This window comes from Mus musculus, chromosome 13 (assembly GCF_000001635.26).
Source record: "Mus musculus strain C57BL/6J chromosome 13, GRCm38.p6 C57BL/6J".
Taxonomy (NCBI): domain Eukaryota; kingdom Metazoa; phylum Chordata; class Mammalia; order Rodentia; family Muridae; genus Mus; species Mus musculus.
Window position 1 is genome coordinate 70,682,859 of NC_000079.6, and position 288,358 is coordinate 70,971,216.

The following is a 288,358-nucleotide window of genomic DNA, read 5'->3' on the forward strand; positions in this document are numbered from 1 at the left end:
TCAGAAGAGGGTGACATCGGGCTGCCTGACATGGTTGCTGGGAATGGGACAATATGAACCTGTCACCTTGGAGCTGTTTCCTTAGGCCTCTAAAATATCTGTTGTGTCTAATATTCTAGGATGGTCCTCACAGAAGTGCTAGCCTCAAGTGCATCACAAAGAAGTTTTTCTCCTCTAGTGTTACAATAGCTAAAAACAAGGAAGTGCCAAGGGCTGACAATTACCCATGGTCTTAGACAAGAGGATGATGCCACAGAAGAACCCATTGGATCCACTGAAATTCAAGCAGTGGGTGAGATAAAAGATAAACATCAGTAAATGGAGGATGTTGGGATGGTTAAAGCTCAATCGAGAGGACTGGCTGATCCTTAGGAGGGCTCAGGTTTGACTCCATATACCGGAGCCTCACAACCATCTGTAACTCCAGTTCCAGGGTATCTGATTCAGGGTTTCTGCACAAACATCAGAACCAAGAAGCAAGTTGGGGAGGAAAGGGTTTATTCAGCTTACACTTCCACACTGCTGTTCATCACCAAAGGAAGTCAGGACTGGAACTCAAGCATGTCAGGAAGTAGGAGCTGATGCAGAGGCCATGGAGGGATGTTTCTTATTGGCTTGCCTCCACTGGTTTGCTCAGCTTGCTTTCTTATAGAACCCAAGACTATCAGCCCAGGGATGGCATCACCCACAGTGGGCCCTCCCCTGTTGGTCACTAGTTGAGAAAATGCCCCACAGCTGGATCTCATGGAGGCATTTCCCCAACTGAAGCTCCTTTCTCTGTGATAGCTCCAGTTGACACAGGAAACGAGCCAGTACACAGGGAATCTCAACTGTCTCTTCTGGCCTCCTCAGTCAATGTTTAAGCACAGGATACACAGATACAGATGTAGGCAGAACATCATACACATGATTTTAAAAAATCAGTAAATGTTAAATGTGTTAATGTTGGTAAATGTACTGTTTTGTTTTAATCAAAGTCCATTTCTAACACTAAAGTGGCATGATTTACCATGCTCTCAGACAGTCTAAAAACAGTACATGTGGTGTGTGTGTGTGTGTCTGTGTGTATGTGTTGTATAATTATGCAGTTACATGTATGCACGGAGAGGGAGGGAGGGAGGGAGGGAGGGAGGGAGGGAGGGAGGGAGAGAGAGAGAGACAGAGAGAGAGAGAGAGAGAGAGAGAGATGCTTCATTTGTAACTTTGTGATTTTACTTCCCTCTGGGCTTCCCTATGTTTTGAAAATACTAGGAATTTTTCTTGACTGAACAGAGGCAGGCTGCGCTCCTCCACCCACACAGTATTATGATTTGTGGTTGCTACTTATTGCTTACTTACTGTCCCTTGCTCGTAAGTTGCACTTTATCATTGCTATATATGCATCCTGTGAAGACGAATCCTACAACTAATATTGTTTGGGTGTGCTGTCTCTGGGAGGAGTAGGGCTATTCCTTAGATCAGGATATTTGTCTGTGTAGATCTCTGCCTCTGCCTCTCTCTCTCTCTCTCTCTCTCCCCTCTCTCTCTCTCCTCTCTCTCTCTCTCTCCTCTCTCTCTCTCTCTTTCTCATGCATGTGTGTGTGCATATGTATTATTGCATAGCCAAGAATTCCATTGTCATCTTGTCACTGTGAAGAAGCAAATGGAAAAGCATCATTAGCAGATTCAGAGCAAAAAGCCACATAATGTTCTAACTCAATTTCTTATAATTTTCTTTAAGGTTGAAATGTTCTTTTAAAACGGTATCAACAATGCCCTTCAAGGCAGCACTAACTTAGTGGGCTACAAAAAAAAAAAAAAATCAGACAAGAAGTCAGAGGTTCGAGGGAGACATGGGGAAAGTTGGAGAAGGAAGTTAGGGCTGATAATAATCACATTGCATTGTATATATAAATGTTCAAAATTCTCAATGATAAAAAAGTTAAAAAAAAAACTCATGAAACTTGACTACATAACTTAAAGCCAACCTAGTTGAGCTCAAAGAATGTGACATTTATTTGGGGATAGTTAGGATTTCAATCTGTGAAAATATATTCAAGCAGCCTTAAGAGTGCGCTTACACATATAGGCTATATTATATACTGCACGTAGGTTGGTGATTTTGACACTTGTCAGTCAGGAATTATGACGGAGGAGTTAAGCGACTCACAGAGAAAGGATCAGCATCTTTCTGATCTTAGTCTCCGGGACCTTTGCAGAAGGAATGGATGCCTCGTGCAGAAGTGACCTCAATATAGAGTAATGATGTCTCTGAGGCCAGCCTGATCTGAGGGTTGGGGTTAGACAGGGTCTGAGCTGTGCATGTTTGTGCATGAAGGAACATGGTCTCTCTCCTCTACTTAAGCACCCCAGTTTTTTCTTTCAATCCTAATTCAACACTAACAGGTGCAGCACATTCAAGTGGATCCCCACAGCACAAACTAAGGATTAGTAAACCCCACATCCTGGCCATCTGCTCAGTTCCTCCAATGCCAGTGTACTGTCTTCCAGATTCTATTTGTACGGAGCAGCTGGCCAGAGGCAGCACATGTCACTCTCCCAGCAGCTGGCCTGAGGCAACACAGTACACTCTCCCCTCCTTGTCTTTGTGAAATTGCTTTCTTCTTTCTGAGTTGTTTATTTCAGTTCACCCCTAGGGAGCAAAGGGTGAAAGCTGTCCAGCTGTGTGTGGACAATCAAAACTGGGCTGGGCTCCCTTATGCCCTCAGAAATAGTGTAAACACACGCGCACACACACACACACACACACACACACACACACACACACACACAGAGAGAGAGAGAGAGAGAGAGAGAGAGAGAGAGAGAGAGAGAGAGAGAAAGAGATTTGATCTGGGAAAGAGGCAGTTCAGTATCCCAGGATGTTAGAAACAAACATTATTAACTACCAGGGATAATTTGAAGGGTTTCTTACAGGTGTGATATGCCCACTGTTAGCTGACATCTCCAGGATGCCACCCTGAAGTGCTAACAGTCACAGCAGAAGTGTGGCAGTATTAGTAATAATGCTTTCTACAAGTCTAGGAGCTGAGAGCCCAAGTCTTCAGAAATCCTCATTTCAAAGACAGAGGCCTGAGATCCATGTGGCATGGGAGCCCAGTGCTGCTCATGACGGACAGCTCCTCCTACACTTCATCATTGCAATGTGAAGAGCTGGGGAGGGTGTGGGGTTGTCAAGTGGTCAAGTTGAAGGAACATGGTCACAGGTTCTTAAAGCAGGGACCCTGGGCCAGCAGCATCAGCAGCACTCCGTGTTCCTAGAGAAACACGAGCTCTCGAAGCCCAACAAGCTAAGCTCAGCTTCTTAGCAAGCGGAGCAAAACAATGAGTAGTGCAGAGAAAGAAAGGAGATTTACTCCATGTGGCCATGTTGGGAAGAGGGGCAGATAAGAGGTCTTGTGACTCCAAGCCTGTCTTTGTTGTACTGACACGACCTTTAAGATAAAATAGGGGGCACATGGTATTTATAACTATGGAGTCCTTATCTATATGTGAAGTCTTGATCATGCAAGGGGGTTGATCTTGCTCAAAGGGGAAGGACACAGTGTTACACTCTCTAAGAATTAACTTCATCTTGGAGATGGTCTCTTTAAATACAAGGTGGCTACAGGTTTAGGACAGTGACTGATTTCTGTTCCTTTGGCCTTCTGGGTAGGTAGAAAGCACTGAGCTAGGTTGAGAGGTTAATGTGTTAACCTATGGCAGCAAGCTGTGTGTGACGCAGAGGAAATGAGGCAGACACAGCATGGAGACAGAGATGCCGAGCTTCTGTCTGCCACTGAGTCAGCCTGTGAGCCAATGGGAAGCCAGTGTAAGGGCCTGCTGAACCCGGGCAATGGTGATCTCTGGTTTATTGAGAAATCTTGAGCATTTTATCAAGGACTGTGTGTGATTGCCCTGCACTTGGATGTTTGGGAAGTGTACAATACATCTCAATCCCACAAGGCTATGAACAGCGCCAGAAGGAGGTGTTTGACCCAGCGCTACCACTCATGGGATTTTGAGTAAATGAAATTAAATTGTGGGGCCTTCATTAATTAAAGAAGCTGTTACTTTGCTTATTCACATCAGAAGACCTGTATAATCTCAGCTTTGCTCCAAAATGGTTTGCTGAGCACCCTTTCCAAAACGTGGAACTGCCAAGTGTGTCAAATTTCATTACAAAGGAGACCGGATCAGCAAACCATGGAGGAACTCTGACTCCCTTTTGCCTTCCATTCTCCAACCTAGGATGAGTGCAGAGACATGGAAGCTCTCTGGCTCACACCAGATTATACCCCAGAGAATGAGGAGACCATCGTGCCTATGGATAGCTACATGCTCTCTAGAGCCAGGACTGGACCATGATGTCCATCTGCAAACAACTAGACAGGAGATTTGCAAACCCTGGGGACCTCAATGAGGAGAGAGGCATCACTACTGTATCCATGGAGTCGTTCTCTCTGAAAGTGATGTTTAAGGGGTTATGTACGAACAGAGCTCAGTTGGCAGTGGGCATAACTAGCTTGTCCCAGGCCCTAGGTTGATCCCAGCACTACACAACTTGAGCATGGTAACACATGCCTGGATTCTCGGTGCTTAGGAAACAAAACAAGGAGGAATTAGAAATTCAAGGTTATCCTTGCCTACCTAGTGAACTCAAGGCCAGTATGGACTGACTATAAGAGAACCTACCTCAACGGAAAATTGAAAGGCCCTTTAGGAGGCTCTCAGATATCTAAACAAAAATACAGCCCTCACCTCAAAGGGAATGAAATAGCTTATTTTTGAGCCAAATGAGACTGCCTGTGGCCTGAGAACATGGGCTCAGCTTACCACAAATAACATGCTCTAACACAGACATGGTTTCACGGGGCTTTATAGAGATTGACAGGAAAGCAAGCTGTGAGGGAAGGAACCTTTTGAATGCATTGGTGGAGACATCAGAAGGCAAAGCTTCAGCCTGTCCAGGCATTGATGTGATCTGACAGAAGTTGAAGTTTCCTATGTGATGAGATATAGTGGCCTTTTAAGTTAATCCATTCCTTTTGGCTTTATCTCATAGTCACAAAATGGTAGCACAAACATAATGGTGGCTGATAAGTGGTCACTAAGGACCCTAACAACTGTTCTGGATCTGCAACATTCCAACCTTCCACAATTAGCCAATCAGCCTGGAAGAATATTCAACACAGGTGTGGCTTCTGTCTTAATTTAATTTATTTCTCTGGGCGTTTCAGTTCACAGTGATCATGAGAGAAGTCAGGCATAGTAGACACCTTTCCCTCTAATGTCCTTGTTGCCGATGGCGACCTATGATGGTGTCCACAGCAGCCAAGATAAAAAGGCAGCATTGCTCCTCCTAGGACTGAGAGTAAGGCCTGGGAAAGACCTCCATGCTGTCACAGGGACCCATGTCTTCCCATCCATCTACCTTATGTAACTTCCTGAGCCTAATACACACAGCAAACAGTGAGGAAGTACAAACACTTAGCTACAGCAGACAACTTTGAGTTGGCAGAACCAACTCTCCAAGGGTGGAGGTCATCCTGTGGGAGGCTGGAAGGTGGAATGGGTACACACAGTCCCGTGGGAACACTCCCTGGGTGGACCTGGGTGGTCATTTGTCCTGGGCCATCTGAGTGCTTCTTCTATATGCTTTGCTTCCTGCTGGCAGATAGCTGGTTCTTTACCCCAGATTCTACCCAAAGTGATGGAAACTCTGTCTCTGTTCCTGAGAGGAGACTGGAGCTACTGAGGAAGTCAGTGGAGCTGGCATTCTGGGTTTGCAGTAAGCCAACTGTACACTGAGGTTTGGAGAGTAGAGTGCTCTGGGTGGATATAAGAAGATGTCATATGTCCAGTGTCATTCTAACACTGGCATGCGTACATGTCACAGGATGGGTTGGTATGACTACATGTCACAGGAGGGGTTGGCACGCATATATATCACATGACAATTTGAGTATTCACTCAGAAATGCTTGGAAGAGAGAAGATTCTAGGTGTTCACACCTGAAATCCACTCTTTCTTGTGAGCCCTTTCTGGCCTCAAGGTAAAGAAAGCACAAGTACTTTGTTCATATCTGTCTTGATGGTTCATTTTAAAATAAAACTATATTATACCCTAGGGCAATTCCATTATCAAAGATACAGCTTTGCATGCCATCTAATGATGACTCATATGGCTTTGAATTTTACAAATAAAAAAGTTAAGTAACATAAAAAGAAAACTAAAGCCACTGTCCTCAGGAGAACACCTTCCTTCTCCCTTCTAGGTCAAAGCCTTCTCGTGGGTATAAGATAAATTTCTTGCTCACTTCGGGGTGGGGTTGGAGGTAGGGCATTTGGAACCTTTCCCACAGGTTCACCCCAGTTTTTCTAGGTATCCCCCACTTTTGTCATGATTGGGAAATCACGACTCCCAATCTCCCTTCTAAATCTGGGTCCTAAGACAGCAGTTTCAGGTTCAAGGGCAATCAAGAGGTAACCTTCCAGGTGTGTGTATCAGGATGCTCTGAGGTCTGTGGGTTTCCAAGGGCAAGGAGGGGACTGGGCAGCTGACAACAGGTCCTTCCAAGCCTGTCTTCCTTCTCCTGGGGAGTGGCTGCCTGTCCCCATTTTAGGTGGAGATGAATTAGAAACAGATGAATACTCACACTGGGTCAAAATTCTGTCTCCAGCTCCCCAGAAAGCCCCCCCCCCTGAAACCTCTCACCAGCACTGACCCCCCCCCCCAGGCTCTCAGCCAGCAGGAAACTCCTGAGGGAAAGTGATATGGGAGTGCAGAGAAGTGCTATGCTTCATACATTTCATTCTTAAGGTGTGATTCAACAGTGCTCTCCTCAAATGTAATGTGCAGGATAATTTTGTTTACAATGGGCCAAAACGTGACTCAAGGTCACTCTTGCCAGAAACAGGAGATGTTTTAATGAGGCAAATAATTGAACTGATTTAACACTCTCCAAGAACAAAGCATCCATGAACTGTTCGAAGTCAGTTTACCATACAAAATGTGTTTGGGACCTAGGGAGCTCTAATTTATTATTGAGTGTGTGCCTGGCAGAGGTCTTATAATATGAGAAACATCAAGCTTAAAGCTACAACTACCAAGGTGTCAGAGAAGGCAAGTTCTAGCCTCCTTTTTTTTTTCAGTTTTGTGTGTGAAGATTTTAGTATAAATCACTGGGCTTCTGTGAGTAAAATAAATACAAGGCAATACATTTTCTCCAGGAAAAGCTTAACGCAATAGTCTAAATAGTGTGCTTGTAGGAAGGAGAGAGAGTAGGAATAGGGGATTAGCCACATTGCTAAACTGCTTGTCATACAAACAGGGACTGGGTTTGAATTCCTGATACCCACTTAGCAGTGTAAACCTGTAACCATGGTGCTGGGGAGTGTGGGGAGACACAGAGAAGATCCCTAGGGCAGCTGGCTGGCCAGCTTCACTGAAGCAGTGGGCTCCAGGTTCAATAAGAGACCCTCACAATCAATGAGATGGAAAGGAACTGGGAAGACGCTCAACTTGGACTGGCCTCCTCACCCACATACACTCACATAAGCATGCATACTGTCCCATCGAAGGAATATGTACACACACTCAAAGGGGAAAAAACAAAACAGAAAAGACAGAAATCAATATCTTTGTTTTTAACAGGAAACAAAATGGCTGTTGCTCTGAGCCATGTGGCATACTGTCAGATAAGAACAATTTTAAAACCAGAATAACTGGTGTAATGGCAAGAGAATGCAGATTCCATCTTGTGCATCCTGGAGGAGGCTTTCCACCCTTCCTGGGAGCTTGCCCACAAGGAGATCTGAGTCTTGGCCTCTGTGGTTGGTGATGGAACCCTCTGGACAGTGGCTTTCTGTCCTCTGGGACTGAATCTGGCCCTGTCTCCATGGTGAAAGCAACAGAGGGAAGGAGGCTTGGAGAATCTTCTTGTCTTGCTGATGCCTGCATAGGTCATCTTGGAGCCTTGGTCCTTGAGCCAGGACATCTTCCTGAAAATAGATGTCTATCCTCTTCGCATCAGATGAAGAGCAATAGAGCCTTGGGGACTCTGTGTTCTCTCTCTCTCTCTCTCTCTCTCTCTCTCTCTCTCTCTCTCTCTCTCTCCCTCCCTCTCTCCCCCTCCCTCCCTCTCTCTTTCCTCCCTCCCTCCCTCTCCCCCCCACCTCTCTCTCTCTCTCTGTGTCCAGTTGCTATCTTTACCAGACTTGTCAATTGCCTAGAAATGACTTTATCTTCTTTACAAACTTGAAGATGTTTTACAGTCAAGAGACTCTAAGGTAGGCAGAGGAAGAGACACCCAGGGCACAGCTCTCCGACAGAGCCTCCTATGTTCAGTTCCTGAAGCTAAGATGTTGGGATCAGCATCTCCAGTTTCTTCACTCCTCTCCTCTTTCGGTCAATACTGATTTCCACTTCCATGGGCTGTTCAAATGCTTATCTCTTGATTTTGGTCGAACTCCAAAAAATTATCAGTTACTGAAGTTGAGTTTTAAACTGTTGAATAGAAAAGTATTTGCTCAGGATGTGATACAAAGATTTGGGTATTGGTTAGTTAGTGGCAGACAGTTAGCTTGTCATAGTAGCTAGCTGTTTTCTGTCAAATATAGCTCGCAGCCTGTCTGGATATCCAGAGGAAGGACCGTCTGTTTTCCTGGTGCCTCTAGCTTCTTCTGTGTGCTTCTATATCCCAGGCAACCCCAGCTGGAGGCACACTGCTGACAAGCTATGGTCAAGAAGGTGGTGTATACATTTGGAAGGTGAGAATTTAAAAACTTGGATGGAAACCAGTAGCACTGTGTAAAGTACCCCAATAGAGCAGGCCAGGCTTGGTGGACATATGGCCTTGTTTTCATCACTCACAAGCCTCCTTCCTCTTTGTCTCACTGCCTCATTGAGGAAAACCAAGCACATCTAACTTTCTCTGGGGGCTCTAAAGCCCCTCTTCTTCATGTGTCTACTCTCCCAGTCTTCCCTGTGGTCACTTAGCATGGATTTGGACCTGTGGATGCTTTTATGAAAAGGCCAAGCCCTATTTCCCTGCGTCTTCTCTGCCAATGAGGTGCTATGGGGAAGAAGGGAGGGAGGGAGGGAAGGAGAGAAGGAGGAAGAGAGGGAAAAAGGGAGAGAGAGGGAGAGGGAGAAAAGCAGGGAGGGAAGGACAGAGGGGAGGGGTCATCTGTGACATGGCAGCACCTTCCTTATTCCTTTCTTGACTCTCCTTCCCTAGAGCTCAGCTTTCAGTCCACTTCCTTCCAGATGCACATGCCTCTGCTACCCACCACAGAGATCCCTTTCTCAGTCCCATGCATCTCTGAAAATGCCCGGAGGTGGTGTTTATTAAAGATGCTCCCAAAATTGAATTGCTGTCTTGGAAATCCAGGACACTGAGGTAGATAGAGTCTATATGACCAAAGAGAGGAGAGAGCTCAGGGAAGATGAGAAGAACCCGCTCTCAACAGCTCTCCAGCCTGGCTTCTCAGCCTGAGAAATGGGTGGATTAAGCAGAATCCTGTATGTCCTTGACAAGAATGGAATAATTTTCCCCAGTGGGTTCCATATCCAGGGTGACTTCTCTTTAAACATGTATGGCTGGGAGATTGCACATTTATCATTTTGGTCTTTGAGAATGTGAGTGTTCACAGATGAAATAATGTTTGTATACAGACAGTGTGTTAGTTTTTGTCAACTTGACACAAACGGAGAGTCACTTGGGAAGAGAGAACCTCAAATAAGAAAATGCCTCCATCAGATTGGCCTATAGGCAACTCTGTGGGGGCATTTTTAAGTTAATGATTGATGTGGGAGGACCCAGCCCACTGTGGGCAATTCCACTGCCAGCTGGGTGGTTCTGACATGTCTAAGAAAACAAGCTGAACAAGTCATGGAGCAAGCCATTAAGCAGCATCCCTCCATGGTCCCTGTCTCTGCTCCTGTTTGGGTTCCTTCTGATATCACTCAATGATTGATTGTGATCATGGTGGATAAACAAACAAACTTTACTTCCCTGCCCCATGTTGCTTTAGGACAATATTTTAACACAGTGATAGACGTGAACCAGGACCTCAGAAGAGACCATACTTGCTACAGTGATGTGGTTTTCATTCACTATCCCAGGATGTCCTCTTTCCAGGTATGAACTAGACTTGCTGATCAAGCTGACTTGCCCCTAAACCTTTCAGTCTAAGGATCCCATCCCACCATCCATTCGCTTGGATATATGTTTCTTGATAAGAAAGTGAATGATCTATTCCTCCATAAAAAAACTACCAAAAGCTAAAGTTAGTTCTGTGGATGTTTTTTTATAATTCCTTTATTTGCATCAATGCTAAATCACATTGCTCCATGGTGTCATGAAAGCTTAGTCTTGAAGGTTGAAGGCTCTTTGGTACTAATGAATGGACAGAATTAATACTGAGTTAGGTGGGTTCTTCAAAATTCCCCAGTGATTCTGAGACATTCTTTATTTCCCTGAAGATTTGTCTTGGTAGTCTTCACTCATAACAAAGACTCTGAAGTATTATTTGCAGTTTCAGAGTCCATCCCATAACAGCACACACAGGAAGGTCTGGGCATACTTGACCCAAATGTACATAGAATCTAGGCTTAAATGATGAATCTTCTGCTAACTCTCTCTGAAATGCTAAAGAGCTTGCTGTGTGAACTGTGCCTACCTGCCCACTGTCTGGTGGTGAGGTCACAGCTAAGCACACAGTGTAACTTATTTGAAATAAGAAAATGCAAGGACATCTGTAGGAGGTATGCAGGCACTTGGGCTCACAGATAAGCTCTAGGGATGTTAAGCACTCAAGGTTGTCTCTTCAGAGAGAGTGGTGTATAACCTGCCTCCCATCCAGATGGCTGGGAGTAGACTAGTTAAATGGCCTAGTGAGTTTTGCACTTTCAGTGTGGCTGAGACCATGCCAGATCCTTCCCTAAATCCTTATCTTGAGCCTGCTTCTTTTGAGGCTGTGTTTTCAGTTTTTCTATAGAACCTGTCTTTATAGAAGACATCACTTGTATTTTATAAGAGTTTTGATGTTATGTTTGTTGTGCTCACCGGGTTGAGTTAATTATCACCAGGAAACTTCCCCCCCCCCCCAGATTGTGCTATGCTTAAATATGCCTAAAATAAAGATCAGACAACACTGTCTACTGAATTGTGGCTACTGAGTTGTATTCAACAGAACTATCTTCTTGCCTCTTGTGAATTGTCATCCTGCTGGCTGTGGTGGTCCCAGAGACCCCTATAAACATTTGTGAAGACCGTGCCTCAGCACATAAAGATAGATACCAGCCATATCTGACTGTAACTCAAATAACAATTTCAAATATAAAAACATTCAGAATAGTCATTATATAGTGCAAGAATTATAGTGTGGATTTAACACTGAAACACTGCATGCTTGGAGGCACCCTTACTTTTTTTGCACTGTCTAGAAGCACATGATTTTATTAATCTGAATGATCAAGAACTGTCATATCATGAGGACAGTTTGATTCTCCAAGCTCTCCTTTCCTCTTGGGAATACGGTTGTTTACTGGGATTTTTATCCTTAGTCCTCTTACATAGCCGAGCTTTCTGGCAAGGTCCTTGGCTGCAGGTGAGGTCCCCCCTGTACATAATAAGCTCATGCTCTCATATGTTTCTTTATGACTTTCAGCAGGATATATCCTCCTGGGCACACTCTGTTGCTTGGATCATCTGGGGCTGGTTTATTTTGCTTTTTTTTTTTTTTTTTTTTTTTAAAGATTTATTTATTTATTATATGTAAGTACACTGTAGCTGTCTTCAGACACTCCAGAAGAGGGCGCCAGATCTTGTTAGGGATGGTTGTGAGCCACCATGTGGTTGCTGGGAATTGAACTCAGGACCTTCAGAAGAACAGTCGGGTGCTCTTATCTGTTGAGCCATCTCACCAGCCCTTATTTTGCTTTTAGACATGGGTCTTCTCAGATCTAAAATGAGTCTCTGATTCAAGACCATAGGCTGTTTACATTTTGAAGACTATTAATGAAAATATTTCGCCTCAGTTCCTAAAAACAATAAATTAATCAGTACTCTTTGTTTTTAACTTGGCAATTGGCTGAAAACGTTATTTTGGGAGATGTTGCCAGGAGGTAATTTAGGTAGAAAAGAACACATTTTTCTAGGTAAATCTTTCAGGTCTGTGAGCCTAGCACACCTTGTGGCTGATTGGAATGTAGAGTCAACACAGGCTAACTAGGGCCGAATGATCCTCAGTTATTTCTAAGAGTTTTGTAGAAACACGCATATGCACATATAGCTGCTTTGTCTCTATGATTCCAACTTCACTGTTGATGACCATTCTTATTAAAGATGCACATCTAAACCAGAAGCTTTACAAGTGATTGATAATTTCTGCTCAGGAATTTTTACTTTTATGTTTTATTCATTGAGTAATTAGCATGTCTGTAAATTACCTTTCAGATATTTTGATAATGTTAAAATAAATAATTCTGCTAGCATTATCAAGTTTTGTACATCCACCCATCCATGATTTTATGTTCTTACAGAAGTGAGCTAGATCTTACTGGGATGTGGAATGCTACGCAAGCACTTGCTAGCCTGACACAGACTCTCCTGAACCCCAACATCTTCCCTTCTCTAAGGTAAAATTGGGCATGTTGAGGGTTGTGTTATTGTAGACCTGTCTGGTCTGAGTTAATGAATTTTGGAGATTTTGAAAGGAATGTAGATTTAAATGCATAGGGGATAATTTAGGGAGTATACTGAAGATACCACTATGCCCTGTGGCAGAGCCTTTGTGACCAGTGTGGAAACAGGTATCTGGGTTGATGGACCTGCAGAAGCTCTGAGATGATGGACGCTGGGCATCAGACATTGGTAGTAAAGTATGATCCTGGTCAGAACACAGACAGCTATTCATTCCACCTATTGTGTTAAAGACCAGCCCTCAGCTCCTGAGTATTGTGACAAGCCAAATAGGTAGCTTTTATGGAAGACTGAATTTTTTTCTTTCTTTCATTTTTATTTTTAAAGTGACAATAGACTTTTTTCTATATAACATACTGTGATCACAACTTCCCCTACTTCATCTCCTCTTAGATCCATTCCCCCTTACCACCTATCCAACTCTACATCTTCTTCTCACTCCTTAGAAAACAAACAAGAACAGTGGAAAAACAAACAAGAATAGAACAAAACAAACAAAAAAAAAAAACAAAGAAAAAGCACCCACAGAGAGACACAAACACACTCACACACAAGACTGGGGCGGGGGTGGGGGAAGGGGAAAGGGAGAGGGAGAGAGAGATCATAAAATCACACAATAATGTATATAAAAAAAAGCATAATGTATAAGCAAAAGGTGAATAAGGTAAAAGAAAAAAATGATCAGACAAAGCATTGTGAGACCAAACAAACAAACTCAAGAAATACCACTGAGTTTGTTATGTGTTGGCCATTTACAGCCGAGCATAGGGACACAGGGACTGCCTATAAGTGTAAATTTGTATGCCCAGTAAGACTCCACTAATTTTTCCTGTGTGAGAAGTTGGGGATTGTTGTCTATCCACAGGTGAGGGCAGGTGCAATATAAGGCTGGAGCCTGTGGTTGGGCAATGTAAAAAGAAGGCGGGCCTGAAAATTTTAGAGAAAGAGACAGGGGACAGATAGAGAGAGAGACAGACAGAAGATGGAGGAAGAAGATGAACCTGATCTACATGGCTTGAAATAGTCATAGGTAGCTATGGATATCATAGAAGCACAATAGAGTAATAATGTAGGGTACATTTGCCCCATCTAGGTGGGAAGTTGGCATTTATATTAATTGAGTTTTGAGTTCTTGGTGTGGGCATTTTAGAGGTTGAGGATTTACTGTTATAAATTTGGCTGATAAACTACAAGCCTCAGGAGTCTTCATTTAATAAGGTTAGGAATTTAGAGCCAGTGGCTGCCAGTCTCAGCAGGCTAGCTGCAAGGGCTAGCAGGGGGCAGATGGCCTTGGATGATACAAGCTGAACCACACTCAGGAAATTGGGCAGACTGCCACTTGGGGATAGCCTTGGGGGCAGGGAGACCGCATTGCTGGCACATAGTAGGCATCTTTAGCATGGAATTTTAAAAATAATTACACACTACAAGCAGTTGTCAACTGGAGATAGCTGCTGTCTTAGGGATGGGGGCTTGTGTCTACTTCCCCTCTCAGCACTGGGATTCCATCTGACTTAGATCTTTGAAGGCCTTGTCCTGTGTGTGCCACATCTTTTGTGAGTTCATTTGTGAACCAACACTGTTGTGACTAGAAGACCTTGTTGTCTTGGTGTCTTCAATCCCCATTGGCCCTTATGATCATTATGCTTCCTCTTTGGCAAAGTTCCTTGAGCTCTGAGGAGAGGGATTTGGTGGGAAGCCTCACTTAGAACACTTTGTTCCAAGTTCTCTCACTGCACATTGTCCAGCAGTGGGTCTCTGTTTTTGTTCTCCTCTAATGCAGATGGAGGCTTCTTCTCTGATGATGACCGAGTAAGACACTGATCTATGGATAGAACAGAATTCTGTCTCATGGAATGGGCCTTAAGTCTAATCAGATAGTGGTTGGTTACAGCCATAAACTGTGTACCTCTATTGTATCAGTATTACTTAGGCAAGTCACCATTGTAGTTTGAAGAGTTTGGAGATAAGTTAGTGTTGAGCTTTCTCCTCTGATAGCATGCTGGATATCTTCCAATCCTAGGAACACTATTTAGTAGGGGTGAAGACTATAAGTGGGTCCCAGTTTGACTACTCCATGTTCAATGAGTTGTGTAATTGTAATCTTCGACAATAGGAACTTAGGTTTATCATCAGTTTGTGGAGAACAACCAAAAACCTTGGCAAGAGTCTGGGTTGTTTTTGGGTTGCCATGAGGGTCTCTTTGTCCAGGAACTCAATTAGATGTAACCCATTCCTGGCATTGGACATGCTTATATATATATATATGATGAGACTCACCTCTTATAAGCAGGGAAAATTGTGGGTCAAAGTTTTTGTGGTTGGGTTTTTATTCCCATCCCTTCATTGAAAGTCTTGCCTGGTTACAAGAAGTGGAGTTTCACTCTTTGAGTTTCCTTATGCAGCTCAAGACCTCACGCCCTAGGAATGGTACCACCCACATTGGGTCCTGCCAAATCAATTAACAGTCAAGATAATCCCTGGTAGAAATGTCCATTGGTCAGTCTGATCTAGGCAATTCTTCAATGGAGACTTTCTTCCCAGATGACATCACGCTGGGTGAAATTGACTGAGGGAAGCTAACTAGGATGGGCTGTGAGCTGAGGCCAATGTTACACATACAGATTTTCTGCTGTAGAGAGTTCCATCAGTGGCTGGTATTAGTGACACTTTCTATAGCCCAGAGATTTAAAACTACACTTCTCATGTTTCTAGGTTCCACTAGACAACCATTTGTTTCTAGCAGAGCCTATGGTGAAAGGGACTCTTGAGTAGTTGGTTTTCTTGACCAGAAATCACTAGGAATATGTGGAGTCCTAAAACCATTTTTAAGTGGTGTGGGTGTTTTCCTTTGTGTGAAGGAGGATGGACTTGTAGGGGTGCTGTAGTGTTACACTACAGAGGTCAGCCTTGTCAGACTTCATTTATTTATTGAAAACATGAAAGACCGGTGAGACCATAGAGATGGCCATGATCTTACAGAGGATTAGATCACATGGGATCAGGGCTTTAGCCTGCTGTCCAAAACCAATGTTTGGAATAGGATAAAGGAAGCTGCAAAAGGCAACATGACATAGCCCCCTGCCATTTTCATTAAGATGTTTATATGGGGTGGGGTCATGTTGAGATGTTTATCCTGGGAGGGACTGTGTTTCCTCTCTTTTGAAAATAAAGACCTGGCTTTGGAGGAGGCCACTACTGTTTGGTTGAAACCCATGCTTTTCTTCATGTCAATTTTATTTGGCCTCTAGGGGTAAACCCATGGCTTCTACCTCCTTCCTCTTCTCCTCCAGGCTAGTTGTGACACAATAGATTTACAGCATAATGTACAATTGAACATGAGTCATGTTTAGCTCCTGAGAGACAGGCATTGTGTTGCTGAAGTTTGGTGTGTCTGCTGCTCATACATCAGGGTAGAGGAATCACTTGTGTAGAAGCTGGAATGGTTAGTCTCTGTTGCCAACTTGACTGAACGTATTATCACCATGGAAACCCACCTCTGCACGTGTCCATGAAGATATTTTCATATACATTTGTCTGAGTTAGGAAGGCCCACCCTGCATGTGGGAAGCACCATTGCTGAGCTGAGGTCCCCAGTGGAATAGAAAGGAGAGAGTAAGATGCGCACCAACATTCATCTATCTGTCCCTGCCTCCTGATTATGGATGCGGTGTGAACAGCTGCCTCAAGCTCCTGCTGCCATGACTACCAGGCATAGATGCACAGGAACTAAATCCTCACAAGGTGAGCCAAGGCAAGCTCTTCCTTGAGTTGCTTTTGTCAGGCATTTTGTCACACTGAGAAAGAACAACTCCTACATAATCCTAAGGAGACACAGTGAGAGCTTCAGCTTGCTTTCCCTGGGTTTGTGTGATGCTGGGTAAATGCACATATACCTTCAGTCCTGATTGGCCTTTTCTTCACAGAGTTGACTGCTTCATTTCATTTGTCACAGAGGCTTAGTGCTTCATGAGGAAGATCATATGAGACACGATGAGAACTCATGACATGATAAAGTATTGCAACAAATGCAGCCTGGTTTGGGGGATATCAGATATGATGAATGAATCTCACATCTTATACAGAAGTTGTTCAGAATGGACTGTAGGCACAAACGTAAAACCAGTGCTGTACACCTTGTTGACTAAATGGCTCAGTAGTAGGTAAAGATGCCTGTTACCAATCTTGACATTGTACGTTCAATTTCCAGAATCCATATGTGAAAGGAGAGAACCAATTCCAGCAAGTTGTCCTCTGACCTTTACATGTATGCTGAGATATACACATGTATACCCCTACCTGTCACATGCTCACAAAGTAAATACAATGTGAAAAAATATGCTAACCTGTAAAAGGAAAACAAGAGAAAATAATATCTGTGACCTTCAGGTAGGCACAGAATTCTAAGATACAGCAGCAAGAACTCATGTTGTAAATTCAAAAACAATCAATCGGACTTCTCCTAGATGGCTAAACTCTGCTCTTTGAAATATGATGTCAAGAGAATAAAATCCAGGCTTTGTAGATGGAGGGAATAGTCACACATTTTATCCCCAGTAGTATACACTTATATCAGTGATCAAAATAGATGAGGGATTTGAAAAGACAATTTGAGGAAAAAGAGGTTCATAGGGGAAGTTAGCACAGGGGAGTAGCTCCCATCATTAGAACCCTGGGAAAAGCCAGTTATGATGAGGAGAGGAAACACACTATTGAATGGCTCAGTCCAGACACCTCCAGGCTTGAGGCTCCACGAGAGGAGTCCTGGTGTCAGTGGGATCTTTGGGATGCAAAGAAGAAAGGAGAAGTTTCTGGAAGGAGACAGCATCCTATATGAAAGTCTGGATTCAGACAGAACTTGTAAAGGTGATCCAAAGAGATGATTTGGTTGCAGACACCCAGACAACGCATGCTTTCTCTGTGGTCAGGAGCATGAGAGTCTGTCAACCTCCTCATCTACTTCTTTGAAGCTGGGGCTGTATTTGAACTTCTTCCCAGTAAAAAATCTCCCCATGCTTGATCAGCACATTTCAGAATATCTCAAACTTGTGAAGAATATTCTTTTCATAAAATTACCTTAGGAATGTGAGGATGTCAAGCACTAGCATGGAGGGCTTGAGGCAGAGCTGCTGAAAAAGCCATGAGGAGGACACAGAAAATGTACCTCTTCCTCACATAGAATTGTAAGGATAGCACAGTGGGTGCTCAGCAAACACTGGAGGCAGCAGAATCATACCTGCAAGGCGCAATGCACACAGAGCCCTGGCGAGAAGAGCAGCTAGGCACGCTGGGCCAAACTCCCCAGCTGATGCTGCACTGCCTCTTTGTCCTTCAGGCAGCTTCACATCTCCTGGAGTGAAATCCTTTGGACACCATGACTCCTTACCTCTCCCACCATATCTACTCCATGGGCTTGTTTGGAGCAGGAGCCTGAGACTCAAAAGTGCACAAACAAGAAACATGAGTATTTATGATTATTATTTGCCCTTCTCTTCCCTCCATCCAAATCCTCCCATATGCCCTTCCTTTCTCTTTTCCAAGATCATGACCTCTTTTAAAGTTAATTGTTGTTACACACACACACACACACACACACACAGAGAGAGAGAGAGAGAGAGAGAGAGAGAGAGAGAGAGACAGAGACAGAGACAGAGACAGAGACAGAGACACAGAGAGACACATACAAAAAGTCAGAGAGTCAGAGATATTTCATCAAACAGTTCACTTTCCATCCAAGCACTAACCAAACCTGACCCTGCTTAGCTTCCAAGATCAGACAAAATTGGGCATCCATGTTCATCTCCTTATGCCTGGGTAACCAATGGGTTGGCTTTCCCAGAGTGAAAAGTGGTGACTGGACATCTCTCAGAAGCTGTTGTTGACTCCATGGGGTGTTCTGTGCCTTTATTGAAGAGGACATTGTATATGGTTTGGAGAACAAGTTGGCCTGCCTGATGTACCCTCCTCCCTTGTGTGTTTTGGTTTCTTAGGAAACTATGTGGGTGAGTGTTCCTCAATCAAAGAATGTACAGCCAGTCCAATTCATGTGATGTTTCTATGACTATATAATTTTAAAGCCCATCTATAACTCATTGATAAACTAAACTTAAAATTTTTTCTATAGGCTGAAATTACAAACCAAACCTGTTTCAATATACAGAGGTAGCCAATGACTTTTATGTCATGACAAAAGTCAGCAGATTACCTCATCCACAGCCGGACAATATGAATTTCTAAGCTGAGCTTTACTAAAGAAAAGCAACAAACTTTATATGCCCCAGTACAGGGGAACACCAGGGCCAAAAAAATGGGAATGGGTGGGTAGGGAAGGGGGGGGAGGGTATGGGGGACTTTTGGGATAGTATTGGAAATGTAATTGAGGAAAATATGTAATTAAAAATATTTAAAAAAAAAGATAAAAGAAAAGCAACACTAGGCTGGTGGGAAATCACATCTAACGGGCATCTCCTGTTCTCAGGCCGGGCCAGGAGTGTTCCATGTGAATAGGCTCCCCACCTTATCACAGCAACCTTTTGAGGAGAGCACTGTGGTCATGCCCACTTTATAGAGAGGCTCCATGTTGTTCCTCATCTCTTCCCAGCTCTGCTCTCTAACTGGAATGGGATGACTTCAGAGGCTGTATAGTAGATAGACAGCTCTATTCTCTTCCCTTCCCTCCCCTCCCTCCCCCTCCGCTCCCCTCCCCTCCCCTCTTCTTTCCTGTTTCTGCCATCTCTCTTTATCATCTACTATCTCTTTATTTTATCTGCCATTTATTTATTGATGATTCTATCTACCTGCCCATCTGTCTGTCTATCTATTATCTGTCTGTCTGTCTATCTATCTATCTATCTATCTATCTATCTATCTATCTATCTATCTATCTATCAGTTTTCTATCATCTATTTGTTTACCTATAATATAACTATCAATCATCATTGTTATCTATCATCTACCTACCTATTATCTATCTATCATCTATCTATCAATCTTTCATCATCTTTATCTATATATCATCTATTTATCTATCTTCTATCAATCATCTGTCATCATCATGATCATTATTATTATCTATTCTCTATCTTCATCATTATCTATCTATCTATCTATCTATCTATCTATCTATCTATCTATCTATCATCTATCTATTGTCTATCTATCTTCTTCCAACTCTCTATCACCTATCACTGTCATCTATCGCCCTGTCCATTATCTATCTACAGTATGTCTACTGATTATTTATCCTCCATCTATCACTCTCCTCTCCCTATCTTTTCTCTATTACTCATCTATGTATTCATTTAACCAGTGCTACAGTCACCAGGAAAGAAGATCATTTGCCATCCAGGTGGAATGATGTCCTTAGGCTTCAGAAAGAGAAAAATCTACCGGAATCATGCCACAAGAAGAAAAACAACCACATAAGCATTCCCTGTGGGCCCTATTCTCCAGACATATAGCTTGTTAGCCTAGTATTGCAGAGCTTGGAGTCAGACAAGCACACAGACAGTGTTTACCCTGTTCCACAGGATGAAAGAGGCCTGTGACATTTACAGCCCAGATGGATATTTAGTGCTGATCTATAAATATCACACCAGTCAGCACACCCATTTGTCACTCACCCGGACAATTGCTGAAGCTTGTCACGAGGATTTTAGAGTGCAGAGCCTGAGAAAAAGTTTCCAAGATGTGAGAACCTGTGCAAGAATACAGAGATAAGCACGGCTCTACCACAGAGGCACTTGCAGGCTTCTGGGGTAACAGTGTGTGCAGTATCTCCCTGGAGATGCTGAAGACAACCTTAAAACAAAGCTTGGGAAACACTTAGAACTCCTGTCCAGAGATGTGCCAAGGAAGAACAGGACTTTGCCTCAGGTCCTGCATCCAGTAGTTCCTATGTCTCCTCCTCAAACCACCTCCTCCTTGCTTCATTGCCCTCACCCCAAACTCTAAGGTTTTCCAATCTTTAGAACCCTGGGAGTCCAGGAAAAGCTCCAAGTTTCAGTCCCTTACCCTTCTTTCCATCTCACTTTCCTTTTTAGCTCCCCCATTGGATACATGAATTGAACTCTTCAGTGTCCATTCTTTTCTTAATTGTTCTTGATATATTTTCCCCTCAACTGCTCTTTGATAATTTTGAAGTTGTATGTGAACCGCTCAAGGTTTTACTAACAAACCCTCAGGAGATCTCTCTGGACTCCAGCCCTACTAAGGTAGGGTCAGCCCTAAAGGAGACTAAGGGGGAAGGCCCTCTAGGTCCTCAATCCTGGACCCCACTTGTTTTGCATGGCGATTTTCATATGCTGTACTTCATGTATGTGCCTGTGCACCCTTGAAGCTGTGTGTGCAAATTTTTGTGTGCATTCATGCATCCATATTTGTGTGGCTGAGTTTATATTTCTATGGGAAAAGCAGTCAAATTGGGTTAGGGGATAGTCAATGACCTCAATGTAGTAGGTTTAATTCTTTAAAGAATTTCAACTTCAAGTCACATTCTACACATGAGATACAGGGGATGTGATGCACCTGTAATAATTTAGGATCCAGCCTAGAGAAAAATAAAGCAAAATGAGGCTGATTTGGGGTTAGTGCTGAATACAGGCAACATGGAGAAACTGTCACGACAAGTATCAACTTCATACATACATTCTAAAAGGTAAAGTGTTTATGCATCTGTGAAATCAAGAACACAGAAACAGACCAAGATGAATTGTGAGTGTGGGGTTGTAGAGATGTGTGTGTATGAAGGTACGTATACGTGAGTACCCGTGTGTGTGTGTGTGTGTGTGTGTGTGTGTGCGTGTCTCTGTGTGTGTGTGTGTGTGTGTGTGTGTGTGTGTGTGTGTCTGTCTGTGTGTGTGTGTGTGTGTGTGTGTGTGTATCTGTGTATGTCTGTGTGTGTTGAGGTTCTGGGCAAGTGCTAGTAAATACATAATTCAGGGACTGATGGGTACAGAGGAGTCATGCTGTCTAGGAAACCTACGGAACTGGGATGAAGACTCATTTGAATAGCTGAGGTTTTTTCTAATTGAAAGCTTGTATATTTTTATAGAGATAAGCATAGTAATGAATACCTCCAGCCAGAAAGTTTTAAGGCCAATTATAGGAAAGTAAATGCTGAGAGGATTGGGAACGGGGCAGAACTCAGGTGTTTTGACTGAGTGCAGGGTCTCAGTGTCAAGTTCAGCCGTCACAGTCTGTCTGTAAGACCTTCCTTTGGGAACCTTCATATTCAAATCCACAACCCTGAAAAGTTTCTTAGATTTCCCAGGTGGGTTTCAAATCTACCTAGTGGAGAATTGCGTTTAAGCAAGGGGCTTTGCTCCTGGTGTTGCTGAAGAGTGTCTTTGAGTTCTCCAGGAGCAGACATAGTCACCATAGAGGCTTTTGCTTCAGCAAAACAATCCCCCCAAACACATCCACAGCAGACCATGATTTAGGGGTGCACACAAGAGACACCAAGTAGTCTTCTGTGCTCTCCTCCATCTTCATGGAGGGCTTCTATAATCACCCTGAGCTCTGCTTTTATCCCATCTATTTAAACCAGGGATAGGAAACAGGAAGAAGAAATTTGTTTTCCTCAGACTCCTGCCGGATTAGCATTACATGTTGTCCTCTCTGTGGGGACTTAAGAAGAAACTTTCCATGTCTCAATTATGTTATTGAGGTGGGAGGACCCATCCTAAATATGGATGGCACCACTCACTGGACTGGGGTCCTGGGCTGATCACAAACGGGGAGGTGAGCTGAGCAAGGTCATTTATTTCTCTCTTCATCACCATCATGACAGACTGTGTCCTCAAACTGTGAACCTGAATCAACACCTTCTAACTTAAGTTGCTTCTTGTTAGGCATGTTGTTACAATAGGACATGTGACTAACAAAATGCAGGTTCTTTCTGAACACTGAATTTATAGATACAAAATGATCTCATAACTATGGCTTAGGAAACACTGTTTAAGAGGGGACTGAAATATTGTAAGGGCCAGAAGGTTCAGGGAGTTTGCTGTAAGACTGTGTCTCATAGTCATATCAGAAGCCACACCCATAAATTCTAACCACTGTGACTCCCCAAACATGAGGGGAACAGGGACAACACCCATTGGCTTCGGGTGAATGGAGAAAAGTTTATTAGGCCTCAACCCTGCACAAAAAGGAAAGCTGGGGATGGAAAAAGATGATAGTCTTCAGGGAAGAGCATTCTAATTGACTCTCTAGTTTCAAACAGTAAGCCTGGAAAACATAATAAACGTAACATTATATGGAAGGAACATGTTATATTTAGAGATATAAGTATATACATATATGTATGTAATAACAAAGAGAAAAAAATTGCCATGAATTTGAAAAAGAGCATGGAAAGTCATATGGGAGAAAAGGGAAGGGGGGAAGTGTCGTAGTTATAATCTCAAAATTACATGTGTACTCATATATTATATATTTCTAGATGCATTACTACAACCTGCTCAGTCTGTATAATATTACTTGTATGTGTGTTTTTATTGGCTAACCAATAGGTGTGCTCTTCTCTGGGAAAGACTATTTCTCCTGCTTGCAACATTCCTTAATTGCCTGCAGTTCTTTGTCTAGGGTTGAGGCTGTGAATGCTTTCCCCAGTCCATGTTGACATGTTTATTTTTGTCTTTGTTCAGCTATGCTTAAGCAGTGATGTTGGTGAGACTTTGTGTGTAGCTTCTTACTTCCCTAGGAGACACACTCTCACAGCAAACTCTCTGATCTTCTGGCTCCTGGAATCTTTAGCTTTTAACATATGGAATCTCTGTGGATGCTTCATACAGTGCTTCATTTCATCCGCCTTGAAGACAGAGGGACATTGGTGATAATATCAAGAGGTCTCTTGCAGGAGGTAGGTATCTCTAAATCCTGAACTATGTGTCTGAGGAGGAGAAAATTTGAATACTCTGTTCCTTTGGGAACTACTGTTTCTCTTCCCCTTTTTCTCAATGATCTTGTAAACTGATGCCTCATTTCATAGAGCCAAAAGGAGCCCGAGGTCATCAGATCCCAAAGGAGTCACAGTGGGCAGCCCACAGCCTTGCAAAGGAATCTTTTGGAGCAGAAGCTTCAACTACTGTGCTGATGGACTCAGTTCCTAATACAACATGGTGGACCTGATCTCATGCTAAATCCAAAATGTGGGTGACAAATATTTTTTCATGTGGCAAATTCAAATGACGCAAAAGTTGCCAAGCTTCTGAAGAGCCAGGCTGAATGGTGGTAAATTCTATGGCTGTTTATTAGTACATGTGTGTTATAAATTAGTAAATGGCTTGCCTCACATCTAAGATGTCATGATCTTTGACTTTTTCCATGACCACAACTCACATGGATGTCTTGATTCTTTGGCTTGCACAAAAGTAGCCATTTATATTTCATAGTTCTGTAGACTAGAAGTCCAAGGTTCTAGCACATTTGCTACTTGGTGAGTATATCAGGACTTTTGTAGACCTGCCAGCAATGTAAATAAGGATACAATATTGTTGATATTTAAAACTTAGGCCTTTAGCTTGGGATACTTCTTGTCTATTTTAACATGACTAATTATGGTCAGTGTCCTTCCATGTTGTCAGGTCTACATCTCTGTTCTTTCCTCTATCTTCTGCCCACCTCTACCTACTGTTGGTGAATTTCTGCCTCTATTTTTTCCCCAGAGTCCCTATGTCTGGCCAGAAGTGTTGTTCACCACTTCCTGTTCTGTTATTGACAACTGTCCTTTTATTATATACAATAGGCAAGTAAGGAAGGATGAATGTTTACAAACTATGAGGTCAGTGATAAGACCATATTGAGGCCTCATATTGAGGCCAGTACTAAGATCCATCTAGTACCCAGCCCTCTGCCTGGACAGCAATCAACAATGAACAGTAGAGAGACACAGCATTGCACAATATACACTAATAGGTAAGAGTTTGTTCTCTGAGTTGTAAGGCGACTGTTTTCTTGCTGTATACTCACATGGCACGACAGATGAACAGCTCTCTTTTGTGTCGCTTAAAAGAACATTAATTACATCATGAAACTCCACCCTTATTATCTATCACCTCCTGGAGGTTCTGAGGCTCAACTGTCACTGTGTGGATTAGGATTCAGTATGAATTCCGGAGGACAATCAGTCTCTCACAGAAAGCTCTTGCTTGACCTACATAGAGTTTGGTATCCTGAAGATGTTTTTGAGTAGCCCCATCTGAGTGGTGCCTGCTCTGACTTATCTATCTTTACTATCGCCAATTCTCTTCCACTCTGCTCACTTTGTGCACTTAAAATCTTACTGGTTCCTACAGGTGCTTGAAAGTGAGACTCTGCTCCAAGGCCTCCAAAATGGTCATCTTCATGGTAAAGAAACCAGCAATATGATCATGATTTATAAAACATCCTTGTTGAGGAAGAAGATCACCTGCTGTTCTTTGATGACTGGTAGATGACTGGCCCTTAAACTTGGTATAGGTTAGGTAAGGGTAAAATATGGGTTTACCATCTTTCTATTGGTACAAACTATTGTCTGTGTTCACTTGGGAATCAAACTTTACTAAAACAAGAGGCTCTTGAAGCTAAAAGAGATGGCAGGGAGCATCTAAGCCCCTGGCATTGCTTTTAAGAGAAGAGATGAAAGAAGAGGCATGGGATAGAGCAGAAATGCTGAGCCTTTCTGCTTGTAAGCTGCCCAGTCCTAGAAAGCAGTGCTTTCTTTTCCAGAAAAGACCCCACCTCCATTTTCTAAAACTAGACTGAGGCCTGATTGGATATACCTGATGTTTATGCAGATGAAGCGGCTCTGCTTCTTGTGATTGGATGACACTGCAATATATACAAATCTGCAGGCATACCCCTTCATGAACCTGGATGAGAAACTTTGGCTCCATCAACTGAATAGCAAGGTAGAGCTGAGCAGTACATGATGGCACAACCAGGAGCAGAATTTTTAGAGATAACACAAGTTAGGGGATTGTCAAGAGAGTCTTGACATTCTTTGGAGACTGTTGTTGCTGGGCAGCCACGAAAAAGCCTCAGACTCCAGAAGGAAAGCTGACCCCAGGACACCATGTTTAAGATGTTCAATTGTGAATCTCACCACCAAGTCACAGGCAGCTTTGGCTGAGGTCATTAGTGAGCTATTGCTGTTATAAAACATCAAAGTATGCTTGTCGATAATAAAAAATACAAAAGGAGTGTTTACTCAGCCTCTTTCATCAGAAACCTAGACTTTAAAAGTATGATTTTTTTTTTGTACATCCAATTAAAGATTCTTTTCAAGAATCTGCCTTGGAAGTTATCCACCCACCTCCACCCCTAAACACACCCACCCCATCTCTACACCCCAACCCTCACCTCCACCACCCATCCTCCCATCTCCACATGCCCTTCCAAATCCATGACCTTTGATACTGTTACATATATGTGTATGCATATAGATACATATATGGTATATATGTATATTACATGATAAGTTATTTAGTATTACGATATATAAGTGTTTATGGCTGACCTCTAGAAATTTGTAAACTATCTGTGAGCTGGTCATGGAGAAAGCAGAATTTTTCTCTTTTGGCATTGGGATTTTTGTAGTTCATCTTCTAGGGGTGGGGCCTTGTGAGATTTCCTTATCCATGTTGGCATGTCAACAACTCATGTTGTCCTTATTGAACCCCTGGAATGGTACTCACATTCAGGGCTATTCTTTCTGGCTTAGACAATCTACTCTAGAAACACTTGAGCTGACATACCAGTGTCTTGGTACACTTAACCCAGTCACTTAGATAATGGAAGTTAACAATGGTTTTCCATCTATAGTCAGGGCTGGACCAGAGATGGAGGCCATTTTTTTCTGAAGAAATGAGGGAAACGTAGTTTTCCAATTTGTGGGGCACATTCTAGAGAGCAAGGGTGTGGTAAGCTGAGGATTGGGTGTGAGGTGATGGTTTTCTTCGTCCTGTGACACAAGGGCATGGCATGCAGCAGTGACTGGGTTTAGTGATCCTGAGAAGCACAGCTATCGCATAGCACATTTGGAAAGTGACAGTCACATTACAGGCTAGAGGTACCGCAGCAGTGTGACAGGAAAACAGGAGAAGGAAAACCTTCATGTTAGAGGCCATGGGGGCTTGGAGTGGGGCCTGCACTACCGCAGCCAATGACCATGTTCAATGACATCATACCCATGCTGTTTGCCCAAGGACCCCATGGCATCAGCCCCGCGTAAAGGAAGAACACTGCAAAACTGACAAAGTTCCACAAACACACAAACAACCACTTTCATCAGCCTTAAGCATTGACCCTCTCCTGGGTCAGAGAGCAGCTTCTTTGAGAGAGAATGAGATGAAGTCATTCCATTCTTTCTCATCCCCCTTGGACACTGAGGATCATTTGGGACTCATCTACTGCACAGGAGGTTTAAACTCTTACCAGAAAGCAAGTAGGCTTTACACGACCTCTTTTTAGGCAGTCATTTCTTAGATAAGACATGAGAAGCTCAAGCAAGCAAAAATGGAAAAACAAAAACAACTCAGATGCCCAAACCCCATCGAACTTCCCTTTTGCTGTCTAAAGGATGCTATCAGGAAAGCAGGGAAATAATCCCAGAAAAGAGAAAAAGATTGAAACATTCAATAAGTGAATCACACCCACAATCTAAAAAACATTTATTATTCAACAGTACAAATGGCTTCTTGTAGACAATAAAGAAAACACATTATTAGCACTTATCCAAGAAGTTCAGTAGATTAGTTATTAGAGAAAAGCAAACTGAAACTGAAATAGGATATTTTATTGAATCCTATCTTGTCATGTGTAGTTAACGTTTCTTTCTCTTTTCTGAAGGGAAACAGAGGGAGAGGATACGGGAGAGAGGGAAGGTGGTGGGGAGTGTGAAAGAGTAGAGGGAGGGGAAACTGTGGTCAGGATGTATTGTGTATGAGAAGAATCTATTTTCAATAAATAATAACAAGTAGTAAATAGAACAATATGAGCTACCTGTTTGCACATATTAGACACCTGAAGGCAGGAGGACCACAGTGCTAACTACAGGACAGGAATGCTAAGGACAGGTTAAGCTGTGGAAAACAGACCCTTACACACTGCTGGCTCATAGGAGAAACAGTGTAGCTGTCTGGAGAGCTGAGTGAGCCTCTCAAAGTTAAACAGAGTTACCACAATACCCACTATACTCCTAGTTACAACCCCAAAAGAAACAAAGAGGCATGCTCAGCCAGACACTCACACAGGACTCTTCATAGCACATTGTTTCCCACAGCCAAGGCAGAAGAACAACCCCAGGATGACTGGATAAACAAAGTGTCTACTTTCATCAGCTGGGAGAAGAAAACGTTCACCCTACTCACTGCACAAAGGGAAGGGGTCCTAGACAATGACCACATTCTAAATGAGTCTGCTTATGCAACATGCTAATGTAGGCAAAATCATAAAGACAGAAGGTCAATCAGTGGTTGCCAGAGGCTGAGAGGCTGAGTGCTGTAGGATGGAGTTTCTATGTGGGGAGATGAAATTGTTCTGGAATTGGGTGACGAAGAGAACCGTGGATATATTAAAACAGCCCTGGAAGCACTTAACTGTGTTATATCTTAATTTTAAAGAAAACAGAGTTGGAGAAGACCTCAGAGAGTTTTGTAAATAAGCTGATAGGAGCTGCATTAAAGAAACAGAGCTGGGGACCATCATCAGAGCGAACATCATCTGTTTCATTTTTATTTTAATTGGTTTTTTTTTTTTGAGAATGGTGTGCATGTTTTCTGTATTTACAACATTTTTAATTCATTTAGCTATGAAGCCTGAAAACCCAAGCAATGACCAACATGGCAAGATATTCTCAAGGGAACAATAGTAGCGCTTGAACCTTGGAGGTACCCAACTGCCATCTGACAGGGACTTAAGGCTGGCTGAATAGGAATTGTGGATCTTACCTGTGGCCAGTAAGATCATGGACTATGGCTCAGAGCAGAAGAGAACTTACTATTGTTACTGTCCTAAATAGTATAATGCCTAACTTCATTCTCTCTCTCTCTCTCTCTCTCTCTCTCTATATATATATATATATATATATATATATCCCCACAGGTAAGAATAGCTCTTTCTTCTCAACAAAGAAGCTTCTTTTTACAACAGATGGAGACCATTACAGAAACCCACACAGTGCAGAGAACATATGACAGTGCATTATCCCACCATAATGGGTACATCTCAGTGACAGACTATGAATCTAGTCACACTTCTGCTGGTATCTTGGGTGCAGGTAGGTACGCATGGTACAGTCTGTTACTCTGGGACTTCTTAGTAGTTTAATGAAGAAACAGTCCAGTAAGGAAGGGCATCACACCTGGGTGCAGAAGGGGTGCGGGTGGGAGCGATAGCCCAGAGCCAAGAGAGCTAAGCAGCTCCAGCCTCGGCCCCAAGTGGGGGTTACTTTTCCTGTGGCTTAGTCAACATCAAGAGTGTTGCAGGGGCAGAGGGAGAAGATAGCAAGAGTTCTGACTCATGGAGGCAACTGAGTATTCACACGGGAGGATAAGACACAGAAAATGTCGTGGGAATACTTATATTGCTTAGGTCCCTCAAGAAGAGGGATTGCATACCAGGCCACAAGGACGACACACAGAGACACTTGTGGGGCCAGGAGGCAGGAAGGAGGAGGAATGGGAGAGCCCTTGCTGCATTTGTGTCAGATAGGCAGGTGACAAAAGGCCATGTTGTGGTTGGTTTGGGGACTCTGGGCTCCAAGGGGTCATCTGTAGTAGATGACAGGACAGATGCTGGCTTAGTATGGGAGCTAAAGATGGTGGCTTCATCCCAGGAAAGCCCTTTACTCTCTAGTTGAGCAGTCCTGTGAGGGGCAGACTCTGCAGTTAGTAAAGAGTCAAGAGGCAGAAAGCAAGAATGTTTTCTCCTCCCTAACAGCTCTCCCCAGGGACATTGATCATCCCTTCAGTGGCTCTGTCACAGGGGCTGTCTCTAGTCCTGAGTACCCAGGATGGTGTTGGTGTAGTCTGACCCCTTCCTCTGTGGGACACTAGGAGGCACAGACTGACTTTTGTCCCATCTTCTTTCCTTCCTTCCTTCCTTCCTTCCTTCCTTCCTTCCTTCCTTCCTTCCTTCCTTCCTTCCTTCCTCCCTCCCTCCCTCCCTCCCCCTTCCCTGCCTCTTTTCCTTCCTTTCCTCCCACCAGATATCCCTTTCCTTCATCGCCTCTCCTCTCTTCATTCCTTCCTTTCTCCGTCCCCACCTCTCTTTTCCTTTCTTCCTTCCTTCCTTCTTTCTTTCTTTCTTTCTTTCTTTCTTTCTTTCTTTCTTTCTTTCTTTCTTTCTTTCTTTCTTTCTTCCTCCCTCCCTCTCTCCCTTCCTTCTTCCTTCCTTCCTTCTTCCCTCCCTCCCTCCCTCTTTCCTTCCTTTTTTTTTCTTTCTTTCTTTTTTTAACTCTTTGAGTGTTTGCTTGCAAGTCTGTGTACTACCTGCATGCAGTGCCTGTGGAGGCCCCAAGAGAGAATCAGATACCTAGAACTGGAGTTACAAATCATAGCCTCCTCTTGGAGGCTGGGAATTGAGCTCCATGTCTTTAGAAGAGCAATCAGTGCTCTTAACCACAGAACTATCTCTCCATCCTCAGCCCATCAATCCTTAATGTTGCTTGTTTTTAGATTATTATTTTTTCTCAAAATAAATTCCTCATCAGTTTTAGGGGCTGGATACATGGGTAGTACTCATGAATCAAAGGTCATTTGTTTCTGTCCCTTCTCTCCTAAGCCATTCAGTTCTAGTCGCTAAGAACCCACACACATTGCAGGAAAGATGGCAGAGAGACAGAGAACAAAGCTATAAGGATCCATCTGTGACTGATTTACATACACTTAGAGATAAACCAATCAGAATCCACTATGAGGAGAAGTCAGGAAAGGGTGAGCTGTAGCCTTCTGGGAATGTGAAAGGTCCCATGCCGTGTGAAGGCAGAGTAATTTTGAGATGAGTCATGTTAACAGGAAACAAATGCATATAAGATCCCACCAATGAAGGTGGCTGGAGCAGGGCCTGGTGGGACGGAACTCAGGGTGTGAGTGGGCAGGCTGGGAAACTATGCTAATGTTTAGCTTCATCTGTCCGAATTCCCTTGTTGCTAATAGTAGTCTTGCTACCCCATCACAGCAAACTTAACCTGCGTGGGTTGGTGGATGAATTGCTGGCCTCAGTTGTGTAGATTTGAGATTCACTCCTGCCTCTATCTTCCTACCTTATCAAGGACTTGGTTCTCTGGAGACCCACTCAGTTCTCTTCTGACCTTAGACCCTTCTCAGGGAGAGGAAATGCCAAAATGAAGACACCGAGCTCTTTGGGCTTTACTACAAGCCCTAGTGATACAACTCAAAGAGACCAATTGATAATTGCTTTGTAAAGTTGGACACTGAGAGCAATTTATGTCTCACCATGAAATACAGCAATCAACACCAAAAGGGCTTTTCTTCAGACAGGGTTTAATGGTGTTTTTGATTAAAGGGAAACATGATGGTAGCTTTGCTTGTGAGCTCTAGAGTTGACCCTGAGAACTGACTACAGAATCTCCCTTCCCTTCCATAGAAACCCCAGGGGACATTTAGACTTGTTCCTTCCAGAATCCAAGTCTGTTGCATCTAAGAAGGAAGATGAGTGGGCACTGTTCTTAACTCCGTTAGCATTGCTATGGTTACTGAGATCCGTTGACTGCAGAGGTACAAGGGCGGTGTGCTATGCATCTTCCCAGCCACCACTGTGCTTGCGCAGTTCTGCTCTGTACCTTCCCAGTCATCACACTGCAGTTGCACCTGTGCAGCTCTGACTGGGGGCCCAAGATCCTGAAGGGGGGGAACGACGATTACAGCCTGTCTGTCTGCTGATGAAGCAGGCTCTCTTTGATTCATAAGAGGCAAAAGTCACAATGGATAATTCATGAGCTGACTAAAGACTCATCCTCATGAAATCATGTATGTGGCTGAGCCTTCCTTCCATCCAGGCTAGGTCGTTATGCACAATGTTGTTATGAATATTCATAAGGTTTTTCAGTGAATGTGTTTTCAATTTCCTTGAGCTTATACATAGAACTTTGTTCTACTGCTGTGTCATGTGATAAATCTGTTGCAATTTTTGAAGGTCTGCCAATTGATTTCCAGAGGGGCTACAGCATTTTGCATTCTTAATACTTGGCACTTAAAGACTTTATAATGAACTTGTTATTGTAGCTCTGCTCGTGGGTGTGAAGTGCCGACTCACTGTGGTTCCCTGATGGTTACTAATATTTGCCAGCTTGTTATCTTGTTGTTGACCATTTGTAGGTCTTTAGAAAAACACTTTAGATTTTTCTTTCCATGTATAGCTTTTTTTCCCAATTTGACCTATTTGCCCTTATATTGTTATTTTAAAAGTTTTTTATACATTTCTGGATAGTAGGCCTGGTCTTCATCTTTGGGAGCCATTACATTATATTTTGGCTCAGGATGTCGGTAGGGCACAGTAAGTGCATTAAGTTGGCAATATCATTAAACTAAAAGCACACTTCATGCATCTAGTCACATGAACGTCATGCTTAAGCTAGGCCATATCATATGTATTCTGAGCACGTAGTTTAGCCCACAGGTAGAGCTAGTCATGTAGCATGAAGCCTGCATTGCGCACATCATGATGATGTGCTGTGTGGTTCATGTAACTTACTCAGTGCCATAGCAAAACGGAAACCAGTGCAAGTGCTCGGGGATAGTTTTGCATCACCATAAAGTTGAAGACATTTGCTGGATCACTGTGACAGAGATATCTCTTCTACCTTAGACTGAGAAATGAACAAATCACAGTGTTGGTGTCACTGTTCTGGGGTCTGAGAAGTTTGAGAGTCTTCATGACTCTGAGGCTAGAACTGCCCAAGCACACAGTTATGAGGCATTTGAAGGTTTACCCTCTCAAGGGCTTTGCTGTGGTCATAAAGGATAAAAGGGAGAAAAATAGAGAAAGGGGGAATCGGATGAGGCTCCAAAGAGGCTTTGGGAACGAAAAGCTTCATGGATTTTGTGACCCTAGAACTACAAGTTTCATGGCTTGATTCTTGGAGAACTGAAGAGCCCAAAGTAATACGCCCTTGCTTGTGACCCGAGGACATCCAGAAAGAGTGTCTTTTGTCTCTTCAGAGTGTGTGGCCCATGGGGAGGAGTTATTCGCAATCCCAGGGGCAGGGGCTTGCTTGTCCATTGCTGTATGTAGGAAGCATGCACAGTCACTGTCTCCCATTATGCCCACTGTTCAGTCAGCACTCCCTTGGCTAGCAGGATGCCATGGTTGAGGGTGGCAAAGAAAAGTCACTGTAGTGATGATGTGTATCTTTATCTGAAGATAGGAAAGGAGGGGGAGACTCCAGGGAACCTGAGGTATGTGCCTGAGGTATTTTGTTGTTGTTTTACATTGTTTTTACTTTTTATTTTTAAGTGGCAGTTAATTGCCCCTAAGTGGCAGAAGGCTGTGTCCTAGCAATATCTGACATTTTAAAGAACATATCCTTCCATGCCTTTTGTGTATTTCATCTATTACATTACTACTTTTGCAGAGGAAGTAGAACTGGTGCACTAGCTTCCAGGGACACGCCCTCTTGCTTACCATGGCTTTGTTTGCACATATACGGGCCTTGCAATTTCAACCAGTCCTTTATCATAGACTCCCCAGTAGGTGGCCACCTCACATTGTCTGTCTTACTGGCAAAGAAATCGGCGTTCATCCATAGCCCTTCATTTATTCCTTAATAACTACCAATGTTTTCCTCCAAACTAGCAGAGACAAAGCACTGCTTGGGATGTCAATCGTTTCTCTTCCATTCCATGTATTTGCACAGTTATGATGGCTGTGGATAGCTCTTGATGTGTTTTACCCTTTCATATTTGCAAGCTAGTTGTCTGAAAGACTTGGAATATGAGATACATACTCTGTGCACCATCAACTATTAAGTGCTGAGACTTCTTTCTGTGCAGTACGAGAGCTCAAACTCATAGCTTTGTGCATGCCAGCCTAGTCCTCCATCTGAGCACTCCAGCCCAGTGCTCCATCTGAGCATTCCAGACTAGTATTCTATCTGAACATTCCAGTGCAGTGCTCTATCTGAGCTCCCCATCTAGTTCCAGAGACCCCTTCTTGAGTCCCTGATATTCCTGGCCTTGGTCCTTTGGACTGGGCCTTGTAGCATTTTCTATTCCCTTTCAGTTACTGCAGAAGGAATCCTAAGCAGTGATGCTTAAATGAGACCTAAACAAGAGTAGCTCACATTCTGCCCACAGTCTGAAAGACACAGGTGCTTGCACAGCATGGCTGTCATGCATTTCTGAGGGCGTGATCTCTTGGAGCTAGATGCTAAGAAGAGACACCGTGTCCTGATCTAAGCTGAGTACAGTTCTGCTATTTTAACAATGGGTCCAGTCAGCAGTAAGGACACCAGACTGGAGATTCAACCCAGGTGTAAGTGGAAAGAGGAATGGGATTCAGGGTGGAGGGAAGTGGGAAGATGGTGTCATGGGGTGGATCAGGCAGCTGGGATTTGGTTGGGAGGTAAATGGGGTTAGATAGAAGCAAGCTCACCTCTGGGCAGAGCCAGGCTTCTGCATATCCCAGGAAGAATGACAAGGAAGGGATGGGGTGGGGATTCCTGAGACTGCAGACCCGGAGGGGAGCAAGTGGCCACTGAAGCTTGTGGAAGCAGCTGAGAAGGTTCAGGAAAGCTGAGCTGAGAGGGATGTGTGACTGGGCACTCGAGGAGAGAGCCTTAGAGAAGCCACATGGGATCAGAACAAGACTTCCGAGTTTCTAGATCCAGGTTCCAATACTGGCATGCGCTCAGGTGCGTTGGGATGGAAATGTGCTTGTGGCGACCAGAAAACAACCATGGGCGTCATTTCTCAGGCATATTTTGTGTTATTTCTTTATTCATTTTGGAGACAGCATTCGAGTCTGGCTGGCCCGTGAGTCCCAGGAATCAGGCTATCTCCATCTCCCCAGTGCTGGGATTACAAACATGCATCACATTCACCTTCTCTTCTATACCGGTTCTGTTACTCAGGGCCTGGTGCTTCCCTGGCGCGCACTTCGCTGACTGAGCTACATCCTCAGCCCTTTGATCCCAAGTTCCTGCAGCTGCAAGAACGGAGCTTCACTGAGACTGACTCTGAGTATGTGGAAACATTGATTCAAGAGTGATAGCCGAGTTGGTGACTTCTGAGAAAGTGGCCTTGTCACTGTGTAGCAAGGGAACTAAATCGGAACCACAGAGATGAATGATGTCATTGTTAGGAGTCCCTGCCATTGACCAGGGCCCTGGAACAGAAAGGCTTACAATGAGATGGTACATGTGTCAGGGATGTCTTCCTGTGATGTCCCCTCAACAGTGACGGTGACATTGAAAGTGTTCTGAGTGCTGAGCATTTGCTTCCAGCTCCTCCATGCTGTTCTGTTCTGCTTTATGCATTTTGAAACAGCATCTCTATATGTATCCTTGGTTGTGCTGGATGGCACTATGTAGACCAGGCTGGCCCTGATGGGACTTCCAGAAATAAATGACAATTATAAAGATTTTAACCTCTGTAGGACCACACATCTCTAGCAACATCATAAACTTCATAAGCTATGTCCTCTTCTCTTCATTTAAGCTCACCCAGAGCTGATTAGGGTAATGAATACACAACACTCATTTAAAGAGAAAAGTGAAAAAAAATAACAAAATAATTCTTCCAGTGGATCAGAGAGAAAAGGATATATACTATATACCAAGCTGTAGGTGGCTCTGACAGCAGAATGGATGATTCTGTAGACCCAGAGGCTAAAGGACCAGGTGTCTCCAAGGCTGGTTCCAGGCAAGGGCTCTCTCCCCAGCCTGTAGATACAACCTCTGTTTGTGTTGTCACATGACCTTTCCTCTGCTTGCAGGAGAGACTGGAAGCTATTCTCTATGAGAACAGTGGTCCTGTCTCATTAGGCTCCCACCCTTCACTGAACTCATTTCAAACCTTATCTCCAAAGGTAGCCAGCCACACTGGAGCTTAGGGTGTCATTGTGTGGACTTGGGGCACACACATGATTCCATGTGGAACATGTACTCAGGGGATGAGACCTTAGGCTTCTCACAGTCGTGGAAGCAAGAGTGACAAGGACAGAAGCATGGACATGCACCACACATTTGAGAACACTCACAGTCACTTCAAAATGACGGAGGACAGAGAAACTGAACAAATACTCTACCCGTTTCCTCTCAGTGGTGACACTTTATCAGGGTAAAGAGGGAGGTTTGGATGTGCCCCAGCTACTGAAAAAAAAAAAAAAAACCTAGAATGGTGTGGCCTCATTTGTATTGGTAGAAGCTTCCTCCAGGGAGGACAGCTCTGTGATATCCAGTGCCTCTACAGAAGACATGGAGTTCGGCATCAGTGAGAATTGGCAGCTACTGGTGCCCCTTGGCACAGAGTCACATGGAGAGATGAGCCAGAGGAAGTAATTCTGGGTTTTGTAGAGACCTATGTGGCATGCCTTTCTTGGCCCTGAAAAGAGGGTGGTGGGGTTCAGATGTACAGTCCGAATCAGTGGATCCCCTGGACACCAGGCTGCCTACCTAGGGAGCACAGCAGGATCTGACCCACTCTACTCTCCTAACCTCAGGGCAGGAAATTGTTTCTGGCTTGTCCCTCACTTCAGATTAGCATTCATTATTTGCATATCCACAACTGATCCTTTGTGGGTCTTAGTCCCCAGATGAGAGGAGTCAGCTTGGTCCAGCTGTCAAAAGCACAATTTTAGAGGAAGAAATCTCCATCACTGTGAGTGTGGCCCAATGCTATCACCAGCTGGGTGTCCTAAGATGCTTCACTCAAGCACATAGACCTTGGAGGCATTTAATTGCTCTCAGATCCAGTCAAGAGGCAAGTGCACATGGGCAAGGCTATTTGTGGGGGACACTGCCAGGAGTATCTCAATCTATATATGCACCCCCCCCAGTAGCCAGGTAGCCCTGGACTCTACATAACTGACCTCTTCCTGCTCTGCCTGTGACCTAGAGTCTGGGTTTGGGCATAAGGATTTCAGCAGTCGTGGACAAAATGATTTCTGAAAACCCTTTGAATCTTTTCATATTTTGTTTCTAATTCAAGGCAACACTTTTCCACCAGCTGCCTGGTGAGTGAAGCTCTGGTTTCAAGGCCACTTCATGTCATTAAGAGATGCTCAGATGTAAAGAGCATTTGACACTCTTCCATAGAACCCAGGTTTGATTCTTAACACCCAGATGTTCATAACTGTCTGAACTCTTGTGCCAGGGGTTCTGCACCCTTTTCTGGTCTATACTACATGGTACTCAGTGATTCATGCTAGCAAAATACCTACCATAAAATAATTTAAAAAATTAACTCCACGATAGTCAGTAAAACAGAAAGGCTAGCATCTTAGAATATTTGAGAAGCCCCAGGGGTTGAATTCATTTGTTTTATAGACAATAAAACAGGTAGGGAGTTGAGGCTAATGTAACACCCCTGTTGTAACACAGATCCTAGAGCAGCTCTTTGACTGACATAGTAGGGAACCTTGCTCAGAGGAAGTGTGCTCAGGGCCTTATACTGCTTTATCTCTCCCTCTCAGTGCCAGAGCATTAGGCAGCCTGCACAGCCAATGACGTCATGGGGCCACACTACTGGACTCCTTCCCTGCCTCAGGAATATCATGCATTGCTTTAGCCAGAAGACCACACACTCAAGTGGCAATGTACCCATTTAGAGCAAAAGCACAGAGGAAGTTGGCCTGTCCAGTAGCATCTGTCTCTTTCTCTTGGGCTGATGGAGCAGTATGTCCTTGTTGGAAGCTGAACAAAACATCCCAGAAGGCCCTGTGCAGTCCATGTATGAAATAGCCTATCAGAAGGTGGTAATAAAAGAGTAGGTGTGCAGTGATGGTATGGAAGCTCAACAGGATACTCGTTAAGGGGCATACTCTATAAGGCTGGGGTGCTTCCTACATACTCTGGTGTTCATGCACACTCTGGCCACTACTTTAGAACTCAGTGGTTGGATAAACAAGGCAACACTGGATGCACACAGGCACGGGTGAGGATGGTAGGTGACCTACAAACGTGTGAACACACCTGAGATGTGTGTAGCACTAGCCTGTTGCAGCTGCTTGGTGTGAGTGTCTTGAGCAGTCATGCAGATAAACGCTTCATCTCTGGTAACCCACAGAATGATAGGATGAGTTCTCATGGTTATCTCTGGCCACATGAAGACAACTGGCATGTGATGAGGACAAGATAAGCTATGGTCTCACCTGCAGAAGACTGGGAGCCATGCTAAATAGATAGGTATTGTGTAGATAAGTCCTGTACTGCCCCCACCGAGACCTGTGCATGCAATGTGTCCTTTCTTAATCTCAAGGGGTTTCTATTTGATAATGAAATATGTGGTCACCCAAGGCTTAACCCAGACACAAGTGCAAAACTATCCAATCTTTATACTAGCAAGAAAGGCTCGAGAGCTTTCAGTTGAAGATAACTAAAATCAGTTGAAATGAAATATACCCATATCACTTAATTATCAGTTTTTGTGTAGTTGAATGTACATGCACAAACAAAGCAGTATTCTGAATTAGTAGGTTGTGTTTTAAATCTGTTAGAACTCATTCTCTGTATCTATGTCACCAAGCAAACCCAAGTTTGGGTGTAGGGCCAATGTTTGCTGTGCAATCTCTTGCTAGTCCGCTGGCTCAGCTTACCTGAGCGATGATCCTACTTGGAAGGGTGATGCTATCTTTCTCCCTAGCAGGTCCACAGTTCCTTTAAGGCAGGAGTCATGACTTGTGTATGAAAGCCATAAAAGAAAATCAGTAGTCTAAGATGGAAACGCTGTCCAGAGAAACTGAACCAAGTGGGATTGGATGCTTGGATTTATGTGTGGAAAGATACACTTGCAGATATAGGCAAATGGAGAGGTGTAGAAAGAGGTCTATAGGTAGATGTTAGACATGCATAGGCGGAAATAGATAGATGGATAGATAGATAGATAAACAGAGAGAGAGAGTGAGATAGATATTGATAGGTAGATATAGATAAGAGATACTTGAATAGATAATAGCTAGGCTAGCTAGATACTGATATGTAGACATAGATGATAGATAATAGGTGAATAGGTGGTAGATAAGTTAATAAATAAATAGATGATACCGAGCTATTTAGATGGAGAGATAACAAGTACATATATAGACAAAGATAGAGGCTGACAGATTGTTACTAGATAAACAAGAGAATTTATTAGGAGAATTGGTTGTAAAGATTTTCGAGGCTCACTGTCCCATAATCTGCAAGCTGAAGGGTCAGGGCAGCTTGTAGCATTATTCAACTCAAAGTGGATGCTCCAAGGGCTTAGAACTACTGGATTGGTCTTAGCATCTGACCACTTAAGAACCAGAGATAAGGGAAAATGTGTGTCCTGGCTGAAGTAAGAGAAGCAGTTTGGATTTCATCTGCTTTTGGGGGGAGTGGGAGGGTTATGGGCTTTCAATATATTGGATGGTGCTGCTCACACTATTGATGGTGGTGTTTACTACATTTAAAAATCCCAAAGCCAATCTTTCCACAGACAGCATCATAGCATCTAGAAATATTGCTATATCACCAATCTGGGCATCCCTTAGTACATTCAAGTTGATACCAAAAATTATTAATATCGAAGAGAAACAATAGAATCCATTTGTATGCTGACTTTTGATGTCCTAGTGGTCGCAATCTCTCTGAGGCTTCCCATGTGACCTACCTGCTTCCCAGCACTGCTGCTCCCGATCACACCACTGACCAAAGTTACCAGCTCTGATATATGTGAGTTCATAGAACAGTTGAGGATCTGCTGTCAGTAAGTTGGGTTTCACTACCCTTCAGACTCATCATGTCTAAATGAAGATAATCCTTTACAGAGAAGAATCTTCTACAGTGGGAGAAATGGGGGTGAACTTTGTGGCTCTGAGCTGGGGATGAATTGACAGTTCTAAAATCTGACAGAGGTAATAAGAGTCATTAGAACACCCATGGAGTTCTTGTGACTGGAATTCCCGGTGAGAAGCACAGACTGTATTTCTCAGTAGAACTTTGCTGACCTCAGTGATGGATTCCTAGCAGAGGAAATAATGTCTGCCGAAACAATGATGGCTTTCGTTGTGGCCCTCTATCTCAGTCACACTGGAATAGGCTAATTTCCATTTGGGCCAACATGATGGAATTTGAATGAACAACTGTAGCATAAACTCTTTTATATCTAACTTTTAATCTCAAGCTCTTAATATAACATTTGCTTGTAAAAGGTTTTGCAAAATGTTGCCCAGTATGCATACCCTTGCCCACTGCCCCTTTCTCTCTAAGAATGGCTGCTTTTTCCTGAACTTCAGGGTTCCCATATGTGCATGGAAAGAGGAGAGAGTGCTTTCTTGGAGCTGTGAGGTCTCCTTCATGGTGCTATCTTCCTTGGACTTAAGGATCCTACACCATGAGTTCTCTTTAGCACCAACAACATAGAATCCATGCATACATTTACACGGTGCAATGACTAGCACCCAGCTATGTAGCTCAAAGTGCCTGCTCTGGGTCTCACTCAGCACAGGGTATCTCTGTTCTTCTGCCTACTATTATACTTGCTTGCTACTCTCATTGCTTTGGCTTATGAGGGCCAGAAACCTGGATGTGGTGCTTTGAATGAGGAATACTCCCATAGGTTCAGGTATTTGAACACTTGATGCCCAGGTCATGGTGCTCCTTAGGGAAGTTTTAAGAGAATAGAGCCTTGCTGGAGGAAGTACATCACTGGAGGAGTGCTTTGAGAACTTATAGCCTCATACAATGTCTAGGTCACTCTTTGCTTCTGACATGGTGGTAGAAGTGTGATCTTTCAGCTTACTGCTCCAGCTGTCTGCTGCCAGGCTTCCCTGACATGATGGGTTCATCCTCCTGAAATCCAAATACACTCTTTATTCTGTAAGGTGCCTTAGTCATGATATTTCAACACAGCAACAAAGAGGTGAGTTGGGTTTTCCTGTTTGTGTTGGAAAAGAAAGGAAATCTTTAGGCAAGGGGTGATGTGAGATTTCTGCTAAGTAGGTGACAGAGGGAAGAACACTGGAGGCTAGCTGTGAATGGCAGTGTGGACCCACCCTATGAGGGATGAACCACAAGACAGGTCTTTGCTGGCATCGGCTAGGAAGGAATGCCTTGGAGACAAAATGATCCCTGTCACAAAGCACGCTAGAGAAAGGGATGAGGGCATGCTTGGAGGGGGAGCAGCAGCAGCACTCAGTGAGTGCTTTGCAGCTAGGGATTCTGGGAGTTCTAAGAGAGTCCTCCATGAACAATGGTAAGCTTTCTGGTTTCAGACACTTTGAGTATGCCCCTAAGTACAGACAACAGGAATTGTGGAAGCAGAAGGGGAAGGATGGGGCTAACCCCAGGTATGTTGTGTTGACATGCCTGGGCTTATCACAGGCAAGACAGTGGAGTACACATGGTGGTGCCAGACTGAACACATCTGTCAAGTAGACCCTGGTGGGGGTCAGGGCCATCATATTAGCAGACTTTGTATTCTACCCTTGTTTAGGTTCTTGTCTGGGGCAGAGGGAAGAGGCTCCCGGGTCTTTGTTCCCATTGGGGAGTACTGTTTGTAGGGCTCACTAGCCTCAGCTTCCTGAAGTCTAGAGGCATGGCATGCTTACAGTAAAGGAAGATGATAAGAAGCTTGGGAGAAGGGCAACATGCCAGAGTTGTGGAAAGACCAGGGCAGAGAGAGCATATGAAGCTTGCTTCCTGTCCTGCTCTAGCCTGAGGCAGGAGTGGGCTTGCAGAAATAGCCCCAAGGGGGGTTGATGTGTCCTCTGAGACACAGATGCATGAGCACCCACGGGAGCTGAGAACTGGCTGCCCTGGCTTACCAGACAGGCTCAGAATTACAAAGATAAGCAATAATACTGGATATGGGGGTGGGGAAGGGTGAGTTTTGCCACAGGAATTTTGAGGGGTATAGGAGATTTTTTTTATCTTAAAGTCTCATGCAGATACTAGACACTGGAGTCTCTGGGCTAGGCTGGGAGGGATTGTTTGAAATGGGGAGCTTTGGCTAGATCTAGAGGACAGACAGGCAGACAGGGGGGAAGAGCTGTTCCTGATCTGCTTTGTCTGGTTGGGGCTGGCTCCTCACTCTGTCTCACCGCAGCTTTGTTTTGTCTGACTCCTTCACAGCCTGGAATTCCTGGGGTCTGCATGTTGTCCAGATGGTTGTGGTTCCTGTTGCTGGGACATTCCGGGCTCACCCCATTGGGTTCCCAAACATAGCATCTGGTATGATTCCCAAGAGGGCAGTGGGTAGGGACAATGGCTGCCTCTGGCTCTGTCACAGCTTCTGAAGACAATTGATAAGGGAGCAGAGATAATCCCTGCCTAAGCCTTCATGAGAAGACGAGGCAGCCAGAGTCATACTCAGCCTAAACTCGTCATTCACCAAGCATGCTGAGGCTGTAAAGGTGTCTCTCGGTTCTCTATTTCTTTGACTATGGCCCATTTGTCACTAAGAACAAATGTGGTAGACAACACATCATGATCAATCACAATCACCTGACCACAGCTCCTTGGGCTCAGAACCATACAATTATTCCAGGGCAATATGAGCAGCCAAAGGTGAGTCCTGAGAAAGGAGGGGTGCACTGAGCACCTCCATGGGTTCACTGGTACCCAGGTTTTGACATTGCATATGGGGTGTGCTGCATAGGAGGGTTGAGAGGCAGGACCCTACCATGCACTTTGAACTGGGTGTGTCCCTGTGAACTTCTATGCTTTGCACTTAGAGCCATTTCCTGGCCCAAAGTTACAAGAAACTATATCAGAACACACAATTGAGAAAGAATAAGAAAAGTCCTCCCGTCGGGAAGAGGTTATATGATGACCAGAAATTTCTGGACACTGGAGTCTGAATATGGTAAGGTCCAGGTGCAACAGCGGGTTCAGCACTTGCCTTTAAGGAAATCCATGTTTATCTCCTTAAAGAATGAAGGTGTGTGTATGTGTGTGTGTGTGTGTGGTGTAACAGTAGGTTCTTCTTTTAAAGTAGTATCTGAAGATACTCAGGTATTGGGGCCTTACTGAGAATTACAGATGGAGAATGACTGGCCCAGAGACAAAGAGGCTAGACCATTGTGGTGACAGGAGTATGTACCAAGAGGAAGGACCACACAGAGTGGAATGAAAATATGTGTAAGGACACAAGACAGAGGCTCGTGACTGCCATGGCTGCTGACAGGGCTGGGCTTCTGCTTCCTGGTTAAAATCACTTTTGCATCTTAAAGACTGCTAGCCTGGGAAGCACCTCCTTGTCCAGTGCATTCTGCTCCTCCCACTGAATTCAGAATGCCTGTCCCCTTGTAATGAGAGCTGCAGGTCCAGAGCTGTATAACGTGAAGTATCATCCTCTCCACTGCATTCAGCAAACACTAAACACATCCTAAGCAAAATGTGGTACTGGGCAGTTGCTTGCTCCACTGTTGATGGCAGAGAATAGATAAGGGCTCTGGTCAGACCTGGTGCAGCCTGGGTAAGATCCTTTCAGTCCTCTTCTGAAGAAGGCCATGAGTAGCTATGACCTTGGAGTGGGAGTCAGAGCAGGGGCTGAGTTTCCTAGTTCTGTTCATCCTGACTTTAGCATACCTGGTCCAGCTCCCCTGTCATTGTTTTCCCTGAGAACAGAGTCTCAGACAGACAGTGGCTGCTCCATTCACTCCTCTACAAGCTCACAGTTCTGTCCAGTCTTCAGAAGGCTGTCTTTCTCTTGACACCATTGCTCCTTGTAGAGAAGCCAACACCTGTCTGATCCTATCCGTGTGGAGCCCAGCTGTGTTTGCTTATGTCAATGTGTAACTGCATATTATCTCCTTGAGGGACTGGGGCCATATCTTGGTCATATATGGAGATAATAACAGGTTCCCAGAAGTTTGCTCTGATGGCGGGGCCTTGGAGAACTGCCATAGAGGGTCGGTGAATCAATATGGCTGATTTGAAGAAATAAGGCTTTGGAATGTGTCACTCAGCATCCTCTATAATTTTGTTTTGGTCTGTCTCTTCAGGGAACATTATACAGAGTTTCTTTCTTGATCTGTGTGTAAAATCGGTTGTGGAGTCTCTCTACGTGGGTAGATGAGATGGCCTGTACTCAAGGCTGTGGTGTGCTCCTGCAGCAGCAGAGGTCTTTTGCAAGTGAAGCAGACCACCTGGGTGAGTGGACCAGCCATGGGAGCTGGCTTTCCCACAGTGGATTAGCTGATGATCCCTTGTAGGAAGGGGTGTGCCTCAATCCCAGGAATAGCAATGGCTTTCCATGGACCCCAGCTGGTTATTCTGATTGGTTAGTGTGGCCAGAGCATGTGATATGCTGGTCAAATCAATGCCAGACACTATGCTCTGTAAAAGTGCTTTCTAGATGTGACTAGCATTTGAATTATTAACCTTTAAGGGAAGATTATGTTCCAGCATATGAGTTGGCCTTAGCAGATGAGCTGAAGGCTCTACAGAAGAAAATAGAGGTTCCCCCTGAAGAGTTGTCCGACACTGGAAAGATATTTTGGTTGGTAGACAGCTTGCCTTACAGAGACAAAGCTATTGTTCCATTCCTAGAACATTATAATCCAGATATGATGGCACACCCTTTCTAATCACAGCACTTGAGGAAGAGAGGCAGGGGGATCTTCCCTGCATGGTCATTCTTGGCTACACAGTGGATTAAAGGCCAGCCTGAATGGAAACTATATCTCAGTTTGCAGCCTGTTCTCTTAGGAGATTCACAGTCTAAATGGTAATGACATCCATTTTGTTTCCAAACTGCAGGGTTCTACTACGGAACTCATGGTGAGTGAGCTCTATAATCAGTGAGCAGTCCCTTGAATGACTTCTCTTCTCTTTATACCTCTGTGGGTTCTGTGTCTCAGGAGAGCTCCAAAGAGAGCCAGTAGGGATTGTTGCGTAAATGCTTCCACACAGTACACAGCCTCCATCACCCACCCTTGCCCATCTCTCCCACAGATCTGTCCTCTTCTCCTCCATGACACTGGTGGAGAATTTTTCTCTTAGGCCAATCACAGTTTTTCCATGACATTTTAAAACCCTCTTAGAGACTGCTGTCCTGGTATCCCCTGCCATCCATCCCTTCATCTCAGCAGTAGACCTCATGAAAAAACCATGAAGTGGTTCCAAAGCACACCATACAATATAAAATTTATTATAAAACTTCAGCAAATATAAATATCTGGGTTCCTACTGGGAAGGCCCTAAGTGGGGAGACCAGAAATAAGCACCAATGCAGAGGGAGATGGGAGCAGAGGTTGGAGGTGGCCGTGGGCCCTTTCCTTTATAGGCTATTGACCTTTGCTCTCAGCTCAGAAGTAATCAAACTTATGGGATGTATTTAAAAACCACTCAACACACAAAACACAGTCTAGACCTTAACACTAACAGCACATTGGCCCCTTGACTGATTTCTATTACAGGGGACCCTCACTTTCCAGGGACACCTAGATTTTAATGTAACCAGTGCTTCCAATCCCTCATTTAAAACAGAACACTGAGAAATGGGTTGAGACAGGAACTCACTATAAAAAGCTGAGGAAGAAGACAAAATGTTGAAGTTGCCCCTCCAGCTCAGAGACCAGAAGTACAGAAAGCACCTTAGCAGGAATGTTGTTTTTCCAAGTATGCAAAGCCCTATATCATAGCCCCCATCCAACTTGCAGGTACCTGTTCCAGGAGCCACTGGGACAGGAAAGAATTAGCCCATACCTGCCTATCAAGGTTCGTAAACCTTTCACAGTGAAAATGGGGTCTCCAAAGTAGGAGGAAGGCTGGTGTCTTGGATGGCAGATATGTGAACATTTTCCTGATTTCTTGGTCTTTTTCTTTTAAGAAATGCACCCAGCATTTGCTAGCTTGGATCTGGCTGTCTTTAGAACTTGATTCCATTGAACGAAAACATGGGGGAAAGCTGCTTCCTGTGCACTATAGCACGGACTCTCCCTTCCACGTGCAGGAGACCAGCCCGCAGGATCCCACTTCCCCACCCAACAGGGTGCAGTTATGTGTTCCCACACTCAGAAACACATGGATCCACTCTAGGTCAAAAGACCCACAGTCCTTCTTCCAGCTCCTGTCTTTTTTGGATGCATCCCAGTGCACACCATGCAGCTCTCAGGGCTGGCCTCTCTCTCTGCCATGGGGACATCTTCTTGTTTCCAGGACTGGTCCCAGCTCACAGGTTGGATTTGGAGCAGGTATTGCAACACTGCTTGCTGTAGAACCTGTGGCCACACATGCCGTGCTGAGGTACCAGGTAGCACCAGTGGAAGAGGTCTTTGCAGAAGGTGCCTAGAAACAAGCACACTGCATGTCAGTCCGAGACTCCGATGAGCAGCACTGGACCCTATCAGCTACCTCTGTTGCACAAAGAAAAGTGAATTTGTTGTTGCCAGAGAAGAGCTCCCCCTCCAGGCTGGTGGTTAAGGTTTGAATGTGAAACCTTGTCTAGAGACTGTTTTGTCTGAACTCTTGGTTCCTAGTGTTGATGGAGTTCTGGAAGGTCATGGAATCTTTAGGAGACTGAGAGTCACTAGAAAATGTGGGTCTTGAGGCTGTAGAGCCTGGCCCTGACTCTGGCTTTCCTTTGTGTCTCTGCTTTCTGATTATGGATACAATGTAACCAGCTATCTCACACTCCTGCTTCCCCCCCCCCACCGAACCCCTACTTCCAGAGCTGTATCCCCAAGTACTACATAAACCAAAGCGTATATGTGTGTGTGGTGGGGGAACCATCTCCATGAAGGTACTTCCTGTGAAGTATTTGGTCACAGCAAGCAGATATTTATATGAGCTGTTAAAGGGGCCTTGCAGGACACTTGTTTTCATCAAACCCTTCCTACAAAACTGGGGCTTTCTTGTGCTAAATGCACTGATCCAATTCCTTGTTCCCACAGGATGTATAAAATATGGACACTGACTGAATGCCATCCACCTGGTTCTCAGGATGAGCCAAGTCACAGGCTGCCTTAGCCCAGATGGCCTGGTCTAAGGTTCAGCCTGGACATCTGAGACATTTATGTTTGTCCATTGCTTAAGGTCTTCTGCAGGTACACAAGGATGGCTTTTAGAGTCAACCCAAGGAATACAGAAGTTTGGTATATTTCAAGGTTACTTTTGTTATAAATGGTCTTTCTAATGATCACAAAGAGCATACAAAAAGATGTAAGCATATGCCTTTTAAAGGAGAGACATCACAAAAGGTTCTGTCCTTTCTTGGGTAGGATGAGAGTGGCAGGAATAGCCTTGTAATTATTTCATTGTAAAATTGAAGGAGGATAAAAGAAGGGACAGCCCCAATTCCAGGGTGTTCCAGCCAGCACGCCTGTCTCCTGAGATCTTCTAAGGAATGTCTCCAGAAGTTTGACATCACCGCCAGAAATACCCAGGTCCAGCTGAGCTGTTCTGGCACTTACCTCTCTTCTCTGCAATGGGGCAGAAATGGGTGTTGCACGCTGAGGAGGTCTCAGGTTTCTCATGCAGGAAGCAATCTGAGGCTGGCTGTCCCCGAAGCAGGCACTGTACAGTCCTCCTCTGCACACCACCCCCACAGCTGGCTGTGCACTGCAAAAACCACACACAATAGTCACAAGCTGCCAGGACATCAGCTCAGCTCAACCACTGGCATGCTCACAGGTCAGAGGGCAGGACAACAAGGAAAAGAGTGGAGATCCCTGAAGCAATGCAGAAACGGCAACTCCATCTCACCCTTCCACCAGCATGCACAGGGTGTATGTCCAGCCCTCTCCTAGAGCCCCACAAACCATCCCAAGCTGTGGGTGCTCCGTGACCTGGCTGTCATCACCCTTCTTGAGGATCAAGAGAAGACCCCCTCGGTCTGTTGGGATGCTCTCAGGTGGGGATGTAATGCTGCAGTCTTGACTAAGGTTTCCTGGGATCAGCATGATGGAGCACAACATACTTGTTAAAGACATCAATGTCTTGTATACAAACACAGGTATCTGTGGATTGTCTTAGGATTTCCTCAAATCATAGACAGTGTAAAAAAGAAAAGACTCAGATCCTATCTCCAGGGAAGTTATCACAGGTTACTTTTATGTTAAAAAAAATCAAGGAAGTGTTCACCTACATCATTTTGGTTTCTTTTTAACATACTTGAGGTTATGCGATTGTTGATCGACACTGAGTCCAATGACAGGTACTCTGTCACTAGTGTGGGGCTTTGCCTTAAATCTGGCCTTATCATGTCCATGGTGCCAAAACCCTATTGCTCCTTCTCTTGCTCTCCTCTGCCTTCAAGGCAGCCATATTCAGGGTTAACTGCAGATATGAACCTCTGTCTAGAATGTTCTTGGATGTGTCACTGATGACATTGGAAGCTAGTGCATGCAGGAGGAGAACAGGTTGCTTTCCAATGACAAGAAGGAACAGTGTCGTTAGGGACAAGATGGCGCCTTCCCTGAGAAGCCTGGGGAGTCACAGGGGTGTTAAAGTCAGACTCTTTTGGACTACAGGCTCCTCGGGATTCCTAGGTCTGGGCCAGCATGCTGGGCAGGAGCTCTTTGAGTTAGAGCATCATGTTTTAACACTGTAATCATCAGTAATTCAGGGAGAATGGAGAATGAGCTGCAGAGATCAATGTTCACTGGCTGTCAAGGAACCCATGCCACAAAAACTGCATAGTTTTTCCTCTGATACTAGTGCTTAGTCGGGATGTGTGGCAGGATGCACAGAGAGACTGACAGAGGAACTCTCATGGGTCCTTGGAGAGTAGTTCACCCAAGAAAGAAAACAGCGCAAGTCTAGACTGTGTGATATCAGCTGTCTTTAGGCAAGATGGGTGGCTCAAGTATGTTAAGAATGTGAGCAATTAAAGGGACACCTGGAAGATGAGGTCAGTGCTCAGTCGGGGTGTGTGGCAGGCAGGCAAACTGAACAGTTGCTTAATGTTCAGGAATCATACTGTGAAAGTTCAGGACACACATGACTCAATCCTGTTTGCTCGCCCACACTTTCAAGGCAGCACACTGGACCCGTTGTCCCACTTCAGGGGACTAGAGCATCAGGAGAGGAACCAGCGATCCCTTGTCCACAGCAGCCCTCCAGGGTCAGCCGACTGAATGCTGAACTTGTCCTTGCTGCTGCCTGCCACCATCAGACTACTCAGGGTGACCCCAGATTCAGTGGGACCAGAATGTAATGTCCCATCAAACAAATCACCTTCCCTTCCCCAGCGAGGAGGGAGGGAATTTGGACACACAGTCCTGGGAATCTCAGCTAAAGGGGCTGCATTTTGTCATTTCATTCTCTTTGACTAATGCACTGTCAGGCCCTGAAGCCTATGATTGGAATATTTCCTAGAGCTAGACTCCTTTACTTCAAGATCAGTGACAGTAACCCATGGTTCAGTTTCCACTTGTAACTATGGCAACCAGAACAAACAATGCTTTGGGCAGCTGCAAGTTTTGTTTCTGAGTACCTCCAGGGTCAGGTGGGTCAGCAGGTTCCCCACTCTGTGTCACATTTCCAACATGCTGTAAAAGCTCCTTTCAGCCCTTTGTTCTTTACTCTGTGCATGTCAGGCCCCCAGCTCAGCTCATGGGACATTGAGAGCTCTTGGGACATGGGCAAACAGGACTGAAACAGCAATGGGCCTGGTCTCACCAGGGACATCTGCAGTTATTTCTATCTACCTGCCCCGAGTTCTTCAAACTGAACCTATTCCTGTTCAGCTGAAGATTCTACTCAGTGTGACAGTGAAATGTGACCAACCTCGTAACACAGCTTCATAGCATCTTCTCTAAGACCAACTCTTGAAAACCGAGTAATCACTGAGCTACCAAAATAAAGCCTATGCCAGGGTTGGGGGCATACTGTGGGGGCGCCACTCTCTGAGGAGAAGGAGAGGGAATGGGGGAGGAACTGTGGGAAGGGAGAACCAGGAAGGGGGGCATTGATCAGGATGCAAAGTGAATAAAATATCTCCTATTGTTTTACATTATGTTATGATTCTAAGTTGGGAGGCATTCTCAACTCTCCTCTGCAGGTTGAGGGCCACAGATTGGATACACTTAGCGGATTTAAAACAGTTATGTTTGGTTTGATGTGTTTTCCCATCAATTGATTCCTCTAATTAACAACTATTAATCACCCTCACTCCTGTATCAGGCTGGGCTCTCAGAATTCAGCACTCATTGATGGACACAGAGACTCAGCCTCTGGCCTCAGGGTTCCTGGTGAAGCCACTGATCTGATTAGCGTGTGGTCCTCAGCCTGGCAGTGCAGCAGCAGTGAGAACCCAGGCCCTCAGCAATGCCAAGTTCGCACCTTCACCTCCCAGTCGCCCCACCCCCTCTCTGTTTCAGGCTTGGCACTGTCACCAGTGATTCAGAAACTCTGGTTTAGAGAATTCGAGAATTCCCCATAGGGAAAAAATACTTGTGTAAGAAACAGCCTCTCAACTTCCCAACATTGGACTGAAAGAAAAAAAATGTTCTGCTCAAAATTTTGGCAATGTTCTGAATCGATAAAGATTGAAATATACAAGGAGATGAAAAGAAAATATGAAGTTAGAAAATGTGTATTTCTTTTTCTCTTCAGGGAAGGGAAAATGTGGAAATTGTTTATCAAGTATGCAAACATAGTGGCTTCAAACTCAGCTGTTTGTTTAGGATTTTCATCGCAGAGTTCTTGGGTCTTCCATTTACACACAGATAAGATGTTCCCGGGGCTCCTGGGAGCCAGCAGCCCCAGGGCTGGAAGGCAGGGAGCCAGCAGGGGTCAGAAGGCTCAGTTGGATGCTTGCTGTGGCCAAGCCAATGACAGCAACTTTGGGAGGAAGACTGTTCAGTAGAGAGTCTGGACCATCAATTGCTTTGCCATCTTCCTGCAGCTTTCTGCTGGTGGCACAGACTAGCTGTACTCTGTGTGTGCTCCCCTCTCTTTCTCTACCATTGCCACAGGGTTTCATAGTTGCCATTTATGAAGCCAACAGTGTCATCTGTAACACAGCTGCTGACCTCACATCGTCAATGACCTTCTCAAATAACATGTACTACCCCTGGTCCTGCTCTGCCAAGCTTTGAAACACTCATCTCTGACAAGTGAAGTGAGAAAAGTTTAACGGTGATCACGTTTAAGCTGTTCCCAGCCCCCAACGGCGTGGCAACCACCAGATCCTCAGTCCTGACTGAAATGATTTAGGTCAACCTTATATACCATATGTGGTACACCATAGCCTGAGAGGATAAACAAAACCGTTTGAGTCTGACCCCAGATAGCAAATCAACACAACATGCCTTAACTGGGGTAAGACTAAACCTGCTTGTAGTGGAGGGTCAGCCAGTCACAGACCATCCATTACTACCTGAAATTTTTCCAATTTGAAAAATTTCCACAGATTATGGGCAGGGTCACAGTTACAAATGCTTATGGCAAACATACAACATAAGCTATTTCTCACCCCTTAAAGGTTATGGTATTGCATCAACAAATGAGTCACAGTGGATATAAACGATAGTCAGTTGAGACAAATGACTCATTAGACAGATCAGGCATTTCAGACCCACCACAACTATTGAAGAGGTGCAATAGCTTTTAGGTTTGGGTCAAGTAAAGTATTGATAAAACTCTACACAGTCCAAGAGCAAAGCTCAGCCTGTAGAGTTGATCACTGCTGGGGCAGGGTTGGAACATCTGGATTGGTCAACTCCACTAGTCATGAGGGTCACACAGACCTGTCTGCTTCTTGGGCTTTGACCCCAGCACCTATTCCTGCAAACAGTTATTGTCTCCCCAGGAAAAACTGTGAAGGCAGACGCTGCTTTGCTTGTAGTGAGTAGCGAGTTTGCCTGGCTCTTAAGTCTTTAGAAACTTACATACATGAATGCGGTCACCAGGCTGAAGAGCTAAGCACAGGCCCTTGTGAGGTTTCAGTGCAAAGCATCCTGCACGGGATTGGCTGTTTCAAGCTTTAGAAGGTAGGGCCTAACTAGAGAAAGTGGATTATGAAGGTGGGTCTTGGGTTGTGCCTCTCTCTGGCTACTAGAATGAAGCAGCGTAAAAGGATTATCCTGAGCAGATGCAGGCCAGAGAGAGGCACAGCATGTACATCAGTGGCATGCCGGCCTCAGCACTCTGCGTTTACCCAATCTGGAAGCAGCAAGCAGTGAGTGAGGAGGCAGAGCATATGAGTAATGGATTTATGGAACCTAATCCCAGGCAGTGAGCGAGGAGGCGGGGCATAGGTGGGTGATGGACATGCAGAACCCAGAGCCTGAGAAACAAAAGCCTAAGGCACTAGAGTACCCAGAAGTCAAGTAGAAAGGAGACACAGAAGGAGGGAAAGCCATAGAAAGGAAGTGATAGGAGAAGTGAGGCCATGGGTAAGGAGAAGGGTGGAGATTCCACAACCCCTAGAACAGTTGTTCTCGACCTTTCTAACGCTGCGACCTTTTAATACTGTATTATGCTGTGGTGACACCCAACCATATAATTCTTTTTACTGCTACTCCACAATTATAATTTTGCTACTGTTATGAACCGTAATATAAATATTTGTATTTTCTGTCACGACCCACAATTGAGAACCACTGCCCTGGAGGAACCCTGCAGACTCTCAGGCCAGGCTGCTCGCCTATCTAGGGCCCAGGCCCCACGTGAAAATCCCCGTCTCATTTTCACAGCCTCTTGGTTAGCTATAAACCAACCACTGCTGATTTATTATGGATCTCATACTTTTTCCATTCACACCCATCTCTGGGGATCTCTGCCCAGGTTTTACCAAGAGTATTACATTTCCTTACAGTTGACGGCATAAACATTTACAATGATACTCAGGGGCCCAGTTAGTTTCAGCAGCATGTGGAGCCCATCCTCAGTAAGCCACACCCACCCTCGAGGGACCACCCACATGCAAGAGAGGAAGACCAGGAGGGCTCAGTGGGAATGCTCCCTAACAGGGAGCTAGCTGCCCCTTCCCAGTGTGAGCCAGCCATCAACATCAGCATCTTACCTGAGACCAGGGTGAGGCAAACCAGCTGCCTCTTGGGGAGCCTGAAGCATCAAACGGAGGGTGTTTGGGGCAGGGAATCAGGCCGCAGGCGCGTTCCAGCTCCAGGTCAGGCTTTGGCAGATGCAAGCATTTCTTCGAGGCCAGCTCTCGATACTTTCCGGAGATGTACTTCTCAGCACACCTGAGAACTCTCTGTTGTGTCCCCCCCTGGCATGTCACAGAGCACTATGAAGAAGAGCACAGAGATGGGCATTTGAGTGAAATCAAAGAGCAAAGTGTCCCCTGATAAAACTGCTTTAACACTTATATAAATAAAGATGTTTCATGGCTTGGGCCTTGGCATTTTAAAAGATGTTACAATCTGAGGTTGGGTGTCTTAGCACGCGGTTGGGTGTTGTGGCACACGGTTAGTGTTGTGGCACGGGGTTGTGTGTTGTAGCATGGGGTTGAGTGTTGTGGCACAGGGTTGAGTGTTGTATCGCAGGAACTCCTGGCGCTGGTGGGGCTGAGGCAGGAGGATGGCAAACTTAAAACCCTGCCTCAAAACAAGAACAAAACCAGAAGAGCATAGAAGCATGGCATTATGGGTAATAAGTAGGGGCGGTCCAAAGAGAAACCACATGGGGATGACTGCAGACATTTTACAGAAAACTCTAAGTGTTGTCCTGTCACTGATAACATCAGAGCGATTTTATGAGCAAAGAGGTGGAATGAATCACAGCTCCCTGTATCACCCCCACACCTCCTCTGCAGCCACAGTATGAGCCCCTAGAGTATTCCTGAATTCAGAAACCTTCCCTAGAAACCTGAGTGGTTCTTGGAAAGAAAGCAAGCAGGCATGGGGGTGAGAGCATTTTCTCCCTCTGGGATGCAGGCCAAGCTTGAGTGGTCCCTCAGCCCAATCTTTGTATGAGCAGAGAGGCCCGGACAGAATGACATGTGGACAGAAGTGGCTGAAGCATTTGCTAAGCAGAAATGGCTTGTGAGAGCAACACCCAACCACGGGCCAGTGCTGGTGTTTGCAGCAGGGGCCAGTGCTGGTGTTTGCAGCAGGGAGAGAGAACGCACTCTGAGAGAGTGTCGGGGGAGGGAGGGAGCACATGATTTTTGCAAGGATAGATTGGCAATGCTGGGCAGCCTCAGGAGCATTGTGCCAAGGTGCCAACAGCAGATTTAAGGGAGTGGAGGTTCCCACACTCACTGCCTTCTGTGACCCCTTAAGCCAAGGCAGAGTCTAAACTGGAAGACAACTCTATGCTCTCTGTGTGTGTGTCTGTCTGTACATTAGTGAGTGAGTGTGTGTGAGTGTGTGTGTGTGTGTGTATTCTGCATGTATGTGTGTGTGAGAGCGTGGTGTTTTAAATTCCATGCCAAGGATCTTTTCTCTGGACACAGCCAATAGAGTATGCAGCCTGTCTCCTGCCCTTCTTCACACGCAGCTGCAGAGATTTGCCCAGCAGATTTTCAGCTTTTTCAGGTATCCATTTGCCCTGGGTGAAAGGGAACATGGGCTCTTGACTAGCAGCTGCGAGCTTACTTTACACAGCAAACAATGCTGCATTTAGTGGTCAGTGACAAACTGTCTCAGATGCAAAGCCCAGGGCTCGTCTTACCCCCTAGCAAAAGCACTGCTTAAGGTGTGTGTGGGGGAGTGGGGGTGGGGGTGTGGAATGGGGCACCTTACGTTCTTCCCTGAGAAGGATGAGCAGGACTAGGGCCAGGACCAGGAATTGGCTTTCCTTCTCAGCTGCTGCAGGAAGGTGGGGGTTTGACCTTGAGGAATAGACTTTACCTTTCTTTTCTTTTCTTTTCTTTTCTTTTCTTTTCTTTTCTTTTCTTTTCTTTCCTTTCCTTTCCTTTCCTTTTCTTTCCTTTTCTTTTCTTCTCTCTCTCTCTTTCTTTCTTTCTCTCTCCCTTTCTTAAAAAGTCTCTTTTATTTTATTTTATTTTATTTTAATTTACTTTATTTGAGTACACTGTAGCTGTCCACAGACACACCAGAAGAGGGCATCAGATCCCATTAGAGATGGTTGTGAGCCACTATACGGTTGCTGGGAATTGAACTCATGACCTCTGGAAAAACAGTCAGTGCTCTTAACCACTGAGCCATCTCTCCAGTCCCTGTTTTGCTTTTCCTTTTTCTCTTTCTCTTTCTTTTTCTTTTCTTCCTTCCTACCTTCCTTTCTTTTTTTATGAGAGAGGGAGGGAGGGAAGGAGAGGGGGTGGGTGGGTTATTTTCTGTGTAACAGCCCTGGCTGTCCTGGAATTCAGAACAATGATTTTCTGAATACGCTATGAGGGCAGTACATCCTTGACTGGTGTGTCAAGATTTCTGAAGCCCTTTAGGCCTCACTTAGGCCAAAGCCTAAGTCAGGAAGCCTTTGCTCTCTAAGCTCATATCTCCGTGACTCCTCCTGTGTGGGGTCTGGATATTCACAAGCAGCATGAATGAGGACACGCCCTTCATTTACACCCATGCTGTCGCTGGCCTCACAGCACATGCAGCCTAAGCATTTCTACAAACATAAGCTGGCTGACCATCAAGACCATCTGTGTTTTCTGAATTAGCACATTTTCTCTCTAATCTGCCCAAGGCTTGATAAAGGCTACCGATATTCTTCAGTTATGGGCATCATTGTGAGGAAGGATGGGACATGGAGGGAGGTTGGCACAGATGCCAGCGAGGGGAAGTGATATGAGAGGATGAATCAGGGCGGTGACTGGCTCAAAGCATAGGAAACTGGACAGTGTGAGGAGACACAATGAAAGCAGAGGAGGCAGAAGCAGGCAGCTGGGAGAGTAGAAGTGGATCCCATTCTGAGAGGATTTGGTGAGCATACCTGGGACCAGGCAGATACCAGCCACTGTAGCTTCTTGTGCTTGTGGCAGCGCTTGAGCAGGCAGATTTCGTGGGTCCGAGGCTTGGGTTCTGAAGTGCAGGCAGTGTCGTGCAACAGCTGGGCTCGAGCTGAGGGGTTGGTGCTTTTGCAGGCCACTGTCCTCTTCCTCCACCCCTTCCCACAGGTCCTTGAGCACTGCATAAGAGAGCAAGTGGGCAAAACTTTCAGTGAAGGTGTTCCACGGTGTGTGGTCCAGCCACCACCATCCCTTCCCAGCCCACCTGGTTACCTCTGCCCAGGGCCCAGTGCTCCAAGCAGGTGGGCAGCTCTGAGAGTTACAGGCTTGGTGAATGGGGGGCTCGGGCTGTGGACACAGGCTGGCTGGGATGGACTCGTCACGGTAGTGTGCCCTCCGTGTGCACCGCACGGGCCTGCTCTGGGTGCCCCCACCGCATGTCCGGCTGCACACGCTCCAGTTTCCCACAGACCAGCTGGCAGGGGACACAGAAGGCCACAGTGAGGAAGGGATGGTGTCCTGGCTCCCAGGCAATAGACACATGGTAACAGATGCCCATGGTTTTCCAGTGACAACCTGACACAAATGCAGTGCTTTCTGGCCACAGTTTTCATAGAGAGGCCATTTGGGCTGGTGCTGGGTTTGTCTCTCAAACTTTCAGGGAGATCTGGTTTCCCTGTAGTTGTCAATAACCCACCTTAGAACAGATCTCCGATCTCCCTCTAAACTTTTTTTTAAAAAAGTTAATAAAAGTTTTAATGAAAGTTTTAATAAAAATAGAAAGTTTATTAAATTTTAATAAAAACAGAAAGCTTTAATAATTTCCCAAATAAAATAACTTCGAGCTTATACGTGCTCAGCTTCAATAGTCATCCATTAACAACTGACCTTAACTTATATAACACTTGCATGCAAATTTTACTTGTATGCAAATGAAATGCAGCTATTTCAATATAAAGTTTGCATGCAAATTCCAGACAATTATTTCTATGTGCATGCCTTGAAGATCCAAATTCTTTGTGTGTGTGTGTGTGTGTGTGTGTGTGTGTTTAAACATAGCCACAGTACCATTCTGGTGTCTAACATATGATGGTATTTAACTTGTGGCTATGGGGTGAGATATTGATGAATTGGATGGGTAGTGTGTGTGTGCGTGTGCGCGTGTATGTTGATAAGTATAATCACAATATATTGTATGAAATATGGAGTTCTCAAAGAACTCACTTACTTCTAGTCAATGATGGGAGTTGCTTCCTTACTTTCTTACCTCCTACAACTTGTTTTTGTTTTTGTTTTTTTCTGATTACAGGATTTTGAGCACACGTCTCTGTCTCTCTTAGCAGTCGGATAATTCAGATTTGATTGGATTTTCCCTGCAGCCATTCAGGCCATGGTGAGCCCTTTTGATAAGATGCTGTGACACACCCCAACATCTGTTCAGTCTCCTCACAGAGTTTTCTCCCAATGCTACACTGGGGATTCCCTCTCCCTTTTTAAAAGCATCCTTGTCGATGGATGGATGTGCTGGCTGGAGAAGGAAGATGGAATGGAGGTGGGTCCAAGTGCAGCCCAGTGATGCCCTGCTAGGTTGGAGCTTAGCCCGACTGTGTCTGCACAACCTTGGGTAGGAGGGCTTCACGGCCATGATGCTCAGCTGGTACAAGTGGGACCAAGAGGATCCACACTGCAGTTGGGGCTTTTGCCTATTAAGCCATCTTCTTGGATGAGTTTGGAACTCTTTTGACAGTCCTAAGGCTAAGGTGGTAAATCTGAAAGGAAAGGAAGCTGATGGCATTTCCTGGAATAAATAGGGAAACTTCCTTGAAGAAAAAGGGAAGCACCACACTGAGCTGCTGATAGTCACATCTAACTCCATAACATTTTCAACCTCAGCTGTATCACACTGCTTGGATTCAGTTTTGCCTGGAGGAGCCGTAGGCTGTTTTACTCCTGAAAAGATTCCATGACGCTGTGAAGCAGGCTGTAAAAGGCCAGTGATGTAAATTTTGAAACACATAAAAAGGAAATACACAAGGGGTCGAGAAACTGATCCCGTGTCAACTGTGGGAACATATCAAGTTCTCGGTATTAGCAAGATGAGTGCTTTTTATCACATGCTAAACAAATAAATGGCACATCCTTCTGGCGAGGGACGGTTGTCTGCTGCCGTAGTGTGACGGCTCTGCGTCTGAGTCCTCTTGGCTGCTCTCTGGCCACCTCTGTGAGCTTTCATGTGTTTTTTTTTTTTTTTTAATGTTTTCCCATTTCTTACATTCACTCTCAGCCCTGCAGCCTTATAAATGGTAATTGGTGTCCACGCTGGGGCTGTGAAAGGCATCTTGGCTGCTCACGGGCTTTCCGCACCTCCTCCCTAAGTCTCCTGTCTCCACCATCTTAAGCCACTCCAACCCGGTTGATCTGTTCTCTGCCCTTCTCCCCTAACTGCAGGTCATTAAGAAAAGCCTTCTGCACAGAGATCGTGCAGATTGTGTCAGCAAGTGCCAAGTGTCTGCTTTGCTTCACAGGGGCGGCTCAGGGGAAATGCCTTCATTCCAGCTTAGGAGTGAGCTGCAATCCTTCTTGCTCCTCTGCTGACCAAGGGAGGGTTCCCAGAGCAGAGCTGACTAGGGACTAGCAGTGACTGCTTTGTTTAATTTGCCTGTCTTTACTGGTGAAAACCAGGAATCTACCCTTCCTCAGCCAGTCAGAGTTCCCAGGCGGGAATGTTGCATCCAGCCTTCACTCTGGGGTCTTCTTTATGGGGCCTCTGTGTGAGGATCTCACCACTGCCGTGAGCTATAGAGAGTGTTGCTGCTTTCTCTCAGAGTGTACGTTGTATTTCCTGGGATCGTTTGCTTTACAGTAAGTATCTGTACTGATCAACAGCTACTAATGTTTGGGTACAGAATGTCCCGAAAGGCCAGAATGTTGAAGACTTGGTACCAGCCCTCGGTGCCTTTTCAATGGGGAGGGAATGTTAAGAGGTGGAGCCTGATGACAGGAAGTGAGGTCACTAGAGCATGCCCTTGAAAGTGATGCTGGGAGTCCAGGTCTTCCAGTCTCTCATCTGCTTCCAGGCCCCTATGAGGTAACAGCATTCTCACTTTCCTGTTCCTGCTATGTTGTCCTGCTTCCCCACAAGCTCAGGTACCAGGGAAGCCAGCTATGGAAACCTCTGGAAATGTGAGCCAAAATTAACTCCTCCCCCTTTTCTGCTGATTCATCACCGGCATTTGTTACAGAAGCAGAGCACGGACCGACACACCTGCTATTTGATGTTTCTCAGTTAAATACTCCCCCACCCATTTATAAAGATAAAAATAATACGTGACTCTGTTGTCTATTGGCTCAGTTGAAGCTTCGAGGTCCAGCATTCCGTTCTGTTTTCTAGATTAACCGTCAGTGGATGCTTTTGGGTGCGGTAAGCATAGAGAATAATGACCACACAAATCCAAGTCACAGCACACCTGTAAGAAGCTGTGAGGAGAGTTGGGTACACATAACTGGACCTTATCTGAGAGATGGGGGACATGGAGGCTCCAGCCTGAGCATTTACCACCAGGTGAGTCTTTCACATTCCTGTGTCTATAACTCCTCTTTCACAGATAACAGCATCTGTCAGCACACTCGGGTCCCTCATTAAACCACCTTCTTCACATCTGTAAATGAGCCCTGATGAACTTGGTGACACCTCCCATCCAGTGCACATGCACGCTCAGCATGTAGCAGATGTATGTCTCCAGCTGCTTCTGCAGTGGGAGAGAATGGGTGCTAGCCAAGCTCTGAAGCCACAAGAAGCCCCAACTTCATATGTGTAAGTCATTTGGGATCCACTGCCCTTTCTAAGCGAAATGTTTTAAGTACAACAATTCACATCCAGCAGCAGACACAGGCACTATGAGGAAGATACCCTTTCCATGGGAAGTGGGGAGAATAAGTTAATTTAGAGCATAGTAGGCTATACCATGGCTGGGGTCAATGGACGAAGGGTGGGGGAGAAGACAGATGCCAGACGACCTATAGATCTTTTTTCTTATCAGGTGATGAGAATTTAGGAATTAGTCTCTGCCAAAGGGCATCTTGTCATCATCCACTGCTCTGTGGAAGCCAGTGGGCCTGCGAGGTAACCAGATGCACACGGGAGCAGTGGAGCCATATACATAGGCTTGGCAGACCCTCACAGTCTTTAGGCATGTGCTGATCTCTTGAAAAACAAACACAGAATCTCCAGGTCCTTCTAACATGTAGCAAGCAGCGAAGGCTCAGAAATCATGGTGCAATATAGCTGCTGCACTGTCTCCTACCTTCTTCCCTAAAGGTAGTTTACACAGAAGGCAGACATATACTGACCAGAAGGCCAGGACCTTCTCTGTTTTCAGTGTTGCGTCTTTGTAGGACTTCATGCAGTGTCTATCTCTGCTATCTAGGTCAGAACAGAAAGCCCAGCCCTGACAACCGTCTGGCATGGGGCAAGGGCTGGTGCCAGGCCCTCTCCAGAACCTTGCGGATTGGCACTTTATAGTTACTTCATTTTCTTTAGCCTCAAAGATCTGGACCACTTCTTTTTCCTTTGTAGAGCTGAAGGGGAGATTTATAATGAGCCAGACCCAGATCCAGGATTGTTTTCATGTCGAGATGCGGGATTTCTCTGCTGAAGCGTGCAAAGCCAGACATCAAAAGCTTGTTCCAAAGGAGCCATTGTGGCATTAATTTTATAAACTGCGAGGAGCCAAAGGCCTGTAAAGGTTCACTTATCAGAAGCCAAAATGCTATTTTTGCCAGGTTTTCTTCTCTTACTGCCCTGCTATTGCATATTGTCTTGCAAACAATCAGGAAGACCATGAAGCTTCGTCTACACGAGTGAAGACAAGAGAGAATTCTGGGAGACAGACCTCCACGCTCTAAATGGTCTCAGTTCATCCCGGTTCCAACAAAAGCATTCATCTGTGAGACTCCTCCCTGCGGACACTTGGCTGTACCAGTAAGCTTCTCACGATGCCTCTTAGAGAGACCAAACAGTTCCTGAATGAAGGTGGAGCCATGGCTCCTGGGGAATCTGCCCTTCCGGTCGTTCCACCGGGAATGGGAAGAGAAGAGTGTGCCTTTGAGCCTGGAAGCACAGCAGTAGTGACTCCCATTGACCAGCCTTGTCTCTGAGAAAGCAGCCAGCGAGTGATTGAGATGGAGGCAGGAGTGAGAAGAGTTCTTAGTCCCGGGTTCTGTTCCTAGACAGCACAGAGGCCCACACTTGCCCTTGTTCTGTTGGAAACAGCAGGGGTTTCAATGTCTAAATTCCAAAAGCTCTATCTGGCCTCCTGCAGAGAAGGAAGCTGCTCCTTAGGCACCTGGGTCTGCAAGGTCCTTTGCTTAGGGTTTTCTGCAGGAACCCAGCTACCACCTCATGTGCTTTAGGGGCAGGCTGCAAGCCTCCTGGTGTTGAAGCAATGCCATCTGGGAAGTTAGCAGAGATTGTCTCCAATAGCTTATTCCTCCAAGCCTTCCAGTCAATTCACCTAAGGAAGTGGGGGACCTTCTTGCCCATGGAGGACAAAGGTAGGAAGGAGTCTGTTTGTTCTGTGCTTGGACAAGTCAGGCTGAGACAATGGGGAAACTCACAGCTGAGAACTAGCCCAGGTTGCTTAAACTGTACTTACACCACCCCGTGAGCAAAGCACATGAGCACTTTCTCACTGGCAGGCTCCCACTGGGCTCTCTGCAGTTCCCCTCTCAGTGGAGAGTCACTCAGATGGGGCTCTGTGTATCTGCTGCATTCTTCTTGAGACATCAGTCTTGTGGCCTGGGTGGTCTCCTCTCTGCCCCTGAGCTCAGGTCAGCTTCACTAGAAGCTGGTGTGCGCACACTCACACCAAACTGAGACTTCCACTCCTTGGCACCCTTCACCTCCTGAGGGAGCTCTGTGGCCTTGCCCACCACTGAAGCACCATCTCAGAGGTGCCAAGCATGCCCTTGGATGCTCACAGCCTTTTTCTGCCACTGATGTCTTTTGGGTTTCACCCACCCTGCCGCGTCAGCCTTTAAAACCTGTTTATGCCAGCTGAGCTTGTCACTGGAACTGTGTAATGTAATTAGGTTTGGCGTAACTTTGTGAAACATGAGCCTGAAAAAAAAATGAGGCTTGTTTCTAAGAAAATGAAGTCGAGTCTTGGGATGACTGAGTCAAGACCAGTCATCAAGTGGGACTGCTGTCAAGTTAGGTGTGGCTGAGGAAAAAGTAAAACAAGGAGAAAAATAAAAGAAAGCTGAAGCGATTTTGCAGAAAATGAGTAGAGGGACTCCACCCTTCTTTCAGAAACTCAAACTGAAACCAGGTGCTCTGAGCTTGTAGGTGGGTCCTTATCCATCAAAAGGGTTGGGCCCTTCATGAACAGAATGAGGAAATGGCTCACAGTTATTGATGTCAAGTGAAAGCAAATATTCAGGCCATCTGGGTATTTTGTAAATTGGTCAATTTTAAAAATCAGTGGGTACCCAGATCTTATCTCAATGACTCATGACCCAGCCTGCAGAACCTCTGTTCATACAGGAGCTAGTATACAGCAGGAACTGCTGAACCATGAACTGCTCTTCTCATAGCGATATCATCCTGCACTTCACCCTACCTGGGCCTCTGTTCCTTAGCCCTATACCCCATGTGGTTCACAGGATTCAGTAAACCCAGTGGGCTCTCAACTTAACCCACAAGCAAGGAGAGAGAAGTATGGTTCCTACTGCATTGCTTAGATGTATGTGTTTGAAAACCCCTCAGAAGGGCATTAAAAGCATGATCAATCAATATGGATTACTTTAAAGCAAATAATAATAATAATAATAATAATAACTACAGGGACACAAACACTTTTTGTACAGCCTCTCAGTGATTTCCTGTCACAGGTTAATATGAAGTGGTAAAGAGACCACAATGTCGAGATTCTGCAGGAATATTGAGTCTATCAATGTTATAAATTTTAAAATTCTGCAAATGAGAGGAAAGGGAGGAAGAACAAATGAGGATAGCTACAGGAAACCAGGTGCATTAGCGCATCTCTAAAGAGGAGGAAGCAATTCACTGAATGAGAAATACCAGAAAGGTCTACAAAAGAAGTGACCTACATCTCTGCTGCAACGATGCCTTGGGGCTCGTCAAGGTAAGTCAGCGCGGGAGAGAACCTCCTGTGAGTGGCTCTGCCAAATCCGGTGCTTCATATAAAAAATGTAACCGAGTGCTAGAACAGCGCCCAGGAGAAGCTGCTTGGGTCCACTGAGTCCAGAAATGGGAACACTGGGTCTTTGGGTTGCTTTTAGACAGCGCCTTTTGATGTCCTGTGCATGTCCACACCTTTAGGTCATGGGCTCCAATAGACATCTTATTCACTGTCCAGGGAATGTCCTCCTTACAGTATTTAGAGAAAAATGAGCTACACAGACATGAACTTGCACTCGACCTTGGTGGGACAACCTCACAGCGAAGACACTTTGTTCTCTGGGAAGCTTTCCTGTCCTAGGAAGTGCCATGTTTCTAGCTGAGAAGGGAGACATGCCACCCAAGCTGTTCAGGCAATGAACCTGCTAATCAACACATCATCTACACCACCCTGAGATTGTGCTTAGTGGCCTAGCGTCCGACACAGGCGCCATGCTTTCTATGAAGACAGTCTCGCTAGGGGATGCAGTCACCTGGCCTGGGAGAGGCAAATGTCCTACCAAAGGGTCTGGTGGTAAAAGGCTTAGGTTAGTGATCCCTTTGAGAAGCAGAGGCTTTCCTCCTTCAGTCCTTACAGACATAACTGTAACCATATATATGCAGATTTGGTGGCAGCTGCACCAGACCCATCTGAGGAGATGTTGCTTTCCTATGAGCCTCTTCCTTTTACCACATAGATGTAAGCACGGCGGTGTGATGATGTCACTCCCTCTGGTGCAGGGTTTTCTGACAGTCTACTTTGTGGTTTCTTGGATGTTCATATCTGTGTAAATATGTAGACGGGATCTTCCCCAGGGTCTTGCGTACATTTCAAGTGCTATGAATCTAGTGCATCTGGATTGTGGGAGCCTGGAGCACAGCTGCTCAGTCCCTGAGGCTTGGGAACATGGCCAGTGGGAATACTTCAAGGACTTAACACAGCAGGCTCGAGTTAGGCTCCTTCTCAAGTTCCACGTTAGAGCAACGGCGACCCGACCGAGAAACCACAAATCGCCTTCAATGCGATGAGTTTTCAGAGAGAAACCGAAGAAGCTGATTGGTCATGCTTATTCTCAGATTCAGTCCCCCAGCCTCCGACACACTGTGTGAAATCAGCCCATGCCCTCCCCAAGTCTTAGTCTCAGTCCACTGCATCAGAGGACACAGAGGGATAGCAAGTACATCCCAGTCACAGCACTAGCCCTCCTTCAGGGAGGTTAGCTTGCTAAGAAAAAAACCTGAGCATTATAGTTTCTTGTTTTATATAAAAGCTGAGAACTGTCAATCAGGTTAGACAGCAGGGGTGGAGATGAGTACTGGGAAGTGACAGGCATCCTCTCTGTCCTCCTCTTCCTCCTCCTCTTCATCTCCCTCCTTCTCCTCCCCTTCCTCCTTCTTCCCTTCCTCTTCCTCTTCCTCTTCCTCCTCCTCTTCCTCCTCCTTCTCTTCTTCCTCCTCCTCCTCTTCCTCCTCCTCTTCCTCTTCCTCCTCCTCCCCTTCCTCCCCCCTCCTCCTCATCTTTCTCCTCTTCCTCCTCCTCTTTCTCCTCCCCGCCCCCCTCCTCCTCCTCCCTTCTCTTCCCCCTCCTCCTCTCCTCTGCAGCAGCCCCAGCAGTTGTTGCTGTGGCTTCCATACAGCGACAGCAGTACTGGTTCCTGAGTTGCACGATTTCTCAGGATCTGTCCGTCTTATCTTTAAAGCTCTCAAGCAGCTGTCTGTTCACACCTAGCTAACTGTGCTTGAATAAGAATTGCCCCACAAAGGCTCATATTTTTGAATGCCTGGTCATTAGGAACAGGTCTCCTCTGCACACATCGAGTCTTGAGCTCAACCTCTGAAATACCTGAACCCAACCACCTCTTACCACCTGATCAATCTGCCTCCTAAGTGTCTAGCCTCCACTTTCATCCTCCAGCACAATAGCAAGAATGTTTCTAAAGTGCTTTTATGTGTCAGGTATACTGTGATGATGCGAACCAGCATTGCTCCACTGGGGGTCAGGTAGGAAGGCAGTGTCCTTCTCGCTGACGTGTCTATACCCTTGCCTGACTATTTATGTAGGGTACCATTACCTGAACCAGCTAGCTGCCCAGCTACATGAAAACTAGTGACTGCAGAGAATTGTGGGCATTGGATTTCTCTGACTAAACAAAGATGTGTTAGACGCTTTCCCCATGAGACAGTAGTGGGGAAAGAATCACTTTAATGTGTGGCACTCAAGTAGCCTTGTTTTGCCTGAGGACCTCTGTCCCAGCAGAACAGTGTAGTACCTATGTCTCTATGGAAGGCCTCCTTCCAGTCCATTGCAGTATCTAAAGGCCACTATACTATACTCTGTCATACCTAAAGTCCAGCATACCATATGTGGGAATACTTACTTCTCATAAGAGAAAAGAAAGCTTTTGAATAGAGCTATAGCCAAATATCCTCCCTCATTCAGGTTTGCCGTCGTGGTGTCACAAAAGAATCCCTTAACCCGAGACCCTGAGAAACAGCTTCTGTACTCAAGGGCACCAGACCTGCAAACCAAACTAAAGCAAAACAAGAAGACATTCTAACACCATCCCCAAGTGTTCCTGAAGGCAATGCTGAAATAACTGTGGAAATGCTGAGCAGGACCAGTTATGTTACGATATTCATGGGAACTAGAGTCTAGTAAAGTGGTGCACTCACTGTTAGAAGTCACTCAGTTCATGTGGGCAACAGCAGAGGCAGGCTGTGCTGTGTGTCTCAGCCTTAGGATGATATACCTGCTGAAGTGAGAGGTAAGGAATTTGGATAATTAAATGACCTGATTAGCTGGATGGCATCATATGAGCCAAACTGTCTTTCAGGTATTGCCTTCATAGTCATCTATCTCTCTGCCTTGCCTTGGCAACAGCATACTACTATGTGGCTAGTCTTTGTAAGACTCTTGTGGATGAGAGATAAGAGGTAGAAAAGAAATAAATGCCATTCTCTCTTGCTCTGTCAAGGAGTCAACTAATAAAACTAGCCTGCTCATTCTTGTGTTTCATTTATGCTGTGTGCAATCAAGCACACTCATCGGACCTATGTATCTTGGTTGCAAAAAGAGATATTCAGCTATGGATTTTCTAAGAGGTCATGAGGGTACAACACAGATAATACAAACGATTGAATATCAAGTACAGATGTGACTTCATTTGTAGATCCCGGTTGAAAGACTTGAAGTTTGTCTATTTTAAGTATCTATCAGAATGTAAATTCTGTACTTGTAGAACTCTGAGAGAGTTTACCACCACCTGGGAGCCATTTTCACCCGACTTCAGTTCATCTACTGGGAAGGTATGCTATTTGTACTTGTGCTAAGAAAACTACAGTTCAGATAAATAACACTTGAGCTTCTCCATCTAGATAGGTAGGTGAACAAGAAGGCAATAGATCACATGATTTGAAAGCAAGTGACACAGCTCCTGACTTACATTAAGATGAGGCATGAGTAGGGGATATGGGTCAGGGATTTGGGTTTCCGGACTGGACCAAGAGCAGAAACAATGAACAGAGCAATGTCAGCTGCCCCATTCCAGCCCATGAAGCTTAGCTGGTATCTTTTACCTAAGCCATAGTGCTTAAGCTGGCTGGAGTCTGGACACATATATCTAGACAGACTCCCACTCTGTCCCATTCTGGAATCCTACTCCCTACTCTTGCCAGAGACTGATGGCTCTGGGGGATCCCATCTGAGTGAGTTCAGCAGGAGTCCAGGTCCTGCAGAGGAGGGTCTCAATGCTGACCTGACCCAGAGGCCCATGCTCTTAGCACTAGAATCTGTCTTGTTTATCACCTAAGTTATAGATGAAGTGATTTAAGATAGTTGTGAAGTCCCAATCTATGTGCTTAAGGACCCTCTTGCAAGCTGAACATGAAGCATCAGATCTTGTACCCTGTATTCGAGACAGTCATCAAGAGCAATGATAGAAACTATGGGTGGTTTGTGGCCTCAGAACAAAGCCATTGAACACAAAAGATGGGGAGAGTGTCAGGACACCACACAGGGAGGTAAAGAGGTCACAAGTACACCTTGATGTGCCAGAAAGATATTCACAGGCTTGCTGTATAACAGGCAGGAATAAAAGGTCACCACTATCCTGGTATACCAGTGACTTTTCTGTTGCTGTGATAAAACCTCATGTCTGAAAGTAACTTAAGGGAGGAAGGCTTTACATTATTAGCACAGGGTTCCAAAGAGAGAATGCTTTTACTGTGGGAAGCGTGGTGTGGGCTCAGGAACAGGAAGCTGTCGACCTCATCTTTACCCCCACACAGGAAGCAGACAGAGAATAGACAGTGGGGGTGGGACCATAAACCCTCAAAATCACCAATAGTGACATTTAATCTCCACATAAGTTGTACCTCTTAAAGGTTTCAGGACCTTCTCCAAAAAAAAAAAAAAAAAAAAAAAAAAAAACCAAACCAAACAAACAAAAACAAAAAAACCCCAAAAAACAAAAAACTATCATTAGTTAGCCACACCTTCAAATTCATGACCCTGGAGGGATATTTCACATCCAAACTCAACATACCTGGACAAAAGGGATATGTCACTTTTACAACTTATAGAAAAAAACCAAATCAACATCTTAAGGAAAATATATTCTCTGCAACTCAGTTGCAGATGGGCAGTGGTTAGACAAACAGACGCTATAAGGATTAGTGTGTGGTACAAATTAGGTTTTCTGCTTTGTCCTTGATAATTCTTGTTACAGAACAAGTAAATAATTGATGAGAATGTCTCTCCAATTACAGATAAAATGACCAGAAGCTAAGAGTTGGTGAGTGTCCCTCTTAGGTTTAACATGGATTGTCTCAAGCCCTACCTTATCCCATAGGGATAACTCCATTTTGATCTGGGTGATAACCAATCAGGAGAAGACAGGTGGACCAGGTCTTGATCCCAGCTGCACCTTTGCCAGGTGTGTCATGCCACCTGTTTCTGTGCAGTCCTCCAGCCCTGGCACAGCTTAGGAGCCATAAACACTCTTTGTAGGAGCTTTTTGTAGTAAGGATCTCTTGTTTCTCAGCTAACTAGAGACCTATGGATTCCACTTGTTTCCAGGCCTCCCACAGCCTGGTAGAGACGAAGAACAAACCCAGAAACATATCAGCAGCCACTTCCTTCTGAAAAACTACCTAGCCAGAAGTGCATGGTTTGAAGTCAGCAGTAAGAATTTTGTGTTGTTTCAGAAGGCTTTCTTTCACAGGAAATAATCCAAATATTCTAAAATCAAAGCTGTATCAAGGTAGATAAGAAGGCATCATCAGAAAACTGGGGACCCACAAAATCAAGTGTCTTCCATGTGCTGTTAGATACAACATACCTCCCCAATCCTGGCCCTAGAGTGATCCTTTGGTCAGTGAATGATGGCACTTTGGTTATTAGACACTGGCCCTTGATGAATCTTTCTTAACTAAGATGTATCAGAGTGAGAGACATACATTATACTGGACACAGGAAATGCAGAAATGTCTTTGACTGAGGCTCCCTCCATATCAGCAAGACAGAGACAGCAGAGACACAGTGAGGAGAAACAGCACTACTCTCTGTATGTGAGCCAGTTGTGAGTGAGCAGCAAGGCACTAATACATGTCAGTGGGTCCATATGATTACCAGGAACTAAGAACCTTTTGTCAGCTAGTGGTGTCAACTAGAACATAGGTGCAGAGGCAGCGGTCCACAGAGCACACAGGTGCAGAGGCAGCTGTGCACAGGGCACACAGGTGCAGAGGCAGCTGTGCACAGGGAAAGGGCTACCTTGGCATCACACATGACAAGGCTTTTGTCCTTTCAGAACTCTAGCCAGGCTCCTCTGAACCCTTTTCTGACAAGCCTTAACTCCATTTCAAGGACATGATCCTTGATGATACTCGTTCCCTTGACACATCTGCTAGAGTAAAGCAAGGCTTCCAGAGGGCAGGTCTCCCCTCCTCTTCCTCTCAAAGGATAGATGTCCACCCTCTCCAGGAGACAAGGAGCCTGGCATCCATGAGAATCAGCAAGCACAGGTGGACTTCAGGAGGTCCAAGCAGCACCTCACATTGAGCGATTTCCTGTACACTTGCCCCATCGTCCTCCACTCTCTCCCACATCCATGCCTGCTCTAGCCAGGTGGCAGCTGAGCTTGGCTCATGCTGGACTCCCTCCTGCATTAGCTTCCACTGAGATCACTGATTAGCACCTGTCTGGGCTTCATTTAGTGTCCTTGGTTGCCTGTTGTACCTCAGCCCTCTTTCCCTCCAGCGGGAGCCTCCTTTCCTTCTGTAGTCAGTGGCGTGATGTGCTCTTTCCTTCTGGCTCAGCTCAGCCCATGAGACACTTAGATCACAGGTGGCCAGTAGCTTCTTTTACCAACCTTCCGGGCTTCACAGGCAAGCTGCAAAGGCCAGTGCTATTAAAAAGTATTGTCCCCAGTTCCCATGGACTCCAGGACCCCCTTTTCATTGTAGTACAGATCCTAGGAGGGCATCCAGGGGACCTTGTGACCAACAGTTTATCAAACCCTGTGTAACTTCTGACCAGCATCTGGCTCAACAGCTGTGGGCTCTGAGGTCAAGGAATCATGGCTGATGTGGGGCTGCTGGCTGAGAAAGGTGGTAGGGCTCTATGGCCATCACTGTTGAGAGGATATCATTTTCTGGAGAAGATCCTGACCTTGATGGGGGCAACTCTAAGCTTTGTAAGTGTTGTATGTGTCTCCCTTGCTATCTTGAGAGAGAGGCCAGGTTCACTTGGAGTTCTAAAGAGAGCAGAGGGAGAACTCACCTCCCTGTACTCAGCTGACTTGGAGATATAGATAGTCACGTGTGTTAGCAAACTATTTCCCCAAACTGGGGACCCATTTTCCATACTCTGTGGATCTTTACATAGAAATAGTTTTGGATTGTGTTCCCTCAGCTTTTTGAAGCGAGAATTTCATCATCTCAAGAGACTTTCACCTTCTATCGTGACCTGTCCCCCATAACAACAAAGACAGTGAAGCCCCAGGATGAGGTCTTACATGGCCAGGAGCTCCTGTCACTCAGGAAATTACCCAACTCCACATCTCAGAGAACAGAGGAGTGGGAGTCATGAAGGCAGAAAGGAGATGACAGACAACTTGTCTCACCTGTGCACATGTGTGTAACTGTAGGTTCTAAATAGTTTACAAGCTGGGCAGGCCTTGGGTGTGACATTCACTAAGTAAAAAGTAAGCAGTGGTAGCTGCCACCAAAAGCTTTGGGGAGACTCCACCATTAGCACCATAGCACATGCTTATTAAAAACAACAAGATTACAGGAAGTACTCCCTTTTACAGGTGAAAGAATTTTCAGGCTATTTCTCACCCCCAAAGACATTTGTCCTGGTCCTCCATTCAGGTTGCTTTTGCTCCATTTGCCAATTTGCTACAATGAACCAGGGTCTGGCAATGATCAAGTCTCATTTTCTAGAACCAAGGGATCCAATGATCTGGGAATCCTGAGACTTCTTACCTGGAAGGACAAGGTGACACCTTACAGGGCACAAGGCCTGTGACAGGTCGTGTCTTGGGGTTGCAGAAAGATGCATTCACCGGAACCTTCAGGTCTCTGTAGCATCCCGCCTTTGAGTTCATCTTGCCTGTGGAAAGGGAGGGTGTGTTGAAGACTTAAAATTCTATTGAAAAGCCTAAATCAAGCACTGTCAAGGAAACTCCACTTTGAGTGAATGTGGTATGAGAGAAAGGGTTGTGTGAGCTATCGTGTCACAATATGCATACTGAGAGATATCCCGGAAATGGTTGTGGTCACTGCCTGACCAGCTTGTGTCCTTACCTGGCTCTATTGGATATTGGTGGCTATGACTATTCTACAAGTAAATTTCCTTTCCACAACAGACTTCCTACAGTTGAGTGGTACTGTGCTGCTGATCTGTGATGTCCTCTTGTGCTCCAGCCTGTCCTCCTGATATGCTCTGTATCTGGAATACTGTTCTCCATTGCCCTGACTCTGGGCTTACCTGGTCAATTGCTTTACCTGGCAGATTGCTTCTCATTTCTCCAAATCAAACCAAGACATTCCTTATCTTAATTCCTTAGTCAGAGCACTTTAGACTGAGTGTGCCTTGTATTTCCTGGATATATGAGACCCTCCCCAAAGTGTCTGAAGAAGTATGCATATTCGGCTAGGTTACTATTGTTGGACTTCAACAGTTGGAGTCTGAGCAAATGTCTCTGAAAGAAGAAGGGGGAGATGGTTTGGCATACTTTGCCACAGTGAACATTCAATTGGTTATCACATGCTTGTATGAGTTGCTTATATTCCTTATCACCAAAGGCTTCTGGAGTTTTGTGTATCTTCTAATATCTTGGAAAACCAGAGAGACCTACAGGTGACTACCTGTGGCCACTCTTTCTGTTTTACAAGCAACTAGTCTCTTCTTTAAAACACCTTCCTATTTATATATCCTATTTATATATGATGAAGATGTAGTGACAAGCCATGGATGTCGGGGCAGAGGAAAGAAGTCCTGATGTCTTACAGACATGAGGGGAATGAATGGTGAACCCTTGAGTGCCATGGGATCAAGAAAACTGAGCTGAGAAAGACTTCAGGCACCTTGGTGGGCTTCTGCCTGGAGAATGAAGTTGGTAGACAGAAACCACAAGGGCTTTAAGATGAGCAGAGGTCCTTGGTTGAGCACAGATATAGCGAGTGTGGATGACTTGCATAGAAAGAGTCGTAAAAGGCAAAATATAGAAGGAACAGGAAGAAGGAATGAGTATATCTTAAGACTGAGTTCATGGCAAAGAAGAACAGAAGGTCATGTTGATAGAAAAGGGTTATCATGATGGGATGAATCTGGCCAAATGTCTTCTCTTCAGAGTTAGATTTACAAGGGGAGAATCATACTCCTGGATTTGAATGGCCCAATGAAGATCAAGGAGCAAGAAACTTTCAGTTGGTCGGTACAGGGTCCCTGTGCAGGATAAAAGTTGTTTTCCTATGTGCTGAGGCTGTGAATGGTGCAATAGATACAAGAGTTGCCGTTGTTCTCCATGATGGTCTGGTCTCCTGTTTGCATTCCTGCACTGTTAAAATGTTGATTTCAGCCTATAAATGTCAGTAGGATTGGGAATTTTGTTAACAGAAATTCTTCTCCTACACAAGATTCCTATGATTAAAGCCATATGTGTGGGTGGGGTTGTTCATGGTCCCTGGTCCCCAGTCTCAAGTCTTAGGGGATTTTATTTCCACTAATTCTCTTCAACGCATCTTCCAAACTGCTTCTATGACTTCCTCCTCAGTGCCCCTGGGAGGTGCTCTTCTGGCCATTCTTAGCTTCTGTGTTCAGAGTACTTACTGCTTTTCTGGAATCAGTTTCTTTGGGGGGTAATTGTTTCTCTGCAGTGACTCTTGAACACTAGAGATGCCAGAAGTATCAGAGTGTGCACAAAGTGCACTGGGGGACATGCATAGATACAGCATGTATGGGAAGAACTCTCACTGCAGAATCACAATGGAAAGTGATGCCTGCTTCACCAGGGACCACTGTCTTCTTTACTAAATAATTCTGACATATACATCTTGTCCCTCATGAAACTGAACTACTTTCCTGCTGTCTTGAAGCCAGGGAAAGCTGGAGGATTGTAGACAGATGGCTAATGGCCGAAGCCAACACTTTAACCAGTCTATTGGCCTGTGGGTGATGGAGCCTTCCTAGGTCCCCATATATTTTCTGTAGCATATATGTTTTTATATCTCCCCATTTATCTCTTCTTCTATAAGAGACTCAGCTTCAGAGAGTCCACAGCATGAAGGAAGCACTGGCTAAGGGCTGCGAAGACAGTCAACTCTTATTTTACTCTTGATTTATCTTACATGTTATTGATTGACCAAGACCACAGAATGAAACTGGGAAGGGCCTCGGGGGCCACTTACAACATACAACTGTGTGAGTGACATTCATGCAGACAGCTACATGGACAAAGGGTAAGGGAGGAGAACATGTTTAAATTTCTCTGCAAGCAAAGGGCAGAACAAACCCAACTCTGGATCAATGGCTTTCTTTTAGTCTTAGAGTGCTTTGATCACAGTATGTTTGTGATGAACATAGTCTTGAGTTCAGTGTGCTCCTAGGCTTTCTAAATAATTGGGTTCTCATCTTTGCAGAGACACCTCTGCATCTTCAGCCTTCAGAGTCCAGGATGTACACCCTTCTCCTCACCTCAGCATGGATGCTGAAAGCATCCTTAGCAACCCTACCCTCTATGAGTTTTTGTGCTTTCAGTGTGTCCCTCTCCATCCTGCCCATCCTCAGGAATTCCTCATGCATGCAACCCCTGCAAGAGGATCCTTAGAGTAGCTTAATATAATCTCTTCCAAATGTTCCCTCTACTGATCTCTAGTGAAATTAATTTTCTACTCTGTCAGTTGCATTAACATGAGACCTTGTGTGGTAATTTTATCAGAAGCATTGCATGCAGGAAAAGCAAATCCTTAACCTGAATAGGTATTTATTGCAGTAAGAATAAAACATTATTCATTCCACAGAGGAAGTGGTCCAATGTAGTGAACCTGCCACCAGGTTTCTGGTTGGTCACCTTGAGGAATGGTGCCATATCTGAAGCTTAGTGATGGTCTCTGCTTTTAGCAGATCTGGCACTCAGCAGTGGTAAGTGAAAGATCAGCCTTGGTAAGTGGAAGCTGAGCCCAAGCATAACCCTCATCTCTGCCACCATGGCCACTTTGTTCATGTGCCCATTGAGCAATGACAGGGATGGCTGGGGAAAGAGGTGACTGTCCAAAGAATGGGTCATCTTATCCAGTTGATTATTGAACTCCTCCTTGTCTGAAATCACCTTTTGATGAGCATTTACATGGGACACAACTGTCTTCACATTCTTTGTCCATTTGGAGAGGTCTTTCTGCATATTCCTTTCCCAGATGTCTTACTTCCCAATTTTTCAACCCCTGACTATCCAGCCAATCCATTGGCTAAAGACCATGAGTCAGTGAATAATCATGTATCTTGCCATTTCTTCTTCCAAACAAATTGTAATACCATGTGTACTACCTGAAGTTCTGTCCACTGCGAAGATGTTTTTTCACTTGTATCTTTCAGGGTGTTCCCAGAAAAGGATTGTAATGCTGAAGCTGTCTACTTCTGTGTGGTGTCTGCATGATGTTCAGAACCAGCAGTAAACTAGGTCTGGGACTTTTCTTTTCCAGTCAGCTGGTCATAGGGAATACTCCATGAGACTATAGGTGCATGCTGGGCAGCAGATGGCATTGTAACAGGAGTAGAAACCATAGGCATTTGGGCAACTTCTTTGTATAACTTCTCTGTACCTTCAGTACCTGCTCAGGCCTGATTTCATATATAATCACTTCCATCTGATAATACACTGATACTGTGCACATCCTTCTTCATGACTCGATGGGCCCAATAACACTCAGCTCATAATGGTCAGTTCAGGTTGCATGGTAACCTGGTGTCCTATATTGTCAAATGATCACTTTCCACTATGGCCCAATAGCAGTCCTAGAGCTTTTTTTTTTTTTTAAGAGAATAGTTGTCTGTAGATAATAGTAGAACTTTGCTTCAAAATCCCAAAGGTCTCTTCTGTGATTCACCTACAGGGGCCTGCCAAAGGTTCCAAGCAGCATCTTTATTTGCCACCTTAAGTCTTTGAGCCTGTAGGATCATATTCAAGTGATAGAGGAGCTTGCACAGCAGCCTGGACCTTTGAAGATCCTTCTCCTGTTCCAGGCCCCACAAAAGGTAGGAGCTTTCTGAGTCATTTGGTCAATGGGCCTGAGAAACACACACAAGTGAGCAATGTGCTGTTTCCAGAATCCAAATAGACCCACTAAACTTGGTGCTTCTTTTTTTGTTGGTGGGAGGGGCCAGGTGCAATAAGTTATCTTTCATTTAGAGGGACTACATTGAGGTGGATAGTCCTTGAATTTTGGTTGGATTTATTTCCCATCCTCTGCTACACATATGTCTCACCAATGTATCAAAAGTGGTTTCTACCTCCTGCTCACTTGGTCTAGTCAGCATAATGTCATTAATATAGTACACTATTGAGATATTTGTGGAAGAGACAGATGATCAAGATTACTTTTAACTAAGTTATGACTCAGGACAGGCTAGTTAATATATCCTTGATGTAAAACTGTAAGGCTATACTGCCTGTCTTGTCAACTGAAACAAATTGCTGCTTCTGGTCCCTATGGATAGATACTGAGAAAAGAGGCATTTGCTAGATCAATAGCTGTATACCAGGTACCAGGAGATGTGTTTCTTTCCTCAACTAAGGAAACTACAGCTGATACAGCAGCTGCAATTGGAGTTACTGCCTGGTTTAGTTTTTGATAGTCAACTGTCTTTCTCCATGATTCTTCTGTTTTCCGAGCTGTCCAAATAGGAGAGTTAAAGGAAGATGTTGTGGGAACCACCACGGCTGCAACTTTTAAGTCCTTGATTGTGGCAGTAATTTCTGAAATTCCTCCAGGGATACAATACTGTTCTTGATTCACTATTTTCTTTGGCAGAGGCAACTCTAAAGGGTTCCATTTAGCTTTTCCAACCATAATAACCCTCATTCCACCAGTCGGGGAACCAATGTGAGTATTTTGCCAACTTCTAAGTATATCTATCCCAGTTATACATTCTAGAAATAGGGAAATAGCCACAAGATGAGCTCAAGGACCTAGTGGACCTACTGTGAGTCAGATGTTAGCTGAAACTCCATTAATAACCTGGCCTTCATAAGTTGCTAATTTAACTGGAGAGCCACAGTGTTTCTTGGGATCTTCCAGAATCAACATCGATTCAGAACCAGTATCCAATAGACCACAGAAAGTATGTTTTTTTTCCTTTCCCCCAGTGTACAGTTATCCTTGTAAAAAGCCATAGGTCTCTCTGTGGAGTAACTAGAGAAAAGCTAACAGTAAAACTTTTAGGTTCCAGAGCCATGGAATAGCTACTGAGGAAAGCCATTAACAGGGAGTGGAACCAGCCCAGGCGAAAGAAGCTTGTTGCAGTCAACAAAGATGAGAGGAATTGGAGATCTTAAGAGCACTTTGCCATCAGACATGGAGATGCAGAGTTGGAGTTGTCCAGCTATTTTTTACTCTCAGTTTGGTCCATTATTTATTCACCAGGACATTTTGGAGTGATAATATATATTCTGTGATATTAGAAGGATGTGATCTGCTTTTTGATTTTGATTTCATAGGGGATTACACTTAAGTGGTTGGATGGATCTCAGAAGAGACTTTGAACTTCGGACTTACACATTGTTGAGACTGCTATAGATAATGGAGACTTTTGAAGTTGGACTAAATATATTTTGCTCTGTGCTATGTTTAGGTATGGCCCCCACAGATTCATGTGTTTGAAAAAGCCTATGGGACCAGGGAGTGGAATGTGGTTTGTATATGCTTGGCCCAGGGATTGGCACTATTAAGAGATGTGGTCTTGTTGGAGTAGGTATGGACTTGTTGGAAGAAGTGTGTCACTGTTGAGGTGGGCTTTGAGACCCTTCTCCCAGCTGCCTAGAAGCCACTCTTCTCCTGGTTCCCTTTGGAAAATGATATAGAACTTTTAGCTCCTCTAGCAAAATATCTGCTTCGATGCTGCCATCCTTCCTGCCTTGATGATGATGGACTGAATCTCTGAAACTGTAGACCAGCCCAAATTAAATATTGGGTTTTTTTGTAAGAGCTGCATTGGTCATGCTGTCTGTTCACAGAAATGTAAACACTAAATAAGACACCTTGGAAACTAAAATTAAACTCCTGCATGTGTTTGGAGAAACAAATCCATATTGAAATGAGAAAGTGAATAGGCAATATTGACATAGACACAGATGTCCCACCTTCTCAGGTTCTATATGTACAAACATGAAGTCCTACATGCATGAGCATAAACCCAGTAGGGTGTAGAGACGATCTGCCTATGCCCACCAGGATAAGGTCAGTTTCCAGGACCAAGGACAGACATTTGACTCTTGTCCTGATGGACAAGGTGTGGGAGGAAGGATGGCTGCTCCTTGGTAAGGGGGAATTCTTTGTTTCACTCTAAACTTCAAGGCATCCTTGAAGAAACCTGTCAGATAGATCCAACTTAGGTCTACTGAAGAAAGTGTCTCCCCTCTCCAGAAAACATACCACTTTTCTTTCCCTTTCACTTATTTTCCTTCCTTCAGGAGGTAGGAAGATAGGATTGAGAATGGAAACTCATTTTGAATTCATTAGAGTCAAGGCCAAAGGCACAGAGTTATTTGTAGAAGGTCTTCTTGAAGGTGACTGAGATCTAGAATCATTTCTAGTTTATCTGTGTTGCTTTGCTCTTCTGGTGAAGTTCAAGAGAGAGAGAAGTTACTCTGAGATTCCAAACGTGATAGCACATGAAGCAAAGGTAAGAGTGCGTAATTGGAATCAAGTCGACACCAGAATCAGAAAAGGCAGAAGTATTGATAATTTATGCAGTAGGATGCCACTGTTCCCCAGAAGCTATCTCTGTAATACTGCTCTATAGGACACATATTCCTAATGTCACGCTGGACTGTCTGAGTCACAGTCTTGAGGTGTCTGAGGGTTCTTCTTGACCATTGCATAACAGAGTTACAATCTTCCATTATCATACATGGACAAAGTCTCTCTCCAGACTGAGTGTATTTTTGTGGATCAAGCATGTACAAAACCAGGGCTAGAGGGATGACTCATTGGCTAACAGTGCATACTGCTCTAGCAGAGGATCTGAGCACATTTCCCAAAACTTATGTTGAGTAGCTCATCACCCTATAAAGGCATCTGTGTAACTTCATATCCTGGGAATGCAGTTGCCTCTCCTGGACTCCTCAGGCTCAGTGCGCACGCGCGTGCGCGCGCGCACACACACACACACACACACACACACACACACACACACACACACACTTTAAAATCTTTTAAAAAATTCATAAAAGCAGCACTTTCAAAGGCCCAGAGCCCAACCCTGGGCCTCATATATCTACAAAATAGTGGGTTCATAGAAACACCCACTTTCTTGGTGCAGTTGTTCTGGTGTACTTCACTGCTTTTGTCTACCAACTAAAAGTCACTGAATTTCATTTTTATGAAATTCAAGGAGGATGTTGAGATTCACTGCCAATCCAGACACAGAAGGAATTAATCTATGGTCTCCTGGACCTCTTAACATTTACCTGGATAGCTTTAAGAAGTTTGAATCCCAGACCTTAGTTTTAGCATTTGCTGAGGGGAAGAATTCATGAACAAGTGAAGGAATTATTTGGAAGTAATAAAATAAGGACAAGATTACTAATGGCTTCTCTTCAATTTTCCAAATCTAATTCCTCAATTAATTAAAGCATAAGCTCCAGAAATATTACCCAAGAAGAGAGTATTAAGGAAATCTATGAGAGGTTTATAAAACTAGTCTTAAAGCTTGCTGGGGAAACTTGAGTCATGAATTAGGTGAATGTGTTCATCCAAAAGAAAAGCCTCATCCCCAGAAATGCCCACTGCATATTGGAGACCTTGGACCATTGCCATGGGCCCTGCTTTGTAAACATTTCAATATGGAAAAGGAGCTTATGATTAGTTGACTGAGACACATTGAAACAATTCAACCACAGAAAAAATATTTGAAAAAAATTACATTTTTATAAAAACTTGAAGAAAATCTGATGCTTTTATGGAGTGAACAGCAAACACGAGCTCAGCACCAAATTTAAGTCTCCCTTCCAGAGAGCAGACACCACCAGATCAGCTGGATCACCACAAGATTCTTGGCTTCCCCTGCCATATCCCAGGGGGTGAATGAATGTCAATTCAAGGCCTGGCAGAGCAGGAAAATTGAACTAAAGTCTGGTTATGTCATAAATAAAAAATGGAGATTAAGAAGTAAACAAAGTAGCCAGACAGGAAGGTGGAGGGCAGTGGTTGCTCACGGCTGCCAGGACATCATTTCCCTATGGAATCTGGCCCATCACAAAAGGCAACATGGCTGTTCATAATCCCAGAAGGAGGACACCTCCTCCTGGTGCCAGGCAGAATTTATGAAGAGATTTCCAAATGTCCTCTCCCAGTTTGGCACTGCCTATCTGTAGATAGCAAAGAAGATGATGGTTGGATGTTAATTATCCAGAATAATGGAAGGTCTGAACAAGCCATGATTTTGAAAGCACAGAATATAGGAATCTAAATATTCTTCCTGTGCAAAGTCAGTAAGAAAGGAAGGCAACATTCAAGATCTATCATCAGATTCCTGGACAGTTGATCATTTGTCAAGAACTGGAACCATGAAATGATGCTGGTGTTAGACTTTCACTCTCTAATATTGATTGTATAGCAGGCAAAATGAGCTATTTTCAGGTAACATCTAATTTTTTTAAAAGTTCCAACAGCATGAACATATTAAACAACTTTACCAACTTAGAGTAACTAAAAATTCCATTCTGAAGGCAATCCATCATTGCATTACATCAGTGATCACAGGATAAAGCAAGCCAGAACTGGACTGAAAATTTCCTCCTGGTTGGTCAGTCCTCAAAGTACTAGAAGATGCTCTATAGGACACCAGGAGTGGGATTGTCAACAGTCATACTCAGTTATGGACCCCATGTAAAGATATAGTTATCACTCAGGAAAGAAATACCTACTAATGCAAGAGTGATAGTGTTGGAAGAAACCACCCACTTCTTTATTGGATTTTTCTGACTTATTGCCATGACCTGATTGTTACATCAGCTGTGATTATTCATATAAGGAGGAGGAAAAGGAGGAGGAGAAAAAGGAAGAAGAGGAAGAGGAGGAGAAGAGAGAGGAGAGAGAGAGAGACAGACAGACAGACAGAGAGAGAGAGAATTTGTATGGTTTGTAATTGTAAGGCGGTTAGCTTTAATTGTCAAGGTGACTCTCCTGGGTAGAACTCAATAAGGGGTTGTATATGTTGGGTTCCCTAGGCAGTGGGTCATGAGCTTTTTAAGAATGGAGAGCACAAGCAAGTTCTCGGATCTTGAGTATGGATGTGAAGTGTCTAAATACTCTAAGCTCCCACAAACAGTGACAGACTAGAACCTGGATGTGACCTAAAGTAAACCTCTTCTCCTCCAAGGCACTGTTTGCCATGGTCTTTTGCCAAAATAATAGAAAACAAACAGGAACAGGTTGTGAAATTGCATCAACCCAGCCACAAATATTTCTAGTATACTCTATGATTTATAAATGGTGTACATTCCTCATCACCTGCACATGGTCAGTGACTTAATGTGCCCCTAGAACACCCAACCGAAGAGTCAGACATCAAACCTACAAACATCAGGTCAGAAGCCCATGGAGCTTTGTAGTTTAATAGATCATCTGATATATTAACAGATCTGTTAATATATCAGATGATCTATTAAACTAGAAAGGAAATCCCAACAAATAAAAAACAGAATTGTTTCTTGCATCTCACACTCTTAAATTTCTGTGATATTAAAGTAGTAAGTCTATTATCTATTATGGTTTTCTGCAGTGATGTTTCTTCTCATTGTCATTACAAGTTTTTATAACATCATAAAATTTCTTGGTGGATCTGAGTATACAAGGGGATGGCAAATTATTTTACAGTTTACTTCATTAATAAGCGTGGATTAAGACTCTTGCTCTATACATATGCTTCTATCTTTCATGACCCATGACCTGATTTCATTCTGTATCTACATCGCACCTCCAGCGCAGCATAAGAAGTGACCTACCCCCTCCACAGGAGACGGAGCACTCAGAGCGTACGATGGCCCATGAGTAGCTGGGCTGGGCAGCTGGAGTCTTCTTAGCCCCTGACCTTGGCAATGAAAATTCCCAGGCCACACCAGGGTTCCTGCCTTGGAACAAAAGCTACAGAAGAAGAAAAGAAGACATAAAGTGAAGTACAGTAAAATCAATGACAAACTGATAAGGACTTTGCTTTAAACTATATAAAATAATAGCTTACAAAACTAACCATGTTGACAAAATACTGTCTGTTTTCTAAAAGTGTATCAGACACATGCAACACACAATTTTTTTCTGAAGTTAGAAAGGATACACACAAATGAATGAGTAAATAAATACCACAGTAACTGTAGAGAACGAAAGTCATTTCAAGACGAGAACCAGCTGAAGCTTGACTTGGCCATCAGCAGCACTTGTAGAGGATGTTTAAAGGAAATGTACATACAGAAAAGGAAGGAGGGCAGAATCCATCACAGGCACATAGGAAAGAATGATTTTCATATGGAAAGAGACCCAAAATGAGGAGACATAAGAACATCTCACACAGTACACCAGAGAAACCCAATATGAATACAAGAGAAAGAAAAGGAAGAAATGAGTCTACTAAGAAAAGAGCCCATGAAATTACAGGACTCAATGATCAATCCCTCTCAATAGTGAATCTCCAGCTGTCCAGTTGGAAGATGTAGAGCAGCTGGTTGAGGTAAAAAGTAAGACTAGATAGTTTTGTGGTTTTGTTTTGTTTTTGTTTTTGTTTTTTTTTGTTTTTTGTTTTTGTTTTTTTTTAAAGAAATACCCACTACTTTCTGGCCAAGATGCATCCATACTGAAAGTGAAGGTACGGAGGTAAAGCTGAAAATGGGCAGGGACAGCTATGCTCTCTGATAAACTGACATAAAGCCAAAATTAGGAGAGATACAGAAGATAGTGACATATTAATTAAGAAAATGACCTGCCAAGGTATTATAGAAATCTTATATACACAGGCAACGAACACTGATAAGCCCAACTCCAGAAAACAAATATAAATAGACATAAAGGCATTGATTTGTCCAGCTATGGTAACAATGGGTGACCTCATTACCATGCTTTCCACAAATGTGGAAACATAGTAACAAATAAAGCATTCGGACAAAAAGAAAAAGCACACAAAGAAAATTCAGACTTATACCACACATAGATCATAGGGACTTAACAGAAATACCATTCAAGAGTCAGAATAAATCAGCATCCAATGGAAATCATTGAAAATATATAGAGAAATCAGAAGCGTTTCTCCAAATAGCAAATATGACAACACAGAGGTCGGGAAAATAATTCCATTCATAATACCTAAGAGGAATTTCTAGGAATATAGAAAACTATATGGCTGATGGGATTAAATACTGAAATCATCAACACACTTTATAAAGAAATTGAAAAAGAACCACAATGGATAAAGAATTGATGATTCAGCAATATTAATACGATGAGAAAGGCTATACCATTAACAGCGATCTACAGATGCAATGACATCCCTGTCAAAATTCCAATGACATCCTCCACGAGGATATGAGAAATAATTCTGAAACTTTTCTGGAAGCATAGAGCATCCTGGATGGGCAGTGTGATCCACAGAGAAAGAACGATGCTGAGGGTATCATAATAGCTAGGTTTTCAGCTTAGTAACAAAACCAGCTTAGTAAAGATCAAAAATAGACATAGAGACCCATGAAATAAAATAATAAATGAAATAAACTCTTTCAGATAGAGCATCCTGAATTTCATCAAAGTTTCCAAAACATACACCGGAGAGAAGATAGCATCTTCAATAGGGCTAGAGAAACTGCATATCCATGTGTAGCACACTTAAACTAGACTCAGAGCTCTCATCTTGTTAAACAAGCAATTGAACAAGCAAGGAAGAAAAAAAGAAAAGAAAGGAAGGAAGGAAGGAAGGAAGGAAGGAAGGAAGAAAGAAAGAAAGAAAGAAAGAAAGAAAGAAAGAAAGAAAGGAAGGAAGGAAGGAAGAAAGAAAGAAAAAGAGAGTGAGCAAGCAAGCAGGCAGGCAAAGAAACAAATGAAACCCCACAAAATGTATCAATGGCTTTAAAATTAGAGGGAAGCATAGACTACATTTGTGGTATAATTGTAGGTAAACAATTCAAACAGGCCTCCATGGCTCAAGAAATAGCCAAAGTTGATAAATAGAATTGAATAATATTCAAGAATATTATTCATAAAGATAAAATGTAAACAGAAGAGAATAGGATAAAACAAACAATTATTACTATTATTGTCTATATAAGATTGCTGTTTTGTAATGACAGAGAAAGGAAGGGAATGAAATTTGCTCCGTGATGAGGTTGGGAGATCTGGGAAGAACTGAGGGAGGGAAAACCTTAACCAGAATATAGTCTATGAAAAAAAATCAATTAAAAAAGAACAGCACAGCATCATCAGAGGAGAGAAGGTGATAGAAAATCTTTGTTCACATGCACCAGATAAAGAATGAAATAATGAATGAAAGAATGAATGGAAGACGAATAATATGTATAAAGTATCATAAAGCTAACTCCCCAATCTCAAAGTATCTAATCAGTAAGTAAGCAAATGAACAAAACTGACAATCACCAAGAGCAAGATATGCAAATAATCACCCAACTTATAAATGAGTCCAACATCATTAGTCTTCAAGAAAATGCAAATTGGATTTGCTCTAAGTTTCTCATTGCTGTCAGAATGTCTATCATCAAGAAATCATGTGACAGTGATGGTTAATAAATGTCGTCAAGACTATAGGGAAAGAGGATAGGCAGCTGTTTGAAAGAAAAGTGACGCAGCCATGGTAGAAGCAGTGTAAGGTTTCTTCAGAGAATGAACCCTAGAGTACCACATGCTACAGTCCTCCATGATGTAAGGAAAAAAAAAAAGGATCTAGGCCAGCACATCACAGGGATGCATGTGTATGCCTGGCTATTGTAAGACTATCCACAATGGCCAAGACATGGAGTCACACTGGCAATCAACAGGGAAGTGGCTAAGTACTGTGTGGTACATATACTCAACCAGGCTTTGTTCAGACACAAAGAAAAATGAAATTATGTTACTTAGGGGAAATGGATGGAACTTGAGATCATAATAGGAGTAAATAAGCCCCCAAACATTTCTGTTTCCTCTCATATCTGGAATTTTCACATATGTGTACATATGCAAAAAGAATTTAGGTTTCCCAAATTTCTCATAGATTTTTGGGTTGGTTTCCCAGACTTAGGGATTTTGGGGATGCTTGAATTCCCCTGCCCTGCTGCAGCTCATCTGCACTGTCTATTGCATGGGGATCATTGCGATTGCTGAAAAGTGGCCTCACTTACTGAAAATAACACTGCCCAGAGACTGGACCCCTTAGAGGTCTGTTGTTCCCAAACCCAGTTCCTAATCTACATAGCAGTGGTCACCTGGATGAATTCCTGTTCATGCCTTTACCCACTCAGCACCCCAAGAGCACAGTTGACACTTACATGACATGAAAGTCAACAAGGGATGATATGGTGACAGAATGAATGCACTACAATAGGAAAGAAGGGAATCAAGGCACAGGAGTAGAAAGAGAGACAGAATCACATTTTTATATGATTTATGCTAATCATGTATCATCTATCTATCTATGTATCTATCTATGTATATCTATCTATGTATCTATCTATGTATCTATGTATCTATCTATGTATCTATGTATCTATCTATGTATCTATGTATCTATCTATGTATCTATGTATCTATCTATCTATGTATCTATCTATGTATCTATCTATCTATCTATCTATCTATCTATCTATCCATCCATCCGTCATGCATCATCTATATTCATCATCACCTATCTACCTATATATCCATCTATACATTTCTATTTATCTATCATCTTTCTCTCTCCAACCATGACCTTAAATGAGAAGGGAGACTATGTGGTTGGAGAGCAGCATGGGGGTTGGGGAAGAAGGGACAGTGAGGGAATGAAAACACACAAAGCCCAAGTATATACGTGTTCAGATATGTCATAACAAAGCCCAAGGGCATATGTGTTCAGATATGTCATAAAAAAAAACTCTAAGTGGTATGCTAAATAAAATAATTAAAAGAAAACAGCTACCACTCATAAGATCTACTGATAAAGACCCAGAGACTGGAACACAGGTAAGTACATGTACAGGCTCCTAAATCAAGCAAGGAAAGACAATAGCAAAAAGTCTACTGCCCCCTTGAGCCTGCTGCATGGATTGCTCCTGATTCTTGATAGCTACAATTCTGCATACATGCAATTAAAACCACCACAACAACCCTACAAAAGCCCCAGTTCATTAGCCCCAGAACCTAAAGCTGGTCTCTACCTCCACAATCAGAGTTTCATTGGTTGGTCCAGGGGAGGTTAAATTCTCAGGCTCCTTGTAGGACCGTTTGTAGTTGAAGGTGGCACCCGAAAACTTGTATCGCCCAGGCCAGTCCACACTCCAGTGTCCATTCAGGTAATATCTCTTGAGAGAATTGCGCACAGAAATATAGGAGGTAGAGATGTTTGTTTCGTAGATGTGAATGCTCCGAGCTCCAGAAGGAATGGTTACCATGTGGTAGTACTCTGGATAGAGGAATGCCATGTTTAGTTTAATCTAGCTTCTCCACAATTGGATGTGAGAGTCTATGTTCCGAACGGACAGATCTGCCTCTCGTTCTGCTATAGACACTTGTAGGTGTCCCTTTTCATCATTGGTTGGAGGCGTAATCTTGTAACGTGCAGTCTTGCTAAGGATCACTTTAAATCAAAGAACCTCCTATCCACTACCAGGTAAAAACAGAAGCTCCAGGTCAGTAGTCCTCAACCTTCCTATCGCTGCAACCCTTTAACACTGTTGATCACATTGTGGTAGCCCCCCCCCCAAAAAAAATCATTTTTGGTGTTACTTCATAACTGTAATCTTGCTACTGCATGAATTATAATGTAAATACCAGTGTTTTCCAATCCTCTTGTATAACCCCTGTGAAAGGGTCGCCCAACCTACAGACTGACAAAAGGAAAATCCTCCCTGGAAGACCTCAGCCCTCTAAGCATCCCGTTTCCTCTCCCTTAGCGCCACCCAGCAAAATCCCTGGCTGAATCCCTCCTTGCACAGATGTACTCGACTCAGAGGTACTCACGGTTGGTGGAATGGTGCTTACTGTAGAGCCCTCTATGCGTGACACAGTCTGAGTTATTCCCCTTGCAGACCCCACAGGAGTCCTCTGTTGCATCTGATCCAAGGACATTGTCACAGCCAACCCTCTGGAGGCCCCACGAGGTCATCATAATCATTCATGAAAGAAAGGATGATACATGTGACAACATCACCAACCATGTGACAAAATCCTCCTCCCATTCCAGTCAAACAAGTTTCCAACATGGGGTAGTTAACAAATAGGAGATGGATCCTGGTATGTGCACAGCATGGCTGGTCCTGGTCTCCTGGGATCTTTTTCTTGGGATGTGCTATCTGTCTCCCGTAGCAATTCCTCCCCAGGTGTGGTGCTCGGGCCCTAAGTTAAAGCTGGAAGACTGTGCTAGAGTAAACCTTAGACCAATACTGACTTGGTAAGCTGGTTGTTAGTGTAGTCACACAGGCTCTGCAGAAGTGGACTTGTAACGGGAACTTATTACCACTGCACAGAAACTCTCCCATCAGTGATTCATAGAGCTTAGATCTATGCAAGGCTGTAAAATTTGAGGCACTTATTACCACTCCTATAATTCTTGCTCTCTTCATATTTTCTATCAAGGTATGTAAAAGAATAAAAACCACTCAGAAACAAAGCAATCATAGTCTTTGTCCCCTTGCTGCAAATCCTCAGGGCAAGAAATAGTGTAGTGCTGTCGTGTGTGAGGGTCGAAAGGTCAATTCTAACAAGTCTGCTATTGGGTATGGCTCCCTGCAGGGCTTGGGACCATGCTGTATAGATTACTCATTAATTATACTGCAAATCTCTACCTGAGGTGGGAGGAAGAACATGACCACCTGAATACCTGAATACAGGAATACATGAGTGCAAGGAAGATTTTACCACTGAAAGAATTTAGGTTTCCCAGATTTCTAATAGATTTTTTGGGTTGGTTTCCCAGACTTAGGGATTTTGGGGATGCTTGAATTCCCCTGCCCTGCTGCAGCTCATCTGCACTGTCTATCATGTGGAGATCATTACGATAGCTGAAAAGTGACCTCACTGACTGACAATAACACTGCCCAGAAACTGGGCCCCATAGAGGGCTGCTGTTCCCAAACCCAGTTCCTAATCTACATAGCAGTGGTGACCTGGATGAATTCTCATTCATGCCTTCATCCACTCAGCACCCCAAGAGCACAGCTGCCTTCTGAGCACCCCACCAACTTCCTGAAGCCACTGTGCTCTGCTCCTAGCACCCTTGTTCCAATGCACCCTTTGAAATAGAGCTCAGATGAGGATGTTCCCGCCTCCTAGGTGCCCACAAATGCTCCAGACCCGCATCTGAGAATCAGCTCTCCCCTCTGCACATGCTCCGTACACACCTCCATCACAAAGCAGTGCCATCAACATGAGCTCTTCTGGCTTTCTCCCCCTGGGCTGGGACTTGGAGGGGAAGGGCTCCTTTCATATGTCTGGCTTTCTAGCCCTCACGGGATGCCTGGCACAAAGCAGACTGTCTGGAGACGTTTGTTGAATGAATAAGCGGTCGTTATTACCTCACACATCCCATCTATACAAACATTACGGCTATCCTCCGAGCATGGAGTCCCATCTTTCACTTTATTTGACAAAGAAAAGAAGAAATCAAATCCTTCTGCGATACAGTAGAGTTTGCATAAGTCCTGATCTTAAAAAGAAATACACACACAAACACAGATAAGAAAGACACTTAAGCTCGGTGATTTTCGCTCGAGGTTCAGATTCTTCTGCGGTTGTCTACCCCCTAAAATTAAATCCCACAGAGCAATACATTTCAAAGACATTTTGTGTTTTTAAGATTCAGGCCCCACCAGGTTTCCCTGTCTCTCCTAGAATATGCTAATATACCAGGCTGTCTTTGAACTCACAGTGATCTACCTGCCCCTGGTGTGGGAGACCATTATGGACCTTTGAAAGAAATTTTAATGTTCGTCTTTGGTAAAATACTTCAAATCATCATCATCATTATCATTATTATTATTTAATGCTTTACTGTTATTTTTCTAGTACCTGTTGTCTAATATTTCCTTTATATAGTTGTTGGTACATAGTAGGTATTCAATGAGCATTTGTTGGCTGGATTACGGTGCTTATGATCTACTGTATAAAGACTGCATTACAGGAATATAAAGTGATCAGTAGTGTTTTCTAACACTATGTAACATTCTCATGAATACAAAACGGTGTCTTTAAGTTGGTAGAAGAAATGCTCAAAGTCCAGGACTCAATGTGTTCTGTAGGAACACTGCTGTACAAGGCCCTGGGGGGTCAGAGCTCCCTCATGGTTCAAGGCCTCACAGTTCCTATGGGTATCTGAAGCTTTTGTAGGGACCTTCTGTCTGCTCTCTGGATAAAACTGGGAAAGCTGAATATGGAAAGCTACACTGTCTTGGGAACTTTCTCGGGCCTAAGACTCACTCACAGATTCCTGTGCTTAGTACGATTATATGCCACAGTCTAGCAAAGTTAGGGGTAGCGCACACATCTCACCCTCATGTCACGGCAGCTAAGCCCTGTCTCTGTCACATCCCGCAGACTGGTTTTCTTCTGGCCCAGGGCTATGTTTATTGTGGGCTTCAGTTTTACAGTTTATGCAGAAGGGCCAAACCCCGTCTGCTGTGTATGAGAATGCTGGCAACTCCCTACCTAGACTTCAGTAATTTTGAGAATTCACTGTGTGAACACATGGACTGAAGTGATGGATGTACGGCCAGATGGACTGTTTCAGCTTTTCTGCTTCCCCAGAATCTCTGCCACTTGCCTGGACAGAATTCTCAGCTCTAAACAGTGAGGTAATTAAATGTTCTTTAACTATACTCCGAATCATGCCTCTTGAACTATCAACATTTTATATTTTAGCTACCATATCATAATACTATGCTCACTTTCTCCATCCGGTAAGTGGAAACCTCACTCACTCTAGGCATAAATTTCTTATTGTATAGTTACAGAATAAGACTTCATCACTATAGTATACTTGAAAAAAAAACCATTCACTTTTTAATAAAGCAGGCTAAAATCTTCTCTCAGCTTTTAATATTTAAGTTTGTAGTGAGCGATGCTCTTATGGCAATACCAACCACAAATACTGCCATTCTTATTTTTTCTCAGTAATTACTCATTCAACAAATCTAGCCTGTGGACTTCTGACTACATGTCCGATATAGGTAAGATGTTTTGACAGAGGGGCAGGCCAGATCAAACCAGTTCCAGCACAGAAGCATGTTCGACTGGGTTCCTAGATCTAGATTATCTGCCCATTTGAACATGGTAGTGCAATGCATATGATGTATTTGAAGCAGGCAGCAAAGCATGGGGCACCCTAGAAGGTAGGACTGGAAACTTACCTTCCAACTGGGTGTAAGGCTTCCACTTGTAGAGCCACCCTCGAAAGCGCTTGCTGTTATACTCGGCACACTGGGCAGCACGGAAATCCACACTGTCCAGAGGGCATCTCTGACTGTTGCAAAGCTTCAGAGTGCGTGTGGAGCCCTGGCAAAACTTCCCTCCATGAGATGGTCTGGAATGAATAATTTAGCCAGAGATCAGCTCTTCCTGGACATTATGTTCAATGGGGGTGACACAGCTGCTAATATTAACTACTCAGAGTGGGCACTGAAGGGAGGTATCTTCCTGAGTCCATCCTGAGTGTTATGGTCCTGATGCTAGAAGACAAGGTGGAGCTCAAGATTCCAGCTTGTATGCACTTGTTCCTTGTTCCCCAGCATCCTCTGGAGAGGCAGGAAAGTGAGCTGCCCTTCACACCCTACAGAGGAGGTTGGGGAGTTGCTACTGAGAAAGAGGGTGACATTCCAAGATGTTCTGGTTAGAGAGATACCAAGGCAGAAATCCAACATCATCTTTCTACTGCCAGACTCCTTGTGACAAGGCCAGGACATTAGGCCTGTGGGTCAAGTCAGGTTATCACCCAACAGCACATGAGCCTGCTGGATGCTGGGGAATTCCCATGAGCATACACAAGGGTAGGTGTACAGAAGGGGATGGTGGAGCAAATGTTGACTTTGGTGCATCATGATTTACAGAGAAGAGCAAGAGAGTAACATGACTTATTTCTGAAAGGAGCCTGAGAGCACTTTACTTCCCAAGCTAAGTAACTGTCTGTATGAGTCTAGTCGCTGAAATTAGGTTGCCTGTTGAAACATGAAGGTATTTGATGGAAAAGCAATAATGTTCCCTGTGTAAGTGCCGGCATCAGCAACCTAAGGAAGCAGATCATGTACATACCTGGGATTGGTACAGAGACGGTCTCTGTGAGAGATTCCTCCCCCACAGGTCCTGGAGCAGGGGGACCAGGGGGACCAATCTGACCAATGGCCATGGGTGGGCTTTGGGCCTTCATCACCGTACTTGACACACTGTCCTCCACGACACCACTAAACATTATAAATATAAATTAAAAGTAATTTACACGAGTCCTGCATAGGTGGTTTCATTTCATTACTTTTGTAACATCAGGGGGGAGGGGTTGTGTAAAATATGCAAACATTGGATTCTCTGCACTCGAGTGGCATGCCCTGAAGACACATTCAGTGTTTCTTTATTTATCTTCCCAAATGCAGCATCACCTGAGGAATGCATGTGAAGAGAAGATGCATGCATCAGTCACCACAGAACCTCCCAGAGGAGGGCTGACACAAATGAAATATTTACATGAACATCTGGTCTGATGGCTGTGACCCCTGACTTCCACAAACAAGGTTCTTTTCTCAGCTTTCATTTCGAAGAGAGTCTCGAGGGGAGGAGCCTAGCTTGGGGAGACCTGGGACTCAGCACCTTGTCATATCTGGTCAGCACCTGGATTTTACTCTGAAACACCTGGGCTCAAAGACTCCAGCTTGTTCATTTTGAGGAGGTTAGATTATAGCCAGCTTTCTGCGAGGTGAGGCAATTGCTCAGGAATTCTGCCTCCTCCCACGAGGTCTAGAGATGGTCTGCCCCTCTTTTGTAAAAGGACGGCTCACTGACCTCAATTACGACTGAACCTCGTGTGGCACCTTCACCTTCCTCATATACACACAGACTTTTGATCCTGTGTCTGGGACCCTTATAGTACTGTAGTATAACACTGACTTCAAGGGACACAGTGATGCGGGATATCTATTGAAAAGAGCGAAGACAAATGCCTTCCCTGGTCATTGTTTTCATTCAATGAACAGAACCTGGTTTGTGGGCAGTAGGTGCATGCAAAGGGGGCCATCTCTAGGATTTGAGCCAAAAGCTGAGTCCTGAGAGAAAGCAGTGCGACTTCTAAAAAATGGAAATGACACTATTTCAATTGTTTATTACTGGTGTGTGGGGTAAAACCTGTCAAATCAACTACTGACAGCTGACAATTATTGATCAGTGAAAATCATTTCAATAAATATATAGGAAATTGCAGGATACATGTGACATGAAGCAGGAAATGGAAAAATGGGGACAGGAACTCAAGATAGATAGTGAGGAGGGAGGTTGGAATAGAAGGAGAAGGAGCAAAAAAGGGAAAATAATACCAAGGTTGTTTGATAAAGCCTCAAGAACTCATGTCATTTTCTATTTACCTAAAATTATACACAATAAATATAAACATATGCATATATATATAATGTGTGTGTGTGTGTGTGTGTGTAGCTTGAAGGATGTTATGCCACTAAAGCTGACAATGCTTCCCATAAAAACCACAGACTAACAAAAACCTCAGTACCAGGCACTGAAAAATCCTGTCAAGAATGGTTGGCCAGGTACACCGAGTGACTTTCAAAACAATAGAAAGTATGGCAGCTACCACTGATTGACCCTCAGATGCTGAACATGAGACCATGTTGCTGAAGACACTACACAACCAGGATACAGGACTTTGACAATTTGAGCTGTATCTAATCTGAAAGTCTCTTCCCTTAACTGCAGATTCCATGGTACCAGAAGATCCTAGTTGAGATGCTAGAGGAGGAAAGTACACAGTCTTACCCAGCTGTGACAACTATGAACTGCATAAAAGGCAAACAAGGCAAGATATTAGGTGCCACTCTTGTTGGTATTAACCAACAACTGCCTAACTGGACTTAAGCCTCTCTCAACAGGAAGAAAGATATGTAGTATTGGAATCATAGACAGGTGCCTGGGGGCTTTGAGGTCATGGATCTTGGAAGAGAACCTACTACTACAGCATACTTCTGACTGCATTGTAAACTCTGTCTTTATATCCGTAGATACGAATAGTCATTGCTCTTCATCAAAGAAGCTTCTCTTTGGAGTCCATGGAGACCATCACAGACGATCACATATGGGCAGGATGCAGAGATCAATCAGCTATGGGGCCCAGATCCAGTGGATATACCTACATCACAGCTCTTGCATCTATGGCTCATGGAACATCCCGGAAGAGGGAACAGAAAGAGTGTAAAATCTGGAATGCTGGAAAGTCCACTGTGAAACAGTATCTCATAAAAAATGTAGTAGCATAAACAATATCTGAACAATGATAACATCAATACACATGAGAGTGTGGAAGGCGGAGGTCCAACCTCTAGACAAGGAACTGTGGATAACTGAGAATTGCTGGGAGAAAGAGTTAGACTCCTCCCAGGGAGGAGGCCCCTTATTGGTTGCCCAGTAGAGAGTGGGTGGCTCTGAAACAATATGCACACAAATGCACATAAATAGTAAGAGTGGGCACAGCAGGTTGTAGTTATATATTTGTGCATATATATTGTTACATAATTATTATTGTTCATATATATATATATGTATATATATATATACATATATATATATATATGAAGCTATCAATCTGCAAGTGAGGGAGACATGAAAGGAGTTGGGGTATGGTATTGTAAAGAGGCTGGAGGGAGGAAAGTGAAGGGAGAAAGGGATGAAATTATACTTTAATTAAAATACAAAAAGCAAAGCATTTTGAAAAATCTCATCCACATAATTCTTTCACCCTCTGCTCTTACTGCACATGACAAAACAAAGTGCTAGCAGACACCTCTGCTTCCTGAGGCTTCTGTAGCTGGCATGACCAGATCTCCTAGTCTCAGACAGCCCCACCCTCAGGGGAAATGAAAGATGAAAGGACCAGGGTAAGGCCAAGGTGTTGCCTGTGGATGAGAGTCCCTGGTGAGCAGAAGAAGTTGGGTGTGTTTACTGCTCATTTTATTCAGTTTTAAAACCACCTGTTTGGAGGTTTTCCAACACCGGGAGCAGCAGACACAGAAGCCAGGATTAGCAAGTTGACTAACCTGAGAATATTCTCAGGTGGACAAGTCTCAGTTTAAAGATGACAGGAGACTGGAGCTCCTGAAGAGAGGCAGGTAAGCAAAGGGCAGACCTGTGCCCAAAGGAAGAAGCTTGCTTCATGGGAGAAAGCACTACTCAGTGCCTGTGGCCCATCTTGCTGCAGATCACAGGACTCCTGAATATGTGCCAAGTCCTGGCCAAGTTCACGAATTGAAAATAGGTGGTGTCATGTTTATGTGTGGTCACCTGCACCTGAATACTTGGGAACATTACCCAGTGTTCTTTGATGATTAGAGATTCCAAAGCTGGTGTCCCTCCTACCCACCTCCCACCATGGACTTTCAAGAAACTAAAAGCTTTGTGTTAGACTTTTATTATGAGTCGGTTGAGCTGCCTTTATCACTAGAATTTAACTGTCAGTTATGAATCTCAATTGCAAAGAGGAAGTTGGCTGCAGAGGTACACTTATGCTGGCTACAGAAGTAACACTATGTCAGCTGCAGAGGTAACACCATGTGGGCTGCAGAGGTCCACTGTGTCACCTGTAGAGGTTACACTGTGTCAGCTGCAGAGGTTCATTGTGTCACACTGTTTGTTGGATGCTAGTCTCAGGGAAGCTTCCTGTTGCTTAATGGCAATGCTTCAAATTGAAAGTATGCTTTGGCTTTGCGTCAAACGTCAGATGTTCGACACAAAGTGTGTTTAAGTGTGTTTGGCCTGTGATACAACTGGGAATTCGAACTTGGTGGATAAGCACCATGCTTTCGTATACATTTCTCTTTTACTCCATTAGTATCATATGAAAAGGTACACTACATAGCAAATGAAAATTGGAAGTGATTGCTTGGGTACAATTTTCACCATTACTCTTTGAGCCGTAAGCAGCAGTGGCACATGCCCTTCATTGGTCAGTGAGACTTGGCGATTTGTCTTTATTGTTGTATATACTTTTAATTTATGAGGAATACACAAAGTTAATGTGTGTATACACACACACACACACACACACACACACATACACACAAACACATACATATATGTGTGTATATATGTGTGTGTATGTGTGTGTGTGTGTATATGTGTGTGTATGTGTAATTCTTTAATCCTTTTTTTTATAGTCCAGTCTTCATTCCCCACCTGGTCTGCCCCCCCCCACTACTTCCCATCCCATCTCTCCTTCCCTCCACACTTATCTTCAAAAGGATGTCCCCACTCCCCACTCCACCCCACCTGGGGCCTCAAGTCTCTCAAGGGTTAAGTGCATCTTCTCTCTCTGCGGCCAGACCAGGCACCTATGCCTGATCATTACCTAATGCCTGACTGTTCATCCTACCAACTCTCTGTATGGCTTATTAATAGCAATATCAGCATAGAAGAGTCACAGTGTTTTAGAAAGGATGTAGGCATGCACATGGATGAGAAATTCTGGTTTTCAAACACCAGTGTAAGAGAAGGAGGGGGTGTGGGTTGCAAGCCTGAGGTTGGAGTGAGGGCTGATGGAGTCAGCATCTTACCATGTCCTGCCCACACAGAGTACCCTCTGCTGCTGGCATGAACTTGGTCTCACATTTCCTTCCAATCCGATGGCACCACAAGGCCTTACAGATGTCCTAAAGGAAGGGAAGCCATTACTGTTACAAATATTCTACACATCTGTAATAAAATCTCAAGCTTTTCAACAAGTGGGAGCCAATGAATGTCCCCTCAGCCACAGGGAGGAAAAGTCAAAAGATGACCAAACCCCAGAGCCCTGGCTTCTGCTCCCCTGAATTCCATCCATGGAATTTTACTACTTGTGTTTATTCAATCATGAAATATGAAAATCTTATGTTCTAAACCAAAAGGTAAAATAGGTTTAATCTAGGTATAAAGGAAACCTATAAAAATGTGATTTAAAACATGCAAATATCATTTGATCATGTATTCCTCTCTAACTCTATTTCCATTCATTTCCTCACATATGAAAATCAACTTTTTTACTCATTCCTTATTAATTTCTTTATATTTAGAGTTAGAATCCTATTGTTATTCAAGCTGTCTTTGAGTGCCCAAGATCAAATGATCCTTCTACTTCAGCTCCCCAGTATCTAAGCTATAGGTACTGTATCTACTCCTCAAGTTTTGGATTATCCACGATCACGATATTGTTGGAAATCTATTCATCTGCACATCATGTATGCATGCATGCATGCCTCCACCTACCCATGCATCCATCTACCCATGCATCCATCTACCCATTCACTAATCCATCCTTCTAGGAGTCACAGAGACACAGAATTCTAACTGTATATTTACCTATTGCAGAGTTTCTGGTTACCCAAACAGGAGCTAGCAGAAATAAACAGAACTAAAAGAAAACATGGTAATTTGAAGGAGCATAACTGGAGGTTTTATATGCCTCTATTGAATTACTGAAAAAGATGTCAACATGGGGGATAAAAACATAAAGAATACCACCAGACAAAAAGGAGTTATTTGGTGAACAGTAGATATGGCCAGAGCTGATGTCTGTAGCTTGTATAAGCTAGTAACACCTTGTCTGGGATACTGATAATAGCAATACATAGTCTGTAAAATAAATAGGATTTAAAATAATTTCATTTCACTCCATGAAACCATTTCATCAATAATAAACAGATACCCTATATTGTTTATATTTTATAAATAGCATTGAAATGCCAGTGATGGCAGGGTTCAAAGCCACAAAACAAATAATATAGAGACCAGATGTACAGTCTGAAAAGTCTAATCTTTAAATAATAGCTTTAGTTTTATAAGTTTTCTTTTCCTTGACATATGTAAGAGTAACATAGAAAAAATCCTAGCTATTTCCCACAAAAGGGCAGCTGGCCTTTAGAAGAACCCTGACTGAGTTCAGAAGATGATTGTGCTGGGAAGACGAGAGGCAGGGGCATTACTATCACTCCTGAAGCGTTGAGGGGTTTTTGGAAGACTGTGTATACCTTTTCTATTTTACTATTGATTTCATTATAAACTAGAGTAAAAGGAACCTCAAAACTAGTTACTTTCATTGATTTATGAGTAGTTTTCCTTGTGGTTTTAAGTAGAGTAAATTCCTAAATCTGGACGCTCTCTGTCTAGCCAGAGTGTGTATCTGTGCTCTGTGAAGGATTTATGTGGGAAATCACTGACGAGACATCCCGAGGGCTACAGAGACATCACCTTTGTGAGGAACTGCTCTATAAATACTTTTCTTGGGAAATTCAATTGTCAGAAGCACCATGATATACTGCTGCCTTTCAGTAGACTGTTATGTTGGAATGGGGGGTGGGGACCATTGTTTTCTTAATATTATCTGAAAAATGCAGCGTATTAATTTGCCAACTTAAACCAACTAAACGTTATTACTGCACTCGCTCCCACGTGATAAATCAGAGAGAAAGATCTGACCTAACAAGTCAAGTGAGCTCCCAAATGAAAGCTGATACCCACAAAAGTATCTCCCATCATCTGCTCCGCCAGGAAAGCATGTGTTTCCTGTTACATTGGGCCAGTCCCGGCCTATAGGACTTGACATTTGGTAGGTGCCCAGTAAATGTGGAATACATCACTGTCAGTTATACTAAACAAAATGGTTTTATGAATCATAGTGTACTGAGCATGTGGCAGTAACTAACCACTTGCCTTTCTGAAGTCCAGCATACAGAGCTTGGCTTTCTCTCCAAACTGCCACTTGCATTGGGTATTTGCATCGTATAACTGTCCCGGCAGCTTCTCGGGGTACTTATACTCTTTCACAGGCTTTGGCTGATCAGCAAGACATATCGCTTGGGCGGTGCTGAAGAAAACAGGATGAGTTACCAAGGGATATATGACCAATTATGTATCCTTTCCCATGCAATTTGATGACAGATTTTATTTAGAGAGAAGCTTACTCCCCCCCCCCCCCCCGCCCCAGGCTCAGTACCATATCTTTCTTAGTTAAATTTAAATACAGAAGCCACATTTTCTGAAATTATTCATAAAATATTTTACCTATCTACGACAAATTGCTCTTCATTAGAAATCTCAAGCTTATCATTCATCAAGGAGAATGAAGCAGAGTAATTGCAAGCAGATGTCTAACGTGAGGGTTTCCCCCACAGAAGTATTTATAAACAGCCTTGCCAGACACACGCAGACTATGGAAATTGCCGTGAAATCAAACCTTAATCAAACTATCTCAAATATGGCAACTCACTCCCTGCCCTCCCCCCTCCCCTTCTCTTTCCCTCGCCTCCGTTTACCTCTTCTCTTTTCCCCTTCCTTTCCTCCCTCCCTCCCCCCTCTTATCCTCTCTCCCTCCCTACCCTTCTCTTCTTTTTTCTTCCTTCACCTCTCTTCTTCTCTCCCCCCACTTCTGCCCAGGCTGAGGGGCACACGCACAGCATCTACAGCGCCCTCTTCAAGGACTTTCTGAATATCCCATAGCCATTATCTGTACTCAGGGTGATTACTAAGTAGACTCCCAAGTCCGGAAGGGATTAAATCCTGCTAAACCTCACTGGTAGGTAACAAGAGTCCAGCCAATGATTCCTTTGTCAACAAACACAGCATCTCTAAGGGGGTCTGGATACAAAGAATCCCCTCAAAGGGCTCGTGTGTTCAAGTTTGATCCCCAACTAGTGGGCTCCCTGGAAAGTAATTGGCTTCTAACTTCACTGACTTCATCAAAGGACTAGCACACTGATGAACTCCCTGGGATATTGTGAAGTCAAGTATAGTTGAAAGAACAGAGTAATATCTCATCACCCCCACGCTCCCCCTTTCTCCCCCTGCTCTCGGCCCTTGTGAAAGGAGGAACTTCTTTCAACACACACTACACCAGGATAATTTGCCTTACCTCACTCTCAAAACTAGCAATTCATAACTGAAATCTCTGTAACCGTGAACTCACAGCACCTTTCTCAGGAGATTTATCACAGCAACAAAATGTAATTAATATAATTCCTTGTTATACAGGTATATGGTTAATATGTTTTGGGTGTAATTTGTGCACTTGTGGTGAGCATTTAATAGTTTCATGCTCGCAAGTAGCTAATTCATCCTCCCTGTAAGTTCTCACGGCCCACATCTCACTAAACGTCTTGCTAAACCCAAATGTTGTAATTATGACAGACTGGATTCTACAAGCTTTAAGTGTTATCTAAACTGACTAGGAGATCTTGGGCTGTGCTTTCCATGACGTTACTTTGAGATCCCACACCTTGTAGATCACTGACCTGAATCAAAAGTGGTGCATGGTCCTAAAGATTCCTCCAAACATAGTGGGGTAAGACATAATGGTTCTCTGCCATCTTTTGAGAAGATGGGGATAAAACCAAGTCTGAGGTCAGCATTACCCAAAACCAAATCCAGAGGGACTTACTAGAGGAAGTTACAGACCAAAATCTCTCATAAAGATCATTGCAAAAGTCTTTTAAAAAATTAGTGAAAAATCCATAATTATACAAAATAAATTATGTATTACAACCAAGTAATATTAATCATAGTTTCAAAAATATAGGCTCTAGCACAGACATGTGGGCGCTGTCCTAGTCAGTTCAACATTCAAAGTCAGTCAGAGGGCATGCTGGAAAGATGGCTCAGTCCTTAAGAGGATCTGGGTTTGGTTTCCAGCGTCCATGTTAACAACTATCTGTAACTCCAGTCCCAAGCGTTCTAATTTTTTTTCTTTTGGCTTCTATGGGTACTGGGCATTCATATGGTATAGACACTCACATGCAGGCAAAACATCCATTCACATAAAATAAATTAAAAAAATTAAAGATGGTTGGCACAATCCACTTGGTCAATATTACATAAGCTTATCAACAGCTGCAAGCAAAACACAGTAAACTCCAACACCCATTCCTAGCAAACAACAACAAGAAGAAAATCCCTTCAACTTAATAGAGAACATCTTGAAAGGCTAAATTCATAATCAGTCTTGCAAAAGATGAAACTTTCCCATTAAGACCAGTCGCATTGATCATTTACAACTCTGTAGTAGACGTTCTAGCCAAGTCAGTCATGGAAGCAGCCAAAGAAACTGTCTTCAGATGACAGGAGAGGAGAATGTCTGTGTGTGCAGATGACTGTCTATGGAGAAACTCTGGAAGCACCAAGGACACTTCCTGGAAATAATAGGCTGTACATAGGAAAGCTGCAACATGAAAGGCTACTATACAAAACCGATTGCTTTATATGAACCAGCAAGGAAAAGCAGACACAAATTACAAGTATAGTGTAGCTTATATTGAGGCTTCAAAAACAGATCAGGAGTATGAATCCAGACAAAGATGTGTAATAACTTTAACTTGATATGCCCTAAACTGTTGAAAGGAACCAGAGAACTGAGTGAATGGGGAACACTTGATGCCCTGAAAGAGGAAGCAGAACCAGTGGCATGGGGATGGTGTCCGTCCTTGTCCTGATCTGTAATTACAGTAAAAATTCAAACATGTCATTCTATGGCTATGAACGCTGGCTCTCGAATTTGTGTGAAGACTAAAGAGATCCACAATAATGTGCACAGAATTTAAGGATAAGAACAAAGCTGAAGGATCATACCTCCCAATTTTAAGACTTTGTGGAAACTCACAATAATCATCAAAAGGTTGTAGTGCCAAAAGAACAGATAACTCCATCAGTGGGGCAAAACAGTCCAGCACAGAAAGAGTCCCATATAGATGTGCTGAACTAACCCTTAACAAGTGAAGCTTGAGCTGAAGGGGTCTGCAACCCTATAGGTGCAACCCTATAGGTGGAACAACAATATGAACTAACCAGTACCCCCAGAGCTCGTGTCTCTAGCTGCATATGTAGCAGAAGATGGCCTAGATTGTTAGTCTTGCAAATTTTATATGCCCCAGTACAGGGGAACGCCAGGGCCAAGAAGTGGGAGTGAGTGGGTAGGGAAGCAGGTGGAGGGGGAGGGTATAGGGAACTTTTGGGATAGCATTTGAAATGTAAACGAAGAAAATATGTAATAAAAAATTGAAAAAAAAAAACAAATGAAGCTTGAGTAACCAGATATCCACATATAAAATCACATCGATATTCTCAATACATTTTCTGGTATAATATTTGCTATAAGCTTATGGTGGTTAAACTCCTGTCATCTTCACAGAAGCTCAGATGTACAGGTGAGACAGAATAGAGGCTCGAGAGATATATCAGTCCTACACTGTTAGCTAACTTTTAAAACATTTCACAAAACTCAATGCAAAATAACTTTGGCTGTCACGTAAAATGGTCCAATTTTTTAAATTACTTTTAGACGTTATACGTTCATACAATAAAAATGAAGGCACTAAATCAGTGTCTACTTAACTACGACAAATCTCTAATACATGTTTCTCATGAGTCATTTCACAAGTTGGAAAGAAGAGGAAAAAGTAACCCTCAGAGCTCTGCGTTAAGAGACACCATTGCTGGTGAGGTATTGGCTAGGGAAGACTGAGGTGTCTATATCGAGGCTCTGTAGCCTCACCTGAGAGAAGTTCCAGGCTTTGGCCACCATAGAAAACCCAGTGAGTCACATCGTCACTGTCTGTGTGCTACACAAGAACAGAAATAACCTGAAAACAATTGTTGGGGCCAGAGACAGGTTGAGGGTATCTCAGAACCCTTCACCATTCCAATGACTGCATCATATACCATAAAGAACTTGGTATTGTTCAGCTTAGTCATAGCACCTTATTCCAAGAAAGAAAGTGGGAGGTCTCAGAAAACATAAATATGCTAACTCAGATGCTTTCAAGAGGTGAGTTTAGATAAATGCGGCTCTACCCGCTAATGCTAACTCATCCTCTATCTTCCTGTCCCTACGTGGTAGACTTGTTGTCTCGTTTTGTATCTTCAACATGAGCGACAGGCATGGCTGGCATTCCTAATATGAATGCTGGACAGCATCTGGATATAATAAAAAAGGAAATCATCCCAATGATGTCTCAGTGGGAATCCCATTCTCTCACCCACCAAACAGCACTCACCATGACAGGGGAGCCTACTCTCTCTTGCATCTACAGTCCCTCAAAGTGGTTCCTGTCCCATGCATAATGCGCTAAACTCACAGACCCACACTGGTGAGAGGGCTGCCATGGGCTCTGCTCTATAGGACAGGATTGTAAATAGAGAAAATAATAAACTGAAGACGACGAGTCCGTGTTGTGAAATGCATCATGGCAGGGGAGAGTCTCCCCGTCACTGACTTCTGGATGTAGACATGAGTAACTGGATGGCAGGCCAGAGTCTCCCTGGGTCATGGACCTGATTTAGACATGAGTAACTGAAGAGCTCTGTGTTTATTAATGGGAAGTGACACATGACTTCACTGGGCAGATTTTCCAAACAAGTATCTGTCTTTCTCGACTCCACCGAAAACAGAAAAGCAGTGCTGGCCACCCCAGGACCTTCAAGCTCCTTTAGTACATGTTTTTCCATTTCCCACATGCTGGGCTGCTGGAGGACAGCAACAGCATCTTACTCATGGCTGGGACTGTGTCCCAGTGGCCACCTAATGGTGAAAGATATAATGCTATTTGGATGATTGGAGATCAGGGAGCCAGCAAGCTCGCCAGACAGGCAGGCAGGCAGCCTGGGGTTCCTTACTGCCGAAAATGCTAGGTTTCACGCATGTGAGACTGTTTAATATGAAATTCTGTTTTCAGTTTAAATGAAACTCTGTACAGTTTGATATTAAGAAGTTACAGCGTAAATATTATAACATTTATTTATAAGTAAAAACAGTCTATGGAAATTAGTAAAGTCGCTGAAGATAGTTTCATTTAAAAAAATCGTTGGCTATTTTATTGATTACCAGAAAGCAAAACCAGGGTGCTTCAACATCTACTTTTCCTCTTTCAGTATTGGTGAACAAAACTGGATTTTAATTATAGAATCTTAATAGTTTTGAGAACAACGTTCTGATTTGAAGATTACCGCAACCGGGCAGCAGTTTCTTTACCATGAGTCTTCATTACCTTCCTTTGGCCTCTTTCATGATATCCAAATTTTCATTCTCTAATTTTCCAAGCTGTCAGATGATAATTTAAACGTCTAAAAACGTTGATGTGCTTGTCTCATAGACATAGAAGTGAAAGAGAGCTTTGTAAAATGTGGGACAAGAACCAGAAAATTTGGAAAATATGTTGAGTCAATCCAAATCTTCCCTGCTAATACAAGTAAGAGCAGAGCCACTCTAAAAGGGCAAACTCTTCCTCACTACTGAAAGTTTCACTCACACTGGAAAAAGAAAGAACTAAAGACACTCCATCCACCCCTAGCATGTTGTGGGAATCACAGAAAACTCCCAGTGGAGGGAACCAGGACAGGAAAGTCCAAATGAGGGCCAACCACAAGGCCAATCAGTGCTGCTCTCCACTGCTCAGAGCAGCCTGTTTCAAGTGGCAGCAGCTACCTTGGGTGTTATAACTGGTCAAAGTCCAAATGTAAGTGGCTGTGAGTGCTCGGCTCTAAGTGGGATATCAAATCAGCCCCTCTAAGCCCTTAGGGAACAACCATGAAAGAGGGTACAGAAAGAATGTATGACCCAGGGAATGCAGAGTGTGGGAGGGAGGTGGGGTTTTATGAACCACTGATGTCCTTTTGAAACGGCATGGCTACTACATCCATGAACTCATGGAAACCGTGGTTCCTTGCAAAAGACAAGACGGGCACCAGTTGACTTCCCAGCATGGAGTCTGTACTGGCTAGTTTTGTGTCAACTTGACACAGCTGGAGTTAGCACAGAGAAAGGAGCTTCAGTTGAGGAAATGCCTCCATGAGATCCAACTGTAAGGCATTTTCTCAATTAGTGATCAAGGGGGAAAGGCCCCTTGTGGGTGGGACCATCTCTGGGCTGGTAGTCTTGGGTTCTATAAGAGAGCAGGCTGAGCAAGCCAGGTGAGGCAAGCCAGTAAAGAACATCCCTCCATGGCCTCTGCATCAGCTCCTGCTCCCTGACCTGCTTGAGTTCCAGTCCTGACTTCCTTTGGTGATGAACAGCAGCATGGAAGTGTAAGCCGAATAAACCCTTTCCTCCCCAATTTGCTTCTTGGTCATGATGTTTGTGCAGGAATAGAAACCCTGACTAAGACAGAGTCCCAGCTCCCTCGAGGATGTTAGTCATTTAAAGATCATTGTGGGGAAGCAGAACCATTTTCTTCAGTGGCGTGGCCACTATTAACTTATCCATGTCCCAATAGATAACCCTTAACCTAGCAAACAGAAGATATCCGAACTAAACTCAGTGAGTCACAAAATTAAACCACCACCACCACCACCACCACCACCACTGCCACCACCATCACTACCACCACCACCACCACCACCACCACCACCACCACCAATAAGCCAGAAAAGGCAATGGAGAGGGATATTGAGGGTTGAGGGATCGCCTAGTTAGAAAATTGCCAGATACAAGGACCTGAATTCAGATCTACATATAAAACCAGGTAGGCAAGAGATGCCTGCAACCCCAGCCTTGCAGTGGGGTGGAGGAGGGGAACTAACAGATTCTTGAAGCTCATGGGTAATCCAACATGGTCAAATCCAATTTCTTCAGCTCATGGAGAAACATTGTTTCAAATAAGTAAACAAACAAACAAGGGAAGCAATTGAAAAGTGAGGCTTGATCTCAACCTTGGGTCCTCATACCCATGTGTCCTCCCCCCCACTCCCCCACCCCCGCAGGCCCCACACTTATGCAAACATACACATGAACAGAGGAGAGAGAGACAGAGACCGAGAGAGACATAAAGACAGTGACAGAGCGACAGAAAAACAGAGACACTGAGAGAGACAGGGAGATAGAGTGACAGAGAGACAGAAAGACAGAGGCAGAGAGAGACAGAGAGTGACAGAAAAACAGAGACACAGAGAGAGACAGAGATAAAGACAGAAACATACAGATAGAGACAGAGACGGGAGGACTTGTCAGAAGAAGGAATGGTTTCAAGTAAGGGAGAGAGAACAAGAGATGATAGTGGGCACATAAATGGCCAGAATATATTTTATATACATGCATGAAATTTTCAAAGAACAGATATAATTTCAAAATAAAAACATATGAATTAAAACTCTAAACAATTCAAATTGTTGATGGGAAAATAATAAAAGGTTGCCAAAAGTTCAAAGTATTCGCAAAACTGCCCCAGGCTATCCATACCTTAAGAACTTGTGCAGGTACTGACGGCTGCAGGAAGACCAGGAGAAGACACCATTGCGTCCTGCCAGTGTTGGGGACATAATGTTGCCCTCAGATTTCTTGCACATATTCCCTTCTCCATCATGGACCATGCCAAAGCTGAGGAAGAGAGAAAACGGTCATTTCAATTCACAAACTGGGCTATAGGATCCAATATACACTGAGAGGGGAAGTAGAGGATGTGAAGACCACTCCTCTTCAGAAACAGAATTGTATCAGTCAGACTGTGGTACACGCATGTGTGCTCCCAGAGCCTCTTGGAAAAGCGAGTGACTCATCACATAGCTTCAAGGACAACATATCAAAACTCAGTATATCAGAACCCACAGGCACTACCGGGACGGGTGGAGGTTTCAGAGCCATTTGTTAGAAATATGGAAGTCATATGTATGCGTGCTTAGGGCTGATCACTTGGGATTTGATATCAGGAAAGTTCCCCTGGAGTATACTGAATCTTGCTCTTTCAGTAGCAATTAAATACATGTAACTCTATGTCTGAGCCTGCCATCCATGTTGGAATGTCAGCTGGTGTCATTGTCCTAGGCTTGTTCAGGTGATCATCTTGTTGACATTTCATGTTTGTAACTTCCAATTAGCATTAAATGGACTCAGCAGGTTGTCTTCATAAATGCATATGTGTATTATGTGTGTACATATGGGTGTATATACATGTGTGTACATATGTAACAAAACAATTGAAGAAGTCATGAATTTAAGAGGGAGTAGGGTACATACAGGAGGAGTTGGAGGAGGAGAAATTATATAAATACAATTACTCATGTATGGAATTATTTAAAAATGAAAATTTTAATTAGAAAAAGAAATAGAGAAGTCATGTTTCAAGCCAGAAGTTATTGGCTCAGGGCAAAACAAAACAAAACAAAAAAGATTCGGGCATTTAAGTTTTTCAGATAAGCTCCCTGGGCAATGTGATTGTTTGAGCGAGTTCAGCAATACTGAGCAGCCACGTGTGCTCATCAGAGAGATAACATCCATCTCCACAACCATGCTGGGATGGATGCTCCTTGGCACCAGTTCCTCCGCTGGAGGTTGTGGTGGATAGGTGGCCCTTAACTCCCTGATTCGATACCTACATCTCTCTGCAGAACCTCTCTCTGCAAAGAGTAAGCAAGGTTGCAAGCAGAGGTGGGAACTCTTTAAATCTGTGCCCATTCTGACTGAGGGGGAAACCACAACAGTTTGGGGGCTCTACCCTGGCCTCCTGCATGGACACATCTCAAACCTCAGTAGCTATGAATGGGGGTGCCACAGATGCCCGTGTATTGCTCACTGCCAAACAGCATGTTCATCAGAGAGTTGTGACACTGCAGCCCTGAAACTAAAGGGGCAAGTGACTCAAGTAGCCACCTCCTAACAAAGCTCTGCATCTCTTAAATTCCCAAAGTTTTGCCTGCAGAAGAACTCATTGCCATTTTAAGCTCTTCAAGAAAGTACTCCAAACTGCCTTGAAGGAAAGCCTAGGGCAATTAGCCACATGGCCCTGAAAACCTCTACTACTGTATGCATACTATTGGGAGCCCACTTACTGTTGGCCACTACTATTTACTACACTGTCCTTATATTTGATTTCCCAAGAACAGGTGTTGAGTGAATGAGACCCAAAGGAAAGAGGAAAGGCTCTTGAGACAAAGTAGAAGTGGGGAGCTTGGTTACTTGATTTATGGAAACTATCAAGATTCCCATGATGAACAGATGGAAAACAACACAGGCAGGAAGACCTTTAGTGGGTGTATGGTGAGGTCTAAAGGGAACAAGAGAACGAACATGTCCTTCTACAGATGCTTATAATTGCTACCTGACTATATTCTACCCTGATAAAGATAAAACAAAAGACTGGGGAGAGCCCTTTGTCCAGAATAAAGCCAAGAGCTCAGACATCCAGACATCAAGGTCTATAGGATCCATGCAATGGTCTAACTATAAGGTGATTGTAGGGTGTATCCAAGGAGATCTTGTAGGCAAATATTGTCAGATTTCTGCAAAATTCCTGGTCAGTACCAAGGGTGATGTGGATGTGGTCATTCTAACCTCCACCCATTCTCTGAAGTTCTATTAAAGGCAATTAATCAAGGCTAAAGCAACCACATGGCAGGGGAAATGTGTCATGGCTGTGAGAAGGATTTGGGCTGAAATCCCAGAAGGGAGGCTGCACAGGGAGAGAGCAATGACAAACAAATGCCAAAGCACGCTGTCTTGGCTGGCCCTTGACCTGGTTTCAGAGGAGAATGTTACAGCCCCACACATGACCTAGATAATTTTACTATCATTTCAGCCTACATTCTAAGGAATTCAAATAACAATGCCTGCTGCCTGGAGATTTCCTGGTTTTCTTTTTCTTTTTCTTTTTTTAATTGAATGGTATTTTCAATGATCAAATTTCAAAATTTGCAGGTATTAAACATCAAAGAAATACACCACAAACATTGGCCACCTATAGCATGTCCTGGGAGACTTCTGGCATACTAGTAGACTGTGAGATAGAGGTGAGCATGTGATGGTGTTCTCACTGACCCCATGTGACTTGGGTGCCTGACTACATCATTAGTTATCTTTCAAATCAGTACAGCATGCACAGACACGATGAATATATCTATCACATACACATTCCACAGAGACCACATATGATATTAATGCTGAAGTAATGGAATAAAGACTAGATGTATTTCAAAGATAAGGTTGGTATTGGTCATCCAGAAATATAAGTCAACCTATATATCCCACATAAGACTTAGTTCCCATGTACCATAGCACTCTATTTAAAGTGGATATTGTCCTATTAGCTAAATAATAAATACTATATGTCCCTTCATCCTTAATAATGTGTAAGACTTAATGTCTCCTATCCTTACCCTGAAGCATACTGCCTGTGAATAAAACAGTCAATACCAGCTTCTCCATTTTTGGTTGTTGACTCAAGGGCAATCTTCCAACAATGACTCTGACTCAAATAAAAAGTACTTTGTTCAATCACACCCGAGCTATTTGGTTCTGGGCAAATTGTTGGACTCACTGAGCCTCAGTTTATCCCTATGTAAAGAGGCCTAACAAAGCTTTCTATACACCAAACATGCACTGTGCTCCTGACATGTCACCCAACACAATGACCTCATCACTCACTAACGGTAGGTGTATATGTGTGGTGGTAGGGTGGTAGGGAGATGGTCAAATGCCAGTAAGTTTCAAATACAAGAACTCTCAAGAGGAATGACAATGAATAACCCAACAAGACCACTGCATCTTTCCAGAGGGCATTGACAATCACTAAGCTAGGTGATGGTGCCAGAGCTGGCTTGCTCTAAGGCTCTTTAAGTCCAGTGACTGGTCAGTTGAGACTGAAAACTGAGTTCAACTGAGGAATAATAAAGTTGAATTTCAGTTAAATTAGCCACCTGCAGCAGGGACTTAGTACAGCCAAATCCTATATCTCTCTGCTTATCAAACTCTAGTAGGTTGAGTTCTCAGAGACTTAAGTATTTCTTGCTTTGAATGTTTAATTAAGTTAAGGTATGGTTGAGAGGACAGCAAGAGCCTAGTGTCATTATAATGATAAACGTTTTTTAACTCTAGAAGACTATTAAAATACAATCATGTCTTAACTGAAAGCCTTATAGAGGGTAGGTGTAATTTTCTGGGCAGTGAAATCACCAATCACTATCTGTGATAATGAAGGATTGGTAACTGGATGTATAGCTTTGCCTTAGGGTCAACAGTTCACATGGCCAAAGTCTGCATGGCCTCCATAGGATATGACTGAACAAAGGTATGCATATTTGCACCTGTGGGGTGTGTGTGTGTGTGTGCGTGCATGCATGCATTTGAGTACACCTGTGGGCCCATGAGTCTGAGAATAGGTATATTGAATCCATTTTCCAATAGGAGATAGAAAAACTAGCTTTGTCAAAACACAAATCACAAGCATGCTGTCTCTATTTTCCTATTGTCAGGAAAATCAAACTGCACAAACGATGATTAGCAGAAAAGGTGGATTCCAAGTTGTAAGTTTTCTGAGATAAATTTCAAGTAGTGTCCCAGTATGGCAAGCAATAATGTCTATGATGCCAGTTGACCTCCATAGTCCTCACGGTACTCAGAGGATGTCTAGAGCAGTTTGGAAGGAAATGGGGCCTTTCACAACTCTTCAGTAGACCTTGCCCAAAAGGGAATCAGCTGACAGGATTATAAGCATAAAATCTTAAGTAGGAATATCAATTTCGCTGAGCTTTTGTGAGTATAAATATAAGATTCTTTTACATGAATAAAGACACCACGAGTTACTTACTCTGCTGGTTTATTATCTCACCTCCTTTGGGTGTGTGTGTGTGCATGTGTGTCTTTGTGTGCATGTGAAATAACACAACTTGATGTTACCTCATTTTATAAGCTCAGAAGTCAAGGTCAGGCCATGGAAAAAAATCAACCAGGTCCTCACAGAGCCAACTTCTTGGTGGCCACACTGACAAGTTCCACTTGTATACTTCTAAGTATACCATGTTTACACATCATATATGAATTCACGTGTGTGTATGTGTGTGAGCAAAACTCCAGAGCAGCTACCATTGACAAGAAGACTTGTTCCTCTGTCCAGTCAGATGGTGTACCATAAGAGCAGCCTACTGGAAAATGAGATGAACCTACAGAATGAATGCAGAAATGCAGATATCATCCAGTCAGAAGATGACATCCTTCCTTCTTCAATGAGACAGACTTACTTGTGTCCAGACTCATGGGCAATGGTGAAGGCCAGTCCAAGTCCTGAGTCTTCATTGACTGTGCAGCTGCGGTACTTACTGCACATCCCGCTTATGGGTGCAAACCCTGTAGGACATAAAACATAAAGAGAATGCCATACAATAGTGTTGATTTATAATGAGTGGTGGTGGCTAAAGTTTCTGGTGTTTGATAAAGTTTGGTTCTCATCTTCATTTGGGAAATGTGCAGTGAGCTACTCTTGGGCAGCCATGTAAAGATGATACATTGATGTGATAGAAGGGAGCATATCTTATATATCCTTATGGGCCCATGGACTCTGCCTTGCGATAAACAAGCTTAGTTTTTATGCACTGTTCCTGGAAGAACTAAAGTTGGAACAAAATTCCAGTGTGGTTTCTCCTCATGTCTCCCATGAGCTTTGCTTCTTTGCCCTTTATCTTTCTGTAGTATTAAATCACTGAGTTCTGAGATTTCACTGGGGGACAATCACACAGGGCATGCTCAGTCCCCAGTGAGGAATTGTGACAACACCCATGAAGAGTCATCTGCCCAGAAGCCACACCAGGTTCTCAGCATCTGGAGTAGTCCCTGGGACCTGGTTGTGGAGGTATTTGATGCCTGACATAGAGAATACTTCCAGACCTCTGGAGGAAGCACAGTCTTTAAGCTGTCCAGACACTGTAAGCCACGCTGGCCAGGGTGGGTAAAATATATGTTCTCCAAGCCCCACTGAGGGCTAGGCTCATAATGCCTTACTGAGAAACAGAGTTAACTTCTGCTATACTGGATCCTCTCTGGCAGCTTCTATATTAAAAATCAACCCCTCTGAAGTTGGGAGACAAATAGAGTAAAAAGAAAAAAAAATCTCTGTGGAGTCCTAAATAGTAGCACATTCTTTGGCCATTTAAAAAATTGCCAAAGCACCTCACTCTGTGAACATTTAAAACATAGCCGGACTGCTGATGGTCAGGTCTTTATAGAGAAATGTGGAAATGGAGAGTAGAGTATTACTGTGGTGTCACCATCAATATTAATGAATCCATTACTCTTGTTACATTATGAGACAGCTTGAATCTCCCTGTCCCATTTGCCGTGGCAGGAGACATGGGAAAGGGCAATTATTATATGAGAAGAGGCAGGAACTGGGGTCCTTGTTCTTGCTATACACCAGTTGACACATCACATACAAGAAAGCTACTGGTGGTGATGATGGTAACTACACGATGACCCTTCCCCCACATCCCTGCAAATCACACTGGAGAATCTTACCCAATGTGTCACAGGGCTCATTCTTCCAGGAACATATGTCCAGACCAGTCAGTAAGATGGCGTGGTCATGACGAGTTCCATCTTTCCCCATCAATCCGGATTGCCACTGGCAGAAGCTGGTTAACGTGTGGTCTGCATGGTGACTAATCGCCAGCCCTGGCTAGGCAAGAGAGGCCAAGACACCCACAGAAATGTAGAGAAAGCATGCTACCGCCATTCTCAACACAGCAGGCTATTCTTAGTGGAGATTTAAAATGCAAAAATGAACCCAGAAGGCACATGATAAGAGGTACATATGATGCTTTAACATCCCAAAGGCTGCATTAAACAAGTCACTTATGTGCCTTTTTGTGCACAAGCCATTGTAATGTATCTGATGGATTCTTGGATTCAATGACCAAGAAAGATAGCATCTTAGTAGGAATCTTTCATTTAAAAAAATCTTTGAATAACACTTTATAAAATTGTAGCTGAAATAGCATCTTTTGTGTGTAGCTCATACAATACACACACACACACACACACACACACACACACACAGAGAGAGAGAGAGAGAGAGAGAGAGAGAATACTTCCCCAGCAATAAATTCACAACCGTAGCCAAGAACATTTTCACCCTGATGTAACAATGTTAAGCCAGTAACTTTTCTACAGAGACAACTTGTTTCCACCAAAAGGTCAACTTCTAGATAAACTTTAATCATGAAACAGTATAGAATCCCATTAGCCTTATCCATACATGTCAAGTGCAGCAGTGGACTATGGGCACGAAGTCTAGAACTACAGGGGACGGAGGAGGGAGGGCCAGGAACACTGTGAGAGCTGTTGCATTGAATTATTGACCCACTTGTAGGTTTGCTACAGTGTCCTAACGGTAATCAGAGAATACCAGTTTACATGCCCCTGTTTCAGAATTCTATCTTGTTCAATGCTTTAACCCCAACTGAAGAAAGTTCTCTCATAGTCACTCAAGACATTTTCTCCTTAAATGTTTATTTTGTTTTCCCAGAGTCCCATGCACTTCAGCGACCTGCTGTGCATAAGCACACAAGCACGCCTGCATTCCTTGGCTGGTGACTTCCAGGAAACTGTTGTTAATTAAAGTTAACACAGGTGTACGATCAAACGATAACCTTGCTTATTCTTTGCATCTTGGATGAATTCCAAAGCAAGAATGTTTTAATGCAGGGAATAATTAACCTGTCACCCGAGAAGCCTGGTTAGTTCAGCAACCTCCCTGCCCAGCTGCACACTCACAGAGCAGACAATAGGGCTAGACAGGCCAGACAGCCCTCCCTGCTGCATCCCACCTTCATGGAGAAGGGGCATCCCACAGATGGTATGAATCATCTCTGATTCCATCTAAAACATTCCTGGCTTTATAAACAAGAACGCCGTGGCTACCAGGAGACACTGAAGACGTCACCAAGGGTAGGAGTGGATGCTGGGTGTCTAGCTCAGGCCCTGAGCCCACATGCCTTTGCTGAGTCAGTAACCAGCCTAGGAGAAATAGAAGTAGGGCCCATTTTTAATGAAGACTTCCCTTTTGCCGATGCTGTGAGGAGCTCCTTGGGGTGCTTAGCATGCATTTGTGTGGGGTGACAGGAGGCCACCCTGTGAGGAAAGGGTCTTTTTCACCCATTGCCACCAAGACAGCATTAACTGAGATGAGTGTCCAGTGAGGAAAATGTGTTATGTCTTCCAGGATCTCCAAGAAAAAACAAAAGCCTACATCTGAACATTGTGGGGATTTTTGGAAGCAGGAGGTATCAGGGTAAAACAACACAGCACAGCACAGTATGGTGCAGTTTACTGTCCATGCTAGAAACATGGGTGGTCTTCTGCAAAGCACAGATAGAAAGCTCATGGTGGCTGAAGACACATTGGCCCTTCATACCGTCAGTGTGTTTTCTTCCCACAGTCTCATGACAAGTGCATTCTCTGTTCTGTTTCCTTGTGAGCTCACTTACACAGCATAGTTCTCTCTCTCTCTCTCTCTCTCTCTCTCTCTCTCTCTCTCACACACACACACACACACACACACATACACCACACACAGCTCCCTACCATACTTACAGTACACATCCGACATACACATGCAGGCACACACAGAGATAAACAAACACCATATAGACACATGTAATGCATTCATACATACACACACACACACACTACACACTACATGAACACACACACCACACCTACCATACCACCATGAGAAATGAAAAGAAATGAGTCATTTTAAACACAAAATATGAAATCTTTCTCTTCCCAAGTAAGAGAGAAAGGAAGAGTACACGGAACGATTGCATTAAAACCAGAAGCAGCTTTTCACAGTCATTTTCCTCCAGGGGAAAGAGCCGCTGCCTTGGGAGCTGGAATACCTGTTCATCTTCCAGCAGAATGAGTCCCACAATGACAATGTTGATGTTTCCCCCAATTGTTCCATCCTTGAATAAGGCAGACACCTGAAACAGAAAACAAACAAACAAACAAACAAAAAACCTGCATTAGCTGTGAGCGAATCCTCAGCTAGTCATGGCCCGGCTTCTTGCCTGGCAGGGCAAACCCTAGTTCTTCAGTGCCCGAGCTAGGTGAGTATCATCCTCTTACATTTCTCAGATGGTAAAGATATGTGAAACCCTAAATGTGGAAACTTGGATTTCTAAAGCTAAAGTTTGAGTAGGAGGTGGCAGAGGAGGATGAGGAGGTCCACCTATTAGCTATCAGGAAGGAGAAATAGGTTTTTAAAATCCTCCTCCTCCTCTTCCTCATCCTCCTCTTCTTCCTCTTCCTCCTCACCACCACTGCCACCATCATCATCATTATCACCACCACCATCATCATTATCACCACCACCATCATCACTATCATCATTATCACCACCACCATCATCACTATCATCATTATCACCATCATCATCATCATCATCATCATCATCATCATCATCATCACCATCATCATACTAGCCTTGCTGTGTAGGCTAGTGAGCCTTTAACTCACACTCCATTATCTTCAGCTTCCTCTGAGCACTGGCCTGTGCCACTGTGTGTTACTAGAAGGATTATTTCCATCCCAGTGGGAAAAGCATATGCCAAGTGCACACAGGACTTCTAGAACCATAGGGGAGACACTCGGGGCAAAACCAGGAGGACAGAAAGGAGGAGTGGGGGTGGAACAAAAGAATGAGTGGACAGCATGAACACTGGGGACCAGGGCACCCAGACGCAGAAACAAAGGATTAGGAGCAGAGTCAGTGTGGCAGCCATGGAGGGCTGAGAGAACCCTTTGCTGCCAAGGTAAGGAAATATTGGAATGCCTCTACAGAATACAGGCAAATGGCAGCTACCACTGATCAGAGATGCAGGGACCCGAGACTCCACAGAGTACAGCTTCAGAGCCAGGTGCTCTGGGAGTTCTCTGGGAGGAGAGACACCCGATGAATTTCCTTGATGGGAGAGAGAGAATTTGGATTTACTGTGGGGAGTGAGACATATTTGGGGTATTTTGGGGGGAATCACAGATTCATCTGGGGTACTCTGTTTACAGATGTCAAAATATACATTTTAAACACTGTCATTAACTCTTTTCCTGACATGTGTGCACCTCAGTTTTTCTCTGTGATGAGGATTTATCCCACAGGTGGCAGGTGCAGAGCACCACTCCTGGGTCCTCAGTAACTCCCACAGGTGTTCTTTATACAAAGACAGCTTCATCTGGGAAGCTATTCCAAAATAAGAGTTCTTCATTTTCTGCAGATAACTTAGATTCAATACCTGAAGATTAACATTCCTAAAACAATGGGCATTATCTGCACCCAACAATGCATTATCTGCATTTCACTTTGCATTATCTACACCTCACAGTACATTATCTGTTCCTCACCTAGTGTTATCTGTACCTCACTTTGCATTATCTGTAATTCACATTGTGTTATCTGCATCTCACATTGCATCATCTGCTTCTCACCTAGTGTTATTTGCACTTCACATTACATTATCTGCTCCTCACATTGCATTATCTGCTCCTCACATTGCATTATCTGCTCCTCACATTGCATTATCTGCACCTCACATTGTGTTATCTGCACCTCACATTGTATGTTAATCTGATAAAGTTTTGTTGCATCAAAGTGTATCAATATCCCAATGAGATTTCTAGTGTGTGAAGATATCAGTGAGCCCTAAATGTCTCAGAAACAAATTAAGTTGCAATGATGATCTAATTAGTTTCTCCCTATTTCATTCTCCAACATTCTAAAAATTCACCTTTTGATTGGAAATTAGTAAAATGAGTTTCTTATACTAAGACTCAGCTACACAAATGAGGAAAGAAACACACATTGTCATATGCACAGAGAGACATACATACAAATACACACATGAACAAGCATACAAATTAACATATACATATAATGTACACAAGGACACATGGTCACGTAAACACACACACCATACACAGACAGACACACATGCACAGATATATACAAGCAGATGCACACTTGCATGCACACACACAAGCACACACACAGGCAGACACATAGTGGGACACACAGTGGCACATGCACATATACACACCGGTGCACACACATAGAGAGACACACACAGACACAAACACACGTGCTTACATGCACACACACAGGTACACACACACAGGTACACACACACAGAGGCACACACATACATAAATTCATGTGCTTAAACACACACACACACACACACACACTCAGGTGCACACACACACACACACACACACACAAACATCAGCCCTACCATGTTGAGAATGGTGAGGACATAAGTCGTAATGTTTTCATGGCCATGGCTTTGCATCATCTTTCTGTCAACCACCACCAGTGTCTCCACATTTAACTCTTCATTTCTGTGGGATTTCAAGAGCGAGCGCTTGTGTCGGGAACTAGGCTTGTACTCATCAGGCAAGATGTAGAGGTCATCGTTGGGAGGCTGAGGCATGTCTATGGAGGAACATGTAGAGAGCAAGCTAATGCAAACACACAAAACCAGAGGCATAGCTGATTCTACAGAAGTGTCTGAGAAAGGAATGCTCATGTTGAGTAAGGTGATCCTGAATTTAATGACAGCTTGGGCTACATAAAGACAGCGAAGCATGGCAATAGGGTTCCCATGTTAGAAGAAGAGAGACCTGCCCAGCTTTTGGGATACAAGACATGTTTTAGTCACCTTCTCTATTTATATGATGCTCGTACAATCTGGATGTCTTGGAAACAGACCATTTCCAGAACTAACTTCGCATTCTTTTGTCCTGATTTAAAATGAGAAATGAACCCTAGCATCTAAAATGAGCATCCTAGGAGCAAGGGCATGGGGACTTGCAGAGCAGGACTCCTCCACACCTTGACAGAGTAGCAAACACCACAGGGCCAACAGCACAGCCATTGGCACCGGCTAACGTTTCTGTCATAGCTGATACTGGTGTCTGGATGGAGCTAGCTTTCCAGTACTCTTCCCAGTCAATCATACACCATTGGTGGCAGCTGCACTCAGTGGGTGCTACACATTCTAACACACTCCCCTGAATACTTAGCAGATCTAATTATAGAGCAATCTGTTCTCTGCCCTCGTGGAAAGTTAACACTCTATTGAAAACAATTAACTCTAGAAGGGTGGCTAGGAAAACACAGGATCGTTTCATGGGAAGGCATACTTCAATCGCCACCTGGTGACATGAAACTCCAACTGGACCAGCTGTGAACATACATCTCCCTACTTGATTGGTGCTCACAGCCAAAGCACTTTAATCTTTTGGTTTGTTGGTCAGTTGGAATTAAAAACTGAATCCAGAAGTGATCCAATATCCAAAACTATCTTAGTTTAGACGTGAAGCACAAGTAGAAATCCCATCTTATAGCCTTGTGACAAGTCAACCTGAAACCTACACACCTTGAGAACATTCTCGAGGATCACCCTTAGGATACATGAACAGGCACGTGGGCAATAATGAATCCCCTGTTCAGGTTCGGAATCTAACCCCAGGGTAGTTCATTATGGGTACACACAAGTATTCCACAACTCAAGATAGGATGACATAGGTAAAGGTTCCCATCTCAAGTGTTTATTACATCTGAGGAGAACATAACCTGTTACTCAAACCTAAGCAAGTCCTCACCAAGGCTGACTGAAGCTGTATTAAACATTGTAACTTGCAGATGCATGCACGCCCTTGCCCTTAGGAGCTGTCCTGGGTCACTCATTAGGCCTCTATATGAGCTACTGTATGAGATGCTGTGGGACCTGAGGCAGGGCAGTAAATGAAGACAACTGCTGGCTCTTATCTAGAAAGTGTTAGAAAGGAATTCAGATGCGAGTGGTGTGGTCTTAAACCCAAGTGGTGGGAAAATGTTGGCATAACAAAAGGAGGCTGCAACAATGAGCCTGGCAATTGTATCCCCAGGGCTGGCTACATGGGCAGGAATTCCTGGAAGCTGTATCACACTGGCCAGAGCTCTTAGAAGCTATTAGAGCAAAGAAGACATGTGCCTCAGGTCAGTGCTTTCCGAGTGCCCAGGAAACACCAGTCCAGCTAACCCCACATCAGTGCATGCCTATGGCTGAGATGAGATGATGACATTCCAAAATTCCCTTCATCGTAGCTCCAGTTTCAGCATCTGCTTTAACAAATTGTCTGCATCGGTCACTTGTTTCCGACAGATGCCTGAGGGAGTGCGGAGACCGCACCGAGAGTCTTTGCACACAGGTATTCTAACAGAGCCTTTGTAGGAGTGAGACCCACTTAGAAGAACAGGACCATACTGACAAAAGCAGGACCCATCCCACAAGAAGCCAAGCAAGCAAAGACACGTCCCATTGAGTTGGACTCAATCTGAGATCTCCAGTTCTGTCTGAACACAGCCCTTGTGTTTTGTTCCTGAAATAAGATGGGTTCAGACACTGCACAGGCTCTGATACCTCGGTGACACTCGCTTCTTCACTGAGTATCAGGGTGTTGACCCATTCCCTAAGATTCACCCAAATCCGCAGGGCACCTGCTAGGTTCTCCCTTCTGCTTCCATGGGGCAGATAAGACCACTATCAGAGGCAGAGAAGGCTGGGACTAGAGGCATAGAAGGCTGGGACTAGAGGCCTAGGCTTCCTTTTTGCTCTCTGAGAAGAGCTAATCAGATAGTACCTGGGCACTCGGGCAAATAGGGACTCCAGAGAACTGCAGTTTCCTAGATTGGGAGAGCTACATTATGTGCAAACAAGGACCCTTGCTTGTGAATCAGGACAAGACTCTCCAAAGCCTTGCTGACAAATTGCAGGTGAGTACTTTCATGCTCTTGCCTCTTTGATGCAGTGGTGTCAAGCTTCAGATATGCATTAAAAAGTTACCTCAGCAGGAAAAGTATGTGAGCTTTAATATGTCTAAACCTCAAGTATAGAGTTACTGGGGAACAGGGGGATGCCAGGGCTTGCTTTTTTTTTTTTTTAGATGTCTGGCAGGTTCTATACTTCTGAGGAGTGTGTCATTTAATCTGTGCAAGGACAAGCTTTTTAAAAACCCATCTGCCACATTCATCTACCACCCACAAAAGATATAAGACTACCACCAGAGTCACCTCCATAGCAGCATCAACAGAACGTCTCACCTCCTCAGAAGACATGCTTTCAATAAATTAAAATTGTCCCAGTATCCCATCTAATTATGCACGTCATTAAATACACAAAATCTCCCTTACATACATTTCTTGCGTCTTCCACAGAAATGCTGCTTTTGTGAGGGGCCAAGATGGAAGTTGTCATGGTGCAGGTGTGGTCTTGCCAGATCTCGCTTCCTGGTGATCATCAGGACTTCGTTTTCTCTAGGAGCCTGGCGCTCTGTAGATCTCTTGTACAGAACATGGGAGGGGGAGTCGCCCTGTGCAGATCTGTTCAGTTTGCTTGTTAGGTGTGGAGGCAGTGGCTTCAAGAAGTAATCAGTGTCTTTTGTTCTTATCATGCCTAACTGGAGAAAAGGAGAGGGAGAGAGAAAATGCCATGATCTAACAAAAATAGCAATGGCACTGGTTCTCCACCCTAGATTTGCTGTCATTTCTCCTCCAATATGGCTGCCCCACCTCTGGAACCTGGTGAGAGAAGGGCTCAATAGCCTGGGCCTAGGAGGCAGTGTAACAAGGGCCTCATCTCTATCTTCCCAGGAGCGTGCAACCTGACTTAGAGATGACAGGGCAGATGAGGCTCACAACACAGCCAAGGCAGGGAATTTAAGCCACAATTACTTGGGACTGGAGAAACCATGTGCATAGGGTTAGATATTGATATTGGCAGGTGGTCTCAGTAGAGGGAAGAAATTACAATCCTAATAATTTCCAAAAGTCTATTCTAATGAACTTCAAATTTTTAATAGCATGCGATACATTCCAGAAAATATGTTAACAGAATTAATCTAGAACAAGTCATGAAGCCTTCCTTTAGAGCATAGGAAAATCTTCCTAAATAAGATATTATAGGAAACAAGAGAGAAGTGGTTTTTTTATGAAAACAATAAAATGCCTATATAGCATAGTTGAATAAGAAAAATAACCTTTAAGATATGTTGAGGAGACAAACTGAGAGATTATTTTTAACCTTGTAGAATGGCAAATACTTGAAGTCTGATAGCACAGCTATCAGTAAGAATGTGGACAAACAGTTGAAAGGGAAGACTCGGGGTCACACCCAGAAGGCATGCTCCATGGCCAGCCAGCATGTCAAGATTATAAATACACCGCTCAGCCCTACGACGTACGCCTTGACAGTCCCTGCCAAATATTTCTTGTAAGCATGCTTTTGTATTGACAGACAGAGCATGCTGGAAAGATAATTCACCACAGTCCGGTGAGGTACCCCAGATGCAAGGATCCTCAGTATATACACCAATTAATAACTTTGTGTCAGAATAAAAAAGGCCAAAAGCATGTCCATCAGACAGATGCAGGAAAGGCACTGGAGAAGACTCAATGTCCTTTTAGGATGAAATCACTGAACAGGTTAGACCTGAAAGAATAAACATTGACATAATAATGGCAATATTCAAACACCAACCTAGTGTCCTTATTCTCATTGAAGAAATGATATAACCGTATGTGCACTGTGATCTGCAGTAAGGCTGGGGACCATCTTAGCACTTGTATTCAGGAAATCATTGGCAATCTTATACAGAGCCATCAAGCAAGAGAAAGAAATCAAGGACATTTAAATGGGATAGGAGAAGAACACCTTGCTACGTGGCTCACAGTGGCCTCAGTGTCCCCTTTGCCTACTCAATGCTCATTACCAAAAGCTTTACAGAGAAAAGTCTCAGAGTCCATCAAAAATATTAGGATGAACAAATTCAGAAGAGTTGCAAGGTACACAGGCAACACACATACACACAAAAATCAGGAGCAGTGGAGAAATGATCTGAAAAAATCAGGAAAGCAGTTGTATACAATAGGTATGGATGGAAAGAAAAGTAGAAGCAGGTTCAGTCAGTATTTCAAAAGGTTCTCACAAGAAGAGTTACCACTCACTGGTGGGAGAACAGAAAGTGACAGGAAGAAAAATCTCCTTAAGGTTCATAGCCACTGAAAAATATTCAAAATGCCTTCTACCTTGCCTTGGTATGTGGGAATTTTGCACTGTGACTCCGCTGTTGTTATTCAAGATTATTTTGAAGATCCAGTACATAGGATGACATGGACACCTGGGTAAGTTTGTCTGTGATTTCAGGAGCCCATGATCCATTTTTTCACGGCCAGCTAGGGGCAGGGAGTCTCTCACACTGATGCCCATTAAATGTGCTGCCAGGCTGTCCACTGAGTTTTAAGATTTACACAGGCTTGGTTGACAGGCATGGAGAAACATTCTCTAGATATTGGGAGCAGGCCAATTTTAGTTGTAGGGAATGGGGATTTGGTGTGGGAGGTCTGACAGAAAGCCCAGGGTTCTCACACAAGGGAAGTTAAGCATTAGCCACAGAACTGCTGGGGAAGCAGACCTAAACAAAGGAAAACTTGGTTAAATTATCAGTGAAGCCATCAGGACCATGGGGGGTTGGCCTCCTGGGGCCCAGATTCCACCAAGGTCTGGGAGGTGGCAAAACTTTCAATGTCTAATCTGAACCAGGCAGAGCAAGAATGGGGCTACCACCCCTGAGAAACAATTTCGGCCTTCTGGAACTTCCAGCTGAAAGAGACCTCTATTTTGTAGTTCTACCTGGGAACAGCCAAGTTTGGAATTCCACTGCAGCCCCGGCCAGCTGAGTTTCATTCTTGTGGTATTTTAGTGGACCCAGAAGTATCACAGAGGTGTTGAGCTCCATGTACTATTCTGATTGGTTTTCCATGTTATTGAAGGCAACCAGTGTAGCCAGACTTTTGGCTTCTTTGTGGGTTCTTTTTAATTCCACCCTTCTCCAACCCCTCTTCTTCTACCCTTTGAACCCCCTAACACTGGATAGAGAGTAAAAAGGATAGAGGGAAAGGGTTGACATCATTAGACTACTCCTATTAGGACATTGATACTAGGATGTCCCTACTGCTACTAGGGACATCGATATCTAACTTCTTCTTATTTCTTTTTTCATGTCTACTTAGCAAACTGCTATCAATTACAACCAACAGCAACCAACTAACAATCCACCAACAAAGACCAACCCGTCTCTTGGGGATCTAGCCTTTGCATACCCTCTGAAAATTTCCCAAAATTCCAAACATCACATAATCACAGAAACTACCTGCAACTGGCAAAAGCACACCTCTGTGAGAGCACAAGGCAAATCATAGTCAGTTGCTGGGGACAATTTGAATCCTACTCCTGGGATTAAAATGAAAACACATTCTTATATTTCTGCGTTTTTAAAGAAATGAACATTCTCACTACAAACCAGTATGTGTAAACATTAAAGTTGAATAAGGAAATCACATTTGCAAACTTTCTCATTTGAGAATAATCCCTTGCTTTCTAGAAATGCCCCTTAGAATAAAAGACCCTCTACTCCTTATGACCCAGCACAGACATTCCTCTGCCTCTCCAGAAAGGCAGGGGGCGGCTCCCAAGCTTTTATTTTGTGGTTCTAACATTTATTTACTGTGTGAATTTCGATGATTTGTTCAGCTTCTTCTTGACATTTTATCATCTAAGTGGGTAGACACAAAGATAGTTACCTGTTTGAAAAATCTAGCAGTATATTGCAAAACAGAGTCTAGTGAAGAGTCAAGAAAAGATGGCTGGGCTAATGAAACAAAGGACAAAATGTTCTTTCCTTCACCCACTATGATCTCAGATTCTCTTCTGGTGACTCCAGAGCTTCTTAACAGTCCCTCAGTCCCCCTGGAGCCCTGCTTCTCGTAGCATCTACCACCACAATCACCCTCCACACAACTTTGTTCAGGTCTACTCCTAGGTTCCTTGTGTGAAGTCTTTGTGTTCTATGATGGGTGTCTAGATTAACACCAGGTGTAAGCTGTTCTCTGTGATTAGGCTAATAGAATTCCCACCCTGATATTGGAATCCTGAGACAGCAGTAGGAATGTGTGGAGTTTTACTAACCAAGAATCCAAGCAACATATTTGTTTAATCAATAACTTTTTGGTTATGATATTTTATATTTAAATAAGTTTCAATTTCACTAGACATGTAGAGCACAGTTAACTGATAAAATGAAATTTTGGTAACAATGAAAAATCAGTGGACGAGGAAATACTTTTAAAAGTTACTTTACTGCTTGTGTACATGATATCTTATGTAAAAGAATGGGTAAATCATGAAAGATGAATGTTTTCTCCCTGTTCAAGTTTTTTTTTTTTTTTACTGAATCAAGAGGACTAATTTGGCAACTTGGGAAATATCTACTGCATACCTGCCTATGCTTTCTCCCAGTGGTATTAGAAGGTGGATAATTAACCAAGCTTCAGCAGAGGTTGGTATCTCCCAAGAGTGTATGCCTCCCAGAGCCTGTACCTCACAGCTGGCCAGTCCTGTCAGTTATCGTCACTGGACATTTAGCAGTCTCCAGATGTCCCCGTGAGGGAGGGAAGGACACAGGCATGTAACCCTGAAGCCTGCTTCTCCTCAGCCACATGAGCGGATTGCTAATGTGTCATCACAGACCATCTACTCTGTCATACTTGCTATGCATGATTAGAAGACAGGTTTTATGACCAGTGCACTTGCTGTCTACAGACATAGGTATGGACACATAATGTATCCATGTAAGTTACACGAACCAAACATACATGGAAATGGCTGTATATCCAACCCATAAGCCACCTCTCCTGTAGTGTGATAGAGTTCCAGAATGATCAGACTCTACATTCATCTCCAATGACAACATGTGCCCTTCCAAGAGAGATGTCTACCCAGAGGTACGGTGAAGACAGGATTGTGTTCAGCATGAAACTAGGAGTCTTTAGCTCCCAAATGGCCCTACTGAACACGTCTCTTCTTTTCAAAAGCATGACCTGAGGCGCAACTTTATACTCATTTCAGGAGCCCTTAGTGATACTTCAGAAACACAACAGCCTCAGCATCCAACAAGCGTTTATCAAAGCCCAAATGCTCACTATTTCCTCATAACTTCAGGATCAAAATGAACCTGGCCCAAGACCAGCCCATCACTTGCCACATCTGCTCCAAACCACAGTCGGTTTTGTTCCAAGATGACATATGATGGTTTGAAAATACAAATTCAGCCAAAGTCATTGTGAAAGCTAAATGACCCCAAGTGCTTGCCCTCTCCCCAAGGCATCTTGGGTTGGATTCCTTTTCTCTTACCATCATACCTGGCTAAAGCTCTGCACTTTCTCAATGCTGTTGCTTCAGACAATGGGCTGATGTGCTGCTCACAGGGGCCATGGTCATCCTAAACCTAAAACAAACCTGGGTCTCAGTGTTTCTGTGATTTAGTCAGGTCTATATTTTGTTCTAGGACACTTTCCAATAACTTGTCTGTAAGTGTGAAACACTGCTATTTTGACACTTGACACCTTGACAAGGTTTCTAGCTCAAGTTTAATCTTAGTAGTTATGGTCTTACTCATGTCACTAAATGCAAAGAAGAGGACTAAGCCCAGGTTTCTCACACTCTTGTGTTACTGATGAGTAACACACCTCCAGCACTTGGGGCATGACTTCTGAGACATAGGAAGGAGGAAGGGAAAGAAACCCATAGGAAGAAAAGCCTGCATGTAGGGTATCATCTTTTAGCAGATTGATAGTACTCATAGAGGCATGTAACCCCACTCCTTCCAAGGAAACCTCCACAGAGCTTTTCTCCAGAAGAGCTAACAACGGCATTGCCCTGTTGAATTCGGGGTAATTTCCCTTATGCTATGCAGTGCTCATCTCAGAGCTGAAGCTACTCGGGCTTTGGATATGCTTTATGGCATTGGGAACCCCAGAGGGCACAGAATTGTTATTTCTTTGGACAACTGAAAGACACACTGTGATTCTCTGGCTGTGATGAATCACTGTCCACAAGGGTGTCTCCCAGAACATTCTAGAATCTACACAATCCTTAGGTACTCAGAAGCATTACTCTTTTTGTCTTAAAGGTTCAACATTGTAGCTTCAAGAGCATAATACCATGAACATGGAACACTCCAGGCGTTGTCCTGAAGACTCAAGCAGATCTCATGTTGTTAGTTTTTAGTATTAAGGTTCTCTGCTCAGGACTTTCTTGACATATTCTATGACCTACTAGAAGAAGGGACCCAATATACAGCTGAAGCTTTGAGGGGAGTGATGCATGTGATCCCAAGTAACATTCTGGCTAAAGAACAAAGCTAGAGTAACTTGCTAGGGCTGGATTCTTGCTCTCCAAGGACAGGGTGATTTACATGTCAGTTTGAGCTCATATCAGAACATAACCAGCACAACATTTTTGTCTCTGGATAAGCATGACCAGAGGAAATGCATTGTCAATGGGGCTTGGTCGTGGGATACGCTTATGTACCATGTGTGCAGTCCTAAGTGTCAACTATTGAAGTGAGTGACAACCAGAGATGTGGTACCTTCTGAAAGACAGAACATGGTCAAATTTTGGAGTTCAGGTTTAAAAATTCCACTTATGTGTACAAAAACCTCACTTATAGGCAAAAGTAGTCTATCAGTGGTGTGATGGGAAATTGGGTCTACCATCTGAGTAAATATTTTCAGTTCATACATTATATTTGATGTAGAATACAGACAAAGGGTTTATTCCAGAACATTTAGGTAAGCCCAAATCATAACATTCTCTGTATCTGTTCCCAGGCAGATTATTAATTTGTAAATCATTTACTTTCTACATTTTTATCTAGATAACATAAGTGAAAATAAACAGATATAAACGTGACTTTATCTTTGATGCCTTCCACATGACTGAGTGGGAGCCTACTAAGTTTTACGATGTATTTACTATTTCTGTCCATATAACAACTAAATAAGGTGAGAATTGGTGTTTCTATTTAAAGAATGAAGAAATGTTTCAGCACTGCAGAAAGAACCAGCATAACAGCAGATGGAAGCTCAGGTTTGTGCGACTCCTGCATCCTGTCCTTTCCACTCCCTATTGCCTTGTTACCACCAAGTTGGCCTTATTCTTAATGAGCAAGTTCCTAGGCACACACAGAACTGAGGGCATAAGCTTAGAGGAAGGGACTGGCCTGGACTAGGTGACTGAGAAGCAAGAAGAGCAAGAAGCAAGAATGAGACAAAGTAGAAGGGTAAACAGACAGGTTGGGGTAATATCAGAGCCCTTGGAAGGGGCTATTCCAGCACAGCCATATGTGGTAACAAGGGTATATACTGAGAAACCAGGTATTTTGGGTTAAGACTCTATCTTAGAGAACCTGACATAAGGTCAAACTTGAACTAACAGGCCAGTACCTAGCACCAGAGTCCAGGTAACACCTCCAACAAGACCTTCATCTGGCATGTTTGCCAGGTTATTCCCCAACAAATCTGCACCTCTAGGTCACAAGCCTGCCCCTGACACTTCACTCCCTAGCAACCACCAACCAGGAGGAAAACAGAAGTTAAGCTTATGGTTTGGTTCCCAGTACCAGGCAATTATGTTAAAGGCCACAACAAACCCCCCAATTATATGCTTGCCAGGTTAGAAACCTCCAGCCCTTGCTTGCCATTTCCTATAAAACCTTGTCCCAATGAGGGGCAGCTTCACCAAACTGTCTTATGGGTTGATGATGAGTAAGCACAAGCTGGAGCTTGTAATACAGAGACCCTAATGCTATTATATAGAAATTGGTTCCTTGGTGCTCTTTTGGGGTTCACAAAGGCTCCTGGCACAACAATACCACAGAGAGACTGAGTTATCAACTGCAAGAACTTCACAGGGTCTAAAAAAGAGACTTGGATGGAAACATGCAGCTCTGAAGTGAGCAGCTAGAGCCTGCCCAGAAGATATTCTAATGTACTGTCATAAAGTCAGTTTGGAAGCACTTTTATTTAAGAGTTGCATAATACCATCATAAAAATCTTTAAATATAGCTGGTTGTTTATAAGTTATATTTAAAGATAGACATTATCCAAGAGGCATCTGCATGTTGGAAATGGAGAATGAATGTGGAAGCCCCTCCTGGTATCATCCTTGGTATTTATTAGGCAGTTACATCACCTGAGAGTTGAATCATGGGAACACAGAGCAGCCAAGCCTGGACAGTTTCCCCATCACTACAATAACCCCCAAACATTACAATAACAAATGCTATCATGGCATTATACGAATCATCATTAATATAATTTCCATCTCCTGAGCTTACAATGTACATCAAGACAATATTTTCTGCATAGTAGCATATAGGCCAATGGTTTTCAACCTGTTGGTCATGACCCTTTTGGGGGATTCAATGACCCTTTCACAGGGGTCACCTAAAACAATCAGAAAACACATTAATTTATATTCCATAACAGTAGCAAATTACAGTTGTGAAGTAGCAATGAAAATAATTCTGTGGTTGGGTAGCCAGAACATGGGGAACTACATTAAAAGGGGAATAGCCTTAGGAGCGTGGAGAACCACTGTCATAGGTCCTAGCTGTGTAGTACTCCATTGTGTAAATGTACCACATTTTCTGTATCCATTCTTCTGTTGAGGGACATCTGCGTTCTTTCCAGCTTCTGACTATCATAAATAAGGCTTGCTATGAACATAGTGGAGCATGTGTCCTTCTTACCAGTTGGAACTTCTTTTGGGTATATACCCAGGAGAGGTATTACTGGACCTTCAGGTAGTACTATGTCCAATTTTCTGAGAAACCTCCAGACTGACTTCCAGAGTGGTTGTACAAGCTTGCAATCCCACCAGAAATGAAGGAGTGTTCCTTTCTTCACATCCTTGCCAGTATCTGCTGTCACCTGAATTTTTGATCCTAGCCATTCTGACTGGTGGAATCTCAAGGTTGTTTTGATTTGCATTTCCCTGATAATTAAGGATGTTGAACATTTTTTCAGGTGCTTCTCAGCCATTTGGTATTCCTCAGTTGAGAATTCTTTGTTTAGCTCTGAACACCATTTTTAATGGGGTTATTTGAATTTCTGGAGTTCAGCTTCTTGAGCTCTTTGTATATATTGTTCATTAGTCCCCTATCAGATTTAGGATTGGTTAAAATTCTTTCCCAATCTGTTGGTGGCATTTTTGTCTTATTGACAGTATCTTTTGCCTTATAGAAGCTTTGCAATTTTATGAGGTCCCATTTGTCAATTCTTGATTTTACAGCACAAACCATTGCTGTTCTCTTTAGGAATTTTTCCCCTGTGTCCATATCTTCGAGGCTTTTGTCCACTTTCACCTCTATAAATTTCAGTGTCTCTGGTCTTATGTGGAAGTCTTTGATCCACTTAGACTTGAGCTTTGTACAAGGAGATAAGAATGGATCAATTCGAATTCTTCTACATGATAACCACCAGCTATGCCAGCACCATTTGTTGAAAATGCTGTCTTTTTTCCACTAGATGGTTTTAGCTCCCATGTCAAAGATCAAGTGACCATAGGTGCATGGATTCATTTCTGAGTCTTCAATTCTATTTTATTGGTCTATCTGTCTGTCATTGTACCAGTACCATGCAGTTTTTATCACAATTGCTCTGTAGTACAGCTTGAGGTCAGGCATGGTGATTCCCCCAGAGGTTCTTTTATTGTTGAGAATAGTTTTTGCTGGAAGTTCTTATCATACAGATCTTTCACTTCCTTAGTTAGAGTCACACCAAGGTATTTTATATTATTTGTGACTATAGTGAAGGGTGTTGCTTCCCTAATTTCTTTCTCAGTCTGTTTTTTATTTGTGTAGAGAAAGGCTATTGATTTGAGTTAATTTTATATCCAGCTACTGCACTGAAGCTGTTTATCAGGTTTAGGAGTTCTCTGGTGGAATTTTTGGGTTCACTTATATATACTATCATATCATCTGCAAACAGTGATATTTTGACTTCTTCCTTTCCAATTTGCATCTCCTTGATGCCCTTTTGTTGTCAAATTGCTCCGGCTAGAACTTCAAGTACTTTATTGAATAGGTAGGGAGAAAGTGGGCAGCCTAGTCTAGTCCCTGGTTTTAGTGGGCTTGCTTCAAGTTTCTCTCCATTTAGTTTGATGTTGGCTACTGGTTTACTGTAGATTTCTTTTATTATGTTTAGGTATGGGCCTTTAATTCCTGATCTTTCTAAAACTTTTATCATGAAGGGGTGTTGGATATTGTCAAATGGTTTCTCAGCATCTAACGAGATGATCATGTGGTTATTGTCTTTGAGTTTGTTTATATAGTGGATTACATTGATGGATTTCCATATATTAAACCATCCCTGCATCCCTGGGATGAAGCCTACTTGGTCATGATGGATGATCGTTTTGATGTGTTCTTGGATTTGGTTTGAGAGGTATTTATTGAATATTTTTGCATTGATATTCATAACGGAAATTGGTCTGAAGTTCTCTTTCTTTGTTGGATCTTTGTGTGGTTTAGGTATCACAGTAATTATTGCTTCATAGAATGAATTGGGTAGAGTACCTTCTGCTTCTATTTTGTGGAATAGTTTGAGAAGAGTTGGAATTAGGTCTTCTTTGAAGGTCTGATAGAACTCTGCACTAAACCCATCTGGTCCTTGGCTTTATTTTTTTATCTATCTATCTATCTATCTATCTATCTATCTATCTATCTATCTATTTATTTATTTTGGTTGGGAGACTATTGATGACGACTTCTATTTCTTTAGGAGAAATGGGACTGTTTAGATTGTTAATCTGATCCTGATTTAACTTTGGTACCTGGTATCTGTCTAGGAAGTTGTCCATTTCATCCAGGTTTTCTAGTTTTGTTGAGTATAGCCTTTTGTAGTAGGATCTGATGATGTTTTGGATTTCCTCAGGTTCTGTTGTTATGTCTCCTTCTTCATTTTTGATTTTGTTAATTAGGATACTGTCCTTGTGCCCTCTAGTTAGTCTGGCTAAGGGTTTATCTATCTTGTTGATTTTTCTCAAAGAACCAGTTCCTGGTTTGGTTGATTCTTTGAATAGTTCTTTTTGTTTCCACTTGGTTGATTTCAGCCCTGAGTTTGGTTATTTCCTGCTGTCTACTCCTCTTGGGTTAATTTGCTTCCTTTAGTTCTAGAGCTTCTAGGTGTGCTGTCAGGCTGCTAGTGTATGCTCTCTCTAGTTTCTTTGTGGAGGCACTCGGGCTATGAGTTTTCCTCTTACGACTGCCTTCATTGTGTCCCATAAGTTTGGATATGGTGTGGCTTCATTTTCATTAAACTCTAAAAGTCTTTAATTTCTTTCTTTATTTCATCCTTGATGAAGGAATCATTGAGTAGAGTGTTGTTCAGTGAATGTTGACTTTCTTTTTTTTTTTTTTTTTTTTTTTTTTGGTTTTTCAAGACAGGGCTTCTCTGTATAGCCCTGGCTGTCCTGGAACTCATTTTGTAGACCAGGCTGGCCTCGAACTCAGAAATCTGCCTGCCTCTGCCTCCCAAGCCTGGGATTAAAGGCGTGCGCCACCATGCCTGGCGGCTTTCTAGTATTTATGTTGTTATTGAAGATCAGCCTTAGTCCGTAGTGATCAGATAGGATGCATGGGATAATTTAAATGTTTTTGTATCTGTGAGGCCTGTTTTGTGATCAATTATATATATTGTCAATTTTGGAGGAGGTACCATGTGGCGCTGAGAAGCAGGTATATCCTTTTGTTTCATAACTTCTGTTAGTGTCCATTTGTCTATGTTTAGTTTCTGTTTCCAGGATCTGTCCATTGATGAGAGTGGGGTGTTGAAGTCTCCCACTATTATTGGGTGATGTGCTATGTGTACTTTGAGCTTTACTAACGTTTCTTTAATGAATGTGGCTGCCCTTGTATTTGGAGCATAGATATTCAGGATTTAGAGATCATCTTGGTAGATTTTAACTTTGATGAGTATGAAGTGCCCCTCCTTGTCTTTTTTGATAACTTTGGGTTGGAAGTCAATTTTATTCGATATTAGAATGGCTCCTCCAGCTTGTTTCTTCAGACCATTTGCTTGGAAAATAGTTTTCCAGCCTTTCACTCTGAGGTAGTGTCTGTCCTTTTCCCTGAGGTGGGTTTCCTGTAAGCAACAAAATGTTGGGCCCTGTTTGTATAGCCAGTCTATTAATCTATGTCTTTTTATTGGGGAATTGAGTCCATTGATATTAAGAGAAATTTTAAAAAAGTAATTGTTTTTCCTGTTATTTTTGTTGTTAAAGTTGGGATTCTGTTCTTGCAGCTTTCTTCTTTTAGGTTTGTTGAAGGATTACTTTCTTGTTTTTTCTAGGGTGTAGTTTCTGTCCTTGTGTTGGTGTTTTCCTTTTATAATCCTTTGAAGGGCTGGATTCGTGGAAAGATATTGTGTGAATTTGGTTTTATCATGGAATATTTTGGTTTTTCCATCTGTGGTAATTGAGAGTTTTGTTGGGTATAGTAGCTTGGGCTGGCATTTGTGTTCTCTTAGGGTCTGCATAACATCTGTCCAGGATCTTCTGGCTTTCATAGTCTCTGGTGAGAAGTCTGGTGTAACTCTAATAGGCCTGCCTTTATATGTTACTTGACCATTTTCCCTTACTGCTTTTAATATTCTATCTTTATTTAGTGCATTTGTTGTTCTGATTATTATGTGTCAGGAGGAATTTCTTTTCTGGCCCAGTTTATTTGTAATTCTGTATGCTTCTTGTATGTTCATGGGCATCTCTTTCTTTAGATTTGGGGAGTTTTCATCTATAATTTTGTTGAAGATATTTGCTGGCTCTTTAAGTTGAAAATCCTCATTCTCATCTACTCCTATTTTCCACAGGTTTGGTGTTCTCATTGTGTCCTGGATTTCCTGGATGTTTCGAGTTAGGATCTTTTTGCATTTTGCATTTTCTTTGATTGTTGTGCCCATGTTCTCTATGGAATCTTCTGCACCTGAGATTCTCTCTTCCATCTCTTGCATTCTGTTGCTGATGTTTGCATCTATGGTTCCAGATTTCTTTCCTAGGGTTTCTATCTCCAGCGTTGTCTCAATTTGTGTTTTCTTTATTGTTTCTGCTTCACTTTTTAGGTCTTGGATGGTTTTGTTCAATTCCATCACCCATTTGGTTGTGTTTTCCTGTATTTCTTTAAGGACTTCTACCTCTTTAGCAGTGTTCTCCTGCATTTCTTTAAGTGAGTTATTAAAGCCCTTTTTGATGTCCTCTACCAGCATCATGAGCTATGATTTTAAATCTGAGTCTTGTTTTTAGGGTGTGTTGGGGTATCTAGGACTGACTGAGGTGGGAGTGCTGGGTTCTGATGATGGTGAATGGTCTTGGTTTCTGTTAGTAAGATTCTTACATTAGCATTTTGCCATCTGGTAACTATGGCTAGTTGTTATAGTTGTCTCTGGTTGGAGCTTGTTCCTCCTGTGATTCTGATAGCCTCTATCAGCAGATCTGGGAGTCTAGCTCTCTCCTGAGTCTAAGTGGTCAGAGTACTCTCTTCAGGCAAGCTCTCCTCTTGCAGGGCAGGTGCACAGATATCCAGAGTTCAGACCTGCCTCCTGGCTGAAGATAAAGGCCTGAAACAGGGCCTGTCCCAACAGCTGTTTCACTTCTGCCTGTCCCAGAAGCTGTGTAGCTTCTGTAGTCTGCACTCTTACCTGTGCAGACTAGTCTCTTAGGGTTCCGGGACCCAAGATGGCTCCCCTACCTGCTCTGGCAGAGCCCTCCTGGCCAGACACCTCTCCTCTTGCGGAGAAGGTGCCCAGATGTCTGGAGCCTGAAACGGGGTCTGTCCCAGAAGCTGTGTCGCTTCTGCCTGTCCCAGAAGCTGTGTCACTTCTGTAGTCTGCACACTCACCTGTGAAGACTAGTCTCTGAGGGATCTCGGACCCAAGATGGCTCCACAACCTGCTCAGGCAGAGCCCTCCCAGGTGGACACCTCTCCTGTGATGCAAGGGTTTATTTTACCTCATACTTTACAGACCATCATCTAGGGAAGTCAGGGCAGGAACTAAGTCAGGAAGTGAAGTAAAGAACACGTGGGAACACTGCTCATTGTTCTGTTCCCCATGGCCTCGTCAGCCTGCTGTCTCATACAGTCCATCACAGCCTGCCCAGGGAGGCACTTCCCGTGGTGGATTGGGACCTCCCACATCAATCATTAATCAAGAAAACATCCCCAGACTTGCCTACCAATAGAGGTAACATCTCAATTGGGAGGCCCACTTCCCAAGTGACTATATTTTGTATCAAGTTTACAAAAACTAACCAGCACAGCAGGAAATGACTAGATCCAGGAGATTAAACAATATGATTGAATTTCATGGTGGGCTCAGGGATCATAAAACACCATCATCATAAAACACTAATGTTTTCATGCCTGTCCCTTTGTGAGCAGCTGCCTTGTGTCCTGTGTCTCTAAGTTAGTTAGTTATCTGTCCTAAATTTCAGTTGAAACATCAGGAAATCATAGCAGCTTGTTAGCAGTATTATCAAATCACTAGTTCACAGTAAATGTGTTCAAACAGAAGTCACACAATTGTCATAAAAATAGTACGTATTTTGGTGCCACATTTGACAGTGACTCTGTTCCCTGCTGAGAGTAAAACCACTGATTGTAGAGCAGAGACAGTAGCCTCCTCTGATCTCAGAGAGATGAAGCAAAGGATGCTAGAACCACTGAGAGACCAAGGCTACATACCAACTCTTCTGCTCAGAGCTCAAGGCCCCACCTTGACCAGAGTCATGAGGCTGACTTGCTGCACCATAAGGAATTCTGTGGTAACAGTGGCCACTGCCCCCATTGAATACCCTGCTTCCAACATGTCGTAATTAGTAAAGTCAGCCATCAGCTGAGTTAGTGTCACATGTAACTCCTTGGAAATACAATTGCCTTAGAAATAAAATCAACATGAACATGGTGGTAGCTTTGGACAAAGGAAATAGCAAGGAGCTTGAATGTTGAGGGAGCTCTTCCACACTGGTTCCTGGTCCTTAAAGACAGTGTCCCACACCAGTTAAGCAGGAACAAATGAGACTATGACTGTTCTCTGGGCACTTGATGGGCTGTCATCATTGTTAGAGACCAAGCCAGACCCTAGTGGGGTTTTCAATGAGGAAAGGGGCTCAGCAAGCAACATGGGGGTATTTGTCAATTACTAACCAGCGGGTCAAGAAGCCAAGCACAAAGAGAAACTGAAGATAAAGAGGAAAGAAACTGCACAAAGTCATTGGTAAGATACACACAATGTTTTTATGGACCCCCGCCCCCAGGGCTCTGAATTCTTTCATTAACAAAATCATGGAAGATTTCTTTTTAATTTTACCATTTTGATAAATTTATACATGAGAGCTGTGTCTGCATCACTCCCATCTTCCTCCGACAAATACCTCCTTCCCTGTCTCTGACTTTCCCTCCCAGATCCATGATGTCTTCTTATAGAATCATTAGTTTTACATATATACATGGAGAGACACACATGCAAGCATGAGTCTATTAGCATTGCTCAAATGTATACAACTAGGGCTGACTACTTGAGGTTAAAACTATTCAGTAACTCAAGAGTCTTTAAAAATGAATGACCACCAAAACCCAGAATGGGGTGGATATGAAAGAAATTTGGAATAAATGAGTCAGGAAAAAGTAAAAATCAATGTGATTACAGGACAGATGTCCAACAACCTAAGACCTGGTTTTTATGCTGAAATTGGACACCCTCATAGATATTTGATGAGCAAAAACATGAAAAAGAGCCAAGAGAACTGATACCATTATAAGATATGGCTGAGCATTTCAGTGGCAAGTCCCACTCTGAGAGATTAAATGCACGACTGCCTGCATTCTACATTAATCTGCTATGCTGATCTCTCTCTGACCACTGTACTGACTATCACACCAAACATTATATCTGTACTGTCTCATAGATCCTGTGTAGCTTGTAAACTTAAATGTAATGCAAACTGAAAAAATTAAATTCAGTTCTGGGGATACTCAAAAGACTCAATAGACATCCAGGGTCAACTTTAAGGAAAGTGAAACTTCAACTTCCATCTATCAGTCCTCCTATGTAGCCAGCATATCAGATAGTACACATTCTTATCATGATATGAAGTTCTACTGGACAATGTCAGAGCACTGCCATTGAACAACTAGAGATTGGTAGGTTTCAAAACACTGAGATTTTCTTACAACATTTATCTGTGATGCAGAGTACATAATGTACAATAGGGGACAGTTTTTGTTTCAGTTGTATTTAGGATTGAAGTCAGGGCCTCGGGCATGCTAGGCAAGTACTTTTCCACTGAGCTATAGCCTCAGCTCAAAAGCAATCTTTACAGCCACACAATGTAGCATTTTTGTAATATCGTCCCAGTTAAAACAATTGGAGCATGTTGTCCTAGACTGACTACATAATGACACTGCTCTGGGTTGATACAAAGCTATGTGAACTTACAGCAATAGATAGAATGTTTTAAAAAGTGACCATCTATAGTAGAGGCATGAGAAATTATTGGTGCTATCAAAAACAATCTAAAAACGGCATAGATGAAACTGTCACAGATTTCTTTTTTAAATTGGATATTTTATTTATTTACATATCAAATGTTATCCCCCTTTTCAGCTTCCCCTCCACAAACCTCCTATCCCACCTCACTTCCCCTGCTTCTATGAGGGTGCTCCCCTACCCACCCACCCACTCCCACTTTACCACCCTCACATTCCCCTATACTGGGCCATCCAGCCTTCACAGGACCAAGGGCCTCTCCTCCCATTGATGTCAAATAAGGTCATCCTCTGCTACCTATGCAGCTGGAGTTGTGGGTCCCTCCATGTGTATTCATTGTTTGGTGGTTTAGTCCCTGGGAGCTCTGGGGGATCTAGTTGGTTAGTATTGTTGTTCTTATGGGGTTCTAAGATTGCCTGGCACTTAGATATCAGTTCAGTTCCATACAATAGAAGTGACTCAGTCCTTTTAATCCTGTGTCTGTCCTCCCCACTCTGCGGGGGTCATTTACCAGCACAGACCCAGGATCCCGCTGAGTGATCCAGACACATTCCCCAAACAGATGAATGTCTTTGTTCCAGCTTAAGTTAAAGCATGGGCCCCAGAGATGGATGACAAAAGAGATGTAGCAATGTCTCCTTTGATGTATGCAGAGTTGCAGTCTAAGCCATGTTATTTTAAGAAGTAAACAGCTCATGCTAAACAAGGGCACCTGCATGCAGGGAGAGACCTAAGACAGAGAAGCTAGTCAGGCTTCCCATAGGAGGTGACACTTCAGAAAAGCCTCAGATATGATGCACATCCACCTATGAACAGTGGAGGAATCGTGAGCCAGAAGAAGGGGTCACCCACTGTGGAGGCTCTGTGCCTGCATGTAGCAGGTTGTGATCTCTGTGTTTCTTGTAGTATACACATATGGCGCATTCCTCATCCAATGCTTAAGACAGTTGGGGAACTCCATATTCAGACAGGGAGCATTTCCTCCAGCTTGTCACAGAAGGCACAGTTCAACTTTTGGAGGTTGACCCTAGAGTTCAAGCCATCTCTCTCACCCCAAGGCTACATTTGCACTCTGGCAACCACCTTTCTTGTGTGACTTACAATTTTTTTCCTCTAGATTTTCTAAAGTGAGAAGTACAAGCAGCCGACTCACTTGATAATGATAGCATTGAGGCCACTGATGAGTACAACACACATGCTGACCTGGCTGGGTGTCCTGAGCCTGCATCCTGTAGTCCGTTCAGCTCCTCCCAGGCTCCCAACCACCCACATAACTTGGGTTAGGACACTGTCATGTCAACCATCACTCTGTTCCAAGAACAAACAGGTTATTTGGTCTCAGAACCGTCTATCTCAGTCCTCAGTCTTCCTGGCACACAAGCCCTCAGTCATCTACTTGCCTGGGTCTTTCTCTTCCTTCAGCCTGGATGGCCCAGAATAGAAACTTGCTTGCTATCATGTTGCTCTCAGAGCATCTGTTGGACCAAGGCCTTGTTCCCAATGCTGCATCCATCGTGTAGCTTCCCACCAGCAGTAGCTTCTGCTGCGCGTGACTCCAGCACTCAGCATGCTTTTCTCCAGGGCTGGAGCTGTGCATGTATGTCTGTATGTCACCCATGTGTATCAGAACATGCACCTGTGCTGAAAGACTTGCATTCAATTTCTGGGAATAGGATATCTCTGTGGCTGTTTTAGTGTGTCACTATGCACATTCAATAAGCCTCCTTGCAAAGTGGAGGGGGGAATTACAGTTACTGGTTAAGGTCACCGGGTAGATTATGGAAGAGGAAGTACTGCTTGGAACCTGCAAAAGACATAGACACAGCTTGCACAGGACTTACTACAGTGAGGAAATGACCAAGTCAAAGGGCAGTGTGGCAAGTCGCAGAAGAGAGTGATTGTAGGTGATGCGTGTCTCTAGGTACATTCTGGTAGAAATGCAGCAGGTGGTCACAGTGGCAAGGGGACTCTGGAAAAGACAGAACGTCACACGTGCTTTCTAGTAGAAGCTGTGTGTCATGAGGTTATTGGCCTTGCTGGCTGGTTCTGAATTCCCACATGTTTCCCCCATATACTGCACCACCCCTATGTGACTGTTGGGCTCCTGTCCCTGTACTTAAGGAGAGGCCGGGGAAATCTGTGATGAGGTCATGTAGCTCACTCACACTTAGCTCATGAGTCAGCTGTTTTTCTTTTCCATGTCAACTCAATCCCTAGGGCAGTGTCTCCTTTCTCCTCTGTCATGCTATGGACGTCTCTCACAGCAAAGTCCTTGAGTGCAGGCTCCGGGTGGGTGTGCTGTGCAACTGTGAATGTGAGAGGACTGTGAACTCTCATTGGGTGCCTATAATGCAACTCCTTCTGTCCCATGTTATGATCCAGAGCCTGGGGAAAGATGCACAGTGTGGCTTAGCAGCTATTGTTATGAAGAAATGAAAGCTGGAGGAATCTGAATGTCCACTCACTGGTGAGTGCCCCACTCCTACAGCGGATGCCCTTTACAAGGAAATGAACAGGAGAGATGAGAAACACTGTCCTGTGAACAAGTCCACATTCACTGTGCTGAGAGGGAAATCAGAACAACAGTCCGCAGTCAGGGAGATCTCTAAAGCAGGCAGTGGAGGTGGGAAGCAGGCAGCTCGGTTGACAGGCTTGAGTGAGAATAGGGAGTGAGTGCTAAGGGAATATGCTCTTTCTGGGGCAATGAAAATGGCTAAAGTCATATTATGGGGACCAGGGAAATGGGTCAGCTGTTGAATGTACTTGCCCTTTCAGGGAACCTGGGTTCTGGTCCTGGCACTCACAGCAGTTATATAACTACTTGTAAATCCAGCTCCAGAGGATCTTGCACTCCCCTCTGGCCTCTGGGAATACCCAGATACATGTAGTATACAATCCCAAGACAGACACACAGACATACAGATATAAACCTTTAAAATCAGATTATAGAGAAGGTTTCACATGACAGCGTAAACTACCCAAATGTTCTTGAATCATGCACTTGAAGTGGTTAGCATTTGTTACGTCGACTTTAACTCAAACATTTGGAGAATAAAAAAAAAAAACCTGAGCCTCTGGGAGCATGACTGGGAAGCTGGAGATACCTCTGGGATCCTATGCCGGGTCCTTTATCTATATCAGTTGCCTCTTGGGAGTTGAGAGAAGCTAAACGGAAGTCATTCTGAGAAACATCCTAGGGAAACACACAAATTAACCCACAAAATACAGATGTCTAAATGCTGATGGAAGGTCACACTGTCTGCAAAGGGATAGTTGCAAAAGCAAGGAGGAGCAGGGACTCGGCCATCCCCAGAGGTGAACGAGGTGTGGACTCAAGTAGCTTCACTTCACACTGGGTAGAGCAGAAAGGTCTGTGTGTCATGCTTTGATCATCAAGATTCTAGAGGCATCTGGGATCTGAAAGCCTATGGCCCTTCCCACTCTGCCCCAGTGGAAGGTGGTGAGAAGCTCCATGAGTTCCCTGCTGTAGATACAGTACAGGAACTGAGCATGACTTCACGAAAGAAGGTATGAATGTTACAAATTTACCACTTCCTCCATGTCCACCCACAGCCTAAACCTTTTTGTTGAAGGAATGTAAGACACTTTCTTTCTGAGGATGATATGAATCAGCTGGTGTGGGCCATACAATGAAAGCAATGGTGCTCCCCAAATTCACAGGTCTGATACCAAGACCAGCCATGAGCTGTGCATGTGCATATACTGTGCTCTGCCATTTTGTATTTTTCTAGAGCTGGGCACAGGGGCGTGAGGGGATTGGGGTGTGGTAGAGAGTGGGGCAGAGGCTACTGCTGAAGAAAAGCGTGGTTTTCTAAGTCATCTACCAAACACAATCTTACTTTATATGGAGTTTAATATAATGGACAATTTCTAATTTATTTTCAAGCAAGTTAGACTTAGACACCTAAGCTTCCTGATGCAAAGGACATTGAGGAATTTCAAAGTACAAACTGACTACTGTCCCCTCCGTTCACTGTATGAACTGAGCTTATGATCTTCAAAGGCCTTTCACTCAGGGCCTGGAGGTGATCATCTGGACCAATGCAGTTTTACCCTACTTCTATTACACATGTAATGACCTAGGGAGTTGCTTTAAACATCTGTTACTATGGAGACCAAATTGGACCATTCATAGCTTCCAAGCTCAGTTATGCATATGGCTGCATATGCTCTTGGTCACGTCAGCATCCTTGGAGGGTTATAAATGTTAGGACAGATGGTATTTTCAGATTGTTAGACTCAAATTATATGATCTTCATGCAAGCTGATGTGGCCACTGATACTCATGAAGATTTCTGAAGATGTCACAGTGCATATAGAGATGGACTATTAAAGAACTCCCTAAGAAGCTGCTGTCCAGAATTTATTACACAAATAGCGTCTTGTTTTCCTCCTGGAAAGATTGACGTCACAGTAGCCCAGTTATTCCACAAGAACCTGGGCTATTCCTCATTGGTGGGACACTGTTTAAGGCTAGAATGCCTGGACCGACCCACTGTTTCTAGAAGAGCAAAAATACAAAACAAAACAAGCAAAGGAAAAGGTTAGCGGATAATAAACGCCCAGCAAACAACCCCGAAAATGTCCAGTTTAGGTTGGCTGCTGTGGCTGCTCACTGCTGTCCCTCTAAACCACTGTGACACTATCTTTGAGAGTCCTAACATTTATAATCCTCCAAGGGAGGAGGCTGACATGACCAAGAACACATGCAGTCATATGCATATATGCAGTGGGTAGAGGATATCGTTGCCCCTGTGTACTCAAAGAAACCCCAAAGATGTGGCAACGTTTTCCTCCTCCTATCTCATGGCCAGAGAGCCAGTCTCAGAGGATATAATATAAGTAGGATGCCCAGAAGGCTAAGTAAACTTTTTACATTAACCAGTACTATAACTCAGTTATTATATATCCATTTATTTTTATTATGTAACTCTTTTATTCACTGTAACAGTTGCAATGGTCTCAACCACAAGCAGTGGAGGCTCATCTATGTCATCTCTCCCATCATCTTCCCACTCAGTTACTATCTTCTGGCTTTGATGACCATCTTTTGAGAACCAGGACCTGCAGAGAATTCAAAAGGCAATGACATGGCTCTATCTGGCCTTCACAGACTCGTCAGCTCTTTATATAATTTTGGCTTAGAGAATTACTCTGAATAGATACTCTCCAAGTTATTAATTAGGTCACGGGTAAAGAACCTTCGGTAGAATTTCAAAGGGGAGCCCTATCGATTCCAAATGGTGTCCTCTCATACCGCTCTGCAATCCCACCACACATCATACACATCAGTGTCTGCTGAAGACTGAAGGCTACTCTTACGTACACCTCCTCTCCTACCGTCCACTTCCACTGTGCTGGAGCCCTGAGCCCAGTCCTGACATGAATGGTTGGAATATGTAACCATTCTGTTAGGGCAGTAGGCTTCTTTAAACCTTACAGCTAAGGATTGTGATCAGAGTATACATAAGACCTTAACACAGTAAATATTCCATAGAGGAGAATACTGTCCCTACCAGGACATCAAGCCCGGTGTTCTCAGTATGGCTCTAAGCTGGTGGGATCCTTCCTGCTCATTTCTCCCCAGAGTCATTCACCAAAAAAAAAGTTTCTGAAAGGATAGCCTCTTGAAGTCATTACATATGAGTGTGTGAGTGAATGTGTGTGTGTATGGTATGTGTGTGTATTTGTGTGTGTAGGGTGTATACATGTGTATGTGTGTGCATGGGTGTGTGCATGTGTATGTGTGTGCATGGGTGTATGCATGTGTATGTGTGTGCATGGGTGTGTGCATGTGTATGTGTGTCTGTGCACAGAGTGAGGATGTGTATGTGAATGGGCATATGGTGTGTGAATGTGTAGCTTTGAATATATGAGTGTGCTGATACCATGGTAATTTTTCCGTGTCTATTATTGGCACAGTCACACTGACAGTCACACTGTGCCAGGGCCACAGCTATTCACAGGTCCAAACAGCTGAGAAGCACCTCAAGTAAGGAAATGACTGTGGATGTGATTTAACTTCTGGGCTTCTGCACTGCTTTTGATGTAATGCACGACAGCACTTTACCCCTGTCTCTGTCCTCCCCCTCCCCCTCCCCCTCCCCTCCCCTTCTCTCCTTTTCTCTCTCCTTCCCTCCTCTCCTCTTCTCTCCTCCTCTCTCCTCACTAAATAGTATTGTGTCAAGAGTGTGACTACTACATCTGTGACTGCCACAGGTGTCTTCCAAACTCTTTCCAGGAATGAATTTACTGAGGGAGGCTGTATCCCATATACATACCAAATGATTAAGGCATGGGTTGTGCATATAAGACCCTTTGTTACCCCGACAGTCATTGAGACTCCAGAGATTGAGGGGAAATGTCCCTGAAAGGAAGAACATGTGTGGGTGGAAAATTCCTCACATTCTGGAGTCCAGTGGTCATGGGTTGGGATTTGGGCTCCTCCTGCTATATGTCAGCATTTGGCAGGTAATATGCTTGATTCCCTTTATATAAGATGGCATGATACTTCATATTCATCATCAGCTTGACGTAGGTTCTAATCAACCACTAGACATACCACTGAGCATGTCTGTCTTGTACTTCCAAAGAAAATTACATGAGAAAGAAGTGCCTGTCCCAAGTGTGGGTGGCTCTCTGTGGTCTCGAGTTCAAGACCAAATAAAAAGGAGAAAGGAAAATGCTGGCTGACCAGCAAGCAGTAATCCCTGGCCTCTGCTTCCTGACTGTGGCTGTACTGAGACCGGCAGAATCTTTATCCACATCTCCTAACACAGGAAGAAAGTACCGATTACACTTACAACCCCACAGCCTGACCCCTGTGTATACTGTATCAGCCTCAGCCACGTGTGCACTGTATCAGCCTCAGCCACGTGTGCACTGTATCAATGGCAGCTAAGTCCCAGGTGCTATATCCCATGGCAGAGCCTGAGTTGGTCGCCCTTTGATATGCCGGATGGAAGGATGAAACTAGAGAAAGCAGAAGTGGTTGGGGGTTGACCCTGAGCCCAAGAACAAACAGAGAAGACTTCTTAGAAGTTTCCAAATCGAATCCATTTTTCAAGGCAGGGCACGGCATGAAAGTGAAATGTAATCTGTGAAAAATTGCCAGATAACAGGTTTAAATTGCAAACTATACAGCCGAGTAGGATATGCTGTTAAAATGAAGCTCTCACACTTCTCTAAGGTCGGCTATGGAGTTTTGATACAATGTATATTGTAGTCTTGCTACCATTTATAACATTATCTTTTGCACCTAGTATAAAATGTACATTTATGATTGTTGCCACATGATACTGTAATTTTAAGGGTTGTTTGTGCTTTTAAGACCTTTTGACATTTAAATTGCAGTCTGGGAGATTAGTCACTTGCTCCCACTTAAAAACAAAAGTGTTTACGTTCTCTCAGACCCTGTGGTTTTCAAATGCCTGGTGTAGCACAGGGCACACAAGGTTCTTAGATTCCATGGTGAGGTCTAAGCGGGATGCTCCAGGTCCCAGCCACTACTGAACATAGAATTCAGTCGGAGGTAAGGCTGGAAGTTTCTCAGCTCTTCACCTTTCTCTTTTCCCAGGTTTTAGTTAATCCTAAGAGTGCTTACCTAATTTAAGTAAATGTCAGCTTTTGCATAATTCCAGTCAAATTCTTTAGAACTATAGCTCTACTGAGTCCTGTATCAATGTTGCTATTTTTTCCAAACAGTACACTTGAGACTTTTTTTTAGAAGACAAATGCAATTTCAAATGCATTTCCTAAAGCATTGGGGAACTGAGAGGCACTTGTGTCACCTCTAGGAGGAGAAAGCATGCCAAGCACTCATGGCCATCCCTACTCATTAGGGAGGGCAGGAAACCTTAAAACACTGAAGCTCCTGGTAGTTAACTTTACTGAAATGAGTAGCCCCACAAGCGCTTTCCTAACTAGCATACCAGACTGCTTGGAGTGAGAGGTTGGAAGTCAGTACTGACATTAGATCGAAACCATTTTTAGTTGGTAAACATGCAGCCATGTTACATATCCCATCAACATGGGGGATGCAGATAGTGAGGGGAGGATGGGCACAGAAAAGGTTAAATGATAGCACTGGCCTTCGGGAACGGATAATGACTGTGACTCTGCCTGTGGCACGCACAGTGCCCCGTATAATTAAGCATTTACTATACGTTTTCTCGTGTCTTCCACAAGTGTACATTTCAAGTAGAAATAGAACAGGGCTATAAAATACGCAAGCTTCTCTTTTGGCTTATTATTCCATAATCCATCACTCTTTATTTTATTGCCTAGTGATGACCTGCAGAGAGAATAGCCCAAACTCCCCAAGCTTCGGTTACATAATCTCTGCAAATAAAACAAGGGTTATAGCTCTTTTGGCTGCCGCACTGGGAATGCAGAGTCAGATGTTAGCTGTTCAGGGCACTTTATTCATTTATGACTCCTTGTTGCACACAAAGCGATCTCCCAGGTGCTGAGCATACACAACCTTCTTTCCAAAGTGTGGACATAAACGGCAGTCCTAAAAGCAAGTAAACAATGCCTAGCACTGGAGAAAGACAGATCAAAGATTCAATGTTTATACTTTTAATCACCCACTATAATTCCAGTAATGGTTATGAAGAAAATAAAATATTTTAGAATCATGTTTGCATTTCATTGTGGGTCTCTCCTGGAGGCCAGCCTCGGCCATATTTGAATGACTGAGTGTGGCGGTTTTCTTAGCCTTGCTTGTGCCATATCCTTTACTAATGGGCAGAGAGGGGCTCACACAGAGTACGATCATACAGTTCCTCCACACCATGTCCTAAGGTAGGGACTTTGATGTATCCTCACTCAGCCTTTATTCACCCCCACCAGAGAGCCCCACTAGCCACACATAATGGAGACCGAAGCTCTGTGGAAAGCAGCAGGGCTAGTGAGAGGCATTAGACTGAGCTGTGCTCTCAGCCAGCGTCTTGATTGAATCCCTCCTCCATCAGTATCTTCTCTGACTGCAGCAATCAATCATCTGCTTCCCACAGTAAGCCTCACACTCTTTGGTGGTTCTAAAATGTGTTCTAAAGTGTTCTAAAGTGTGCGTACAGTCAGGTCCTTGTTGTGTTAGCTTCTTAGTCATGTTGGCTGGGAAGTTTCAGTGAGGGGCTGTTTAGGTCAGAATAGGGGTGGGCACATCTTTGGGGTACCATTTGGATCATGACCAAGTCTGAAGTGGGCAGCACATTCTGCATGTTTGGATCCTGAACTATATAGGAGAGAATTCTTGAGGTGAGCACAGGCATGTGTGCACGAGTTTCCCTCTGCACTTGACAATAAAGTCATCACCTGTTTAACTTCTTAATCTCACAGTGCCGCGGACTGTACCCTAGAACTGCAAGTTAAAGCAAATCTGGGATCCTCTAAACTACATTTCGTCAGCATGTTTTATCTCAGTGGCAGAAATGAGACTCCAATAGTCCTACACGTTGGTTGAAGAACTTTTTACTGTACGGTTCCCTTTCCTGGCAGAAGAAAATAAATCTTTGGTGTTCTCTTATTACTGTAGACCATTTGGCCTCTCTCTGTCCCTAAAACCCAGTACAGAGTACATGTCACCTGCCACTTTGACAGAAAACTCAGCATGGCAGAAGACCTGTTCTCAGAATGCTTAATGCATGAGACTCACTCATCCTTGCCATGTGCCTGTTCATTAAAGAAAATACACATCTGAGAGGCCGTACCCCTATTGAAGGCACAAAGGCAGAACTGGACAGATACCATGTAATTTAGGAAATATCTAATGAAGTTTTCTGTCTATCACTTCATCATATACATAAAGCTGAAAACCAATCAGCTTATGATTAGTTTTGTGACAAATTGATTTTGGTGGTAGTGTTGTTAAAATTTGGTGTAACAATTTCTCTGATTAGGTCTACTTGCTATTGATTGAGAAATAGAAATTCCACCTAAATTCTTTACAATGATCTTTTTGTTTGTTTGGGTTGTTGTTGTTGTTGTTGTTGTTTTGAGGCACAGTTTCTCTGTAAGACCAGGCTATTCTCCAACTCAAAGAGTTCTGCCTGCCTTTGCTTCCCTAGCTGGAGAGGTGGTTCAGCCATTAAAAGCTACGCTCACAACAAAAAAAAGGATGAATTTTAAAACAGCTATCCTTTGTTTAGTTTCCTAAAATTAAAAAAAATATATATGAAATTATCACCAATTTATTAATAACTTAAATCCTTGGGTTTGTTTGATTTAATGCCTCTCAAAACACGAGATATTCGAGCATAAAAATTTTAAAGCAATGAATTTCCAAAGAAAACAACAAAACAAAACAACCACCACCACCAAAGCATAAGACTGCATGCAGTAAGTGCCCAGGGACACCACCACTCTAGACTGCAATAACATTTGGTGAATCACAAGAGACAAAAAAAAAAAAAAAAAAAAAAAAAAGCAAAAACCCCAAACCCGAGGAACTAACTTAGGGGCAATGGTGACAGTGGCTTAGAGTTCACTTTTGAGGTTTGGATGCTTGAGACAGGTCCATGGTGAGGAAGGACAGGCCTCTGCTGATATATAACTCACTTTGATTCCGACTATGGCCTCAGGTCGAAGATAATGGTTCCCCAGTTGCTCCTTCAGGAATGATTTAGAGCTGCCAAACTCACAAATGGAAAACACACACATACACTTGTACATACAAGTCCCCCGAGCACCAGTTTATCCCTGCACATGTCATTAGATACAGCCCCAAAACCTCTTGGGAAAAAATTACACTGTTTTATATTTCACACAAAGAGCACACTCTTTAACCAGGGCCGAAAGAGGGCAGGCACAGCCTGCCTGGGGAGAAACACCTGTGCATGCCAGGTCTCTATAGCTCCATCCCACCTACAGACAGGCTCGCCCTTCCTACCAAGGTCGACGTCCTGAGACAGGCTTCCCCTATTCCTGTATAGACGTGGGATGAGTTGCTTGTGGAGTCTTCATTAGCCCTACAGACCCGTGGCTGTGTCTATTTGTTAAGCAGCAGAGTTCTTGATTCTGCCTTAAGACCAATTCATTCATTTTATGAATTTGTATTGAAGGCTTTATTGCACATTTTCACTGGCAAAATTAAAGAATGTGGACAAACATCGTTTTACATCCACACTCCCATCACAGGAAAGAGCTTGTCTCCGTCTCTCTTTTTACATTTTCTTTGTGAGGCTGACAGCATACTCCTCAAACCCCACTGTGCTTTGCCTCTGCACCTCTGCCAGTTCCACATAAGGACACCAGGGACATGGGATCCAGGAAAGCCGATTTCTAGCTTCTTCCTTTCTATCCCTGTGCGTTTCAGGTCTTCCCTCCCACTTCCTCCTTCTCCGGTGGACTTCCGGTTTGCTTTCTGTTTCAGTTAGACACACCTCCACCTGTCGGTTGCAGTTTGTCCAGTAACTGAAGATAATCCTGGATTGTGGTTTTCCTCAACCACCTGATGCACATTGCTACTTCCGAATTCTAGCAACAGCCAGCCAGCTCCTCATTCTCAAAGTTTTGAGGCCCGTTTCTGAATTTTAATAATGCAGAATCTCCTTCCGTTCCCTCAGCCTTCACTGCTTCTGGGTCTTTGATGGTGATGTCAGAGTCTCTTGAACTCTCCGTTCTCTCATGGCTTCTTGATTATATTATATATATATATATATATATATATATGATTATATTAGTTTTTTCCCTAATATTTTATGTAGTTTCTGTCTCCTTACTGGACTGTCCTTGGTAAACTCAATGCATGTGAAGCGTCACAGGCGACTTCAGATGATGATGAAGAGGAAACCTCCTGATAGCAGTGAGATTTCAGAAAGCAAAGTTGTATGAGCTAAACATGCAACCAGCTTCCCGCTCAGAGCGCACAGCGCCTCTAAAGAGCTTCTTTTTACTGGTTTGCTCAACATTACTCCTTCATGGTAGGTTTGTGCACCATTATTCCTAAAACAGTCCCACAAACAAACCATCCCTCAAAGTCCTTGGTTACTGTACTGTTTTGGTCCTTTGGGGTGGTTTCAGAGAGACCTTGGTCATGACGAATCTTCTGGGCACACTGAGATTGAACTCGAGCACCCATGACCATTATAGAAACCATTGCTGTAAGTCTGACCACGGTAGGAAAGCATATGATTGCTGCCCTTGGTGGGACCAGGAGAGGAACTGTTTTAGCACAGAGGGACTTCAGAACCTCCAGAGGGCCTGTCATTGTATCTTCCCTGCCTGCTACCTCATGCATGCTCCAGACTAAGGCTCCAATTGCTTTACTGTCATAGTCCCTGCAAAAAAGTCTAGCAGTTAAGTCAGTTGTTTGTCTTTTAATAAAAATATGAGGTCCATAGCTTCATCCTTGACTCCCTAAACCCCACCATGGCTTGGAATGATGGCAAAGCACACTACTATTAGAATCTCAAAAAATGAGGTAAGAATAATAAAACATATATTGTTATAATCATAGACATAGTTAAACCTATCTAATTCTCTTATTATTTGCATCTCATGTTAAGTATAGAGAAAAGATCTTATGTATTGTAAGGATGCATCACCTGTCCATTAAAGAGCCTATGGCCTACGGCCTATGGCTTAGGCAGAAAGTAGAGGTAGGACAACTGGGAGGAGAAAGAACTCTGGGATAGAGCCAGGCAGGAGATTCACTGAGAAGATGTGAGAAGTTGAATGCATGCACCTGCGCACAGTTAACCAGCCATGTGGCAGAATATGGGCAAAAATAAATGAGATATTTTAAATTCTATCTAGTCAGAGAAGAGCCTAGCTAAATGGCCAAGGTATTTGTAACTATATTTTGAGACCAGTCTTATTTCTGGGATCCTGACTTAACATTGATAGTTAAGCCTCTAGAAACACCCATAATCTGTTAAAACACAAAAGCTTATCTCACTTAACATGACTTTAGTGTATTTCTGGCTATTTGCATTTATTTAAATTTAAGGGTGCCGTAGAGGTACACATATGTTGGTTGAGGGCAACTAACATCTTTTTTATTGAAGTTAACTCCCCTCCCAAAAAGAAGGAAGTCATGTTTGGTACTGGAAACCTTGCTAGCTACTCAGAGCTATGGGACTCATGGTTTTTAGAAGATAATTTACAACCACCAAATTACTAAACCAACATAATCCTTAGTAACAATCTATAAATATTTGTCCATATAACCACAGATAATCATCAAGAAAACTTCTCTTTGCAACAAATGGAGACTACTACAGAAAACCACAACCAATCAAAATGCAGAGTTGTGGAGTCCATTCCCAAGTGACTACATCTACAAAATGCTCTTGCACCTAAGTCTTAGGGAACATTGCTAAAGAAGGATCAGAATGTGTAAAAGTCACAGAATCAGGGAGTTTGCTGCGAGATTATGCTTCCTGTACCCATAAAGTTCCACCAACATGACTAGCAAAACATGAACAATAATGAGACCCATGGATGGACCCATCAAAGTGGTTGGGAAAAATCCCATGAGGCCTCAGCCCTACATAAAGAACTACAGGCAACTAAGGAGAGCAGGGAGTGGGAGAGGTGGTCCCCAGGGAAGAGCTCACCAAATGCTTATCAGTCTTGAAAACATATAAACAAGTAACATTGTATAGACTGTACACTGCACAGGCTGTATATATATATATACACACACACACACATATATATATATATATGCATACATATAAGTATATATATGCATATATATACATACATGCACATATATGTATACATTTACATATATGCACATATATTTACATATATGCAATATGTATATTTGCATATACGATTGATGAAAAAAAGAGGCTATGAATTTGAAAGAGAGCAAGGGAGGATTACAGAGGAGGGTCTAAAAGAAGAAAAGGGCAGGGAGAAATATAATTAAGTTATAATCTCAAAAGCAAACAAAAGAGTCAAATTTTTTCTTACATTGTTTCTATTCCTATGCAACCAATAGATGTTTCTGAAGCCACCCAGTATTTTCCCACAGTTGTCTTACAAACTTCATTATAGCTGACTTTGAGCAGAGGCCCCGACCCAAGATGTAGGTATCTGTGGATGCTATTGCCAGGCAACGTTTCAGAACATGTATCTTCTCTGTTGTCTGTCCTCAGTACTGATTCCTTGCTTCTATTCCTGCTTTCTCATTTTCCTGGCCCAAGAACAGTTTTCCATCAGTTGAAAGTTTGGCAGAACTTCAGCATTTTCTAGGATTTATTGGCTGCTGTAGAAAAAAATCTCTCAATGGCTGGAGTTTCCAGGGAATTCCTGGAGCTTGTGGCTGGAAATACAACCGAGTACAATTCAAACCCGTTCCCCAAGAAGCTCTCCATCCATGTGAGGGGACTTTTAAGCACTAGGGCTCCTTGTGACATTTATGCTCTTTTGAAATATATTTGAAAGCAGGAGAGAAATGTAATTTTTAGGAGAAATTATATTTGCTTTACACAGAAATGCCAAAACAACAACAACAACAACAACAAAAAAAAACACTTTAGATCAGGGGAACTGAATTTCATGCAAATATTATGCCATATGTCAATAAATCATATTAACTTTTTATATAAAAAGCCAATCTAAGTACCAAACTAGCTGAAATCTTTTAAGAAAATCTATTCTTGTTATATCCAACAAGATGGATTTTTAAACAAACTCTTTTGGAAGTATTGACTACTAGAACTTCTAGAGTAGTTTTATCAAAACTCTACAGACTTCAAAGCAGAATTTGGAGTGTTTACCACTACTAGTTTCTACTAGTTGTAGAAAGATATCAGCTGGAATGGATTATAAAACAATTTTTTTGTCTTTATGTGTACACCAAAATAAATGTAGGGCATATTCAGTTTCCTTCTCTCTCCTCACTTCCCTTCCCCCTTCCCCATTCCCCCTTCCCCCTTCCCCCTTCCCCCTTCCCTTCCCCCTTCCCCATTCCCCCTTCCCCCTTCCCCCTTCCCCTTCCCCCTTCCCCCTTCCTCCTTCCCCCTTCCCCTTCCCCTTCCCCCTTCCCCCTTCCCCCTTCCTCCTTCCCCCTTCCTCCTTCCCCCTTCCCCCTTCCCTCTTCCCCCTTCCCCCCTCCCCCTTCCCTCTTCCCCCTTCCCCCCTCCCCCTCCCTCTCATTTTCCCTCTCTATTTCTCTTTTGATAGTGGTGTTTCTCAAGTTTGGATGCAGGGTGTGCTAGGTACCTGGAACATATTCTGGCATTGTACTCTATCCCAGATGTAATATTTCTGTTTGTTTTTTTTTTTTCAGAGCTGAACCCAGGGCCTTGCACTTGCTAGGCAAGCACTCTAGCACTGAGCTAAATCCCCAACCCCACATTTCTGTTTTTAAGTTTGAAAAATAATAATTTATTGTAAGAAAAATAATTTTAGTTCTTAACATCTTGAGGTTACAAGATGAGTGCAGAAGTACTCTCGCATGGTGCATAGGATAGTCTAAAAATGATCTTTCACAGTAATCTTCATTCCCTAGAGGATTGTGAGGAGAATCTTTCCAAGTTCAAACCCAGAGGGTGAGGCAGATGGGGCAGTGGATCTACACATATATACTTGAAAATTGTGTTTTGTTACGGACATACACCATACACCATTTTCTCTAGTTGAATGGTAAACATGCTATTCTTAAGCAGTGTGGTTTTTTTTTTTTTTTAATGAAAAGTAATATTGTATCCTATTGGTTCTAAGCAGGAGGCACACAGCATTTCCTACTAGACAAGATATCATCTTTAGTATATCTCCTGGGCTCAGCCGAAGTGTGGATGATAATGAAACAAATGCTTATGGCCTGTGAGCACTAGACATAAATCCTTTAAATAACTAAGTGCTTAAGCTGTCTTTCCAGAATAGGCCTCCAGATACCACTGGAGTACAATTTAGAGCTGTCTCTACAAGATTGGCTATGTGCAGGAACTGGACTATCCATGTAAAGGCCTTCGGTATCACAGGCTCAGAATTTCCCTACTAGAGCCTGACAGGCCGGCGTAAAACCACAGAGACAATCGAGGTTTGCACAAAGGAGTTTAAAACCTGACCTCATCATCCAACCAACATCAGCTTCTCCTCTTACCCCACAAAATCCCCTGTCTCAGGCCTCTTTGAAAGGCCAATCAGAGCCTGTAGTTCCTCTCCTTGCTGACTGTGGTTGCATGTTGGCTCCACATCAAGAAAATGGCACAATGTTCTTCTCTCTCTGAGCTCCCATCAGGGAACAGCATGAGTGGAGTCAGTGGGGGGAAGCCCTGTGTAAACCTCAGCTCCAGCCTTCAGCATTTCACAAGGACAGCATTTGTCTGGCGGCAGGGAGGACCCAATTCTATCCTCAGTATAAGAAACAAATAAAACTAGAGAGTTCATCTGAGGGCTGAGATGGAGCACTGACTCTGGTTAAATATGAGAGTCAATATGTCAATAGATATGAAAGGACCTGTCATTCAGTGTGCACAGACTTGAAAGACAGAGCAACCACAATCAGGAACACACAACAGACTTAACAGCTTGCCTTAGTCAGGGTTTCTATTGCCATGACAAAAGAACATGACCAAAAGCAAGATGTGGATGAAAGAATTTGCTTGGCTTATACTTCTAGGTAGCAGTCCCTCAATGAGGGAAGTCAGGACAGGAACTCAAAGAGGGCAGGAATCTGAAGACAGGTGCTGAAGCAGTAGTCATGGAGGGCACTGCTTGCTGGCTTGCTCTCTGTGGCTTGATCAGCCTACTTTCTTATGGAAGCCAGCCTAAGAATGGCACCACCCGCTATGGACTGGGCCCTCTCCCATCAATCGCTAATTAAGAATGTGCTCTAGAGCTGAATCTCATGGAGGCATTTTCTAAATTTCAGATAACTCTAGCTTGTGTAAAGGAGACATAAAACAAGCAAGTGCACTGCTCCCTGGGGGCCAGCTCCATGTTTATATCATCTAAAGATGGAGGACTGGGTGGCTTCATTTAAAATGCCTTTAATTTGTCCTTTATGACATCATATACCTCTGATTCTTTCCTAGGAGAGAAAGAAAAACTGCACTGTGTGCATTTAGAAGGTCAGGAGTAGACTACATTCTCATGGTCTCAGTATCAGCTTCCATTGTTTATTGCCCAGAGAAAGCCTTCTGGTCTACCTTTATCACTTCTCTATCTTCCATCAAAGCGTGTTTACAACTTTTGCTGTTAACTCCCATCAAGTTCAAAGAGATTTAAAAATCTCAAACTATTCCCAGCCATTTAGACTCATGGTCAGATTCCCTAGAATAACTCAGCTACCTCTGCTGCTAGGAACCTCTAGGTTACCAGTGGGCCTTCATCTCCATTGCTAACTGGAAGCACCTTCCCCATTCTCTAAGGCCAAACCCACTGGTGACTGAGTTTAGAAGGCCATGACTTGCAGGTAATTTCTTTCCTGGATTACATCTTTTGGGAACAAAGCCAAGGATGTCTTAATGTTTTGGGTATCACCTGAGATGTTTGGGTCTTTAATTACAGATGATTTATTTTTCTTGGTAGTTTGGAATAAATCATCCATGTGTCCTCATGCTTTTCAAGAATGCCAGGTAACCACACCACACTAGCTCAGGCAGCTCCTTCTGTCTACTCTCTAACCAAAAGTCTTTTACAAAGGAAGCAAGCATGACATCAGCTCATATCAAATTCCACCGAAGACAGACTGTTAGCATTTCAAAAGCATTTAAAAGCGTTTGCATGTGCTTAAGTGCTCTAAGGAGCTAGCTAGGAACATATGAACACAGCCTTTCAGCATATACCATTCTCATACACATACACAGATTTTTTTTTATGAGATGAAAAATTTAATTCTACCTTCCCAAAAAAAGATAAGACTAAATAGAAGCCTTTCTAGAGATGAAATCAATGGCCAAATCTTTTGTTTAAATCAATGTTTTGACTATATATATATATATATATATATATATATATATATCACTTGACTCATACACCTCCAACAGTACTTCTTGTAAAATATGAAATTATCTTAACAACATCCATCCAGATGTCTGCCTGTGTAACTCTAACGAATAACTGCAGTGAAGGTTAATATTGATTTTCAACTTGACAGGATTAAGAGTTGTCATAGAAACACACCTCTGGCCACTCTTGAGACAGACCACTTAGTTCAGGTTAACTGAGGAGGAAGGACTCATTCTAAATTTGGGTTGCACTAGTCAATGGGCAGGAGACCCAGACTACACAAAAAAGGAGAAAGCAAGCTGAGTACCTATAGGGATTCATCTCCTTCAGCTTCCTGATTGAGATATAATGTCACCAGCTACCTCCAACTCTATAACTCCTCCAATATGATGTTCAGCACTGACAAAGGTGAGGCAAAATAAACTATCTTTGTTAAAGTCACTTTTGTGAGGGCATCTTGTCACGTCAAGAAGACAAAAAACTGCTGGGCCACATGCTCTTTATTCTGAACTCCCTGAAGCTGGGATCAATATCTGGCTGGAAACCCAAAGACCAGAAAGCACCTAGAAAGATTGCCAGTCTGAGAAGACTAGCACGGCCTCAGCATGGATGGATTCCCTGATGCATTAAGCACATAGCTATTGTCAAGATGGCAGGCACAACATTCAAATAGCCACGACAACTAAACCATCAGCATATAACATTAACACATAACTGGTTCAAAACGATAACAGTTTCTCCAGTTTTCACCATGGGCCTACACTCAAAATTAACAATTGAAAAATATCATTAATGTATTCAGACCTGGCTACAATCTCTTATGTGTGTTTCTTTCACAAACAAGCATTCTTATAGGTTTGTGGTTTTTTTAGAACACCAGACAGTGAGTGCAAACATCATTCTATTGACCAAAGAATAGAGCAGAGAATATTTTAAAGAGCTACTTAGCAATTTCCATCTGCTGTCACAGATCACAGAAATGTCCACGGCTATAACAGGACAAGTGACATTGTTCTCCAGGAACCTGTTTCTGCCTCCCCCACATTGGCACCTCATGCCCTGTGGGCAGCCAGTGCTATCTGTACTCACCAAACCTTGGCAGGTAGAAAGGGCCACTGAGGAATTCCCCTGGGACCTTAAGGATCCTTGGTAAAAGCAGTTCTCTTCTGGTGGAAACATCTGTACAGACTTGGTGCCTCCCTTCCCCAGAGTTTGCACCATGAATCCAGGAGCCATCAAGTTGCTGGCAGCTTTGAGGTCGAGGTGGAGGTCATGCCTAGGGCCCTTAAGCCTTAGGTGCAGGGCATCTCCTCCTGGCTGGGTCACAGCTCTTCTCCGACGCCTCCGCTGGTAGTGCATGATGTCATGGGATACATAATCCCCCCTGTGGTCTACTTCATAGGCAGACACCAGGTCATACTCTGAAATTGAGAGAGGAGAAGAGGCTGAGTAATTTCAGGGTTCTGAGAAGGATCTCACAGTGAGTACACATGACAGCTGCTCCGTGAGTAAATAATGAAGTGCAATCCTGAAGGAGCAGCTCTCCTTTGATGTGGTATTTTTTTTTTTTTCGTTTATGAGTAGTAGAATTTGCTGTGTCAGTAATAAAGTGTTATGGCAGTGGAGATTTATCTGAAGTTTGCTTCCAAAATTTCCTCCTTTCGCTCTGTTATTTATCTCTCCACGTGAATTTGAGACTGGGTGGATGTTGAAATCACCCCCTCATCTCTTACTGTGGAGAAATGAAAAGGGGATCTTATGCTTTATAAAAGTTGTGAAGCATTCCTTTCTCCATACACTTTCTGTTTTGTATAAAAACCTTCACTGGACTGACAAGAAAAGAATGTTGGCCTCTAGTGCTGTAATTAAAATAACAAAAACAAACACAGAAAACATGACAGCCAGTCTTGCTAATTCTGAAATCACTGAACACACAGGAGGACAGGCAGACTAGGGTCATACACCAGAACTCACAGAACACTATAGAGGAACGCTCACGTGCTGCATCCCTGAGCCACTGTGGACTTGCCTGTTGCTCTGGTCTCCCTTTTGTCCAGCTGGGTTCTTGTGACAACATTGGGAGCCCACCCCTGGGCCAGGTCTCACCATTATATTCTCCCGTGTCTTGGTCTGAAGAGCATTCAACTACAACAACTTATGAAAAGCAAAAGAAACCTCCAGACTCTGTCAGACTTACATGGCTGAGACTACAGCATCCTTTACAATAGCACCCAGAGTCACCACCCTCCACAGGAAGCAGAGAGATGTCACTGAGCTCGGTGCTTTCTGACCCTGTGCATATTGAAATGGCCTCTGCCATTCTGGGAAATCATATTTTTAATTTTTTAAAGATGATAAACAGGTCTTTCCATACTCATCACTAACATTTACAATATTTTCCCCATGTCCACAGCCCAGGGATGGATCTTTCCAGGAGGGAGGAGCCAAGGATTGGGCATCTAGATCAGGGTCACAGCTGGCTACTCGGCCATATCATCAGCTGAGACCTGTGGCCAAGGTTAAATTTTTTTTGTTGTTGTTTAGTTTTAGATTAGCTAGCTTGGTTTAAGTCTTTGAAATCAGTAATTAAGCATGGAGTGTGTCCAGTTATATACGAAATTTGGCTGGGTTTTATGCCTGTATTTTTTCTCCCCTAATCACTAAACACAACAGGCCAGCATGGTATCAGGCCTTTCTCTGAATGTACAGTGAGGTGTCTTTGCAAAGCTCATCACTTCAAACAGGGGGAATAGACAGGTCTAACCTGACAGTTTGGCAGACTATCCTCTACACTGGCAGCACAGCACATTTGGAGTTTGGCCAATTGCAACATTGTAAACACACGTTTCTACTCCAGTCTATCAACCGTCTCTTAAGAGGTAGCTCTACTAGATGCTTGGTAACCGGTCTCTGCCTCTGACTCAGCATGAGTGGACACATTTTTCAGACTCATGCATAAAGTATGACTTGGTTATAGGTGAGCGATATCAAGGTAATTATCACCAATTAATTTTGAGTAGGCACAGGCACTTGTCTGTGTGTTGCTATTCTCTCCTGACAAGCAATAGACAGGTAAAACAGAAGTTCGGACAATGGCCACTGACAAGCCACAAAAGCTCTGTGGTTGGGTTTAAGAGAGTCAGAGAAGATCAGAGGCGGGGATTCTCTCCTGCTGACAACCATGGCAAGGTGAGGACTGGAGGGCACCAAGACTTTGGCTATGGTGCCTGCCACATGTCATAGCTCTCTCTCTCTCTCTCTCTCTCTCTCTCTCTCTCTCTCTCTCTCTCTCTCTCTCTCTCTCTCTCTCTCTCTCTCTGCAGTCCCAAGCATAATCTACACATCTAGCCCTACTGTACAAGTGGGAACAGCTGGCATAGGGAGGCAGCAGGCTCTGCAGGTGACTTAGCAGGCTCTGGCAGGCATCTGCACCAGAGCAGGAGATTTAGCTATGGTAGGGTAAGACACTCTGGCTTCTATAACATTTTGTGTAGGATAATGGAGGATCAGACAACCTGGTATATGGCGAAGGGGGGGGGGGGAAGCACAGCAGGACTCAGCAAGTCTGAAGAGTGAATATAGGTGCATCCATTGGTTTGCAGTTCACCAAAGTATTTTCCCTCATGTGACACCGCCACTGCTCTCTGCTCTGTGGGGCAGGCAGGTTGGCTGGGGTATTGTTAGCTAGCACATCCGAATCCTCACAGGATTCATATCACTTCTGGCTACTTCCCCCTCCTTCAGAGGTAATGGAATAAAGGCAAGAGGTACAAGTCACTGTTGTTAGCCTAATTCATGAGCTTCGTTGTCCATAGAGAGATGATTCCAGCCATAGCATCCAGCCACACAAATCCTGGATATGGACTCAGACCCAGTCAACACACTATAGTCAGCATCCTTCAGAGACATTGGACAGTTTCCACAGTAGCCAAGCTATGGAGTCAGCCTAGGTGTTGGTCATGCGAACAGATATGGAAAATGATAGGCAAAAAGACAGACAGATGACACACAGACAGACAGACACAAACACACACACACACACTAGAGAAGGGCTAAAGAGCTAAGTCGTTTGCTTGCAGGAAAATATATGTACGTAACCACAGGTTATCAAAGTAAGCAAAATAAGACCCATAAAAACATATATACCACTTTTTCTTATTTGGAAGATGATAATTTGTACACATGTGTAAATCTTATATTCATATATATTATTAAAATTACAAATGAGACTACCTGGGGCAATGGAATGAGAACAGAGGGAAGCAGAGGTGGTAAGTACCATCAGCCTCTGAACAATCTCTCTATCCTCCCAGTCAAAAGCCTAAAGAACTTCTGAGCTTTGCCTTGAGATCTGGAAACCCAAAGTTTTTAAAAAGCTAAAAACCTGTGCCATGCTCTTGGCAGAAACCATAGATGTTATTGCAATGACAAATATGGAAGGAAACCTTTGAAGAAACAAGAAATAAAAAGCAATAGAGTCATCAAAATGTAAATTGATACATTCGTGTTTGATAATCCAACTTATCTCAATTTAGTTATCCATCATTGTCTCAAGGGGTGCGTGAGGCTCTCTTCCCTACTGCATAATTACTTCACAAAGGCAGCAAAATAGCCAGAACCCTTACAGGTCTCACTTTAGCCCAAACTCAAAACAGCTTCAAAGAGTTAATTAAGAAATTATCTTATATCATGGAGATGGGCCGTGCACAATATGCAGATCTGAAGGTCACAGGTGCTCTGCCACACCTTGCCTCTGCTGTGTGACTGCTGTCTGCTCTCTCTGCCTCTTTCTCTTTTGATAACCAGGAAAGGGTGAAGGTATCCTGCCTTCACAAAGTCAGCTCCACCTTGCAAGGACTCACACCTTCTGTGCACGCTCTGACCAGGCAAGTGAAAGTCCATGGAAACACTGCCATTGGGATCCGGGACTGAGGCGCCAGGCATGAGAAGCCTGCCTGTGGCCTCAGGCACTAAGCTTGTCCTCTCTTCCTGAATAGCGTTCTGTCTATAATGTTATCATCTTGGATAACACTTCGTTAGTGCAATAAACGTGTCCCGAGTGGCAAGGCTCGATTGCTCAGCCTGCTCCATGCTAAGCAAGACAGTCAGAATTTGATCCTTGAACTCCCACAAGTTGTCCTCCGACCTCCACAGTGCCATGCACCCTACACACATAATAAATAAATGTCTGAAATGCCTCGAGTCCCTATGGATTTTTTTTTTTTAAGTTTTATTCTGAAAGTAGTGCAAAGTCCAAAGTTAGAGCATGAACATTCCTTGTAAGGTCATGATGTGTCAGAATTCGAAGTAAGAGGATCAGAAGAGGGTTGGAGATGCAGGTGACAGAGGGTGGGTTTCAAACACAATAGGCTTTCCCTTGCCTTCTAAACCACTGTACTGTTTGGGTCTGGCGCCCTCCAGTGGCACTCAGAGTCCTAGAGCCGAGACTCATATATCCCTTCTTAAACCCTGTTTTCAGTAGGAGGAATTCAGTTCTTGTAAGTTTATCCTGATGAAGGAAGCGATAATGAGGGTTTCCGAAGTGTCAATTGTTTAATCCTGTACATATTCTAAAAATCTGCCGAAAAGATTAAACCTGGCTCGCCTCTGGTCGCCATTTCTGCTAACAATCTCAAGCTAATTCATCCCAGGAAAGGACAGGGTGAGTAAAATCCTGCATTTGCTGTGGACCCAGCACAAACCTCCTAGCAAGTGCAATGGCCTGCTTTCTCAGTCACCAGGTGTCATTGCTAGGACACCTCACAGGGGAAACCCACTTGTGAATCACTGAGGTGGCTGAACCTTGCAGAAGACTTGAATTCGAGTTCATGTTCAAGGAGGTCCAGGACACATCCTTTGGATGTCCCCTGTGCTATTAATTAACATTAAAGCGATATTAATGAGGTTGCCTTCTGTCTCCTCCTGTGACAGTCAAAGTGGAGAAAGCTTCAATGTGAAAGAAAGGAGAGGGGGGAAGATGCTGGAGTGGGGACTACGTTGCTTATAATAGATTTGGTGTATACATTAATGATGTCAATATATAGAGTGATCTGGAGTCTTCCTACACCCAGATATCTCACTCCCCCAATGTAACTCTGGCTAGCCATTATCATTTTACTAGGAAATAGGATACAGACGTTGGTCGGAAGTCATTCTTGAGCATGATCTTGTGCTCGAAATGAATAGAAAGAGCAAGATAGCATCTTCAAAGCTTTTGGCGTCCTGAGTCCCAGGAGACTTGCAGACCAGCATAGGGGGTTGCTGGCTGCTTACCTGTGAGGAACCGAGAGCCCCCACCGCGCGAACTTACCACCGGTTTCCAGCCAGCTGGACCCAGAGAATGGGGGAGGCTGCGGGTCTTCCGGGCTCCCAGACGCTGCAGCTGCGAGTCCCAGGGCGCACGCAGGTGTCTGCTAGGGGGAAAAAAAAAACGAGGACACCTCAGTGAAAATGCGGGCACTGCAGAGCTCAGCCAAGGGCGGAATGCACTTGCAGCCATCAGACTCTGCTGGTCCTAGCGCCAGGACTCACCTGCTCACTGACCTGCGCCAGCAGCAGCACCCAGAGCGCAGCACAACCTCGGGACTCCATGGCCCCGGTGCCCGAGGGCTCACAGGACTCAGCTCAGCAGTCTAGACTGGGTCACTGGATAGTCCCGGTGTTAGCAGTATGCTAGGGTGCAAAGGACCGACCCGGCAAAATCGCAGGGTTTCCAGGCAGCGATTCCACCATGCACATCAGAGTTATCACTGCAGCTTCGTTCGGCACCGGGAGGTGGAGTGGCAGTGGTGGCGGGGGGCGGCAAAGCACCCGCAGCAACCAAGGGACAGCAGGGAGGAGGGTAGAGAAGGAGAGGGCAGGACTAGGGAGGGCAAAGGAGAGGAGAGGGGAGGGGATAGAGGAGGGAGTAAAGCAGGGAGGAGGGGTACCAGGAGGAGGAGGAGGATAAGGGAGGAGTGGCAGGGAGAGGAGATGAAGCAGACTCATGGTAAGTACTGGGCATCCTTCACGCCTATGACCCAGCAGGAAGGTGTTTTGTCCACCTACATGAGAACTTGGGGTAGAGACAAGGCCAGGACACAGTCATATCTAGCTGTTCACCCCTGTGCTTTTGTGGAAAACTGTCTTGGTGTGTTACTCCAAAGTCCTCTGCCACCTGCCACCGCTGCAGCTCTGTGGGACTTCTCACTTAAGGGCAAGATTGAGCTGCATAGAGACAGGCATCCAGCATTCATTGTTCTCTAGTCCATCCCCTGGTTACAGACCCTCTGGCCTTCCCTTCTAGTGGGAGATGTATAGGGAGGAATGTATCTGCTTATGAATGAATGTGAGTCCTTAGTTGCCTGGGGCACGTGAAGAAAAGGGGTGAATGGAGGCGGGGCGGGGCAGGGCAGGGCAGGGTAGGGCAGGCTATGAGGAAGCTGGGTTTCTTTCTCACGCCTCTAATTTTTCATTGGACAGCAGTGGCCAATTTCAGATTCACTTTAGACTCTGGCTGACCTGCTGGGAGAGCAGGTGTGAGGCCACTGGGTTCCCAGAGCATCCTAGTAGGAAGTCTAGGAGCCCCAGCCTAGACCAGACCAGGTCTATCCAAGACAACCAGCGAATGCCCTCTCTCCAGCCCTGCGTCCTGGTCCATCATGACCTGAGTATGTGTTTGAGTATGAGCGTCTTTTGTGACCATCAGTGACTGAGAGTGTCTGCTGCAGGGTGGGTACAGATACAGACAGCACTGAGCGCACGGGTAGATGTTTCTACACGCGGGACTGCCAATGACTGTCCATCCCAGCAGCTGCACTCCACTTCCTTCTGCCGGTTGGTCTCACATCTCAGGCTCCCTCCAGCTGCCATTCTAGGGTCCCTCATTTGCAGTCACACTGACCTTGCCTGGTTTGCAAGGCTGAGAAGGGGGATGGCATGTGGAGCAGTGGCTGCAGTTTTCAGGGTGCTCACTCCAGCCTACACTGAGCTGAGATGCCCCAGAGTGGCTCTTTATAAGCCTGAATGAAGTGTCATACATCTCAGAAAGGACAGGGCGGAATCAAGATGAACTGATCTGTGTATGCATATCCCTCTCTCTCTCTCTCTGCTCCCTCCCTTTCTCTCTCAGTCGTTCATATGAAAAATATTGTCAAAGAGTACAGTTTTGTTGACTTACTGTTTCATTCTTTTATAATTCCACGCACCTACACTATGTTCTTTTATTAAAGCCTCCCATTATCTCCTGTTAAGTCCCCTCTATTCCACCTGGTCTCTCTTGTTCTATTGTTCCCAAGTGTGTCTGTCTGTCTGTCTGTCTGTCTGTCTGTCTCTCTCTGTGTGTATGTGTCTGTGTATGCACACATGAGAGAGGTGGGAGGAGAGCAGAGAGAAAGAGAGTGTGTGTGTGTGCATGTCTTAGTTAGGGTTTTACTGCTGTGAACAGACACCATGCATGACCAAGGCAACTCTTATAAGGACAACATTTAATTGAGGCTGGCTTACAGGTTCAGAGGTTCAGTCCATTATCCTCAAGGTGGAAGCATGGCAACATCCAGGCAGGCATAGTGCAGGAGGAGCTGAGGAGTCTTCATCTGAAGGCTGCTAGGATAATACTGGCTTCCAGACAGCTAGAATGAGGGTCTTAAAGCCCACACCCACAGTGACACACCTACTCCAAGAAGGCCACATCTTCTAATAGTGCCACTCCTTGGGCCTATAATATCCAACCATCAGAGAGGGGAGAGGGAGAGGGAAAGGGAGAGGGAGAGGGAGAGGGAGAGGGAGAGGTAGAGGGAGAGGGAGAGGGAGAGGGAGAGGGAGCGAGGGAGCGAGGGAGCGAGGGAGAGAGGGAGCGAGGGAGAGAGGGAGAGATGGAGAGAGGGAGAGAGGGAGAGAGGGAGAGAGGGAGAGAGGGAGAGAGGGAGAGAGGGAGAGAGGGAGAGAGGAAGAGAGAACTGAATTAGGGCTTCCTGAATGAAGATGAAGATTAGCTACTGAGACATGGGCAATGTACCAGTGGCTATGTCACTAAGAAAGATGGCTTTCTCACTCCTATGACCTTTAGCTATCTGTAGTCCCTACAGGAGGGGAGGGACTGATAAGGCTTGTCTGCAATGGAACTTTGATGAAGCCAGTCTTATGAAGGTTTCATGAAAGCAGTCATGGATGCTGAATTCACCATACCTATCTGCCAGGCAAGAATTATCCACCAGTCCACTAGTGGTGTGACTGCTACAGGTATAGTCATGTGTTTTCTTGTTGGATTTGAGGCCCACTACACCCGAGGAAATCATACTTGATACTATCTGATCAAAGCTCAGCTGGGGATGTCAGAAACCCGAGGAAAAAAATCTACGACTGCTAAATAGTGTCAAACGGACTTCTAAGTTTTTATGTTTACACTCATTGTCTTAGGGTTTCTGTTGCTGTGATAAGACACTACAAGGAAAATAAATCAACGTGGAGAACAAAGGGTTTATTTCACCTCACAGCTTGTATTACAAGATCCAGGGAAATCAGGGCAGGAACCTGGAGATAGGAGTTGGTGCAGAAGGCAAAGAGGAATGCTGCCCTATTGAATTATTCTTCCTAGCTTGGTCAACTTGCCTTCTTACAGTAAGCAGGACTGTCAGCCAGAAGTGGCGGTGCCTACAGAGCTGGTCCTTCTCATGTTTATTACCAATCATGAAAATGTATCTCAGGCTTGCCCATAAGCCAATCTGTAGAGGCATTTTCTCGGTTGAGATTCCCTCTTCCCAGGTGAGTCCCATTTGTATCAAGTTGAGCTATAACCAGCAACTATAAAATAGTGTGGCTCTTAGCCTTAGTCACAAAAACGTACATTGTAGCTTTTATGCAAAGGTCTGAATTTGAGACTGGCCTTAAAACACCTGTATCCTCTCTGCCTCCTCCTTTCTAGCTTACTCCTCAGAGTCCATGCTCTCAGCCATGGGCTGGGAAGGACCAAGGTGGGCAGCACCCCATGGTCTCCAAAATGCCCCCTAGAAAGAGAGGGGCTTCTTTTGGATGGGTGCAGAGCCTCATGTGTTTGGTAAGTGGAGGTTCTAAGTATCCCAGTCCTGGCCAGGGTGACATGAAGGGAGCCAGACTGTACTGTGGAGATGCCTGGGGCTTTCTTTCACAAGTTCCAACACTCACAAAGGACAGATGGCTGAAATTATACATTCACTCTTACAATGTAACCTAGCACAGTCTTAATGAGACTTTTTCCACTGTGAAGAGGCAATGCTCTTTACTAGGGCAGACTCTTTCCATTTCTCTTTGCCTGTGCAGGGAATCCAGTCTTCACGCTAGAACCAGGCCCTTGGGACAGCACATGGGCTGACTGAGACTGAGAAAAGCAGAAGGTCAGAGATCGAAAACACCCCTCGCAACCCTCGGGAGGAGCCACAGGAAAGGATGGGGAAGAAGTAAATAATAGAATATGGTCCTCCTGAAATGGGTGAGTGGAATTGAATGCCCACACTATGTGGGGTTTCTCCTTACAATACTGGTGTCTGGTCTTCCGAATGTATAGAGAGAACATAAACTCTAAATCAGAATGTGAATTTCTCGAATATAAAAAATGTCCGAAGTAAGGGCCCCGTCTTCACCTTGCAGCTTCACGAGAACCAGCACTGCACACACAGAGGTCTGTGCTCAGGAACGTGTTCTGTTACCTTTGTTTAGCAGCAGGTTAGACTGCTATAGCCTGGACAGAATCTGCCTTGCTGCCTGGTGTTGTGCATACAGGTGTTTTGGAACTTAGCCTGTTGGCTTACAAATTGTCTATGACTGCAGTTAACTCCAGTGGCCCGTGAAGGCCAGCCAGCGTACTGTTGGTTCTTTGTGGAGGAACTCTGTGGACACATTGCTTCTTCTAATTAGGGGGCTGCATTGTCTCCTCTTGACAGCAGGGGCTCATTAAGAAGTCCTTGTGATAGACTGGTGGAGTACCTCGGAGGTAGACACTTGCCTAGCATGAGGGATGCCATAGTTCCATTCTTAGCAGTACAGGAGGAAGAAAGTCATTTGAGAGAGTGAAAAAGAGAAAACAGAAGTGCTTGGTCGAAAATCTGGGATAAAGAAGCTGCAAAGTGGCCAAGTGCTGACCACTCGGTCTTGCTGCTTACCCTTTTCCAAACTGGAGAAGCAGATCCCCCCCACCCCCCCGCAAGTAGCATTTTAGGTAAGAACTTAACGTTGTCATTAGGCTTTTGTGAAGCACATACGCTTTGACCCCAAGCTATGCAAGCTGACATATACACATTACCTGGAAAGCAAAACTGCCACTCACACAACGGCATTGACAGAGGTGTGTGTGTGTGAGTGAGTGTGTACACTACGAGGACAGTTTAGTCTGCACTGTGACACCCAGTCTACTCTGCACAGAAGTCAGTCAAACAGCCAGGATCGCAATGGTCACAGATGGTCAAAGGGAAGACTAAGGACAGGTCCTGATGACAAGCACTTGCAGTTCATGTTCTATTCTGAACAGTTTGGGTCAGTACTTAGCACTCCATGCAGACTGTAAGAGCGCAGTGCCACTGGCGCAGAGACAGGATCTTGCCCTTTGCGGTTTGGAGAGCTGAGAAGCATCAGGCTCTTCCTCACAAGTCACAGGTGAGCAGCTGTCCCACAGAGAAGGCAGAACAGTTCAGGTTACCACACCTGACACTACTAACTCCATCTGTCCCATGGAAAGGTTGTACCAAGTCGACTTCAGGACATTTCTACCTCAGCCTCATCTTTGACCCCACTAGAGGGTGCTTTCTAAACCTGGAAATAGAATTTCCCCTCCATCATGAAAATTAAGCATAGTAAGAAGAAATACAAGTATTTTTATGAAAGAAATCAAAATTTTCAGTCTGGGGAAAAATAAGGGCTGAGGCCAGCCCTGTATCCTATTGTTTAGAGCTTCCTGTGGTCACAGGGCGCAGAGCTTTGGAAATCAGGGTCCTTAAAGAGCTTCTCTTCTGTACCACATCTCCTACCCTAGACCCATTCCTAGATCACAATGTGATCCCTTGTTCAAGCCCTATCTGACCACAACACCTCAGTGATGATAGGATTGTAATCCCTGGGTCCAAGGAACAAACCAGAATTGTCCTGATGGTTGAGCAGGGAGGGCAGAACCACTCTGGACTCCTGTAATCTGCTGCTCACTCAGGACTCCTGCAATCTGCTGCTCACCACGTGGTGTGGTTTTCCTTCCTCTTCATTTTGAGATGTCACAGTTCAAAGATTAAGGAAGAGAGAGAAGCTGAAAGCAAGAAGGGCAGACAGCACTGGGTTTCCAATTCAAAATTGCACACTTGTATTTATCTCCTTCTGTTAACTGAGTATGGATAAGCGTACTTCCAATAATAGTAACAATTTACATAGTGCTATACTATGTTCTTGGAGTTACACTATCTATACTACTAATCTAACATTATTCAATTGATAAATGTTTATATTAACAGTATAAGATTTTTAGTTATGTACACAGTGGTGCAGGAGGAGACAGAGCCCAGCAGTGCTGACAGAGACCTCCACTCAAGTGGCGCTGCAATTCATGATTTCACAGCAGAAAGGAACTTTGAATTAGAGCATGAAGCAGAGTTAGAGCTTATTAAAGAGTAGTTTCTTTTAAAAAACACAAGGGTGTTTAATTTAAGCTGTGAATAAACAGGACATGTCCAGAGTCATGTTGCAAATGAGGGCCACAGTCCGTTTTCTTCATACTAGCGATGTATATGAGTTTGATAGGTTCTGAAGTTATCATCTTTAAAGACCTACTAGGACTTCAATGAATTCACAGGGAGGTCCCTAAGGAGCACGGGGCAACAAAGAAAGGCAGCCTACACGGTAACATGCAACATCACAAAGGGCAGACAGGAAATTAGGGTGTATTCAGTGTAACATTTTGTTTGTGAGCTTCTTAAAAGTATCTGGGAAAGGAGGAAGGTGAGGAAGGTTACACTCAAGGTCATATTTGCTCAGGCATTAACTGTGGGTCCTCCTGTTTTAACCCTGTTGTTTGGAAATCTCTCTCCATGAAAGGAGTATTGTCCATGCTGACAAACTTCACTGCAAACACTAACTATACAGCCATTGTTGAATCATAGCTGGTGAGAGAATGCAGTTGGACTTCAGACTATGGGATTCTTTCTCTTTCCTGCATGCCCCGTATTTCCTTTCTGTCCCACCTTAGCTACTGTACAAATTTTTCATCATGAATTGTAATGGCCAGTATCACACATGAAATAATGCGTCGGTGTTCTGTGTGCCACTACAGTGATTAACTCCGTCCCCTTCCACGGTGTGAACTCTATCTTGGAGCTGTCACTCAGACACTTTTGAGAGTAAAAACCTAGCCTGTGTTCTTCCAAGCCTCGCCACATGGTCTATCATAGGGCAGGGGGAGGAGGGATGACTTAGCAGATCTGCTTTATCCAACTGAACCCAGAGGTAACAGTAACTGGGGAATCTTGCTGTCAATTAGCTGCTGCCATACTAGAAGCCCTCAGAATGTGAACGAGCTGCCAGCAAGAACATGTCTGGCTTGCTCGCTTGCATTTCACGTTGGCCTGTGGTCCTGATCCTACCCTGAAGGCTGGCATGGGAATGCTGTCAGGGTGGTTGCCTGGTTCCCTGGCATGAGAATCATAAGCGGTCTCAGTCTGAGATGGTCACACTGCTGCTCTGCCACATTCTGCTGACAAATCGGTTCCTGCAAGCTGTGTGATGCAGGGGAATGTACCCCATGGTTTTCCAGTGGAGCTTCAAGGCCGAATAATGACAAGGATAGAGGAGAGTGGCTCTGTTCACCTCCATCCTGCTGTATTTTGTTAAAAGCTGCATCCATGTACAGGTTTATATCTTTGCTATTATTCTCCGTGAACATTCATTTCCATTTCTTTATGACACAGAAAATTCAAGGGGGAAAGATTGATTTTTTTGGTTCAGTTTCAGAGTGTCACGATCCTTCGGGTGAGAAGCAAAGTAGAGCCTTGGTGTGTGTGGCAGCAAAGTGAAGTCACATTCTGCTAAAAAAAAAATCAGCTTATGAAGCTTAAGAACATTTAAGAACATGAGAAATTGGCTAAAATTCATCTTAAAATTAACACTGATATCAAGAAGCAGTATTAGCCCCATAGTGAGTCTTCCCAGCCAAATCTTACTTAAGCTCTTCCTTCCACCATGTATTTGGGAATAACTCCCCAAATAATTAAAGAAGAGACACGGAATACATGAAAGATGAGAGTGTGAAGAGGCTGTTTAGTAATCAAATCCACGGCAGTAAACCAGCAAACAGAGCTGAGAGGGCAGGAGTGTGCACAGAAGGTGTTTGAACTTGGGTCCGACTTATAAAGCAGTGTGCCTGTGGTTTTAAAGGTCTTAGGTTTTGTTTCAGAAGTAGAATGTAATCATGCATTCAAAATACATGTTTACTGCAAAAGTGAGAGACTGTGCAGTAATAAATTAAATTAACTTATATTTGTTAGGTAAGCATAAGAAAACTGTGACACAGTACTAAGCTAATTTATATTTGTTAGGGAAACATAAGAAAATGGAGAAGAGTATATAGCACTGAAGGAGTCTTCATTTTCTCAGATCTATAATGGGTGCGATAAAAAGAATGGATCTATGGACAAGCAGTGGACTTACACCAAAATCCCAGAATTTACTGGAGTTAAAAATCAGTCTGGGACTGACTGATCCTGCCCCCCTCCCTCTCCCCTCCTCTGCCCCTCTCCCTGTTCTCCCTCCATGTCCCTCTCCATCTCCCACTCCTTCTCTCTTCCTACTCACAGTCCCTATACATATCCTATCCCCATGGGTAATTTTTAAGGATTGGGTGAGTTATGTTAATAAAGGACTTAGAATGAAACATGGCATATATAATTACTTCGAGTTTAAAACAGCTTTAATGGATGTTGAATATTCTCAATGAAAAGTATCCCATGTTACTTGAAAAATCAATGAGATGGGTAACAAAGCTTTCACACCAGAGTGGAGACACACCCAAGAGAGGCCTTTCCTTGGCTCTGAATGCTGCCTCCAAACAATTGGTTTACTTGGGGAAATAGCTCCAGGGACCCTTCAAGAATGAAGATTGCATCTCTGGAATGGACTGTAGCATTTCTACAGCTGGAGACATGCTCAGCTGTTGGGTTAGTCTCCTTTGTCTTCCTGACACCTTGTATCATCTTAAATACCTTCAACAAGTGGAAACACTGTGCACCAGAGCCACAGGAATGAAGGCAGCAGAGGACCAGTACTGCTCACTGTGAGGCGCTCTAGGAAACTCAGGCACTTTCAGAGAAGATGACTTGCCACAATGTTAATCCAGTCATGCTGTACCTAATGCCCTGGGCAGGTTCAGGGCAGGCTCAGTGGGAGCCTCAGTGATCCCAGCTCCTGTTCATTCTGATTCCTCTTTCGAACGAGTTGTTTCACATGTGAAACATTCAAATTATAAATTCTAAATTGACAGACAGATGAAATTATTCTACGAACTAGACTTTTTTGTTTGGTTGGTTTTGGTGTGTGTGTGTGTGTGTGTGTGTGTGTGTGTGTGTGTGAGCAGAGCTAGGAAGATGTGGGGAGTGAATCTGGGATGAGTTAGGAAGGGGAGTGTAGTGAGGGTTCAAAAATGATAAAAAATATGTAGTACACATGATATTCTCAAATAATTAATAAAATGTTATATTTTTAAACAGAAAGGCTGATATTTCTCAAGCTGTCCTTAACCTAGTTCCATGGCAAGCAGAAAGCAGCAGACTTTATCATGTGGGTCAGTGTGTGAATCCTTAGAACTTAGATTTCTCTGCCCTAAACAGAAGGACCAGCATGAAAGACACGGTTTCTCTGATGGTATGATTCTTAGCTGCAGATGTTTCATCCCTGGCCCCTTCCCTCACCTGTGATCATGACAGTTCACGTGGACCTTCATGTTTTAGAACAAGAGGCAGAGTTAAGCCCTTTGATCCACTCTATATCAGCATATTTCCTGTCCTTTAGGATTCACCTTTGTTGGTTTCAGGGAAGACAGAGTGGGTCGCTTCAATGAGGTTTTCTAACGTACACAAGGGCCATGCAGTGACTGTAGACCTTAGCAGGCTTCTGACAAGGACTCTAGTTCCAACTAGCACAGCCAAGGTACACACAATAGCAGTGGTGCACGGGCAAGGGACAAGAATGGACCAAGGCTAAGATAATACAGTTGAGCACAGGTAGAAGCTAATCCAAAACTCCTAGTAAAGGGGGGATCTGAGGCCTGGGCCCCTGCCTGCCTGATAGAGACAACAGCTAACCAGAGAAGACCATCTTCTCTTTACAAGTCCTGGGGCTGGGGTGGGGTGGGGGGGTCCGTGAAGTTTCCTCTCACAATCAGCAATTCCTATCGCTGTCTTCCTTAACTTCTGGCCTCTGGGGTTGCCTGTGGTCTTTGACCCAAGTTCCAATGTGCCTAGGAGTCCTGGGTGGGTTTTTATTCCATGACCCACAAGTTTGCACCAGGTTGTAAAGCTCATGGTCCATAATCCCCACTGAAGACATGAGGACCCTTCACGGGTCTAATGGTCTTATGTCTCTCTCTGCATAGTCTGACAAGCACACTTCTTGGAGGCCTGGAAGATACAAAGTGAGCATTGCTCTTCTGCACGTGCACTAAGATTTTACAAGGGAGAAGTCTGAGGTTGAGATCTGGTAACACAGAGGAAGCAGATGGCTCTTTATTGGGTCAGACTCCATTGGGAGTTGGGTAATGTTTGTGTCTCCAAGGGTCCACTAGACTCTGTAGGTATCTTGCACTCTGACATTCTGCAAGCCACAGCCACGATACATCATTTGTAGCAGATCCTCTCACCAAATCTCACCAATGTGCCTGCTCTCCTCTGTTCAGACATGACAAATAGAGCAAATCGATTTATTCTTCTCAACAGAAGGCTGGGGCTGGCTGGGGCAGCTGGGGAGTGACCAAAGCTTTATATGAGTTTAGATTCTGGGTAACTCACACATGTAGTCCTGAATCTTCAAAACCATGGGGATACACAGAACAGAGTGGATTCAAAGGCAACCCCAGCCCTGGCCTTGAGTTACCTGTATTAAAGCCTCAGATGTTCTGCAGTAGATGACCTGAATATGGGTTCTGACTCTGGGTCTCCCTGGATTTTAGTTTCTCTGCCTTAGAACTGCTACAGATGGTGATAACTCATGTAGTTATCTAGAGGATCACATGATCTCTTGTCTATAAACACATGGTTTCCAGGAGTGCAGTAACAAGTGGCAACACATTCAATGATTGTGAGAGACACACATCCTTTCTCTAACAGTTCCAGAAGCCAGAGGTTCAAAAGGTTTCATGTCACTGAATTGGAAGTGTCCCTAGAAGTCCCAGGACAATCCTGTTTGTTGCCTCTTATAGTGGTGCCCAGGGGACATCAGCATTCCTTGGTTTAGGGCTAGATCCTTCTGCGTCCCTTTCTTAAAAGCATCTGTGATTGTGTATTGTACCTATACAGAGAACCAACTATGTTGTCTCTCTCCCAAGATCTTTATTTCAGTATGTCTACCAAGAACATTAATTACAATGGATGGGTTTTGAGAGCAAGGACAGATCTCCTGAGCCCTATTATTCAATTACCCAACTCATTATAGGTAGGAAGTGCTAATTGTGTGTGTTTGATGAGCTGTCTTGTAGGAGTATTAAAAAAAAGGACAGCTCCAAATCCTCCAAGTGTGAATGTGATTGAATCCTCAATAGTCTCTTGGTCAGTTTTGTGTGCTGCTTTTAAGGGATTGGAGGCATGCCTGAAAGGCTAGCCTGACCTATAGCCACTTCATGTAACCTGCTGAGATGACAGTCTAAGGGTCTACCTCCAAGCCTAGCAGTGCTCTGGGGCATTGGGTGCCATATTCATCCCAACCCTCCATCCTCCATTAGGAAGACTAGCTGGAGGTATGCGAAGGGTTTGTTACACATGAAGCCTGACAGGTAACAAGGAGGAGTCATGAGTTCTTGTTCCCATCTATGTCAAAAAGACTGGCTTGTTGCATTAGAAGATAACAGTGCATCTGACAGAATCAGAGTGCCACCACTGAGAAACAAAGAGTGTGTACTTGCTACTGAAGTCAGCATTGGGAAATGGAGTCCACAGGATACTCCCAGTGGCCCATCAGCAATCAAGGAAGGAATAGGTGGGACTGTGATCTGGATGCCTTTTGGGGAGGCGGGGCAGATGTGTGCTGCAGAGAAAGTGTCTTACCCTCACTTAGGAGCACCAAGAAGGAGTTTGAGAGGTCTGGAAGGGAAGTGGCCTCAGCCTAGGCCACCTATCCTAAGGAAACCTCTTGGTAGCTCTGCAATAGACTGGGGTGACCATAGTAGCCTTTGAGTCATTTGAAGCCAGTTTTCATGTATGAATATCGGTAGACATACCAGCCAAGGGCACCTGGCATCCGCAGGCTGGTACAGAATGTCTTTGGTTTTAGAGAGTCTAGAGTGGAACAGAAAGTGTCTGTATAGGGACTGGGGACTGGATCATAAAGTCCTGATCACTGTGTGTGTGTGTGTGTGTGTGTGTGTGTGTGTGTGTGGTGTAAGAGATCAGGGGGTAGAGAGGCAGAGGAAGAGGGGGAGGGAGAGGGAGAGGGGGAGAGGGAGGGGGAGGGGGAGGGGGAGGGGGAGGGGGAGAGGGAGAGGGAGAGGGAGAGGGAGAGGGAGAGGGAGAGGGAGAGGGAGAGAGGATAGGAGAGACCCAGGCTGACTAAATCCACAGCAACCCTCCTACTTAAACCTTACAAGTACTGAGATTACACATATGAGGTCACCACACTTGGCTGAAATTCAATTTTTGAGAGAGGTTTTCCTCAAAAATTCAGAGAACTGAGCTGTCACTAGCTAGGAGCAGTATTCACAGGTCTCAGCTAAACCTTGGAGATGGGGAACATCTTGGGCTGATAAACAAAGAGTTCCTGCCACTTGGCAGGAGCTAGGGAAATGGATAGCAAGATGAGCTGCTTGCTGGGGACTGAGAATTTTGTTTTAAAGTAACTAATAAATGTACTTATAATACATGAATATACTTAGTTTAATTTTCTTTCTTTATTGTAATTATGCAAGCAAATGAAGCTGGTGGAAAATTAAAATATGGAGGATGATTGGAGACCTGTTTTTTCTCTGAACACTGGGAGTTGCTGTCGAGTTTTAAATCTGCCATGCAAAGATTAGTGACCTAGTAGACAGGGCTTAGCATGCAATACATGCGTATTTAGGGTAGACGTTAGTGACTGACAGGTGGAGCAGGCATAGGTGGATGACTGACAGGTGACATGGGCAGAAGTTAGTGACTGGTGGGTGTGGTGTAGAGATTAGTGACTAACAGTTAGTTAGAGTTGTCAAAGACAACTGTTCCATGGGTGACATGCACACGGTTCCTCTATGGGCAGGTATGGACACCCCTGTGGTGGCAGAGACGTCGGGCCCTTGACTTTCACTTACATGTGCCTCAACAAGGAATTGGTTTATGCTGTCACGTTATCTCCTGTGGGATTTGCTTTTTCTAGAATGTTTTCCAACTTCTTTGGATTACTGAAGACATAGATTTTCTGCTGACTTTGTTGGTTTCCCACAGTAGACACTGGAAGAACAAATATTCCCAAGGATGACACACTGGGACATTCCATGATTTCTCAGTGGACACTCTGCAATTCCCAGGCTGGGGGGTGGGTGGGAGGGCGGGGCAGGGGAAGGCTGTGATAGAGGCCTTTCCTCCTCCAAAAGAGGCTCTGAGGTCACTTAAACTTGGTGCTTCCCAGTGTGCTCAAGTCTCTCCTGGAAGCACAGCCCCAGGGTGGGAAGCTCTGCCTCCTCACCTTCTGTATCCATTGTAAGATCTGGTTCATGCTGTGACTACACTCTTGTGCCCATTGGTTATTTCAAATATTTACGTTTTTATTGTAACAAGAATGAAGTGCATATTTCTCTGCATAATGAGCAATCACACTCTGTGATAAGATAGATTCTCCAGTTGGAACTCTCCCCTCCACACACACACACACACACACACACACACACACACACACATTATCTGAATGACATTTGAGGTGTAGCCTGTAAGCTTCCATGACGTTCCTCTGTTCATTAACTGGCCTTAGAAAATGAATTTTCAGATGTCCGGGAGACAAGTTAAAAGTGTCAGCACCGTGTTATAGGATCTCACTAACACAGTGTTTGCTCTCATTTTATAACACGAGGCATTGTGGCAAGGTGAGCTTGGATAGGTGATTATTTGAGGACAAGGTGCCTGGTTTCTCAAACATCCCAGAGAGTGGAGGGAAGGGGGTCACGTTCCCTTGGGTGGTTAAGCCCCACACCCCTTATTGGCTCTATATAAACCTGGAAGCTTGCCTCCCTTATCTGCTCTGGAGTCTGTTGTGTTTCTGTGGCTTACACAGAGACCCACTGGGGCTCAAGCCTGGGCCCCAGACAGGAGGTCCGCTCTGAGGTTGCCTCCTCCTGGTGGCCTCTGCTCTTGGGATTCTGGAAATTCCTGGGAGATCCATGCTTCTTGACTATTGCATATTCTAACTTAGGTAACATTTAGATGAGGGGTGGGACTTTAGAGCTGATACTGGATGGTCAATATTGTGGGGAGTCAGCATGGTGGGAGCTGTTGAGATGGGGTGAGTTTATTTTATATTCCAGAATGAATCAAGAGGATCTAAGCATGGAATGTTATAGGCTAAATGTGTTTCTGTAAAGTCATATGTTAAAGCCCAATGCACTAATGTAACTATATGTTGACCCATTGTCAAGGTATCAATAAACTTTTATCAGCTCATAGTCCTGTCTCTATCATAATATACATTAGTGTATTGGGCCTTAACTTACTTCAGCTAATTGTCCTCAGTTCATAAACATCCATGCAGCACTATTTAACATTAACTCAGCGGCTCTCTCTCTCTCTTTTTCTCTCTCTCTCTCTCTCTCTCTCTCTCTGTTTTGTCTGTATGTCTTTCCTCCCTCTCCTCTCCCTCCCTTCCTCCCTGCCTAGTTTCTTTTCTTTTCTTTTCTTTTCTTTTCTTTTCTTTTCTTTTCTTTCTCCCTCCCTCCCTCCCTCCCTCCTTCCCTCCCTCCCTCCTTCCCTTCCTCCCTTCCTCCCTCTCTCTCTCTCTCTCACCTCTTTCTTTCTTTCTTTCTTTCTTTCTTTCTTTCTTTCTTTCTTTCTTTCTTTCTTTCTTTCTTTCTTTCACACATGAAGCTGGAGGGAGTGGATCATGGGAACAATAAGGGAGGAATTGGAGGAGAAGGGATGGTGTGGGATTTGATCAAAACACATTATATGCATCATACATTTGCAGAAAACAAGGAAATTCTGTAAGCTATGACAGCTCATGGTCCTGCATCACAGCATCTGGAGAAGACAAATGCAGAATGAGGAGAAAGAACATACGGAGGACCCAGGATCCAGAATCCCAGATTGGGGGATGTGAGTAAGGCTTCAGAATTCTACTCTGAACATTAATGATTCTCACTGTTCTTGCATTAAAGTAATTAATCTGCAAAGCCAGGTGGCACACACCTTTAATCCCAGCATGTGGGTAGTAGAGGCAGAGGCAAGGCCAGCCTGATCTACATGGAGTAATTAATTTACTTTTTTGTATAGAGAAATAGGAGTCAACTTTCATTCTACCTGCGAATATTCGTTTTTCTCAGCACCGTCTGCGAAGAGGCTGTCCCATCTCCAGTCTGGGTTTGCTGACTTTATCCAGTTAGCTAGCTGTAAATGTATGTGTTGATTTCTGAGCTAACACTAGGTTACATTTGTCTATGTGCTGGTAGCTGTCAGCACCAAGCCTGTCTTGAAACTCTGATGCTACCATATAATTGCTTTGGGTACCCAAGGCCTTTTGAGTTTCACACATGAATTTTAGAACTGCTTTTCTCTAGTTCTGTAAATAATATAATTTGTCTTGTGAGAGTGGCTGCATTAGTGGGTACTTTGGGTAATAAAGATACTTTAATAATATTGACTGTTCTTATCCATGAATGTGAGGAGCTATCTTTCCATCTCTTAGTATCTTCTTTGATTCCATATATACATATATATAATATATACATGTACACATATATAATATATACTATATATTATGTATATATTATATACACATATATACTTAGTACATATATAGTATATATAGTAAAAATATAGTATATATAAATATATGTAGTAATAAATATATCTTGCGCGCGCTCAACTGGCCAGGAAGAATGACGCTGCAACAGGATCCTTCTGCACACGTTTATTCAGTCCTGTTTCTTCTTTCTCTATATCTCCCTTGTTTATATCTCCCTTGTTTATATCTCCCCCTTGTTTATATCTCCCCTGTTTATCTCTCCCCTGTTTATATCTCTCTTGTTTATATCTCCCTTGTTTATATCTCCCAATAATAATAATCCTCTCTCGAATAATAATCCCCCCTCTAACCCGGGCCTCTCACTCTTATATACTCTCAGTTCCCATCCACGCACAGCAGGCCACGCCACCTCACCAGGCAGGCAGCTTCAGCTAATCAGGGCAGCAGGGGCATATCTCCATCAAAATGGATTCACCAGTATCCTGGTACACCTGCGCAGCTCTTATGATGTTTGTGGCTTATATGAGGAAGTCAGGTGCAAGTCATACGACTTAGCTGCAGTCCCTGGCGCCTTTGGGACTGCTGGCACACCCGCTTTTCACAAATATATACTAATTTTCCCTAATTAAATTTGTTTCTAGGGTTTTTTTTAATATATTCTAACCATTTTGAAAATGTAAAATTTTAGTTTATTTCACTATTAGCTCTTTTCATTAGTTCTTGCTCAGCATTTTGAATATTAGTATCATAAAGACCATATTGAATGTATGTCCTGTCACTTGATCAAATTCGTTGATACCTTAATAGTCTTATTGGTGGAGTATCTATTTATTTCATGTAAATGTCTTAGGGTTTCTGTTGCTGGGATACAACGCCATGCCCACAAGCAGCTTGGGGAGGAAAGGGTTTATTTCAGCTTACGTGTTCTGACGCAGTCCATCATCCTGTGAAGTTGGGGAGAGAACTTAAGTCAGGATATGTGCAGAGTCCACAGAGGGATGCTGCTTACTGGGCTGCTCCTGTGTTTGCTAAGCCTGCTTTCTTAGAGCAACCAGAACCACTTGCCCAGGATGGCAGGGCTCACAGAGAGCAGGGTCCTCTCACACAAATCATCCGTAAAGAAAATGCTGGAGAGATGGCTCAGCGGTTAAGAGCGCCGACTGCTCTTCCAAAGGTCCTGAGTTCAAATCCCAGCAACCACATGGTGGCTCACAACCACCCGTAATGAGATCTGACACCTTCTTCTGGTGTGTCTGAAGTCAGGTACAGTTTACTTGTGTATAATAATAAATAAATCTTAAAAAAAAAAAAGAAAAGAAAGTGCACCCCGTCTGCTGAGGGAGTTTCCTCCAATATCATCTTGGCTGTAGCTGTCTCATATAAAGCCTTTATTATTTTGAAGGTTATTTTCTGCATTTAATTTCAATGATGATAATCATAGAGACATGTTTAACATTTTAAAACCTTTATTTTTTTCAGATGGTCACATGATTTCTACCTTCAGTTTTATCATGGCACATTTGTTTGCAGACTCTGAAGGCTCCTTGCATTCTTCTGATGAAGCCAGCATGATCGCAATGCATGATCTTTTCAATGTGCTATGAAGCTCACATGACTGAGTAATTCCCTGAGGGTTTTCTCAGAGGATTTAAACGTTTCTGTTTATCGGGAATGCTGGTTCACGGATTTGGTTTTTTTGTTTTTTGTTTTGTTTGTTTGTTTGTTTGTTTTTGTTTTTTTGGGTTTTTTTTGTTTTTTTTTTTTTATTGTGTCTTGCCAGTTTGAGGTAATGCTTAACTCACAGAAAAAAGATTAAAGTGTACTTCATCCATTTATATTCCATGGAATAATTTGAGAAACATTAATGTTAATTATTGTTTAATCATTTGGCAAAGCTCAGCAGTGAAGCCATCTTGCTCTGTTCTCTACTTAAGAAATATTTGTATTACTAACTCAATATGGCTGCATTTATTAGTCTAGTCTGACTTCCTTTCCCCTTTGCATTCTTGGTTCAATGTTTGTAGGTTACATGATGGTAGAAATTTATCTTATTCTGTACTTTTAGTTTGTTATCAAATAGTTATTCAAAATAATCCTTAATGGTACTTTGAACTTCAATAGAATGAGTTATGATGTTTCATTTTTTGCTTCCATTTTTTCAATATCTAGGACACTCTCCCTATTTTCTTAGTCTAATTGAAAGTTTACTCATATTATTTATATTTTTAAAGCATGGATTCTGATTTATGGATATTTTGTGTGTTAGATTATTTAATTTATTTTCTCTTAGTTTTCTTGTTTGTTTCTTCTACTTATTAGAACTGGTTTGCTTTTATTTTCTGAGTTGTTGGGCTGTTGATGTTTGGTTGACTTCTCTTTGTGCTGGGTGCTCAGTGCTGGATACTTTTTGCTTGGTGCTGATTTTGCTGCAATTTGTTGCTTTTGAAGTTTTGTAATTTTCATTCATTTCAAGAAAATTTTAAATGTCTCCGCTGACTCCCTCAATGACTTCTAGCTCATTAAAGTGTGCACTGTTTCGTCTCCTTGTACCTGTATAATTTCTTAAGTTTGCCTTGTTATAAATCTACCACTTCCATTCTATTGTGATCCAAAAAGGATATAATTTTCATTATTATGAATTTATTAATGTTTGGTAGCCTAGTCTGTGACTTATTCTAGAGATAACTCTGTGTGATAAAAACAGGAATATGTATTCTGTAGCTACTGACGCTATGGAGTGGAATTTTCCATAAACATTTATTAACTGGTTTTAGATTGTGGTATGATTGAATTGTGATATTTCTGTGTTGACTGCCTTTGTATGGATGGTGTCAATCAGTATGGGGAACCGAAATTTCCCATCATCTGTGTATCATCAGGTGTATATTTCTCCTGGGTTTAAGGCATTTATTTTATAAACCTTGTGCTGTTAGATACATGTAGATTCACAACTGTTCTGTCTTCTCAATGAATGAACTCTTTGTGAATGAATACACTCTTCTTAGGGCTTTCCCTTGAAGCTACTTCGTTAGGTCTTACATGTAGCTATAACTACTCAATTCCAGTTCTAATTTTTCTCAGAAAATTGTTTTCTTATCATTAACATTCAGCCTGAGTAATTTCACTGGTAAGGCAGATTCCTTGGGGTGACACACTATTGAGTTATTTATAAAAATGTGTTTATCTAGACCTGTGTCTCTTATATAATCTATTCCATAATATATTAATAATATATTCCACTGTCGTCCATGTTCAAGGTTCTTTTGGGAAAGTCAGTGGGTGATGCTTCCCACTGGTTTTCTTCTAGCTGTTTAAGATGTTGATGAGTTTGTTTTGTTTTGTTTGCTTGCTTACTTTTCTTTTCTTCCTACTTGAATGTCTGTGTGTTTGGCAACTTGGGGTATTGATGATTCGATTCTTTCATATTTCTCTTTCCGATGTTTGTCATCTAGTGTCTGGAATCCTTCCAAACACTGTCACCACGGCTGTAGCTCCTTTTCTGCCACTTCTGCAAGTGGGCCTCCCCCTAAGCATTCTCTGTACTGTGTAGCCCAGAGGTGATAGTTTCCCTCTATTTCTGCTAATCTTTTAAGGTCTTTATATATCCTTTATTTTTGAAAGATGGCATTGCTGAGAACAAAAATTCAGATTGATTGACTATTTATTATTTATAAGCTATTACTATTTCATTCCATTTCCTCCTAGTCTGCAGCATATCTGCTGCTCTGGAATTTTCCCCAGTGCGTCTCTACTGATGATTTGAGATTCTTTCTTTGTCCCACAGATCTGTCAGTTGGACAGTGATATGGGATGGTGAAGAGAACTTTTCTCATTCTGGTGGCCTTGTCTGTTAGAAGTTTCTCAAACCTCCTACACATGAGATTCCTGTTTTTTGCAAAATGAGATGATTTTAGTTTTATCTGATTGAATTATCTTCTATGCTATTAACCTCTATCTCCTTGGTCTCAGATATTTCAGTGATGTAATCTTTACTCTTTTAAGCTTCTCCCAAATATCTTGAATACTCTCTTATCATTTTTACTGTTTTTACTTTGTAATATTTTCAAGTACTTGAATTCAAGTTCTAATATTTCCGTTTATTTATATTACCTGTTAATGAGACTTTCAACTTGAAATTGCATTTGATGTCTTGAATTCTTCATTCAAAAGTTTCTGTTTGGTGTTTGGTTCTTTTTCAAAACACCCTACTGACTTATTCATTCACATTCTGCAGTTTTGTTAATTTCATTTAACCAAATTTTATTAGACTCTATTGGTCTTTTAAAATTCATTCTCCTTGTTTCTGTTTCCTCTGTATGTAAGTGTGTGTGTGTGTGTGTGTGTGTGTGTGTGTGTTTCCAGACAAGGTCTTGATGTGTAAAGTGCGAAGATTTAGAACTCCTAGTCTTGTGGCATCAGTCTCCGCAGGGCTGGGATTATAGGTATACAGTATAACTCCTCTACCTAGAGTAATTTTATCTTCTCTATCTGCCTTCTTTTAGCACTGTACCAGTGAGTTTGAATCTTTTGTAGGTGACATTTTTTTAGTTTTCCTAGTTCTCATGTTTCTTGAGACTTTTGCATTTAGTAGACTGGATATATCCACTACTTTTATGGGGTGGATTTCTTATTAAGTGACTTTGCCCCAAAGGTGTTTCCCAGGGTACCAATTTGTTATGCAATGTGGACTTTCTTATCATCTGGGCGCCACAGTCTAGCCTCCCTATAGAGTCTTTGGCCATGTTTAATGAATTTAAGTCCAGGTCATAATATGTCAGGGTTGGAGAGAGCCACTGTCTGCCTTCTAGTGGCTGTGGTAGACATTCTCCATAGGAAATCTACACACTTTGGTGATTTCTACAGTGGAAATAGTGGCTCCTCAAGCCCTGTTAATATTGGCTTTATTAATAAAAGGTCTATGATACACGTGGTGGCAAGGGTGGGTGAGACACCTGAAGCATTTCCCCCTCTGATTAGTCAGAGATTCAGGCCTCTCTGTTTCACAAAAAGAAATCCCAGCTGAAACCATGGCACTGCCTAGGTATAGTGCCAAAGGGGGCTATGGTGTCATTCTCTGTCGCCAGATCCCTGCAGGAACAGGACTGAGTCCCCCTAGCTACCATCCTAAAGACACGGCAATGTCTGGAGCTTTTCTCATTCCTGACCCTTTTCTTCTCTAGTTCCTGCCAAGGAACAAGCAGGAGATAAAAGCCAGCCTGCTTTCAGGGCATCACTGAATTGGACACACTTGGGCAATGCCCAAAGCTTTTGTCCCCTTGACTTCTTTAGCTGAAGCCAGCAGAAGGGAGTTTAAGTAGGACATGGGTGCTGCCAGACAGTGGTTCTCTGCAGGCCTCTTCAGGTCAAGTGCCCCCAGTGGCAAGGTAACAGTTGGTTTTCTGCATAGCTGAAGAGTATCCAGGACACGAATACAAGTGAGCAGCGGTGAAGCTGGTACCCTGATCTATCAGTACACAGCACATGTGCAGTGCTCAGGAGAGTCTGGGTAGGAGTCACAAGGACCTGCGGAGGCGGGGGGGGGGGGGGGGCACCTGCGGTCCTGCCCAGTGGGGAGTTTGGGGGCGGGGCAGCTGCTCAGATTTCCCACTTTCAGAGGCTGTGCCCTGCAGTGTAGGTTCCACAAAAATGTTCAGCACTCCCTTGGCAGTTAGTCATCCAGCTGAGAACCTCTTGGCTCAAACATGCCTGGCTTAGCTTTGCCTCTGTGTTCCAGGCTTCTCTGCCAGTGTTCTTTCAATCTGCCCACAGGCTCTCTGGACTTGAACTCTTGTCTTAACCTCTGCTCTCGGGAATAAGAAAAGAAAAAAAAACAAAAACAAAAACAAAAACAACAACAACAAAAAAATCCAATGACATAAAATGAAAACATTGACATAAAAATGAGTGCCCTTGTTTCAATCTGTCACTGTGATAAAATATCCTGAAAAGAAAGAAAGAAAGAAAGAAAGAAAGAAAGAAAGAAAGAAAGAAAGAAAGAAATGAAGAGATCTATTTGGTTTAAAATTTCATGTTAGAGTCCATTATTGATTGGACATTAAATCCCAAATTAAAATATTACATTCCTTTTTTCCCATCCTGTTATTTTATTTTATTTTATTTTATTTTATTTTTTTACTTATTCCCTTTGCATCTGGTCACTGCCTTCCTCCTGGTCAGCCCCTCCCACAATATTTCTCTCATTCCCCTCCCCTTCTCTGAGTGGGTGGGGTGTGTGTGTTTTTTGGTTGGTGGTTCAATCTCTTGTGAGACCCAAGAGTCCAGGTTAGTTGACTCTGTTGGTCTTCCTGTGGAGTTCATATCCCCTTCAGGATGGCAATCCTTTCTCCTATTCTTCCACTAGAGTCTCCAGGCTCCATCCAATGTTTGGCTGTGGGTGTCTACATCTGTGTGAGTCAGCTGTTGGGTGGAGTCTTTCAGAGGACGGCCATGTTAGACTCCTGTCTGCAAGCATAACTAAGTAGCATTAACAGTGTCAGGGATTGGCTCCTGGCCATGAAATGTACCTCAGGTTGGGCCAGTTATTGGTTGGCTGTTCCCTCAGTCTTTGCTCCATCCACAATCCCTCTGTTTCTTATAGATAGGACAAGTTTGGCGTCAATGTTTTGTAGGTGGGTGGGTGTCCCTATCACTCCACTGGGGTTCCTGCCTGGCCATAGGAGGCAGCTTCCCGAGGCTCCATACCCCCAATGCTGTGAGTCACAGCTAAGGACACCCTCACTGATTCTTGAGGCCTCCCCTATCCCAGGTCTCTGTCTCTTCATGGAGATGTTCCCTTTCCCCCTGCCCTGTCATTTGCAGACTTCCATTCATTCTCATGGCCATTCAGCCATCCCTCTTGCCCCTCCCCACACCTGACTCTGAAAGCCCCAGTTCTGTTCCTCCAATTGCCTTTCAAGACCATTCCATTCCCCCTTCCAAGTGTGACTCAAGCCTCCTTGCTTTTGCCCTTCTTCCTGTCCAGCCTCCTTGGGTTTGTGGAGTATAGCATGGGCACCCTGTGTTTTACAGCTAATATCCACCTATAAGTAAGTACATACCTTGAATATCCTTTGGGAAGTGTGTTACGTCATTCAGGATGATACTGTCAAGTTCCATCCATTTGCCTACAAAATTCATGATGTCTTTGTTTTTCATAGCTAAATAGCATTCCATTGTGTAGATGTACCACATTTTTTTTTATCCCTTCTTCAGTTGAAGTGGCTTCCAGTTTCTGGCTATTATGAATAAAGCTGCTATGAACATAGTGGCATACATGTCCTTATGGTATGGTGGAGCATCTTTTGGGTATATTCCTAGGAGTAGTATAGCTGAGTCTTGAGGTAGAACTATTCCATTTTTGGAGAAACCATCAAATTGATTTCCAGAGTGGTTGTACAAGTTTGCACTCCCACCAGCAATGGAGGAGTGTTCCCTTTGCTCCACATCCTTGCTAGAATGTGCTATTTCTTGGGGTTTTGATCTTAGCTATTCTGAACAGTATAAGAGTTGTTTTGATTTACATTTCTCTGATTACTAAGGACTTTGAACATTTCTTTAAGTGCGTGTCGGTCATTTGAGATTCATCGACTGAAAATTCTGTTTAGCTCTGTAACCCATTTTTCAGTTGGGTTATTTGGGTTGTTGATGTTTAATTTCTTGAGTTTTTTAGAAATTTTGGGTATCAGCCTTCTGTTCGATGTGGGATTACTAAATACCCTTTCAAAATTTGTAGCTTATGGTTTTGTTCCATTGACAGTGTTTTTTTGCCTTACAGAAACTTTTCAGTTTCATGAGTTCCTATTTATCAATTGTTGATCTTAGAGCCTGAGCCATGGGTGTTCTGTTCAGGAAATTGTCTCCTGTACCAATGCAATCAAGGATATTTCCAACTTTCTCTTGTGTGAGATTAAGTGTATCTGATTTTATGTTAGGTCCTTGATCTACTTGGACTTAAGTTTTGTGCAGGCTGATAAATATGGATATATTTTCATCCTTCTACATGTAGACATCCAGTTAGACCAGCACTAATTGTTGAAGATGCTTTCTTTTTTTCCATTGTATGCTTTTGGCTTCTTTATCAAAAATCAAATGTCCATATATGTGCGGTTTTATTTCTGGGTCTCCAATTTGATTCCATTGATCAAGGGGTCTGGTTCTGTACCAATGCCATGAAGTTTTGATCACTATTGCTCTGTCATACAGATTGAGGTCAGGGGTTTCTCCTGAAGTTCTTTCTTTTTTCAGGATTGTTTTGGCTGTCCTGTATTTAAAACATCTCATTCTTAATAAAGGGCAGAGATAAACAGCCACACTGCCCACCTCCTTGCATGTTATCTTTCTTCATTCTTACACTCTGCAGGGCCCAGCCTGAAGAATGTTGCTGCCCATAGTGGATTGGGTCCTTTTAAATCAATTAATCACCAAGACAAGCTCTCCCAAACACAGCTACTAGCCACCCTGATATAGATATCTCCTCAGTTGAGGTTATCTTCCTAGGTGATTCTAGGTTGTGGCATGTTGGCATTTGAAAAATAGTTATCACATTATTGTGATATATATAAGAGGGGTTCCCCTTCTTGCTCTAATGCCATCAGTGTGGGGAAGGGTAAACGGAGCCAGTTTGTTAGTTTTATTGGTTTGTTGAGGTTCTGTGCACTGGAGCCATCAGCTCACAGTTGCAGCAAAAGAGGAGCAAACGCTGATACTAGACACTGGGAGTACCCTTTCTTCACCTCCAAACCAATATGAAAGCCACTTGCTTGAATATACAAGAAAAATATACAAGAAAATAGAGGCAATGTTTTATATTGAAGTGTGTGTGTGTGTTTGCGTGTTTGTGTGTGTGCATGTGTGTGTTTGCAGAATAAATTGTTAGAAAAAACTTTAACGGATACATAACTGGGCTAGGTCTTGCATGAGTTGCTAATCAATTTCTGGCCAATTGATCTGCATACTCCCTGCTGTGCCCAGCTTGCCCTTGGAAAATGGGACTCTGAGTGTGTGTTGGCACATGGCCACTTCACAGTGTTAGCCAGGGTTTTCTTCTCTTTGATGTTTGAATTTCAGCATCATTGGATGGTTTTCTAGTAGGGAAAGGCGTGTGAAAGCTGCACAATACGAAATAATGGAAATAAAACCGTTAAATCTGGCTCAAATACATATCCATTAAGGATTACTGTAATATACAAATAGATTTTATGGAGAAATTCTTAGAAAAGGGGGGCTGAGTGTTCAACCCCCTCCCCAAGCCAAAACTACACAATGCAAACATACCCAGATGCTCAGTGACCCTGCCTCCATTCCTATAGCCACAGAGTTAAACCAAGGCAGATGGGCACCCAGAGGGACAGGGTCCTTAGGAAGGTTGTGTCTACTGAAGGAGTCAGTTCTGGTAAGTGCACATGGACAGAATACCCTTGCTGTGCTTGCGGTAGCCCTCTTATCTGCCCCAGCACATGGAGCACGGAGATTTTCAGAATCCATGAGGTCAGCTATGATCCTTTTCAACTTTGTCAGCAAAGAGGCCCTAGTTTGTCACTCCTGTTCTCTTGAGGGCAATGTCATCAAGGGTTCTCTATGTAGCAGAGCCTGGAGACTCACATGATAGTGTTACTCAGAGGTCAGACGAAGATCCTATGCACATGGATGCTTTTGCTGCAAACGCAAGCTCTGCCCATCAATCGCATGGCTCCAATGACCACTTTATCATGATGTTTTACATCCAGAACTAATCTTTGTGGACCAGGGAGAAACACAGAAATTCATGGATCAATATGGAAATTCATTGGTAATTCATGAATATCACATCCACCTGACTTTCACATGGGCTCACAGGGATCTGAACTGTAGCTCCCACACTCACACATAAGCACTTAAGCAGTGGTGCCATCTCCCCAAGTGCACGCACAGGATTTTAGCGCAGCCTACAGGGTGAAGACACCCATATGTGAGAGGAGAAGTCTATGGCGTAGCACACTGATGCGGGCTTCTCAAGCCCACAGGCACGGACCTTGTGAAAGAGAGCCTCCTACCTTAGCCACAGCTGGCTCATTGGTTCAAAAACATTAGGACACCCAAGAGACGGGTATTACTCAAAGCTGGGTTAATCATTTACTTGTTACTTGAGTGATTTCTCACCCCAAGTAGTCTTTCCCACTGTTCCACTGACTACCCTGTCACTGAATAACTGTAGGTTTACACAAGCTACACACCAGTCCCTCTAAGGCTTATACCCAGCATGGCTCATGCTGAAAACTGAGTTTCTCTTCAGCTGATAGATGCCCACCACATACCTGCAGAGTTAACACTGGAACTGCCAGGAAGGTGGCTGGCTCAACTCTGAAAATTGTGGTGGAGGCTTCTCAACAACCTGGCAAGGAGCTGCTGGTGGGCAGGGCTACAATGACTGTCTGGAGAGGTACAGCGGACCCTCCCCAGCTACAGACATTTTGTGTGGCAACCGGAAGAGACATGCAAAGGGAGACAATGCGTCCCACAACCACTGGGGCTGTTGTTTCATTTTAGAGGGGCGAAGTCGGCTTGTGTCTGACACTCAGCTCTTGAACAGAAGTTTAATAGTTGCCAAGGTATGGCAATATTGAAAATGCTTACGTGTTTGTCCAAAATCAACATTTTCAAGCAAACCAAAATAAATAAATCAAATAAATCAAAAGAGATGAGAGGCATCTTTCTGCCCAAGTCATAGAAACCTCGTTTTGTTGTTGTTGTTGTTGTTTTTGTTGTGGTTTTGGTTTTGGTTTTGGTTTTGGTTTTGGTTTTGGTTTTGGTTTTTCAAGACAGGGTTTCTCTGTGTAGCCCTGGCTGTCCTGGAACTCAGAAATCTGCCTGCCTCTGCCTCCCAAGTGCTGGGATTAAAGGCGTGTGCCACCATGTCTGGCTTAGGAACCTCATTTTTAATTCTTTGAGTATGTAACTTCCTCAAACGAAAGTACATTCCTTCATCCCCTTACCCCCTGAAAGATTGTTATGGTCAAGAGAACAATTCTATGAGATAGAGGTCGACTCCGCGATGCAGTACAGGTTCCTGGGAATGTTCACCTGACCGCTAGAAATCATCACTGGGAGAAAGAAGCAGGCTTCTTGATGATGCTTAAGTCTTTGCCAATGAATTCTTGTTTCAAATGCATGGCTCAAAATTGCTATTTTATTGCTAAGAAATGAGGAAGTGTAGGGGAATCACTACAATGACAGTCTGGCTTCCATTCAGTGAAATAATGTGACTTAGGTTGCCAATCAGAACATCCACACTCACCAGGTTTGTTTTTGCTGTTGTTGTTGTTTTGTTGGGTTTTGTGGGGTTTGTTTGTTTGAGCAAAATGTTGGTTTCTTCTGGAGAATGTTCTTATATCTTGGGAATGTTCTAGGTTGCCTACCTACGAGTGACTTGGATGTGAATGGTGGGTAAGGAGTTATAGAGGATGTGTGATCCATCTGTTGCTCTGTTCCTGGGATTCCATGTTTAGTCATCCACGTGAGCATGCCCTGGCCTGTGCCCAATTTTGTTTGAATTTCCTATGCCTTGTTGAGTTTGTTTATCTTTGATTTAAAACTTCTTAGGGAGGGGCTGGAGAGATGGCTCAACAGTTAAGAGCACTGGCTGCTCTTCCAAAGGGTCCTGAGTTCCATTCCCAGCAACCACATGGTGGCTCACAACCATTTGTAATAGGATCCAAGGACATTTTCTGGTGTGTCTGAAGACATCAACAGTATACTCACATACATAAAATTTAAAAAAAAATCTTTTTTTAAAAAAAAGTTCTTTGGTGAATTTGAACTCCATGAACTGTATTCAAGTTCCTCTTCTAAAGAACCTTAAGATCTACCATCCTCCCAGGCAGGACTCCGAGGACTCATTTCTCACTAAAGCAATTTGTGATCAAATAAATTCCAGAAACGGAACCAGGTGAGATACTGGAGCAGGAGCCCTCCTGCTGTCTGATGAAAGGAAAGCCCAGCATTGGCTAGCATGATTCACTAGACAGAACAGCCTACCGGGAACACAGGAGATTCGTACTTGCTAATTGTTCCCTTAGGAAATGCTGTGCTAGATTGCACTGAAAGTCCATGGCTGTGTCTTCTGCTCCAACACCAGGGATGCTGGCTAGGGATGGAAGCAAGTGTGAAACTTTAGTACACAAACAGCATTGTGTGTTTACAGCACAGAAGTCTAGACACATGGGGGCTGTCCTCAGGAGACCCGTGCCTGTTCCACTCAGCATACCAGTGACCTGTTCTTTCATTTTACTACTCTCCAAGATTTAAAAGTTCCAAGCCCAAGGGAATCCATCTGAAGATTCTCTGCAAACAGGATGTGCATCCCATAGCTCACAGGTAGTCAGCAAAGTGCACACTGAAATCTGGAAGTTGCTCCTTTTTTTTTTTTTCTTATTGTGCTGAGATGTAACATATACCTAGTAGCAAAATGAAAAAGAAGAAGAAAGAGGAAGAGGAGGAGGAGGAAAAAGGGGAGAAAGAGAAGGAGAGGAAGAGGAAGAGGAGGAAGAGGAAGAGGAAGAGGAGGAGGAGGAGGAGGAGGAGGAGGAGGAGGAGGAGGAAGAAGAAGAAGAAGAAGAAGAAGAAGAAGAAGAAGAAGAAGAAGAAGAAGAAGAAGAAGAAGAAGAAATAATTGAATGTTGTGCTTAGCCTTAGGCTGTTTTATGACCTAGTTCTTTGCTTACAGGCCTGCTCATTTTCTTCAGGTGTATCTGGTGCTATTGGTTTTCCTGCGATACCTCTTTGGATCTGGGCTCTTTGCAGTGTGGTCCCGTCATTTGTTGAGCCCTTGCACTTAAAATAATGGAACTTTAAAGATATTATCAGCCCCTGATCATGCCTGACTGTAGGAAAAAGAAGCACACGCAGAAGAAAATTTTGGAACTTAGTCCTGGCTGGAGTGACTGCAGGAAATTCACCCAGCAACTGTGTTGTTAGAAACTGGCAGCTTCAGGCCTTTTCATTGGTTTAAGAGACTGATGGAATCCACAGGCATTTGTTATTTTTGTCAATCAAGAAAGTACATTTTTCAAAGAATAGCATGTATCCAGGGAAATTTCTTCCATCCTGGGATGGAAGGTGGAAATGGCAAAGCAGGTTGGATCCCAGGAGTGTGTACTTTAGACCCTGAGGGCTTTCTGTTTTCATTTCCTTGCCATTCTCTCTCTCTCTCTCTCTCTCTCTCTCTCTCTCTCTCTCTCTCTCTCTCCTCTTTCTCCTTTATCTCTTATTTCTCTATCTCCTTTCTCTCTCTCTCTCTCTCTCTCTCTCTCTCTCTGAGAACTTTACATTAATTTTAAGGTAGTATACAAAGATATGGGTTTGATTATATTATAAACATATACATTGTATCAATTTCCTACTTAATAAGTCAGCACAGTAGTACAGGCTAGTTACATGGGGGAAACTAGCATAGGGGATTTGAAGTAGACAAGAGTCTCCAGGACTATCTTTGTAAAGTCTAAAGTCTAATGGTATACACGAGCAAAGGTTTGAAACCCGTTAAAGAATGAAATCAAGACAGATTTTTGTTTGTTGTTTGTTTGTTTTTGTCATTAGGCTGAAACCAGGGCCTCACACATGTCCAGCAAGTGTTTTTCCACTGAGTTACAGCCTTGGCTCCAACATTCTTCTAAAGTTTACTTCAAAGCTGAAAAACTAAATGTGAATGAATCAGCTAGAATATTGTGCTGTTTTAAAATTTATGTTTTAAAAGTAGTCTTCATAATAATGGAGTTCATTGTGATATTCTGGCTCAGATGTATCATGTGGGCATTGTCCTGCCCTCTTAACTGGCTTAGTGTGCTTAACAAGATGGTGTCCAGTTCCACCCATTGTCCTGAAAATGGCACCAGCTTAACAAAAGTTCTTTGTGTACACACAGCACTCTTTCTTTATGCATTAAACTAGTTACCTATACACAGAAGAATCAAACCAGATCGCAATCGCTCACCTTGTACAAAAGTCTAATTAAAGTGGATTGAAATCCTTAACGTAAAATCAAGTGATTTTATCTAAAGTTAATAGGAATTGAATGCTTCTACCCACTTCAGCTTAATTGGCTATTTGCATTTCAGCTGAAATAGAGAGAATTTGTAGCCCAGTCCTTCCTTGGCTGTGTGCCCAGACCATGATAATTCATCCCTCAGGTCTTCAGTTTCCTTCTCTGAGGAGCTGGGTGCCTCAACATGTGCTGCCGTAACAAAACACCATATGTGGGTTAAATGGCAGGAGTCCATTCTCTCACAGCTCCAGCATCTGAGGTCAGGCTGAGAATGGTGGAGCTAGTGAGGCCCCCTACTCTGTCTCTGTGACAGGCCGGAATTTGAGGGATGCCCAGAGAAACTGGTAGATTCCACTAGGGTGTTGGTCAGCTCAGTCTGTGTGCCCCTGAAGCACCTCACAGCTGAGACTGGACCTGCATCACCAGGAAATGATTTGGTCTTAGCTTGGGTTCTCAAGAGATCAGAGAGTTGAGGTGCAGGTTCATTAATAGTGATAATCATGAAGGAAACAGCAAGATGAGGTGGCAGAAGACGTGAGCAGGACCCATGGCTTATACTCTGAAAGCCTTCAGCTTTGAACCCAGCAGACAGCTCGAGAAGAACCATTGTAGTCCTGAAGACATCTCCAGAAGGGCCAGCAGAAGGTAACTGCTACATAAAGTACTAGAAGGAGAAAATGGAAGAGTGAATCTCCTCCTACCTCCCATTACCCCTGGGAATACCTTTCCATCCAGGTGACCTATCTTACTTCAGACAACAGGAAGGAGTGGAGATGCTTGGAGTTGGAATTGCATCTGAGTCAGAATAGAAACACTAACTGTCCCTGGAAGGGCCCAGAGCCCAGCAGGAGAAGAAGCGTGGGGTTGGGAGGAGTTCGGTAGAGCCACAGGGTGGTTTCTCAGAGTAGCAGTTCCTCTGAGGGTCTTATCATTGAGACCATGTTTGATGGTTTAGGAGATGGTCATGCAGGCATGAGAGATCTGAGATTCCATTAGAATATTTTGCTAAAGAAAGCACAGGCTAGCCCGGTGGTTCCAGATAAGGGACAAAGAGGTAATGGGTAACTTGTAGAGGTTAGTGGAGTATCTGGTTTTTCTTAAGTGGTTCTGAGAGTTAATAGTGTTACTTCCACATGTTTGTAAAAGAGACTTACAAGTGCAAAAGGCAGAGAGGGATGCTGGGAGGAGCAGAGACAAGAAGACTAACAAGGAGAGGGCATGGCTATTTCCTGTGACCTTGGCCATTCTGATGTGGGCTGTCCTTCCAGTCCTGTAACTTTCTCAGGAAGATAACTGTGTGTCCTGCAAAGCCTGGGCAGAGTCTCAAAGTGCCTGGGATGGAGCATCTGGCTAAGAACAATAGGTTCTGTAGAGAAGAGCCTTTGGTTCTTTCTCTTTGACAACACTGTTTCCTTGGACGCTTGCTGTGAAGTGTAGGGTCCATGATTCGTTCATACAGCAAATTATGAACCCAACAGACAGGTAGGTAAAGAGGGAGCAGCCCAAGGCAACATGAACAGAACAGGTACTTCGATTTCTTACAGTTCATATATCTTAGATATGATAGTATTTAATATGATAATATATCTATAATCATATAATAACCTCATGCTAACATTAAAATATCAGCTTCTAAAAGAGAACTACTGCAGATCTGGAGAAGGAACTGGAGGAGAACATTCAGCTAGACTGACGGATAAAGGGTCTAGAGAGGAGACTCAGGAAGAAAGTTCTGGAAACTATGCACCTCTACACATGAGAACAGGCGTGAAGGTTATACTCTTATAATGGGAAGTAGAGGATTAAGTTTTGTGATTCTAGGGATTCGTATCATCCAAGAAGAAGCAAAACCTCCTAATAGGATTTAACGCATCTTAGCAAGGAAAGAGAACACTTAGAGAAACGTGTCCGTAAAGGGGAAGAGATGACAATGTAAGCTTTGTGCAGCACCTGGTCTGGTTCCAGGGTTGCCTACACAGAGACAGGAGATAGTGAGGTCGGAGTCTACCCTTGAAAGTGTTTCCTTGCCCTTGGTGGAATTCCTTTCCCTCTCAAAGGCCACTGTCCTCAAGGATAATTTGCTTCTCCCTGCTCCGTTGTCTGGCGAAGTCTTTACTCCAGACATCCTGGATACTTTGGCAGTGACAAGCGCAGTCAACACAGTAGCGTCTCCAGCCTCATGTCCTGTCTTGGAAGGCACAGTATAGTGTTGCAACTGATTGGGGTGCCTCCGATGTATCTTCCTCTGTCATGGACTAAAGATTAGTTGGTTGAAATACAGCTTCTGGAACATGGCTCACCTCAGTCTTCAGGAGTTCAACTGATTCCCGATCTGTAGCTGTGTCTACTGTATTTTTCCCAAGCCTTTCTCAGATGGCCTCTGTCTTCTAAGTTAGGGAGCTTGTCTGGAGACATAGGTGTGAGCTCACCCTCCACTACAGACAGGGGTCATGTCTCCTGAGACTCTACCCTGAAGGAAAGTGTTTCAAAGGAGAGAGGGTTCCCCTACCACAACTCCAGCATGGGTTTATGGGAATCAGGGCTTTGTACTACAGAGCCGAGTGGCATATTAATGGGAAGGTTGCAAATTATTTTGTAAATTCATTTAAAGACTCTATTTTTGATAAAAAGCTTTGAGAGAGCCTTGGCAGGTTCTATGCTGAAACATTGCTAGCTTCTGAGAATGCCTGCTTCAGGACTTCACAGGTTTGTAGCCCAACCTGTGCAAGTCCCTGCAAAGGCGTGTGCCTACTTAGCATCCCTGTTCCGATAGCAATCGAGGGAGGAGCATTCAGACAGACTTCCAGGGTTTGCTAGCACGTTTGGCTGTCATTCTCTTGAGTTACATACTGTGGACGTAAGCTGAAATTTTTCATCAACTTAGAAAGTGTAGTCTCCCCTCCCCCAGCCTGAAACCTGCTTGCTCAGGGGTGGAGCTTCCTGCTCATTCGTTCTGCCACGCCCACTGCTGGACCGTGCCGCTTTGCTGTTTGGAGCCACACACGTGCTCACCCTGCTACTGGACTCCAAGATTATTTGGCGGGAATCGGGTCCCCTCCCCCTTCCTTCATAACTGAGTGTCAGAACAGTAAAAATTGAGCTTTGATCATAGTGACCTTGACTTGGCTCTGTTCTTTCTTCCGCCCGTCTAGTTCCTCTCTTTCAGCTCGAGTTGCCATCTCAGTTGAACCATTCCTTGCGAGCTGCTGGTCGGCCGCAACAAGAAAGTCAAGACTCTTTTACACCATCCCTTCAAATTCCCTTGCCATTCTGTCTTAGTTAGGGTTTTACTGCTATAAACAGATACCACAATCAAGGCAACTCTTATAAAAGACAACATTTAATTGGGTCTGGCTTACAGGTTCAGAGGTTCAGTCCATTATCATCAAGGTGAAAATATGGCAGCGTCCAGGAAGGCTTGGTGCAGGAGGAGCTGAGGGTTCTTGGGTTCTACTACATCTTCATCTGAAGGCTGCTGGCAGAACACTGGATTCCAGGCAGGTAAAGGTAGGATCTTAACACTCACATCCACAGTGACACACCTATTCCAACAGGGTCACACCTTCTAATGTTGCTACTCTCTGGGAGAAGCATATACATACCATCACACATTCTGAACACTTTTTTTTTTCTTTTTTGGAACAGGCTACCTTAGGGTTGGGAATTTTGAGGCAGGGATGAGATTTCCCAAGTACTTCTCTAGAGTGAGGGACATGATAAAGTGAGAAGAATCTGCAGACCAGCTGGAAGGGGCAGCTATGACCTGGAGTGTGCATCATGCTTTGTGACTCAGGTGACCTATTGCCTGCAGTGTGCACATGCTCTGTGAGTCAGGTGACCTATTGCCTGCAGTGTGTACATGCTCTGTGAGTCAGGTGAGCCATGGCCTGCAGTGTGCACCATGCTTTGGGAAGCAGGTGAGCTATGGCCTGCAGTGTGTACATTTTCTGGGAGACTGATGAGCTGTGACTTGGAGCATGCACCCTGCTCTAAGAAGGAAGTGAGATGACAGTCTCCTGAGAGGTATTTGAAAGCTTACTGTATCCCTCTAAGCCTGAATCTCCTTGGTGTCACCTAATCCTTTCTTTCCTCCATGACTATGGCATCCTCAATTTCCACTCTAGAATGCTTATGGTTCCTTTCTGATGGAATCTTTCTCTAGAGTGCTTTTATTAAGCTTTTCTGCCAAGATATAAACCCAGTTTCTCTTGCAGTACCTGCATGGGCTCTGGGAAGGTATTTGATGATCAATCCAAGAGCATGTCCTCAGTTGAAAGCAGGGATATCATTTTTATTGGCTACATTTCCCTTGTCCAGAGCAGAATCTTATATTGGACTTGGTCTCTCACAGACCCCCAAAGGAAGCACTGAAGTCTCCGTACGCAGAGCACCTCTTAAGCTTCTGAAAGGTCTTAGGCTTCTCTGATACCTTCAAGCCTTAGGAATGGGTGTAGCATAACCCCTGCCCCCCACCACTGGGCCATCCTCACTGTCTGATGGCTTCTCTGCAAAAGCCTTGTTTATTTTGAGGTGAGAATGGAATGCAGGGTTCTGCAATAACATTGCTGGGTAAACACTTGATTTTTTTTTTCCCTTGTAAATCTTTAACATTTTCTTATATATTCTGGAACTGAATGAGTGCAAAGTTTCTGAGCAGCTTTTGGGCTGCCAGATGCACCCCACCCCCACACCATTCTGTGTTTCCCTTTGGAAGCTGGCGTTACTGGGATGTGTTCTTTCTAGTTTCAGGACCTCAGTTGAGACAGAAGGCCTGTTGAATTTCTACACCTATACAAAGATGAATAAAATAAAAGTAAAAATGATACAATGTTTCCCTTCCTTTGAGAGGGAGAGACGGCTGACTCCATGACAGGCTTCAAATCGGCAGTTAAGGAGACTAGGCCTAAGATCTGGACAAGTCCTAGCAAGCCAAGGCAAGTCAATTACTAATAGGAAAAACCCCAGACTCCAAGTTTCACCCCAGATAATGGTTCTGGAATGCCTAGAGATAGTGTGAGATAGAGCTCATCTACCCCAGAATCCAATGTGCCTTTTAAATTGAGCCTGTTAACTCACTTGGTTGACTCTCCATTTTGGAATAAGGAACCACCCCCCCCCCCGTCCTGTGCTGGTCTTCTGCAGAATAAAATGCTCCTTGCTTTTTCATATTTTATGGGTATGGGTATCATTCTTTTGCAAACAATAGACACTTACACCTTCTTTCTCTGTTTCTACCTTCATTTCCTTATAAAAACCTTTTAAACAATATTCCTCAACCCGATGACAATTTCCTCAGAACAATATACCATCCTTGTCTTCAAGAACTTCAGGATCCTCAGAGCATAACATCAGAGGTGGGGTACATCAAAACCGTAGGAAACTCAGTGCTCCACCAGGACAGGCGTGAGACCCGACACAATTAATTACTACGGGTCTGGTAAAGTCATTATCGATGGCACTGTACAGAACTAAACGGGCAGAGCTGAAACTTTCAGAAAGAAAGTTCGGAGTATTCGAGGGACAGCAAATATGGAATATTAGCTGTGTTTCTTCTACGTGGCACTCAGAAAGTCAGAGACACATGATTTCACGCCCACCCCCCCCCCAGCTCTGCCCTTGATTGGTGATCAGTTTAATAAGTCACTTTACCATGGAAGAGCTGGTGTCTTTGTGTGCATGCCTCAGTAGGTCTTGTGAGACATAAACCAGATTAGGCTCACAGAGAGCTTGGCACAGTGCCTGGATAAGGGGGACCCTTTCCAAGTTGGGGCAGTTAGTTGCACCTATGCTACATTCAGGTGAGAACAGGAGCCAGGCACCTTCCCCTCACTACCCTGTCGCTCACATGACTGGCTGTTGCTATGGTGGATTTGGTGTTTACAGTGATGATCAGCTGCCTGCTGCATAAGGCCCCCTCTTCAGATCACTGGTTGCTCCTACCCTAGGCGGTATGGAGGAGGTGCTGGCCAGCAGCCCTCATCATCCACTTCTAGAAACCAGCTGCTTCTGCTTAGCAACCTACTGGGCCCAGTGAACTGAGGGAATAAGGAGAGTCTGTCAGATGATACAGCCTGTGGGAGGAGGACCCGGGGCTCTGGTCATGAGGAATCCAAGGTCGACCTCCAGGTGGGGAGAGAAAAGAGCCAAGGTCAGCCATCCTCCGGAGCTCTATTTTGCTTAAACCAAGGACTTTGCTCATATAATGACAAGAACAAAATTTGCAGATGCTGAGGACTTCTTCGCAACATAAGACAGCTCTGAGCTACCCAGACCACTCCGCTGCCTCCCAATTGGTGTCCTGATGACAGGAATGGATTTAGGTTCACAGCGATTAGCGTCCAACCATTGAACCAGCTAGGCAGCCAAGCAGTCACATAAGCTTGCCCTGGCAGTGCTCTCTGCAGAGGGAACAAACAGGAGAAGTTAGGTGACCAATTTGGACAGGCATAAAACATGTGCCTCCATAAAGTCTGAACCTGCTTTGATATGATCAAAGTTAGAGGAATTTATGTCACTTGATTGGCTTTCCAATTTAGTGTGACATCAGAGACATCTGTGCTTGTACAGTGTGCTTTCACTCCAAGGGTAGTGAAGTACAGAGGTCCATGGAGCAAGATGATGGCATAGCCACTGTTGTGAAATACTTCAGCAAAGTTTGCATACATGAGCTGGGGCTACCTCAAGAGTCTCTTTGTACAGCACTTTCAAACACCCAGGCTATTGCTCCCAAATATGAACTCTTGAGGCTATAGCGCAATGTTGCCAGTCTTCTTCTTTCCCAGAGGAATACTAATGTACAGACCTGATTTTCTAAAATGCAAACACACCATTTTTCTTTTAGTAATTAGTGATTATTGAATGTGCCTTCCAGCTTCCCTGTGATGCTTGAAAGGAATATTTGGAAAACTTGACTTTAAACCTGGCGTAGCTATTTGATTTGGGGTGGGAAATAAAATTTCTCATGAAAAAGGACAAAGCTAATAATTCAAATAAAAAGCATACTTTTTGGCATAAGCTTTACTGTTCTCCCTTTCATGACAGTTCAGACATAGTAGAAAGAGGAACACACAGTTTATCATTGAAAAGAAAACGGCAATCCTAGCCACCCGCAGGAAATCCCTTCATCTGTTTCTACTGACATGAAAGCATGGTCCAGAATGGCCTGCTCTGCATCCTTCATAAGGAAGGGAAGATGAAAATTGGTACTGAAGTGTCAGGCCCATGGGCCCTATGGGAAGGGCTTATATGAGGGCTGTGGGGTTGGGCCAGACTAGGAACAATGCCATTGACCCCCATGATGCTCTCACGAGGCAGATGGCCAGGATGTACACTGGCCACTAGGAGCTGTATAGCAACCTAATGTGTACCCTCTCTACAAAAGCTTCCATGCCACCTGCTTGCTAAGTGTTGCACCATCTTTACTTGCCAAACACACAGAAAATTATAATATCACTTGGAAACTTGCAAGTGATTTCAAAACAGTGGGCCACTGGAGGTCATCTGGGGACCACATCAAAACACAGGTTTGTGTTTAATGCAAGAGCATCTCAGAGATCTTGACTAGACAGACAGTCACCTGAAGTCACCATGAGCATAGTCCAGGCATCCAGTAGACACATGTCTACCCGCAAAGGTGTGGTACCCGTAGTGTAACATTGTGCCTACAGTAGGAGACAAAGAGTGATGAGTGCTCAACTCTCTTCTTTTTATTCCATTCACATCTTTGCTCACAGAATGGTGACTGCTACTACACTCAGGGAAGGCCTTCCCTCAGTCAAACCTCTCTGGAAGATCCTCTCACAGAGCTGTGTCTCCCAGGTGATTCCCAGTACAGGCAAGGTGACAAAGATGATTAACCATCTCAGGTCCTGACCTGTGGATGTGGGTGGAGGAAAGAGTGTCCGGTGGGGCACTGGGGAAAAGCATGACAAGGCTCAGGAAATAAGGGAGGAGAGACATGTCTGTATACACTGTGAGGGCCCTCCAACTCAAGTACTATTTATCTCATTGTTTTCAGCACGAGGTGGAATCAGCACGAGGTGGGAGAAGGTATTAGGCTTCAAATGATAATGGTACAGTGAATCTAAAACACACCATACTCTAAAGGTGAGAGATATGTTTTAGCAGGCACAACCAGTATCTGGATTTCTCTGGACTAGGGTGGTAGACATTGAGGGATCTGCTACTGAGTCCTCTAACACAAACTGTAGGTAGAAATCACACCAGACTTCAAATAATAATAATAATAATAATAATAATAATAATAATAATAAAAACATTAGAAAATGCTGCTCTTAATTTTTATATTTTTCAGAGTGACAGTGTTTTATTAGTTACTGTATTCACACATTTTATCAAAATCAACAACTTTCAATTTATGTTCTTGTGTTTTCTAAAGTGGTTTTAAGTTACTTCTGTAGCTTTGCTTGCATTGGGAATCAGGGAAGGACAAAGAAAGGAAGGTAAAGAAAGAAAGTGGGTAGCACAAGCCATAGCCTCTCAGTGGGGGCCCCAGGATAAAGCATGGGAGGCATGTTGGAAACAGGGTGAAGGGCAACCCGGTATAGGCATTCTTTTATCCTGATGAGCAGGACAGAGACTATGGCTGGAAGCTGCTTTAAATACTAAGGAGTTCAAATACTGGCTCAAGGCCAATACTCTCTGTTCAGAATTGTAACAAGCAAACCAGGTTTGTCTAATGAATATCACCTCCCACAACATTGCAGGTAAAAGTGTTGTGTGTGTTTCCTGTGAGGGTATATCTATTCACACAGACAGAGCAATGACAGACAAAGGAAACAGCCTCCCCAAGTCTAATTTGATGAAGCATAGAGTTTGAGTTACTTAAAAGGTGGGGGAGTTACAAGAGTATAGACAACTGACTACAAGCTACTCTACTGACAAAGAGACTGGTTATTTTAGTTGTCAAATCAGCATAGCCCTAGGATCACCTGGGAAGTGAGTTGTCTACACCAGGTTAGCCTGTGGGCACATCTTTGTGAAGAGGTGTAGCCTCCAACAAGTCTGAAGCAGGCTGAACCAGACCTTGACTTTGTTGCCACTTAGAAGATTACTTAGGGTGGAGCCTGCCTCCCTGAATCACTCTATTGTTCAGCCTCTGTCGCTGCTGCTACCTGCTGGGAGTTCGCCTAGCTATTCTAGAGATTACACTGGTCACCTGCAGCTGGGCTCCAAGGATGATTTGGCAGGAATGGGCTTCCCCTCTCCTTTATAAAGTGTGTCCACCATTAAAAATTTGAGCCTTGATCAGAATCCTGTCTTGGTTCCATCTCCCTCTCGTCTGCCTAGTTTCCCTCTTCTTTTTCAGCTCCAGGCTGCCTCCCAGGCTGGAACCCGGACATGAGAGCTGCAGGCCGGCAGCAACAAAGAGGGTTATCTTGATTGTCTAGTAGGAACTAAGAAGACATATTTACTGCAATCTGCACTGGTCCCCAGACAGGGGATCCTGGGTTGTATAGGAGTGGAGCCACTAAGATGAGAACCAGCACACTGAGCTAATTCATCCATCGCTCTCTGGCCTTGACTGTAGATATGATATAAGTAACTGTTTTAAGTTCCTACCACCTTGAGTTTTCTGCCACAAAGGACCATAAGCTAGAACTCTAAGCTTCTGTAAACCCTTTCACCCTTAAGTTGCAATGAAGCTGAAACAAAGTTTCCTCTCCCCAGAAATGTACCTCTAGAAAGAGAATGGTTTTAGTACACTTCATGAGCCGTGTGTCCCCTTCTTCCCCTCATTCCAGAAAGAAAGGCTTGTCTTGAGAAGGTCTCATGGGCATATCTATAGCTCTCTGATGTCAATACAGCAAAGACCAGATTCCTACAGCCATAATCCACTCCTGTAGACATGAGAGTAAGTGTGAGAAGGAGCAGTCACTGGTAGCAGATGCTGATATTCATGTGTCCACATTGCCTTCTGATGGGTGAGAAAGTCCCCACCATACCTTCCCGTCTGCTATTTATCCGTCATGGTGAGCAGACAGCTGGCAGCCTAGCTTAGGGGAGTAAACTTCCCAGTCTGGCAACTTGGGATGTTCCTTGCCCATGACTTCTTAGTCACCTTTCAGCTTAGGCCAGAGAAGTCTCATTGTCTGACACACATTTTATTGTATCACTTTTGTAGAGAAGTCTCTTTGTCGGACACATTTTATTGTATCACTTTTGTATCACTTACTTTGTCTGTGTGATTCCTTTGACTCCTAGAGTTTGGGAGTATGGAGGAAGCAGATGGATGCCCTTAAAATGTTGCATATTGTAACGAACCATTTTCTAAACCTACAGCTCAGCTATGTATACATTTTTTTTTTCTTTTTGTTCTTTGAGTTTCTAAGACAATTCGATCTGCTTTGGTAATATTTCAACCATCAAGTATGTGCAAGTTACATATTGAACTTGACATAAAGGAGAAAGTTTCTTGGCATTCTTGGATTGAATGGTTTCCCGTTAGCTGGATGAATCTAAAACCATCATTCACTTGAGACAGACACCTAGAGTTAAATGTAGAAAAGACTTTGGCAACGTGTTCGGTAGAGGGTGATTGTTTTGACTTTGGGTTAATGTTTAATAGTGTAGATAAGTCCGTTAATGCCATGGAACTTGAGTAAGGAAGTTTTATCTTCAAGTAACTTTGGAGAAACCATAGGAGCAATTAAGGATCTGGGTTTGGAAGAATGGTCCTCCACAGTCTCCTCCCGACAGGCCTAGAAGGACCTGGCCAGAGGTATGGAGTCTCTGCACAGGCCTTTTCATGGAGCAGGATCAGACACAGGCTGCTGACAGAGGAAGCAGGTTCATTGAGAGTCCATTTGCAAAGATTTCACCTCTGTTCTCAGGACTGAAACAAAACAGAAACCTATTCAGAGAAGCAGAGCAGGACACATTTATACTACAGGTGTAAGCCTAGATCTGCAGTCTTCAGTTTTTCCGAGTAACTGAAACTCAAAACACACTGTTCACCATTGCTAGGGCTTTCATGCAAAAGCCATTCTCGGATAGCATGGGTGTGCTGTACCCTGTATGGAGAAAACAATTGAAATTCCAACAGTTTGTTTATTTGTTTGGTAGCTAATTCATGATAGATTTCTTTTTTTAAGTGACATGGGGAGTTTGAGCTGGCAGTATCTGAAGCTAGCTGAGTACTATACAAAGAATCCTGGGTGGTACACGGTTCTCTGTAATGTTAAATTCTTGTCCCACGCACAGGAAAGCTCAAGGTAGACTGCAGATGCACAGTCACGGACTCTTAGTCAATACCAAGGGTCTCTTTTGAAAGGCTCTGGCTGTACAACTAAGTGAAGATCTCTCCCACTGATTAAGTCTGCAAATAGCATAAGGTGACACAACAGCTCTGTGAAGAATGCCAGCCCAGCAGGGCCACCAAGAACACCATCTATATCCCTCTACCTACATCTACATACTGTCTACAACCCCATAGATCTGCCCTTCCTTTCTCACCTTCTTCCTCCCTACACTCCTCTTCTTTTGTTCCTTCCCCCTCTTTTTCTAGCTGGCCTTGAACTCACTCTATGGCCAAAGATGACTTCGAACTTCTTATTCTTCTGCACCTACCTCTCTAATGCTTGGGTTGCTGCTGTGCATCATGGTGCCTGGTTTATTAGGTTCTAGGGGTCAAACCTATGGCTTTCTGCATGCCAGGCAACCTAGTCGCATCTCTATGCCCCTCCCTCAAATGTTTTCTGATGTCTAAGTTGCTGAAGTTTGGATAACAGCACCAACAAGTACTATATTCTCAAGGACAGCCTTTGATAAGACAGTGAATACCATGGATTAAAACAAAGAACAGAACGTGTAGGTAATCGTTTTGGGAAGCTTTGCATCAGTGTTCCATACTGTGACCCAAGGGCAGAACTCAAGTCAGTATTAACTGAGAGGCAAATGGTGGCTGTCTCCTGTTTGATGTGCAGGCCTGGAAACCACCAGGTATTAGCTTAATAATTGCAGCTTACCCTTTGTCCACATTGCCTGGTTGCTTGATTAAGGGTGAGCGGTAGAGCTCTTCTTCCAGGCTTGGCTTTATCCTCCCAATGGATTCTTTCTGGTTCAAATCTTATTGCCAAGACTCCTGCCCCCAATTTTAGTAACTATACCAATGCTCTGGTAGGGATCAGGGCTTCTGACAGACATGGGTTGATAGCTAGTAATGTCAGGGCACAGAGGACAGACAGCCTTTCAGTGCATCCTCTCTTTTGCTGAAAGGAAGGCAGTTAGCTGTGGTTCTTCTGCAAGAGGCCAGAGCCTCCCCAGTTGTATCACTTTCTCTGCTGATCTGAAGGAAAGGCTTCTGTGAGAATGGAGTGAAATGGTGGAGAGAAGCAAGCGTTCATGGCTTCACCTGCCATCCCCTGAGGAATGCTGGCTCCGAAGCACACTGCAAGGCCCCTCAGGCAGCCTCAGTACCGAGGTGAGCACTTCTCCCTGCTACTTGTCCTTATGTTATATGTCTGTTTGTATGCTTTTAAATACCCCAATTTCTTAGAGAAGCTTTTGGATAATTCTACCTTGCAACCATCATCAAGGAAAATCAATCCAATGGCAATAAATAAATCAAGAGACAGAACAGTAGGTAGAAAGAGTTGTGTCTTCCAATACACATATACTTACAAGTATCTAAATATATGTTCGCCTCTGTGTGGACATACACACACACACACCATAGGTCCTTGAAACTCATCCTGGACTGCTTCGATGGCTGGATACTGAATGTTTGGTGAGGTGATCTATGTGTTTCCTTCGCAGACTTCCTCTCCGACTTCCGATTGCACCATGAGCAGCATTGTGGCCCATCTCCCTGTTGGCGTTCTAGCGGTGTCTGGGAGAGCCACGCACCTGCATGTGTTGTGCCAGAGGAAGAAGATTTCTATGATGGTCAACACCTGTCCCTCGCTGCTGTAAGCCCTGCCATGAGGGAAACTCACACACAGGCTGATGAACTGAGCAGAGACAATGAGAGCATGAGAAGAGAGCAGATGCCCTGGGAAGGCTCCAGCTGCCGGAGCTTCTCATTGGCGGACAGCCAGCTGCAGAGAAGGAGCAGATACTCAGTGCTGACACAGAGCTGCAGAAGGTTGCCATCGGAAAGTCATTGTATTTTTAGCAGGTTCCAAAATAGATAGCAACCATAGTTCAAATTCCTGTCTAATCCTTTGCCAGCTGTTTGAACAATCTAAAGTTTAAGATCTTACTATTCTTACCAGTTGCTTTGCAACTTAGGATGAAAACCGTGAGGTTAGGGATACAAACTACACAGTAGCATACACAATGCTGATTACTGCAGCCAAGAAAATTAACACGGAGCTCTTTGTGTGTTTGTATGGTAAGAATATTTAAAACGCATTCTTTCATCAAATTACTTGCATACAATGAAGCACTTCTTTTCCAGTTTATGTGCATGTACACATTTATTATCTATGAGGCATAAATATGTGCTTTTTGACTGTCACAGAAATACAAATTCAAGCTTGGAGGAGGAAGTTGAAGCCATTTCCTTCAGCACAAGTGCTATTTCTGGGACCCGCCTGGCAGGATTCCAAGTTAGGGGAAGGGGTCACACTTCTCCCTAGAGCCACCACACAGCAGAGAAGCTGAGGGCATCCTGCTGTTCAGCTATCTTGGGCTTTAAGACTGCTCAGTGGTGGACCTGTCTGGATGCCCTTTGAAGCTGAAGTTCACTGTGAACACAAGCTGGTCCTTATACAGCTTTCCCACCGAGTCTGTTTCTACAGAAGCATGGGAATTTGTATGTGTTCCTTTTCTGACAAATCACTTTTCTCAATAGTTTTTGAAACTTGGATCCAGAACCTGTGGTTATCCAGTTTTCCCCTCACAAGTAACTCCTATGACACGTCTTTAGGTGTTTCTGGGGTGAGCTGGCCAGTTGGAAGTCAGGGTGCTTGTCACTAGAGAGGGTCTTTGAGGTGAGTTCATAAGACAGAGCTGCCTGCTTGGTTATGAATTTAGTGTCTACACTAGAGCAGGGAGCTGCCAGCTAGGGAAAGAGTCTTGTCTGTCAGGTCCCTGGTGGCTCAGTCTCAGAGTGGCAGAGGTGTTATGCCAAAGTGCCTCAATTCAAGCTGCCAGGCTCCAGCCCAGTTCAGGGCTTGCTGGTTGTAGATTCCACACACAAGGAAGCCAGTGTACTCATGGGCTTCCTCCTGACATCAGTACACATGAGAAGGCTTCATCCCCGAAGGGAGGGTGGAGAGGCTCCTTAAGCAGGAGACTGAGAGAAATTGGTTTGTGAATTTGTGAGATGATTCTAGACGGAATGGCTAAGTGGAAGATTGGCCAACAACTGAAGACAACCGTGTCCTGGCCATGTGGCAGTGGAGAAGTGACCATAGTTAGAGCCAACTGTAATGGACCCAGCGTTCTTCACAGAAACTAAAACAAAGGATCAGTGTCTGTCCTCCTGACCAGAGATGACTTGAAGATTTTCTTAGTACGTGATTATTAAATATTATAGCTTATCAGTCTCTAGGAAGGTAGGGATATATGAGGTTGTCATGTTCTTCCTTTCATCCCTAAGAAATGATTGACATTTGATCAGAATGAGGAACTAAGCTGACAGTTCCCATAAACCCCTGGGGTACAGAGCAGCATCCTTAGGTCAGACTCTTCCTGTCACAAGAATGATCTTCATTGATCCATCACTTACCCACTAACCAATTAGTACTGATTGGATGTGTCAGCTGCCTCCCCCATGCCATGCCTGAGGCCTGTGGAACTGAAGAAAATGCAGTTTCTTCTTACATGTTCTCCTTCTCAGAGACCTGGCATGCAGTGTTTCCGGAGCCAAGTTGATTACCAGCACCTGTCTGGTTCCAATGCTCACTCTGCAACACAGCCTCAGAGTTTGGTGTGCATGAAGTGTCTTATATTTCCAATAACACTGGAATGAGGAAATCTGGACTGTCATTATTTTCAGATTATCCAGTTAAATAGCCAGGCTATCTGAATGAGTCAGCTAAAAGCTCAAACAGTAACTTTATTAAAGTAGCTTATTAAAGGAAATATGAAAATGATCTTCTGTAGGGTGGGGATTAACTTAAAATATAATGAGGCTTATATTAAAGAATCTTATGAACTTAAAAAGTTGACCTCTTGACATCAGTATGACAATATTTTGTGGAAAATTCTAAAAATACCTTTAGATACTTGAAAAACAGTCTTCAGAGTTTGAGAAGGATATAGTTGCCATGTATGATAAGCCATGTGTCCCTGGAAACAATGCCCATGGAAACAAATTTTTATCAGTACTTTAAATAGCTGAAAACAGCAAAAGATAGACACTTTGATGAGATAATATATTATAAACTCATGTTTATATCATACTTTCTCCATAGAAAGCGTGATCTTGATAGTACTTCTAGATAAATAGCAAAGTATTTATAAAAGTTTAAATTAAGGAACACATAATAAGGGATAAATAGTAAATGAACTACAAGGGTTAGTACAGTTTCTGATGGTGATTTGTAAACAGATGCCAGGAGTGTAACGGCATCTGAGCTAACCCAGGAAAATAAGAACAGAATCAAGTTCAAGGTGACACACTCTGATTCTCAGTTACAAGGTTTAAGATGCACTGTCATTTACTGAAGACTCATACAAAGTAAGGTTCTCCAAAACACGTTTTCACAGGGAATCTTATGGAAGCGCAGCCACTGTTTACAGAGCTACATCCTAGTGCCCAACACTGAGAGCTGGGAGGAGGGGGCCCGCCTTCCTGGATCTGCACTGTGGGAGGATCCCACGTGGGTTTGAATAGAGAGTGATTGACAGCCTGCCTCCAAAATGTGCATGCAAAGCACCTGTATGGTGAGCTTACTGGGTGAATACTCTTCACACTGTCATGAATCTCACCCTGCTCGACCGACGACTTTCTTCTAAGTACATTCTCTGTCCCTTCCTATTGCCAGGACCCCTTTCCTTTTACTCTTTGACAATGTCATATATGCTGAATTCTGGTTGCTTTTGCCTCCCACTCCCCTCTCCTGCAATAGAAACTTTCACAATTCCTTCTCCTCCTTTCAAGTATGTTGTGTGTACCCCAGTGGGTTTTATCATGGTTGATTGCAAGAGTCTTGATGAGAAGTCTTTTGTTGAAGCATGGGTGATCTCAGGGGACACATTACTGAAGAAAACAACACTGTCCCTCTAAAAGCATTAACCACCTGCAGACTCACAGGACATGCTGGTGACTCAGCTCTCTGAGCCATTCATGGAGGAATGTTGGCAGTCCCAATCTTGTGCAGGTGACTAGACTGCCTTGGTGTCATGAGTACAATGTCCTTGTCATGTCCATAAGAGGAGACTTCACAGCCCTCCTCTACATCCTCTGTCTCCTACATTCTTTCTGCCCTTGTTTCCTGGTGTTTCCGGAGCCTGGCATGGGGTGGTGTCCTGCTTCTTTAGTTTTGAATGAGAATGAATTGATTCCTTTCAGAAAAGATGGTTTAATGAACATATAACTCTCTTTAAGAAGATAAAAGTTAATTGAACATCCAGACATTGTATATTCTGATTACAAAATATATTTAGAAAATATAACATCTATACTAAAATAATAATAATTAGGAAATGTTGCAGTAAGCCAAAGAAGATGATGTCCAGTGAGTATTGTCTTCCTGATTTTCATTTCCTGTGTGTTCTCTGTGGCCTTTAACCTCAGGGTGGAAACAGTGAGATACCACAATGAAAGCAAGCTTGCTGCCACCAAGGAGGCTCCTAGAGGCTTCTTCCCTGAGTCTTCCTCCTGGAGATGATGCCCAAATAAACGAGAAAAAGCTGGGGGTTTGCAGGGACCATGCCGAAAAGCCTAAGATGCAACATTTAGAAGCAATTGAATGTTTACTTTGTATCATTAACAGAAATGATACTGTGATAAGATTCTCCCCCATGGCAATTTTATTGTCTACTATGTGTCTACATGCAAAGTTGTGTCTGTATTGAGCAAAAACACTGTTTGTATAAAGCTGGCTGCCTACCATGTTGAGGTTTTTATCTGAAACGAGTCCCAAGGACCCATGTGTTAAAGCCTCATTCCCAGTGCAGCACCGTTCAGAAGAAATCCTCTGGGGAGGTGATTGGATAGTGAGGTTCTGACCTCATCAGTGAGTTACTGTTGAAGGATTCATAATTTGGCAGCTTATTGAGAAGTGATGGAAACTTAGCGGGTGGGACCTAGCTGAAGTGGTAAGATCCTTGCCAGGATGACTTTAAAGGGTTTATTTAATTCCTGACCCCCTCCTCCTTCCTCATCCCATCCAGCTCCCTTGGTCATCCTGAGGTACACAGTTTTGTTTTCTAACTTGGTGACTCACCAATGTATCAAAGCAGTGGGGCCTCTGCTGGAAAAGCCAGAGGCCAACAAGATCCTTTCTTCTTAGTGTCTTTATTGGGTATTTTATTGCAACTCACCCAAGTCTTGAGTTAAAAGTGTCTTTGTTTCCCCTGCAGACACAAAGGCAGTATGATAAAAGAATGCAAGCTGACCACCAGAAGCAGGAGAGTTACTACTACCATGGAATCCATAATATCTCAAAAGCTGCCACAAATCGACCTTGTTCTGAAGTTTACTAATTTACAAAGTGAATTGGATTATCTTTAGTTCATCCTCAACCTTCTACCAATTAACCTTCCTAAAGGCTCAACCAGTCCTTTATTCATTCTTCTAGTTCCTACAGAATAAATGCTAGGGCTATCAGTTCAAGCTCTGGAATTATTGTATGTTAGGAATATGCGACCTACCTTTTCATTTTGATTTTACAGGGAATTACAGTTAAGAGATTGCATGAGTTTTAGGAGAAACTTTGAATTTTGGATTTTTAAATAAGTTTTTAAAATCATTCCCATGGGCCCATAGAGTGTGGTACCATGTCTGCCTGTGTCCTACCATGCTTATAATGAACTAAGCCTATGAACTGTAAGCCAGCCCCAATTAAGTGTTTTCTTTTATAAGTATTTTCATGGTCATGGTGTCTGTTTACAACAATAGAAACCCCAATTAAGACAGATTGTATTTTATATTCTAAAACTAATATGAGACTTTGCTTACAAGAGGTTAAAAAAAAGGTAAAAAAGAGGTTAAAAAAAAAGAGGTTAAAAAAAGTTATGGCTTAAGATATTAAGATAACAGTTTGTGTATCAAGTTGGCAAGGAGAGCTGGTTAGATTTGTCAATTTGACACAACTTAGAAGCCCGGAGGGAAGTCAACCTTAATGAGGAAATTGTCTAGATCCAGCTGATTTGTAGAAAGAAGAATTATCTTGATTGTTAATTGACATAGGAAGGCTCATGCCCTTGTGGTGGTACCATTCCTTAAGCAGAGGGCCCAAAACAGTGTAAGAGTAGCAAGAATGCATTTATTTTCTCTTTGCTCTTGACAGTAGATGTGAGGTGGCAAGCTGCTAGAATTTTTGCCTTGGCTGTTCCAAAATAATGGACAATAACTTAGATTAAAAACCAAATAAACTTTTGCCTTCCATATTTTGTTTGCTTGTGGTGGTGGGGAGATTATCATAACAGTGGAAACAAAGCTAGAGAACCTCCCTTGGTAGTTCTTTGTAATGATTTCTTTATTTTTAGATATGATTATATATATATATATATATATATATATATACATATATATATATATATATATATATATATATATATATATATATATATAATTTTATATATGATTCCCCAGTGACCAGAAAAGGGTATCTGATGTTTGAACTAGCATTGTAGAGAGCTATGAGCCCATCATGTGTGTTATGAGAACCAAACCCTGTCCTCTGCTAGAAATGGTCTTTCTTTACTGCTTAAGCCATCACTGCATCCCTGTGGTACCTCTTTAGCTAATACCAGCAAAGACTTTCTCCAGATTGTAAATGAAAATTTCACCCAAGTTTTCATACATTTATTTTAATTTATGTGTTTTTATTTCACATGTTCAAAATTCTTTTAGTTATCAAAATTAAATCCAGTATAGTAAGCATTATTCTCTTATTCTGAGGAAAGTGTGAAAATGGTAGCTAGTGTTGTTCCTCTGCTACCACAAGACAAGGATAAAAGGAAACACAGAAATAACAAAAGGAAATAGAGTTTAAAATTTAGTGTGGAGCAGAAAGGAAAGATTTCAGAATTGCTGGCAATTTGATCTGATTACATTAACTTGTTATCAAAGACTAGAGTTTCAGGTTTGAATAGCATTTATGTTACAGAACTTATTTTTTTCCCTCTTTTTACTTAAATTTTTGAATCTGTATTTTATCAATTTTTGGGTTGAGATTATAAGGCTCATTAGGTCATCTAAAAGCTTTTGTCTTCATTTGGGTTTCATTGCTATGAAGAGACTCCATGACCAAGGCCTCTATTATAAGGGACAGCATTTAATTCGGAGCTGGCTTACAGGTTCAGAGGTTCCGTCCATTATCATCATGGCGGGAAGTATGGCAGCATGCAGGCAGACATGGTGCTGGAAAAGGAGCTGAGAGTTCTGCATCTGTATTCGAAGGCAACCACGAGAGACTGACAACCTCAGGCACCTAGGAGGAAGCTCTATTCCACAATGGGTGGAGCCTGAGCATAGGAGGAGACTTCCAAAGCCTACCCGTATGGTAACACACTTCCTTCAACAAGGCCACATCTCCTAATGTACCACTCCCTATGGGCCAAGCATATCCAAACCACCACAGCTTTCAAAACCCTAGAACATTTCAGTCTGATTGTATAGATTTACAGCTAGTTTACAATTCTGTAATGGCTTCCCAGCACTGACCTTCAGTGGAGTTATACATTGAACGGTGTTTGGTTCTCCTAACCCACACAGTGGCTCACAGCTCTCTGTGTTCAAAAACTGGTATTTAAACACCACTCTTTCTATATTTAAGTGCTTTGTTTTCTTTTTCTCTTTGATCACGTTAATAGTTCCTCCGTGTATACAATATACTGTGACTATACTTACCCTTCTATTACCGACTGGTATCCGTTTTCTTTCCCCTCTGAGCTTTGTCTTCTTGCCTATTCTGCCATTGTCTACCACAGACGCATTGGTGGTCATTAACCTCTCAGGAAGGGATGGGGTCTGTGGCCATGTTTCCTGATAGAAAGTTGAAGTACAGAATATGAAGCAGCTATCCATACTTGCAGTGTGTTTGATGGTAAAACAGAGGACTGGGGATATGGAGTTCTTCAGATGCTAAAAAGCTGTGGCTATTTAACCTGAAGATAGAACTATGAAGGATGGCACAGCGCACATGCTTCTCGGAGTCAATGAAGCTACGGCTGAGGCAAGGGGGCTTTTCCCAGGTAGCACAAGACTACAGTTGTATCAGCTGATCACAGGAGTGTTTAAGCCTAGAGTAAGGGGAATCCAGAGCAGCTGCAGTCTTTCTCTGGAAAGCATGGACGAACGTCTCCAACTGACAGAATAATTTTACCAATGAACCCATCCTTGGGATCCTCCCATCCTGGGTCTTTCAGATGTAATTGCTGTTCCCTGTCTGGGAAGGAGAAATGTCTCAATTAGGAAAACCTATGTAAGGAGACCTCCTAGCGTCTGACACAAACTCTTCATTCAGCTGAAGACACTGACATGCAGTTCATGCCTTCTTCAGGAAGCCGGGCGATGACACTTCCTGGCAGCCCCAGATGCTTCAGAATTGAGATCCAGTCTGCAGGCAGAGAGCTGTCTCCCCTGTCTGCCAGCCCACACAGGCAAACACCCCACTGATCATTCCTGGACTTTCTCTTGGCTTCCAGCACCTTTCTCGGGGCCTGTCCAACTCTCATTCAGTAGGCTCTTCTCTGTCCAAGATACTTTCTTAAACCTTCTTATGATCCTGTAAAACACAGACACGGCATTTATAGGAAACAGGATGCCAACTGCCTGCTGTAAAAGGAAACATAACAGTCACTCTAGACCTTTGAAAGGCTGAAAGACAGGATCCTGCTCAAGGCTAAAAGTATCAATGGGGGTGTAAGCTGGTATTAGCACAAAGCCCTAAATCTACTGCACTGAGAAAAGGGGCCAAGGAAGCTTTTGCACACACACACACACACACACACACACACACACACACACACATGCACGCATGAGAAATCAGTACTTTTCAAGATGCAAATGAAAAACCCTCTTTCAACATGTCCTCAGGTGTGGAAAGAATTAGTCTCACACATCACTATTGATTGTATCTGAGTGTCCTGCAGCAAATGGAGAAAAGCAAACTTGCCCATTTCCCTCTGCAGCTGTATAAATTGGAGATGTGGTTCTAAAATCATGTCACGTTGGTGAGACTTTATGGGTGTAACCTCTGAAATTACCAAGAGACACACTCTCACAGCAGACTCCCTGTTTCTCTGGCTCTTACAATCTTTCCACACCCTCCTCCAGAGTAATCCCCGAGACTTCAGAGTAAGCACTGTGCTGTAGATTGCTGCTGTTACCACTGGGGAGTACCCTAGAAGACAGCAATGCCTCTGGGTCTGTAAAAGGCAAAGAAACCAAACCAAACCAAACCAACCAAACAAAAAACCACTGTTGTATTTTATAAAAAGGAAAGAAAGCCAGGATATGTTTGGTAGAGTTGCAGTATGGTGAGGTGGAAGGGGGCACCTCTGTGGGCCCATACTGAGGCATCCTTTCCCCCTGGGATACCAGCTATAGAGTAGAATTTATTTAAGGCATGGGGAGGGGAGTTGAGGAGGGAATAGAGACAGAGAAAGGTGGAGGGGGGAGGGGCATGGGGGGGAAAAAGGGACTGAGAGGGTAAAAGAGTAAGAGTGTAGGAGAGTAAGAGAATTAGGCCCTTTTTATAGTGAGTCAGTCATACTTAGCTAGGTAACTGTGGGGCAGAGCCTAGAAGGCATGCTAACACCAGCCACTCCTGCTACAGGGAACAGTGTCTGCATTATTGCATGTGAGTGACCACTTATATAAAGGAAGTCTATCTACTGTGATTTCTTAGCATATTACCTCGGATTGGATACAGAGCATTCATACCACCAGGGTCTCTATGCAAAACACATTAAAGGAGACATGGAGAGGGCAGTCTCATCTGCAGGTGGGCTCCCTGTATGCACGATACCTCAGAATGCAATGCTCTGACCCCAAGAGCGTGGGGTCTCATGCTTCTTAGTTAGAAGCACAGTGTGCCAGGTAGATTGGCTGCCAGGTCATGCCTGCATTTTCTCCTACAGTAGATGTATATATGTGTGTAATAACAATTATATATATGTGTATATGTGTACATGTGTATATGTGTATATGTGCATATATGCGTATATGCACATGTGCTTATGTGTATATGTGTGTATATGCGTATAAGCGTATATGCATATATGCATATATGTGCATGTGCGTATGTGCATATGTGTATATGCGTATGTGCGTATGTGCATATGTGCATATGTGCATATGTGCATATGTGCTTATGTGTATATGTGTATATGTGTATATGTGTATATGTGTATATGTGTATATGTGTATATGTGTATATGTAATAACAATTAATGAAAAAGAGGGTCATGGTTGAAAAAGAGTAAAGTTTCATAGATAGTCAAACTTGATCCCATGCAGTTTGCACTGTTGCTGAATTGTGAGCTAAAAACTTTTTGTTTGACTTTCTAGCTGGTGAACAGGTGGGAGGAAAACGACTTTCAAAACTGATTTAGTCAGTATCTACCCCGATGAAGTTTTTCATGTCCGGTGGGTTCCTGTTTGTTTTGTTTTATTTTGTTTTGTTTGATTTTGGTTGACTGGTTCATGTGTTTTTCCAAGCACACGATCCCATGCTCTGTGATTGTTGTTTGTGACTAATTTTAGATGGTAAGCCTTTCAACTTTACTGTTAATCTGATTCTTCTTTTATGGTGGATTTTGATGAGCACATTTTGGTTGTTTGTCATCTCTTGGACAAGTTTGTTGAAAACAGATAAAATAAACCAGCAACTTAAGTAATCTTATCAATTCTCAGTATTTAATACTGAAGGAAACCCAACAGATACCACTTATATATAAGAATGACACTGTATTTCCTATAGGCTTAAGGATGTGCCTGATCCTCAATTAGCAAGTGCTCCTCCATTAGCATGTACTCCTCCACTAGCTTGTGCTCCTCCACTAGCCTGTGCTCCTCCATTAGCAAGTGCTCCTCCATTAGCAAGTGCTCCTCCATTAGCAAGTGCTCCTCCACTAGCAAGTGCTCCTCCATTAGCATGTGCTCCTCCACTAGCCTGTGCTCCTCCATTAGCAAGTGCTCCTCCACTAGCAAGTGCTCCTCAATTAGCAAGTCTCCTGCATTAGCATGTGCTCCTCTATTAGCAAGTGCTCCTCCATTAGCAAGTGCTCCTCCACTAGCAAGTGCTCCTCCATTAGCAAGTGCTCCTGCATTAGCATGTGCTCCTCTATTAGCAAGTGCTCCTGCATTAGCATGTGCTCCTCTATTAGCAAGTGCTCCTGCATTAGCAAGTGCTCCTCCATTAGCAAGTGCTCCTCCACTAGCAAGTGCTCCTCCATTAGCAAGTGCTCCTGCATTAGCATGTGCTCCTCCATTAGCAAGTGCTCCTGCATTAGCATGTGCTCCTCCATTACCAAGTGCTCCTGCATTAGCATGTGCTCCTCCATTAGCAAGTGCTCCTGCATTAGCATGTGCTCCTCTATTAGCAAGTGCTCCTCCATTAGCAAGTGCTCCTCCACTAGCATGTGCTTCTCCATTAGCAAGTGCTCCTGCATTAGCATGTGCTTCTCCATTAGCAAGTGCTCCTCCATTAGCAAGTGCTCCTCCACTAGCATGTGCGTGTTGTGGTTTTAACTCTCAGTCTGATGGCACTGGGAGAAGAGTCTGTGAGATCACTCTGAGGAATTTCCTTTGTGCCTTTGTGACAGTCAGGAGATACCAGAGAGTTGCCCTTCACTCCACTGTGTGGCCATGCAGGGAGCTCTCCCCAGACACTTGAGCCTGCTGGGTCCTTGATCTTATCAACTATTAGAACTGAAGTAACTTTCCTTTGTCAATAAGGTTCCCAGCACAGCATATTAATATGTAGCTGATAAACAGTAAATTATGACAAAAGAAACTACACAGATAAAGAACATTTTATCCTCTTGTTTTTGATTTATTTCCATGGGGTGTCATGGGTCTTATTGAGAATGTTTGTTTGGTGGATGGAATGAAAGTAATTAATTAGAAATTTCCAGTAAAAATAGATTATAGCACTTTACAATTTCGTTAAAATTCTCTATAAAAGTTCACATACAACTTCATATATATATATATGTATATATATGCATATATCCACACACACACACATATATATAATATAAATCTATATAATGATCTATAAACATTGGATTTTAAAAATAAGTAATGATTTTAATCAATTTTAAAAACTTTGCTGTGTCTTAGGTAGGGTTTCTGGTCCTATGATAAACACCATGACATGGATTACAGCCCATTGTGGAGTGCTGCTTACTGGTTCTCTCTCCATGGCTTGAACAGCCAACTTTCTTATACATCCCAAGACTACCTGACACAAGGTGACATTACACACAATGAACTGAATCCTCCCACATCAATCATGAATTACAACATACATACACAAAGACCTTTTAAAGAAAGAAAAATTCCAAGACAATCTAAATATTTCAGGAAAAATTAAATATTTCAGGAAAAAAATTTGAAGGGATTTGTATTCCCTGGAGTCGACTTGGAGAAACCAGATGGCTTCCCTCTGAATGTTCAAAGATCAAAGGTAAGGCACTGCAGCTCACTAGGCAAATACCACTGGAGATCTGAGAAACAGGGGATGTAAACCATGAGAGCTACTTTAAAATCATCTGGCCAGAGAGAGCCATTCATTTCTCTCTTGGAAGTGATCAAAACCGTTCTGCCTCTTTTGAGTGATATTAATAGGAATAAAAGTGGGGATTGAGGTCTGGGTGCAGGGGGATGCATACAATGGGGCTGCTGGCTTCTTTTAGGGTTTCAGAGAGCGGGTGGGTGTCTTCACTGCCCAGCATTGAAAGCAGACTAACAGTTGGGGTTGGAGAGTAAGAGTGATGGAAGACAGAATAGCTACCTCCGTGACAAATAAGGCCATTTACAGACAGTAGCCCTACCTAGGGAAGGGAAGATGGTCCCATTCAGCAGCCTTGAATTCAGCCCAGGGATATTTGATAAACTAAAAACATCATCCTTCCTGTCCACAAACACTTTTCATAGGATCAGAGAACACTGCTGGTTTCAGACAGATTTCCAACCACAGCAGGAAGAAAAGATGGGGGGAAAAAAGATGCTCTGGGTTTTCAACTAAATTAATTCACTTTCTCTGTATTTGGGAAAGATTACCAGGAAAGAAGCCAGAAGCCTGAAGTACAAATTGCTGCAGAAGGAGGAAGAGGAGAAGGAGGAGGAGGAGGAGGAGGAGGAGGAGGAGGAGAAGGAGGAGGAAGAGGAAAAAGAAGAGACATTAGCATGTAAGCAGACAGGATATTCGCATGTAAGCAGACAGGACATCAACACGTAAACAATAAATTTGTTAGTAAGTTTGAAGTCATCTCCTTGAGGGTCTCTTCCTTCTTCTTTGAGGAAGTCAACACTTGTGTGGTAGGAGGGCCAGAGTCTATACATTAAGGCTGAGCAGGTTGCCCAGGGGCTCCCAAAGAGAGGCAAGGTAGCAGCTAGGACACTGGCCAAAGTGGGATAGAGGACAGGGTAGCATCTCAGAAATAGTAATGCACCTTAACTCTAGAGTGACACTAGCCCTTGATTCAGGGTTTTCTATGGAGACTCCTAGTCAGACACCAAACCATTTACATGGCTCCCCCTGCTTACTTCCTTCATTTATCCATGTCTATCAGTTTCCTTCCTTCTTTCTTTCCTTTCTGCCTTCCTTCCTTCCTTCCTTCCTTCCTTCCTTCCTTCCTTCCTTCCTTCCTTCCTTCCTTCCTTCCTTCCTATGTATCTATCATCTGACTGTCTATCTGTTTCTCTTTTATATCTATCAGTCTATCTATCAATCAACTATCTATCTATCTATCTATCTATCTATCTATCTATCTATCTATCTATCATATCTGTCTATCTTATCTATGTATCATATCATACTATATGTCATATCATATCATGTCATCTGTCTGTCTATAAAGTCTGTCTGTCTATCCTATCTATCTATATCTATCTATCTATCTATCTATCTATCTATCTATCTATCTATCTATCTATCTATCTTATCATCTTTCTTACTGCCTGTCTCTATTGACAAAGCAATAAAAGGAAATCATTACACAAGTAAGGGAGGAGCTAGAAGCCAAATAAAAATGGTAAACATTTGCAGATGGCACCAGCAGGCAACTCCTTCTATGTGACCAAATTTTTTGGGTTCAGACTGTCTTAGGGAACCTGACCTAAGTTTAAACTCAAGTAAACTAACAGGCCAGTACCTAGCACCAGTTTCCAGGTTACCCCTACCCTTAACAAGACCTGTGTCTCCAGGTTATTCCCCCAACAAACCCAGCATCTATCACCAGTTTCCAGGTTATTCCCCAACAAATCCGTGCCTCCAGGTAACAAGCCTGACCCTGCCTAACAACCACCAATTAGGATGAAAGCAGAAGTTAAGTTTGTGGTTTGGTTCCCAGCACCAACTATGCTAAAGGCCACAGTAGCACCCCAGTTAGATGCTTGCCAGGCTAGAAATATTCACTCCCTCTCTTGCTATATTCTATAAAACTTTGTCCTGATGAGTGTTCAGGGCTTTTCCCCATCGGAACCATCCTGTGGGTCCGCGGTGAGTTAAGCCTGAGCTTGAGCCTGCAAATACAAACCCTGGTGTGATTGCATCACGGATCCGCTCCTGATTGGAGTGATTGTGTCGCGGATCAGCTCCTGATTGGTCATTCGAGGTTCATGAACACTTCCTTGGCAGTACAGATCTACCTTTGGTCTGTGGGTGGCAGGGATACAACTAATTTCTACCCCTCGTGTGTCTCTGTGTAATCTGAGATTACCATGCAGTCACTGAGTGACAGAGGGAGTAAAGACAAAGTTCTGTATCTCACAGGGGCAAACTCACACCTGTCCAAATGACCTAAAGCTAAGAGTAAGCTTTGCACCATTAGGGAAAGCAATTCTAACCTGAGGGGAAAAAAGTCCAACTGGAGGCCAAGCAAGGTGCCCAGAGCCATTGGCAGGAAGGACATTTCCCCATCAGCTTCAAATCAGGGGAACCACACGATGCTTAAAAAGATTTTCATGATCCTGTGACTTTGTTCAAATGGCTCAGAAGTAGATGGTTTTGATAAATTTAAATGAAAAAGAAAATTGTGGGCAGGTCAAAGTGAACTAGTCAAACGGAGTAAGTCTTGCACAGCCTCAGAGGTTCTGCTGATTGAATTGGGCCATCACTGGTATAGTCAGCTATTTTACCTCCACTTTAACAATTCTTTAGTAAAATGAGTTAGAGTCCTTATAATCTATTTGAAACAAAGGAAAATACAAAGTGTAATACAAAGGCTAGAAAAGTTATCTTTTGTGCTGAAATCTGGAATAGTATTTTAAGAACATAATGTAAATCCCACCACAGGTGATACAATGAATAGTTATAAGGATTGTTACAAATTAAAATGTTGAATGTATTATCCAGTGAGCATATCAAATATTCAAAATATTTATTAATTATCATTATAAAGTTTTGTTAAATTTTAATAATAAAATTGTGTTGATTGAGCCTTCATTTAAGAGACCACTTTAATTAATTCTTTGAGAATTCCATATAATGTATTTTGAGTCTATTTACCTTCATCCCCAACTCCACACAGATCCAGTCAACACCCAACACCCTACATCCCAACATCGTGTTCCCCTCTTCTTTGAATAACATGTAGATTTGATTTGTGCTGTGTTTATATAAGCTTCAGAGTACGGCTACCCACTGGATTCTGGTCATCTATCAGAAGGTGCATCCTTTAATTCCCTCTCTCTACCAGAAACCATTAACTGTCCACAGGTCTTCAGTGTGGGGACTTTGGGGTCCTCCTGACTTCTGGCTAGAATGTGACTGGCTCAGAACTTTTTATCTCCCAGTGTATCCTAGTACTTATGACATGGACTCTTCTAATTATAGGTATCCCAAATTAACCAAACTCCAAGAGTCCACACGTTGATGGTGCACATCTGCTTTTAAGCATGGAAAACATGTGACTTGCTGGTAAATGTGACCAGGAGACTGTGCGTAGGTGCTGGACAGGATTCACAAAGACGTGCGTGAAGAAAAAAGCAGGAATGTCTTTCATCGCAATGGAAAGTTGCATGTTTATAAACCATAGGTGGACCTCAGACAGGAATGGGGACTAGAAATGAAAACCCCAAAGCCATAAGAAGAGCTGAGCAAAAAAATGAGGAAGGCAGCGTAGTGGGAACAGAACCAGAAGCGCCAGTTTACAATTGTAGGAGAGAGGCATCTCTAGAGAAGGAAATAAACCAAGCATGGTTAAAGCCAACACTGCACCAATGACCGGGGCAGTGGGCAGGTCAGATAGAGGCTTGGACACATTTCCTCTGGAGGTCTGTTGGAAGGTTTGAGTGGCGAGACTGTCTTCACACCCACAGCCAGCATGGTTCTCTCTGATCCTCTGAGGGTGGACTGTGAAGGAAGGTGAGAAGCAGGTTGGAATACTGACATGAGAAAATTGAAGGAGCTGGTCCAGTCTAGGTCTAGATGATGGGATCTCTGCTTCAGGTGAGGACCCATCCTTGGTCTCTCCTTCCACTTAAGAAGAACTGTAAAACTCATCAGAGCACATAAGTCAAAGGGTCTGGGCACTGGGTATCAGACAGTGTAAGGTGTGGATTCTGGAAAGAATCTGAACAGAGAAGATGGACAGGGAACAGCCTAGTATCCAGGCTACAGATCCACTGGGAAGTGGGATCAATGCTGCTGAGCTGAGAGGGTTTGGCATCTGGGCTGGCTGACTTGGGAGAATCACTATGGGACATACTGTGCAGAGGAGCACAGTAGTGTCACTTACCAGCAAGGACTAAAGAAGACTTGAAACGGAGATGGATGAACTTCTTGGGAAGAAAGCAGCCAGGCAGGACCCATCACAAGCTTGTGTTTCCCAACACAAAATACAATAACGTAATAACCTTGAACCTCGTATCATTCTAGGTATTTGACATACAAGACTATTTTGCTAGACATGTAAGTAAGAAGGGATGTGAGGAATTTACTGTCGGGCACACAGCACTGTTTATATACTGAACAAAACAGCATCATACTCACGCACACACATGCACACACACACACTCATAGAGACACACACAGGCACACACATACACATATACACACATACACACAGATATACACATACATACACATATACACATACACATATATACACACACACATATACACACATACACACACACCCGCCCCCCACATCTTGATGGATTGTTTCCTTTATTAGTTTGCCAATGACTGGCTTTGTATTTTGTTTTGTTTTGTTTTGTTTTTTATTCTGACTCACTTTGGCTTGCAATCTGCTGTATCACTCATGAGTTTGGCTATAGCTGCTAGCCTGCAGCTGCTTGCTCTCTCATTGCTTTAGCTTGGGACAGAATTTCTATCTTTTAACTTCCCTTCTGTTTATGTCTTTGCCAGTGAGGTACATTCCTTGTACACAGAACGCAGCTGGCCTTGGTTTTGTTTGTTTATTTGCTTGACACTCACTGGTCTCATTATGTAACTCAGGCTGGCCTCGAACTCACAGTACTGTCAAGCTAGAACGGTTAGATTGAGGTCCTCTCTTCCAGCTTACTGGTTCTGGCACTGCTCTTAATCTGTTCAGCTTGTGTTCTAAATTGATGAGTTGGGACCCTTTATATTTAGGCCTATTGTTTGAATGTGTGCGGTTATTTCTTCTCTCTTCATGTTAGGAGTTTGCTGAGTCACAAGGTTGAAATCCCTCTGCTTCTCTCTTATATTCATTTGATTATTCTTCTCAGCACGCTTACTCGCTCTTGGATGCTTTACCCACTTCTCCAACAGGTGAAGAAGAGCAACCCTGAAAGTGTTTTGTTTCTTCTTGTTGTTGTCTGAGTTTTAAATAAAAGCAAATAAAAGGCCAGGACTATATCGCTGACTCTCTTGATGTTACATCCCTCTATTTTACTATATGTGTGAAAGTTACCCTTCTCAAGTGTTCAAAGAGTCTTTTAAAAGAGTGTGCAGGTGGCTAACTTGCTACTTTTAGAAACAGAGTCTGTTCTTCATGATGAGAATTCCAATAGTTATTATTCTTCTCCTTCTTGAGATGACTTGTTACTCAAGCTCTTTTTAAAGTCTATTTTTACTTTTAGCTATGTGCCCATGTGTGGGTATGTGAACATAAGTGTGGGTCACTGTGGAGGCCAAAGAGGGCATCAGATTCCCTGGAACTCTGCAGTAGGTGCCGAAGGGCAGTATGAACTCTGAATTGCTGAGCCACCATTTCCCCAACTCCAGTTTGCATGAGGGCTTATTTAATAATACAACCCAAGTTCTTCTCCTGGAACAGTTTAAAGCATATTAAAAATTTAAACAAGTGTTCTATAGAAGTGTTGAAAACTCAGACTCTTGAAGACTGGGCTGTTACCCAGGGCAGATCTGTGTCCATTCTGCTTCTCACCTTCCCATCCTATTATGGGAAAAATTAGCAGTAGGTGCACTTAATGAGACATTTCAGGTAAGAGAATCCTAGTGACGCTTCTCTGACTCCAGGGGTTCAAGTCCACCCTTCCCAACTGTCGGGAACGTGGCTGGCTACATGAGAAACACATGCATTCCTGTATTGTTCAAGTCATTGGAAAGCACAAGAGCAAAGCATACCCTAGCACTGCCTCACATTAAAGACTGTGAAACATGGAGACCACAAATAAATCACAACAACTGGCAGAGCATAGTCAGTACCTATGCTCACAATCACACATAAGGCTTCGTTTCTTCGTGCGCCTCAGAGTGGTCTGTGAACTTGTCTGGTGACACCTGCTGTTTGAGGGGACACTGTGAGAACATATCCCAGGCTCAGCTTTATGTAAAGAAATACAGACAGTTCAAATTACCGAGTTCACATTCATCAGATTCAACTTTCTCAATTGTGCCATCACATCCTATTGTCAGAGACTCAAAAAATGATTGTCACCATGCTCTAGATGATGCTAGCATGGTCAAATTATTCTGCTCTAGATCTCATCTGAAGAGTTAGAATGTTTGTGTGCAAAGCTTTAAATCAACCTTTGCTCTGGCTTCTCCATAAGCCTTTGTAGGAGCCTAACGTCAAATCAAGTAAGGTTGCAGACTGTTCAGAAACCAGGAGGTGATTCTGTGAACACAGAAATAACTATGCCGATTCTGCCCAACCTCCTGGATAAATCAGTCATTCAATTAGGTAAAGCAGAGCAGAATTTAGATTTGCTGCCAGGCTGTGGGGCATCTCCTAAGCTTGGTTTAAGGAAGGCGAGCAAACGCTTCAGTGTTAAAAGTATTCCGCTGCAAATTACGAAAGCAAACCCACTTTATCCTAGATGTTTCTGGAATGTGTTTGCAAATGACTCTCCTTCTTTGAGACTTGAGTTGGTCAGTCCGGGGACATTACAAAGAACACATACTCAGTGGCGTCGTGGGGCCAAAGGGAATCAACCCACTGCCTGCTCACCCAGAACTAACTCGAGAGTACTATTGTGCTCACAGGACAGGAAAGTGCATGCTCACTGCAGTGAGTTCGTCTGCAGAGTGGAGGGAGGCTGGCAGCAACGTGACCATCTGTAAGACTCGATTGTCATTTACAGGCCACATCAATGACTCAGGCACGGGGAGGCATTTCCCAGCCCCAGGCCAGGTCGTGAGACACTTCATTGTGTCGCAACAGTCTGTGCAAGTGGACTCACAGACTAAACAGTTTGCTTGATGACAAAGCAAACACAGACAGACAGACAGACAGACAGACAGACAGACACACACACACACACACACACACACACACACACACACACAAATTGTTAAATACTTTAAGTCCCAGCTTATAGCCATCAACATAGAAAGGCCAAATCAAAAGGAAACTACATAGTGACTTCAAAGGAATGACTCATGAATCACAGCATATTAAAATGGGTACTGTAAATTAATTGGAAAAACCTTCTCAGGAGCCTTCAGCTCACAGAGCTGTGCCTATTGTTCCATGTGAGTCTGCCCATCAGAAACAAGCTTAGGAATTCACAAGAGTCCTGGCATGAGGTGTGTGGAAGAACCAAGCACAGCCCGCTCTAGCACTGATGCACCTGCCTCATGCTGAGAGTGACCTGGATGTTATTGTGTGTCTATGGAACATATAGCCTTGGGCAAAACCCCATTGCATGGCAGTAAACTCAGTTCACTTCAGACACGCAGGCAAATTAGTAACAGGGAGCGCTCAGGCTTCCTGTCCTGTCAAAGAGCGCAGTTCTAGATTGGGGGATGAGCACAGGAGAGTGAGGATCAAACACTAGGAAGTGGAACCCCCTGGCCTAAGCTTGTGTTTGTCTGAGTTGGGTTGACAAGAGCCACTGTTAAGAGAGTAATTGTTGCCTCCTGGTTGGGCGAGTTGTTACATATGCTCTGTAGTATGAAGGGTTTCCCTAGGGAACAGGAACCATTATCTGATGGCTTCCTCTTCCATTTCTTTCTCTTAAGGAAAGAGTGGACTGTCAGGCTGCATGTCTGCCTCACCACTGGGGTGCCTGAGCAAACCGCTCAGGGGAGGCAGAACACAGTCTGAAATAGGGCTCCCATTCTGTGTTTCCCTAGTGAGAAACAGCGGGGGCTGGGCTGGGACGGACACTGTGTCTCCTGTGTACCCAGACACCACTGGGGTGCCTCTGGCATTGGAAACGGGTGTCTGCAGGTCCACGCTTCCCCTCAGGTCATCCATGTGCCAGGCAGGAAGGGAATGGTTGGAGGTGGGGGTGGGCGGGAGCTGAGTCCAGTTTCGTTCTGAGTGAGTGCTAGAAGAGAAAAGGCTTTTGTCTTCTTAGGGAGATTCAGTCACCGCTCTGTGGTGATCCTTGATAAAGGAGACATCCTTGCTTGCCCATATAGTTTTATTTCATGGTGGATGTGAATGCATACATGTTACTCAGAGTGAATCAGGGATTAAATTAATGAGATAGCTCATTAGCATGGAGAACTCCAGGTTTTTATGTTACATGGCTGATTGTCATGGTCCTCTCAGTGGAGTGCCACAGTTACGTGTTCTAGACCAGGTAGTTTGGCAGGCAGCTGGCTCCATGCCTGCTTTTCTCAATTCTGAGATTCCCTGGAGATTTGAGTCTGCTCAACCTTACCAGTTCTTCCGTCTGGCGGCACGGTCCACTTGCCCCAGAGTTGAATACAATTTCCTGCCATGGAAAGGGGCTCATTCTTTTTACCATCTATTTCACGCCACTACTCTGATCTGTGCAGTTGGGCTACAGGCTTCTGTACATCTCCATTTATAAACATTATGCTCTGAGGTCATAGACTAGATGAATCAGACTCTATGGCACCATAGACTGGAGTCAGGATAGAGTATCCCTGGTGAAAGGGGGTTGTTTGCCAAAGGTGTTACAGCTACAAAGCTAACCTGTCCATTTTCTGTTTCAAAGTTTCAATGTATCCTGTTCAGGATCTTAGTTCTTTGGATCTGCAGACTCTGCTCCAGGGTTGGCTTTGGGTCTGTTCTGTGGTTCTTCCATCCTGGCCCAGGATAGGATTGAGCCTAGGGAGAACTTTTGGAAGGGCTTTGGAGGGGGAGAATCCAGTGTTGCTTTCTGTTTCTTAGCTCCTTACACTGTGCTGTCTCTGCCCTTCTTTTCATTATGTAATGACAAACTTACCAAACAAATCTCTGCAGTACTTCTGCCTATATAAATAGAATTCCACTCTGGTCCTGGTGGGAAGGCATTTCCTGTTGAAGGAAGGGTGATGGAGTGGGCATTTTCCTTCATTTTAGTAGAGTTCTGCAGTCAGTGTGTGGGGTGCAATGGGATCTTCATATTCATTTTATCCACTATAGATAAGGCTAACCCCCTGGCATAGACATGAGGATGAGAAGTTATGGCTGTCATGGGGGCTTTTGGTGGCAATGGCATGCACTTAAGATTCTCCAGAAAAGTAGAGACATTAGCTAGAAGATTTACAAATACATGTATATATATAGTATCACATTTAACAGTATTGTCACATGTAATATTATATATATTTTATCAAATGGAGAAAGAAAACAGAGGGCATTGCTCTAAGGGAATGGGTGATCATAGAGGTCAAGAATTATTGAGATCTACACTGAGGGCTGGAAGCTCAACACATAATCAATATAATCATAGTCAATGTACATTTCAGTCTGTGCTGACATCACAGGCAAGAGTGAAATCCCAGTTTAAAGACCATCAGAATTCACGATTCTCCCTTACCTGATCAGGCTCCTAGCACTAGAGAGGTTGTCTGCATGATCAATCTAGTGATGTTAACATCACTCAGATGTAGGCACTCAGACAAGAGTAACCAGAAACTCTATGGCCTAGTCAAGATGCACCTAAAACAACTACCACATGCTGCTTTCAATGGATCCATCACCATCATACAGGTTTCTAGATGGATCGGTTATAGCTTTGGCACGTGGGTAGTGAGTGGTGATAATTCTTCTGGGTTTGCAAGCCTATAAGAGGCACTGAACTGTGAGAAGAAACGGAAGCAGACCTAGTGCACATCATACGTCTGTATCATTCGGGGCTGATGGTCAAAAAGAAGAATGTGGCAGCCACATTTGCAGAGAGATGCACGGTGGCCCTGAGTAAATCAACAAGGACACTGCTTCCTGCTGCTTGGCTTCAGAAGTCTGTGTCCTTTCCTAGCCAAAGATGTGGCTTCTCAAGGAAACATACAATCTCCTTGTCCTGGTGACTGCATTTTCTAATCTGCTGTAGTCTCTCAAATTCTGTGATTAAAGGCAGCATGTACCACCCTCTGATGAGTGGCTTCACTAGGCTAAGCTGCTTTCAGCCAAACTAGGGGACATGAGTTCAATCCCAGGAACACACATGGTGAATGGAGGAACTGGCACTTGCATTTTCCCTCTGACCTCCCCATGTGCAAGGGCCTGGCATGTTCATTTGCACACACACATGCACACACACACACACACACACACACACACACACACACATCTCATATCCCCCCACACACCATACACACATACACACACATACACAAACACACAAACACATTCCATACCACACACATACACACACACCACACATACCACCACAATATACAAACACACACACACACACATCCCATACCACATACACACACACATACAGCACACACACCACACATACACATACCACACATACATACACACACACCACACACACAAACATACCATACATACACACATTCATACACATACCGCATGCACACACACACATACACATATCACACACACATATCATACACACACACATAAACAAACCACACACACATACACACCACACACCGCACCCCCACACACACACCACATACCACACACACCACACATACCACACACACACATACCATAATACACACCACACACACACATACAACACATACACACCACACACATACCACACACACACCACAAACACACATACACACACACACCCCACATGTATACACACACTACAAACACAATACACACTCACATATGTACACACCACATATACATCATACATACATACACACACACACACACACACACACACACACACACACACACATACACACCAACCACAAATAAGGAAGTAAATCAATCAATCAATCAATCAAGCCTGTGTCTTTAAAATACTTGTCTTGATGATGGCAAAAGTGGAGGAAGATAGCACAGAACACTGAGAGGGTTTATAGAAGCTCTCGCTCAGCTGGAGAGAACCCCAGGAGAGCTTCTCTGTGTCTGACTATGGCCCACAGTAGTGTTAGAACAACTCTCTTTGCCTTGTCAGGATTCTCCATAGAAGAGACTTTAGGACAAGCTGACGATGTAGAGTGCACCATGGTTCAGCCTATTAGTTGTTAGCCCGTAGTTATTTCAGAAAGAACTTCAAGGAAAGCCATGAGTTTCCATCTCTCCTTTGTCTATCATAGGCCTCCCATCTACCCTCTGCACGTTACTCCCTTTTCACCAAGGCATCTGGAATGGGATGCATGAGTCTGTTTGCATGTTCCTTAACTTTGTGCTATAAAGGATCTCTGCTAAAGTCTTGGGCCTGGGAAAAGACAGAAGCTCTGAAGCGCATATGGATTATATGCTCAACACATAGATCAGTAGAACAACCCAGAAGGTACCACGTATTACTGCTATACCCTTCGTACGTGTGTTTCATGTATTGCTGCTATACATTTCATACAATTGTTGAAATGGTGTTTTTAAAACCATGCTTACATATATAAACTCAGGTGTGTAACAGGAGCAAACACTAACCACTAAGCATCCTTACTAACTTCCAGTGAGCTGAAAGTCAACAGGCACCTTTCATTAGAAGACCCTTCATGATGCAGACACACTAGTGTCTGGTGTCACCTTTAATGACTCACCAAGAGCCCAATGACTGCTGTTGTCACCCCTTCCTCACACAGCTACATTTATAAGATCATATTGTCTGCCTTGTATGACTGAATCCTCAGAATGTTGAGCTTATCTTTGGCACGGGTAGAAGCGAGCCTCTACTCTCTACTTATTCTTCAGTGTTTACTGGGTATTAGCTAGCCCTGGACTTTCAGCAAGCTGTTTCAATATAACCACTGGGGCCTCTTTCTTGGCGAGTGTGCATGCTCTGGGTGGTCTGCAAACTGTGGTATGGTGTAGAACTGTCTCAAGGGTAGTTGAGAGCAGGACATGGAGCTTATGAGACTGCAGCCTATGGAGTGGTTCTGAGTCCCTGGAACTGAGCTTCCTAGGTCTAGATTGTGCTTAGACTACTGGTCTGGAACCTCACCCTGAGAAGCATAGGTCTGCATCTCCCTCCAAGGCAGGTCAGTGGGAGAGGACACAAGTGCTGTCCACTGCGATGTTTCTCATGCTTGCAAAGCACACCAGGTTTCCCTGTCCTTCTTTACCGCACAACTACAACTATAATGGGGAAGGTCATTTGAGGCCAATTGCCTTTTCTATAATTACAATTAAAATCTTAAAAGAAAATGAGAGAAGAGCCCTGCCTTTACCCGATTTTGATTAGATTACAGTGAAGAAAGTGTATAAATGAGTCCTCACTTCATGGCACGGGCTCTCCTCTTAGCCAGATTAATCTTATTCTGGCATTTCAAACTCTACGATGACTCAGGTTACCATTGTCAGCTGTTAATGACTATTTTGCACTCAAGACGTCTCTAAAAGAGTCTCTCTTCTTAAATTTTAAACGAGCAGAGAGCTCGGATTGCTTGACCTGAATAGCTTTAATAAATCAGCTACACACCCCATCCAAGTATGTGTGGACCCAGGAGCTCTGAGTTTGCATTTCAGCGGGCTGAAGTAATGTTGAAAACATAGTCCACCCCACCCATCCCACTCCTCCTCAGCTTCCGCCTCAGCTTACAGGTGGTTTGCCAGAAGAATAGGAACTGGTTACCAGAAGATATTCCAAACACATTAGGGACTGGGAAAAATAGCTGGCACAACAAACTCGCCCAGCCTAAGAGTCCCTCTGAGAGATTCATGTCCAAGCACAGAAGGAGCACACGCATCCGTATCCCATTTGTCTGGTATACTTTAATGACAATTTTTCTTCCTTTTAACATTATCATAACCCAGTCAATTATATCTCAGTTGAGAATAACCAGTGTGATTAATATTTAATTGATTATTTTCATATGTTTAAATATAATCCACAAGAACAAGTAGGACAGTCCCACCCACCTATTTTTTATTGAGTTTTGAGACTCTTTTATGGACACAGGTTTTAAGGTTATAACTTATATACTCATCAGCTCTGTGCTCCACATTCTAGTTTTACCCGTTATGGAAAACTCATTCCATTTAGCAATTTAGTGGTCCTTACTTCACTTTGGTTCTCCATAAAACTGAAGTGAGGACAACTCCCTAAATGCCTTCCCACTTTTAATGTCTTTGAGGAAGCTTCTACGTTCGCTGTTTGGAGTACATAGGATGCATAGGAGAAGGACATAATGGACACCCTGGGGGGCAGGACAGAGTGAAAGCCTGTGCCCTTGCCAACGGGATGGGCATCCTTGGAGACAGGATAGAAAGAGTGCATGTCCCACTGATGACTATCTGCTCCTTCATTTTTGGTAAGAAGACAGGCTATGTAGAGCAGTGGACATGTTAAGATAAGGATTCTGCATCCTACAGAAGAGGGTAAGAAAGAAAGAGATCAGATGCTCCAAGGCAGACCAAACCCCAGGCCACGGAAACCATAGCTCAGGCAGAAGTGCATTTTCAGGAAGACAGAAGAGCTGTTTTACACAAGAAAAGTTTGAAGCATGGGAGAGGAGCAGATGAGTGGAGGAGGCCAATACCTTCTTCAATTTTACAACTGGCAAAGGGATGAGTTCCAGAGATGATGGGCCAATAAGGTCCACACTGCCAGATTCAGAAGGACTTGTGAACAAGCTGATGAAGATTTCATTGAGAAGTTCTGATCACAAGATCCAGTTGAGTGAGCTTTGCAGCTGGCCGTGTGTCTGTTTTAATTCCACTAATCAGCTTTTGGTGGATACCAGTCCCTAGAGGGAAACGATGGGCATCTCCACGTGGAAGGTGATCAGTCAACTGAAGCATCAGCTTCCCGTATCACCTGGCTTGAAGTATCCAACTGATACGCCTGTGTACTTAGAGACAATAGTGCAGCCAGTCGGAGCTGATTCCACTAACCTGCTCAAAGACCTCCACTAATTAATTGAGGTCAAGCCAAGGTTGGGGGGAGGAGCTCTAACAGCATGAGGTGAGTCCTGTTCTTCATCATATGCTAACTCCCATTCAGTGGTTTGGATGAAGGCACAGAAAGCACGCTTATAATGTTTGCACATGATAGAGAACTGCAGGAGGCAGCTGACACAGCAGATGACAGAATGCAGCTTTAGATGAGTCAAAGAAGGAGCTACCAGCTTAGATGCACAAAAGTAAAAGCAGGAATCTCAAGGGTTCACGGGCAGCATTGCTCATTTGCTCATGATGGTCAGGAAACAAAGTTCTATATCTTTCCAGAATGGACTTCAATAAACTTTAGCATGTATGTGTAGAGGTTGTGTGTTGGTTTTAGGAGGCAGTAGAGACAATGTCTTATAGCCAGGCAGGTTTTCTACCCCATCCATAGGCTATGCCTTTCTTCTTCATGTGGGAGTGTGCAGAAAGGTAGACTTAAGTCTGCCCACAGAAAGAGCTCTGAGCATAGGTGACCTGGAGCAGGACGTTGAAGGAGCTGACCAAGTCAGTGATGGACACAAGCAGATAACTTCAAGGGAAGCTAGATAGCTATTTCTCCATCAGTACTGTGGATCTGCCACATTCCTACCCCTGTCAGGTGATAGCTTGCTTGTCATGAGAGTCACACACAGGCCACAGGGCCAGGCCTGAGACAGCAGAGAGAATTCTACACCTTAGAAAAAGAAGCAAACGGACAGCCCTGGTGACCATGTGGGGTCACCTAGTAACTGCTTCTCCCAGGACCTAAGCTCAGCAAGTGCTCAGTACACATGATCTCATTACCCTCCCCTCTTATCATATATCCTCAGTGCACAGTGCCCCAGAGGAAACAAGACATATCAGGTTGAAGCTAGTTCATAGCCTGATCCAGAGGCCTCTTTGCTCTAGGTCTGAGTCTTTCTGGAGGCTGGAAAGATCTGCTCACTCTAGTGCAGTGGAGGTTGCATGGGCACCATGCATCCCCTGCTGCATTTTAATGACAACACTGCTCTGTGTGGCTCTCTCCTTCCCTCCTGTTTGTTTCCTACAGAAGTGCTTGAGGTAATGATGATGAGGTAATGCTTGTCCCAGGTCCAGCCTCTGAATTAGGGCAGCATGGGTCCTGAAAGCCTGATGAAAATGTCTATGGACAATTAACAAAGGAGCTGTGCATGGTAATTGCTGGCTTCTAAAAATTACTTCCACAAGAAAGGAACATTAATTGCTTTTGGGTAAAACAAAAAAAAAAGTGTGATAAAAGAAAACATGGTGTATGGGAAAAATGATGTTCAATTGGAGAGGATAGTAAATTCTCTCTCTCTCTCTCTCTCTCTCTCTCTCTCTCTCTCTCTCTCTCTCTCTCTCTCTGTTTTAACAAAGAAAGGTAAGAGTTATGAGATACCATTGAAAGCAGAAGGTGACAGTTCTGCCTTACTAACCATAGTTCAGCACTCTTTGGGAGATAACAGTGCCGTGGGTTACCCATGTCCACTGCCGAGGACCAGTCTTGCAGAGTGTACTCTAAGTCTCAGCCTATTCACCCTTTAACAGAAGGGAGACGTGACTCGTCCATGTCTTCCTTGACTTTGAATTCCAAAACTTCTTCAGGCCATGTGCTCTAGCCATCTACCCGTGTATCCACCCCATTACCCAACTCTCACTGTTCAATGCTTTGATGAGTTTATCCTACAATGATGCTAAGATGATTGTCTGTACATTCGGAGGCAATGGATCTTTCAGGTCACCGAACAGAAATGTATTCTGAGATGGCTCCTTTCATGAACTAGACAAAACAGAATGAAGGTCTCCATTTAGCAGGCATGAGGACATCTTTGTGAGCTACCTGATGCTATAGGGATGGGTAAGGGGAACTTTTAGAATATGAAGTGGAGATTTAAAAAAAAGCCTACTAATGTTAAAGTTTCCACAAGGCTGACCACTGGGTTAGAACTCAGTGACTGTGGGGATTTGGGATGCAGCAGACCTATAGCCAAATGGTCTTGTGTTCTCTATTGAATCGAATCTACCATACTTTCAACTATCAGATAAAACCCAAATATACCACCAGCAATATATACCCCTACCAATATATACCTCTACCCAAATATACCTCTACCAATGCAGAGGGGAAGACCAAAAAGCCCAGGTTTTTGCACTTTCTTGGAATGTGCCTAGCTGTGTTCTGAACAATCTATTTATAGAATGACTCTTTATATCCTGAAAAATGAAAAGCTTCCACAGAGACGTTTCCATGTCAGAACACGTTATTTGAAGTAATTTGAATCCATGTTCCCAGTCAGTGGCTCCTCACATCTGGCTCAGCATCACTTGTCTCTGACTCCTTTGGAGGTGAAGGCTCTATTTAACCTTAACATGAAGGCTGGCTAATTGGTCTTTGCCATGACTTTACACTAGATGTTTCACATTCTACTTAAGAACCTGAAGGTAGAAGGGAACCTGAGTTCTGTTGTCTAGAAAAAGAGAGTCTGTAGGCTATATCTGATACCACTTCACTGCTTGGTATGAAGACTGTACGCTTTAAAAATAAGTAAACTTCCTAAAAATGGTTCCACTTGGATAGATATTTTTACATAGGTTTAAAGGTACCAGGAGAACATAACTCAATACTGAACCTACCACAATTGTACAGCTTGGCTCAAAGCCAAGGAAACTTAAGATGGAAACACTTTATTCTTAATATTGGAAACATGCCTCTTACTCAAAACTCATTTGTGTTGACATGTAAAATGGTAAGGACTGGGGCTGAGGACATTCTACCAGATCCATTTATGAGCAGGACCCATGATGGGATTATAGTGGCGATGACTGGAGATCAGGGAACAGAAATGAGAGGTTTTTATACATATAACTGCTTTTTCCATATGGTTTTAGATTTCTGAGAAGGAAAGCATGTTCATAGCAGAGGGCAGGATAGATGTTAAATGCTCCCTTCCATTTCATCCATCTTGTGTTTTATGTGCAAGTTGTGTGGTGTGTGTGTGTGTGTGTGTGTGTGTGTATGATTTTGATACTCTCTTTGCTTAATTTCAAATGTGTAACTGCAGTTAAATAGTCAAAGCTCTTTGGAATTGAGCAGTGAGACATTCTCTCTCTGCACCCATAAGGTACAGGTACAGGTCACTGCTGTCACAGTGGAGTCATGTTTGAAAATGTCAGTGCTGGGTGGAGGAATACCTTTAAGCTCTGCTTCTCCTGGGTAGTGTCAGCCCTTCCAAGCATGCACCCTGCTTCCCTTAAGAAGTGGTTGGAGCCATGTACCTACAAACAAACCTGCATCCACCTTAGCCTCTGGGGTGCCTTCTGTAGGTCTGGTCTTTCCCACTCATTCACAAGGAGTTATCCTTCGTTCATCCTTGTTCTAGCCAGTGTCACAGCTCTGTCATACCAGATTTACACGGTCTTCATCTGTAACATATATGGCAGATGTCTTGTTTTCTTCTGTGGAGGAACTGCCATGTTTCCACTTTATGTCTTCAAAGCTAATCCTGAGTTCAGCATATAGCATTGTTCAAAGTCTTGGTGGGGACCTGAGCTCCCTACAAGGCTTGAGCTAATTCCATGGCATCCACTGTCCTTGCCCCAGACCTCTATGTATGGAATGCTATTGGATCCTCCGACTTTCTTCACATCCAGGATTCTCTTGCAATTGTTTTTGAGACTGAGGCCTGGACTCTGGCTGTGTATACGCTGGAAGTGTTACTAAATTGTCCGTAATCAAAATGTCCTCTGTGGACCTCACATCTCCAAGTGGGAATGTGACCAAGGGAGCTCTAGCAAAGGCTTAAATGAATCATTTACCTAAATCCAAGCCTACTTAAATGCAAGCTTTTTAAGAAGTTGAACACTTTATGACCAGCACAGAGCAACATCAAACTCTACTTTCACAGATTCCAGCAAACCACCACAAGTCACTTCCTAGTGGTTCATGCCTCTCAATTTTAAGTCCATCTGAGAAACTGCTCCGTCAGCAGTTATGGAGTGACTACAAGGTGTTAGGTGCTGAAGGCATGTGTTTTCTTCTCATTTAATATTTTCAAAAAATCTCTTAGAGGTACATATAGTTGTTTGTACATGGGAGTGAATGTTAGACAGTCAAACACATAGACACAGGCATGGGATATGCAAAAGCACCCTTGTGGAGATGGATGGGGAGGATTTGTGGAGCTAGAACAGGTTCAGGCATACACTTAGCGATAGGTATAAATGAAGCCAGGAAACCCATCTGACATCGTCTTGAATGCCTGTCTCAGTTCACAGTATCTGACATCATCTTGAATGCCTGTCTCAGTTCACAATTCTTATAAGCAGGACAACTACACAGATGCATGTATGTGTGTGAACCACTGTTCTTCAAACCGAGACATCTGTTCTGGGGAGGAGCTCTGAATGCACAAGAACCACCATCAAAAGAAAACACATTTCTTCATGTATGTGGTCCAAGAGTACTGTACAAATGGGATTTCCTTCTGGAAAAAAAAAAAAAAACAGTTACATTCAACAATGGTTGAAGAGTGGACGAGATGGTCAGGTCACTCCAGTTCTTAATTTCAAGCATCAGAATTTGAGAGCAGACCCCATGTAAAAAAGTCAGACATCGAGGTTCCTGGTGCTGGGAAGGATAAGGGGGAAGAGCTCCTTAGATAGTTTGTCTAGATTAATCAGTTCTATAAAATACTGTGTCTCAAAAGGTAAGGTGTAGAGTGATATGAGCATTACTAGCTAACCTTGGCATGTACACACACACACATTTCTGCACAAGTGTGTACCCAATGAATATCTACACATGTCTGCATGCCACCCCCAACAGCAATTGAAAATTAGTATCTACAGGAGACCAGCTTAGGGTGAATGGCTGAAAATCACTAGAGACAGCTTCTAGGTTCATTCCAACTGAGGGGCTGCTGGGTTCTGATTCTGAAGTGCATGATGTCTTCAGCAACAGGACTTACCTTTCACCTCTCCAGGCCAATCAAGGGCAATACCGATAGCCTGTATATTTGGGGATGATCTTGGAAGACCTTGAGCAACAACATCGAAGAAGGCTTTTCATACCTGGTGCTGAAAATCATCCTTTAAATGATCTTTGTCTCTTGAGGGGAGCATTTTCATCTCAGATGGGAAAGTGTTATTTAAACTACATAGGTATATTTATATACAAACTTATATGTATTATAGGTATTTTTAGATAATTATTTTATAATTATTTATGATTATTTTAAACATCTTGCACTGCCCTCCTCCTTTCTCAATCTGTATTTAACTCCCTCCTCTCCTCCTTTCTCATTTCTCCTTCAGATCACATGGACTCTATTATGCCCTCTCTATTGCTTCCCCTGCCCATCCCTGGTAATAGTCCCTAATTACTTCCCTGGTTTCTGCACTTACTCCAGGGTGCGCACTCACATCACTCCAATGAGAGAAAAATGTGACATATGACTTTCTGGGTCTCGGTTATCTCACTCAATATAACCTTTTCTATGTCCATCCAATTACCTGAAAACTCATGATTTCATTTTTCTTTAGCGCTGAATAGTGTTTTGTGGTGTATGTATCAAGTTTCATTATCCATTTCATGGGTGAGTTATATTAAGGTTATTTCCATTTCCTAGCTGTTGTGAGCAGAGCAGCAATGACTATGGCTGAGCAAGGATCTGTGGAGTAGGATGTCAAGTCCTTTGGGCATGCCAGGGAGTGGTATAGTTAGGTCAAATGGAAGATTTATCCTTAACCTTTTGAAAATTCTCTACCATAGTTTCCATAGTGGCTGAACCAGTTTGAAGCACCATCCACAGGGATGAAGGTTCCTTTGCTCCTTTACCTTCTCCAGCTCTTGTTGTGGGTTGTTTTGTTGATTTTTGCCTTTCTTACTGAGGAAGGTGAAATGCTAAAGTTGTTCTGATTGGCATTTCTTTGATTCCTAAGGACAATAAAACAGCATTTTTGAGATATTCCTTAGCCATTTTTAAAAAAAACTTCTGTTCAGACCTCAGTGCATTTTAATGTATATTTCCTTTGTATTTATTTTTATATAATCTGGATATTAATCCCTTGTCAGGTATATAGGTGGCAAAGATTCTCTCCCATTCTTTTGGCTTTGTCTTCTCCCCACTGATGCTACCCAGACTTTGATTTTAGTTTTATGAGGTCTCCCTTGTCAACACTTTGTCTTAATTCTTGGGTAAGTATATAGTTCTATTCAGAAAATCCTGTGAGCTTCTCAAGAAGGAAATCTACCAACAATCCCACCCTGTTATGACACCCATGAACCATAACAATGACACATTCACCATGACACAATCACTCCAAGAATGTAGTAGTGACCCACACAACCTAGCAGCAACCAATAGCTCTCCAATTTGACTTCTGACATAATCAACAAGGAAGAAACCATGTTTCCAGCTGAAAAGTTAGCCAACTACACAGGCTAATCAAGTAATGGATTTTGGTTGAAAGCCTACAACTGCTGCTTACTTTCCCAAATTAGCATAATTCATAACTATATTCTAAATATTTTTCCTTGTATTCACAGATGAGTGTAGTGTTTAACCCTCAAAGAAGCTTCTCTTTGCCACATATGAAGACCCACAACCAATCAAAATGCAGAGTGGTGGAGCCCAGTTCTGACATATGTATTGACAACACAAACCCTGCGTCTAAGGTCAGGAATCACTGCGACAAATTATAAGAACCAGAGGATCAGAGAGTTTGCTCTGAGAATGTGTCTCCTAGAATTGCCAGAAGTTACTCCCAAGAAGTCTTACCAACATAACTACAGAGCTCAGCAAGGCTGATACCAATCAACAAGGTGGACTGGGGAAAGCCTCAAACCTACACAAAGAACTATAGGTGACTAGTGAATGCTAAAAGCAGGAGAAATAGTCTTCCTCGGAGAGGACTATACCACTTGGTTATCCAATACTGAATGATTGTTCTGGAAAACACACATACAAGTAATATTAAAGAGACTGACCAGGTTTTATTTGGGAGTATGTGTATGTAAAAATAATATATGAAAGAAAAGAGGCCATGAATTTAAACAAGAACAAAGAGTATTTGGGATGCTGAAATGGACTGGAAAGAAGAAAGGGAAGGGGTCATGATATAATTATAATCTCAGAAAGTACAAGTAATATTATTTCAAAGAAAAAGGGAAATCATTCAGTGCTATAAAATTGGGACTCATTTAGGTATTTTATTGGCATCATCTGATGATCCTTTTGCGTCTGTTCTGGCCCGTGGAGCAGCCAGTCTCACAACACCCAGAGGAAGATCTACTCTCAGGTGCTCTAACATGCCCAGGACCACAATATCCAAGGATCCCAGGATCTTGGTCACACCAGGTTCTCAGGGTCCCAGAGGCAGCTTGACTCCCAGGAGCTCTGACACACCCAGGATCTCAGGAGCCCAGGAGCTCAGAATCATAGCATCACAGGGACAGCTAAACTCTGAGGAGCTCTGACACAACCAGGATTACAGGAAGGATGAGCTCCAGTCAGACATAGTGAGGGCAAGTAGCACTAGAGATAATCAGATGGCGAGAGGCAAGCGTAAGAACATAAGCAACAGAAACCAAGGTTACTTGGCACCATCAGAACCCAATTCTCCCATTATAGCATGTCATGGATGCACCATTACACCAGAATAGCAAGATTCTGATCTAAAAATCACTTCTTATGATGGTGATAGAGGACTTTAAGAAGGACATAAATAACTACCTTAAAGAAATACAGGAGAACACAGGTAAACAGCTAGAAGCCCTTAAAGAGGAAACACAAAAATCCCTTAAAGAATAACAGGAAAACGCAATCAAACAGGTGAAGGAAACAAACAAAACCATCCAAGATCTAAAAATGGAAATAGAAACAATAAAGAAATCACAAAGGGGACAACCCTGGAGTTAGAAAACCTAGGAAAGTGATCAGGAGTCATAGATGCAAGCATCACCGACAGAATACAAGAGATAGAAGAGAGAATCTCAGGTGCAGAAGATACCACAGAAAACATTGACATAGCAATCAAAGAAAATGCAAAATGCAAAGAGCTCCTAACCCAAAACATCCAGTAAATCCAGGACACAATGAGAAGACCAGATCTAAGGATAATAGGTATAGAAGAGAGTGAAGATTTTCAATGTAAAGGGCCAGTAAATGTCTTTAACAAAATTATAGAAGAAAACTTCTCTAACCTAAATAAAGAGATGCCCACGAACATACAAGAAGCCTACAGAAATCCAAATAGACTGGACCAGAAAAGAAATTCCTCCCATCACATAATAATCAAAACATCAAATGCACAAAACAAAGAGAGAATATTAAAAGAAGTAAAGGAAAAAAGGTCAAGTAACATATAAAGGCAGACCTATCAGAATTATACCAGACTTCTCTGCAGAGACTATAAAGCCAGAAGAGTCTGGGCATATGTTATAGAGACCCTAAGAGAACACAAATGTCAGCCCAGGCTATTACATCCAGCAAAACTCTCAATTAACATAGATGGAGAAACCAAGATATTCCATGACAAAACCAAATTTACACACAATATCTTTCCATAAATCCAGCCCTACAAAGGATAATAGATGAAAACACCAACACAAGGAGGGAAACTACACCCTTGAACAAGCAAGAAACTCAAAAGAATATAGTCATCCAAACACAATTCCACCCCTACCAGCAAAAATAACAGGAAGTAAGTCACTTTTCCTTAATATCTCTTAACATCAATGGACTCAATTCCCCCCCCCCCACAAAAGACATAGACGAACAGAATGTATAGGAAAACAGGACCCAGCATTTTGGTGCATAAATGCACCTCAGTGACAAAAACAGACACTACCTTAGAGTAAAAGGTTGGAAAACAATTTTCCAAGAAAATGGTCCCAAGAAACAAGCTGGAGGAGCCATTCTAATATTGAATAAAATCAACTCTCAATGAAAAGTTATCAAAAAAAGATAAGGAAGAACTTACTGGTCAAAGGAAAAATCTACCAAAATGAACTCTCAATTCTGAACATCTATGCTCCAAATGCAAAGGCACTCATATTCATACAAGAAACTTTAGAATGCTCAAAGCACAAATTGTACCCCATACAATGATAGTGGGTGACTTCAGCACCCCACTTTCAGCAATGGACAGATCATGGAAACAGAAACTAAACAGAGACACAGTGAAACTAACAGAAGTTATAAACCAAATGGATCTAACAGATATCTACAGAACATTACATCCTGAGCAAAAGAATATACCTTTTTCTCAGCATCTCATGGTACCTTCTCCAAAATTGCCCATATAACTGGCCACAAAACAGGCCTCAAAAGATCCGAGAAGATTGGAATAATCCCATGTACCCTATCAGATAATCATGGACTAAGGCTGGTCTTAAATACCAACAAAAACAATGGAAAGCATACATAAACATGGAAGCTGAACAATGCTCTACTCAATGATACCTTGGTTAAGGAAGAAATAAAGAAAGAAATTAAAAGCTTTTTAGAATTTAATAAAAATGAAGACACATCATCCCAAAACTTAGGGACACAATGAAAGCACTGATAAGAGGAAAACTCATAGCTCTAAGTGCCTCCAAAAAGAAACTGAAGAGAGCTTACACTATCTACCAGCTTAAAAGCACACCTGAAAGCTTTAGAAGAAAAAGAAGCAAATACACCCAGGAGGAATAGATGGCAGGAAATAATCAAACTCAGGGCTGAAATCAACCAAATAGAAACAAAAAGAACTATACAAAGAATCAACAAAACCAGGAGCTGGTTCTTTGAAAAAATCAACAAGATAGGTAAACCCTTAGCCAGACTTACCAGAGGGCACAGAGATAGTATCCAAATTAATAAAATCAGAAATGAAAAAGGAGACATAATCAAACTCAGGGCTGAAATCAACCAAATAGAAACAAAAAGAACTATACAAAGAATCAACAAAACCAGGAGCTGGTTCTTTGAAAAAATCAACAAGATAGGTAAACCCTTAGCCAGACTTACCAGAGGGCACAGAGATAATATCCAAATTAATAAAATCAGAAATGAAAAAGGAGACATAAACAATGAAATATATCTTAAAATAATTATTGTTTGTTGAATATCAACAGTTGAAAATACTAAAATCATGATATATTAAAATCATAGAAATATATTTATAATTCTCACTGTGCTTGAAATTAGCATTTTCATAATGTTTAACTTCAAAGAGTTTTTGCTATTTTGAAATTTTAAAAATATACTTACTTATAAAATAATTTCTCTCCTAGAAACACTGATACTCATTTTAAGTAAGTGATTGTTAGACAATGTACACACACACACACATATATGTATGTATATATATATATATACACACATATATATATATATATATATACATATATATATATACACACACACATATATAATGCATTTTAAATACTCTCTCACTATGTCAGGTGGTATCATATAAAGGCTTTTGAATATATTTCTTAATGATTCACTTTTAATATTTTATGCTCTTTTACTATGTGTAATTCCAATAGAATATTTTGTATGTTTTGAAACAATTTAGTATTCAACATTAGATATAGGATCCTCAGTTACAGATAGTACTAAATACTCATTAATTTTATTTTTAGGGTATGAAATGATATGAATATAAAAGTTGAACAAACTTTTATGTACTATGTGATTCTCAAAATACTCCATATTATTAATATGTTTGATGTATAACATGCATTTAAATAATTTTTAAAAACTTTTAAAAAAATGTAACAGAACAATTCGGTGGGTTTACTTTACTTATTTGTCTTGCCCTGGTGTTACCAATGTCTAGAGTTCCAGCTGACCGGGTTTATCAACTTACGTCTGACTTGAAGTTTTGAATCAATAAAGTTTCACACACACTTTAAAAAAAAAAGGACTGGCCCGTGGGCAAGCCCGTGGGTTATCATTATGATTGAGGATTGAGGTGGGAGTGCCAGCCCACTGTGGCAGTCCCACCCCTGCACAGTTGGTCCTGACTTGTACAAACAAGGAGAAAGCTAGGAAGCAACAAATTTTCATGGTCTCTGCTTCAGTTCCTGCCTTCAGGATCCTGCCTCAAGTTCCAAGTCTTGACTTGCCTGATGTTGACCTGTGAGTGGGGTACATAAGCCAAATAAATCCTTTCTTCCGAGCTGACATTTTCTTCCTGTAATATTCCTCCCAGTTATAAAGAAGCAAACCGGAGCAATCAGGTTATAGTGGGTGTGGTTGAAACTGTCACAGACGATCCTGGATTCAGACAGCTTCTGGCATGAAAGTCTGATGGGGAAGTATTTCTTTTTCAGTTTAACCTCTTGACATTAATACTCTTGTTTGACAAATTCCTTCTAATTTATATAGAAGTGAAAACAAATTGGATGAAAGATGTTATATAGTTCTGAAGCCAACATTGTCTGAAAAGTTGTGCGTGCTCTTGGTTTTCAGGATGATATATTACTGCTTTACTGGATTGCATGGGTGGCCAAAAGTCTAAAATCTCAAAAATATAAAGCTTAAAGCTTCTAATGGAACATTGAATGTTGTTTTTTAATATAATTCGGTGGCCTGTTGTAATTTTTTTACCATTTGTATTTTACTGGCCTTCAATAATTCATCATAATAAGAATTCTTAATAACTCATTGTACTCTTCACAGCCACAGAGGAATCTCTCCTGAGAAATTAGTGGATCTCGGATATGCAGCTTGTACTTAATTCAAAGCACATGTTGACATTTTCATGGTTTTGGACTCAGATAACCCAAATTATATCCAATGCAGTTATTCCATGTTTTCTTCCTTCCCTTTCTCTCTTTTTGCTGAGGGATTCTTATTGAACTGGGTGCTGTGTTCAAATGACAAATGCAGGACCTTTATTAGTATAATTCATCAAACTCTGATATACTTGAGCTATTTGAGGCAAGGTGAATTTAAATGTCATTATTTTAGTAGAATACTATGAGAAAATGGAGAGAGACAATGAAGAGTTTATTCTTAGCATCTTGTCTTCTCGTAAGTTCCCCACATTATGACTGTAGTCTTTGTGTACATTGCCTTGTACACTTCCATTCCCTCCCACCTGTTGGAGAGATAGCCTCTGAGCCTCCTAGATTTTTCCATGTTACTCTCTTTGAACAACTGAAGGCCAGTATAGTTCAGGCCCTCAGGACAAGTTTCAGGTTTTTGCAGCAGTGTGTGTGTGTGTGTGTGTGTGTGTGTGTGTGTGTGTGTGTGTGTCTAGCATAGGCATGCAAAAAACTATATGACAAATTTAGTCTGTCTCTGGATGGAGATTAGTGATGGATGAGATGGAGCCATACCTATCAAAGTAGATTCAAAATACAAACAAACAAAAGCTCAGATCACAAATACCTCTGAGGACGATAATAAATATCTACATACCCTTCCTCCAAGCTCAGCCCAGATCAACCAGCACTGGAGAACTGGCAAACTTATGGCTAAGCAGTGTGGCATGCTGTATTCTGCTCAGATCTGGGGGTGATTTGTTTAGGGTCATTGCTGCGGTGATTCATGGGCTCCTGAAGATGCTCATCTCTGACCATGCACGTTGAACAAAGTCTAGGTTGTCCAGACTCATGTTTTTCCTATGTCCTGTGGTGAGCGACACTTGGTTTGTTCCTCTATAACAAGCTTAAGTAGAAGTGACATGTGTTAATTATCTGTGACTTCCTGAACAATCACCAAAAAGTTAAAATCTTGAAACATTTCCTATTTATCAGCTCATAGGTCTCTAGATCTGAAGTCTGGCATGCTGCCCTGGATTCTCTCTCTAGGCTCATATGAGGCATATGAGGTACTCTCTGGAGAAGGATGTTGTCAGAGTTTGGTCACATATGGCTATGGCTATAGGGTAGAGGTTCCTGCTTCTCATTGGCTGGGGGAAGGGGCAAGGGGAACTGACATTTTCAGCTCCCAGAAGTTTCCCATAGTCTTTGATGGATGTTTCCTATCATCAAAGCCAAAAGCCACACCTCTCTGACATCTCCTCTGCTAAGAAATGCTGACTGAGTGCTAGAGGTCCTTCAGGATATCTCCATCTTCCTTTCTTAAAGTCCACTCACTTGAGACTTTAATTACATATGAAAAAATCTATTCACCTCGGTGCCTTCACTGCCATTTATTGAATGAATGGGAGAAGTATAAACTTGGTGTTCTAGTTTACATTCTCTGGCTGCTAAATAATAATAATAATAATAATAATAATAATAATAAAATCACTATGGCCTAAAGCAACCCAGGGAAGAAAGGGCTTATTCATCTTACAGCTTCCAGTCCATCATTAAGGGAATTCACGCAGAAACTCAAGCAGGAATCTGGGGGCAGGAACTGAAGCACAGGCCGGAGAATGGTGCTGCTTACTGTGTTGCTCTCCATGGCTTCCTTGCTCAGCCTGCTTTTGTAGGCCACACAGGACCACCAGCCTAGTAGTGCATCACCCACAGTGATCTGGGACCTCCTATTTCAGTCATCAATATTTAGGACAATATTCCACAGGCATGCCTTCAGGCCAATCCGATGGAGGCATTCCATCTTCCCAGATATCCCTAGTTTCTTCTAAGTTGTCAAAGGCCAACCAGCATAGCTGGAGAACTATAATCTGGTTAACCATCTTATACTTGGTTACCAGTAAAATATGACCCTGTGAGTTTTACACTCTGTAATTCTTTTATTTAGCACACACTTGCTGGACTCTTTTTATATTCTGACTCAGTAATGACTATGAGGCAAACCCAAGAGCCTTTTATGAAATGCCCATGTGTATCTCACTGATAAAGGGCACACAGCTCTTGGCTGAGTGATAGTCTACTAGTTACTGAGAATTAAGTACATATTATGAAATGTTGAGTACTTGGTAGGAGTGAAAGCATTTCGTAGTGAACCGCTGAGATTCAGAAACAGAGAGGATTGGGCCGTGAACAGGAAGTGTTTGAAGTTCAGCTAGTAACTTGAAATGGAAATGTGAGATAAAGAATAAGTGTTGACACCTGAAAACCTAGACCTAGATTTAAAAGCATATCTCATGATGATGGTAGAGGACATCAAGAAGGACTTTAATAAATCACTTAAAGAAATACAGGAGAACACTGCTAAAGAGTTACAAGTCCTTAAAGAAAAACAGGAAAACACAATCAAACAGGTAGAAGTCCTTACAGAAAAAGAGGAAAAAAACATACAAACAGGTGATGGAAATGAACAAAACCATACTAGACCTAAAAAGGGAAGTAGACACAATAAAGAAAACTCAAAGTGAGGCAACACTGGAGATAGAAACCCTAGGAAAGAAATCTGGAACCATAGATTTGAGCATCAGCAACAGAATACAAGAGATGGAAGAGAGAATCTCAGGTGCAGAAGATTCCATAGAGAACATCGGCACAACAATCAAAGAAAATGGAAAATGCAAAAAGATCCTAACTCAAAATATCCAGGAAATCCAGGACACAATGAGAAGACCAAACCTATGGATAATAGGAGTGGATGAGAATGAAGATTTTCAACTCAAAGGACCAGCAAACATCTTCAACAAAATTATTGAAGAAAACTTCCCAAATATAAAGAAAGAGATACCTATGAACATACAAGAAGCCTACAGAACTCCAAATAGACTGGACCAGAAAAGAAATTCCTCCCGACACATATTAATCAGAACAATAAATGCACTAAATAAAGATAGAATACTAAAAGCAGTAAGGGAAAAAGGTCAAGTAACATACAAAGGCAAGCCTATCAGAATTACACCAGATTTTTCACCAGAGACTATGAAAGCCAGAAGAGCCTGGACAGATGTTATACAGACACTAAGAGAACACAAATTCCAGCCCAGGCTACTATACCCAGCCAAACTCTCAATTACCATAGATGGAGAAACCAAAGTATTCCATGACAAAACCAAATTCACACATTATCTCTCCACAAATCCAGCCCTTCAAAGGTTAATAACAGAAAAAAAACCAATACAAGAACGGGAACAATGCCCTAGAAAAAACAAGAAGGTAATCCCTCAACAAACCTAAAAGAAGACAGCTACAAGAACAGAATGCCAACTTTAACAAAAAAAATAACAGGAAGCAACAATTACTTTTCCTTAATATCTCTTAACATCAATGGTCTCAACTCCACAATAAAAAGACATAGACTAACAAACTGGCTACACAAACAAGACCCAACATTTTGCTGTTTACAGGAGACACATCTCAGAGAAAAAGATAGACACTACCTCAGAATAAAAGGCTGGAAAACAATTTTCCAAGCAAATGGTATGAAGAAACAAGCTGGAGTAGCCATCCTAATATCTGATAAGATTGACAAACAACCCAAAGTCATCAAAAAAGACAAGGAGGGGCACTTCGTTCTCATCAAAGGTAAAATCCTCCAAGAGGAACTCTCAATTCTGAATATCTATGGTCCAAATACAAGGGCAGCCACATTCATTAAAGAAACTTTAGTAAAGCTCAAAGCACACATTGCACCTCACACAATAATAGTGGGAGACTTCAACACACCACTTTCACCAATGGACAGATCATGGAAACAGAAACTAAACAGGGACACACTGAAATTAACAGAAGTGATGAAACAAATGGATCTGACAGATATCTACAGAACATTTTATCCTAAAACAAAAGGATATACCTTCTTCTCAGCACCTCATGGTACCTTCTCCAAAATTGACCACATAATAGGTCACAAAACAGGCCTCAACAGATTCAAAAATATTGAAATTGTCCCACGTATCCTATCAGACCACGATGGCCTAAGGCTGATCTTCAATAACAACATAAATAATGGAAAGCCAACATTCACGTGGAAACTGAACAACACTCTTCTCAATGATACCTTGGTCAAGGAAGGAATAAAGAAAGAAATTAAAGACTTTTTAGAGTTTAATGAAAATGAAGCCACAACGTACCCAAACCTTTGGGACACAATGAAAGCATTTCTAAGAGGGAAACTCATAGCTCTGAGTGCCTCCAAGAAGAAACGGGAGAGAGCACATACTAGCAGCTTGACAACACATCTAAAAGCTCTAGAAAAAAAGGAAGCAAATTCACCCAAGAGGAGTAGATGGCAGGAAATAATCAATCTCAGGGGTGAAATCAACCAAGTGGAAACAAAAAGAACTATTCAAAGAATCAACCAAACGAGGAGTTTGTTCTTTGAGAAAATCAACAAGATAAATAAACCCTTAGCTAGACTCACTAAGGGGCACAGGGACAAAATCCTAATTAACAAAATCAGAACTGAAAAGGGAGACATAACAACAGATCCTGAAGAAATCCAAAACACCATCAGATCCTTCTACAAAAGGCTATACTCAACAAAACTGGAAAACCTGGACGAAATGGACAAATTTCTGGACAGATACCAGGTACCAAAGTTGAATCAGGATCAAGTTGACCTTCTAAACAGTCCCATATCCCCTAAAGAAATAGAAGCAGTTATAAATAGTCTCCTAGCCAAAAAAAGCCCAGGACCAGACGGGTTTAGTGCAGAGTTCTATCAGACCTTCAAAGAAGATCTAATTCCAGTTCTGCACAAACTTTTTCACAAGATAGAAGTAGAAGGTACTCTACCCAACTCATTTTATGAAGCCACTATTACTCTGATACCTAAACCACAGAAAGATCCAACAAAGATAGAGAACTTCAGACCAATTTCTCTTATGAATATTGATGCAAAAATCCTCAATAAAATTCTCGCTAACCGAATCCAAGAACACATTAAAGCAATCATCCATCCTGACCAAGTAGGTTTTATTCCAGGGATGCAGGGATGGTTTAATATACGAAAATCCATCAATGTAATCCACTATATAAACAAACTCAAAGACAAAAACCACATGATCATCTCGTTAGATGCAGAAAAAGCATTTGACAAGATCCAACACCCATTCATGATAAAAGTTCTGGAAAGATCAGGAATTCAAGGCCCATACCTAAACATGATAAAAGCAATCTACAGCAAACCAGTAGCCAACATCAAAGTAAATGGAGAGAAGCTGGAAGCAATCCCACTAAAATCAGGGACTAGACAAGGCTGCCCACTTTCTCCCTACCTTTTCAACATAGTACTTGCAGTATTAGCCAGAGCAATTCGACAACAAAAGGAGATCAAGGGGATACAAATTGGAAAGGAGGAAGTCAAAATATCACTTTTTGCAGATGATATGATAGTATATATAAGTGACCCTAAAAATTCCACCAGAGAACTCCTAAACCTGATAAACAGCTTCGGTGAAGTAGCTGGATATAAAATTAACTCAAACAAGTCAATGGCCTTTCTCTACACAAAGAATAAACAGGCTGAGAAAGAAATTGGGGAAACAACACCCTTCTCAATAGTCACAAATAATATAAAATATCTCGGCGTGACTCTAACTAAGGAAGTGAAAGATCTGTATGATAAAAACTTCAAGTCTCTGAAGAAAGAAATTAAAGAAGATCTCAGAAGATGGAAAGATCTCCCATGCTCATGGATTGGCAGGATCAACATTGTAAAAATGGCTATCTTGCCAAAAGCAATCTACAGATTCAATGCAATCCCCATCAAAATTCCAACTCAATTCTTCAATGAATTAGAAGGAGCAATTTGCAAATTCATCTGGAATAACAAAAAACCTAGGATAGCAAAAACTCTTCTCAAGGATAAAAGAACCTCTGGTGGAATCACCATGCCTGACCTAAAGCTTTACTACAGAGCAATTGTGGTAAAAACTGCATGGTACTGGTATAGAGACAGACAAGTAGACCAATGGAATAGAATTGAAGACCCAGAAATGAACCCACACACCTATGGTCATTTGATCTTCGACAAGGGAGCTAAAACCATCCAGTGGAAGAAAAGACAGCATTTTCAACAATTGGTGCTGGCACAACTGGTTGTTATCGTGTAGAAGAATGCGAATCGATCCATACTTATCTCCTTGTACTAAGGTCAAATCTAAATGGATCAAAGAACTTCACATAAAACCAGAGACACTCAAACTTATAGAGAAGAAAGTGGGGAAAAGCCTTGAAGATATGGGCACAGGGGAAAAATTCCTGAACAGAACAGCAATGGCTTGTGCTGTAAGATCGAGAATTGACAAATGGGACCTAATGAAACTCCAAAGTTTCTGCAAGGCAAAAGACACCGTCAGTAAGACAAAAATACCACCAACAGATTGGGAAAGGATCTTTACCTATCCTAAATCAGATAGGGGACTAATATCCAACATATATAAAGAACTCAAGAAGGTGGACTTCAGAAAAGCAAATAACCCCATTAAAAAATGGGGCTCAGAACTGAACCAAGAATTCTCACCTGAGGAATACCGAATGGCAGAGAAGCACCTGAAAAAATGTTCAACATCCTTAATCATCAGGGAAATGCAAATCAAAACAACCCTGAGATTCCACCTCACACCAGTCAGAATGCCTAAGATCAAAAATTCAGGTGACAGCAGATGCTGGCGAGGATGTGGAGAAAGAGGAACACTCCTCCATTGTTGGTGGGATTGCAGGCTTGTACAACCACTCTGGAAATCCGTCTGGCGGTTCCTCAGAAAATTGGACATAGTACTACCGGAGGATCCAGCAATACCTCTCCTGGGCATATATTCAGAAGATGCCCCAACTGGTAAGAAGGACACATGCTCCACTATGTTCATAGCAGCCTTATTTATAATAGCCAGAAGCTGGAAAAAACCCAGATGCCCCTCAACAGAGGAATGGATACAGAAAATGTGGTACATCTACACAATGGAGTACTACTCAGCTATTAAAAAGAATGAATTTATGAAATTCCTAGCCAAATGGATGGACCTGGAGGGCATCATCCTGAGTGAGGTTACACATTCACAAAGGAACTCACACAATATGTACTCACTGATAAGTGGATATTAGCCCCAAACCTAGGATACCCAAGATATAAGATACAATTTCCTAAACACATGAAACTCAAGAAAAATGAAGACTGAAGTGTGGACACTATGCCCCTCCTTAGAAGTGGGAACAAAACACCCTTGGAAGGAGTTACAGAGACAAAGTTTGGAGCTGAGATGAAAGGATGGACCATCTAGAGACTGCCATATCCAGGGATCCACCCCATAATCAGCATCCAAACAATGACACCATTGCATACACTAGCAAGATTTTATCGAAAGGACCCAGATGTAGCTGTCTCTTGTGAGACTATGCCGGGGCCTAGCAAACACAGAAGTGGATGCTCACAGTCAGCTAATGGATGGATCACAGGGCTCCCAATGGAGGAGCTAGAGAAAGTAGCCAAGGAGCTAAAGGGATCTGCAACCCTATAGGTGGATCAACATTATGAACTAACCAGTACCCCGGAGCTCTTGACTCTAGCTGCATATGTATCAAAAGATGGCCTAGTCGGCCATCACTGGAAAGAGAGGCCCATTGGACATGCAAACTTTATATGCCCCAGAACAGGGGAACGCCAGGGCCAAAAAGGGGGAGTGGGCGGGTAGGGGAGTGGGGGTGGGTGGGTATGGGGGACTTTTGGTATAGCATTGGAAATGTAAATGAGCTAAATACCTAATTTAAAAAAAATTAAAAAAAAAAAAAAGAATAAGTGTTGGGGAAAAGAATCCATTCAAATTTTACACGGCGTGTTTGACTGTTTTTCAAGAGAGACTCAGACTGTAAATGGCTAGGAGCACCCTTCTGGGGATCTATGTGGAATCATGGGTAATGACAGCCAACCTACCTGGACAGAGTGTGTTAGAAGAACGGTAAAACTCAAGGATAACATTTCATAAAACACACGCCTTTTTCTTGATACTTGAGTATTCATATGTGCTTATTTTATCCTCTGCTTTGAAGTTATTTTAAGCACCTGTCATTGTGATACTATATTTTCTCCCTTCTCCAACTTTCTACACATATCCGATGTAGTGATTGGCTTCCAGTAGCTACCCAGTGACTTGTTTGTTGATAGCTTAATGATAGACTTGTAAATCTACATTCCCCAGATGGTTCCCGATGCCTAACAACTGTGCCAAATCCTTAGGCCAGCGGCGATGATGTATTTGAAAGCATTATAAACTCAAAGGCACTTTAATAATAAAATTATTATAAATAGTCGTAGAAGCAAATGCAACTAGTCCAGACAAAACAAGAGAAAAGTGGTCCCCCAAGGGTTGATATAGTTATAGCCTCTGTTCTAAGGCAATGTGAGCCTAGAAAATGCACGCCAGCTCCAAGACGGGATAAGTGTATTCCAGATTCAGACAGCAGAGGTTAGAAAGTATTAACCGATAAAGAAGAGAAGCCTTGTAAAGACTACATAGGACGGTCTCAGTAGTGTCCTCAAAACTGGAACTGGAGCAGGAGCTTTCGAACAAGCTATAAATCCTCATGAGCTCTTGAGGCTAGTCTTGGTGTTCTTATGATTGCCCCATTACAGATTCTGACAAAAACCCAAGAATACTACTCATCTGAAGGTGATTGTCCATGTCTCTCTGTATGGAAACTTCAGGCCCGTTGAGAAACCTTTCCCTTAGTCACATGTCCCCTTGCCCAGCTCTGAATGAATATGCATACCTCACAGCTCCTCTGAGGACTGTGGAGCCTTGGCCAGTCAGGAGGTTTGCCCTAAGAAAACCTTAGTTCACCTGACATCTTCCATGGTGCTCAGCTTTCCTGAAGCTCTTTGCTTACATCTTCAGCGTGTGATCCAACAGGCTTCTTTAACCTATCTAGACTGTCATGGAACACATCATTCATATTCCTCAAAACTTTATATTTTTCTTGTGTGTTTGTCTCATTTTTAAACTGATAATTCTATAGCTTTCTTAAAACCTCAGAATACTTGAGAAGAAAACTTAAATTTTGATTATGGAGCCAGCCTTGAGTTTGAAGGTGGGCATCCAAAGGGTTCTGTTTCATGAGGATTCCTATCTATAGAAATGGTTTTAAGTACCATATTGAATAGGTAGGGAGAAAGTGGGCAGCCTTGTCTAGTCCCTGATTTTAGTGGGATTGCTTCCAGGTTCTCTCCATTTACTTTGATGTTGGCTACTGGTTTGGTGTAAATTGCTTTTATTATGTATAGGTATGGGCCTTGAATTCCTGATCTTTCCATGGCTTTTATCATGAAGGGGTGTTGGATTTTGTCAAATGCTTTCTTAGCATCTAACAAGATGATCATGTGATTTTTGTCTTTGAGTTTGTTTATATAGTGGATTACGTTGATAGATTTCCGTATATTAAACCATCCCTGCATCCCTGGGATGAAGCCTACTTGGTCATGCTAATCAGTTCCCCCAGAGCTCGTGTCTCTAGCTGCATATGTAGCAGAAGATGGCCTAGTTGGTCATCATTGAGAAGAGAGGCCCCTTGGTCTTGCAAACTTTATATGCCCCAGTACAGGGGAGTGCCAGGGCCAAGAAGTGGGAGTGAGTGGGTACGGGAGCAGGGCAAGGGGAGGGTATAGGGGACTTTCGGGATAGCATTTGAAATGTAAATGAAGAATATACCAATGAAAAATTTAAAAAAAGAAATGGTTTTAATATATTGCTTTAAATGAATGTGTAGTTTATGCTATTTTGTATACTGTGATTTATAAATGAAAACCAGACTCAAACTTTCACTCAGTGAATGACAATTGTCTGTGGAAAGAAATAGTTTCCACTCTTCTCAGCCTCATCAATTAAATCAGGAAGCCAGTCTTGTGTTTTGTTTGACCCTGTTACCAGCTACTCTTCACTCTTCGTTCCAGTCACATGGAGGTTGGTTTCTCTGTGATGTTATTGCCACCAACTGAGGTCAGGCACTCACATCTCATACCTGATTGTCACTGAAATATGGGCACAAATGACCTGCAAGAGAAAGGGTAGTTAACCCTTTCACGAAGGCAGTTATGAGATGGGAGTTATCTTCTTCCTTCTCTCCTCCCTCCCTTTTTGCCTCTGCACACCTATACTGGGCAGGCATACTCCTCAAGCCAATGCATCCACAGAGACAATCATCAAAAGCCAGTCCATAAGGCTGATTATGCAGAACCTTTCGAAATGTTATGGCATAGAAGCAAGCCACACACTGGCTACTGGGACTATGCAGAGGGTTTTCTGTCTATGCTGAGAATGGAGAGATGGGCAGCTGGGAGGCAATGAAGGAGGTGGCTTCTGCTCCAGGACCAGGCAGTAGCAGAGGACAGAGCATCAAACGGGAGTAGAGACCACATGGGTATCCATGTGCCTTTCCGAATGGCTTGAAGGCTGGCTTCAAGAGAGAGGCAGAAGAGAAGACTGGGAAGGAGTACAGGCCAGTGCGTGTTTCATGTAACTCCCGTGGCATCTAGAAGTGTCTTTTACCACGTAAAATGATAAAGGATGGACTATAGGTCACTAAACAGAAATCACCATGTTTTGTTTCTAGAATGAAGGAGAATGAGCTTGTAGGCAACATGAAAACACATTTCCAGTCAATGAATGTGTGTGTTGCTTCTTCTTGTAATTTTGGAGATTATAATGCGATAGCAGCCCTTGTTTCCTTTTCTCCCTCCAAACTCTCAGGCCCGGAGTAGAAATAACTATGTGCATCGAGCCTCCTGTGGGCCTGGAAACAGAACTAGCTATCAGATGTATACATTTGCCGTGAAGCTCCTTTGGAATTATGTAGGGAGAAATTCAATTCTACACTAATGTGATCCAGAGTTACATGATAGAACGTGGAGAATGAATGTGGTCTTAATCACTATAGTTACCGGAATGAACCTCGCCACCGAGAGACCTTAGTACCTGGTCAGAAAAGTCTCCAACGCCATACAGAAAAAGTTGTTAATTGTACATGGACACAGGTGAGTGGGCGTAAACTGGGGAAAAAATGGTTGGCTGAGCAGTTTTCGCAAGCTGCATTCTATGCAACGGAAACGGGAGAGTTAAGTTCTGAGACTGCCTGAAATGTCATCACACTAGTCCACTCTAATAGTCCCCGAAGACATTTCTCATCTCCACTCCCACACTTCTGGTCCAACTAACCTGCACTCTATCAGACTAATGCTCCCCAAACACCCATTTGATCATGACATTGCCTGGGTCAAACAGTTACAACCTAGACAGCGTTCATCTAACAAATATTTATCATTTGGCAGTCTGGGGTGCAGGGCTACAGCAACGCCAATGTGAACAAGCCATTTTGCACCGTCTCCACAGTGCTCAGAGCATGGACCCGATGCTGGGGCAGAGCAGCATTGCCAGCACTGAACTCAGAGCATGGCCCAGATGCTGGGCACAGTGCTCAGAGCAAGGTCTGGATGCTGGGCACAGTGCTCAGAGCGAAGCCTGGATGCTGGGTGCTCAGAGCATGGGCCGAATGCTGGGTACTGTGCTCAGAACACGGCCCAGATGCAGGGCACAGGTGCTCTAAGCGAGGCCCAATTGCTGGGCTCTGTGCTCAGAGCATCGCCAGCACTGAACTCAGAGCATGGTCCAGATACTGGGCACAGTGCTCAAAGCATGACCCAGATGCTGGGGCAGAGCAACACTATATTATGTCAGTTCCTCTGCTGGGTAAAACTAAATTTTCTACTTCTTCTTTTGATTGTATGACAGTGAGCATATGGTTCTTATGTGTATTTCCCCAAAATAGATTTTTCTTAAGTACCAGTTGGAAATTGTGACTGTCTCTCTCACACTACCCAGAATTCAGCACACATCAACCATGCTCATGGTTTTGACCCCCAGACAGCATGCCCTCTCATTCAGGATGTTTGTCCATAGTTCCAGCTATTTTTGTGTCTACTTCAAAATTTTACTTCTCCTCTAGGAAGATACTCTACCCTTCCTTCCTGATTACAGCCTGGGTAAAAGGGTGATCCACTGGCTTAGAATAAGAAATCACTTCCTGGGTGTCATTAAATTGCAAAGAGTCTTTGTCACCTGACCAGGCTTCTTACTTCATAGGTTGTTTCTAAATGACCTTAACCTACTCTCAAGATTTCAACTAGGTCGAATTGCATCCCAACCTTTGGAGGTTTCATGTAGAGAAAAATATAGCAATCAGTAGAATTGGATTTTGCCGTATTGAGCGCACTTATCCTGTGGCTGAATGTCCTAGGTCATACACATTATAATATCTCAATATAATATCAGGTTATGTGCACAGCTTGGGCATAGGAGATTCATGGAGAGGCGATTAATCTGCCATTTATGCCTTTATACTCCAAACTTGAAATACATCTTTCTCATAGGATCTCATCTTGGAAGAAAGTGATTTCCCTTTTGACTAGTTTCCTCAGTCAGGGTAGAACATGTGTTCCTTGAAGACTGGCAGCCTTTTTGGAGATTGAACAGTGAGACCAACTTCCTCAAGACATCTGTCAATCTGAAAAGAGCCCTCCCATCCGCTGAGCCTTACACACAGGCACTTCGCAGAGTCAAGTAGAAGCAGTCTGCTAACTATTACACGTCTGGAAGCTATTTCCCTGGTTTTAAGTAGCCAGGATTTGTTGCTAATACAGTCAGAGTCAGCATTACACCCACACTCATAAATGACTTATTTAGAAAGAAGCAAGACATGTTGTGACTTGGCTGTCTTCTCATTTTTGGAGATAAGGTAAAATTTCCTAGTTACAGAACATGAAAACAAACATATTACAGTTACTTAACATATGTTATAAGTAAATAACTGGTGGGGCACATTCACCCTTTCTCCCCCTCTGCCTTTTATTATTTCCTTTGAACTAACGCATTCCCCCAGCTGCTAGACATATGTTTTGTGAGGGATGGATTTGGCTCCTTGGGAGTAGCAGTCACAGCATGATTCTCTCTTATCTTCTGCTGAGCATTGCAGTATTGGGTGTACGAGGATATATTAAAATGCCACAGAGGTAGTCTGGTTCTCCGTACTTGGTTCCGTTCTGGACTTGCTGGCTGCCACAGCACAGAGATGGCATCAGCCTCTTCCAGACTGGCCATCAAAGAGAAAAGTAGGGCCAGACTTTTCATTCTCTAAAGGTTAGAATGTTGTCCTACTGTGGTCAAACTGCCTATAGAATATCATCCTCCTGTGGTCAAGCTGCCTATAGAATGTTGTCTTACTATGGTTAAGCTACCTATAGAAAGCAGAACTTCCTAGTGGCGTTCATCATCTGGTATTCTTGCACTGGCCTGCTGTGGACATTTCTAGATCCAGCACTTCTGTGCCCAGAAAATCTAGCAGGTTCTTGCCTTCTCTTACTTCATTCATGAGATATACACTAAGTGATGTTTGAAGTGGGCAGTTGAATTAATCATATAACTCACCTTTTGTGATTTGGATCTCCAGTGTTCCCCAAACCATGCTAACATGCTAACAGTCTGCTCACCAGTCCCAGGTACTGTTCGAATGTGGTGAAACTTTTAGGAAGTGGGACTAAGTGAAAGGAAGTGAAGCCATTGGCCTTGACAAAATATATGGCTCATTCTCTTGCCTTCGCTTTCCATAAGATCAGCAGTGTTTCCTACCACATACTCCTGGCTGGCTTCAAAACAATGGAGCCAGCAACCACAGACTGGACCCTCTGAACCCATGAGTCTCAAATAAATAAATGCATGTTCTTTACAAGTTGAGGTTTTCAGAAACCTTGTCCTGGATGGGAATTGAATAACAGACTTCCCAAGAGTGGTTCTGATGACGAAGTCTTTGCTGCAATGTCAATGACGAAAATGCTGGCAGGGTGACTGTTACTGCAGCAGCAGTGGTAGTTAGATATACACAAACATATACATAAAGAACAGTTAGAAGTGTAACTATTTTGTAACTAGAAATTAATAAAAATCACTATAAATCACTTTTATTAGTTTTTACTTTAACAAGTAAATAGCCTATATCTTAACAGTTTGGATAAGTTGAATAGAGCATATAAAATATCGTCTTTCTGACACTTCCTTTTTTTTTTTTTTGGTTTCGGTTTTGGTTTTTCGAGACAGGGTTTCTCTATGTAGCCCTGGCTGTCCTGGAACTCACTCTGTAGACCAGGCTGGCCTCGAACTCAGAAATCCGCCTGCCTCTGCCTCCCGTGTGCTAGGATTAAAGGCATGTGCCACCACGCCCATCTCTGACACTTCCTTTTAAAGGCAATGTATTTTACATTTTAAACTTATTTAGTTTTGGCTCAAACTTGCATATGGTGGTTGTGTCACAAAACCTATTTATTCCACTCTATGGAATTTTAATCCACAAATTATTCATCTTCCCCAGGGCAGTAAATGCTAAAAGTAGTATGCATTTAGGATTTGGACTTAAGGAGAAATGGAGACAAAACATTCCTACCCAGGTTCTTCTACTTCTGGTGTCTGCCATTTGGACGGAGTGCATGCTAGTGTCAATAACCAACCCTGCTGGATTGCTGTTGGGTCACATCTATGGCGGACGAACCCAGTTTTGCTTAATTAGAGTGGATAATGGCCTACACTTAACAGTCACGTCTCCTCTGTCTCTACCTGGCTATCCCAGCTCTCAAGGCTTATCTTGGTTCTGATGGATGCCCGTTTGGAGGAGTTCTGTCCAGGCGTTCTGTGGAGTCCTGGTCATTATTTGTCAATGTTTTCTCCTGATGGGGCAAAGGACTGTGGAGTTAAGTTTCCATTTCTGTTATATCACAGCAAATATATGTACTATGTTCCAGCAAAATGGCTTCCCATCTTCTCTCCTAGTGCACAGGATGAAGGCTTACCACTGTTAACCCACTCTCATTCCAAGCACTGAATTCTTTGGAAGGAAGTCACGATGTATAGTAGATGTGTAAGCAGGGACATGTTATGCATTAGAGGTGGGCGTGGACACTGATTGCTTGAAATTATCGTGCATAGAAGGACCAGCCATTTGACATTGCCCCTGTCCATTTGCATACTTCTGCAATTATCCATTTCTGTCTGGAAGGACTCTGGAATATTTATCTCATTCTCTGCCCTATGATCTAATTCTATTGACTTTGTTGCTTAGATTACCTAACATTGGCTTCTACATCTTTTTGACATACCCCTGTCGCCTTGATATTTGTTTACATTTTTACTAACCTTGAGCATGTATTTTGCGTATGCACCACAGGCTGCTGTAAGCTTAGTTTGTATCTGGTCACAATCATAGAAACAATCATTCCCCCAGTCTAAAATAAGGATTTCTCATGCTATTTATATTCAGTACTCTCAACTGACATAGCAAGAGATATATCACATTAAGGCTCTGTGTATTTTAATCCCCATATAGGAAAATATGTGTGTAAATACTTCTATGTATAACCACATATTTTGCATCATGGTGAGTATGAACTTTTACTAATACTTTAGAGACTAACATCCATGACCACACACATGAACCTAGGCTTCTCTTTGTGCTTATCAGCTTCTTTCCTGCCTTCTGCCAGCCACGTACCTAGTTACTCAGTTCTAGTACACATGTATTGCAGTATCATGCTTGTTAACCTATAACCTCACGCAGGGAGCATTATCAGTACTCAGCTGCACTGCAGTACTGTGTCCAAATTCTTTTCCCATTTTCTTAAAACTCCACTTATCTTCAAACTTGTCTGGGATGGAATTTTTTTCCTTATCTCCTTCAGTGAGATTGTTTCATGCATTTGTAATGCAGCTAAATTGCTTCGCCACATGGCCCCTTTAATTTAGGAGTCCTCGACCTGCTGAATGATACGTTCAAATATTTCATAGGCGAAGCACTTTTCAGTTTTGGTGTTACAAATATTTATGAGCATTTACGAAGACATAGGCCACGAGCCCATGTTGTATCATCGTGAATATCAACACTTGACCATGCTAAAATTCCTAAGCGGCAATAATTCACCCCTCTTTCCTCTCTCCCTTTCGCATCTGTGACCTCCTTCCCCAGGAGCTCCCCTCCTAGTTTCAGCAGCTTGTGGAGTTTGAATAGTTTCTTGCCTGAGCATTGTTGGCAGGTTGCTGGATGGAGCAAGGGCAGCTTCCCTGTGGCTATGACACTGAAGAAAGTGGTGTTCCTCTCCCACAAGCAAGGGGACACTGATACTGTATTCGTATTTATTTATTTATTTATTTAACATCCAGATCACAGTCCTCCATCATCCTCTCCTTCTATCCCCACCTTCACAAACTTTTCCCCTCCATTAACCCCCAATGATACTGTATTCATATTTATTTATTTATTTATTTATTTATTTATTTATTTATTTATTTTACATCCAGATCACAGTCCTCCATCATCCTTTCTTTCTATCCCCACCTTCGCAAACTTTTCCCCTCCATTAAGCCCCAACCTTTTCTTCAGAGATGGGGAAGCCTTACCTTGGGTACCACCCAGTCTCAGGACATTAAAGTCACAGCAGAACAAAGCACATTGTCTCTCTTTGTGAGGCTACTGTGCTAAGTGTTCTTACATATGAACTACATATGGATTTATTTATTTATTTTATGTATGTGAGTACACTGTAGCTGTCTTCATACACACAAGAAGAGGACAACAGATCTCATTACAGATGGTTGTGAGTCACCATGTGGTTGTTGGGAATTGAACTCAAGACCTCTGGAAGAGCAGTCAGTGCTCTTAACTGCTGAGCCATCTCTCCAGTCTCCTGGATGTATTCCAGTAAATTTCCACCCACTAACCTCACTATGCTCCTTGGTGCTAGCAATTGAGGTGTTTTCAATCTCTCACCTTACTCCTAGACTGTTACAGTGGTCTTGATGTATGTCAGTAACCTTGCTTGAAGAAAGACTGCCTTGGTCTCTTTAACATGTCTCATGGAGATTAATCTTCCTTTTTCTCTTTCCAATATCCTGAGTAGGTTTAGAAACAAATCTTCTCCAGAATAAGACAAATAAACAGGGGGTCTTCCCAACACTACTATGTTGGTCTGGAGATGCTTCCAGCAAAAGTACCAGTTCTCCCCTTCCTCCCACAGAAACAAAAATGACATTCCTCTACCCAAAGCTTAGGGATATTTGCAAAATAGGGAGCATAGAGAGATTGAAAAAGCCAAAGGGACAGGGAATTTTCTGTGGCATCGTGTCTCCTAAGAATTTCAGAATCTATACCCATAAATTCTCACCAACATGACTGCCCAAGCATGAGATGAAGAAAGATAGCACCCATAACAAGGTAGTTGGGGAAAGTTCATGATGATTAAGCATTTTACAACGATCTAACAACAACTATGGAATGCCGAGAATGGGAGAAATAGTCTTGTCCAGAGAAGAGCACACCAATTGGTTATCCAATACAAAATGTTCAGTTGTAAAAATATACATATAGGAAAAATTTTACAGATTGAGGATGTTGTATCTATGTATTTATAAATATATAGGGCATATACATAGGGCAAGGGGAAGCTATGCCAAGAATTAGGAATAAAGAATCAGGTATTGTGGTTCCAGATGGACAGCTATTGGTTATCTTCAAAGTATGTCTGCCACTATTGCACCCTTGTGGCACACTGATCACAGTTGTGGTTTATACACCTCACAATTTGGTAGGACTGCCAATTGCTTCTCTCCCTTGGAAACTTTCATAGAACCTTCTGATATTATGGAAACTAGTCCTCAAGGAGGAGGAATTCATATTTGGTCCAGCTTGGATGTTCTAAGTCCTGTGTCTGAAGTGCATTCTGTCTCTCTCCAGCAACAGGGTCTTACTTTTAAGCTTGGGAGGTAACCAAGGGTAACAGTGATAGCCTGTATTGTTTTAATAATCTCTCAAACTATCCTAAACAATAGCTGGAAAGGTGATTTTTCATGCCTCTTAGTGGAGTTTGTTAGATCATCTCTGCCTCTTGGAGGTAGCATTGTTAGTTAGCCCAAGTGATAGAGCTTTCTTTAAACTATATGTTTGCGTGTATACATATACACTAATATGTAACATATTATCAGGTAAATAATAATATGGTCTTTATGTATTTATAAAATATTCATAGTAAATATTCCCTCCTCCCTTCCTCACCTTCAGCAAGACTTCCTTTCCCCTTCCTAACTAAAGAGCCCACCCTTCCCCACATTCCCTTCTTCATATCGCCTGTCTCTTGCTATTCTCCTTTTTACCCCACTCCATTGTCCCTTTGTACTTTCTTGGTTTCCCCATGGAACCCAGGAATTCTGCAGGTTGTCTGGTTTCTAATGAACTAACAGGTCTCAGCATCAGTGTGCTGCTTTTCCTCTGTCTTTAAGGTGACAGTGAAGGATGATGAAAACATCATCCCTTTAAATAGTCATGATGCATCAGAGAAGAGCCTGGATCTGAGGCCAAAACGCAGCTTCCTCCTCCTACACTGAACCAGCTCTCCAGGCAAAGATCTACAAGTCAGGTTGGCCTCTGATGGGGAGGTACTAAGAAATTGAGAAAGCCCACTCTGCCTGCCTAACCTCTACCAGAGGAGGGAAGGAGAAGAAGGGCTGAGGACAAACCAATATGAAAAGGGATACATCAGAGCCAAAGAACTCAAACTCATCTTCATCAACATGAGTTATGACACAAATTGAAGGGTCTGTTGACTTTGGCCTCTCCTTTGGAAAAGAGCAATTGAGTGAGCCTGTGACTGGAGGTAAGAGGAAACTAGAAAATTCTCAATGGGCTGAAGTGTGAGAGGGAGGCTCTGCACTTGATGATCTGTTGTCTTAGAGACAGCTGGGCCTTGTTAATGTCAATATTCCATTCCATCATCTTCCCAGACCACCCCAGGCTCCCGTTTAATAAGCATAAGAGCTTAGTCTACAGGTAGATACTTGCTGCTGGGTCAGATCCTCCCATTAATTCTTGGTTCCCTGTTTCCTGAATCTTGGGCTTTGTTTAACTGTAATTTTGTCTTTATTTCACTTTCTATTTTCCTCTTAATACAACTCTTCTATTGTGAATTTTTGAGTAATCCCTCAGATATTTATTTTATGGATTCATCCATGTGGGAGAATGGGAAGTTCCCCTAATATCACTAATACATCAGACAGAATGGCCCTTGAATTTAGTTGTTGATCTCCATAATTTTGAGAAATTTACTCATAAAATATTGTAACTTCCTCCATATCCTTGATACACACAGAAGAGGACCTTAACAATTTCAGATGTGTCTTTCTGAAGGACCCAGAAGTCACACTTTGAAATATAATCATCAAAAAGTCAGTCCCTGAGGGAAGATAGACTTTTGCCAACCCAGGAGGCTTCATTTTATAAAAATAATTTGTAGAGTCAGGAGTCACTCAATGTCAAGGACTTGCCACACTGCCCAGCCTTCTTACTAACACCCCGCCCCCCAGTTCACCCCAGAGTTTCACATTCTTTCTTGTGGAAAATCTAGAGAGACCATCCGGACCAAGCTTGGTTTTCTCCTAGCACAGCTACCTGAGTGGTGTCCTTTGCCGGCTCAGCTTTGGCCAGGGCAGACTCCTCTTACGAGGGTACATTTTCTCCTTTCCCAGTCAGATCAGAACAGCATTGTCATCACAGAGCTACAGACCATGAAGAATGTCCTTCAGAATAAACAGCAAAGGGTAACAACTTCAAAAAAATCACAAATTATGCATAGTAAGACTCAAAGCTGGTCAGCCACGAGGAGTTCTCCATTTGGTCTACAGCCTTTCAAGGACTATTATGTCCTGAAAGCCACATCTTCACAGCAGAGTTCCCACCCCACCCCCTGCCCTGGAGAAGATGCCTCTCTATTCCGTGGATGACAACTTTTAAAACTACATATCTTTCACGATGTTTTTGTTTTAGCCAAGCAGCAGTGATGTGTTCCTTTCTAAGGAGTAGGAGCTTCCAGCCATGGGTCCTTATCTTGACTTACAGTACCAAGAATGAGTTTCTCCCTGTGGAGCAGGCTTTAAACCCACCCAGCCATTAACATAACTTATGCCACATTAGAACCATGAGAATATTTCCCACACTAATCATTACTGTATTTCGTTGTGTTCACAGCTGTATAAGAGGAATGTGGACTTCCCCCCCAGCAACGTGCAGAGTGCCTTCTGGAGCTGAGAAATCTAAGCAGCAGCAAGGAAGCTTTCCAGTCAGTACCAGCCTGATTTCTCCACTGTGATCAAAGTGTCTTCAACCATGAAGTCTTACTAACAAGTTCTGGTAGACAACCAAGTGCAATGGTCATAGCCTTGTTGTTTTGGGGTTCTCTGGGATATGTTCTGACCAACAACTAGAGTGCCCTGGACTTTGAGGTTGTCAACTGTCGCTTCCAAGAGGACCATTATCCCTCTTGTAGGGTAACCTTATCTAAAATCATTTTATGTATGCATATTTTTGGAAACATAAAATATTATGTTTCCATGGGGCTAAAATAGCCGTTTCTTATTTTTTTTTTTTCATCAAAGATGAATCCTCTCTCATTGTCTCCCTCGAGAGCCCAGTGACCATGGGGTCGAGTTAGGCACTCACAGCCAGCAGCATGACTCCAATGAGAGGGTGTGGGGCTCTTTGTGTCCTCCTTCCCTTCCTCCTAGTGTCCTCTCTCCATTTTCTCTCTGGTTCACTCCTTCAGCTTTCTCTCTGTTTTTCAGTCTGCTGATTGGGAACAATCGTTGACTAGACTATGAAACATTTTCTAGATAGCTCATTCAGCTCGGCATTTCAAGATATCCTGTTAATTCTAACTTCACGTTTCCTACATTTTTAGCAAACAGATCTTGCGCGCGCGCGCGCGCACACACACACACACACACACACACACACACACGCAAGCTGGAGCTGGATCTATCATTTCTTTATTCTTTCCATTTTTTCCTTTTTAAAAATTATTTTATTAGATATTTTCTTTATTTACATTTCAAACGCTATCCCGAAAGTTCCCTATACCCTCCCCCCTCTCTGCGTCTCTACCCACCCACTCCCACTTCTTGGCTCTGGCATTCCCCTGTACTGTGGCATATAAAGTTTGCAAGATCTAGGGACCTCACTTCCCAGTGATGGCCAACTACATATTCAGCTAGAGACACGAGCTCTGGGGGTACTGGTTAGTTCATATTGTTGTTCCACCTATAGGGTTGCAGGCCCCTTCAGCTCCTTGGGTACTTTCTCTAGCTCCTCCATTGGGAGCCCTATGTTCCATCCTATAGATGACTGTGAGCATCCACTTCTGAATTTGCCAGGCACTGCATAGCCTCATATGAGAAAGCTATATCCGGGTCCCTTCAGCAAAATCTGGTTGGCACATGCAATAGTGTCTGGGTTTGTTGGCTGATTATGGGATGGATCCCCAGGTAGGGTAGTCTCTGGGTAGTCCATCCTTTCATCTAAGCTCCAAACTTTGTCTCTGTAACTCCTTTCATGGGTATTTTGTTCCCTATTCTAAAGGGGGAATAAAGTATCCACACATTGGTCTTCCCTAATCTTTTGTTTTGATGTTTTGTTTGTTTGTTTTTTCTAGACAGGGTTTCTCTGTATAGCCCTAGCTCTTCTGGAACTCACTTTGTAGGCCAGGCTGGCTTGAACTCAGAAATCTGCCTGCCTCTGCCTCCCGAGTGCTGGTATTAAAGGTGTGCACAGCCACGCCCGGCTGGTCTTCCCTAATATTGATTTTCTTGTGTTTTGCAAATTCTATCTTGGGTGTTCTATGTTTCTGGGCTAATATCCACTTATCAGTGAGTGTGTATCTAGTGACTTCTTTTGTGACTGGGTTACCTCACCAAGGATGATATCCTCCAGATACATCCATTTGCAAAAGAATTCCATAAATTCATTGTTTTTAATAGCTGAGTTGTACTCCATTGTGTAAATGTACCACATTTTCTGTATCCATTCCTCTGTTGAGGAACATCTGGGTTCTTTCCAGTTTCTGGCTATTATAAATATGGCTGCGATGAACATAGTGGAACATGTGTCTTATTACTAGTTGGAACATCTTCTGGGTATATGCCCAGGAGAGGTATTGCTGGATCTTCTGGTAGTAATATGTCCAGTTTTCTGAGGAGCCACTAGACTGACTTCCAGAGTGGTTGTACAAGCTTGCAATCCCACCAGCAATCGAGGAGTGTTCCACTTTCTCCACATCCTAGCCAGCATCTGCTATCACCTGAATTTTGGATCTTAGTCATTCTGACTTGTGTGAGGTGGAATCTCAAGGTTGTTTTGATTTGCATTTCCCTGGTGATTAAGGATGTTAAACATTTTTTCAGGTGCTTCTCAACCATTCGGTATTCCTCAGTTGAGAATTCTTTGTTTAGCTATGAACCCCATTTTTAACACGGTTATTTGAATTTCTGGAGTCCAGCTTCTTGAACTCTTTGTATATATTGGATATTAGTCCCCTATCTGATTTAGGATTGGTAAAAATCATTTCCCAATCTATTGGTGGCCTTTTTGTCTTATGGACAGTGTCCTTTGCCTTACAGAACCTTTGCAATTTTATAAGGTCCCATTTGTCAATTCTTGATGTTACAGCACAAGCCATTGCTGTTCTGTTCAGGAATTTTTCCCCTGTGCCCATATCTTCAAGGTTTTCCCCCACTTTCTCCTCTATAAATTTTAGTATCTCTGGTTTTATGTGGAGGTCTTTGATCCACATAGGCTTGAGCTTTGTATAAGGAGATAACAATGGATCAATTCGCATTCTTCTACATGATAACCACCAGTTGTGCCAGCACCATTTGTTGAGAATGCTGTCATTTTTCCACTGGATGGTTTTAGCTCCCTTGTCAAAGATCAAGTGACCATAGGTCTGTAGATTCATTTCTGGGTCTTCAATTCTATTCCATTGATCTACCTGTCTGTTGCTGTACCAGTACCATGCAGTTTATTTTTTTTTTAATCACAATTGCTCTGTAGTACAGCTTGAGGTCAGACATAGTGATTCCATCAGAGGTTCTTTTATTGTTGAGAATAGTTTTTGCTATCCTAGGTTTTTTATTATTCCAGATAAATTTGCAAATTGTCCTTTCTAACTTGGTGAAGAATTGAGTTAGAATTTTGATGGGGATTGCATTGAATCTGTAGATTGCTTTTGGCAGGATAGCCGTTTTGACTATATTAATAGTGTCAATCCATGAGCATAGGAGAGCTTTCCATCTTCTGGGATCTTCTTCAATTTCTTTCTTCAGAGACGTGAAGTTCTTATCATACAGATCTTCCTTAGTTAGAGTCACACCAAGGTATTTTATATTATTTGTGAACATTGTGTAGGGTGTTGTTCCCTAATTTCTTTCTCAGCCCGTTTCTCTTTTGTGTAGAGAAAGGCCACTGATTTGTTTGAGTTAACTGTATATCCAGCTACTGCACTGAAGCTGTTTATCAGGTTTAGGAGTTCCCTGGTGGAATTTTTAGAGTCACTTATATATACTATCATATCATCTGCAAATAGTGATATTTTGACTTCTTCCTTTCCAATTTGTATCCCTTTGATCTCCTTTTGTTGTCAAATTGCTCTGGCTAGGACTTCAAGTACTATGTTGAATATGTAGGGAGAAAGTGGGCAGCCTTGTCTAGTCCCTGATTTTAGTGGGCTTGCTTCGAGTTTCTCTCCATTTAGTTTGATGTTGGCTACTGGTTTGGTGTAGATTGCTTATAATGTTTACGTATGGGCCTTGAATTCCTGATCTTTCCAAGATTTTTATCATGAAGGGGTAATGGATTTTGTCAAATGCTTTCTAAGCATCTAACGAGGTGATCATGTGGTTTCTGTCTTTTAGTTTGTTTATATAGTGGATTACTTTGATATATATTTTCATATATTAAACCATCTCTGCATACCTGGGATAAAGCCTACTTGATCATGATGGATGATCACTTTGATGTGTTCTTTGATTCGGTTTGCAAGGATTTTATTGAGTATTTTTGCATCTATTTTCATAAGGGAAATTGGTCTGAAGTTCTCCTTCTTTGTTGGATCTTTGTGTGATTTAGGTATCAGAGTAATTTTGGCTTCATGGAATGAATTGGGTAGAGTACCTTCTGTTTCTATTTTGTGGAATAGTTTGAGGAGAATTGGAATTAGGTCTTCTTTGAAGGTCTGATAGAACTCTGCACTAAACCTATCTGATCCTGGGCTTGTTTTGGTTGGGAGACTATATTAATGACGGCTTCTATTTCTTTAGGGGAAATGGGATTGTTTAGATTGTTAATCTGATCCTGATTTAACTTTGGTACCTAGTATCTGTCTAGGAAGTTGCCATTTCATCCAGCTTTTCCAGTTTTGTTGAGTATAGCCTTTTGTAGTAGGATCTGATGATGTTTTGGATTTCCTCAGGTTCTGTTGTTATGTCTCCTTTTTCATTTTTGATTTTGTTAATTAGGATACTGTCCCTGTGCCCTCTAGTTAGTCTGACTAAGGGCTTATCTATCTTGTTGATTTTCTCAAAGAACCAACTCCTGGTTTGGTTGATTCTTTGAATAGTTCTTTTTGTTTCCACTTGTTTGATTTCAGCCCTGGGTTTGATTATTTCCTGCTGTCTACTCCTCTTGGGTGAATTTGCTTCCTTTAGTTCTAGAGTTTCTAGGTGTGCTGTCAGGCTGCTAGTGTATGCTCTCTCTACCTTCTTTTTTGGAGGCACTCAGGGCTATGAGTTTTCCTCTTAGGGCTGCCTTCATTGTGTCCCATAAGTTTGGGTATGTTGTAGCTTCATTTTCATTAAACTCTAAAAAGTCTTTAATTTCTTTCATTATTTCATCCTTGACCAAGGAGTCATTGAGTAGAGTGTTGTTCAGTTTCCATGTGAATGTTGACTTTCTATTATTTATGCTGTTATTGCAGATCAGTCTTAGTTTGTGGTGATCAGATAGGATGCATGGGATAATTTCAATAATTTTTATCTGTAGAGGCCTGTTTTGTGACCAATTATATGGCCAGGTTTGGAGGAGGGACCATGTATATCCTTTTGTTTGGGGATAAAATATTCTGTAGATATATATTAAATCCATTTGTTTCATAACTTCTGTTAGTGTCCATGTGTCTCTGTTTAGTTTCTGTTTCCAGGATCTGTCCATTGGTGAGAGTTGGGTGTTGAAGTCTCCCACTATTATTTTGTGAGATGCAATGTGTGCTTTGAGCTTTACTAAAGTTTCTTTAATGAATGTGGCTGCCCTTGTATTTGGAGCATAGATATTCAGAATTGAGAGTTCATCTTGGTAGATTTTATCTTTGATGAGTTTGAAGTGCCCCTCCTTGTCTTTTTTGATAACTTTGAGTTGGAAGTCAATTTTATTTGATGTTAGAATGGCTACTCCAGTTTGTTTCTTCGGATCATTTGCTTGGAAAATTGTTTTCCACCCTTTCACTCTGGGGCAGTGTCTGTTTTTGTTTTTGTTTTTTGTTTTTTTGTTTTTTTTTTTCCTGAGGTGGGTTTCCTGTAAGCAGCAAAATGTTGGGTCCTATTTGTGTAGCCAGTCTATTAGTCTATGCTTTTTATTGGGGAATTGAGTCCATTTGATGTTAAGAGAAATTAAAGAAAAGTAATTGTTGCTTCCTGTTATTTTTGTTGTTAAAGTTGGGATTCTGTTCTTGAGGCTTTCTTCTTTTAGGTTTGTTGAAGGATTACTTTCTTGTTTTTTCTAGGGTGTAGTTTCTATCCTTGTGTTGGTGTTTTCCCTTTATTATCCTTTAAAGGGCTGGATTTGTGGAAAGATATTGTGTGAATTTGGCTTTATCATGGAATATTTTGGTTTCTCCATCTATGGTTATTGAGAGTTTTGTTGGGTATAGTAGCCTGAGCTGGCATTTGTGTTCTCTTAGGGTCTGTATGACATCTGCCCAGGATCTTCTGGCTTTCATATTCTCTAGTGAGAAGTCTGATGTAATTCCAATAGGCCTGCCTTTATATGTTACTTGACATTTTTCCCTTACTGCTTTTAATATTCTATCTTTATTTAGTGCATTTGTTGTTCTGATTATTATGTGTCGGGAGGAATTTCTTTTCTGGTCCAGTCTATTTGGAATTCTGTAGGCTTCTTGTATGTTCATGGGAATCTCTTTCTTTAGGTTTGGGAAGTTTTCTTCTATAATTTTGTTGAAGATATTTGCTGGCCCTTTAAATGGAAAATCTTCATTCTCATCTCCTCCTATTATCTGTAGGTTTGGTCTTCCCTTTGTGTTCTGGATGTTTTGAATTAGGATATTTTGCATTTTACATTTTCTTTGATTGCTGTGCCCATTTTCTCTATGGAATCATCTGCACCTGAGATTCTCTCTTCCATCTCTTGTACTCTGTTGCTGATGCTCGCATCTGTGTTTCCTGATGTCTTTTCTAGGTTTTCTATCTCCAGAGTTGTCTCACTTTGGGTTTTCTTTATTGTTTCTACTTCCCTTTATAGGTCTTCCCTTTTTGTTCAATTCCATCACCTGTTTGGTTGTGTTTTCCTGTAATTCTTTAAGGACTTCTACCTCTTTAGTAGGGTTCTCCTGTATTTCTTTAAGTGAGTTATTAGTGCCCTTCTTAAAGTCCTCTACCAGCATCATGAGATGTGATTTTAAATATGAGTCTTGCTTTTTGGGTGTGTTGGGGTATCCAGGACTGGCTGAGGTGGGAGTGCTGGGTTCTGATGATGGTGAGTGGTCTTGGTTTCTGTTAGTAAGATTCTTACGTTTGCTTTTCACCATGTGGTAATCTCTGCCATTAGTTGTTATAGTTGTCTCTGGTTGCAGCTTATTCCTCCTGTGATTCTGTTAGCCTCTGTCAGCAGTCCTGGGAGTCCAGTTCTCTTCTGAGTCTCAATGGTTAGAGTACTCTCTTCCGGCAAGCTCTTCTCTTGCAGGGAAGGTGCACAGAGGTCTGGCGTTCAGACCTGCCTCCTGGCTGAAGATGAAGGCCTGAAACAGGGCCTGTCCCAGAAGATGTGTTGCCTTTGCAGTCTGCACACTCACTTGCACAGACTGGTATCTGAGGGACCCGGGACACGAGATCTCCCTCACCTGCTCTGGCTGTCAGAGCCCTCCCAGGTGGCCACCTCTCCTCTGTTGGGGAAAGATGCCTGGAAGTCTGGAGCCTAAAACGGGGCCTGTTCCAGATGCTGTGTTGCTTCTGCAGTCCGCACTCTCACCTGCACAGACTGCTCTCTGAGGGACCTGGGATACAAGATGGCTCCCTCACCTGCTCGGGCAGTCAGAGCCCTCCTGGGACACCTCTCCTCTCGCAGGGAAGGTGCCAGGATGTCTGGAGCCCGAAAAGGGGGTCTGTCCCAAAAGTGACATATCAGTTCTACCATGCCCATTACCAGTATACTTGAAATCATACACCAAAAGCCTGACATGACACAGCGTGAGAGGGTAGCCAGTAAAATATTTGAAAATAATCTCCTGCATCTCAGTTTTCATTCTGAAGCATCTGCCTGCACTTTATCAGATTAGGTAATGCCGAGGAAGAGTCCGTCCCCGCCTCTCAGTGTGTACCCAAGGGTTTTGTTTCTGGTGAAAGATGTCTTTGTTAAATCAAATACATTTGTGATTTTTTTGACCAACAACTGCCTTAATGTGTGGTAATTAGAGGAATCAGTGTAAAAAATTGTGCAGCATGCAATCCAATTTCCCTGGTGTGTGTGAGTGGTTGGAAGTGTATCAAGCAACTTGATTAAATGAATAAAATAGTCCATGTGGGCTATTAATGTTATCAGTGATTTATGCTTAAAGTAGTGAAATACTGTAGATGATTTAGGATGGGTTTTAGAGCTGAATCATGAGTGCCCATATCTGAGGCCCCTGGATTGCTTTGGTAACTGTCTTCCCACCTGTGATTAAAGGAAGTCATGTTATCATAGAAGCTAATAAAACCTACTACCCCCTCTCTGTCTGTCTGTCTGTCTTTTCTAATGGGAACTAAAAGTAAATCAGATTATCAGGAAAAATAGATTTCTAAGCCTTTTATTTTTAAGTTGAAGGTAATTAATCATTTCCTGATAAGATTTGAGGACCACTCCCCTGGACAGAATGCATGCCCAACACTGAGGACTAGTTACAAGCTGAGGAGGCCACTTACCCTATGGGGTAATCTGCTAGTGATGTCTTGTGAATAGATGTGTAGTTAAGTTTCATTTTAAACATTTATGTATATATCTTAGTGCAGCTTTCAGCCTGGGCCAATGAACCCTCCTTTGGCAATTGGAGTGGTCAAAGCAAAGATGACAATTGTCTAAGTGCTTGTGAGTGTCCCAAACCAGACATTCAAGTCACCCACCCAGAGCCCCAGGGGACTTTGTGTAGATGCAGCTGTAAGGGCGGTGGAAGCTGGGGATGCACTGGTTGTGCGGTAGGGTTCTGTTTGGGGGATATGAGAAGGCCATTGCAATAATGACTATGCAGCCGTTGTATATTCATGAAACCTTCATGGGGCCCAGAGTGGATGGAAGGGAGGGAATAAGGAAGGAGAGAAAGGGAAGGAGAGAGGGAGGGATGGAGGGAGAAAAAAAGAGAAAGAAAGAAAATCTGGACACAATGTTTGGAAGGGGAATAGTTGGAAAGACAATGGTGAACTATGGGAGAGAACATGAAAGGGAAGTAGAAGAATAAAGTCGATTATACATCAGCTGAAGAGATATCTCAGTGGTTAGGAGCCTGGTTCATCTTATAGAAGATCTGAATTCCATTTCCAGTACCCACAAGGCAGAAGCTCACGAACCATCTGTATTAGTCAGGGTTCTCTAGAGTCACAGAACTTACGGATAGTCTCTATATAGTAAAAGAATTTATTGATGACTTACAGTCGGCAGCCCAATTCCCAACAATGGTTCAGTCGCAGCTAGGAATGGAAGTCCAAGGATCTAGCAGTTACTCAGTCTCAAACAGCAAGCAAGTGAAGGAGCAAGAGCTAGACTCCCTTCTTCCAAAATCCTTATATTGTCTCCAGCAGAAGGTATAGCCCAGATTAAAGGTGTGTTCCTTGAACTCGGAGATTTAATCTTCTGGAATCCATAGCCACTATGGCTCAAGATCTCCATACCAAGATCCAGATCAGAAACTTCTATCTCCAAGCCTCCAGATAAGGGTCACTGGTGAGCCTTCCAATTCTGGATTGTACTTCATTCCAAATATAGTCAAGTTGACAACCAGGAATAGCCACTACAATCCACCCCTTGTCAACTTGACACAAATAATATCTCATGTTCACATGAAACAATAACAAGGTTGTGAATACGCCTAACATGATATAACTATCCCTCGTACAATCGCAAATGCATTTGTAAATTTACAGTGGGCATTCATATTACTTTATAATCCTCATTTCTGCAACTGGTTCCATGGCCTTAATTGGTATTTATAACTACCTTCCTCTACTACCCATTCTGTATTTCCTTCACCTTCAGCCAGCACCTCAGCAGGTCTTGGCTCTTTTCCTGGAGGATTGACCCATACCTTCATTCCTGATGGGTCTGCATCCTTTGTCATCCTGCTTGGATTAGGCTGTTGTAGTTTCCCATTGACTTTAATCACAGGACATGGTAGTACTAAGAGACGCCCTAAGGGATCTCCTACACTCCAGACATAATCTTGCTTACCACCATTGTGAAGAGGTAATCCAATTTCCCCATGGTAATCTGGATCTATCACCCCTCCTAACACTGTTATTCCTTTTTTACCTGTTGGTTTAAGGGCATCAGAAGCCCAAAATGACCAGGGGGAAGTCTGAGCTTCTAGTTCAATGGAATGTTTGTTGTAGGTCCTGGTAGGAGCACTCCCCTCTCTGGAGCCAAAACTTCTAGGCCAGCAGAACCTAGAGTTATGGGGACAGGAAGCAAAAATTTTCCTAGAGGGTCACTAGGAGTGATAGTAAGTGGAACTATTTCCTTTTCCACCCCTTGATTCCTGGACCCATGAATCCTGGCTATGGGTGAAACTGTACCATATATGGAGCGCTGATTCAAAGCATATACTGCCTTCTGAAGAACTCTACCCCAGCCTTCCAAGCTGTTACCACCTAATTGGCACTGTAACTGCGTCTTCAAAAGGCCATTCCATCTTTCTATCAAACCAGCTGCTTCAGGATGATGGGGAACGTGGTAAGACCAGTGAATTCCATGATCGTGGGCCCACTGTCGTACTTCTCTGGCTGTGAAATGAGTTCCTTGGTCAGAAGCAATACTGTGTGGAATACCATGACGATAGATAAGGCATTCTGTCAGTCCATGAATGGTGGTTTTAGCAGAGGCATTACGTGCAGGAAAGGCAAATCCATAACCAGAATAAGTATCTACTCCAGTAAGAACAAAACGCTGACCTTTCCATGATGGAAGTGGCCCAATGTATTTCAACCTGCCACCAGGTTGCTGGCTGGTCACCTCGAGGAATGGTGCCATATCTGGGGCTCAGTGTTGGCTTCTGCTGTTGGCAGATCTGGCAATCAGCAGCAGCTGTAGCCAGGTCAGCCTTGGTGAGTGGAAGCCTGTGTTGCTGAGCCCAAGCATAACCTCCATCTCGACCACCATGGCCACTTTGTTCATGTGCCCATTGAGCAATGTCAGGGATGGCTGGGGAGAGAGGCTGACTGTCCACAGAACAGGTCATCTTATCCACATACTTCTTCCCCAGATGTCTTTCTCACCAATTTTCCAATTGTGATCTTTCCAAGTTCCTGACCATCCAGCCAATCCATTGGCTACAGCCCATGAGTCAGTGAATAATCGTACATCTGGCCATTTCTTCTTACAAACAAACTGTAATACCATGTGTACTGCCCGAAGTTCTGCCCACTGTGAAGATTTCCCTTCACCTGTGTCTTTCAGGGTTGTCCCAGAAAGGGGATGTAATGCTGCAGCTGTCCACTTCTGGGTGGTGCCTGCATAATGTGCAGAGCCATCAGTAAATCAGGCTCTAGTCTTCTCCTCTTCGGTCAGTCGATCATAGGGAACACCCCATGAGGCTATAGGCGCATGCTTGGCAGCAGATGGCATTGTAACAGGAGTAGAAACCATAGGCATTTGAGCAACTTCTTCATGTAACTTGCTTGTGCCTTCAGGACCTGCTCTGGCCCAATCACGTATATACCTCTTCCATTTGATAATAGACTGCTGCTGTGCGCGTCCCACTTTATGACTTGCAGGGTCTGATAGTACCCAGCTCATGATGGGTAATTCAGGTCGCATAGTAACTTGGTGTTCTATTGTCAAACGTTCGGTTTTCACTAAGGCCCAATAGCAGGCCAAGAGCTGTTTTTCAAAGGGAGAATAGTTGTCTGCAGATGATGGTAGAGCTTTGCTCCAAAATCCCAAAGGTCTTTTCTGTGATTCACCTACAGGGGCCTGCCAGAGGCTCCAAACAGCATCTCTATCAGCCACAGACACCTCAAGTACCATCAGGTTTGTTGGGTCATATGGTCCAAGTGGTAGAGCAGCCTGCACAGCAGCCTGGACCTATTGAAGGGCCTTCTCCTGTTCCAGGCCCCACACAAAGCTAGCAGCTTTCCGAGTCACTTGGTAAATAGGCCTAAGTAACACACCCAAGTGAGGGATGTGTTGTCTCCAGAATCCAAATAGACCCACTAAACGTGTGCTTCTTTCTTGGTTGTAGGAGGGGCCAGGTGCAATAACTTATCTTTCACCTAAGAAGGAATATCTCTGCATGCCCCACACCACTGGACTCCTAAGAATTTCACTGAGGTAGATGGTCCTTGAATTTTGGTTGGATTTATTTCCCATCCTCTGATACGCATATGTGTTACCAATGAGTCCAAAGTGGTTGCTACTTCCTGCTCACTTGGTCCAATCAGCATAATGTCATCAATATAGTGCACCAATGTGATATTTTGTGGAAGATCCAAATGATCAAGATCCCTTCTAACTAAATTATGACACAGGGCAGGAGAGTTAATATATCCTTGAGGCAAAACTGTGAAGGTATACTGTTGGCCTTGCTAACTGAAAGCAAATTGCTTCTGGTGGTCCTTATGGACAGGTACTGAGAAGAAGGCATTTGCCAGATCAATAGCCGCATTCCAGGTGCCAGGAGATGTGTTAATTTGCCCAAGTAACAAGACTACATCTGATACAGCAGCTGCAATTGGAGTTACTACCTGATTTAGTTTTTGATAATCAACTGTCATTCTCCATGATCCATCTGTTTTCTGCACTGGCCAGATAGGAGAGTTAAACGGAGATGTGCTGGGAACCACCACCCCTGCATCTTTCAAGTCCTTGATAGTGGCAGTAATTTCTGCAGTGCCTCCAGGAATACGATACTGTTTTTGATTCACTATTTTCTTTGGCAGAGGCAACTCTAAAGGCTTCCATTTGGCCTTTCCAACCATAATAGCCCTCACTCTACAGTTCAGGGAACCAATATGAGAATTCTGCCAATTTCTGAGTGTATACATTCTGGAATTGGGGAAATCACCACAGGATGTGTCCGGGGACCTACTGGACCTACTGTGAGTCGGACATCAGTCAAAACTCCATTAATCACCTGCCCTCCATAAGCCCCTACTTTAACTGGAGGGCCACAATGTTTCTTGGGATCTCCTGGGATCAGTGTCAACTCAGAACTAGTATCCAGTAGACCCTGAAAAGTCTGATTATTTCCTTTTCCCCAGTGTACAGTTACCCTTGTAAAAGGCCGTAGGTCTCTCTGGGGAAGAACTGGAGAAAGGGTAACAGCAAAACCTTTGGGTGTCTTATCAAGATCCTTTCTCAACAGAACCTGGCCACCCCTTCATTCAAGGGATTACGGATCTTCAAACTGGCTCAAATCTGGAAATTGATTCACTGGTCGAGATTGCTGTTTACCATGACCTAATGTAGCCTTTCTTTCATTTGTTTGAGAATTTTTCTGCTTATACAGATCAAACAAATATGCAGTAGGCTTCCTATGTATTTCATTCCTGGAAACGTGATTGATTAACCAATACCAAAGGTCCAAGTGAGTCATGCCATTATAAATTTCACCTCTCCTGTGCTGACCATTACTGGGTATGTTATTATAAACATTCTTTTGTCTATGCTGTCTATTATAATAACTAGGATCACCTTGTCTCCGGCGATTCAATGCTGCCACCTGGCCCTTGTTACCTCAAAATCCAACTAAACCCAGTGAATTTAATTCATCTAATTGAGCAGAAGCATCTCCAATGGCAAGATCCGGCACAAGGAAAAGGGAAAGAACAAAACCCTTCAAATGTGTTGGTGCCCCTCTCACCAATTTGCGTCTTATAGAGCTGGTAAAGGGCATATCTTCCGGACCTTCCCATTGTGGACAATTAGGCTTTAAAACAATTTTGGCAGCCCAATTCCCAACAATGGTTCAGTCGCAGCTGTGAATGGAAGTCCAAGGATCTAGAGTTACTCAGTCTCACACAGCAAGCAGGTGAAGGAGCAAGAGCTAGACTCCCTTCTTCCAATGTCCTTATATTGTCTCCAGCAGAAGGTGTAGCCCAGATTAAAGGTGTGTTCCTTGAACTTGGAGATTTAATCTTCTGGAATCCATAGCCACTATGGCTCAAGATCTCCATACCAAGATCCAGATCAGAAACTTCTATCTCCAAGCCTCCAGATAAGGGTCACTGGTGTGCCTTCCAATTCTGGATTGTACTTCATTCCAAATATAGTCAAGTTGAAAACCAGGAATAGCCACTACACCATCTGTATCTCCAGGGCAATCTATCTATCTATCTATCTATCTATCCATCCATCCATATATCTATATACCTATATATCTATATATCTACATGTCTTATATCTATAGATATTACAGATATATTCATAAGCACATGTGTAAATGCACATATCATATTTTTTCTTCCCATTCATCTGTTGATAGGCAGCTAGACTGGTTCTGCAACCTGGCTATTGGAACAGGGCTTCAGTGCATATGGGCTTTGTTCCATTGCTTGCTATGTTTTGAATCCTCCAGGATACATAGCTGAGTTGTCTTTTCAGTTTGTTTGTAACTTAGAATACCCAACGGAAGTTTCTACAGCCCCCGGACTAATTTATCTTTACACCAACAGTGTGTAAGGTTTATTGCTCCCATGTATCCTTGTCAGTATTTAATGATGCTCATTGTTTTCTTAATGATAACAATCCAAAGCATAGTGATATTAAATTCCTAGCTTGGTCAGTTCATATCTTCACTGTTGGCTTCAGACAGGGTCTTACTCTGCAAGACAGACTGTTTTAGATCTTAGCAGACAGCAGTGTAGCCCAGGCTGGCCTCAGACTGACACTGATTCCCGGGAGCATGTGGGATGCTCTGACTAGTGACATTCATCATCCTGCCTGGTGTGTAGCTTTGATTTGCTTCCCCATGGTGGTGGAGAATGTGCACCATCACTTCACGTGTGTTGGCTTTCCAAACTGGTTCTGTTGCAAGCAGTTCCTCTTGTCCATTTGCCCACTTATGATTGGTCTGCCCTGTTTTCAGCTTTTAATTTCTTGTGACCTGTATACGTGGTAGATATGAATGTCACATTAGATGAATAGCTGGACAAAGCTTTTGTTCCATCCACTAGGCTATCTATTTATATAGGCATATAATTCTTTCCTTTGCTGTTGCAGAAATGTTTTAATCTAGCAAAAATCTCATTTGTCAATTTTCACTGTTTATGTTCCAAGCTACAGATTTAGAAAGCCATTTTTTTTTGGAGGGGCCACAGCAGGACTGAGACCCAGCCAATTTTATTGGAGCAACAAGACTCTTTATTAGTGTATTAGTTTAGAAACAGAACATGATGACAACTGCCAGGGTCAATACAGTTGTAGTTGCCAGGATACAATGATATTTGCCAATTTTGCAGGGGACACAAGATTAATGACTAAGACCAATTGTCATGTCAAGTTTCCATGCTTCCTGTACTGCAAAGGGAACATACAGAGAGATGGACTCTTCACTGCCTGAGGGAGTGCATCTGTCTTGCAGGGATTGGAAGACACACTGTGTCCCAGGAACCATGGACTCTAACCTGAGAAACCTATGGCGTATGCTGCTCAAGGCAGCTAGGCTAGGTCAGCTCCAAGGTTCACTGAATTCCTGTATTCAGTTTGGAAGTATTTTTATTGAGACGTTTTACATCTATGTTCAGTAAGGGAATTGATCTGTAATTCTCTTTTCTTGTTGGATCTTTACGTGGTTTGGATATCTGGGTACCTATGGGCTCATGAAACAAGTTGGGCTATGTTCTTAGCAAGCCACTCTTACACTTACATCTTGAACTATTATATATATATATATATATATATATATATATATATATATATATATACATATATATATATTCATTCATTCTCTGGCAATTTCAATGTTTCATGGCATACAGTGAGGACTTTGATCTGTTTCAAGTTGACTTTTGCATGGTGGGTGGCACCGTGAGTTTCAGTCTTCTACAGAGGGTATCCAGTTTTTCCACTACATTTTTAAAGCATCCATTTTTCCCCAATATAACTGTTCAATTTTTATTTTACAAATGGGACAGATATCTTGTCAGTTTATTTCTAGATTTCCAAGTCCGTGGTCTCTCTGCCTGAATTTTGTTCAGGTGGTGAGATGCCAGTGTTATGGTAGGTCAATAATATAATTATTCTATCCCTCTAGAATTGCTTTGATCATTTGAAATATTGTGTGTTTCCACATGAGTCTTAGGATTTTTTTCTATTTCTGTGAAAAACATAATTGGATTTTTTTTGAGAATACACCAAATCTGTGGCCCATTCTCAGGAATGTGGCCATTTCCACTGAATGGGCTCTGCTAATCCATGAACACAGCTTGTGTTCTATCTCCCAACACTCTCTTTTGATTGTTTTCCAGTGTTTAATTTAGTATTTTACCTCCTTGGTAAACTCACTATGCCACCCACCATGCAGAAGTCAACTTGAAACAGATCAAAGTCTTCACTGTATGACACAAAACATTGAAATTGCCAGAGCATAGCCCAATCCAGCTTGTTTTATATCTCTCCGTATGTTCCTATTAATCCCTAGGTGTTTTTGTTTGTTTGTTTCTTTGTTTGATGTAATCCTGTAGATGGGTTTGTATTCCTTATTTCTGATTTTTGCTGTTCATATAGAGAGAAGCTGCTGGTTTTGTGTACTAACTTGCCTCACAATTATTTGGTAAGAAATGCCCTCTAATGTTTTCTGATGTACAGTTATTTGGGTTTTTTTTTAAGTACATTAGTGTCACCTGAACATAGATATGAGCTGACTTTCTTTTCTTTGATCTTGTTCCTATTTTATTTCTTTGTCTTATTCCATCATTTAAATATTAAAGCACAATATGGAATGAAGTTGAAAGAAGTGTACAATTTGTGTACCATGTTTTATTTTAAACGTGCCAGTTGCAAGAAGTGTATTAGTTTCTTCATTTGGTAGACTTTGATGTGTAGTTCTGCCATATTTAGTGTGTGTGACTGGGAAGGAACCTTGAAGATGGGTCATTTCAAGCAGGCATAAATGCAATAAAGAATCTCACCCCTGTGAACTTCTCTCTTTGTTGAAGTATGAATATGAGTCATGTCTCTCTTCTGGCGTCACCTGTCTCGGGTCCACTGCATTTCTGTCCTTGATGAAACTGATTGGCCCTGCTGTTAACTCAGCATGGGGAGTGTTCATCATCACCCGGGGTTCTCCCATACATGCTTTCTCCTCATGGGCTCACTACAATTTTCACTGCTACCTGATATTTAAGGTGCTCAGTTCCCTTCATACACATACCGTGCTATGAACAGGTTCACTTTGCACTGCTTTGACCTCACTGGGATTGTGCCAAGGCACATGGAGGTGATTGCCAGCTCTCTGCCAGCAATCCAGGCTGAGAGGAGAGAACCTGGCCCACCCAAGGCTCTCCTGGGCAGAAGTAAGTAAGTCTGTGGAAGCAAGAGCTCATTTAATTGTATCAATCCTTTTGTTTATAAAGGGATGAGAGAGGAGGTGGGGTTTATTTGCTGAAGAGGAGAGGAAGGTGAAGAAGGGTATGAGGTGACTGACAGAGCCAACAAAGTTATTCTACAAAGTTATTCTCAGCCAGCAGTAGCTAGGCAAAGGGGGACTTAAGCAGGTCGTGCTGAGTCACTCTGGTATGGAAGTGACTGAGACAGTTTTCAAAACTCAAGCCAGGCTCTGGTTTGTCCTCAAGGCCCAAACCAGGGCCAAAATGGGGCCCAACAGGTGATTCCTCAACAAAAGGTAGTGTACTCATGGCAGCAGGTCCTGCAGACTCCCCCAGCTTCCTACAGTACTTGAGCTGCATCAGAAAGATGATGGCCCTCCTCTTCCCCTCTTCCTTCTCTCTCCTCTTTCTATAATGTTCTCTCTTCCTCTTCTTTGTTCTCTGCTTTCTACTCCTCTTCCTCTTCTTCCTCCATTTTCCTTTCCTCCTCCTTTAACTGTTTCATCTCACCCTCTCTCTTTTTTCCCTTATCTGCCTCCTCATTCCTTCCTTATCTTTTTCCTCCTCCCCTCTCCATCCTCTACTTCCTCTCTCTCTTCTTCTCCTTCAACCCTTTTTCTTCCTCCAACTTTTCCTTCTCTTCAGTTGCATGCTTCAAACCTTAGCTTCACTCCATGCCCTGTTTAATGAACTAAAAGGTCTGAAATGATCCATCCAAAGAGGTAGATCTGGTCTCATTAGCTCTCCAAGGAGGATGCTATGCTATTAACAGAGCAGTAGGGTGATGAGGCATGACACAGCTTTACACAGTACAGAATCACAGTACTAAAGCAAGATTTTTTTCTCTCTTCCATTTTGGCATTCTTCTGGCCTGATTTGCTAACAGAGGAATCACCCTGAAGCTTTTTGGCATTACCTGCTCCAATTCCAGATGACCATTTTTGCTTGGTTCAAGAGTGAGTCCGGGTCTCATCCAACACACAAGGCCCATCCCTGAACTCCACCCTGTCTCCACAACCCATTTCATTCTGTCAGGCTTCCAGGTAGACACAGTCAGGGATAAGCTTCACTGAATTGTTGAGAAGAATGTAAGATCATTCTGCCATGGGTTGATTGAAAGCTGAAGGCTGGTGAGCACTGTAGGCATATTTGGTAAAACAAAGCCACTAGACTGAGAGAGTGTAGGCAACCTATCATCTTCATCTTAAATTATTCCAGAAGAATATTCTTACCTATGCCACTCTTATGGCCTGAGTGTCTGCTGATCCTGGAGTTTGAAAGGAAGCCTCCTTTTCTCATAGGGTTTGTGGATTGTGCTCAAATCACCTGTGACCCCAAGTATAACATTGAAGTCATGATTACTATGAACCTCTCTATCCATCCTGTAGGTTAGGCTGACCAGTTTCTAGCTCTGCCAGTTCTTACTGCTGCATAAGAAGCATGTTCATATTCTATAGCATTAGTGCTGCTTCTTTGAAATTGGTGAAATTTTAAGGATGACATCACCATTATTTATGGATACCTAGATACTTCCTATAAGGTTGAGACTATTTCAAGTTCAAAGCCAGTGGAGGTGATAATCCCAAGTGTGGGTAGGGATTTTGACAACATAGACACTTCAGTGGAGAGTACCGAGCGTGGGTTGTGAGTCAATGGAAACTTAATTTTATCCATGAAACGATTTATTTCTCCAAAGGATATTTTAAATTCAAAGTCCCAATTTGGGCCACCCATCCTGGCTTCTCCAGAGCTTCTGCTATGAAGAGGTGAGAGGAAGAATGTGAACCACACAGGTGCTGTGACAAGGAGACAAGTGCTAATGGGTTACAGAACCCAATATCAGTGGACCTTAAGTTATGAACTAGAAGGTGACCTGGCCTCTTATCAGATCTGTATCAAATCTATGACAGGAGAATAAATGAAGTCCTCGACTCACTTCTTACAAATTAAAACATTTGAGCAAAACATCACCTCTTTGTGCCAAATATATTACTTTTTGGCAGTGACCAAATGCTTTGTGCTTTCAAGTGCAAAAACTCTGAAGTTACTGTGGATGCTCTAAAGTGCCAACTACTTTGGATGATTCTTGGTCATCTCTTAGCCTTGGCCCATGTAAAGTGAAAATACAGTTGTCATTTCTCCATCACCAAATGAAAAAGAATTGTACAATTGTGTTTTGGGCCTGAGCAGTGTTATTCTTTTCCTAGGGACTTATTAAGAGGAGGCTGCACTTGGGGACTTTGGGAGACCAAAGTACTCTTTTGGCTCTTGGCCTCTCAGAAGTCAGAGCACAAAGGAAAAAATGAAGAGGATCAAATTGTTCCTAAGAACAAGGGGGGTGGAGGAGTACATTTAAAATCAGACTATATGGAGCCAAAATAAATATATCATGTCAATGTGAGGAATGAGGTATTCTTGCTGATAGGAGCATTGTTCTGAAGGTTGGGAATGGAGTTATTTTAGAAGAAAAGAACTTCCTCCAGCATAGTAGATAAGAAAGCTCAATTTGGACCTGGTGTTCCCTTCTCTGCTAAGGAAACATCTTATAGAAAAACACAAGTTATGGTGTAATGAGGTTGAGGTGGCCTCTCAGTGCACAGAGCCAAAATGTGTAACATATGTGGCTCTATTGAGGAATAGCAGGGTCAACCTTACATGCCTGCAACAACAACAACAACAACAAAACAACAACAACTAATAACAATAATAACACATGCAGAGGTATTTCACTCTTCTAGATGATACACATCCTGGCCTCTCCAGAGATTCTACTATGAAGAGGTGAGAGGAAGAATGTGAGCCACACAGGTGCTGTGACAAGGAGACAATGGCTCATGGGTCACAGAATCCAATATTAGACGACCTAAGTTATGAACTAGAAGGCGGCCTGGCCGCTTATCAGATCTGTATCAAATCTATGACAAGAGAAAATATGAAGTCCTTAAATCACTCCTCACAAATTAAACCATTTTTACAAAACATCATCTCTTTATCCCAAATATACTACGTTTTGGCATGACCAAATCCCTCTCCCTCCCCCTCTCCCTCCCCTGTCCCTCTCCCTCTCCCTCTCAATGTACTCTGGGAGAGAACCCCCAGCCTTGCTCTTGGGCACCATCATTGCTCAGGTAATAGTCTCCGTGGCCTGTGATATAAAGATATATGTCCAGTCTCTGTAAACCATAGAAAATCTTTCCTGGGCTTCTGATGTCAGTAATATGGTGGCATTCACAAGGCAGAAGAGAATGAAATGCCATCTCTGCTGGTTGAAGCTTAGGTGGAGGCAGGAACTCTCAAGGGAATACAGAAAGAGACCTACAGAAGAGAATGAGGTACGGGCCAAGAGAGCATGGCGTATTTAACTGCTCATTCTCAATGGGCATTACAATCTGAAGATCATTAAACTTATTACCAGAGAACCAGGTAGATGTGCATTTTGTTGGACTTCCATCTCATCTGCACAGAAAGTTCCTGGAACACATTTTATTATTGTCTTTGCTATGTCCAAGATGATATATAGACAGAGGGTAAGCAACTTGCCTGCAGTCACCCAGTAAGGGGAAGAGCTAAGGTGCCCTACCATCATCAAATAATGGAATTTGTATTCATGTGACAAGGGAATACATTTTAGACATATTCTTTGTAGTGGAAACAGGTTGGATTTATCTTTCATTTTCTGTGTTCTGAGGCTGAAACGTGGGACTTTTCTGATCTGGAAGGGCTTGCCAAGAGTCTCCCCATTGTACTTTTTTCAAGACAAAGCAAATGCAGGACATAATGCAAGCACCCCATATCCCACTCCTTCTAAGACATTTCTGTGTCTGCTGGGTGGTCCAGTATGCCTCTGGTCTCTGGACTCTCAGTGAAAGCATCCTCTCCAGGATGACTATCTCCCTAGCCCTGACAGGAGCTCTGTGTACCATCAGTGCTGGGAACTCACCAACAGCATGTCTGATAGGTTGGTCAACTCTTGTCACTTCTGTGGAAAGCTCTTTGCAAGCCTCTTTTGCCTTTGCCAACTGTGGAGAGCCTGTGCTCCCGATCCCACACCGTGTTCACAGAGCTCTGTCCTCCCTGCCTCTACCATCACCGCCATGGATCCTCAACTTCCTCCCTAAGTCATAGTTCACTCCATAGGATACTCTTGAAAGCATCAGATAGGCCAGCTTGAGAGGTTTCAGGGATCTAGTCAGGGCTAATGGCCAGGGCCGGATGAAAAGCTTGGAAGGATAAGCCATTCCATAGGTTTCTGCTGATACTCACATACCGATTTTAAAATTATTTCATATATGTTCACCCTATCCTCCCTCCAAAACCTCTCCTAGTCCTCAAATGCATGACCTCAGTTTATTATTATTATTATAAACAGTGACACTTGTATGTGTGTATAATCAAATATATAAATACAACTTGCCAAGTGCATTTTCTGTTGCTTTAATGTATATTTGTTTAGAGATGACCCCTCAGGGCTTCATCTTTGGGGAAAATAGATTCTCTTTTTCTCAACATCCACCGATTGGTTGTAGCACTTCATCTAGGGGTGGGCCTTCTGTTAGTTCCCCCACCCAAATGAGCATGTGATTGGTATTGTCATTGCGCAGGTCTTGTTTAAATTGCCATATTGTTGACATTTCATGGGTACACAGGACCCACACCAGTCTCCACATGTGGCTCTTCAGGAGCCTAAGCATGACAAAGGTGTGCTTGGTCTCCTCAGTAGAGCCAACTGGACCTTTCTGCCTCATAACCCGCAGCACTGGGGCTTGTTTCCTGCAGCATGTGGTGTGGCCCCTAGGTGTCAGCATTGCACCAACAGGCCAGGTGGTCAAGATGCCAGGGGTCTTCAGACCTTGCAGAATGAGTGGCCAGTAGGGCAGGATCTCCAGAGGGACAATCCCAGGCTCCATGGCAGTGATAAAAGTCATATCAAAAGTCAAGCCTTCTTCTGGGAAGAATTCCTCCTGAGGAGGCAGGCTCTGTGGTGGGAAGTGGGGAAGTGAGCTGAGTAGAGAAAGGGAGGCTCAAGGGGGATATTAAAAAGATCAGAAGTTTAATGAGGAGGAGGCCGAGGAGGAGGAGGAGGAGGAGGAGGAGGAGGGAAAATTAGGACAGAGAATGACACTAGGGTTTAAAAAGGAGGGGAGAGGAGAAAGGGGAAAGGGGAGAGAGGAGAGGTAAGTCGGGAGAGAAAAGGAAAGGAGAGGAGTGCAGGGGAGGGGAGGGGAGGGGAGGGGAGGGGAGGGGAGGGGAGGAGAGGAGAGGAGAGGAGAGGAGAGGAGAGGAGAGGAGAGGAGAGGAGAGGAGAGGAGAGGAGAGGAGAGGAGAGGAGAGTGTCATCAGATGCTTTGACAGTAAGAGCTGAACCTGCTTCAGAAGGACATACAGGACCAACTAGGACCTAGTGTAACTCATACTTGTCTGAGAAGAGATGGCACACCACTGAGACCTGAGCCTGACTGCGTCTGGCTTTACACAAGGTAAATCCCCAACTTCAAAGGGGGCTGTTGTAAGGAAGCTTCATTAGTTCTATCAGAGTGTGTGTGTGTGTGTGTGTGTGTGTATGTGTGTGTCAGAGAGAGAGAGAGAGAGAGAGAGAGAGAGAGAGAGAGAGAGAGAGAGAGAGAGAGAGAAATAGCCATAATGGTCTTGGAACTGTTAAGATTATCAACCCAATATTGAAACATAAGTGCATGATGTCATAACTTTTAGGGACATTACAAGTCACACATTGAATTTTTAAGAGAGCCATGGTGTGCCAACTCAATAAGCCATCAGGGCAGTTACTTCTTTAGTGTCACAGTTCAGAGAGTAAACACTACTGTTATAGATCTGGCAAGACTCCTGCTGGGCCAACCCTGCATCATTTCAACTGCACTGTCCTCCAGCTTGTGGCACTTGGCAGGGCCACCATACCCATAAAACAGAGTCTATAAATAATTACTAAATTAAGTTCATACTGTGTATGGAAATCAATTACTGTTCAAATGCCCACAGCAGCCATTGATCCAAGCTGCAATTATAGAGCCGCACTGTCTCCAGCCCAGTGTGTAGCCACGATTAGGCAGAGATTGGAGGAAAGGATATGGAGGCAGTAGTGTGCTCTCAGATGGGTGTGGAAGACCACCCTTCCCTTGCTGACATGGTGGGGGTGCTGCTGGCTCCTCAAGTGCAGCATCTGTGTCTGTTTTTGCTCTAGGTGGGGAGAAGGAATAGCCAGTAGGAGCTGCTGGGGTTCTCTCTCTCTCTCTCCTACTACTTGTTTATTGATTGAATATTGATTGGGTCTAGAGACTGAAAAGTAGAAAATGAATCTACTGTACCAGTTTGTTAAATATTTTAAATAAAATTTCTTTGAGCCCAAAGCTTTAGCCTTTTATCAACTCAAAGGCCATTTCTATCATAAACACATTGGTTCTATGTTCTTAAGAAATTTTAATTGTATTTTCTCCATAAGTTCTTTATATGCAAACCAGAAAACAGAGTGCATGGCATGAAATTGCTCCTGATAAGGAGTCTGATGGGTGTGGTTTCTGTCACACAGGAACCTTGGTAATTAATACTGGGAAGATGTGTTCGCTTTGAGTATGGACATTCTCTGTAGGCAACAAGGATTCTTCTAGATTCCTTCCTTTCACATATGATGGGAAAACACAGAAGAAGATAAGTTCTACCATTAAACATTCATAAACGGGGAATAATGCTCATGAAGAAGATTCGAATTACATAAATCTCACAAGTGTCCTGGGACTAAAGAAGGACACACAACATATTCTGCCGGCAGTGAGCCTCTGCTCAGGAGCGGGCAGCTTCCCTCTCTCTTCAGGGTGTTCGATGTAGAGTCTGGGAAAGCCTGTGGAGCAAACAGCAGTTTGCTCCTTTGCTCACAGATAGATGTACAGGAAAATCATCAACCAAGAGACAGAGCCTCAGCTCCATTCTCCATGTGTTCACAGAGCATGTGAGAGTCACTGGCCTGCATGGGGCATTCATTAAATACATCTGAGAGCTCTGTGCCTGACATCTGGCTACTTCATGCAGGTCCGTTTACAAGTTTGGGTGCAGTACTCAGAGAGCGTGATGCAGGACACGAATGCTGCAGTATTTTTAGCCCCAGCTGGAGGCATCCCCTCATCCTCGACTTCTCTCCCATCCCCAGCTGGGGAAAGTTTTGCAATACTGAAGCCCTCAAGCACCAGGGCTCCAACTAGTTGATTGACAGTAAGAAATGTGTAACTTGAAGGGTTAAGGGTTTGCTTTGGAGGAAGAGATGTCAGCTTCAATGGTATCCTGATACTACTGGGTGCCAGAGAAAAGAGGTGACATTTATGTTACACCTCTTAAAGAGGGGTGAAGAACTCTTGGATTGGGGACCAAAGAGAGGGGTGACATTTGGAATGTAAATAAATAAAACAATAAAAAAGGAGTTATTGTCCCCAGGAGGCTCTAGACTTGGGGGTTGGTGCTGCTGTTTCCTTAGCAACAGTCATGACAACATATTGGGAGCTGACTCTTAGCAGAAAGCAGCTATCATCTCTGCAGCCAACTTGGGATATTTACTTTCAGGTAGTACTTTTTCACCCTGACGAGAGACTTGTTTTCCTGGCATGATGTTTTTCCAAGAAGCCCACCACAGCTGAACACACTGTGATAACATCTTGTTTTTCTTCTATACATCCTGGACATGTGGTTGAGTGTCTCCAGCTGCATACCCAGAGAGTGTATATATATACCCATAGTTGCCTTCCAATAAACAAGACTTGAGATGATAGCCTGTGTTCTCTCTATTCTTCTAATCTCTTTCCCCTCAGTCCCCACTCTCTCTTGAGGACCCTGTTGACTGACCTATGGACTGGGTCAACAACATGAATGCCTTTGTCTTATATAGCTCAGTGGGAGAGTGGGATAGGGCAACTGGATAGAAGTAGTTGCTTGCAGGGTCAGCATTCATGACACAGGACAGACCAGAGCCAGTGATGACATGCCTTCATGGCACAGAACAGGCTGGTGTATGCAGAGCCAGTGATAACATGCCATCATGTCAAAACTGCCTTCTCCATGCTTTGACAATATCTAACCGCTAGAACATTTTTACTGGGAGATAATATAGATATTCTTTGATTTTGTTTTTTTCCTCTCTCCAAGTAGGGTTTGAAGAGATTGTATTCTACTTCATGAGACAGCATCCTGAGGTACCTGGCAGAAGGGTCAGTCAGGTCAGCCACAAACCTCAACTACTGTTGTACTTGGAATGCCCAGAAGTAAGTGCTCTGTTCTCCCCTTCCATCAGCACAAACCAACAGCATTTTGAACAACATAGGAGCAAGAAATCTCATCTGATGGCTCAATTAAGACCGATTAAGAATGCCTATGACAGCTGGCAACATGGGTCGAAGCAGAAATAGCTGACAAAGGAAGCCAGCAAAGCTCTGTGCTCTTTTTAAGTCCTTAAACGCAATCCTTTGTCACTGAATGAATTGTCCTAGAGTCAAGATTTACCTGATTCTGCAAGATTACATGCCATGCACATTATACGTGACCTCCACCCAGAAGAATCCCGGAGGACTTGCTGGTTCTGCTGTGACAGGAACTTGTCTCCTCAGCCCTTCTCCATCTCAGATGATGGGGCAGTGTTGTTGTGCTGACAGACAGGTCTCTAACTTACTGCAGGATTCATTAAACTGAGGGCAGCTACACACAGGTGATCCAGACTGCCCAACAAGCTGAGATGGTTATTGGAGTAGATTTTAGCTGCCATAGGATGAGAACAACTATGTCCAACCTGAGATCCAAGGAATGAGAGCTGTTCACGAAGGGAAGGGATGAGAGAGAGCTAGCCATGAACCACAAGGAGGTGGCATCCCCTGTCCTGAGATTTCCCCGGGGTTCGCTGGGTTCTCATCTAGCATTGAGTGCAGAAGTGAGACTGATGGCGTCACTGTCCCGTCGGGAGAGCAGTTTCACAGCTGTAAGAATGCAAGAACAGCTAAGATAAAGTCTCCCTTGCACCTGCTGCTGAGGATGGACGTTAGGGTCTCACCTGCTGGGTCCTGGACACTTCTTCCCAGCAGCAGCAGTTACTGTCACCATCATCACAGGGCACTAAAGGTCAGTCAGTATCTGTTCACCTTTCCTGGACTCCTGTCTGCCTGGCAGTGCTTGGAAGTCTGAATTCTGGCCCAACCCTGCCTGATGCCAAAGTCAAGGGAACTCACATGTTTGGACTGGTGTTACAGAAACACTCAGGCCTATTTTTATAAATAGTGGCCCTTTGGTCCCTCCTTCTGGCAAAGGCAGATTAGGAAAGCCTTTGTCCACCTCTTCTAACTGAGCCCCCTGTTTTCTCACAACACATGTTTGCAGGCAACCTCCTCCCTCGATGACGTAGTGCTGGGAACTCTCTTGAGGACTCAGATGTCAAGGGCTTCCCAAGGTCATTCCAGAAAGCACCAGTGCCCAAGGGGCCTTGGGAATGAGTGGGGTAGCTCACACACCCAGCTGCAAGAGGCGGGGAATGAACCAGGCATACTGAGAGTTATTTACAGGCCATAAACCTTGAGACGTCTAGGAAATAGCCGCTAAAAAATAAATAAAATGAAATAAGATGATTCCATGACTCTTACGAATTCTAAGATCTGCACTCCAAAGTCCACAATTAAAGAAGAAGGGCTACAGGCTAATTAATTATTTTTAGCTTAGGTTCTATTTTAAACGCCATCTGCCAGCCTGAGACCCGAGTTCCTAGAAAATCAAGCAGTTATGATGGAAAATAAGGATCCCATATGTCTGTTACTTGGATAAAATGCTAAAATCACATTGAGGAAGGGATTCTTTCAAGCCCTTATTCCTTAAGACTGGGTAAATGCAGCTGAAACTGGCTTTTAAAGTGTTACATTGCCTTTCTTGCCCAGGGATGTGTGCACTCGTTCCCAAAAGGGCTGGTGGAAAAACCCATACCAACAGGGTGAAGTGCTCTCTCCAAGTGACTTTGTGAGCGTGCTTTCTTCCTGGTGTGGCAGGTGTTTCCAGCTCACACTGCAGATCTTTGCCCCAGAAGCAGATCTTTCTAAGACAACTCTGCAGAGTCCGTTGAGCTTTCAGTCTCTAGTCCCCAGCATTCGCTACAGGCATTCTGGGACAGCAACTGGGAAACGCATACCAGGCATTGCAATGTAATATTCCCGTCTACCAACTTCATGCCTGAGGACTATGCAATCTAGTTAAGAACAAACAAACAAATGAACAAACAAAAAACTCAGTGATTTAAGTAAGTGTGGTGATCTTAAGGAGAAATGCAGCCCATAGTCTTGGGCATTTTAATGCTTGGTCCCCAGTGGCAGGCCTTTTTGGTGTAGTTTAGGTGCCCAACCTTGCTGGAAGAAGTTGCCACTGGGGCTAGGCTGGTACCACAGGGTATCATGACATAGAAAGGCAATGTCGAGCCTTGTCTGAGCCTCCAGATTGCTGGCTTAACGGCCTTGTAAATCGCCACAACCGAATGGATAAAGCTTTAAAATCATGCTCAGTCTCAGCTTCGGTCTCTTTCTCCACATGCCAAAGGAGATCCTGTTAGCTGCCTCTCTGGAGAAAACTTACTGAGGTCAGTAGTAAGATGAATTGAAACAAAAGCATGCACAGATACTTCTGTTGGGCCTAAGCAGCCAATGACAGACAAGGGCTTTGAGGCAAGGTTGCATATCTCCAGCTGTGGCCCTGAGACATTGGCTCGACTGGGAAGTATCTTCTCTTATTGCTATAACTCCAAGGTGGCTGCTCTGCATTTTGTAACAGGTCTACATGAATGCCATCTCCTGGGTACAGTGGTAGCAAGCACCAGAGGCAGCGTGAGGTGGTATGTTCTGTCTGTTCCTGGCACAGAAGCTAAGTGAGATCAGAACACATTTCTGTTGCTGGCGGTGAAGTGGAAACTGCTCGCTCTGGATGGTCAGAGAGGCTTGCCCTCTTCCCACTTCTTTTACTGCCAGGCTGGCCCTTGATTGCGTTTGATGGTTTCCAGATGTTCCTGCTTCATTGGTCCCCATCCCTCTTCAGACATATAGCCAGTTCCGTACATGGGAGGACCTGACGCTCGGCACCGTGCTCTTTCCCAATGGCAAGTTCTGCCATGCCTGCCTGTAAGGACCTGGCCTCATAGGGATGTAAACCAATGCTCGGCAGCATCCCACATGTCATTAGGCCATGCATCAGGCAGACAGGGATTTCGTTAGGGTTTCAAATAGCATCCCTCATACTATTTCACTGCAGAAGCAGGAAGAACTGGAAGCCCTAACAAATGTTGGGAAACCACATCCCAGTCTCAGGTACATATCTGCTGGATAGCACGCTTTCTAGGGCTCCAGGATAATATCTCCTTTGCAAACAAAGTTAGTAAAGCAAAGGACGCTGTCTTCAGTGTGGTGCTCAAAGCATATCCTCTGATAGATTTTATTACTCTCATTGTGATTGCTTAAGCCTCTGAGAAGCAGCGGACTCGGGAAGCATTAGGTGCTACAGTAAGGAGGACTCCACCCAGCTGTTCCCGATGACACACCAGGCAGGGTACTGTACCTTGTTGTTCCACACAGCCTCATCATTTAAGATCCTTCTGCCAAGCGTCCTTGCCATGCCATATATGCATTTCTATTGTAATTATGCATTGTGTAATGTTTCTCTCCACAGCAGTGTCATCTCTCTGAGAGGAGAGACGTACCTCCCCAGTGTTGTTCAAAATGCAACCAGTGCACCACACTGGGAAAGTGCAGATGGAATGGTCACCATCAGACTGGACAGATGGAATGATCCTCTGGTGTTTTGTAGAGCATCAGTCATGGGGCGTGGGGTACTTAAAGAATCAGAGTTTTCTTGAGGACAGCACAGGGCTTCCATTCTAGCCACCCATTTTTAGCCATCAATGAGGACAATTCTTGTGTTTATGTGCTGGGTGGTATAGCGATCACAGCATATATATTTCACTCAGGGGAACAATGATTAAACCACATGGCGGGGAAAAGTTCTTTCGCCTACAATCTAATGTGTGTGTGTGTGTGTGTGTGTGTGTGTGTGTGTGTGTGTGTGTGTGTGTGTGATGTGTGCATGTGTGTGGGATGTGTTAAAGAATGTTTAGTCTTTTCTCCTTGTTACTTTTGTTCCTCTGTCTGGTCACATAAAAAATGTGCTTAATCACAAAGCAGATCTTACCCTCGGTATTGAGAGGACTGTCTGTCCAGAGTAAATGCTGGGCTCTGGCAACAATGGAGCCATATCCATTTATGTGAGAGTAAAGCAAGTGTGCAAGAGAGAGTGGGCTTCCCCTCCCCTTCCTAAGCTCACAACAGCCATCAGATTGCTGACACTAAAACATCAAAGTCACTCTGGTTTTAATCATTTCGTTTAGTTTTTTAAGAAGAGAGTACAAATATAAGTTCAGCA

At 43.2% G+C, this 288,358-nt stretch overlaps 1 protein-coding gene and 3 long non-coding RNA genes across 18 annotated transcripts; 3 read left to right on the forward strand and 1 right to left on the reverse strand.

Annotated features, from left to right (window-relative positions):
• The first annotated feature begins 23,293 nt into the window (after nucleotides 1-23,293).
• On the forward strand, nucleotides 23,294-50,349 carry Gm36607. The gene is made up of 5 exons (XR_382639.3): nucleotides 23,294-23,555; nucleotides 23,685-23,844; nucleotides 24,991-25,158; nucleotides 28,778-28,952; nucleotides 49,947-50,349. It is a non-coding gene; the product is annotated as a predicted gene, 36607 (long non-coding RNA).
• Adamts16 (a disintegrin-like and metallopeptidase (reprolysin type) with thrombospondin type 1 motif, 16) lies at nucleotides 44,940-158,987 on the reverse strand. Of its 14 annotated transcripts, none has more exons than XM_006517268.4 (23): nucleotides 158,644-158,982; nucleotides 158,411-158,510; nucleotides 153,190-153,521; nucleotides 117,926-118,187; nucleotides 114,980-115,179; nucleotides 112,592-112,675; nucleotides 110,208-110,367; nucleotides 108,938-109,043; nucleotides 104,169-104,306; nucleotides 96,662-96,815; nucleotides 94,531-94,626; nucleotides 90,023-90,171; nucleotides 89,125-89,297; nucleotides 87,295-87,425; nucleotides 85,742-85,865; nucleotides 84,940-85,184; nucleotides 80,557-80,695; nucleotides 70,316-70,442; nucleotides 55,921-56,122; nucleotides 55,632-55,826; nucleotides 52,792-53,016; nucleotides 47,234-47,381; nucleotides 44,940-46,109 (listed from the first exon to the last, which is right to left on the reverse strand). In XM_006517268.4, the coding sequence occupies exons 1-23, from the start codon at nucleotides 158,689-158,691 to the stop codon at nucleotides 45,994-45,996; spliced, it is 3,654 nt and encodes a 1,217-aa protein (XP_006517331.1). In that variant the 5' UTR covers nucleotides 158,692-158,982; the 3' UTR covers nucleotides 44,940-45,993. The 14 variants fall into 14 exon arrangements, 12 of the variants coding, with proteins under 12 accessions (XP_006517331.1, XP_006517330.1, XP_006517329.1 ...); XM_006517267.4 differs by having other exon boundaries at nucleotides 158,411-158,513; XM_006517266.4 differs by having other exon boundaries at nucleotides 158,632-158,982.
• Gm36529 (predicted gene, 36529) lies at nucleotides 157,592-176,751 on the forward strand. Of its 2 annotated transcripts, none has more exons than NR_167928.1 (4): nucleotides 157,592-157,762; nucleotides 162,376-162,544; nucleotides 173,434-173,561; nucleotides 175,690-176,751. It is a non-coding gene; the product is annotated as a predicted gene, 36529 (long non-coding RNA). The 2 variants fall into 2 exon arrangements; NR_167929.1 differs by lacking the exon at nucleotides 157,592-157,762 and adding an exon at nucleotides 159,053-159,088.
• Nucleotides 176,752-200,089: 23,338 nt separating this feature from the next.
• 8030423J24Rik (RIKEN cDNA 8030423J24 gene) lies at nucleotides 200,090-201,645 on the forward strand. The gene is made up of 3 exons (NR_157373.1): nucleotides 200,090-200,188; nucleotides 200,541-200,669; nucleotides 201,005-201,645. It is a non-coding gene; the product is annotated as an RIKEN cDNA 8030423J24 gene (long non-coding RNA).
• The last annotated feature ends 86,713 nt before the right edge of the window (nucleotides 201,646-288,358 follow it).

Excerpts from the sequence above, each read along its gene's own strand:
- Adamts16 (NM_172053.3), bottom strand. The coding sequence starts at position 158,691 with ATGGAGTCCCGAGGTTGTGCTGCGCTCTGGGTGCTGCTGCTGGCGCAG. Across the intron at positions 153,522-158,410 it reads CAGCTGGCTGGAAACCGGTG|AGTATGACCTGGTGTCTGCC; the intron begins GTAAGTTCGCGC and ends TCTCAATTTCAG. Across the intron at positions 118,188-153,189 it reads TTTCTACCTGCCAAGGTTTG|TTAGGCATGATAAGAACAAA; the intron begins GTGAGTACAGAT and ends CCTTTTCTCCAG.